Source organism: Zalophus californianus, chromosome 15, assembly GCF_009762305.2.
Source record: "Zalophus californianus isolate mZalCal1 chromosome 15, mZalCal1.pri.v2, whole genome shotgun sequence".
Lineage (NCBI taxonomy): Eukaryota > Metazoa > Chordata > Mammalia > Carnivora > Otariidae > Zalophus > Zalophus californianus.
In genome coordinates, this window is record NC_045609.1 from 54094303 (window position 1) to 54355786 (window position 261484).

The 261484-nt window shown below is 44.5% G+C and overlaps 4 protein-coding genes across 12 annotated transcripts; 2 read left to right on the top strand and 2 right to left on the bottom strand.

The window, feature by feature from the left end:
• Positions 1 to 12884: 12884 nt before the first annotated feature.
• Positions 12885 to 166648, bottom strand: MYOF (myoferlin). Of its 6 annotated transcripts, XM_027587394.1 has the most exons (55): positions 166444 to 166648; positions 144232 to 144287; positions 141475 to 141566; positions 123185 to 123293; positions 120488 to 120575; positions 108365 to 108531; positions 107602 to 107730; positions 104963 to 105025; positions 104827 to 104877; positions 103615 to 103645; positions 103034 to 103149; positions 102265 to 102388; positions 100870 to 100973; positions 98855 to 98923; positions 98716 to 98759; positions 96268 to 96350; positions 94015 to 94053; positions 90424 to 90548; positions 89156 to 89272; positions 79200 to 79377; positions 77660 to 77784; positions 75374 to 75480; positions 72832 to 73024; positions 71474 to 71629; positions 68349 to 68480; positions 66042 to 66205; positions 63421 to 63535; positions 61456 to 61561; positions 60142 to 60287; positions 57986 to 58159; positions 56996 to 57104; positions 55976 to 56053; positions 53624 to 53805; positions 53371 to 53529; positions 53148 to 53246; positions 52017 to 52178; positions 49974 to 50139; positions 46720 to 46796; positions 44330 to 44386; positions 42878 to 42889; positions 41443 to 41541; positions 39836 to 39961; positions 38054 to 38209; positions 37524 to 37615; positions 33610 to 33780; positions 32850 to 32998; positions 30566 to 30705; positions 28315 to 28403; positions 28129 to 28224; positions 24542 to 24683; positions 21942 to 22041; positions 20626 to 20816; positions 18664 to 18773; positions 18143 to 18290; positions 12887 to 16781 (listed from the first exon to the last, which is right to left on the bottom strand). In XM_027587394.1, the coding sequence occupies exons 1-55, from the start codon at positions 166529 to 166531 to the stop codon at positions 16743 to 16745; spliced, it is 6240 nt and encodes a 2079-aa protein (XP_027443195.1). In that variant the 5' UTR covers positions 166532 to 166648; the 3' UTR covers positions 12887 to 16742. The 6 variants fall into 6 exon arrangements, 5 of the variants coding, with proteins under 5 accessions (XP_027443231.1, XP_027443205.1, XP_027443195.1 ...); XM_027587430.1 differs by lacking the exon at positions 38054 to 38209 and having other exon boundaries at positions 12885 to 16781; XM_027587404.1 differs by lacking the exon at positions 94015 to 94053 and having other exon boundaries at positions 12886 to 16781.
• Positions 166649 to 176151: 9503 nt separating this feature from the next.
• CEP55 (centrosomal protein 55) lies at positions 176152 to 196032 on the top strand. Of its 2 annotated transcripts, none has more exons than XM_027596399.1 (9): positions 176152 to 176239; positions 179152 to 179342; positions 181354 to 181629; positions 182736 to 182804; positions 189475 to 189625; positions 190930 to 191243; positions 192561 to 192632; positions 193537 to 193662; positions 194930 to 196032. In XM_027596399.1, the coding sequence occupies exons 2-9, from the start codon at positions 179160 to 179162 to the stop codon at positions 195128 to 195130; spliced, it is 1392 nt and encodes a 463-aa protein (XP_027452200.1). In that variant the 5' UTR covers positions 176152 to 176239; positions 179152 to 179159; the 3' UTR covers positions 195131 to 196032. The 2 variants fall into 2 exon arrangements, with proteins under 2 accessions (XP_027452200.1, XP_027452199.1); XM_027596398.1 differs by having other exon boundaries at positions 176186 to 176476.
• Positions 196033 to 225962: 29930 nt separating this feature from the next.
• On the top strand, positions 225963 to 244453 carry FFAR4 (free fatty acid receptor 4). Of its 3 annotated transcripts, none has more exons than XM_027597185.2 (3): positions 225980 to 226511; positions 235243 to 235371; positions 243776 to 244453. In XM_027597185.2, exons 1-3 carry the CDS (start codon positions 226101 to 226103, stop codon positions 244163 to 244165), a joined length of 930 nt encoding a protein of 309 aa, XP_027452986.2. In that variant the 5' UTR covers positions 225980 to 226100; the 3' UTR covers positions 244166 to 244453. The 3 variants fall into 3 exon arrangements, with proteins under 3 accessions (XP_027452984.2, XP_027452986.2, XP_027452983.2); XM_027597182.2 differs by having other exon boundaries at positions 225983 to 226667; XM_027597183.2 differs by lacking the exon at positions 235243 to 235371 and having other exon boundaries at positions 225963 to 226667.
• Positions 244454 to 247180: 2727 nt separating this feature from the next.
• Positions 247181 to 253356, bottom strand: RBP4 (retinol binding protein 4). The gene is made up of 6 exons (XM_027596590.2): positions 253208 to 253356; positions 252974 to 253101; positions 252721 to 252857; positions 252484 to 252590; positions 249134 to 249346; positions 247181 to 247474 (listed from the first exon to the last, which is right to left on the bottom strand). Exons 2-6 carry the CDS (start codon positions 253082 to 253084, stop codon positions 247437 to 247439), a joined length of 606 nt encoding a protein of 201 aa, XP_027452391.1. The 5' UTR covers positions 253085 to 253101; positions 253208 to 253356; the 3' UTR covers positions 247181 to 247436.
• Between the last annotated feature and the right edge of the window lie 8128 nt (positions 253357 to 261484).

The following is a 261484-nucleotide window of genomic DNA, read 5'->3' on the forward strand; positions in this document are numbered from 1 at the left end:
TCATGAGGATCCAGGTTGACAGCAGATTCTACTTTTCCAGGAATAAACGTTGAGAAAAGATCATTGGATTTAGAGGCTGCAGTTGGCCATGTCTGGAGGGCGGCGCTTCAGGGGGGTGAAATGGGTGCTCAGACGTCGCAAGAACAGGGAATGAAGAGCGAGTCTTCAAAAATAGCCAAAGGGAGAAACATCACCCTTGGTCCAGTTGGGGGTGTTTCCCAAGCCAGGGGTGGGGAGAGATGCTCAAAGAGAGGGAGAGTTTGAAGATGCCAGAGGAAAGGAAATATTTGAGAAAGACAGGTCCTTCCTGGAGGAGGTGGCCCAGAGAGGGACGTGCAGCTTAGAGAGGAGGTAGTCTTGCTGTGGTGGGGGTACAGGGGGAGGAGAAACTGAAGGAGAGACTGTGTTAAGCTGTTGTGGTATTTGAAGTTAGGGAATTCATTCAGAGATGCTTTGGGGGGGTGGTGGGAGGTAGGGCTGAGAGGACTCAGGTGCAGGGGAAGTGGCTGACATGGGTTCTGTCTATGGAGGAATCAAGTTAGGCCGGGAACCCATGGGGCTGGGTGAGGGTGGTGATGGGGCAGTGGGGTATGGCTGGAGACAGGAGCTTGGAGCTCAAGATCCTGGAGGCAGAGTATTTCCACAGGTATACATGGCGTCCGGGCTGGGGCTGGGGGTGCCTAGAGTGGGGGCACAGGATCTGAGAAAGCCAAAGGTCAGGGGCCCTCTTCATGAGTACTGAATGAATGATGGCAGGGCAAGAGCACATCGCCTGCTACCGATGTCTCCCAGAAACAAGGTCAAGGAGGCTTGAAGAGGATGAAGGCAAGGAGAGAGCTGTGTGAGGGAGATATCAGGGCAGTGGTGGTAGCCTAACAACCCAGAGGACAAAGTAAACCTTCACCTCTTCTTTTTAGAGGTGGTGAGAAAGATTAGGGCTTTTGGCAGTGGGCCAACCTGGCTTCTAAATCCTGGTACTCAACTTACTAGTTGTATGACCTTGGAAAAGTCACCTGCTATATCTCTGAGTTTTAAAACTCATCTACACAATGGGGGTGCCACACTCATTCATGGGGTGTGTGTGAGGATTAAACAAGTTAATGATTGTAAGTATCTGGAGCAGCACTTGGGGCGTAGATGGTGCTCAGTAAATGGCAGCCGTCAGAAATGTTTGAATTGGAAGAGACCTCGGGTTGTCTGTTCAACAAATGAGGGAAAGGAGGCCCGGAAAAGTTAGGGAAGATGATGGAGTTCCCGTGAGGTCACACAGTGCAGGACTCTAGTGAAAGCTTCATGAGGGAGTGGGTGCAGGATGGGAAAGATTCTGGAATCTTCAAGGTCCCCAGACGGGCGCTAACTCTGGGTACAGACGGGGTTGGGGGCAGGTCATACCTCTTTCCAGGGTGACTGCTGCCAGGGACATAAAGCTTGCCTTCTAGGAGCCACTGAAGATGCTTTGTCTGTTTGCACTTGGTCTAAACCCCAGGTATTGGCCTCCCCTTCGGTCTGTTAGCCTCTGGTCTCCAACCTTGTACTCACTGTGGTAGCGCTTTCTCTGCATGGAGAGAACTTTAATTTGCAGTTGACAGTGCTTACTTTTGTATGCCTGGTGTCTGATACAAGTGAGTGCTCTGTAAATACTGAATCAATGAATGAATAACTTCTTTGTTTTTGGTGGCAACACATTTCTCTGTTCACCTCTACACTTGGTTGGCTCTGCGCAGGCCAAGTATCCAGGTTCAGGAGTTTGACAAAAGAGGGTTTAAATCCCACCTTTATCACTTAATACTGGTGACTTTCTCAAACTGCTTCAGTTCTCAGAGCCTCAAATTCCTCATCTATAAGTGAGGATGATAATATTTATTTCACCTTCTCTGACGATACAGGGATGTGTGGCTGGAATGTTCTTAACATCAAGGCTGCATGGCATTCTCCATCAAGTTGGCTGTGTTTTATTGTCATCAGCACCGGGTATGGCAGCACATACAAATCTACCTTTTCTTCATTTTTTTTTTTTTTAAACTGAGAGTCACACTGATCCCACATTCTAGAAACTATTATGAAGAACTGAAGACACGTCTGTCCCTGCTTCCCACCTCCAGGCCCCGCTTAACGCCCACTCGGTTTGGCGCTATAGTGAAAGAGCCAAGCAAACCATCCCCTGATTATGCCCCGGAGGCTCCTTCAGCCTCAGGTTGGGTTTGCCCTGGTGGGCCGGCCAGGTAAAGGCCTGCTGCAGACAGCCCTGGTGTTTTGGGGTGCTCACCGCCAGCAGGAGAAACCCTCTGCATGGAAATTACTTTAATTTGCAGTTGACAAAAGGCAAATTGCTGGCATTTTTTTGCCTGGAGCCTGGAATGTAACCTTGTACAACTGCCCCAGACATTCCAGGTGACAACTTCCATTAGCCCGGCCCAGATTTCTAGTTGAAAGGTGGGGGGGGGGGGGGGGGGCACATAAGTAATTTTACAGGGGGCAGAACCCCCAGTCATGATTTCATCCTACCAACTTCTGTTAACTTTGAATTCCTTCTCACCCTTGTCAGCATACAAAGCAGAGTCCATATGGACTCCCTAGCATGTGTGTGTTTTTCTTTGCTTGACCTCCAACAGTGTGTTACCACACTCCACCGGCTTGTCGTTTTCAGTTTGATGGGAGACATCTTCTTATGATCTGCCCCAGTCTGATTTGTGTGTGACTGGCCAGGAGGTCATGAGAGCGGAGCCTTCGCAGCTATATTCCTTTGCACGATGCCTGGGATGTTGTAGGGTCTCCACATACTTGTTGAAGGAATGACGGGTAAATGAATGGAAGGGTAGTTTCCAGTTTTTCCCAAGGCCAGAGCGTCACTGTCTGTCTAGCCAGACTTCTATAGCATTCCAGAAGGAAGGGCATCCTTTAGCTGCGGTGCTGGTCACCTTCCACTTAAAATATGTCCCAGAGATGCCTGTCTGGGGCGGGGTTCGGTGGAATGCAGTCTGAATGGAATGCCTTTGGGCCCAGTGAGAACGTGAGGCCGCTGCTGCCATCTTGGGGACAGTATTTGAAATACAGAAGTGACCCAAGTGGCCTTTGCACCCTTCCATTTCTCCCAAAGAAATCTTGGCTGATTCCAGATGCATGCTTAATCTATTTATAGTCCTCTGTTGAAATCATCATCATCATTATAATAATAAAAACTCACATTTATTGAATTCTAGGCACTGTGCTAAGTGCTTTATTATCAAAAAATAATTTTTTGATAATACGCTGCTATTACCGTCTGTACGGCAAAGAAAGGAAATTGAGGCACAGAGTGGCTGCACGACTTGTACTTGGCTAGAAAGGGGGACGGGGGAACCAGGACCTGACCCCGGCCCATCTGGCTCTGGACACCCAGTCATACCATGTTTTAGTGGTTCGTTTATGTGTTTGCTTCCCCAACAAGACAGGAAAGTTGGTCAGAGCTATTGAGTATGGGGATTTTATGTATCTCTGTGCACCAACTATGCACCAGGACTATGCTAGACGAGGAATGTAAAATAAAGATCCTTTCAACTAGGGGAAAGCATTCCTCATGCGTGTGTGCCACAGGGTTGCAAAGCCGCGGGAAAGTCATGGACAATGTTCCTGGGGTATAATTTGTAAAAAAGATTGACAGAGGTGGTGAGTGTGTGTGTGGGGGGGGTGGATTAGCAATTTAACTAGCTATTTACAACTTTATTTTTATATGAACTGGCCTCCCTAGCACTGCTCAGGTAAACCATAATCATTATTAAATCCATCCATCCGTATGTTTCTTTGCTCCTTACCCTGGAGCACTTGACGCAGAGCCCATGTGAGAAGCAGTTCACTGGCAGCTGGGGTTGGAGAGGGGAGAATGGTAGCCTCTCTCTTTGAGGTTCTCCGGGATGGAAGGGACCCGCAGAGAGTATCCCATACGCCACAGAGTCTATATTTTGAGTTAGACTACCCCAAATAAGTCCTCCATGTTTGATGAAAATGTATAGGCAGTTTGCATTGGTGTTATACTAGACAAAGCACCAAAATCTGATTAAAATAAAAAGACTGAAATGGAATGCCCAAATTAGAATAAAGGTGTAAATTAAAGCAAGATTTTCACAGAGCTTCACACTTGCAGGTAAACCCCAGGCTTTAAGTCCATTTCCCTGTGTATTAAGGTACTTGGGATAAAAGTTCACTGTGTGCCCATGTATCGTCATTCCTTCCTCCAGAGGCAGTGTCACACGGGGTGACTGAGCTCAGCACAGGGTCCTTCCTACTTTATTCAAGGACTCAGTAAGGAGCATTCATCATGGGCCAGGCTCAAGGCCGGGTGCTTCGGGAACACAGACATAGGAAGACAGGGGCTCTGTTCCTGTTGGCTGGCAGATTTCTCAGCTCTAACTACCAGCCTCTGTGAAGTAACACCTGCAGGGGCTAAAGATCTACAGGGAGAGACAGGAGAGGTAGAGAGGAAAGGAGAAGGTAGGAAAGAACTAGAAAGGGAGAAGAGGAGCAAAGAGAAGAGAGAGACTCTAGACAAGGTGATGGAGATGGCCCCCAGAGACCTTGGAGGACCCCCTGAAATGTCCGTCCTAGGGGCTTGGACTCAGCTTAAACAAGCAAGTGCCTTCTTGGGGCCCTTCTCAAAGGCCTGGTGGCAGCCATCTTCCCACAAGGACTGCAAAGCTATCCTGCCAGCTTCCTTGTATCCCCGGCACTGGTGTCTTTGTTCTGAGGTCAGGACTGTTGGGAAGGAAGTATTATCACCATTAGTAGTAGTTTTATGCCATCATGGGCTCTGAATGTGCCAGCCTTCCCAGGCAGCAGGGGCTGGGTATGTAGCCAGGTCTGGAGTGATAAAGTAGGCGCTGATGGCGGCATCCTTGAGTGAGAGAATGTTTGAAACAGGTAAGACTGGTGGCGGGGACGCTGACAGCACAGGACCATGGCATTGGCCTGGACCCACTCCTGTGCTGAGAAGACATGGCTTCCAACTAGCGCAAGGGACTCCTGGATGCCTCTTTCTGCAGGTGGGGCTCACAGGGACGGTGCGTCTCCGGTCTGAGAGGCCAGGCCTCCCCAGAGAGCATCGCCGTCCAGCTGGTGATCAGACATCTAGTGGGTAGTTAAATTACTTGGGAAAGAATTTAAATGCTATACTCCTTTCTCAGTAGTTACGTGTGATGGCCGTAACAACATAGTCCTTCAAAGGAATGTGCTTTCGTATCATGCTCTGGCTTTTATTAAAAGCTGTTACAAAAGGTATTTCTGTACTTCATAATTAACAACAGCCACACCAGCTAACATTTATTGTGGACTTAGCAAATGTGAGGAACTGGGTGAGGATCCTGCGGAGACATTTTTATCACTTTTTGGTTTAAGAAATCACTTTGCTTTTTCTGAGGATCTGGTATATTTTTACCAACCAGCTACAAACAGCCACATGATATTTTTCCCTTCACCTTAGCTTCCTGGACATTCCAAGTCACTTTTTACACCTAAATAAGAGCAACTACACCTCTTAGAATTGATGTATTTGTCTTTCTTCTCTTACCCTTGTTTTAACCTCATGGAAACCTCATCTTCTTCTAAGGATTTACTTAAAGAACTAATGAGAAACTCATTCATCCATCCATCCATCCATCCATTCATTCATTCAATGATAGCTAGCTGCTCTGTGCCATGTGCTAGTTGGGTGAACAGGACAAACACTATCTTGCCTTTATAATGTTAACAGCTTACTAGACCTAGAGGCCCCAGAACGCAGGCAAAGAACTTGGTGCATGGATGTTTAAAGCAGCATTACTTAAAATAGCAAAGAATTGGGAACAGCACACATCCAATGATAGGAGATTAGTTCAATTTAGTAGATGCGTGTGATGGAATTTTAAATGGCTGTTATAAATTAGTTTTTTTTCCACGATGTGGAAAAATGTTTAAGAAATATAATTTTAAAAGGGGGAAGAAAAACAAACTGTAAAATGAGAGACTTGTATGAAGGCAAGGGCAGGGAAGTTCTGGGGGCGGGATCCTAATTTATATCTTAAAAAAAAGCCTAGAAGGAAGTGTTACAAAATATTAACAGTAGTTCTCTCATAATCATGACCTATAGATAAAGTCTCATTTTCATATTTTTTTGCATTTTCCAATGCTCCTATAATGAATATGAATTAATTTTAGAATCTTAAAGGCAATGATGAGAAAAAAGAGGAAATTCCTCGGGGGTGGGTTCGGACCTTCTGGGCTGTAGGTATAAGGCGAGAAGCGTCCCTCGGATTTCCTGTCTGTAGCGCCGATGTGAGCTCCTGTCCAAGGTCTTCACCACGCTTACTGTGAGCCAGTGGGAGCCAGAGCAGAGGCTCACCGAGGCACACGTGGAATTGGTGTGACTGGGAAGGCCAGCTGGTTTTACTCTGGAAGCCCTCCTCTCTTTCCCCATGGGATTGATAAGTGTCCTGGGATGAAAATTACAGTACAAATGTGGCCCTGTGGAGAGAAAGACAGTCATTAAATAGTTTAATCCTTAAGTTTTGATCCCCCAGGTTGATTTTGTTACTATTTCATCTGACCGTAGCCATTTAGGCGGGGAGGAAGAAGTAGCATGCCCCGGTGGAGTGACTCTGGTCTCAATCCCGACTCCACCACCAGATTGCCTGATGATCTTGAGCCCATCACTTCACCTCTCTGAACTGTACTCTTACGGAGAGGAGCAACCTAGAGCCGCCCCAGTCGAGTCGTGGCGAAGATTAAATAAGAGCTCGTACAGGAGTCTCTGCTGCAGCCTCTGTGTGTCTGCCCCGTCCCCACCAGGCTCCACTGCTCTCTGCTCCCGTCCTTGCCCCTCAAGCTTCTCTATGCCGGGGCCAGACTAGGCAAACTCTTGTTTCTCAGGTTACAGCTGGTCTGGCTGGTCCGGGGGAGGCCTTTCTGGGGGACGAAGGGCAGGAGGAATAAAGAGACCGGGCACTTTCTCTCTCTCTCTCTCTCTCTCTACGTTTGGCACTGTGGCTGGTAGTGCCTGCATCCCCCCTGAGGTCCCTGTTCCTCCAGGACAGTGCCCCACCTCATCTGTCCCCTTCTTCCTAGGGGAGGACCCTCTACTGAATGACATCCCTGATGTGGACTCTGTTTCCTGACTAGACTCTGACATTTCCGTCCCCCCCCCCTTATTTTTAAGATTTAAAAAAAAATTTTTAAGTACTCTCTACACCCAGTGTGGGGCTTGAACCCACAACCCGGAGATCAAGAGTCACACGCTCCACCTCCTGAGCCAGCCAGGCGCCCCAGACTCTGACACTCTTCTGACCTTCTCTCTATCTGAGGTTTTGAATGACCGTGAAAAACAGCTTTTCCAAGACTTACTGTGTGTTTGTTCCCAGCTCAACTTTGCCATGAGTTTGAGTGCCTCAAAAAGCTGGTCGTCATGTTTAACCTCAGCAGACTGCACAGTGACCTGATCATTTTGGGAGAAGAAGCAACTTTTGAATTTTTTGAAAAATTACATATTAGCTCCAAAAGAGTATCTTTATAGGACATAGGAAATATAAGTAATGATTCCATGAACGCGCATCCCTGTACCCACCACCCGGTAAAAAGAAGTATTTACCATTATCTCTGGACCTGTCAAGGAACCCCTCCTTGGTTCCATCTCCCTCCCTGCCTAGTTCCATCTCCTCCCCTCCCCAAAGATCTCCATCTCCTGAGGCTGACAACCCTTTGCTTGTCTTTGTAGGTTTACCATGTCTTTGCTCGCTAAACAATATGTTTGGTGTTCCATGTTTTTTAATTGTATATAAAAGAAAGAATGTTGTAGGGATTCTTCTCCGACTTGTTCTTCCACCCAACATTTTTACTAAGCATGTCCCGTGTGGCTGTGATTCACTCCCAGTTCACTCAGGGCTTTATAATACGTTGTTGCGGAACGACACCGCCCCGTGTTACGCGGTTGCTGTCAGTGGACACGGGGTCTCTCCAGGGTCTGCTATTGCAGACCTTGTGTCTGTCTGCGGGTGCCTGGGTGTCAGTGCTTCTCCAGGGTATAAGCTGAGGCGTGGAGTCGCTGGGTCAGTGCCACATTGTTTTCCACAGTGGTTTCACCCACTTTATACTCCCACCAGCTGTGTAAAAAATATCTGTTGTTCAATCCCTCGTGAGTCTTTGAAGTCAGACTTTTAAATTTTCTGCCCATCTGAGGAGTGGGAAAGGATACCTCATTGTGGCTTTACCTTTGTATTTTCCTCCTTAGTAATCAGAGTGAGCTTCTTTCCATATTGGCTGTTCATATGTCCTTTTCTGACAGAAGTCTGTTTGAAAGCTGCTAATTGTACTTCCCTGGAACCTGGGGTTGTGGCTGACTTGGGGCAGGTGGGGAGGGTGAGAAGGGTCCAGGAGCGAGGGAGGTGCTGGAGCAGGGCAGGGGCATGGCTGTGATGGGGGAGACAGGGACAGAGAGATACCCAGCCTGGAGGCTTCCCAGATGATTCTTTTTTTTTTTTTTCACTGAAATATCAACATCTTATAATTTGTTAAGAAAAGCTCAAAACATTATTTTTTAATATAAATTTTTCTTATATTTTAAGTATGGATACCTAATCAAAAAAGGGAGTTTGGGCCAAACAAATCTGATCTGTGAGCGCTGGATTTGCTATCCGAAGACCCGTGTGTGACCTGCACTTTGGTTATGAGACAGGATTCACCCTGTGGTTAGTCAGCGAGTATTACTGGCCTCTTGGATCCACGGGGAGCAGGAGAAGAGTAGGTCCCCTGAGTTCATGGAAGGGTCTGTCCGAACAGACCTTTCATTCTCTGCCTGTTCTTTTTATGGTGGTAAAATACACATAACATAAACTTAGCTTCCTAGGTGTGCGGTTCAGTGGCACCAGGTGCGTTCCCGTTGTTGTGGCACGATCACAGTTCTCATAGAAGCTTCTCATCTGGTAAAGCTGAAACTGTCCGCATTAAACAAGAACCCCCCACAATTCCCCCTCCTCAGCTCCCTGGCAACCACCAGTCTCCTCCTGTCTCTAGGAGTTTGATACTCTGGGTATGCCGTGTTAGGTGGGATCGTGCAGTATCTGTTGTCTGGCTTCTTTCACCTGGCACAGTGCCCTCCTGATGCATCTCAAGCATTATGCGTTCATCATCCAAGCTGCAGCAAGGGCCACAATTTCTTCCCTTTTGAAGGCTGAAGAATATTTCATTGTATCCCCATGACCCATCTGCTTTATCCACTCATCTTTCAATGGACACTTGGGCTGCTTTTACCTTTTGGCTGTTTGCATGCTGCCGCCACAAGCTTCGCTGTACAAATAGGTTTGAGTCTCTGCTTTCAGTTCTTTGGGGGTATATTACCCAGAAGTGGAATTGCTGGATCATATGGTAGTTCTGTTGAATTTGGGTGGTGGTGGGGGGGGGCTGGCTTATTCTCTTAGCACTTTTGCCTGCTTTCTCTACTTAAGAACATGCACTTAGAACTTGGGGGGAAATCAGCATCATTTGGGATAGCAGTGCTTCGAATCCTTTCTCCGACTACATTTTTTCAAAAGCAGAACATGGAGGAAACCGTTGGGCCCATATCTGTTTGGCTGTTCTTGTCCTGTAGCAATGAGGACGATGATTAAGATACTGACTCAAATACATTGCGTGCTTGCTTTGCCTCCAGTACTGTTCTCCACACTTCTGCATATTTTAAATAATGTTATGTTCATAATCATTCCACGAGGATTATAGTCCTGGTTTTACAGGTGAGGAAACCAAGCCCCAGAGAAGCATAAACAATGCTGGGACAGACAGGTTCATTGAATTCAGCATCCCTGTCACAAAGGAGGGAAAAGAGGCTGAAGACGTGATACCCAAAGTCACAGCGTTATGCTGTGACCGACCCGGCTGAGCTCACAGGCTTCCAGATGTCTGGAACCCCTTGGCCCCACACTCTCACTGCCTCAAAGACAGGATTCCATTCATTCATTTTGTTTATCCTGTTGATCCAAGCGAAACCCCTTCTGAGAGGCTGCCGTGCCGCATCGGGATGCAGCTGGATATTCCTGGTCCTCTTCCTAATAATTACCGGGGCAGGACTTAGCTGAAATATGACGGGGGAGAGGATTATGGGTTTGGCTCTAGGATTTTGTGAAAACACATGGAAGTAGCACATTAATATTAGTCAAGGGCTGAATGGGCCTTTTTAAGAAGTTGAGATAAACTTTTTGGCAAAATCAGGTTGCCCTGAGAAGCATTCAGTTGACTGTGGAGTGGCTCAAAAAATTATAATTTGTCTTTCCTGTTAAGTTTATTTAGATAGTAAAAATCTGGAGTCTGTATCCCCCATGAAGTTGCACCCCTGAAGTTATGAGTTTGACCATACATATGGCGGGCCTGGGTTTTTCATTAAATTCCCTTACCCGTTAGGTCTTGCAGTTAGTCCATGTTACATGTTTCTCTTGTGTTTTTCTTGAACTTCATGAACTCTGGCATTTCATTTCGGGGATGTATATCCAAGGGAAAAGCAGCCTTCCTTTGATCTTCCTTGGGACACCATTATGTTTAACCTAAGAAAGATTAGGGAGTTGCCATTCAATGCTGAACAAACACAAAACTCGGCTGCAAAGATGGTGGGTGCTTAATCTATTTACAACATCGACTCCATTATGAACTAATTCCACATCAAGCGGACTCTGAAAAGCATTCTTTGGAATGGAGTTCCCATCTGCTTTGGGAGGCTACGTGCATATGGTCCAGAGTACTGAACGTATTGGCCTCACAAAGAAATCTATTTAGCATGAAATACTTAAATTGTAGAGGGTTTTTAAACTTTGAAATCATTGTCAGTGTTGGTTCCCCACATGGCTGTCAAGTTGTACTTTCTCTGAACTGAACAGCAGTTTCTGGAAAGCACCCTTGCCTTCTCCTGGTATTTATAATAACATCTGCTCAACAGTGGTGAAACAAGTCAGCTCCAGTCTTTGGACAAACAATCCTCTGAGCCGGGGTGAACTCAGAGGAGCAAAGAGCTGCCACTTGGCCAGCAGCTGGAAAACCAGACTGCTCAGCTCCCCTCCGCTCCCTTTCCAAAATGGGCTTCAGAACTCGGCCCACCTTTTAAACAGCTCTTTAAAGCAATGTGCAGGTCTAATTGTGACATATATATATGTATTTTTCTAGCCCTAAAATGAGAAAGGAAGAACAAAACAAAATCAAGTGTTAGCCTGTCAGGATTTTCAGTTCCCTGTCATGCCCAGGACACTGATGGAGATTTATTTTCCTAATGAAGGCTCCAATGGTAATGGTGGCACTTGCTAGAATCAGTTAGGACTAAGTGGTGTTTAATTCACAGCGAAGCGACAATCTGACTGGACTGTGATTAGTTCCAGCTTTTAGCTATCATTTATAGGTCACCAGGCGGCTAACAACCTCAAATGAGGGACCATTATCTTTTGACAAGATGAAGCATTTTTCTGGGGGGATGGGAGGGAGGGGGAGGGGTGCTTTGCAGAAAGCCAGCTTAATACTGTCTCTGGGAATTATTTCATTCCTAATAGAGCTCCACAGCCACTTACTCAAAGGAACCACACTTGTGCATTCCAGTCAGGTCTGCTGAAGGCTAAGGAGGAAAGGACTTTCCTTATAGCGGTTTGTTGATCTACTCAGCAACTAGAGGCAAGCCTCAGCTCACCACGCTCTGCTTTATTGAACTTCATGGGTATTGCGTTTTTTACAAATTGAAGGTTTGTGGCAACCCCGTGTCGAGCAAGCCGATTGGCACCATTTTTCCAACTGCATTTGCTCACTTTGTGTAATCACATTTTGGTATTTTAAAACTTTTTCATTTTTATTCTATTTCTTATGGTAATGTGTGATCAGTGCTCTTTGATGTTACTATTATAACTGTTTTGGGTGCCATGAATTGTGCCCATATAAGACAGCAAACTTAATAAATGCATGTGTTCTGACTGCTCCACCCCATCTCTCTCCCTCTCCTCAGGCCTCCCTATTCCCTGAGACACAACAATATTGATATCAGGCCAGTTAATAACCCTATAGTGGCCCCCAAGTGGAAGGAAGAGTTGCACCTCTCTCATTTTATTTAAAAAAATTTTTTTAATTAACATATAATGTATTATTTATTTCAGGGGTACAGATCTGTGATTCATCAGTCTTACACAATTCGCAGCACTCACCATAGTACCTGCCCCCCCCCCAACGTCCATCACCCAGCCACCCCATCCTTCCCACTCCCTTCCACTCCAGCAACCCTCAGTTTGTTTCCTAAGATTAAGAGTCTTTTATGGTTTGTCTCCCTGGTTTCGTCTTGTTTCATTTTTCTCTCCCTTCCCCTATGATCCTCTGTCTTGTTTCTCAAATTCCTTGTATCAGTGAGATCATATGATACTTGTCTTTCTCTGATTGACTTATTTCACTTAGCATAATACCCTCTAGTTCCATCCACATTGTTGCAAATGGCAAGATTTCATTTTTTTTGTTGGCTGCCCAATATTCCATTGTATATATATATATATACCACATCTTCTTTATCCATTCATCCGCTGATGGACATCTGGGCTCTTTCCACAGTTTGGCTAGTGTGGACATTGCTGCTATAAACATTGGGGTGCAGGTGCCCCTTTGGATCCCTACATTTGTATCTTTGGGGTAAATACCCAGTAGTGCAATGGCTGGATCGTATGGTAGCTCTATTTCCAACTGTTTGAGGAACCTCCATACTGTTTTCCAGAGTGGCTGCACCAGCTTTCCCACCAACAGTGTAGGAGGGTTCCCCTTTCTCCACATCCCCGCCAACATCTGTCGTTTCCTGACTTGTTAATTTTAGCCATTCTGACGGGTGTGAGGTGGTATCTCATTGAAGTTTTGATTTGGATTTCCCTGATGCCGAGTGCACATCTCTCATTTTAAATCAATAGCTAGAAATGATTAAGCATAGTGCTGAAGACATGTCAAAAGCCGAAAGAGGCTGAAGGCTAGACCTCTTGAGCCAGTTAGCCACGTTGTAAATGCAAAGGAAAAGTTCTTGAAGGAAATTCAAAGTGCTACTCCAGTGAACACATGATAAAGAAAGTAGAACAACCTCATTGCTGGTATGGAGAAAGTTCGAGGGGTCTAGATAGAAGCTCCAACCAGCCACAACATTTCCTTAAGCTAAAGCCTGATCTGGAGCAAGGCCCTAACTTTCTTTAATTCTGTGAAGGCCAGGAAAGGTGAAGAAGCTGCAGAGTTTGAAGCTAGCAGAGGTTGGGTCGTGAGGTTCAAGGAAAGAAGCCATCTCCATAACATAACAGTGAAGCAGCAAGTGTTAATGTAGAAGCTGCAGCAAGTTATCCAGAAGATCTTGCTAAGATAATGAAGGTGGCCGCACACAACAACAGATTTTTCCATGTAGAGAAAACAGTCTTATATCAGAAGAAGATGCCATCTAGGACTTTCATAGCGAGAGTAAAGTCAATGCCTGGCTCCAAAGCTTCCAAAGACAAGCTGACTCTCTTGTTAGGGGCTAATGCAGCTGGTGACTTGAAGTTGAAGCCAATGCCCATTTATTCTACCAAAAATCCTAGAGCTCTTAAGAATCATGCTAAGTATGTATTCACCAAGCCCACAGTGTCTCTGAGGTATGCCTGTATTCCTTGAGTATCTATTCACCAAGCCCGCAGTATCTCTGGGGTATGCCTGTATTCCTTGAGAGTGTACTGGTGGGTTCCCTGGAAGGAAGGCTAACACTCCACCTGCATGTACTGGTGTGGCAGTTCTAGGTTTATAATAGCCATTCTCCACTGTGATGGGGTAAAGCCTGTGTTCTGATTGGCTGGTGTCAGGGCCCTACTGATTGTTAAATATTCAGAATAACAGCCTTGCCTGGAGCAATGTTTTTTTGTGGAGCCTATTTTTTTTTCCTCCAAGATAATTTAGTTTTAAGTGAAATTGTCTCCCTTACATCATTAGACTATCCCCTAAATTAGCTGAAAGCTGTCAACCTTCCATTAATTATAAGCAAGATGATGTGATGCGGTTTGGGTGTAGGTCCAGTGTGACTCAGAGGGTTAGGAGTCTAGCTTGTCCATAGCTGAGCGCCATGGTGACACCTGTCAACCCCAGAACAGGGAGGGCCCAGGGGTCGCCACACTGGAGCAGTCTGAAAGCATTGAAAGAATGCAGGTGTCCCTGCCACCAGCTGCACATACCGGCTTTGACACTGCTGCCTGACATGGTGGTAACAGACCTGTTTTCCTTCCTCCTGACTTCGAGACACCCCACCCCCACTCTCTTCTTTCTCGGTCTTGAGCAGGTGGAAGGCAGTCTTCTAGCTTGTTTTTCTCCTATTTAGTGAGTCTTGGAAGGAAAAGAGTCTGCTTTTATCTGCTTTTGGAATTAGAACATCAGATGTACCAGTCTGATGTAATACTGGAAGCTTCCATGTGTTGAATACTGGCCAGGCCTCAGATACTGTAAAGGTGCTTTACATACATGATTCCATTCAGCCCTCACCTTAATCCAGTGAGGGAGGCATTATCGTTCCCAGGATGCAGACGAGTCTGAGGCATGACCAGGGGTACAAATCCAGGCCTGCTGCTCTGGGGCAGCCTGGGGTGATCTCACAGGTGTTACCTCTGTCCTAAAAGGGCTTACAGTCAGTTCTGAAAACAAGCCACACCTATATCGCTACAAGGTGAAACAAAGTATAGCAATATTTCTCAAACTGGATCTCTTAGTTTTATTGTTATGAACCTCCAATGTTGATTTATTTTTATAAATTATTTCAATATGCACAGATACAAATCTTGCATAAGTTCCTTACACTGCTAGTATTTTGGTGCATTTCTTTATGGACAGCCATGTATTTTGGGGCTTATTTCATATAGATTTGTATATGATTTTTTGGGGTTGTGTCTCACATATTAGCATTTTCTGATGTCAGTAACAAAATGTTAAATTGATATATTTTCATCCTTTGCACTAATATAGGGATTTTACCATATATTCAACCATTCCCCTCTGCTTGGGCATTTAAGCTGTTTCTGATTTGTACCATTATTGTACATTTGTACCATTATTGTACATTTGTACCATTATTGTACAAATGTACATGTACCATATTGTACATGTACATTTTTGTACGTGAACCGTGGGCTGCCTTTCTGATCATTTCCTTGGAATTAATACTCAGGAGTGAAATTACTGGGTCAAAGGGCACAAACATTTGTTAGGGCTTTTAACATATCTCTCCAGGAAGGTTGTATTAATATGTTTGCATCTGATATTGAAGGATCACTTTGGGGCCTAAGAGGTGCCAGGAGAAAGTGGCATCTGAACCAGAACTTCAAGGGTGGGCAGAGCTGCTACCAGTGGAGGTGGGTGGGGCATTTCGGGTGGGTGATAACATGCCCAGACTCAGGGAGGAGAGTACAAGGTGCCTGGGGAAATGGCGAGCATTCTGATTTAGTTAGTGCTGTGGCTCCCCACCATTTTATGTACCGAGCACACTTAGAATGTTAAAATTCAGGGGAGAACATAAAATGTTCAAAATAGGCAACAACTCAGCAATAACGCCAAGACAGTCACCATTGTGGTATAATGTTATCTAAATGTCCCAAAGCATCACCATTATTGTACCATTTCTTACTCCCCCTGGTTCTGTGTTTAGAATAGAACTGTTTGTTGATCTCACCATGGTCTCATGTAGTATCAGGACGATGTTCTAGAAGGCACGCTGTTTGGTGTTGGCCTGGAGCCATACTGGTTGCTACTGTCATTCCCTACTTGACCATCAGCTCCATGCCCCTCATGACAGTCTTCCCACTGGTGGAATAGTGCAGTGGTTAAGAGAAGTTAAGAAGGAAGAACCCAGACTGCCTGGGTTCAAATTCCAGCCCTACCATTTATTCGTTGTGTGGCCTTTTGCAAGTTACTTCACCTTTGTGCCTCCATTTCTTTAACTGTAAAATGGGGTTGATGTTCCCTACCTTTATAGGATTATCTTGAGGATTAAATGAGTTAATACACATAAAGCATTTGCAACAATGCTGTACAAAGAATAAGTACTTTTAATAAGCATTAGCTTTTATTATTTATTATATTAGCCTCAGTTGGGCCCACTGGCTAAGATTTGGCAGCACACGTATGAAAGGTTTATGGCTGAGTGGTAATGCTGTGGCATTCCATCCACGGAGACCCAGAGGACTAGGAACTGCCTCCTTCCCAACTCAGCGCACAGCTACAATGAACAGCTATGTGTCAAAGGTGAAATGTTTTTATTTGGGTTCATCACAGAGATTGAATAGAGTCTCATGACACTCATCCGTATAAAATATCGTAAAAATGGTTGCAGGCATAAGTAAGAATGACTCTCACTATTCTATTTTATAATGCACAGTCCTTTCTGATTACAAATAAGTATATGAAGTTAAGATGCAGAAATTGTCTAATTTGATTTCAGCAATTTCTAAAAACTGAATTATAAAATTAAAGACCCATAAAAAAGATGCTTTTTAAATGGAACCAGCCACCTTGAAAAATATCCTGGAAAACATGGTTAAAGCTTAATACTTCAAAAAGTAACAAAATAAAAATGTTGCTTGTTGGCCTGACTTTTCAGGACCTAGACCTCTGGGAGCTCCTGGCCTCGGTGAAGTAACCGAACAAGCCACTTGGATCAGTGTCAGATGCAAACAAAATCACTCTTGATTTCGGTCTATAAACGGAGACAGGATTCCCTCATTGCTGGATGACTTGAAAAGAAGCTCTTGCTTTCACTATGCATTTGGCCTCACAATCTTCATTGACAAATAATTCTAAAAAGAAAACAGAATATTAAAAAAAGTAAGTATGTTAGGGTTTCTCAGCCTTGGCACTACTGCCATTTAGAACCACGTGATGCTTTGACATCGGGGACTGGCCCATGCACTGCGGTGTGTGCAGCCTTCCTGGCCCTCTACCTGCCCTATGTCAGCGGCAGCCCCCAGGGGTGCCAACCAGAATGTCTCCAGACATTGTCAACCATCCTCCCGAGAGCAAAACTGCCATCAGTTGAGAACCACTGGTTTAAATCAATAGAATCTAAATCAGTAAGAAGAAATTACTGTTTTCTAAATGGTCAAGACAGATCGGACTACTGGCAAGTAGAAACCAGTGTGCGTGTGCATTAACAAACGAAGTATGATACTAGGGACAAATAGAGACCTTACATCTCTGCTGTTGTGGTTTTGACTATGTTACCCTCCACAAAAACATCTGTATTACCAGTACGAGTCAAAGGAAGAGTCTTTAAATGCCTGGACTGTCCCTTCTCCACTTGGCAAAATGGGCTTCACTTCCTTGGTGAAACCATCCTCATAGGATCATAGGATCCTATGCTCATCTGTTCCTATCTCTATAAAAGCTTGCCTTTTGTAATAATTTACTTATTCATATGTCTGCTTGTCCCCAGGCCATGAACTGTTCCTGGGTAAGGAATCAAGCCTTGGTCATCTCAACATCCCAATTCCTAGCCTGTAGTAGATGCTCAATAAATCCCTTGAATGAAAGAATGAAGGTACAACTTCTAGGCACACAGGCCAACCTCCCATCTGGACTCCCATTTATGACTAAGGTGACTGAGGAAAATTTAAGGGAGAGGTTATGTGATGCAGGCCTTAAAGAACAAGTAAAGTTTTAATAGACACAACATGGGCAAGGGAAAAGCATTGGCAAAGGCATCCTGGCAGGTAAGGGCAATACCTGCGGGGGAGCTGGGGGCACTAGCTAGTTTGGGTGAAGTTCAGGGTTAATGTGGACCTATACTGAGCCCAGATTTGGGGATCTGTGGATGCTAGCATAAGGAGTTAGCTTGCAGGATGGTTTGGGACAAGAAAGTGTGAAGGTAGGAAGATCAGTCAGATACGCTGGCTCCTATCCTGACCCACATTGCTAAGGGTCTGAGGGGTTTCTCCCAGAATTCCTGAAACCCCAATTTTTTTCAAACCAGGAAGTTCTGCCTGTAATTTGTGACACCCCAAGAATGTCGTTCTCATCACAATACACATCACTTTAAATTTCCCACAGGCTGAAGGGTTGCAACACCACAACTGCTAAATAGGTCGAGGCAAGAACCAAGTTGGGTGACTGACCATAAATCCCACACAAAAAGCCAAGACACGAGGCCAAGGACTCATACCGGCAAGGAGTACAGGAGCACGGCCGTGAAGAGCAGCAGGGCCAGCAGGATTAGCAGACCGATGATGGCCCACTTAAATCGGCGCCACACGATGAACTTCATGGTCTTACACGGGTTGGTGAACCACAGGAAGGAGGTTTCTGGCCGGCTGCAAAAATTGCAAAGAAATGGTTTTACCTACCCAACTTGGGTAGGACACATACTTCACCTCAGAACCTAATACAGTTTAAAGTACAGTTAATAACATTGTTAAAGTCAAGGAAAGATATTATTCCCCTTAGTTGGCTGAGAAAGAGTCTTTAACATTTTATGGCCCCCTACGGTACTGAGGACACTCTGGACTTTGGGAAAGGAGAAAGGTTAAAATGAAGCTGGATCACCAAGCTCTCCATCCTCCACCCCTATTAAGTGCAAAATTAAGACAACACTGAATCCATTCCACTAAGCGTATTGGAAGGGGGGCTTTCAGACTGCAGGTGTTTGGGGATCAGACATCGTGGAGAACAAAGAGGGCCTCTCACTTCGGTGGGTCCAGCTTGGGGTTCATGTTGGGTTCATCTCGTCCCTTCCCGGCTGGCCTCTCGTCCGCCTCGTTCTCATTGAGGATTTCCAATGTCATCTCCACTTTCCCCTTCAGTAAAGCAGAACAGGTTAAACACATGACATCACGTTTCACAAATATTTTCATTTCAACCCAAGGAGTAGTCCCTGAGCAATGATTTTTATTCTTGTAAAACAATCCTTAGATTGCCTTAAATTTTCCTCAAGAGATTTCATCGCATTTCCTCTTCCATGTGTTTCTGAACTGACCCATTGTGGGAAACTGAGACGACAAACAGCTTTCCCTCCCCCTGCTCCCTGCTTTTCATTCTCTGTGCCCCATCCTCTGACTTTCTCATATCCATCTCCTTGCCTTCTCACACACTGTCCTTTGTAACTTTATTTGGACCAGATTAACCTAAATACTGCTAATAACAATATGGAACACTTACTGAGCATTAACTATGGGCTCCAAGGGAGCCTCCATGCTTCCTGTTTAACCGTGCTCGCCCCACTGTACGAGGCAGGGAGGGCACTCCATGGGTATTCAGTATACACTAGCTGAATGTACGAATGAACGAACAAATGAATGCTACGTCTGTGTTCATACAGGTTCCTAAGTGATGCTCTGGACACCGTTTAAGGCTTCTACGTGGATAATCCTGTGTGATGCTCACAGCAACCCTATAAAGCAGGTACTGTGATGACCCTCCTGTGCACTTGAGGATGCTGAGGCCAAAAGAGGTCTAGAAAGTTGTCCACTTTTATGGCCAGGCTTGTCATGGGCTTTCTAGGACCCTGGAATGCCCACTAGGTCACTAACAGTCTGAGGACCCCAGCCCTGACAACTGGCTCCGTGGTGGAGCCAGATGACTCCTATACTGACGAGTCAGACGAAATGAGGGGTCTGACTATGGCAAGTTGCTACATCTCTCCCAGTCTATTTTGGGGGTTGTTTTTTGTTTTACCTAGTTCAGTAGTAGTATTTTTTAAATAAAATTTAAAAAAAATTTAAGTGAAGCATAATTAACATATAATGTTATATCCCAGCTTGTTTCCTGAATCTACAAAATGGAGATAATGTCTACTCTCTGGAATTGTCAGTAGAACTAAGTGAAATTATTTGTAAACTACTCTTTAGTGGTAGACAACAGATAAGTGGTTTCCTGGGCCAGGAGTGGAGGGAATAGTAGACTGCAAAGGGCACAAGGAAACTTCTGGAGCAGTGGGAATGTTCTGGATCTTGATTCTGGTGGTGGTCTCAGGAGTGTCTATATCAGTCAAAGCTCATGCAATTGTGCACCATAAATAGGTGCGGTTTATTTTGTGTAAATTATACCTCAAAATTGTTTTAAAAAAACACGAGGCACTTAGCATGTTGCCTATCTCCTAGTCAATGATCTAGGATGTTAGCTGTTATTAATAGCAATACTACATGATGAATGAGGTAGACTTCTGTGACATTGCATGGCAACCTGGACTTCTGCTTCTCTGTCACAGTCTATTTGGGAGTTCTCCAGACTTGCTTATAAGTTTCGGCCTTTGTGTCCAGTGGCTGTCAGGGCTCCCTGCTTCCTCCACCTTTTTAAATTTATTTTTTTTAAACAAGAAGAGTTTGAATTTGAAGTTCCTTTTTCTGTATTGAACTATACTGAAAGCTCAGGATAACTTAGTCTTCCCGGTGGAGGAGGGTCCTCAGGCAAGAGTGTTAGCCACTCAGAGTCCCAGCTTTTCTACCATTCCAGTCCCTCCACCTTCCACACAACCCCAAACAGATGCTCACGGCATCTGCCACCTTCTCTTGTGATCCCAGTACAAACCATTCCTGTAACTTAAGGTCTCACCACTTTAACACTTCCTTATCTTATCTGGCATCAATTGAGAGAGGGCAGAGCCTAAATGACAAAAGGAATGAATGACCCCGAACTGGGAAATAGTCATACAGCCATCACGCGGGAGCCATCTTTATCCGCATAGCACGGCCACCAGCCTTTCATGGACTTCTGCTCAAACAGTGAGGCAGTTTTTGCTTTAAGGGGGTTCATGGCTTTGAGGTCTGGAATCATGTCCAAATTGCATTTCTCTGATGATTTTGCTGGAATGATGGTGCGATGCAAGTCAAGTTCCAGGAAACCTGGCCAAGGAAACAATTAGACCCAAATAAGCTTCAATGGATCAGCTGTTCACAAGTGAACAGAATGTTCTTGTCAGAGGAGAGGCAGACAGTGATTTTGAGCAGGTGATGGGTAAGTTAGAGAACGGGATCCTGGTAGACATTTAAAATTCCTTCCAGATAGGATGGAAAGTGGTAGAAGAAATGTCTCTCCACTGCTCTGTGTCTCACAGAGGGTGACACGGTTTATTTCTCAAAGATACAAACATAAACAGAGCTCTTCTACAAGCTCAAAAGAATTAAACATCTATAGATGTTTGTGCACTATACGCAGATGTCCACTAAACGCAGATTTGGAATGTGCTTATAGCGGTCTCAAGCTACCCTGAACAGAGGCACTGTGAGCGCGCAGACTACGTGTGCTTGTTGTTTAGGAGTCATATCTTGCTGAAAGGTGAACATTGAAGCTTTTTACCTTCAACTGATGAGGGGGGTGGTAAATTGATGAGGGGGTTTGGGGAAGAGCCAAAGAACCCCAGGGAAGGCAAAGGTCGGTATATAAGGAGTGGGAGGGAAAAACAGAGCAGCCCAATGAGGCAGACCCAGGGCCTGGGAGAGGGGAATTCAGAAGAGTATTATGTTATTGTGGTGGTGATGGGGCATGTGTACCAAGAAAGGGAAGGGCCCAAGGTGGGGGGTGTTTAACAGGTGCCTTTAACCACAGAGGAGGATGGACCCGGGGAAAGAACAAGGGCTGGTGACATTAAGGGATTGAGAGCAGCTCAGAGGAGGAGGGAGCCAATTCCAGTGTGCTGAGGAGGCAAAGTGGGTAGTCTGGATGTGGAGGCAGGGCTGAGGCATTCCCTTGTGAAAACGAGAGTGTTCATGGCAAGAGAAAAGCTGGTGCAAGAGCCTCCTTGGGGGCCCTTGAAGGTGGGTGGGGCCTGCAGAAAAGGGTGATGTTCACTGTGCGAAATTTTCAGAGGGCTTGAGACAGCAAGCAGGCAGGCCACACTGCCCAGAGGACATCCAGGCAGTGGATTATTCACAGTACTGGAGATTTAAATCATGGATTCCAGGTTTTAACTGATTTCACTAATTCAAAGTAAAATTTCTTAGAGAAAAGTATCCAAATGTAAGCCCTACCCAAATAGTCATCCAGAGAAAACTTGTCATTATCCCATATCTGAATGATGAGTCTGGGTGGGACCCGAAATTCAGTTTGGTCAATACTCCAGAAATGCTCCTAAAAGACAAGAGAAACAGAAAAACCAAATGACATGGACTACTGGACGCTGAAACCTTCCCCTCGGGTCCGTTGAAACCCCAGCATCAGGGCACGGGGTCTTTGTTCTCCTCGGCGACCCACCTCTAATACCCTCTCCCCCTTGCCCCCAGTCCCCCACCCCATGGTACGGAGGGTAGCCAGGCTCCCTGGGAAATCTCGGGGCCACCAGCTAGGTGACAAAAAGGTTGTCCCAGGCAATTCCCAAACAGAAGGTTTCCCGCCTGCCATGTTCCTATCGGTGTGACTCCCTGCTTCCACTCCTGGGGTTTGGGGAGTGATTATATCTGCCCCCTCCCCCACCCCAGACCACTATGGCCAGCTCAGATTAACCTCCCAAAGCCAGGCTGTTCTAGGCCGGCCCACACCAACACCTGCTGGGGTGTCACATTTGCTCAGTGACCTTCTACCCCCGCAACATGGATGTCTGAGCACACTTTTCTCACATGGGGGTGAGGAGACTGGGGTTCAGCTTTCATGTTTTATCAGCACAGATTTAAAATGTCCTGACATTTTTGGCTTTTAAAAATATTGCTGTGTTTTACATGCTTTGGTCAACCCAGATTCCTCACTCTAAAGTTAGGTGGAGGGAGGACTGGGTAAGGGTCCTCCAAGTTCTCACCTCTGGTCTCTGCCTCTGCCCGAACAATATTAGCCAAACATAATAACACCTCCACAGCCTAATTACACCTACATGCCTCAGGCCCCAGAATGGGATTCCCCCAGTGTTTCATGAATTCAAAGAAATATGGTTGGGTTGTTTCTTGTTTTTCTTTCCCTTTTTCTTTTTCTTGTTTTCTTGGAGGCGGGGAGAGGGAGAGAGAGAATCCTAAGCAGTTTCCGTGCCCAGGCAACCGACTTGGGGCTCGATCTCACAACCCTGAGATCATGACCTGAGCCAAAATCAAGAGTCAAGACTCTTAACTGACTGAGCCACCCAGGCGCCCCTGTTTCTTGTTTTTCAGATGACATTCCAGAAATGTTGCCCTTAGCAGGGCTCAGGGGCCCTGGCTCTGAGGGGCTAGGAAGTGCATTCTGCTGTTGGCTGGCCTCACTGACTGTCCTGTGTAGGGTCACGCTCCAGGTGGCACGCAGGGCACTGAAAGGTCCAACACTAGATGTGGGTAGGTAGGAAAGGCTTACCTGATTCTAAATCCCTCACCTTCTCACTGGTCTGCCTCACCATCTGGAAGTGTGCATGATTTGACATCAGGTTGAGCCTGTGTCTCTAGAAAGTGCCCTTTGAAGGCATTTATCTCACTTGGCACAGAAAATTGCTCCTTACATCAGCAGCACTGAGTAGGGCCAGCAGAGGGTAGGGTCTGGCTAGGTGGGACATGAGGCAGGTGCATTTTGATCAGGTGTTGCGAGAGGAGGTGAACAGGCAGAGCTGGAAAAAGTTTATAGAATGTGGGGAGTAGGAATGGGACAGGGGATCTATAAAAGACACTCTCATTATTGCCTGCCCAGATTTCAGGCCCCCTTTTTGGGGAAAAAGCATCCAGATTTTCCTTGGGGACTCTCCTCCAGTCCATGCAGTTTGGGAAGAACTGACTCTGTTCCTAACTCCAGAACTGGGCCAGTCTGAGCACTGCATCCCAGGCCACATTGGTTGGTTCAGGGATGGCAACGTGACCCCAAACACGCAGAGACACCGAGGCCCAATTCCAGGACTCTGGTTGGCACCATCCAGGGTTAGTTCTCTTTCTGCTGAGATTGCTGGGAGGCCAGGAGGTGGGCTGGGGCTGTGGGCAGCCATTTTGCCTCACCAGGGAATGAGGTCCCTGGGAGAGGATAGAGAGAGGGGTGGAGAAAGTGAGAGCAATCTCTGAAGACATCAGTTCAACCTGGGATCCAGCGTTCCTAAGCCAGCCAAACCTGGACTTTTTAGTAATGTGAACTAACAAATCACTTTTTTGGTATAAGCCAATTTGAGTTGAGTTCTGTAATTAACTAGAGTCTTACTAATTAAGACCATGAGGGCCTTGAACCTTGATGGAAGTGCTTCTGAAGGAGGTAAAGCAGATGCTGAGGTTTAATAAAGAAGGTAAAAGGGAAATTTAACCTACTTTAGTATCTTGCCTCTGTTTGGTTAATGAGTCAAACAGTTCTGCTTATCATGGGAAGAAATCAGTCTCCCTGTGACATAAAAACATACTTGGGTGGTTGCATATATGAACACAAGATCCTCAGGTTTACCCTTTACTGGGTCCTATACCCCGCTGCCCACATGTTAGGGAAGGACAATTGTGTTTCTGGTCCTTCCGAATTGCACAAAGAGCTGTCTTAGCTTTGTGGCCCTAGGCAAGTATCTGCACATCTGTGGGTCTCAGATTCCCCACCTGCATCAAGAGGGAGCCAGACTCATGACCTCGGAGGCGCTGAGCAGCTCCTACATTCCCTTTATCTGTTGAAGCAGACCCAGCACACCCACTTCCCATGGGCATAGATCAGAACTCACTTTTTTAGCAACGATACAGAGTTGTTCAGCTGGGAGGTAGTCAAATGGAAAAACAAATCTCCAGTTAAAATTCCCTTCACCATCCAAGGACCTGTAATGGACATCTGTTTTCTGTTTGTTTTCTTCATTGCCAGGAATCCAGCTGAAAAGCAGAAGCAAACAGACTTTAGCTTCATGTGATTGACAAGTAATCTAGCCGCAAAATTGTGCAGTGATTAGGGGAGTGAAGGGCAGGAGAATTAATGCACTTTTCTTGGGCAGGTTCCAGTTATCTACAGAGCTGGGGGTGATTTATGAAGGGGAGGTGCTCTGTTGCATCCAACACTGGTTATAGCCAAATAAAATATAATTCCTCTAAAACCAAAGCAGGAAACCCTTTAGACTTCAGTTAGCAGGGATAAGGTGACATTTTCTGGAAAATATCAACAACTTATCTTCTATTTTGGGAACGCTGAAGCTTGCTGGCTATGATGCTAGTCTTCCTAACTATAACTCATCAGTGTCTGTCATCACTGCTGATAGGCTTAATGAATATGAGTTAGTTCAAAATTTTAGCATTTCCTCTTCCATATTTTACTTAAGCAAACAAAACAGGCATGACTCAAGTCATCTTAGGGCTTCCTTTTTTTTTTATTATTAAATTCACTATGATCGCATTAATGAGACTAGCAAGGGAGATGTAAGCTGTTATTTCCATGTGCATATCAACGAAAGTTCATGTCCATAAACAATTTAAGATCTTAACTTTTGACATTTGGAAAGTTTCCTGTGGCTTGTGCCTGGCAGGTAGTAGGCCTATTGAAGGAATGAATGAACGTTGGGGGAAGAAGCTGATGTCACATCTGCCTGCTATTGGGAAGGGGCCTGTTTAGGGATTAGGAGAACTCTGGATTTTAGACTGATAGAGCGGCAGAGGGCATGGTTCTCCACACTGATGGCCCAGGAGAATCCCATTGCAATCGACCGTGGAGTTTTAAAAAAAAAAAAAGACATACCTGGACCCCCCAGATAGGAGGCAGGCCTGGCTATGAACTCACTCTGCCACTTACCATTCTGGGCTTCCTCTCCCATCTGTAAATGAGGTTAACAATACGTGCTCCCTTCCCATGGTCAACATGAGGACAGAATGGAAGATGGTGGCTTAGAAGGACCAGAATGGAAAGGGCGAAATCCTTAATTGTGTTACTGATAGTCTGCCGTACTCAGCATGCCTTGTTTTATTCTTCCCATTTTACAGATGAGGAAACTGAGGTCCAGACAGAATAACTAACTTCCCCAAGGTCAAGGTCACACAGCCAGTAACGGACAGAATTAAGTATTAATGAAGAAGTTGTCTGACTCCCAAGTCCAGGCCTGTTCTCCTGCCTCAAGGGACCATGGAGACTACTGGAAAGTCACATGCTAATGTTAGATCCCGTTATTAGTAGTGGTATTAATATCAATCAACTACAATAGTTGTCCTTTTTGCTAATTAACTGACTAGCTAGATTAGTTGAAAGGTTCATCTTTATTCACTTTTAAGCTTTTAAATTAACTCGCAGAAGAGAGTTCACACTCTGTGGCTAGGACCTTGGTGACTTCACCTCCTGACAAGATCCCCAAAGTGCCATCACCCTCCTTCCTCAGACCACTCACTCTTTGAAGCTCTTCACGTTTTTTTCTTGCATCTTTTCATACTGAATTCTAAATATGAATCTTTTCATTTTTATTTTAAAACAAGTTAGACGACTCTGTATTTGTGTACACATACGTATAACTTCGTATGCATCCGGCACGGGAAGTGTCCTAGCTGTACTTTGTCCTGTGGCAGACAGGAAACACTATGTGTGTTAGGGTTAGTAGTACACTGTGTCAGCATGCGGTGGTGCTGGGCATACTATTTATGCATAACTCAGCTTTTCACGTATAGTATTTAGATTTTAATTCCAAATAGGACATGGTACTTTAGGTTGTGCTTTTATTCTTTGATTAGAGTTTTCTCTCAGTCCAGTATTCCTTGCGCTTGTTTCTCTGATCTGAAAAAAAAATGCTTATGACAGTCAAATAAATTTGCATATATATATGTATATATATATATATAATTAGCTAGGATTAGTTTTCCTTGGGGAATGGTAATAAGATCCTGAAATGAGAAAGAATAATGAAGAACTTGATGAAACATTCCCTGTTTACAGTGAACCCAAATGATAGTAATTATGTCTTCAACAAAGTTTTGATTGAAGGCCACTTGGGATCATAAGGGAAACTTTGTTATCACTTTATGAATATATTAAATTTCAACAAGTCTTGTCTTTTACATATCAAAGAACCAAACTTGGTCTATGTGGACTAGTAATCCTACTAGCTAACACTAGTTCATTCTCTGTTAGCATGACTGGCCACAGGGTGCCCGGATAATACATTATTCTGGGTGTGTCTGTGAGGGTGCTTCTGGATGAGATTAGAACCTGAACTGGTAGAGTCAGTGAAGTGGATTGCCCTCCCCAGTGTGGGTGGGCCTTAATGCAATCTGTTGAAGGCCTGAATAGAACAAAAAGCAGAGGAAGGAGGAGTCAGCTTTCACTACACCACCGGCTTTCCTGAGCCTCTAGCTTCCACATGCAGGACCACGGGACTTCTCTGCCTCCAGAATTATGTGCGCCAATTCCTTATAACAGACTCCTCTCTCTCCCTCTCCCCCTTTCCCCCCTCCCTCTACACACACACACACACACACACACACACACACACACACTAGTTCTGTCTCTCTGGACAGCTCTAATAACGCATAGTGTTTACTATCTGCCAGGCACTGTCCTAAGTGCTTTGAGTAACTCAATATTCTGAATATCCCAGAGCAGCAGGTACTATCTTTATCTGCATTTTGCAGATGGGAGACCGCGAGCTCACTAATTTGCCCAGCTGGGAGAGAAAATACCAGGATTTCAACCCAGGTAGTTTGGCTCCAGAGTCTGGCACTTTAATCACTATGCCATTCTGTACTCAACCTCTCTCATCGGGCTATAACATGAAACTAACACCAACATGGATTATTTGGAATTGAATGATACAAGTAACAGGATGATTAACGGTATGACACTTCGTATGTTGGATGCAGGCGTTCCATAATGTTGGTGGAATCAAAGATTTTTTTGGAAATATGCTAATGTTTTGTCTTTTCCATGGACATTAGCTGCTGGTAGTAAAATATACAGAAACTGAAATTTAAAAAGCCTTCCTTGTTGTGTTTCTAGGGCTAGTTACTCAAGGTATCAAAAAGGATTAAAATGAACTGCATGACTAAAAGAAATAGCAAGGCTGCTAATAAGCTGAACCCATTTTAAAAGAGAAATGTAGACATATTTATCGGTGCTAATAGTCATTCGCTACCTCTGCTTATAAACAAGATCCATACAGATTTCTCTTCTCTTTCTGTTCTCTCTCCCTGTGTCTCGCTGGAGCTTCCTGAGCGGACTGCACGAATGGGAACGAAACAGCTTCACCTGACCAAGGATCCTAGAGAGGACACCTTGAATGATGGTAACTCACAAAGGAGAGAGTCCGTTCATTCCTTGTGTGTCAAAGGCCAACGAGCATGCTAACCTTACCCTTTGACATAGATGTCACTCATTTCCTCTCCTGTGATGCTCTTCTCATCCAAGAGAACGTCCTTGGTGTTCCAGATGATCACACGCAGGTGGTATCTGAAAGGAGCACATTTTGAAGGTGGGCTTTTTCCTCTGCTCCTGCGCCAAGACCCCAGTCCGACACAATGGAGTCTCAAGACTACTTACTTTTTGGCTTTCCTGGGGGTGATGTTGAAAGGAGGGCCTGGTGGCCCCAAACTCTTAGGGAAAACATCTACCCACATCTGAAGTTTCCCCTAAATCGTTCAAAAATGAAAAAAGAAATTAAGTTGTATTATAAGTGGCAGAGACTGTAACTTTCTTTCATATTTTCTAGGTGTAACTGTTTCTTCAGGCCTGCCCATCTACTAGTCCATATGGAAAGTAAAAAAGTAGAGCAGAGGAGCAAACCGAGATAAATCATCTGTCTTCACTGTCATATAGGCCACCCACTTCCCACTCTCACCAGGAGTCTCCAATGGCTACATATGCCCACATTTGTCATAGTCTGAGCGTCCCCTGGCTAATAAAAGAAGGGCTTCCCATCGCTAACCCAACCCCCGACACACACACACACACACGCACACACACGCACACACACACGCTCATGTACCCTCTTACAAATGACTTGAAAGTTGGATCCTTCACTTAGAACTCTGTTCATCACATTGCCTACTTGTTCTCAGTCCTGATTTTGTGACACCCAAGAGTTTCTCCACTTACCTCCAGATAAAAAAATCAAAATAATGTAAAATGGTATTTAATTGATAAAAGAAAGACTTACAACATGGCACTTTCAAAGGAGAGACCCCAAGCAACAGCAAGAACAGTACTGTTCCCCAAAGTTAAGGACTCCCTGACATCAGCTGGCTGGTGTCCACCACCTGGGAGGAGGCTTGCAGGAAGAGGCAAGGTGAAAGCCCAAATAACACTTGTGGTGCCATCTTGGGGAGGTCCTGTCAGGTCTCCCACTGCCACAGACCGGGGCCGTCTATCTGACTAGAATGTTCTTCCAGACAAGCTAGGAATGCCATTAACAAACCACATCAGCCATATGAACCAACTTAAATTCCCCAAACTGTTTTTGGATGTTTTTTAGACTATACCTTCAGACTGGTCTTTAAGAAGGTTACCAAGGAAACTAGATTGGCTTCTTCTGCACGGTGATCAAAATGAGTTAACTGGGACTCTTGAAAAGGGGTAAGTTTTCCTCTGGTCCTGACTCTCCTCTAAGTAATCTCTAGGGCTCAAGGTAGGGTATCAAGCATGATGCAGAACATGAGGCATGACCCAGCCACAGTCGGTCCAGTCCAGGAGGTAGAAGTGATGGGCGGCATGGGGCACATCGAGGGGGGTGTGGATTCGTAGAACTCTTCCTCATTTTGTAATTTCTTGAGACTTTATTCAATTGAGGGGTGGGAAGGGAGAGAGGAGGGCTCTTTGGGGGGAAGGAGTAAATAAGAAAGGGACGAAACGAAAACATGAAACAGAATAAAAGCAAGAAATGAGTGACAAAATAAACTAGTAAGCCCACGCTACTTGCGGCCACTTTTTAGAGATACTTTTTAGAGATAAGCTTGTCCACTGCTGTGTGGTCATTGTCAACAATATTTGCATCCATTAGATTACTATTTCTTTAAGTGTGATTTCCTAGCCACCTCCATTAGAACCCCTCCAGGCACTTGTTAAAACTCAGATTCCGCCTCCCTACCCCCATCTCAGACCTACTGAATCTGAATCTCTGCAGGCACGGCCCAAGAGTCTTCCCTGTAACAAGCTTCCACGCGGATTATTCTGTCATTTGCCATGTCTCTCCTTGCTTTTCAGGAAACTGCTCCCCAGCTCCTGGGGACTGACCCTCCTGCATCACTACCCACGTGGTCCCCGTGATGAGCCACCTGGTGCACAATGGCTCAGCTTCCTCCCTGGCTCTTTGGTCTCAAGACATACCACCTCACCCAAGGCGGGCCGAGCACAGTGCTTCCCCAGACCCCGCCCACCAGCGGTGGACAGTTGGGCCAAGCTGGGGCAACCAGCCCTTTCCCTGTTTGGAAGTAGATGGAGCTACATTATAACATAAAAACCTTAGAAATGCTCTACAATATCCTGGCACATAGAAAGGTGATCACAGGAAAAGCGCAGACTAACAGAGATTGAGAGAGAAACAGACAAGAAACGGGGAGAGATCCTGGCCCAAGGTTGTTCTGAGCCATAGTCACCCCTCCTGTCTGGATTTAGTGAGTTACCGGGAAATGCTTAACAATAAATTCCCCTTTGGGATAAAGCTAATCTGAGTTGCTTTTCTATTTCTTGTGTATCTAAAAGTGTCCAAAAGAGAGAAAAGAGGCAAATCTGGGTCAGCTCCTGCCACTGTGTTTGGGATGTGGATGATGGGTCTTCACAGGGAGAGCTCTTTTACCTGAGAAATGTTGGGCTGGAAGGTGCTGTGCAAAGTCCTGGTTTCCACGTGCTCAGGGACCAGTCCCTGCGTCCTGAGGATGTGAAGGGCAAGACGCTCATCAGGGGCCCCGAGGTGCTGGTGCAGGATTTTGTTGGCTTCTGGAATGGAAAATGGCATTGAAACAGGTGATGGGCATCTGCAAACTGTTCAGCCAGATTGCCCGGAGGGTCATGTAGCCCTTCATCCCAGAAGGGCAAACTGGGCAGGCAGGGCCAGTGTGCAAACTTGGATCTGTGAAGGAGTCATGGATAGAAATATCTCTTGACCATGGGCCCTGCCCCAACCAGTCTCACACCTGACTTGGGGGCTGCCAGTAGCAAAGGGGCCAGAACACACCAGAATGTGTATGTGAGAGCAGCCTGTATTCACTTTTCTAGCAGAGGCTCACAGCCAGATTCTGTTTCCCAGCTTCCCTTGCAGTTAGGTGTGGCCACACAACCTAGTCTGGCTCGAATGTAACACAGGTAGAAGTGACGTGTGTGTCACTTCTAGACCTGGCACATAAAACCCTCTCATGAAAGATATTCTAGGTGCTGTTCCCTTTTGGATGCAGAAGAAACAGCAACTTCAGGTGCCTGAGTTGAAGAAGAGCAGAGCCGCATGATGGAAGGGCCTGGATCCATGATGCATTGCTGCCTGTTGGAATACCGACTGTGAATTTCAGAGAAATAAACTAGTGTTTTAAGCCAGTGACATGTGGAAGTTTAATTGTTGCAGCAGCTAGCATTACTGTGGCATTTTAAAACCAACCCTCAAATTCTCTGGCACTTCTCCCACTGAGAGGTGGAGTCTCTGTTGTCTTCCTTTGAATGTGGAGACATAGCTGACCCCTCAAGTGTGGAGAAAGAATGCTGTGTGACTTCTCCGACAAGGCAGGCAAGGCCACGTAGCTTCTGCTTGGTCCTTTTGGGATGCTTGCTCGAAGGGAAGCCATCTGCCATGTAGGGAGCATGAGTATCTAGAGACTGCCCTTCTGGAAGGGCCTGAGGAGGTGTTCTGATCGTTAGCCCCAGCCAAGAGCCAGCATCAACTGCTGGCTGTGTGTGCAGGCCATCCAGGACACCTCCCCCCCGGCCTCCATCCTGGACACCTCCCCCCACCTCCATCCTGGACACCCAGCTCCGTCAAGCCTTTGGATAACCATGGCCCTTCCAACATCGGACAGCAGTCAACCACACAGGCTACTCAGGTGAGAACTACCCAGTGAGCCCTTCCTGAATTCCTGACTTGCAAAACCGTAAGCAAAACAAAATGGGTGTTTTTCAGCCACTAAGTTGTGGGGTGATTTGTTAGGTAACAATAGCCTTGTTACTGAGACAGTTTGGGGGGAGTTGTTTATTTGGGGGTACTCTTAAATAAGGCCACGTTGCTTGCCAGTTAATTCCCAATCCCTTTTGCAAGTTCTTATGTTGAGAGCAACATCAGCAATTCCTAAGCATCTCATCATCCCTGGTATTGACTCAGTCCTCTTCAAATGGAAGGACAAAACATAGTTTCTTGCAATGTTGAGAATAAACAGCTGAGGATCGGGAAAGCACCTTTACTCCCATGGGGCTGTATTCAGCCCTCCCTGGAGATCCTGTGCACCCTCCAAGGCAAGTCCCACTGCCACCCGCTCTGGGAAGCCTCCCTCCCTACAAAACACTGAATAACACTGTAGCTCTTATGCTCTATTAAGCTTCCTTCAGGCTTTGTCGTGGTGCAGCTAGCTGGCTATGTGTCAGGACAGATTGTGTTATAAATTACTGCTGGAGAAAGCGCAAGATCCCAAGCTCAGACATGGGCCAGATGTGAACTCAGAAGATTCTTCAAATCAACCCCCCGCATCCCTGGGCCTTCTCAGAGAAGGGCTGGAAGAACGATGGACTAAGCCTGGGAGAGAAATTCTTGCACTACCACCTGAGCACTTTTGAGCTAAATTATGAGCTAATTATGCATTACATAGAAAGTAGGTAGTTACTAGAACTCTGTGTTCAAAGCGCAAATGGCTATGACCTAAAAAGGTCAAGTGAAACATCAGACAGACAAGAAAATGTGTACACTTTGACACTTGACAAGACCGCAGAACTCTGCTATAATGGCGCTTTTGTTAGATAGCCATGTGTGCGGGGTCTCCTGTGGTATAATTAGGGCACTGCTCTGCCCATTCCCCCCCACCCCCCCCGCCCCCAAAGCAGACCTAGCAGTAGAGATGGGTTGCTATACTTTGTAACCAGCTTGCGGTCTCTGGTTACGCACTTACCGAACTCATCCAAACTATAGTCTCGCCCTCCATATCTGATTCTGCTTCCATCTTCGGAAAGGATGGGTGGTGGGAAGCCTTTGTATCTGGCTACATTTTGAAGCAACTGTGTTGGTCTCAGCTGGTCTCGCCAGGTGTTTACTCCAGAACTGTGAAGAACATTCCACACCCAGAGTTACCGTGGGCACACAGGTCCTTCTTGGATTCCCACGCATATACTCATATACTTACAGACGTGCCCATGTAATGAGGGAGCAGGGACTGTGCTCTGCCCTCTGACTCTTGTCTAGAAATCTATTTCAGACCGAAAATCCACAATTACTTTGGCCTCAGCCAATGGATCCTTTCCCTCCTCCCTGCAATTTCCTCCTCCATAAAAATGAGGGGTTTGCCTACATGCTGTAATCACAAAAGCTTATAAACTAGAAATTACAAGCTGTATCTCATTAGATATTGTAATATATGGTGATTAACATAACAATAAAAAAATTAAAAAAAAAAAAAAAAAGATATTGTAGGAAGATGCCGAACAGCACTTAGGGAAAGATGGACATCACAAAATTAATCGGGGGGTGGGGGGTGGGGGCAATGCTATGGCCCTATTCTCCCAAAGACAGTCCTGTTATTAAAAACAGTATGTATCTGACTCAAAGGAGCAGGGGCTCAGGGAAGACAGGCACTGAAGCAGAGAACCAAGGCTTCCCCACGTACTGATGTCAGATGGAGTGAATTATCTACACCTGTGGCCCAAGCAACTTACACACAGTACTGCTCAGGTATGCCGCAGTGGGACCCAAACCGGGAAAGGAATCGGTTTTCCAAATCAATAATTGTTTCTCCCACCTTTTCATCACGGGTAAAAGTGTCATAATCATATACAGAAATTTTCAGATCTTTTTCTTGAGGTAAGTAGCAGCTCAGTTCGTACATTCTAAATAAACAAATGCAAGGTTAGAATATCCATGATTCTATGCGGGCCTCTCAAAAAAACCCACAAACAAAACAAAAACCAAAAAACCCAGGGCTTTGTGCAGAGAATCCCCAGGTGGTGGTGACGGTGGCTGGAGGAGAACGTGGTGACTGGGACAGCAAGGTGGGGGGCCAGTGTGTGGGGGCACTTGACAAGCAGTCCATGTTAGTAATAAGAACAATACAAGGTTATATGCTTGCTCATGGGAAGAGCACGGCTTAAATACCTATGTTTGAATCCCAACCGTGCTGCTTACTAGCTGTGGGGCCCTTGGCCATTTAGCCCTTCTCCCTGTGTTCAGCTTTCTCACCTGTAAAATAGTGACAGGAATACCTACCATCCCGTGTTGTTCTAAGGGTCAGGTGGAGCAGTGTTTAGAAAACATTTGGCATGACTGCATCGCTGAAAACCCAGTAGCTATAATATTGTTATTCATTATAATCTTATTAACATTATTATCACATGCCTATTAACTGGGGCACCCAGGCGTCTCTGCCCAGCTGGGAGATTAGTAAGACACACCACCCTGATTTACAGCCCCCTATCTGTGCCCCTGCTATGTTCCCTCTGCCTCGACAGAGACCACTACCCCATGGAACATCCTTGACTCCCCCACAAGAGCACAGGGCAGGGGATGGTGAGTGGTATGCACCAACAAAGTGTGATGTGCAAGGGGCCAAGAAGGCTCAGTGCCTCCACCCAGGCCCTCTGGTCTGCCATATGCTTTTCTTTGGAATCCATATTAAAATGCAAACACATCTGAGATAAAGATAAAAGAGTACTTCCCATGGCAGGTGAGCAGCGTGGCATAGGTTCTGAAAGGCTGATAAACAAGAATGGCACAAGCTCCGGAGGGGTGAGGTTTGGTTCTATATTTGCACCATCCACACAGGTATGGGTCCCGTAGTAGGTGCTCAATAAATTTGAAGGAAAACTGTCAGAGGCCTCTCCCATCCCTCCCCCCTTCTCCTTGCACTCCGGTGTGTGGACTGGTTCCTGCCCCCAAAGCCAGGAATGTTAATCCATTTGAGCAGAAGGATGTGTGCCACTGGGACCCTGGAGGAAAGCTTCCAGGATGTCTCCTGGATTCATCTCAGTGGCTTCTCTAGATGGCTGTAGCCAGGCAGGGGCCTGCAGGAGGCAGGCAGCCACATGAGAAAAGGCGCATGAATCATGACCACACATGAAGCCCTGAATCCACACGTGCCCCATAATAATCGCATTTTTAGAACTGGATTCCAAGGGAGACATAATATGTGTCCCTTGAGAAAAAGAATTCTTTGGTCAAATATGGTTGAAAACCACTTCTTTTGGAGTGACTCTGGTCAAACTAAAGGCTCAGAGAAGTCCTACAGTTACTATCTTTTTTAACCCAGGTGTCTCAGTTTGATGAAAGAATACTTTTTTTCTTGGAACACCAATTAATATTCTATAGAAGACATACATTCTCGGTGCCTGGGTGGCTCATTGGTTAAGCAACTGCCTTCGGCTCAGGTCATGATCCTGGGGACCTAGGATCGAGTCCTGCATTGGGCTCCCTGCTCAGCGGGGAGCCTGCTTCTTCCTCTGACCCTCCCCCCTCTCATGCTCTCTCACTCTCAAATAAAATCTTAAAAAAAAAACCATTCTGTTGAACTCTGATCTGGATGTTGCTATGATGGGATAAGAATATGCCAAACGATGGCTGAGCACATAGGAAAGGTGGCTCCTTTCTGAATTCCCCAGAATCCCTGAGGGTCTCTGCTGAGAAGGAAGTCACCCCCTTAAGATTGAGGCCAGAGACAAAAAGCTGTCCAAGGGACTGCGGAGCCAGTATCTCCTTGGGGAGGGGGATTCTGCCCACACACCAGGCACAGATTGGCAGAGCAGAGCCTGACAGCATCACTTCCTCCCAGGGTGGCTCAGAGCAAAGACTTTTCCTGCCACTTAATTAAGCCTGTGCTTGGCTCCTCTGAGACGTGCGGTTCAGATGGGGCTGCCTTTCGGCCGTAAACGCTGGCTTTCCCCTGCTTCCCCGTCTCCCTCACATGGAGCCCTCCTTCCTGCCCTGCGTGCCTTTTCCTGTCTAGACCTCAGGGCTGGATCAGCGGAAGAAAAGGAAAATGATCATACTGCCGTGCCAGAGGATTACTTCCATTCCCTGGCCCCGGCATGCAGCTTTGGGGTGTGCAGCAGAGAGGGGTGTGTGTGTGTGTGTGTGCGTGCGTGCGCATGCCCAGGAGCTGAGTGAGCGTGAGGTCCTGTGTGTGCGTATGTCACAGGGCGTGAGGACGTGTGAGGGAGAATAGCGCGTGCGACCCTGAGAGGCTCTGAGTGACAAAGACTTCGGGGGGGGGGGTTGTGTGTGCGCGTGCGCGCAGGGGAGAATGCATAAGGACACAAACCAACAAACATGAGTAGAAAAGAAGAGGATGGGCAAGACGGTCAAGCCAGAAATGAAAATATAGGCCACACATCAAACAAGAACAAAGTATTTTCCCGTTTGGCAAAGGTTCTGGGAAAACAACACCGTTTTCACCAGTGTTTTGTACAAAGAACATTTATGCTACACATTTATACTTTGCCATGAATATGAAGCCTTCCCAGGGGTGTTGGAAAAAGCTGGGGCTTGGTCAGGAATTTCCACGTCAATCTTGGCTCTAGCATGTACTAGCTCTGGCGACAGAGCTCTGGCACTGCATTTCCCTCACCAGCAAATGGGGGGCTGCTGACCTCGGCCCTGTCCTGCCGAGAGGCTGCATGTGGACATGAAAATGAGATGGTGGCCGCCACAGAGCCTTAATGTGGGTACCACACAGCTGCTGCAGTCAGATGGCCCGGGTTCCAATCCTGACTCTGCCTTTTACCAGCCGAGCCCATGCAGCACTGGTTCACTCTGTGCCTCAGTTTCTTCTGTTGTCACACAGGGATGACACAAGAGCACCTCAGAGTGGTGACATTTCTGAGATGTTTCATATAAATGGCTCAGCAGAGGGTGTGCAGCCAGTGAAAGCTCAGCAAATATTAGCTATTATTAAATGTGGATAGCACTTGATAGCTGAAAAATATGGGTCCCCTTTAGAGGTGCTGTGGATTTGCCTTCTCCTGGAGAAGGATCTCCTCCCCTGGATGATATCAGTGTGACAGCCCAGAAACAAGTCTAAAGTGGCAACTATGAAGAAACCACAGCTTTTTCAAGAGTCTTCAGGAAAAGGAGACAGAGGGGCATTGTCACCCCACCACCTTCTGCCCCCTCCTCAGTTTTGCTAACAGCGTCATTAATCCATTTGCTGGATCAAAATGGTAGAATCAGAATGTCCCAGAGGACAGGGCCCCAACTGGATTCAGGGAGGGAGAACCAACATGTTGCTACAGGTAAGTCACACTGCCTGTCCTCCTTGTCTAGAACTCACAAACTTATTGGACTTCCGGGCCTTGTGCCACCCCGGCCCCGGCCCCCTTGCCCCCTCGACCTCCCGGGCTCAGAGCAAATCTGTCTCAGAGAAGCCCATCTCATGACTTGGCTTTATTTTCTCCACGGCACTTGGCACTTGCAGGTGTGCGCTCACGTATCATGTATTTACTACCTGCTCTGCTGCCTAAAATGTCTATCCAGTTTGTAGTCACGGTTTTGGGCCCTAGAACAGAGCTTGGCACATGTCACATCCTCCCCACAGAAGCCATGAGAACTGAATGACCAATAAACATTTAGAAATGTTCATTACCTGCCGAAAACCGGGTTGAGGGTGTTGGGGATGTAGTGGTCTCGATCTTCGATTACCTTTTTGCCCAGTGTTATTTTTATATAAGGGTCACACTGCGGGGACAAAACAGATGGCAAGCTGTGTCACCATGGGGTGCAAGTTCAAGGCAGTTTCTGGGGCAGACTCAGGGGAGCCTCCACACCCACTCCCACCCTGATGAAAAGCTGGTGGCTGGGGCACCTGCAGCACCCAGCCAGCCGCCTGCAGAGAAGCCATGTGGGGTGAAGAGGCGGTGGCAGGGAGGAGGGACCCAGCAAATCTCCTCGAGGTCACATCTGTAAAATGAAAAGCATGAACCAGAAGATCCAAAGCCCCTTCAAACTCTCAGATAAATCCCCGTTGGGACAATCCTCCTGAATACATTGTTTGGATAGAGTATCTTTCCCCCTAGTGAGATAACTGACGCCCCAAAAGAAAGCACATGACAATTATTGTGGCTGATGACTGTAATTATCTTGCTACAGGAGAAGGCCCCACACCCAAACTCTTACCAGGCCATTGTTGTCCTGGGGCTGGAGCTCTAAGCCTCGAACAATGTAAATCCTAACCGTGCATTCCTGTGGGACGCTGTCAGGTAATTCCTGAAACTGCCTGGGAGGGGCCGGCACGCTGGGGTCATCCGACAGGGGGTAGATTCTAAAGGAGCCCTAAGGGAGAGACACACAAATGTCCTCACAAGGGCCGCGGTGGCCTGGGCAGAGGGTTCCTGCCCTCCCAACCGTATACACTCGGAGGGTAGCCGCTGGGGCCGGCGGCGGGGGTGGGGGGCGGTTTGGGTGGCCAGGGCTGCCTTTTGTGAAAGAAACGATGTCGATTACACTTTGCGTAATTCCAGTGGGGAACGTGAAGTGATGGTAAGGAAAGTACTGAACAGATCACAGGCGAGAAGAAGGGGCAGGGCGAAGCAGGGAGACCAGGCACACATCTAGGCAGGAGTTGGATCAGTATGGTAGCAAAGGAAGGGGTGAGGAGTGAAAGTCTGAACGTATTTTGAAGATCGGAATAAAAGTGATTATTTTTTAAACCCACTAATGTACAAAGGATGATTTCCCTTTTCTGGCGTCACCCCTTCATGAGACTGGGAGCTTCCTGAGGGTGGGAATTATGTCTTGTTCATCACTCTATCTCGAAGACCTAACACAGGGCTGGACATGTTGCCAGGGTGCAAGAAATGTTTCCTGAATGAGTAGAGCCAGCAGGCCAGCTTGTCAGGCCATAAACCTTATCTTGAAACCAGCTTTAGTCAGCCCAAGAGAAAGTGGTCCCGTTGGATTCAGACCCCGTGGGTCTTAGCTCCAGCTACTGTCACTGAGCAAAGCAGCATGTAGTAAGCACTTCCTTCCTCTGTGCCAGGTACGGGGGACCCAAACATGAACTCAGGAAACCCAGTCTGGCACAGGGATGTGAAACAGGTCTGCCTCTCGGGCCTTCCTGGATCGCTTGCTGGGATGCCGCAGGGATGGGGACGTGGAGAGCGCGGCTGGGGCAGACCGGCTGCTGTGGGGAAGGGTCAGCGGCAGGAGCACAGCTGCCCGGGACTTGGCCCTGCCGACCCCTGCCCGCTGGAAGGTGCTTTAATGGTGGCTGGTGCCCCAGAGCCACGGGAGCCCGGGGCGGGAGCGAGTGACACCGCCGGAAGCGCCCAGGGCACGCTTCACAAAGAATGGGACCCTGGAGCCGGCCTTGAAAAGGATGAGTAGGTGTTGGTCAAGGAGGGAAGGCAGAAGAGCCTGTCCCAAGGCTCCGTCGTGAGAGGACGCGGTGTGTCTGGGGCCGGGGAGAGGTCCTGAGCAGCAGGGCGGGGCGTCCAGGGCGCCGAGCGGCTTGGGAAAGGCCAGCTCTGCCTTGAGGAAGGAGTTAAGACTTGAGCCGTGGAAACCCAGCATCTTTCGGTAGACAAGAGCCACCATCACACTGGGCAGCATGAGGAATGGACGGGAGTGGGACACAAAGGTGGCGAGGGCCATCAGTCGGGAAGCTTCGGCAGGGCACCCGCGGAAGGCCTGGGAGAAGGCGGTGGGATGGAGCTCGGAGAGGCTGAATCTGCAGGGCCCGGGCTTGGATGGCTTGGGCAGGGCGAAAGAAAGGTACAGAGAATAACTTGGAGGATTCTACCCCTGACCCCAGTGGCCCTTCTCCTTGTCATCGGCTTCTAGCGTCCTTCATGTGGCAGAAGACGCGTCCCTGCCGCAGGGCTGGTCATCCTTTATCCTAGGTCTATAAAGAAATTAAAGGTGGATTTGAAACAGCACAAAACCCCACCTTTTACTCACCTTAAACTCTCCTACCACAGAAGGGTCTTCATTTTCATCTGATTTGCCTCGATACAGCTTGAAAGTATCCGAGAAGTCTGTCAGACCCTCAAATTCTGTTACATCCTCTAGTTCACAGTCGTATATCTGAAAGCCATCCAAAGATTCTTAATTTCCCACTAGAACACAGGGGGAGCCTAAAATCAAAAAGCCCGGCAGTACCAAGTGGGCCTGGGCATGTGGATGGGGCCGCTGGAACCCTCCCATCACCGGCAGGAGGGTGGAAGTCTAGAAGCACTTGGGGAAAACATCTGGCTGTTTCTTCTTGAGTTAAATACCCAGCTACTCTATGATGCAGAGACTGCATTCCTAAGTATTTATCCAGGAAAAATGGAAACACGTGCCCACGGTACGAGAAGGTCTGCAGCAGCTTCCTCGTCAGGAGAAGGGACACCCACGCGGCAGTACAACCACGCCGTGAACCACCGCTCGGCAGTAAGAAGGGACAAGTGACAGATACACAGGACAGCAGAATGGATCTCAAAATGGCAGTGTTGGGCTAGAGAAGCCAAACACACACACAAAATCCATACCGTATGAGCCCATTTCTATGGAGTATGAAAACAGGCCAAAGCAGCCCGTGGCGATGAAACCAGATCAGCTGCCTCCGGGCAGGATGGGAGGCAGTGGATAATGGGCTGGAAAGGGGTGCACAGGAGTTCTCCGTGGTGATGGCAATGTGGCTCTGCCTTGTTTTGGGAGGTGGTTCACATAGATGTATACCATCATCACAACCCATGGAATGGAGTCGTTTATTGTATGTAAATTATACCTCCGTAAAAAGCCAGAAGAAGAGGAGGAACAAGAATGAGAAGGGAGGCAGGCAGGAGGGAGGGTGGATCTGGGACTGATCTATTCCACCAGTTTGGTCCTTTTTCTAAATAAGTCGCTCTTTGCATGCTAGTGTTTCTTAAGCTGCACTGAGATGTTATGATGATAACATGGAAATATGTGGGGTTTTCCTACTTTGATGGGGAACATCATTTTAATGGCCAGATATTTCTCATTTTAAAGATTTTTTTTCTCCCATGCAATGTTCTGAAAACATGAGCATTTGCTTCTACTTAAGCACATTAATTACACACTAAAAACCGGAATGAAGAATTGGAAACTCAAAACATTAACCCAGGAGATCACAGGTAGCCAGATCTGTCTAGCTCAACAGTTCGCCTTCTTCCTGGACACATGCGCCCACGGTTCTGATGGGATGTTACACCCATGTAACAGAATCAACTTTTCAGCTAGTGCAACAGATGCCTGTTTGGAGGACAGAATAAGGCATGTTGGCGTTGTATGCTGTTCTGCAAGAGCATGACTTTTAGGATTCCCTGGGACGAACTGGATAATTGTGGGCCTAATCAGTGTGATGTCAATTCCCAACCCTCTATCAGATGCCCCCAAGCCCCCAAGTGGCAGTCACATAACGTAAGTCAACAGCTGTCCTCAGGCTCCTGGAATCTTGGCAAAAGCAAAGCCCATTGCAAGAGGACTGGCCCTTCCCCATTGGACCTTCTGGTCAGTTTTAATGGATGCTGATCCCTCACCCAAAGCAGTATAGGCCCAGGTACCTTGAGTTTGGAATAGCCTTTCTGAACATATTGTCCACATTTTTCATGTTCCCCTGTGGAAGCATAAAATTTACTCCACCAGTCAACGATTTCTTCCTCCTAATAAAAGACATATCAAAATGGAATAACCTTTAGTGTTGACATGGGTTTCTAATCAATGCAGGAAAACCCACATGTCGTGGGTAAGAGAAATAGGTACTTCTGAACCTGAACGAGGAGACAGGATAGGATGTTGACATGCACAACGGATTCAGCATTCACCATTCTTTCACCCAGAAGCCGCAGGGGAAAGGACCATCGCTGGCGGCCAATGAAATGTGTCTGGCTCAAATGCCCACCGCTCTCCTAGATGATTGCTTAAATTCTATAGACACAACCTAATCATTAGTCTGGTTTTACTTTTTTATCCTGTTCACTTGATATTTATATATACAGATTAAACTCCCATATATGTTTTCTACTATTTCATTTCTTTAACTGTTTTAGCCAGCAATCCGTTATAAAACAAAGCTAAGCTGAACGGTGGAAAGCCTGGTTCTAATTCAAGTCCCATCCTTTACTATAAGCCATAACCTCCTGTTACAAGCCATACCAGCTTGGGCAACTTGACCCATCTCTCTGAGCCTCAATTTCTTGATCCACTGAGTGGGATAACAACACTACCTATCTCCATCTACTCCAGAGAGTTATTTCAGATAAGATCATTAGGAGAAAGAGCTTTAAAAATGATAAAATGTGGGGTGCCTGGGTGGCTCAGTTGGTTAAACATCCAACTCTTGGTTTCGGCTCAGGTCATGGTCTTGGGGTCCTGGGATGGAGCCCTGCATCCAGCTCCCCAATCTGCGGGGAGTCTGCTTGTCTCCCTCTCTTTCTGCCCCTCCCCCTGCTCATGCTCTCTGTCTCTCTCTCTCTCAAATAAATAAATCTTAAAAAACATATTAAAAATGATAAAATGTGAAACAAAAGTAGGGAGGCATTCTGGGTCCTTTAGATCAGTAGCTCCCAGCCCACCCTTGGGTGAGTCCTGGGCATCCAATATGCTTTCATAAGTTCCCCAGGCGATTCCAATGTGCAGCCAGTGGCAGAACCTCTGGTTTAGACACATGGTTCTTAGTTGCACAGAGGAGACCGCGTATCAGAGTCACTTGTCAAACATTTTTGAACTGCAGAAGCCTGTAGTTTATAAAAGGCTGCTATAAATTCCACTCCGATTTTTGACAAGAATAGAGCCTCATCAGACCCACTCATTGCACACTCAAGAAAAGCTACTTCTCATCTATGTACCATATATATATGTACACAAACACACACACAATTATTTCCCCTTTATAGTCAGTAACCCGACCTTGGATTTAAACAAGTCTCTTTACATATCCGCTATAGGCAGAAAATCTAAAATGAATCTGAAATCTAGCAAAGCATGTATAATAGTTACCTTTTCTGTCAGCTGTTTATCACATTTTGCACAGGAAGAGGGCAAACCATATGGAGACCCCATGAGCATCAGGTTTGAAGAGAAAGAGGGAGAAATTAGTTTTCATGCACACTTTATATTATCAACATTTTTGATCGATTATTTAGAATATTCAGGATGATCTCATAATTAAACACACCTTACTGGTTTCTTCTCTGAAAATGTGCAAATGAGTTACAAACAGTATTAAAATGAAAAGGTTGGAGGTAGCCACACACATCCCATGTTTTCGAGAGAGAATCTCGCTGTCGGCACAATGGTCACAAGACGGGAGTGGGGGGCAAGGGGGGCGGGGGGCCTGGTAGTACAGATGCTCATTGGCCTGCCCCAAAGTTTTCATTTCATTTAGCTCCTAAAGTATTCCTCAACTTGGCCTAATTCTTATCCCTTCAAAAACTCCTGTCATGGGATATTTGTGTCTAGCATGGCTACAATTTCATCACATAGGGTACCTTTCCTTGCTTTCTCCCCATGCCTCTGTTATAGCACCAAATACAGATGCGTCCATCAAAATTGCTCTAAGAAGTCAAATTTCTCATGGTCAAATGCTTCCATTTGAGCTTCTGCATGGAGAATCCACCCCTGATCTCAGGGCACACCCAAGAGAAGAGAGAATGGTGAGCTAGGGTGTGGAGCCTGAGTTTTCGCTTGGTGCTGCTGGTGGCACATCACCCAAGTTCACTCTCAGGGGCAGTCTGAGGGACTGCTATCTAGACCCACTTTCTGAAATCCTAACTCCAAGTTCCTGTCTCGTGTGAGGAGAGTGCTCATTACAGGCACTCCCTACAGCTGTTGTATGAGGTGGCCATGGGCTTCCTCTGTAAGTGTCCTCACTGTTTTCTGACTGACATTTATCCAGCACACAGAACTGCCAAGAGGGGCAGAGAGACACGCAGTTGTAACAGTTCCTTATAGTAGATTCATCCCGAAGCAAGATTAGGGGTTAAATCATAGCCAAACTGAGATTTTGGAGAGAGGCATTCTATGCCTAAAGGGCACTCATGTTCCACGAATGGTTCCTGAATTTTTAAAAAAGATTTTAAAAGTCTGTTTATTCACATCTATTTTCAGCTATTTAAAAATATTTCAAAGAAAAGAATAGGTCATGAGTTTAAAAGCACAACTCAAAACAAATGATGCCTGATTTTAAACGTTAGGATTAACATGGGAGAATTTATTCACGCCCGTCCGCTCATTAGTTCGCTCAGAAAAGTTAACGGGAGTAACTTGCTTTATGGTTTCTCCATGGTAAGAGTCTCCTTTTTACTTAGAACCATCACATTTGTTTAAAGATCGCCTTTCACTCCAAAATCTAGTATTAGAAGGAATCTGAAAGGAGAATTCCAGTCTTTAGCCCGAGGTCCCCACAGGCCCAAGCAGCTTCATGCACTTCCTTCTCATACATATACATACATGCACTGTCCTTGGAGAAGCCATTTTGCTGAGTGCTGTTGACATACTGCTTAAGCACTGGAATTGGAAGGTAACTGTTGAAATGGCCACATAGGAACGTCCATGCTGCCCAGCAAACACTTATCAGCTTGCCCCAAGTACTTATTTCTCACCTCTCTTGTGGTAGTGCTGAGCCCAATTTAAGAACTCCCACAGTTCTCACAGGGTAACGGTGTGCGTTTCCGTGAGCATGAGACTGTCACCCAAAGCCCTAGCCTCCAGCTCGCATCAACAGCACAGTGAGTTTTGACCCACTCTCTCCATTTACCCAGATTGGGTTGGTGGTAGCAGACGTAAACATACATCACATGTACATGTAATGCATGCCCAGCAGCAAGCTTGTTATCGGCTCTTCCAAAGCTCACCTGGGTTCATCTGACTCTGCATCCATGTGTACTGTCTTCCCTGACAAACAGGTGGAATCAGTTTTTTAGGGGCGATTCCAACCAGCCTTTCTTACCAACACGGAGCACCTCAGTGAGGTGTTAGCAGAGCAAGCCGATTAAAGTCATTTACAGTATTGTCGCTCCCCCCCCCTTATCTGCAGGGTACACGTTCCAAGACCTTTAGCAGGTGCCTGAAACCACAGGTAGTACTGAACCCTAGATATACTATGTTTTGTCCTGGACACACATTCCTATGGTCAACTTTAATTTACAAATTAACAGCACAGTAAGAGATCCATAATAACTAATAATCAAACAACACGTATGACAATATACCATAGTGAGTTACGTGGATGTGGGGTCTCTCTCAAAATGTCTTCTTGTGTTGAACTCACCCTTCTTGTCATGATGTGAGATGATAAAATGCCTACGCGGTGAGGTGACGTGAGGTGGATGACGTGGGCCCTGTGACGTAGCATCAGGCTACTACTGACCTTCTGTCCGTTCGTCAGAAGGAGGGTCATCGGCTTCTGGACTGCCGGACCTGCCACTGACCGTGGCTCACTGAAGCCACGGAAAGCGAAACCACAGATAAAGGGGGACACCTGCCTGAACGATGGTGGTTCCTAATACTACCCACCTAATACTACCTAATACTACCTAATACTCCCACCCCCAATCCTGGCAGACCGCAACTCAGTTTCCAGGATGTAAAAGAAACTTGCACAATGCGTTGCTACAGTAACCCAGCCATCTGTTAACTATTATTAAGAAATGAGTGAGAATATCGGCATAGATTGGCCTTATTCTTCTTGATCCCCCCACGTAGGACTACTAAGTACACAGCAGGCATGAATAAGAATTGTTTGACAATGGGACGTAGGAAAACTGGAGACAGATTATAGAACAGGATCTAAAACCGCTTTTTTCCAGAGTGGTTGTGAAAATGTATATAAAAGGTCTTATGTATACAATCCTTAATTTCTCCCTAGGCAACTACTGTTTTGTTGGGAATATGTGAGGTCGTTTACAAAGTGAATGTGGTCGTTTTACAAATTTGGTATTGTCATTTGTGACTGTGGATGATTCCTAGGGAATAGAATCAGATACACTGCTCCACGGTGCTGGCGGTGGAGATCACATTTAATATGGTCCAGTTGTTAGTGAGCTTAATGAAGTGGGAAGGAAGTGAATTTTTTAAAAGGCACTGTTTATGGACATAACATATTAAAGTGCAATCATGTGCATTTTTTGGCCAGTTTGCACATTAAAACATGCTGTGAAAGTCCATCCTAAATGCCAACACAAACAGGGAGATATTTGATGTTTTCTTTTTTCTGGACTGAGACCTTTTTACATTTTTTTTCCCTTTCCTTCTTGTAGAATTGGCTGGAATGGTTCTAAAATAGGGTCCTGAGTGAGCATTTCCACCAATTTCTTCACTTCGAAACCACAGTGAGTATAAAAATCTAAGATACCCCATACCCGGACAAATCGGGTCAGTAAAAATTGGTGACACTTCTCCTTCACATAGGGAAAAAAACTCTGTGCTACAGGCATCCCTCTTCTGAATGTTCTATGCTATAAACTGTCTCCTGAACTTTCTAGCACATGGTATCATTCAGACTGTCCACACCAATAGTTCTGAGACCTGCCTGCACGTTAGAATCACATGGAGAGATTTTTAAATATACTGATGTCTACTAGGCCCTCTTCCTCTTGGAGGGTAGGTCCTGGCCCTATCTTAAGTACCCTGGGTGACCCAGGGTAGAGGACACTAGTCTGCACAACGTCATCTTAACTACTGATGAGTTTAGGATTCGGATTCCTTATTCTACCTCAATAAACTGGATTGGTTATTATTATTTCAATTGCATTGAATGGTTGTCTGACTGAATTTGCCCAATGCCTAGGCCACCCGGAAAACAAAACTGACATTATCCAATGATCAGTTCTGAAACCTACCTTCGAAGCCAGTAATGGTTTGGTGTCTTCTATTTCGATAATGACATCCCGGCAGGGCGGGGTCGACAGAAGGGAAGCTGCAAGACAAACAATTTCTCACCTAAGATGCTTAAAGAAATACAGGAGTGAACATTCTAGTCCAAGTCCAAGTTCAGCAGTCACAGTGGAAGGCAGAGGTTCCTCAGGGGTGGGACTTCCTGAGTAGAGAGGACCACACCCGAATGGAGAAGGTGACCCAGTAACTCATCATTTTTCCCAAAATGTAATGTAGATTTAGACATCTTTAAGGAACGATATGGCCCATTTTTCTCTTGTCTTGGACAATTAGCCCAGTGCCTGTACTTAGGAAGGGCTCAAAAGAGAGTGGTGTCGATTGTGTCAATACATGTCTTTAGAGGATGTGGGGGGAGGGGAACCTACATCTAAAGGAGCCTCAGTTTCTTGGAATCTGTTCCCAAGACACAGAAAAGCAAAGCAGGGTGAATAGTTGCACATTTCAGGTCTGAAGTTGCAGTGGCTCATTCAGCCCCGGTTCCCATAGTGTGGGCACAGGGAAGAGGCATCACCCGGTTTTAGGCCATTCCCAGAAGAAGCCTGACCCCTGAACAACAAGGGTTTGAACACTGTGTGGGTCCACTTATATGTGGATTTTTTTCAATACAGTATAGTACTGTAAATGTATTTTCTCTTCCTTGTGATCTTCTTAATGTTTTCTTCTCTCCAGTTTACTTTATGTAAGAATGGAGTATATAATACATACAACATACAAAATATGTGTTGATGGACTGTTTATGTTTTTGGTATTTAAGGCTTCCCGTCAACAGGAAGCTAGTGATAGTTAAGCTTTAGGGGACTCAAAGCTGTACATGGATTTCTGACTGCGTGAGGGTCAGCGCCCCTAATCCCCGCCTTGTTCAGGATCAACTGTATTTGTGGGTCCAGGTTTTGGGATTAGAGCAAGGGCTCAAGGGTAGCCCCTGGGCTCACCAAGTTTGTTTCCACCGAAGCCTCAACCCAGGGTAGGGGTGTGGGTGAGGGGTATGTCTACCCTTTCTGGAAGACGGTACTGGGCAGTCAGACATTCAACAGGAGGCCAGCATCCAGACAGAAGGAACTGCCAAGCCAAAAGAACTTTTTGTTTAACCCACTCATGTAGGACATAAAACGGGAGGGAAGACACAATTTTTAGGTAGGTACCATGGGCCAGGCAGAGAGCTAAGCCTTTCACATACTTTATCTCATTTAATCCCTCAATAATCCTGCAGAATATGCACCATTATCCCTATTATAAAGACTAAAAAACAAATTGAGGCTAGGAGAATGCAAGTTACTTGCTTCAGGTTAAACACTTAGGAAGTGGAAGTAGGTGACTTAGCTAGGGCTGTGTACCCCAAAGCTTGCGTTTTAACACACCGGAGCCCAGAGCAGAGTAAATGCTCAGTGAATGCTGGAAATGATCAGGGGGATACTGGGGAGGCTGGGGAGACTGACATTTACCGAACACCTATGATACCCCAGTTGCTATGCTAGGTGTTTTTACACCCATGTAGAACCCCCATATCTATCAGCAGTCTCTGCATTTCCAAGACAGTCTCCCCCCAAACTCCTAACACACACATAACACAGAGCATGACAGCCAGTCAGGCAGGCAAGCGGGAACACAACTGTATTTGAGTTCTTTCTTACCAGCTCTCTGCTTTACCAGCCTCATGGCAACAAAGCCTCAAGAACAGGAGGAATAAGTTATTCTATATGCTTCCAACATTAAGCCAGCCAAATACATTCCTCAACTCATACCCTATTACTGGTTTTAAGAAAGGACCAGATCGATCTAAAATAATAGATTCTGGTCTTAGGAACATTATACTCTCCCCACCGCATACTCCTTAGGGATTTTCTTCTTCGAAGACTTCTCTGAAACCTTGACCACACTTCACGTTAATTACATACGGTCACTAACCTCTGCCTGAGGCCCAACCTACCCAGCCCCCTGACCAACAGACACCAACAGGTCCACACTCGGAGGCCAGAGAAAGGTTGCCGAATTTGTGATTTCACACATTTGGATCAAAGAACTTTGTCTCATGAAAGCACTAGGAAAAACGTTAGGACAATTGTTTCTCTCCATTTAGTAGCCCCCAATACAACAATGCTGTGGTTACAATAATCCTTGTTGTTATAAAAAATGTCGCTATTTTAGGTATTATCAATTCAACACAAAACGCTCTGCATGGGAAATTTCGGGGTAAACTCATGTAGGTTTTTTTCTTGCCCATGTGTGATTGTGGACTTTATTTTTTCCTCTTCTCTGAATCGAGAATACAGGATGCTCAGACCCACATAACAGATGAGTTTCAGATGCTCTGTAAAATCAATACCAAACCTTCTAGAAGATTAAATAGAACTGGTTAGCAGAGCAGCTGCTTAAACAGAAGACATCCGTTTCAGTCTTGAGGCACCAACAATCAGCTGAATGAGCGTGTGCCAGTTCTCCACGGGGCCTAATCTCATGAAGCGGGAGGGGCCCTGGGACCTTGTTCCCTGTTGTGTCCCAGTCCCCAGCCCCTAACACGGGCCCTGCACATAGTAAGCTAAAAACGAGTCATTATCGAATGGGCAGTAACAAAATGCTATCTATTAGCTATTATTTCTTTGGAGCCCTAAGTTAAGTTTTATGCCCTGCTCTATCATCTACTTATTAATCATGTGACCTAAGGCAAGTCATTTAAACTCAGCAGGTGTCAGTTTTTCCTCCACGGATAACAATGAAATAATATTTTCCCAATTACATTACCATAACAGGACATGTTCATGAGGACAACAGATGGAAAGCAATACAAAATAAAAATCCTCCCCCTGCTTCTGTGCTCATGAGGGGACCCCTGGATTTCTGCATCAAAACATTTATCACACTGGAAAGCAACCCGTCATTGCCTTGTTTGTCTTCTCTGCTTGACTACATGACAATTTGAGGAAGCACTTAACATTTCCTGCAGAGACACCGAGTGTTCAGCTAGGGACAGTTTCCTTCAGAAGGTTACTACCTGAGCACTGGATCCCCCCAAAACAAGGTGGGAATTCAAACCTACCTCTGCCGCTTACTAGCTATATCACCTTGGGAAAGTTACGTAACCCACTATAAATCAAACTGTTTCCTCATCTGCATGCTTATTTTTATCTTGAGCAGGTTGCTAAAGATTAAATCAGATCACACATGAGAAGCCCCAAATGGTGTTTATAGACACGCATCTTACCTTTTAGCTGCGGCACAAGGTCCTCCTTCCCCGCATAAGGGTCACAGCGAAAGCGGTCCAGACGATCGATGGTGCACTGCCCAACGACAGGCTTCCGCCCGAACTGCCTGTGGTCGATGACCTTGATCACCAGCGGGGGCATGTACAGTTCCTCCTTGGGCAAGAACTGGGGGTCACAGAAGCAGGCATCACTCCTCCGTAGGAGACCAAAGGGACCACCCCAGACTCTGTTTGCCCATTTGGTGTAGCCCCGGGGACTCACAGTAAGTAGTTCAGGAATGCTTGCGAGGCAAGCAGTGTCGTGCTTAAGGGCATGAGCCTCGAGCCTGCCTGGGGTCAAACCCTGGCTCTGCCCCCGGGAGCTGCATGACCTCAGCTCTTCAAGGCCCCAGCTACGTCTTCCGTAATAGGACGGTTGTTTAACTGCTGTGTGTGACCTGCTTAGCCTAGTGTCTTAGGACCTGGCTATGCTCTGTAACAGGATGCAGAGTCAGCCTGTGGTTAGAATGAATTAGAATTTACAAGCAACCGAGATAAAACTGAATCTCCAAGGGAACTGTGTGGCTTGGGAATCTCTTAGCCTTGGAAGTTCAGCGTCCAAACAGAATGCTCCTTTCCCCCTGATTCCTCCTGTTCCTCCACGTGGAACTTGGTGGCCTTGGTGACATTGTCTGATTCGGGAATCATGGGCTAGTCCCAGGGTGCGCCTGGTATGGGGTTCAGAGAACGTTTCATCTCTGGCCTCGCACAGGAGGAGAAGTTGGGGCTGGCGGAGTGGCTCTCCTCACTCCCGCTGGGACTAGATTCAGACTAGAACTTGGGGCTGGGGGAGGGGCTGGGCAGGGGCCACGGATGGGTGGAGTGGCCCAGGGCAAACGCTTCGGGATTCTGGCTTGGAGCGTCCAGGTGGCACCCCATCTGCAGCATTGTAGGGGGAAGAGCACGGGCTTTGGAGTGAGGGGAACGGAAGTCCAAATTCTGGCCACCTGCTTGCCAGCTGATCCTGGTATAAACGACTCAACCTCTGGGTTTCCTCCGAAGTGGGCGTATGAGGAGTGAAGCCTCCTGCCCTGCCGGGCGAGAGCAAACACGACACGCAGGAGGCGGGAATGGCTCAGAGCTGTCCCGGCATCACCTCCCACATAACCACTGCAGCCCCGAGCGTGTGGCCTGACGCTCACTGTGGGACTTGAAGGTGTACCCCTCTCTAGGCTTCAGTTTCTACATCTGTAAGAGCAGACTTTAAACCACACGACCCTAGCGTTTGAGAAGGGAGTGTTAGCGACACCAAATGACTAGGGAGGGAGAAGGAAAGCGAAGATGCTGGGCCCTCTGCTTTATCACGCCAAGGAAATGCCTTGATTTTCTCTCTTTTATGCAGTACAGTGAAAAAGGAAGACTTTTCTTTTTAAAAACACTAAGGATGAAACTGCTTCAAAAAGCGGAAGGACGGGGTGACCTCTTCTTGCTGCAAAGTCCTATGAGGTCTACGACAGAGGACCGTGAGCCGGATGTGACGCTGTCCCTTCCTAACAACCAGGGGGTGACTTCCATGGCACCAAGTGGGTGCCCTCCACTGGAGGTGGGGCCTGTCCCGGACCCTGCCACCCCAAATGGGCCCTGCAGCTGCTCCTTCCCCAGCCAGCCAGTCCCTATCTGGAGGCTTCTGGTCCACGTACACCTGCAGGGGCAGGACTGAGGGTCAGTGTTCCACCCTCCAGGGCAGAGACCAAAAGCCTGTACCCGAGAGCTGAATAGATGGAAAGTTCATTCGAGAAAAAAGTAAGTATTTTCCACAAATATTTCTGTATCACTGGGGATGTGTGAAGCTTCAAGAAACCATTACTACAGTGTGAGAATCTAGGGGAGAAACGTCACTGGCAAGCTGAATTCAAGGCAGGGTTTTTCTAGTTGCTGTCAGAGTTTGGAAATATGTAAATGTGTGTGGGGTGCGGGGGATGCAATCTCTATATATTCATATTTCAAATACAATTCAGTTTACTCAACACACATGTGCTATTACAGTCTTGATTGATACTGTACCACTTTCATGAAGAGAACAGAACTCGGGAAGTTGGGCGTCTTCTTAAGGTTTTTGATCACCACTGATTCTACCCTTTCCCCTCCACACTCCACGACGAGGCTGGGGGAGGTGACAGAGGCCATCTGGTAGTTTTTCATGTTTCTTAAGCCCCAAGCTAGAATCTAAAGAAAACAATATAAGGAGAGAGGAGGAAAACTCAGTATATTACAAATAATATTCAACAGGAAAAATTCTTCCTTAATAACTGGTAAATTCTTTAAGATTGACTTGTGCAGATTTGCCTAAAATCTCTGAGACTATTATCCTAGAAAGCCTGTAGATCATGCAGAGAAAGCAGTTTTGCCCCTCTTTTTCTGCCTGAGCTGCTAAAAAGCAGAGCAGTGAAGGGTGCAGGAATCAAATCCTGGCTGTGAACCCTGGCAAGTTTGGAACCTCTCTATGTCTCGTCCGCAAACACAACTGTCTTGTCTGCAAACAAATCACAGGGTCATTCTGAGGATCAAGTGTAAACTCCTTAACAGTGTCTGACATGTAAGCATTCAAAAATGAAAGCTGTTGTTTAAAGCCACCTGCTTTGGTCTTTGGGAACTCTGAGCAAGACAGCCTGAGAAGGGAAATCTCAAGGTAACAGCTGCTTGACTGGACAAGGGGGAGACCTTGAGAGTGGACCAGACGCTGTCCATGAAGCTACCTGTGAGCTCCCGCAGCCTGTGTCTGCTCTGATGGTCTGCCATGTCACCATTTCCCATTGCTCCCATCCCTCTCTCCACGTCAGCCCCCCTTTTAGGTCCCCCGCTCTCTGCATGCACACACGCGCGCACACACACACACGCACACACGCATGCTGCTCTCAGTCTGCCTTCCCTCTCCCAGCTCTCCAGTTGACATGGGAAACTCAGAAATCTCCTGGCTTCTCGTAAGTGAGAACTCTAGATTCCCTCAGTAACGCTGGAGTTGACCTGTTCTTATTTCGACGAGCTTTCTGTTTGCATGTGTGTTTCAAATTTTTGGACAAATTCTATAGGAAGTTGGAGACAGCAAGAGAATTTGTAGCAAGATTCCATTTCCTACGAGAGTCCGGTGTGTAGCTACGTCATTTGACTTGATCAATAAAACGGGGAGCTGCATACCTCAATAGCAGTGAGCTGAACCACAGGCCTGATCCCCTGGGGGACCATGTACAGATTTGGCGCCCTTTGTGAGGGAAGGATGGGAAGGTTGGAGCCATTCTGTAAAACAAACATGGAAACATCACTGCCTCTCCTTAGTTCAAGAAAATGGTGTCGTGGATTATTAGCAAGTGTTTTAAGCAGCTACTAGGAAAGAATATATGCGTGAGAAATCAGTAAGTACCTTGTGCCTCAGAATCAGCTCTGCAGTTACAAGGACATCCCCACAGGTTTTGTCTCCATTCATTACGGGGTGCCAGAGAAGTTTGGGGGTGACATCTGTTTCTGAGTTTAGTTTTACCAGAGGAGAGCACGTGCTTCGTCCTAAAAATTCATCTTTGCCCTAGAGAAACAAGCAGTCCTTAAATTCCCCAACAAATATCCCTGTACAACTCCGTCATTCCCCCAAGCCGTCTTAGAAATTCTAAATTACCTACCACTTGGTCATTGTCAAAAAGTTCGATGATAACTTTGGGCGGGTTCTGTAGAACTGTCTGGGGCTCCCCATAGATTTCAATTTCATCAAATATAATGGTCTGGTCCCATGTGGGATTCAGAGTTGAGTGGATGATCTCAGTGGTTTTGCTTCGATGGAGGAAGGAGACATGAGCATATGGATCTAAAACAGAAAAAGAGAGTAACCGTGAGGCCATGGCTAATGTATAGCTCCCCAGGCGCCCTCATTTCAATCGCATGCTCTTCTTCGAGTTGCACTGACCACAGACCCTCACCACTCCCTGGGAGAGAGACCGCCAAAGCCTTCTTGAGAAAGAACAAAGCTGGAGGCATCACACTTGCTGGTTTCAAACTATATTACAAAACTATAGTAATCAAAACGGTATGGTATTAGCATAAAAACAGACACATGGACCGACAGAACAGAGACCCCAGAAATAAACACATGCATAGGCAGTCAATTAATTTTCAACACAGGTGTCCAGAATGCACAATGAAGAAAGGATAGTCTCCTTGATAAATGTGCTGGGAAAACTGGACAGCCATATGCAGAAGAATGAAGCTGGAGCCCTGTTTTACATCATGCACAGAAATCAACTCAAAATAGACTAAATACTTGAACATAAGACCCAAGACCGTAAGCCTCCTACAAGAATAGATTAAGGGGTAAGCTCCTTGACATTAGTCTTGGCAATGATTTTTTAGGATTTGACACCAAAACCACAGGCAACAGAAGCAAAAATAAACAAGTGGAACTACAACAAACTAAACTTCTGCACAGCAAAGGAAATAATCAACAAAATGGAAACCCATGGAATGGGAGAAAATATTTGCAAACTACATTATCTGATAAGCAGTTAATATCCAAAATATGCAAGAGACTCATACAAAAATAGCAAAAAGCCCAAATAACCCAATTAAAAAATGGGCAAAGGACCTGAAGAGATGTTTCTCTGAAGAACACATACGAATGGCCAAAAGGTACATGAAAAGGTGTCCAACATCACTAATCCTCTGGGGAATGCAAATCAAAACCAGAATGAGATATCACCTCACACCCGCTAGGATGTCTAGTGTCAAAAAGACAGGAGACAACCAGCGCTGGCGAGGATGGGAAGAAAAGGGAACGCCTGTGCGCCGTTGTGGGAACGTAGACAGGTGGAGCCACTGTGGAAAACAGTATGGAAGTTCCCCAAGAAATTAAAAATAGCACTATCGTATGATCCAGCAATCCCACTTCTGGGTACTTACTCAAAGCAAATGAAATAATCATCTCAAAGAGCTATCTGTGCTCCCATGTTCCCTGCAGCATTATTTACAATAACCATGGCTCCGATCAGTTATCTTATATCTCAAACGGCAAGGAATCTGCTTGAGTTTTATGCAACTTTAGTCAAGAATTAGGATTAAGATTCTAACTTTGACCTTCAATGATTGAGTGCCCCCTGGTGGTGAATATTCAAAAACGTCTTCAAACCCCGTTTGGAGATGCGTATTGTGGGGATGACCTTGAATCTGCTCTAATCTGTAAGAAAAGGAAACCATTCACAAATGGTTACATGAGCGCTTGGAACACACCTCATGAGTGATGTGAGCAGTTCAGAGTGTCAGGCAACTGCTTTAAGAGTTGTTTCCATCAAAGCTCTGCTGGCCTTCACGTCCTGAAGTGCAAATCTCCCCAAGTCACCCAGATGGCCCCTGAACGGTTCATGATCCCACCAGCAACGGCACAGATCCTCAGCAGCGGACCCCTGGCCTTTTCCCCAGCCCTGCCCACAGCCTTCCCTTTAGAACCAGTCCAAAGGCCATGAAACGAGCTGGGTCTCATGGCTTTATGTTGCAGGGAATTTGGGGAACAGGCCACAGAGAGGTCAAAATGAACTCCACACTGCCTCAAGCCTGGTGTTGTAGGCAGATGGGCGAACTTGTGATCTTTCTGTCAACTTGAGAGAGCTACAAAAATATAAGGATCTTAACTTACCGATCAGCCCAAGAGCCCAGAGCGTATGTATGTGTATGTATATAGAGAGCTATGTGTATAAGCAAAGAGCAGAAATTGCTTTTCTTCTAGGTGCTTTTTATTAATCAATTAATGATTATTAGTGTTAAAAGACCATGTATCTTCTGTGTATCTCTAGCACCCAGCAATAGTACTCAACATACTCAGTGATTATTTAATGACTGTGCAGTTTATTTCATACAAATCAAACTCATTTCAATATGGAAAGCCTCTTTGTTGTGAGACATTACTAAAAACATCCACTTGATGAAAAGTAGAATCAAGCTAGCTAGCTGTGTAATAACACGTAAGATGGAGATTTTTGTCCCTTTACCTGAAAAACTATCCTTGTCTAGAGCCATGAGGTTCCTGGCTTGATAGATATAGCAGCGCAGATGGTAAATGTAGACTCCTAAAAAGAACAGGATGGAGGTTACTCATAAGGAACATAACACTGTAAACTGCAAATTTTCTGGAATATTTGGAGATAATTCATGTTTCAGATAAATGGGTCATTCAAATCTACTTCTCCACAATAAAGAGCACACATAGTGGTGATGACAGGTCCTCCCAAAGTAGTTCTGTTTCCTATAAAATAAAACTAACTTTAAAAATACTACAGTAAGCTCAGTGCAAGTGTATCACTCAGGAGAACATCACTCCTGTTGTAAAACCTGGATTTAGGCCACTGCTTGTCATCTCAGACCTTGACAATGAGACTTGGTTTCCAAGAGTTATAGAAATAGGGCTTCCTATACTATTTCAGCCCCAGGTCTAGGAAAGTTCCTCCTTTGATAGTTCAGAATCTTTATACTCCTTACCCCTATATTAATGTATATATGCTCCCCCCCCCAACACATTATTCTGGGAGTCAGACTACTTGAAATCTTGTCTATAGTGCTCTAAGATGAGGACAACAATAACACCACCTTCTAGGGTGGCTGTGAAGATTAAATGAGTTAATATATGCACAGTGCTTGGCACATGCTAAGCCCTAGATAAGCATTTGCTATTACTAGTACAGAGTAAGTCTGCCTCATTCCAAAATTCCTAAAGATTATCACTGGAACCAACCTTTACTTAACTTTTTGAACCTCTTTTTTTTTTTTAATTAAAACAATCTTGGGGAGCTTAATATATAGAATGAGTACATATTGGACAGACTATGTCAAAGTCAATGATCCGACGACCCTCCACCCCAAATATGATTTTTTAAAAGTGTATCTGAAAAAATCCTCTTCATCGAAATAAAAGTCACATTTGCATAAAGACATTTTAATCCTATTCGGTGATTCAGAGAGTTTTCTTGAGATAAGTCATAGCGGTGGAATGTACAAATCCATTTAAAACTTACTGTCAAAGTTACAGGAAATGATGGGGGTGTTGGCCCCAAACACGGTGGTGGCAGTGTACTTCTGTTTGTCCATGCTCTTCTCGTCTCCATCCTCAGTCGTGTCTGCACCCTAAAGAGGCAGAAAAGTCCATTACCAATGCCTCAAAACAAAGAGGCAAGAATTACAAAGAAATGGAATGGTGGCTTTTAAAAGGGACTCTTCTCATCCAATCACTCCATTTTTAAAGATGAATAAAGCCCAGCACAGCAAGTGTCTTGCCCAAGTTCACTTAGCTGGAAAGCGACAGGGCAAGAAGTTGAAGCCAGTCTTTTGCCTCAAGTCCAGGCTTACCAAACCCTGATGCTGAAAATTTAAAAGAGGAAAAGCATAAAGGATAAATAAGGGGATTAAAAGGGTGGGAGGAGGCTGAGAATAAGCAACATAGCAGGGTCAATGTGCCAAAATATAAAAATAGGCTGCGTTTGGACATGGTTCCTGACCACCATGTTGTTTTAGACAGACCACTGCCATTCTCTTATGCATTCCTTCCACCTTGGCACTTCTCCCTTCCCTGCCTTCTTTACTGTGTTTCCATATGAATTATTCTCTAATTCCGTGAGCCATCCTTCTGTTTTTCTCCCCCTCACATCTGTGTATTTAACTTTCTTGGTCTGTTGAACGGTTATAGTTTCCAAGGTACGATCCAAAGAACCTGTGCCTGGGATGTTAACAGGTGTCAACTGCAGCAAGGGTTTTAGAACAGATATATTTGGAAAATGCTGGGTGAAACATTAAACAGGTGTCTGTGGTAGAACTTCTTAGAACCTTTCCTATATGCATGGTGTATTCATGCAACAAGAGTTATTGAGCACCTAGGTTGTGTAGCCTTCTCCCAAATTATCTGCAGTCCTGTAGTGCTGGAGGGGTCCCTGTGGAGTGAGTGGTGTCTCCAACACTCATCTACTTTCCCTATGCCAATCTTATTTGAGTTTTGAGTACTTGTTACTTACGAGGGCGCCTTCAAGCTTAAAGATGGCACCTGCACCATGTGTTTCCGAAGGAGCCATTTTTCTTCTCCAGCGTCTGCGGCGAAAGGTATCTGAACTGCGCTGTTTCCAGTGAAATTTCCAGCCAATTAAAGAAGCATATTCCCAGCCGTCCCGGTCTTCATATTCTTCCATGGCCTAGACCAGAAGTAAAACTTTTAATGCTAATGATCATCATCATCATCATAACAACAATACCCCTTAACTGATAAAGGAGATTATTTGGTCAATCAACAAATAGGTATTGAAAGTCTACTCTGTTCCAAGCACTGTGTTACCAGCCAGTGATACAACAAAGAACAAAGGAGACAGGCTGTCTGCCCTTGCAGAGCTGATGAACTGTGGAAACATGGACAGATAACCAGGCAACTGACACAGAATGAGACGTTGCCAAGGTGGTGCCTATACCATCAGGAGAGGTACCTTATTCAGACTTGGGGAGGGTTAAGGAAAATGGATTTTTTTTTTTTTAAAGAAAATGGACTCTTTCTCAAATTGCTTTCTATTTCCTCACTTCATTAGCACATAAGACATCATTACTATGATAAATAGTTTGGAAAACATTGTTATCTCTACCTTATATGGGAAAAAATGACACCACCTTCCCCAGGATTTAAATGTCTCATCTAAGCTAGTAGCTGGCATAACTAATAAGTAAGTGATAGATCAGAGTATATTACTTCTGCAGTAACTAATAACTCATGAGGATAGGACTTTTTATCCTAAAAACTGTTTATATATAAATGTCTTCAGTTTTCAATGTTTTATGCAATTTAACAAATATGAGTGTCTACTGTGTGACAGGGATTGTGTTAAGAGCTGAGGAAGCAATGAAGAACAAGGTAAGACCAGGTCCTGGCCTTCATGTAGCTGACATTTACTGATGGAAATTGTATGTAAATATCTTAAATAAAAGTATGACTAGATTTAATAAATGCAAAATAATACCAAATAATATCTATGATCTCAGAAATAAGAGCTCTATGTGGGTTATTATCATTGTAGGATTTTTTTTCAACTTTGAACAAACATAATTCCAGGTCAAGCACAATCTTGTAATTGACCCTCTAGTAGTGTTAACAGTGGGATTGAAATATTTCAGGTAGCCAGGAGTGAGGAGGTTAGGGAATATGATCAAAGTCTCAATGATACTTTTTGGTAGAACTGGGTCAAGTTTCCAGTCTTCTGACTAGAGTGGCTCAGTATCACCTTGGTGCTCTCATGTGGAAGGAGAGAGTCAAGTGCCTCTAGGAGCTTCTCACTCCATCAGCATAGGGGTAGTTGAATAAGAAATATTCATTCATCAGCTCATTCATTCTCCTCCACTATTTATCAAGAACAAGTTTCTGAACTGGCAAGAAGGATACCAAGATGACTACGGTTCCATCTTTGTGCCCAAGAAGCTTACTTGTAATAAAAAGTAACTTCATTGCACCTGCTATGAGTCAGGCACTTTCTGGAATAGCCTCGTCTAGGTTCAGACACTGGCTCAATCACTTTCTAGACATGTGGCCCAGAGTCCATTTAACCTCTGTGAGCATTAACTATAAAATAAGGATAAAATGCAGATCTTGTGGATTATAGATAACGCACATTTAGTACCTAGCATATAGAAGACACACAACATATTCCACTTATTATTATGAGTATTATTATTGCACTTATTCTTCCATGTGTGCCTTATAATACCCTAATTAAAAGCATGGTATTGTACCCATTTTGCAGATGAGAAAGGAAATGAGGCCAAGATTTGAGTCCTTGTGTATCTCATTCCAAGTACTGAACTATTGCCACTCCTTCGTTATGATACCAAAATAATTTCTATTACTACTCTGTGGTGGTTCTTATCATTTAGCCTACTTCAGATCACCTGGAAGACCTGGTGAGAGATTGCTGGGCCCCGCCCCTGGAATTCTTAAAACAGTGGGTTTGGGGTGAGGCATTTCTAACACATTCCCAGGTAACGTGTTGTTGCTGGTTGGGGTGGGGAGCGCATTTTGAGAACCGTTGACCAGGGAGGGCCTTACGCCTTTGACTGGTGAATGGTTTCTGTAGAAATAGCCAAGGAACAGGAATTCTGTGTGGCCCCCGGCCTAGCTCCCTCCCAAGCTAACTCTTACCCTTGCAGTGCTTGAAGTGCTTTGTGTTAAATCCTTCTTGCGTTTTCGGACCAGCCTTCGCCGTCTATGAGTATGATACATTTTCTCTGCTGCAACCCAGGATTTGGGTTTATTATCAGGAGGAATGGTAATTCCATACTCCCAGCCTGGAACAGAGTTTGCAAACGGTTATCCCAAAGAGATGCATTTGCCAGATTGCCAGATAAACTTGCAGAAAATATCCAATCACTGTCTCTGCTCCCCCAGCATTCTCTCCTGTGCCAGTGATTTCCACTGCTCCTTTCACTTGGCTGCAATTCAGCCAAAACGAACACAGGTCTGTTCCCCTGGGTCCCTCTTCAATCAGCTTCCTTTGCGGCCACGGGGTTCTCCTCCCCTTTCATCCCTCCTCACTCATGGTAATTAAGTGCATCTAAGAATAAAGCACAGTGCAAGAGGCAGCCGGGGACAGGGTTGAAGGGTTTAAATCCCAGCATCACCACACACTGGCTATTTACTAAAAAAGTTTCTTGCAGGTTAGTAAACTTGTCTATGGCCCTATTTCCCCAGCATAAAGGTGAAGTATACTTTTAAAAAAAGAATTCAGGATAATGCCTGCAAATCACTAGGACTGTGCTTAGCACAGAGTTTGTGCTCAGTCAATGCTAACTATTACTATAAGGCTTGGTGTGTGCATCAAGATCAGCACAGAATTTATAATCTATTTGAACCCTTCTTTATCCATGCTTGTTCTTTCTTTTATAAGGAAAAGAAATCAGAGTTTCTCTTTTGATATTTCCAAATGTTAGATAGTTCATTTAACTTCAGATTACTGTTCATAGAAAAGGATAAACACCATTAACAGAAGCTATGTCAATAATCTACATTATTGCGTATCAACTATACCTCAAAAAAACCCCAAAACAATCTGCATTACTGCTGAATAGGATGACTTTTAAGGCATTTTACAGTCCTTCTTCCTGAGCCCCAGGGTCCTGAGTGTGATGTTCCCAGGGAGTCTATGGGGTATGATTAGAATAGAGAACATCCAAATTGCAGTTCCCTCCTAAATTCTTCATCGTGGATCCCCAGCACCTCAACGTGCAGACACCTGGCCCACTGTGCTCTTGTATTTTTCACTCTTGCCGCCCCACCCCCACCTGTCCAAGAACTTCCTTGTCCTTCAGATTTTGCATCTGAATAGTCACAGGTAATATCCAAGACCTGACAGTCACAGACCAACAGAAGTGGACTCCTCCCCCCAAGGAAACTTTACTCTGGTTAACCAGGGCCTTGCTGCAGAGACCCTACCAGGTAATAGATCTAAAATGTTACCTTTCTCATCCACTGCACGATTTATATCATATACCCATGCGTCATCTTCCCATTCCCAACCTGGAGGGCATGTCAGCTCACTGGGTGATGCTGCTTTATCACCGTTCTTTAGAAAGTAAAAACAAAACAAAATAAAAAATGAAGAAAAGTAAGCCATTGTATCAGATAAGATGCAAAGGTGAGAGGCTGCCACACACTTAACAATGGTATTTACATGCTAATTTACGAATCTCTAATCTCTATGCACAATTGCTACACAAGATTAGTTTTTCAGAATACCTTCTGTTTCCACTATTAGGGGGTCTGTTGGGTCAAACCATGGGAAATTGTTGTTGTAGATCAAAAATGGTCAAAAATCAGCAATTTCATATGGTCCAACAACATTATGAAATGGCACGACTCTCTTTATCAGGAATTATACTGGAAAGAAACCACCAGAGATGGATAAAGCATGAAAAACATGTGTTTTCAAGTACAAGGTAATGTCACTGGAAGTTCTAGATGCTGATCATGTAAGATTGAGCAAGGTTTAGGTTAAATATCGACTTAAATATTGACTACATTAAAACTGACAGTTATGAAAAAACGTTCATAAGAAGAGAAATAAAGGTGGTCCATAAACATACGGAAAAATGCTCAGCCTCACTTTATTTTTTTAATTTATTTTAAAAAATTATTTAATTTTTAGGCAGTGGGGAAGGGGCAGAGGGAGAGGTATAGTCAGAATCTTAAGCAGGCTCCGTGCCCAGCACCGAGCCCAACACGGGGCTCAATCTCATGACCCTGAGATAATGACCTGAGCTAAAATCAAGAGTCGGACGCTTAACTGACTGAGCCACCCAGGCGCCCCACAGCTTTACTTTAAATTAAAGGTGGGAAAATGGAAAGCACATCTGGGCACTGACAAAGCTGGTATGGTGGGGGTAGTGAGTATTTAGGAAAACAGCCCTCTAATATGCTGTTGCTGGAAATAAAAACGTATGAAGGCAGTTTGGCAATACTGATCAAAACTGCCCATGCACTGAAATCTGACCAAACCTGTCCGGGGATCTCTCCTGGACATAAACTTTCACAAGTGAATAAAAATGTATATATAAGGATGTTTACTGCTGCATTGCTTGAGAAAACCAAAGACTGGAAAAAAAATTAAAATGTCCACAAGGAGAGGATATTTAAATACATTATAGAGGGTGCACATAATAAGACACTCTGCAGGCATTTTTTAAGAAAGCTCATAGTTCGGGGCGCCTGGGTGGCTCAGTCGTTAAGCATCTGCCTTCAGCTCAGGTCATGATCCCGGGGTCCTGGGATCAAGCCCCGCATCAGGCTCCCTGCTCAACGGGAAGCCTGCTTCTTCCTCTCCCACTCCCCCTGCTTGTGTTCCCTCTCTCGCTGTGTCTCTCTCTGTCAAATAAATAAATAAAATCTTTTTTTTTTAAAAGAAAGCTCATAGATCTATATGTATTGATATCAAAGGATGCCCAAGATATATTGTTACATGAAAAATACAAGTTGTTGATACTATTTAGGTGTGTGCGTGGGGGGAAAGAAGTTTTGTAGTTGAGTATGAACAGAAACGAGATTTCGGTGGTTATCACTGGGGGGTGGAATGTAAATCTGCGAGAAGAATTACTTTTCATTTCCTTCTATGCTGTTTGAACATTTTAAAGACATACGCATTCCATTTGTTGTGATTTTAAAAAACTAAAAATAAATATTTATAATTAAAAAATTGCACAACTCAAACTTTACCATGTACCAACATCTAGTTAAACAGACCCAATGTCTTTCCTAGAGAAAATAATTAGAGATGCACTCGTGTAGCTTCAACCTAAGGTAAGGCTATTCAGGACACGAGTTAGAGCGGAAGAGAAGGGGAGGCCGCGCCTTGCGGTTGGTGGATTCGCAGATCACGGTTCCAAAGAGTCAGGGTTTGAGGCTCTCCGTGGGGAGGAGCCCGCTCACCGCATCAGTGTAGGTGTCCTCGGCTGGCTTCCACTCGCCCCCGGGGTAGCGACTCTCGTTCTGGTACACTTCATCCGTGAACTCCGTGTGACCCGCGTCAGCCTCAGTCAGCAAGCTGTGGGCCAGGCTCGTGTTACCAAAGGAGCAATGGTAGCCAACAACCCCAGCTCTGCCCCGTGGTCGGGAAACATCTACACCGGTTCCCTCCTGACGCTAGCCCTTGGGTTCGCCACCAAACCCTTCCTGCTAATAACTTCTGACATTCTGACATTCTTTTGAAATAGGGGCCTGCGGGAACAATAAGACCTAAACCACAGAGGACTCCTCAAGTTAGCAGGGCTGCTCCTTCTCAGTAATCAGGGTGGGGACTGGGAAAACAGTCTTGTGGGCAGCTCCTTATACAGACCTCACGCTCCGTATTTTTGTTTCAGTTCAGGATCGTTCAGCTATTTTGCAGCAAAACGCCTGGCTAAGAGTTCAAAAGAATAGGATGTTGTCCACCCTCATTCCCCCTATTTTAAAAAATGGAGTGGAGAAGGTCTCATGAGGCCAAGTGTGGAAATTTTTACTCATGGCTTTCATGGTCTACGTAACACAAACTGAAGGGAGGAGTTTAAATTTTCTGGATAGTTCCTAGGTCGACGGCCAAACCAGGTCATTTAAGACTCCAGACTCCATTTAGGTACTTAAGAAACCCACTACTGACTCTCTGCCATGCCAATTTTCCTCTTGGATTTGGAACTATTTTGACAACCCATAAAGGAAAGTACAGAGGCTCCAACTTTGACTTAAGTCTTCTGCCAGGTACCCACTCAAGTGAGGTTTCTTTTTCTTTTACCGTCCCGACATCTTTTCCCTGCCAAATCCTCCCTAAGAATCAAGCCCTGGAAAGAAATCAGAATAGAAGTGGCCCCAACTATATGTATAAATTAAGCCCATCCCATCATTTTCTGGGCCCCCGAGACGGAGAACAGAAGACCTGGCTGCCATCTCTGGGGTCCCATCGAGCCCTGACATGCTTTGACCCTCCACTTTTCCAAACACAATGCCTCCACCTTTCCCTGTCTTCACTAAGCTTCCTTCCTTCTCCCCAGTTCAAATCCCATTTCCCTTCTCCTCACCAGCAACCCCAACTCTATCCAAAGCAAGCTGTCATGGGTTAAAAGCAATCATGTGCAATCATCGGGTCTTAACAGACCAGACCAGACCCAGCGTGCTCATTTCCCTCCTTCCCTAATGCCTGTGATCACAGGAAACAAATGTGGAGAGAGAGGAAAAACTCTAGTTTGAGGCCTTGAAATCCAACTTCACAAGCTTGTTTCCTCCAAACTCAAGTATCCTGTCATGAGGTGGAGTAGAGGGAGCTCGGATTCTGATGCCGTCGGCAACATTCAGAGACCCAAACTCCAGGGCACACAAGCTTGCCTCCCCTCTACTGTTCCTTTCTTTTTCATAACAAGCTTCTGAGACACAATTCACATATCATTCAAGTCACCCATTTAAAGTGTACCCTCAGCTGTTTCTTACAGACATTCCATAATAGTTGAGTGCTAGTTTTGGTATCCAGGCTGGACTGGTACCACCTACAACCCATGTGTCTTTGGACAAGTTACTTAATCTCTGTAGGTCTCAGTTTCCTCACCTGTAAAGTGGAGATAATGCTCTTATTTGTTGGGAGGTAATTCTCTATGAGTTCTTGTGTTTCTGCAGTGTCAAGGATATTTATAGGAGGAATGATCTTAGAAGACAGAGAAAGCGTTTCTCTTTCTCTCTTGAGCAAAGGACCAGCATGCTTGCTACCCATTATAAAAGATTCAGGTCCCCTGGGGCGCCTGGGTGGCTCAGTTGGTTAAGCGACTGCCTTCGGCTCAGGTCATGATCCCGGAATCCTGGGATGAGTCCCACATCGGGCTCCTGGCTCAGCGGGGAGCCTGCTTCTCCCTCTGACCCTCTCCCCTCTCATGCTGTTTCTCTCTCTCTCTCTCTCTCTCAAATAAATAAAATATATAAAAACAAAACAACAAAAAAATAAATATTAAAAAAAAAAAAGATTCAGGTCCCCTAAGCTCAGGTTCCTCTCCTGTTACACAACCACTTCATGTTTAAGTGTCATCTGACCATCTTCTTGTCACCCTGTGGGAATTGGGGCTCTGAGGACCAGAGCAAATGTTAATACTGGTACTGCTATAGGTGGTGGCAGTGAAATCCTTGGTCTCTGACCCAGGAGTCCTATGTCTCCTGCCAGCATCCATGAAGTATGGCAGGTGACCTTGTTAACTTGCAAGTAAGGTAAAAATGTCAGACCCTTCCTAATTTTTGACACCACCTACCCTGTAGGGCTAGAGGCCAGATTCAATAAAGTGATTAGCACACTGGTGCTTAGCTCACGGCTTGACACATTCACGCATAGTAAGTTCTTAATAAATATTAGTACCAGGTGCTTTTTATATTTCCTTGTTTTATTATGGGCCACCAATGACATATTTTAAGTTTCTATGGACTTATGCTCAGTGGGTGTTACATAAATATTACCAAGAATGATGATGGGCAAGACTCATTTAGCAATTTCTAGGGAAAGGCTTTATTGTCATCCTTTTTTCTCAGAAAATGGAAAAACTTACCTTCTTTCAGGATCAACTATCCAGTCTCCTTCCCATTGCCAGCCTTTTGGAGGCAAAAAGAATTCCCTCTTGAGTTTTATTTTTCCTGTGACATCAGAAAATTTATGACGACCCACTAATCCAGAAGTGCCCCATTTTCCAAACATAAGAGCTTGGTTTTCATACTGTTAAAAACAAATTAGAGAAACACCATCAGAGAGAAGGAAATTAAAGGCCACCCATAAATTTTTAAGCCCATTTAAGCTAAACCATGAGGGAAAGTGAAAAAACTTTATACCCAGAAGGCATGGACCTAACTTGGGCAGCTACTGATGGTGCAACTTTGGGTAAATCACTCACCTTTCTAGACTCAGTATTCCCATCTGTTCTGGGGATAATACCACCAGTTCCCACAGAATTTTTCAAATGTGCAGTTGAAAGTGCTTTGTAAATAGCAGTATATCACACTAGTTGCTTCCATTATTATATTGAATGGCTCCAAATGGTTCTCTGAACCTAACTTTTTAAATACCCATGAAGTCCTCAATTTATGAATGTGCAGGTTTCTAAGAGTTTATTTGTAAACAGTCTACGGCCTAGAACTTGGGGAGCATTTCCCCGCAGAATCAACATTATAATTGATGGTACATTTCCCAGGCAGTCTACAAAGAACCTGTCTGACATATGAAGGTCCTTTAAGGCCCTGACCTTTCTGGTGCCTAAAAAGTTCTGTGCCTTCATTCCCTCTGGAAGGTAGTGGAGATGAAGACCAAGACCTTTCTTGAAGCAGGTTTAGTGGCAAAGACAGACTCTTGTTTACGGGGCATTTCTGTCTAAGTTAGAAGTTATAAATCTACAATGGTCTGCTCTTCACTCTGTCAACCTTCAAAAGGGTTGAGATTTGCCAGTGGTGAGTGTCCCTGTTTGGGTACAAGCTGAAACTTCCATGTTTCTGCTGATAAGTCCACTGAAAAGATGATTTGCAAGTGACAGGGGAATTTGAGGTTGAAGAAGGAAGAAGTTTGAGTAGAGGTTTGATGGGGAAATTGGGTTTAAGCAGACACAATAGTACCTGTCTCAGATATGGGTTCTGAGCCTTGAAAAGAGATAAGCTCCAGGAAGCAGCTAAAGAAGCTATTGTCACATGGGGCTGTGAGACTTCGGGGCATGTGCATGGCTCCTTTTGGTTTCTAAGTGACAAGGACACAGAGCAGAAGAGCAGGGTGTTCCCACTACTTCTGCTTGGAAGCCATCATGGCTACAGTAAAATCTAGGCAAGGAGTTCAGCAAGACTGTGAAGTACCTCCGGGACCTCCAGAAATGTGGTAGGGGATGGGGGTGCTGGGAGATTCTGCAGAGAACTGAGGTCTAGTATTGGCACAGGAAGGCAAGAACCAGTGAAATGTCCATTTTGTTATCAATGTGCCCCTACTGGTACCCATAGGTTGTGAGAATCTAAAGAAACTAGAGTCACGCAACTAAGATGGCATGGATTGTCTCTTTAAGATGAGTTGGAACTAGAGTCTGAGCTATGCAGGGAAGGATCTAGAAATGGGAAAGGATGAAAGGGAACCCTGGACAGGTTGATCTCTAGCCTCAGAGCTAGAGGGCAGGCCGATGCCAAGAAACCCACCAGGAATGCTGGAGCGAGCATCTCCTCCATGTGCCCTGATGCCCCCACTCTACCTTGCCCAGCTGACCGCACATAAGTAGCCATCATCCAGGGCCTTCCCCTTGGCTTCCAGCCCACCCTCTATTTATCTTCAATGGCATTTCCAAGTCTGCACCATAAAGGCTTCGTGTGGCTCCCATGTATTTCATGGTTTCTCAAAGTGGTCCACTGAGGCCCCATGTCCACCCATGCAGGAATCATTGCTGCTGCTAATCCCTCACTCAGTGACACAATCAGAATCTCTGGGGCAGCCCCAGCAGGCAGCATCTTCAACATATAAAAATATGCAGTTTTATAATCACTTAGGGAGGCCTTCCCTCCATGAATGTGTCTTCTGCGGTCCAAAGACCCCCACCTCCAAGCACGCCTCTCCAGGTCTGCACCTCCCCAGGGCCCTCATTACTGGCTTATTTATGTGTCAATCACTCTGGTGGGTCCCAGTGGGGACAACAAAACCTCCTGTCAATCTTTCCCCGTCCCCCCAGCTGAAGGTCCCTCGGATGAGATTTTAGGTAGTGCCAACGGCTGGGCGCTGATGGCTGGGTGCCAATGGATGAATATTTTCTCTAAGGATGACAACTAACAGGATGACAACTAACAGGTGGGGGAGGGCCACCACCACCAAGAGGAAAAGACAGTGATGTTACTGAATGTACCATTTCAGCAAAGACGGTGAATGTTCCTTCTGCGAAGCTATTGAACTTCTTCTCAACGGCACTCAAGCCCAGCCAGATGTTCACTCGCAGCTCTGCGGGCACCTTCGGTCCGTGGCTTTTCTCCTGCGGATACTGTGAGATGCACAAGAACATGCTCTGATGTTGGCAGCGGCACGGGCTATGACATCACGTTCAAGCCCAATGCAGACTGAACATCTAATCATCGTTCTCCCCCGTCTAATTTTATGTTTGCATAAAGTATTTCCAATGACCCTACAGCAGAGATTATAATAACAGCAAAAGCGGTGGTTCTCAAAATGTGAGCCACAGACCCCCTTGTGTCCTTGAGACTTTTCCAGGAGGTTCATGGAGTTAAACTATTTTCCTAACAATACCAAGATGTTCCTTGTTTTTTTCGCTGTATTGATAGGTTCAGTGATGGTGTAAAACCATGTGGATGAGACTCTGGGCACGCAGCACGAATCAGTGCAGTAACACCAAACCGAACCTGTGGTCACAGTCTACTTTCTCACTCTCAGAGAAGAAAACAAATACTAGTTTTACTTATGAATTCCCTCAATAAGACAGTAAAAATTACTAATCTTATCAAATCATGATCCTTGAGGACATCTTTTTTTTTTCCTAAGTAGGCTCCACTCACGACTCTGAGATCAAGAGTCGCCTGCTCTATGGACTGAGCCAGCCAGGCACTCCCATGAGTACATCTTTTTAATATTTTGTGTAATGAAATGGAAAGTACACACAAATCACTTCTGCTGCATATTAATGTATTTCTTGAGAAAAAGCTCTTGTGCAATTGCTTGAAATGTGAACTGAATTAACCTTTTTTTTTAATGGAAATCTTTTTTACTTGAAACATTTGACAGAAAAATATGGTTATTCAGACTTGAGTATGGGGCAGATGTTTCCTTGAACATAAACAAAGTAAGCCTGTCACTTCAAGGACAATAACTGACTGTATTCTGTTGCCAATGATAAAATTCAGGCTTTCAAGTAAAAATGAGAATTTTGGAAAACTTGTATCTGTCATGGTAAGCTTGATAGCATCATGATACATAAAGACTTTTCTGATGAGTAATATTAATCAAAGTGATTTTCTTTCAACATTGTAAGATGAAATGTGTCAATATTAGGAAGATTTGCTTAACTCAATGAACCGATATTTTCTAAATGATCAATGCTAAATGTTACAAAATCATGCATGGATAAAAGAACCATTCAAAGTACAAAATAAACCAATGGATTTCAGGGCAGCAGAGAATGAAAAGTTCACTGATATGGTTTCAAATTCCATACTGCAAATCGCCTTTTAGAAGCTACTACTTGAGTCTGGTGTTATACCAAAAATGTGTATCCACAATTATCTGTTTCCCTTTTCCAATTACATATCTATGTGAGGCCCAATTCTCTTCATATACTTCTCCTTTTTTCTAGAATTTTAAAAAAAGATTTTATTTATTTATTTGACAGAGACAGAGAGAAAGACAGCGAGAGAGGGAACACAAGCAGGAGTGGGAGAGGGAGAAGCAGGCTCCTGGCTGAGCAGTGTAGGGCTCGATCCCAGGACCCTGGGCTCATGACCCGAACTGAAGGCAGATGCTTAACTGACTGAGCCACCCAGGTGCCCCTCTCTTCATATACTTTAACCAAACAACTTATTCTATCAGATTAAATGTAGAAGCAGATATGAGGATCCAGTTAATTTCTGTGAAATTAAAGAGGTTTGCAAAAATGTAAAACACTCTTCTAATTTTGTAAAGAGAATACAGTTATATTTTATTAAAAATACGTAATTTATGTTAACATGTAATGGGTTTGATTATTGTTATTTTAAAATAAATAAATATTTTTTAAATTTCTCACTTAAATTTCTATTAGAGTAAATATTGATAGCTGTAACCCACAAAACAAAAGCTCCCTGGGGTCTTCAATAATTTTTTTGAGTGTAAAGGGGTCCCAAGACCAGCAAAAAACCCCCATGAATTAAATGTCTCCCTAAACTGGATAATGAGTGTTAACACAATCAATAAATACATTACAACATTGTCTTGAAAGCATTTTGCTGTTTTTCCCCTGAGTTCTAAAACCTAACAGAGAATACCATGTTGTCTCCTCTCCCACCCACTGCGAAATTTTATTTATTAATCAGTTTGCTTCCACCGACTGCTGACAAACACAACTGTAATTGTGGTTCTATCTGAAGTAAAATTTGTTCCACCAAGAGATACTTGAAGGAAGATAATCACTCTGGTTCTATTTTCACTTTCCTGATTAAAGAACAATGAGTACATTTATTAAAAGTTAGCAGATATCTGCTTGTTTTAAAAGAACACTCCCCCCTGACTGCTTTTTCTCTTCTTGATTTTTATTTCTTTCCCCCCAAATCCAAAGAACTAGGCTGGAGTTGCCCAGGGACAGGGATGTCAAATGCAGCTGGGACTATTTTGATTTCTTGGTTTTCAGCCCCCGGCCCTCCCTTGGTTCTCCATAAGCACATGGAGAGCAGTTTGTAATGGAGGGTCCGGGGATGGGCTTGCGGGAGTCTATGAAGCTCCCGAATCCTGTATTAAACATTGGATGCACGTGAGATGTGCATTCTTCTGGAAGAGAGGGCCGGTAGTTTCCATCAGGTTCTTAAAGGAGCCCATGACTCTAAAAATGTTCAGAACCAACTGCCCTAAAGCAGCAAATTCTCAGAAGTTTTCAATCCGAGGACCTATTTGGTCAGGGCATAGATTGCATGGACTATTATTACTTTCTCCTTTTTTTTCTACTTCCTGAACACTCTCTAGAAGGGAAGGGAAGGAGGCATTGCTTAGCATGAGACATTAGAAGAGGAAAATTCATGCCAGAAAGCACAGCATTCACAATGTCACATTAATATTAGTGTCACAGAGATCTCTGCAGAAGTGTCCTCGCCTGAATGCTAGCAGACTCCAGATCGCTCTCTGGGAATTACCACCCTAGGGGAAGTTGCCAGAAAATGGGTCGGAATCGATCACGATCGTCCTAGTCATTCAATGATCAGCAAAGAAAGCAGCCCCTTCTCGGGAAGGCAGGTTTTGCATTTAAGCAGTTCACATTACACAGAGATGAAGCCGTACCTTCAGCAAGATGGTTTGGGTTTTCCCACAGTATTTCCCAGATGCATTCTCACCACTGGTGGAGTATAAAACCTGATGTGCAGGAATGCGTGCATAGGCCAGTCTTTTCTCTCCCCGGATCATCCAGATGATAATGTCAGGCATACTGTTCTGCGGCTGGTCATGTGGGTGGATGGAAAAGGAAGCAAAGCTGGAGTTAGTCTACACAGAAGGCTGGCTGCAGGCTGGCTCCTCAGGGCTCCCCTTAGCAAAGAAACTCTGTGGTTAGGGATCTGTCTGAATCCCCGAGTTGCCCATGTCCTGGGACCACACGGAGCCTACGTGGCTGGGCGGCAGACCACGGCTAGCCAGAAGGGATAGGGTGCAGCAGAGGTGGGGCTTCACCTGCCCAAAGCCTGACCTACATGGCTCTGAGAGGTATTCTAGGAAATCCTCCCTCTTCTCTCAACCATCATCTGAAGAAAGCCCTCAACAGCAGTCAGGGGTTACGGATTCCTTAAGTGTCATAGGACACAAACAAAGCATCTCCAGCTCACAATCCAGTGTTTGCCAAATCTGAGATATTCATTTAGTTTTTTTAAAACCTCTTTTTTTTTTTCTGACTATAAGGGTGATATAAGTTCACCATAGGAAACTTTGAAAGTACCAAAGCATAGAAAGCAGAAAATAAAAATTACTTCTAATCGCATGTTTTTGCAAATGTATTTCTATCCACAACTATATTACGATCCCCCTCCACCCAAATCTCTGAGGCTCAGTAGGAGGGGGCTCCTACTGTCTTGGTTTTCCAGTTCCCAGAGGTTAATGGCAGCCAACATTCATCTAGCACCACTGTGTGCCCCGCACTGTGCTAAGCTCTTTATATTCATCATCTTCTTGAATCTTCACAATACAGTGCTGTGAAGCGAGTACTACCATGATCTCCATTTTATATATGGGGAAACTGGAGCTTAGAGAGGTTGCCCAAGTTTACATATGGTAGGTCCAGGATTCACAAGTCTTCCCAATCCCAAGCAAAGATGGCACTTCCATCCTCTGTGCTACACAGATTTGCTACTTTATCCCTCTACTTGAGGTATTCTCAGATTGTATCATGATAATGATAATGACTTATCTACTTTGAAGACCTTTCCAGGACCACCAACTCAAAATTCTTCTCCTGTCCTCCCTTCAGTGATGCTCAGCCCATTACCCACTAGCATCCCAGCCCAGTAACTCCTTGGTTGCACCATCTGTCAGATCTGCTCAATATCCAAGATAATACACTAGATTCTCCAACCACCTTCTCTAGCCGTGGTGCCATTCCACAGAATCCGCCTTCCATATCAAGTGACCTCCGAGTAGTTTACAAGTCCTACCTCTTCAGTCAGTTGCAATAATTTCTCAAGCCAGTCCTCAATTTCTGCCAGTGTAGACTTCACCTCTGTGGCCTCAGACCTCATCCTCACAGCTGCCTCGTGGATCTGGGAGAGAGATCGGGACCGCAGCTTTTGGATCTGAGTGTCAAGAACTGTGACATTAGCTTTTCCTTCCGTAAGAGGCAACGTGTACCTAAAGAAAGAAAAGAAACAGATAATCTGCAGAATAGCTTTCTGGGCTTCAGAGCTGTCGAATTCATTTATTTGACTTCCATCTTGCAAGCCATACCGGTTTCCTGACTGCATCAGCAGGAGCAGGTTTAAGCTGAAGTTGAGCGTATGTGGTGCTGGCAGAGCAGACCTGCCAGACTCTCCTAACTCTCACGAGGAATGCGGGGGATTAAAATTCCCAAGCAATTTCTTGGGTTTGACTCCAGGCCCGTGGAGTTGCTGGAGAGAAGATGGAAACAGCTGCAGCGTTTGTGGGGAACAGGCCCGCCTTTCTTTTGCTTCTTACAACCAGTGTACAGACGCCCCAAGACGAAGGAGGGGAAGGCAGATTACAGAGCATTTAGCAGAAGGGTTCTTGAGGACCATCCACCCCTAGGCAGTCCGTGGAGGGGGGCGGAGGGGCTCAGGAGGTCTGCAAACCCCTGGAACTTATTTGAAAAGTCTATGTCTGTGTTGGCAGGCAGTGTGATAGATGATAAAGACCCCATGCTTTGCAGCTGACCATCCGGGTACAAATCCTGGCTCCACCATTTACTAGTTCTGTCGTCCTGAGCTTCTTAATCTCTTGTTTTCCTATCTTCAAATGTGGGAAAACAGCATCTATCTTTTAGGGTTGCTGTGAGAAATAAATGAATTCATACATGGAGAGCATTTAGAACAACGCCGACTGCAGAGTAAAGTCTGAATGACTTTGCCATCCTCATCAAGCTTGGTCTTCCTCACTATCATAGTCTCATTAGATATTCAAAGGGGCCCATTAGTTCCCAAAAGGTTAAGAACCACTTGTGGAGGCAAAGCTCTCATTAAAATTAGGAGTCTAGAACCGCTGAGCTGGGGCCAGCATTCACCACCTTGTGCAGAGTCTTCCTCTCACTATGGTAGCTGGTGGGGCCACTGGGTAAGCCTGTCACCAATTCCAGGAAGTTCTACTCACGTTGTTTCTACCTAGAAATTCCATTGATTCGAATGTCCCCTAGCTTCTTAAATGAAGGAAATCCTAGCATGACTTCTTTTAAACACAAATTTCCTGTTATAACAAGTTAAAAAGATTCCATCTGATTCTTCAAAAACAGTTCACATCCATTTGGTTCAAAAACTGTGTAAATAGATAGTTCTGTGTTTTGCTCAGCAAACCCTAAAATTCACAGAATTTTCTACACGAAGCTATTACCAAATGTTTGTTTGGTTGCATTAGTAATTATGGTAATGCACTGGAAAGGTTAAGTTCCTGGAATGATTCCTTGAGGCAAAAATGCACATGGAAGCGGCTAGCTCCTAAGTGAGACCTTCAATAAAGAGATGTTGCCTGTGTGAAGCACGCAACAGGAAAAGGTTTATGGATAAACCCAACTCTGGGCATCAGATGCATCATTTCACCTCCTTGGGCCTCTGTTTCCTCACCCCTAAAATAAGGAGACTGGGAGAGATGACCTCTTAAGACCCAGATTTAAATCTTCTGAATTCAAACTAGAGCCCAGCCATGCTCTAATCTCAGCTGCGTGTCAATGACCTAGCTAAACCACTAGAAGGCACAAGAAGACAGGGAGACTGAGGGCATTGGCCCGGGGCAGGGCGGGGCGGGGGGGGGGGCGGGAGTGCAACCATCCCTGTTTTTTGCTGCTTACAAGTTTTCAATATGCTTTTCTTTTTAACTTCCCTGTCCACTGCACTATTAGTCAATATTGAAAATGAGTTTGGTATGAATCACTTCCCCCTTTGATACCCGAATGCCCAGAGATCGGAGCTGTTCCCCACGTCACAGTTACAAAAGTTTCTCTGGCTCCAGTCAAATCTACTGGCTTTGTGAAGGGAGTCTTAGCCAGAGTTCAACAGGCATTCATTAAAAAGGCAAGTAAAAAGGCTGTTTCTAAAAATGTGTTTGTGAATTAGGAATGTTATTGTGAATGGGGAGGTCAATGCTCCACCCCGAGGCCCCATTCTCTGGGGGAGCCAGGAGTCCCCTTTCTCCTGGCAGTGGGCACACAAGGATTGACGGGAGGGAGTCAGGCCTAGGCCTGCTCCCTCCTTCCTTCTCCCCACCCCTTGCCTGAGGCTGCCCTGGGATGTGCTTCCGGAGGGGCCTTGGCCTCCGGAGGCTGCTTTAGAATTGTCACGGTATCCGAAAGTGGAGCTTTTCCTGGTGGTGATTCAGAGACTCCTCCCAGTGACTCGGGCCTTTTGAGAATCTTGACTAACTCAAATTCATTTTTTAGGCAAACAATGGAAACAATTCTAGAGGCTCTTTTCATCTCACAGGTTTAGGGAGGAGAGCATGACTGGGAATTCTGAGATAGGAACAAGATCACTGTACCTTGTATCTTCTATAACTTCATCGATCAGCTTCAACCATATTTCGGCCAGCTGGCTTGCAGGAACTTTACCTTGCACCCCTGATTTCAGAGCCTCTAGGTTCAATTGCTGGAGAGTTTGGAACGAGGAAATAATTGGTCATTGTGCATCATGCCCTTAAACTCAGTAAAGATTTAACGTTTATCTTTAAGAAAAAAAATGCACAAAAGACTTAACAGAAAAACCAGAGCATTTAATTTTTTACATTTAAAAATGCTCACCATAGCTTAGCACTATTTACTTGTCTTCAAAATGCAATCAATGCTGACATGTACAAGTAATTGGGCGATCTCTCCTATACCTTTGACCTTTGAAACCATGTAAATATTTTATGTATTCAAAAAGGAAATAAAATAAAACCAACAAAGATGGGGGAAGGAATGTCAACATGGGATATAAAAGAAACAAATGACCTGTATTACAGATGAATAACATAACTACACCAAACTAACCCAAATAACTTTTGAACACAATATTTTGATGATAGACTCTCAGTTTAAAAAAAAGAAAGAACCATGAACATATCAAACTCTAAATTGGTTTGTTTTTTGCAGTGGTTTATCTATGGATTTTAGGATTTAACAAACGAGCAAATGAGGTTTCTCACTGTTGGAGAAAGGAGGTAGAACTATAGAAATCGGGAAGACTAGAATAAACCTGTGATATTAGAATGGAATTGGAATTATCCTTATAAATTCATTGCTTTTCATATATTGAGAGATCTAGAAATAAACTGACATGTGAATAATGTGTGTGTGCATGCTCGTGTGTAAGCCTGTCCACTGAGAAGGCCTGGAAGCAATGACGTCTAAATAGTAGTGAGTATTCTAATACCCAGATGTTGGTTCTTACATGCTCTTTTACTAAAAGGAAATAGAATTCCTTCGGAAAACAGCGATTTGGGCTAGGGCAGGTAAGTACAAGATGAGCCCGGAACATACTGCCTGTTGTGTCACTTTGAGCATCTGCTGACAGACAGATGGAGAGAGGGCCCTCCGTGATGATCAAAAGTCCTGATCCTGGGAAACCACCATCCCGTCCAGATTAGCACTGGAATATGGACAGCGTGGTCAATGTTGATGAATAAGGCTGAAGAACACCCAAAACATAATCAGAATAGAGGGGTGACCAATTCTTTACTAATTCCCTCAAAACAGAGGACTGGAAGTTAATACCACAACTAGACTGCATATCAGTTGCAGCTTTATTATGTGAACAATCAGGCTTAAGTTGACTTAAACCTACAATTCTCCTTCAATACTGTCTTTATAACACAAAACAATATTTTTAGATTTTGCTATGGACTCTTAGATGAGGTATATTCGAGGACCCCCACACATATTGGTCCTGCCCTGACAGAGGTTAGATCTTAGAAAAAATTAATACTAAGGTAATTTGGAAATCAAAACACTAATAACAGATGGATTTTATCAGTACCTGATAGAAGTAATTTAGAATCTTTGACTTAGAATATCCCAACCATGTGCCCCTTCTCATCAATGTCAACTAGATGGAAAATTACAGATAGCCCATCTAGGCAGTTTCTACCAGAGAGTACCCCCAATCTCCAAACAAGGTCTTCTAGTTTACAAAAAGTATAAAATGTCAGGCTCTGGTTCCTCTGAGCCCACCTAGTCCCACAGAGGAGATTTTTACTCCTTTAACAGTAAAGTTCCAAGGGCTGCATGTTTCTATTGGAATGAACCCTTCTCCACACCACACCTCACTGTGGCAGAAACTGTGGGTTGAGCTCCTACTTCAGTATCCACCCCCACCTTCCTCAGTAAGAGGGCTTTTATCGGGCCATCTGTCAACCCAAGCATAAGACTGCATTTCCCTATTCCCTTATAGTAGGATGTGGCTGTGTGACTGGATTCTGGCCAATGGAGAATGAGTAGAAGTCAAGTGTGTGACTTCTGGGTCTTTCCCTTCAAGGGAAAGGCCCGGGTCATCTACTTCCCCATTCCTCTTTCCTCAGGCTGGAGGGCAGGTGTAGTGGTGAGCCGCCTCCACCAGGCAGACAGTGACAACCCCTTAGTGGTGGCAGAGAAACAAGGGGGAAGGAGTCTGGGTCCCTGGTACTCCCGAACCTCCATACCAGGCTTGGAACACATACCTCAACTGTTACAAAATAGCTTTTATCTTGCTTATCACTATATTCTGAGGTCTTGTGTTAGAGGGGTCTAGCCTAAAACTAACACAGAATTTACCGTTTGGTGGAAAGGAAATGTAGAAAAGATAAACTTACCAGCCGTTCTGCCATGGCTAGGAGAATGTTCACCGCATCCAGGCGATGACTAATGTCCTCCCAGTATGAAGTCAGGGTAACAACTGGCTTTGTGTGGGCCCAAGGCAAGTAATAATAGTAGTTCCCTGGTGTAGAACATTGAGAGTCAATGAACACTGGACACTTAAACAACATGTTTACTAAGAGATGTGCAAACGGGGCTAACTCATTGATCTGTATGTGAAATGGTTTGGGATGATGTTTTTTAAGTTTTATTTGAAGGAACTGAGGGATAGTTGTTTTGAAAATCTCTCTAAAATACCCTAGTAAACTGAACACAACAATTTTAGGATCTGGTAGTGGTTCAGGATCAGGTGTCTGAACATCACCGATGATCATGTAACATGGGAGCAGAAAATCCATGGCACAGGAGGTTAGATTGTATGTGTCTGCACCTGCTATTCTAAATAAATATTTTTGCTGAAATTGGGGCAAAAAAAAAAAGAGAGAGAATTTTCTGTTTTCTAAAGTCTTAGCTGGATACATGGGGTTTGGTATTACTTAGAACCTTACGATGGTTAAGAATCATCAGCCAACATTTTCTAGCACATTTTATATTTTTAACTCTGCTTGTACAGAATTTAGTTAAAAACTATGGCAATACCATTGGAATTTCTTTCTCCTTTCTGTAGACTTTTAAACCATTTGTTGGGGCATCTGGGTGGCTCAGTCATTAAGCATCTGCCTTCCGCTCAGGTCATGATCCCAGGGTCCTGGGATCAAGCCCTGCATTGGGCTCCCTGCTCAGTGGGAAGCCTGCTTCCCCCTCTCCCACTCCCCCTGCTTGTGTTCCCTCTCTCACTGTGTCTCTCTCTGTCAAATAAATAAATAAAATCTTTAAAAAAAAAAAAACAAACCATTTGTTGATAACCTTCACTAGAGAATTCTCATACTCTGCTTTCTATTATGACTTATTTTGTACATTAGAATGTAAACTCCTTAAAAGCAGGGACTGTTTCTCGTCCACCTTTGTTCAAATACAGCTATTCACTCCTCACAGCAACTTCGGAGAAGAGGCTGAAACTGAAGTTTACAATTAAGTGATGTGGCTAAGGTCACAGTGCTAGTGATTCACAGAATGAAGACCAGAAGCCGGATTTTCCAGGGCCTGAGCCAGAGTCCCGTTCACTTCAACTATTCAATCTAAGAGTAGTTTGGGGCTTAGTTGGATGGAGTTGGGCAGAGCTGGAGCTGATCTGGGGGAGCTCTGAGTTCAGCAAGTCGCCATCTTGTGATTTTACAAAGCAGAGCCAGCGTGAAAGTTGGACATAGGAGAGGGAACTAGGGTTCAGACCCTGGCAAAGAGCCTGTGACTTCCTGGGTTTGACCCATCTTGAAGGTGCTTAAACTCCAGACACCTCCCTTTCCCATTCAACCTTTTCTTCCCACAAAGCATATGCTGAACATAATGGCTGCCAAAGGGAGAATATGCCGGGTGCTTCTTGTCCTGTGGTGCACCCACTGTAAACACATAAGGAGAGATGGTTAGACTGAATCCTACCATCAAATACGGCACGGCTGTATTGAGTGGTTGATGCCAAAGGCTTACAAGTTGTGTCAAACTTGTTGCCATAGTTCCCAATGCTGACTTCAAACTGAATGGCCTCGCCAACATCTTGCAACATGGTGGCTGAATGGAACACTGCAGACAGGCTATACTTCCGTCTTCGTTGGTATTTCTATAAAGTATGAGTAGACATGAGGCTCAGTGAAACTTGTTTTGCTCTTATTTTTATGTGGGTTTCTAGCAGGTGTATCTTAAACCTAATAATTAGTGTTGAATTAAATGTCAGTAGAAAATGTTCTTAAATCTAGCAGTTTCTCTTGTACTCATTCAAGTGGGCAAAGATAGAAGTACCAGGATGTTCACGGCAGTGCTGACTGAAATAGAGAAAAAATGAAAATACAAATGTTTATCAATAAGTCACCGGTTAAACAAATTATGTTACATTCATATAACAGAATAAAGTTAATAAAAAGACAGGTAGATCCACATGTGCAAACATGGAAAAAAGACACTTTTAGGTGAACCCATTGAATATATATTTTAATATTGGCATATGCATGAAGGAAGTCTGGAAGAATAGAAATAAAATTGTTAACAGTTACATTGGGGAAGGTAGAGCGATTATGGCTAACCTCACTTTCTACCTTTTTAATTGTTTGAATTATTATTAATTTTCTAATCAAAAACAAAGATTTTTTTAATAAAGATTTTTAATGTAAGATTTTAAAAATAAGTGAATTTAGGTGAACTTATTTTTCTGTTTTCTGAAATAGAAATCAACCTTTTTTTTCCTTTCTTTCTTTTTAAAAGAACTACTGGCTTACTGAGTGTATGTGTATGTGAGGGAGCCGAACAGAGGGCCAACAATGACCACACTGAGGATCTTTCAGCCTAGCAGGCATGACCATGAGCCCTTCAGGCCTTCCTTCATCTGGGCACATAAAGTCACTTGACTCTACTTCCTTCCCCAAATCCTTGCTCAGATGGCATCTCTCCTTCTTTGTGGATCATATCCCCACTGATCTTTGGGTACCTTGCCTTCTTTAGTCAAACAGAGCCATGCAATGGTTTAAATTGCTGTATTGCATTATGTCCTAGGCATTCTGCCACTTAATACTGTCCACATCTAGAGCCTTTCCGGGTCCCTGTTGGCACCCAGTCTCTGTAGACACTTGCCCAGCTTGGGGGTGAGACTATATAGTAGTTACTATAGTGTAGGCACATTGGCTACCTGCTTCACTAGAGAACTCATGGAGAGCCATGAGTGATAATAAATTGTATGACAAATTCTCACCATAGCAAGTTTAGTATGGAAATCCTTAGAGAAGGAACTCCCAGATCTGTAGTCCTTCCATTTGAGATCTGGAAACCACATTGCTATCAAACTTTGGCATATGATGACTTTTTTTTGTTGTTGGATTTGCCTTTATGCATTCCTACCTTGCTACCAATTTGTATGCCATAATCTAAGTATCAAAGTAATGACACTTTTCACCTCTGGGAAGCTAACAAAAATTACTTGATCCCTGTAGGATATTTATTAACTGATTTTCCTTTCTTTTGTTATTCATTCATACCATGGCCTTTATTCTATTAAATGAATCACAATCATGGGTAGGTCTTCTGCCTTGTATAAGAACGTGTTCTTGCATTTACAGAAGTACTTAGACAATAGTTTCAAAAACTTCTTTTCTTAAATTGTGGTAAAACACACATAACATAAAATTCACCATCTAAACCATGTTTAGAAGTGTCCAGTTTGGTGATTAACATAATAAAAAAATAAAAATAAAAGAAATATCAAAAAAAAAAAAGTGTCCAGTTTGGTGGCATGAGGGACATTCATTCACACTGTGTAACCATCACCACCATCCATCCACAGAAGTCGTTGTATCTTACAAAATGGAAACCTTGTACCCATTAAACCCCAACTCCCCATTCCCACCTACTTTCTGTTTCTATGAGTTTGACTCCTCTGGGTATCTCATGTAAGTGGAATCAAACAATATTTGTCCTTTTGTGACTGCCTTATTTTACTTAGTGTAATGTCTCCAAGGTTTAGTCATGCTGCAGCATGTGTCAGAGTTTCCTTCATCTTTAAGACCGAATAATTCTGCATCGTACTGCTGAAAGATAAACTGAGGTATATTAAAATTTTTAAGATTTTATTTGAGCAAACATATATTTGACTGGGCGGTGACAAAGCAGAAGTGGCTAAGAGTGCTCCACCTGCAGGACCCAGGGGAAAGACTTTTAGAGAGCAAATGTGGAAGGAAGACAAGTAAATTATTTGATTGGCTATAGCTTAAGTGGGTGCATTATTTGGGAAAGCCTAGCTGGTTAATTGCTATTTGTTGTCCTTTGGTTTTGATTTCTTTTTCTTTTTCTTTTTTTTTAAGATTTTATTTATTTATTTGAGAGAGAGAGAGGACAAGCTGGGGGGGGGGTAGGGTTAGAGGGAGAGGGAGAAGCAAGCTCCCTGCTCAGCGAGGAGTCCCCGATGCGGGACTTGATCCTGGGATTCCAGGATCATGACCTGAGCCGAAGGCAGACGCTTAACCGACTGAGTCACCCAGGCGCCCCTGGTTTTGATTTCTTAACCTTGAGGCATTTATAGGCTTACGTTCTGGTTTGCTTATAGAGGCTGCCAAGACATCAGAGCCACCATCTGTCCATGGCCCTTGTATAGTCAATTTAGCAGCGTGTACTTCTTACATTGGTTTATCCATTCATCTATCGATGGACTACTATCCATGGATTGCTTCTACCTTTTGTTTACTGTGAAGAATGCTGCTATGAACATGGGTGTACAAATTCCCATTTGAGTCCCTGCTTTCAATTCTTTCAATTCTTTCAGGTATATTCACAGCAGTGGATTTCTGGATCACATGGTAATTTTATTTTTAACTTCTTGAGGACTTTTTTAAGAACATCTGACAGTGACTGTAGTTTGTGGTCTTGAAGAACCCCAGGATGTTCCACTATTACAACATCTCCATTTTGGTTAAAGGAATTTTTGACATGGTATAATGGAAACCTTCAATAGGATTTCATCAGAAATCCCTCTGCATCTCAATCTTTTTTGAAAGTCTTTCCAAAACATTGGTTTGAAATCTTAGCTGCATATTGAATCACCTGAGGGGCTTTAAAATATACTTATAGCTGGGCCCCACATCCCAGAGGCTCTGCCTAGCACTGTGAATTCAAAAACGTCCCTTCATTAGTCCGCTGTCACTTTGGTAGAAAGGGTGTCGGAGACTTTTGTCACTTGTCAGGAGTCCCCTTAAGTACACACTAAGTAGTAAGCCTAATTCTCCAGAACTATCCATGGTTCAGGAATGCTATGAGAAGTCTGGGTTTGGTGAAATTAGAAAGTAGGAAGTTACTTGTATTAGTCAGAACCTAAAGATACAGCATAGCTGCTTTTTCATAAACCATCTGGGATGATATAAGAGAAGGGAAAGAGCAAAAATATGAAACATAATTTGGGGCTTAAGTCAGGGCCCAGAAACGATCATGAGCATTGAAGCTGGAGCCATCTGCTAATGCAGGGGCTGCAGAGAAGAGAGAAGGTGCCTGGGGAGGCTCTGGAAGGGGTGGGGATGCCACTTTTGGCTGGGCTGGCTCTGCCTTGCACACCTCTATGTGGCCATAATTCCATTAGATCTCCCTGGATTTTCCTGAGCATAGCTTAGAGTCACCTTCAGAAGCCCTGATAGGACCCTCACCCTGGAGAGTTTGAGCTATAAGACAGTAATTTGGGTTCTGACCATCACCATACCTCCCAACAGATCGGACACACTGTGAGCAAGCCGCTCAAGATGGAGCAGCTCCTTGGACCACTTTGCAGGTCCAAACTCCACAAGGGGCAGGTGATCTACTATCTGCTCACGTGCCCCAAAGCCAGGCTCTCAACTAGTGCAGCTCAGAATTCCGGTCTTCCCCCAGCCCTTTCCCACTGCCCCTCCCCCCACCCTGCCTTCTGGGCTCAAAGAGGTAGAGAGAAGAAGGAACAATCAACATAGTTTAGAGAAGTCTGGAGCCTCAGCTTTGGTTCCCTGAGTAGCCTTGGGGCAAAACTGCTCATAACAGGGAAAGTTCAAGAATGTAAATTATAATCTATTGAACACTGATGGATGTTTCTTTGACTCTGTAGGGCCTTGGGGCTCTCTTTCTAATCATCAAAGACCAGTGCATGTTGTAGATGGAGGTGGTATAGGGTAGAGTTTCAGGAGTAAATTTGGGGAAGGGGGTCATTTTTGTCAAGCAGAATACTGAGAAGGGGTAACAACAGCTCTAAAAAGTAGCTGTGGGACCACCAGGCATGGGACATTAAGGGCTAGTGGCAAGGAGACTGTGCCAAAGAAAACTGCCGAACCTGCCACCTTTTTGTTCTGTTTTACTAAGGATGGCTGACCAGTGGTGGAGCTGGCTGAAGAATCTGGATGCGCTATTTCAAGCAAATATATATTAAGCACTTCTGTAGGCCAGACTAATGGGAGAACTCAAGGAGGTTCTAATTGAATAGAAGACAGAAAGCATGTTTATAAAATGCTCCCAAAGTATGTCGGGTCCCACGCAAAAAGACTGGGAAGGAGCAGGAAGGATGTGGTCTAGAAACAGATCCCAGATGGTGGAGACAAATCAGTGGGGTCCTTCAGTGGCCGGGCTGAGGTTCCAGAAGCCAGCAGGTGTCTGGATAGGCAACACTTGATCTTCTAACTGCCTGATTCCTTAGGGAAGTGGCAGGTTGAGCCCCACTGCATCTCTTGGAAGGGTCCCTTGACTGGAGCAAGAGGCCAGGTTTGGTTCTAAGGAGGTGGGGCAGCTCAGGGCTCTTTGGCAACTGAGCTGGAAAAATTCACTCTCCCTCCTGTGTTCCTCCTTTACTCTCAGAGGACTACCACACTCTCAACACTTTTGACACAGACGTGTGGGGCATTTTCCCACACCAAGCAATTCTGCGACACCAGTTGGGTGTCCTACAACTTAATACTGACACTGTCTACCTGGAGACACATTAAGGGCTCAGTCCCACAAGACTGCCCCTCCCCCACTTTAGATGCCAATCGAAAGTCCTGGTTCTGAGCTGTCAGCTATAAATTGGAGGTTCCCATGACTTCCTCCTCAGGTTCGATTAACTTGCTAGAGCAGCTCACAAAACTCAGGATAACAGTTTACTTACTGTTTACCAGTTTATTAAAAGAGGCTACGCTAAAGGTTACAGATGGATACCCAGATGGAAGAGCTGTGTTGGGCATGGTATGTGGAAGGGCCAAGAGGTCTCGCGCACAACACTCTCCCAAAACCTGTATGTGTTCACCAACCCAGAAGCTCTCTGAATCCCGTATTTTTGGGATTTCTATGGTGGCTTCATCACATAAGTATGACTGATCATTAACTCAATTTCTAGCCCCTCTCTTGAGAACAGGAGGTGTGGCAGAAAGTTCCAAGCTTCTAATCATGGCTTGGTCTTTTTCAGGAACAGCCTCCATCTAAGAGCCCATGAGTCACCTCATTAGAAGAAAGGACTCTCCTAATACCCAGGAAATCCCAAGAGATTTAGGAGCTCAGTGTCAGGAACCAGGGTCAAAGAGCAAATACTAGTACTATTATCTTACAGCAAGGAAGTTGCCCTCTTCAGCGCTACTGGAAGTTTCATTACTTGCCTATGCTCGGGAACGCAGGATTTTTGGAAATGGGAAAAGGGTCAGGATCAACCTTCTAGGCTGACAGCTCTCATTAATCCTCCTGGTGCTTATGCAAATCTGCTCACCTCACCCTCTTATGAGTCTCCTGGTTGCCTGAACTGTGGCTAAGTCCAGAATCTCAGCCCCTCTCCTGCTTTTTAATGTTACTGGGATTTTGGTGTAGAGATTTCATTTTTGCTTTTATTAAATTTATGACATAAGCCATTTTTCTGTCTGGGTTTAATATTTGGATCAAAGAAAACTAACTCTGTTTTCTATTTCAGTTTTTAAAGAGGCATTCTTTTATATGAGTGACATATACTGTGGATACTGTATATCGTTGATTGTTTTTAGGGTGTTTTTTTTTTTGCTTTTATTTTTACTAAATTTATGACCTATGCTTTGTTTGTACGCGTTTAATTATTTGGAGTAAAAAAATTAATTTGGTTTTGCATTCTAGTTGCCATACTTTGTTGAGCCTCTTCCATCCCTTCTCCCACCCCGCCTCTATTATGAGTGCTTAAAATAAAAAGAAGGATCATGGACTTAAATTGTGTTCTGGTGACAGAACACAGCAAAAGAGGCACAGTAATTGCCAAGAACCCATGACAGCATTTCTGCCTAAGCCCAAGTTCCAGCTGGCCTCCTCAAGAGCTGATCTGTAAAGATTCAAGTCCAGAACCACCCATGCCATACCAGCTGTCTCCATGGAGGCCTTTGGGTGGTTTCTAGCCATTCTCTTGCATGATCCTCGCAGTAAATGGTAAGTAAATGTAAGCTGCTCCATTTTCCCACCCACCCTCTCTTTTTCTTTTTTCCCTTTTCTAAATTTGTTCTTAAGATCTGTTACAATTCCTGGACTTCCGAGTTGATGGTGCTGTGGGGTGGAGAGAAAGACTCCGACCAGGACCTTCCTGACCAGGGAAACCTGTTGCTTTTGGCTCTGTGTCTCTTTAACAAGTGAAAACACCAAACCAAAATGAGTTTACATGGCGTGATTCTGCAGCATACATTTCTTCTAGAGATAATTCCTGGTTTATGTCCTATTCTGGCAGGAGTAAGGTTTGAAAAGTCAGGATAAGCCCAGCACTCAAGGTCTTCAATGGTCCCCTTTGTTACTGTGCTATGGCAGATTTATCATTTGCAAGGATGATGTTCCTAAGATCACAGCAAGCTCTAAAATTCAAGGATAACCCAGTACTCTATTATTACCTCCATGGAATGTAACAAACTAACTGAAAACACTGGGGGACTCCTTCAGACCTAAGTAAGAGTTGTGCACCACTGTCGGGAAGAGAGAAGCACCGAGCCTCACTCTCACGGACACGCATGCTGGGGGGCTGGCGAGGTGCACTCACCAGCACTTGCCTTCCTGCACAGCTGATTGAAATTCTCACCTCAGCAAAATCACTCCTGACCACACATCAGAAACTTCGGGATTAGTATTAGAAGTCACAAATGGTATTATTTATGTGTCTGTACATCAGTAGGGATAGGTAGGGGGATAACGAGTCGAGTGATGGAGAGAGACTTGATAACTTCTTGAAGACTTATCTCCCAAGAGTTATTGTAATAACCTGGCCTGTATGGCCACTTGCTTAAGAGGATGATTCAGGAAGAAAAAAAAAAAATGAAACAAAAGAAACAACAACAACAAAAAACTGCCCTAAATTTTTTATTGGGTACATTAATAAAAACTGGGAAAACTGTGACTTAAAAATTCGAGGTAATTTCTGATTCTACAAGTAGAGAGATGAATTCACAGTCAAGGCAGAACACTGCTTCGCTTTAGGAAAATTGCTTGGATAGATAGACCTTTACTATAATATAAAACAAATACCTACCAGGGTTCTTTCACAATTTAAATAACCTGAATTCAACTGTCCTATTTGGTAACATGAAGTGTGAAGCATATGTTTTAGCCAGGACTATGTTCTAATGTGTGCTCATGTAGGGGGAGAAGCATTCCTTTCCTTGTGTGAAGTTAGACTGATGCCCCATGGCTTGCTGGTGGCAGGCTTCCCGAGCCTGAGGGTTGGAAACAGAGGTAACCTATGAAAGAATGTGCAGCACAATCTTTCTCTTTAGAAAAGACAAAGGCACTGAATTAAAACCTGTGTGGCTCATGAATAACTGGACTATTGATGTTCCAAACATACCAGGACTGAAAAATCCCGAGTATACTGCTTTGGACTCTAACGTCCTAATATTGTCTTCTTGGGAGTCAACGAACAAGGCCACAGTGCTGTGGGGTAGGGGGAGGGAGAGTTTCCTCTAAAAGGAGAGGATATTCTCCAGGTCAATCATCCTAAAAGGCACAAATTTCATAACAGGCAGACATGAGACTCCTAGAAGGAAGAAGAAAGCCTTGTTTGGTTGGGAACCCTTGGCAGTTGGACATGGACTCTGAGGTGGCCATGTGTACAGGGTGGTGCTGGGGGTAGGGAAAGATGGGGAGCTGAGTGCTGCCACAAGGAAGCAGGCTGGAGAGAGACAGGGAGACCAACTGTGAGAGACCCAGAAAGCTGGTGTGAGCCCAATGGCTTTGAGATGAGCCACCTTTAGCAGCTGCTTCAAGTTATTCATTTCACTGTGCATCCCTACTCTTGTCCCAGACTGGAGGTAAAAGCTTTTCTGAAGTTGCTGTTTGGTCTCTGATGTAATGTGGGGGAAATAAGAGAAGGTTCTATCCCATGCTTGGAATGGACAGTAAGAGGAGGGAAGCAGCCTGAAGATGCTTGTTGGGTGGTGGTGGGGGGGTGGGATCCAGCAAGGAGTGGCTCTGGGCAAAGGGGCATCAGTGAGCCGGCTGCTCTGGCAAAAAATTCAGATTTCTGGAACATGTAAGCATCAACACAGGATTCTCAGAAATAGATGGGGGAAGATGTGGTATACATATACACAATGGAATATTATTTAACCACGAGAAAGGAAATCTTGTCACTTGTGACAACATGGATGGACCCCGAGGGCATTATGCTAAGTGAGATAAATCAGACAGAGAAAGCACGTATATGTGGAATCTAAAAAACCCAAACTCATAAAAACAGAGAGTAGAAGAGTGGTTACCAGGGGTTGGGGGAGTTGGGAAGATGTTGGTCAAAGTGTACAAACTAGCAGTTAGGAGAGAAATAAGTTCTGGGTATCTATTGTACAGCATGGTGATTATAGTCCATGATATTGTATCACATACTTCAAAGTTGCTGAGAGACTAGATCTGAAATGTTCCCACCATGAAAAAGAAATTATAATTATGTGACGTGATGGAAGTGTTAGCAAACACTACAGTGATAATCATATTTCAGTACATAAATATACCACAGCAACACACTGCACACCTTAAGCTTATACAGTGCTATGTGTTAATTTTTTTGAAGTTAAAAAATAAAAATAAACTAGAATAATATATATTTTAAAAGCCCATAATAATGGTATAGGATGTGTTGGAAATGATTTAGTGAGCAATAGAGACAGGGCTAATTTAATATCGGGCTGTCCATCACGTATGTTAACAAATCTGTATTATAGATATCAATTAATAGACAAGAAAAAATGGGGCATTTAACAGTTTCATGATAATAATATTCTTCTTTTGGTATTTGTTGCCTTGAGTTAATAACATTGACATTTGAATTTACTAGGAAAAAACTACATCTGTAGCTCTCTACCATATGGATCATGCATGTTATACATAAGTTGTCTCCATAGAGGGGAAAGAGCTGATTAAAAAAGAAGAAGAAATGGTTGGGGAGGTGAATTTGGAAGACTTCCTGTCTTCAAGGAGGAACGGGGCTCAGAGCTGTTGTAATGTGGGCATTAATATAAACATGCCTCACATGCTGGGAAGCCTGAGATATGCCTCCTTCTGAAAGTGGAAATGATTAGCGGTAGCACCTATGTCATTTGGGATGGCTCTTGTGGCCACCTCCCCATGACCACATAATAATCCCAATTGGCAAACGGGCCAACGGGGTTTGGAGGTATCATTACTCTTGCCAGTTTTCAGCAGGGTATTAACATCACAAAAGATGAAGCAAATGTCCTCACTCACATAGGACTATTTTAGATAGATCAAGAGTGCGTTAAATAGATCAAGAGGTCCTTGCTATGACTCAGGTCTCTCTCCAACTCTGTCACAGCTGACCCTTCAGTTCCTGTATGTCCCCACTTGCTGAGGCAGGCCAGTATGAGCCAGCCCGCCACCAATCCTCTAACATACCCTTTTCCATACCAAGCATCATCCACACCCCCAACAGTTACCTCCACAACCAGCAGGTCATCATTTGAAATGGGCTCAAGCTTTTTGTCTGGTGGTGTCTTTTCAAGGAAAGTGCTTAATTCAATCAAGATTCTGCCTCTGTAGGCAACTCCTTCCCCCTGAAAGGCAACAACACAGGATTATTCCTCTAGGTGTGAACACCAGCAAAAAGAACTCTCTCTAGTCAGGCTCATCCAGCTACAGCTTTGTGTTTCCTTTCCATGGCCCTAACCTCCAAAATCAGTCAGTCAGTAACACTCTCAGTTGGATTCAGGTCTCTGGTATCTGCAAGAAAAGTCAGTGACTTGAGGAAGGATCCCAAAGAGAGCCAGGGGAGCCCGGGCTGAAAGGGATCTTAGCCATGACTGAGGTCAGAGGCTTTCAAGCCATGCTCTGAATCCTGAAGAGGTTTCCGGAGGCTGAGGGTGGGAGTGGAAGGTACTCAAAATCTCCCTCACTCTACTTTAGTAGAGCAGCTCTGCGTTTATCTGCGTCAACTTGGCTCCTCCTGCCTCTTTTCAGGAAGGGAAGGCTGCCATGTTGGCAACCAGGGCAAGTCTCTGAGTAGCCAGGAAATAAAAGAGGAAGATGTTCTGGGTGCGGCTGAGCATGAGGATGAAGAGCAGATACTCCTCCCTCCATACCTAGCAGTGCTGGCAAGAGAATTTTCTGGAAAGGAAGGGAAGGCTCCCCCCTCCATAGCCAGTTTTTAGCCCTGCCCCCTCAGGGCTTTGTCTCTACCACAGTCCCTTTCTTGGGCCTTGAGAGCTGACTCTAAGACATTACTTCTAATGTGCTGGAAAGAGCATTTCCCACCTCTGGGCCTCCATATCCTCATCTATAAAATGAAGAGGTTGGATCGGATTGGGGATAGTGAACAGTTTCTTCGGGCATGTCACCTCCAATCATTTGGTACATTCCCAGAACACAGTATTGAACAGAATTCTGAGGCAACACATTTGCTTATTAGGAAAGAGACAGCACTGATCACAGACACCTGCCCTAAGTGCAGGACCAGGGGGAATGACCATGCTGTGCATTCGTAATTGCCAAATTAGATGGTCTCCAGGATCCTCTCCTAACCTTGCATTCAAAGACTTGAGGAGCATGGGACTTTTGTCCTCCAACCCTTGATCAGTTGCGTGTGGGGTCTATTTGTGTGTGAGTGTGTGTGTGAGTCCCCTAGATATGAGAATTAATTATAAGCATTATAAGAAAGAATCACATTAATCAGTGTTCATTAATAACAAACGTTAATTGAGAAACTCACCTTTCCAGTATTTAGCTCATCATAGGGGTCTGGGAATCCTGTGTACTCTCTGGGGCTTCCATAAAGATTCAAGTAACAAGGTCCAAATGTTGGAACAAAGCCCATCTCTGTTTCTCCTGTATTTGCTGAGGGAATAACACCATTATTAGATTTGAGGTTTTTAACACTCAATCTATTGAAATAAATATTAGTTATTAGTTAGCTTAGTGAGAGTATTTTCCTCTAATTTGTGAGTTAGTTGTATTAGCACAAATTATAAGCACTTGTGAGACTTGCTGTATTTCCCTTTTCTCATTGCTATAAAACATTAAATAAAAAACATTTTGGGGGTAGTTCAGGTAAACTTATTATTACAGAAAGATAATGCTATTCAAATGAAAGAATAATAAGACAAGTTGATCTTCACATTTTTTGCAAGTTTATAAGTGGAATTGTATTAAATGTGTCATTGGTAATTGGGGTAAAAGATTAAACTTGGGAAGTCACTTAAATGATGTACATCGGATTAACTGTATTTGTTCCCAAAAGATGCCACTTAATCTAAAGCAGCTAGTATAAATACGGTACATGCTATTAAAAACACAAGACATTTCGGGCGCCTGGGTGGCTCAGTTGGTTAAGCGACTGCCTTCAGCTCAGGTCATAATCCTGGAGTCCCGGGATCGAGTCCCGCATCGGGCTCCCTCCTCGGCAGGGAGTCTGCTTCTCCCTCTGACCCTCTTCCCTCTCGTGCTCTCTATCTCTCATTCTCTCTCTCTCAAATAAATAAATAAAATCTTTAAAAAAAAATACAAGACATTTAAAATTTTCATACATAGCAATGAACTGTCTGCCTATGGTTATGACCATATGATATTTATATGCAACATAAAGTTCCCATTCGTAACATTCCCTCTGATGAGCATCCAATATGCTCCATATTTCTGCTACCTTGTCTTACTTAGCAAGACTGCTCCCCAGTGCAATGAGGGGAACTGAGGGCAATGTAAAGAAATAGTGGAGTCAAAGGGAGATTGTGGGTGAAGACGGGGAAATGTAAGGGCTGCCTCCAACCATCTGAATGCTCCCATATTAGAAGAAGGATAAACTTGTTTCCAAAAGCAAAGCTAAAGACCACTGATGGGTGCTACAAGGAGGCATTCTTTATTTCACTCAATATAAGGAAGATCTTTCCATGAATTAGGTGTCAAACAATGGGACAGATCGCACTGGGGACAGAGGAAATGTTGAGGCCAAGACTTTCAGGATTATCATCAAGACAATTCCCCTATGGATGAGAAATTAACTACATCACCTCTATGGCCCTTTCCAACTCTATGCTTAAATGTAAGGGAGAAAGATAAATGTGGAAAGATTGGTGAGCAGAATGCCCATTAATGAACAGTTGACCAAACTGTATATAAGCACATTTCTTTTTTTTGCAATTATTTTTTTATTTGAGGCTCTTCTACATGTGTAAATGGGCTTGGGCACTTTTGAGATGAGGTAGGAACCATACACCCTGGGAGAAATTAACTGAATTGCAATCTCAGTGAAGAAAGCAAGAGAAAAGAAAAATTTAAATTAAGATGTAGAAAAGTAATAATTGACAGCCTAGGAGTGAGATTTGGTAACACCCTGGGGGACCATATTTCATGCCTGTCTGGAAATTTCTTGTGAAACCCAAATAGGGACCAAGAATTTTTCCAACAGAGATTTCTCTGGATTGTGCTACCAAGTTACCAAATGAGCAGGATGAAATAAATGACTATTATATCTGGACATATGAATTGGCTTGGTTTTATCTACTCCGCCATATGGAACATGACAAAATTAACTAATTTATTATTAATAAGCAGAGTTTAAATTTCTTTCCTTGTGCTAGAATATCTGTTGTGAGGAACTAAAGCAGAGGACTAAAGCAGAGATCCATAGTGAAAAAAGGAAGTCACTTCCAGAAGTTGAATCACAGTATGTTCAAGAAAGAATGGACATTAAAACTCTTGCACCATAGTCATGCCACATTATGGATGGGCAAATTGAAACCCATAGAAGTGACATGACTTATCAAAGGTCTCTTAAGATGACAGATTTAGGCCCAGATCTTGAGTTTCATAGTTCAGACAAGGGTACCTTCCAGTACACCACCCAGCCCTCTGCTCAAGACCCACCTCACCCCCAGCTAGTTCTCATGGGTGACTAATGTTGTTTGAGTATTTGGTTTTCATTAAAAATTTCCAGGGATGAAGGCACATATTGTTAATAATGACTACTGCATGTTATCATGATATCAATAGCTTAATTCTTTTTGTCCAAGCAAATCTCTTTTCAGGTATTTTAAACCCTTTGACTTGTTGGTTATGAAGTAACATGGAGAGCCTTCCTTCTATGTGTTTACACCTCAGCATTGTCTCCCGGGAAAGCTGATAGTCTCACAAGCTAAGTCTCTTCTTGCCCCCAAACTTTCCTAACCCACTTTGTGCACGATTGTCACATCAAACTTCCAACGAACAAAAATTCCTTAGCCTGGCCATCAACCTTTTCCTCTGACCTGCTTTTCAAACAATATTTTCTGCACTTCGTTCACCCCTCCAAGGCTCCTTTGCATTTTGGATTTCTATAAGGTATCACTTTATATTTTAATTTTTGAACTTTAAATAGCTGCTTATTTCTGATATTATAAATTCCTTTGGTTGGTGGGGAAGGATTCAAATATATTTTATTTTGATTCCCTAAACACTGAGGACTGGTTCTACCTTGGGGAGCTACCACATAAATATTCTTTGATTGGTGAAACAAATGCATGAAGGAATGAAGTGTTACCAAATCTGCCAAGTTGGTTATAAATGTAAGGTCTACTGAATATTCATATAAAGTTTGATAAGACAGTAAGATGGATTTTTAAAAATGAATATGAATGGGGCATCGTGCCAGTAACACAAAGGCAGACAATAGCGCTTTATATTTGCAAAGCTTTCTCACTTGCCGTATCTCTTTTCCCTCTCACCACGACCCTGGGTAATTAGCATGGCAGGGATTACCGTGTTTACTTGAAAGATGACAAACTTGTGTAAACCTCAGAGTCCTCATGTACTGAGGAACCATAATAATAAGAGAGTTGTGATAGTCAAATGCGAGACCACTGAGCAAACTTGCAAAGAATGGCCAGTGCTGTACAAGCCAAAAGACATGTCATGACCCCCCCTATTTGGAAGATGAAGACCCTCAAGGTACAATCGTTCAGTGTCTTCCAACCGAGAGATCCATGTTCAAAGTGAGGAGCAGTTACTGCATACATTTTGAACAATTGATTTAGTGCCCCATATCTCTACCTACTGAACATAAACAACAACAGCAGACAACGTTATCTCTTACAATTATTTACAGTGACACCAAATGGGCTGGTATGCATCTAGGTGAAAATGTGAGATGGTAGCAGAGCCTGATTAGCACGGTTGTGTTAAGCTCAGCCATATGCAGGACAACCACACAGCACAAGTACAAAAATTAATACTCTAGCAAAACTATTTAAGTTCTAAAGACAGTCAATAGATACATTCTTAATAAGACAATAGGAAAATCTAGAAGATAGCAAAATTACAAAGCATAAACCTGGTAACGATGAAGCCCCAGATCCCGAAGATGAGAAATCTATATAGTAAAAATACGACTGGTTAAACAAGAGAAACACGGCCATTATAACAGAGACATTGAAAAAGTTAATCAAATCCAGTGTAGGTAAGTGGTTTAGCAACACCAGAAAACCCCCAAATTCAGACCCGAGTGACATGACGCTTTTGTAATTTATACAAAACTCACTGGTTAAATGCAAAATGGCTCAAATCTTTGGGGCAACTGGCAGAACCTCCACACATTAAATAACTCAAATCTCTCCAGCCCTAAGGCAGCAAGGCATCTGAGAAGAGCGATCTTCTCGCCACCACAAGACGCCTGGTGAAGTTACCAATATTTCATGTTTTTCATAAAAGATGCACTTGTCTTGTCTCTGACTTAACTGGGATCAAGGCCAGAAATCCCAGTTAATTTGGTCTGAGGATTTTTTTGGGGGGGTGGGCAGGCCGGGGGGGGGGGGGGCGGTTGTTGCCTGCTGCCTTTTGTTATTTTGAGACCCTTACCAGACTGTCTGCAGGGCCTGCAAGGAGAGAGAAGGCCTGAGACAAGGCTGAAACCTGCATGTAACAATTTCTGGTTTTAGTGCTTCTGGATGTTACTGCTGTATCACTAAGAAAAAATGCTTATACCGATATGTGTTGAATAAATTACCTCCAGGTAATTATCAAATGACTTCTTGCCAATGACAAACAGATTTAACTCCTTTTGACCCTCCCCCACCACATAGTTTTGGTACGATTTTTTTAAGTACTCTATTGGCTACCATTATGATTTAAACTAGTCTTTCTGTTTGGATTCCTTACTTGATAAGAAGAGGCTACCAGCAAGCCTACCCTTCCCCCTCTCCCTTTCCTTCCTCTATTTCTAGTCTCTATCTTCTGTAATTTTACGCTGCAATGGGCAATAACATTTATATTCTGTTCAGAGCTTTGGCTATAGGGTATAAGAAAAAAAATCAAAAAACAATTAGTAGTGCTAACAGTATAGCAGCCATATAAATATTGTCTCTGCAGAGGAAAGGGTTGTGATTACATTTTTTTGTTACAGCTCCAATCGTATGGTCTCCTTTGCCACTCGGCAGAGGATGTGCAGATGGGATCTTTCTTAGTTTCTAACATTTGCTTAAAATAATGGCCGCATGTGACTTTGTATCTGAACTATATCTTTTTTGTTCAGCATTTTTTCTTGGAATTTCTAATTGCCTTTTTTTCTTTTTTCTTCTTGAGAGAGGGGATGTCTATTTTCTTCATGATATCTCTAATATCTTCCAGGTTCTCATACTGTATCTTACTTGGAATAACATATTCTTTTAACCTGTAAAGCTCCTTCTTAAACAAAATGAGGATAAGAGGAACCTTGAGTTTCTCAAGACAATTGTCTGGAATTCTCTCACGTAATTTACTCAATATGTTTAATATTTTGGCAATTACAAAAATTTTTGTTATTTTTGTTTTGGCAACAAAAAAAAAATCTGGGGCGCCTGGGTGGCTCAGTCGGTTAAGTGTCTGCTTTCAGCTTAGGTCATGATCTCAGGGTCCTGGGATCCAGCCCCACGTTGGGCTCCCTGCTCAGTGGAGAGTCTGCTTCTCCCTTTCCCTCTGGCCCCAGCTCATGCTCTCTCGCACTCTCTATCTCAAATAAATAAATAAAATCTTTAAAACAAAAACAAAATCAGCTGCTGGTATTATTGATATCTTAACATTACATTTTTTTTCTCTTACTATTTTTCTCCTTCATTTCCTATTACAATGTCTGGTATATGCACAAAACACTAATGCCGGATATAGGCAACTAGTTCTCAGTATGGAGAACAATGAAAAGTGTATTCATTATCGATGCTTGTGTAGATTATGCTACCTGATATCCTTGTTCCTGCTAAAGAATTCAGTGGAGAAGGAAATACTATTTTATAGTTCGGTGGACTGGTGTCAATGCCACTCTGAAAAATAGGGTGCTAGCACTCTGTATTGACACTCAAAATTTTATAAAATAGCTACTGGGGAGAGTTTTTGGATGGGAGCAAGAAAACAAAGTCTTCAAACTGTTAGTTGCCTCAATTATCAACTACTAATTAACTGTTCTGGTCATCACCAAAACATCACCAAAACAGTTCACTAGGCTCACCACATTTGGCTTTTAAGGAACCATGTCCATTGCCTGGTGGCTACTCCGGTTCATTCTGCTTCAGAAATTCTGCCCCCCGTCTTGTTTCAGCACTGCTGAGTGACCTACCTTCCACTTCCCCACCAGAGGCAGCGATTTTAGAGAGGTGTAGATATGTTGTTCCAATGACATCATTTTTAGTAAGTCGGTCCCTGTGTGAAAGAACAGGTTAAGGCCTCTACCTCGGAATAAGTATCTTCACTTCAACAACAATAAGGTGGAGTCGGAAAAGTCCCTAGACCTCAGAAAACATCCTGTCCAGTGGGCCTCAAGCTTTACCGTACGTTAAGAATCACCTGGAAACCCCAGCTCTCCTCTCCTTTGATTTTTATTTGATTTAGTAAAGGCAGGAGTGGAGAACAAGAATCTGCATTTACACAAGTATCTATCATTACGGCTTCTGATACAGATGGCCCTCCAACCACCCATTGAGAAACACTAATCAGACAAGTCATTTCAGTTATGGAAACTAAGGCTTGTACACAGAGGTCAAGGGATTTGCCAATAGCCACTCAATACCATTGCCATAAAGTGAATGAATCAGTTACAGGCACATTATATAATAAATGTAATATAATCACATTATGTAGGATAAGTGCACATATCTTATTTTTATCATCTTCACACTAATTACTCTGATGGTTCAATGACTACAATGGGCTATATCTAAGGGCCCTTCAGAGGGAGAAAAATCCCTTTCCAATTCAAGCACCTACCGCGTGACACATGCAGGGCAGCCGAGAGCAGCTGCTTACCTAGAACCTAAATCTTATCTGTGTGGTAGAGACCAGCATTCCCACTACAAGAATACAAAACTGTATTAATCTTTCCATGGATACCACAGAGTGTGCAAGCCTAACCCATGAAGTGGTCTCTGGCTGGGCAAATAGTAGGTGTAAAAAATAAGGTTTCTATTAATAACATCTCTCTGCTTAATTCATCCTCTTCTTTATTCCATATAGTGGTATACTCACTCTGAAATCTAAGACCCCGTGGGAGAGAGGAAAGGTTCAGTATCTGGGGGAAAGATTATACTACAGTGTAATATTATTATACTGTATTATAGTAATATCCCATGTTATATATGATATTATACATTGTGTAGTATAATAATATTAGATTGTAGAAAGTGACTAATGAAACAGTATGTATGAGAAAAAAATTATTGTTTAAGGATATTAAACCACATGCATGGGTCTTAAGTCTTCTCTGTTCATCCAAAAGGATCCAGACTACATTTAAAGAATTCTTAGCTTCACGTAACCTAAGATTTGGATCCAAGGATTCCTTAAACAGGGCCTCTCTGTGCATCCTCGTCTACACCACTGGTTTGGAGAGGGCAGACTAGGTCAGAAAGTAACCACATTTGTAGTGACCACAGGCAACTCTGCGATGGCTCAATCCGCTATCAACTCACTGCAAAGCTAAGCCAGAGAAGTCACCTCAACTATATAGGCCCACATCCACATTCCTGAGCTTTCCTGAGACCATGGAGCACCTTCTGGATGTTGCCAGAAGGTCTCAAGTGCTTAAATCAAGCTGACACTCACTGGAAGGGGTTTTTTGTCCTCATGACCCCTCCATGGCCCTCAGTAAAGGGTGATGTGGTCATTGAACAAACTGAGACTTACTACCCTCCTCCCAAAGTGCCCTGCTGCCATAGTACCAAGAAGGTGCTAACACAAAACCCAGATCAGTTCTGCCAAAGGAAAAACCCTGGAGACCGGCAGACCAGATGGGGGCCCGACTCAGTCTCTAACTGTCTGAGTGAGTGTGAGCAAGTCACCTCACCTCTCTGAGCCTAGTATCTTCATCTGTGAACGAATAATAGTCTCTAGCCCATAGCATTACTCGAAAGACTAAATGGGACATTGCAGTTGACCTAGTAGTGCTCAAAAAATGGTAGCTAACACCAGAATAAACGCTGAGGAGGAGGAGGCGAGCAGTGTTTGCCATGTTCATTCTCAAGGAGTTAAGGACTGCCAACTGAATGCCTCATCCAACTAGAACATTACACAAGAATGGCCTTATTATGGCCATCCTCACTGGGAGGATGGACTAGTTAACATTCCATCAGAATCTTTCAATGAATCTTCTTTGCATTCAATCAGATAGGTAGCTTTGCCTATTTTCCTTTCTAACCATAACAGAGTAGCTGTCGGAACGTTTAGGTGATTCTTCCCAAGAAATGGTTTATTCCATTTCTGAAGTCTGTTTTGGACAGCCTAAATGCAATTTAAATTCTTGATTTCTTATCTTGGGGCATTTTCAGATCATTTTCCCTTCTTTCGTTTATGAGCAATTGAACCAAGATACACAATGGGTTTCTGCAACAATACCTTTATTAATTTTTTTTTTTTTAAAGATAACACCCGATTCCAGGAGGATTTTATCACCTCCCTCTGGAAGAAAAAGAAAGAGACTGAAAAGTAAGAGCCCACCTAGAGTAATGTTCCTCAACATCCAAACATCAATTCTTTAATTTTGAATTAGACACAAGTTTATTTTTTAACTCACCAGTCATATATTGTTAGTTTTATTTTTTCACACACTGAAGGAAACTGTTAAAAAGAAACAAAGTAGTTATTTCTCAACTTACTCAGTAACTATTAAAGTATGTAGTCTTACTTTTTCCAAAAGAAAAAAAAAGTCAAACCTTGATCTGAAGATTAACAACTTGATTCCACTCAGGGTTTGCATTTTTTTCAATTATATTTGTGCAAACCTGTAAAATTATCGAAACAAAACAGTAAGTATTCACGATTCTAATTTCCATAAATTCACAACATAGGCATCCTAGATTAGGACTCCAGCAGTTTACTTACCCGTTATATACTTAGTAGCCTGGTTAAAGTTTATTTCTCTTCCAACTATTTGGTAAATATAACATGGGTTTAATATTAATCTTTGCTCCTTCTATGCACTAAAAGTTAGTTTTCCAATCGCCAGGTTTCTAACTTTGGATTAGCGAAATGATGCAAGAGTTAATGTTTATTGAGCACTTATTACAGACTAAGAAGTACCTCTTCATTAGCATGTACACACAGATCTTTTGATCCTGGCCACCAGCCCCGCTCCCTGCTCCCCAAACCATCTCCTGTCAAAACCAGTCAGCCACATCTCTCTCGCCCTCACATGCCTCACCCAGTCTGCTAGTAAATCCTGACACCCCAGCTTTATGCAAATGCTGATCCCCACCCGACCCCCACTGACACCTGCTGTTGGCTTCTGACGCATGAGCCCTCCCCCGCCTCCTTACTTTCACGGCACCCTCTGTGTAGCAGTCTCAGTGAGCTCTCCAAGCACGCTCAGAATAAAGTCTAGACCCTACTCTGGCTGATAAAACCCAGCCTGCCCATCTCCCCCCACCCCAAATCTCTCTGATTTCATCTCTTCACTTCGCCTGGCTCAGTGCCCTACAGCCACATGGAGATTCTTTCACTGCAAATGTGTCTTCCTCTTGGGGCCTTTATATCTGCTCTTCTCTCTGCCTGGAAGCCCCTGCCCCCCACCCAGACCTCACATCATCCAGACCTCTGCTCCAATGTCACTTCCTCAAAGGTATCCCATCTAATAACTTAGCGAAAACCCACTCCTCCATTGGTCCGTTTGTACCAATCACTTCTTGTCCCCCGCTCTGTTTTCTGCATAGGACTGGACACTATCTGAAATCATGGAATTACTTGTCTGCTTGTTAACTGCTGTCGCTTCTACTACAAAGGAAGCCCCAGGAAAGCCATGACTGTCTTGCTGACTTCTCTATCCCCAGCATATGGGGCAGTATTGGTATTTAGTAGGCTCACAATAATTACTTCTCTAATGAATTAACCCTTATCAACAATCCTATGAGAGTATTATTATCCTGATTTATAGTTCAGGAAATTGACACTGAGAGATTAAGGAATTTGCCTTAACTGCCTCTGGAGTGGGCTAAAGTCTGAATTTAAATCTCACTCCAGAACTGAGATTCTCCACCCCTCCCCCCACCACCGACTCTCCTAGGAAATGACACTTGGTCCTTAGGTGTGTGGTTTGCCAAATCTCGCGTTCATAACTAAATGGTTCAACTATACAGAAGATGCTAGTTCTTCCTGCCTCCAGCTGTCCACGGTGCATTGTTATTCTACTACAGAATCCCACTCTCCCATCTTTGACCATCTTAGTAGGTAAAACTGGTATTTACAGATGTGTCTGTACCAAGTATCCCTGGCTCTTCCCAGCGGACTGGGATGGGGCCCCCTGCCTGCTATCCAGTTTCGGCAGTTCACTGGGGCCTCGGAAGTGAGAAGCATGAAGGGAGTGGGCAGCTGGGCGTTGGGGCCTATATTCTACATTTATTTACCAGGGATCATTGTTGCCAGTGAGGGAGCTTGCCTTAGATTAAGACAATGCTTGGATCTGAGAAATAATCCAAGTAATTCAGTGATAGTTTTCACGTTCTATTCTTTCAAAAGATCAAATTTTCTAATTTGAATCCTGCATATTTTCCACTCCAAAATAAACCCGTGGAGAAGTCTGCATGTTCCGACTCAGATAATCTACGTTCGTGCAGACTTCCCAAATCATCAGGGGGCTACTTTAACAAAGAGTAAACAGGAATTCACTCCAAGGAAAGCATAGTGGTTTAAATATTTATTTCTAGAGGCGTCTGCATTTAGATCACATACAAACCTTTTTTCCAGCAAAGGAAACTTCTACAAAAGGATCCACTAGGTTTTTTTTATCTGCATTGCCTCCAAATATTTCCTTTACCGTCTGTGAGAAGGCATCATCCACTGGAAAGCAACACGTCACACAGCAGAAATGAAATTTGATTTTCTTAAAAGGATAGAAATCACTCAGCAAAATTAAAGTTTTTCTCCTATACACGAAGACAGTTGCAACAAGAATTGTTCTCAAAAGTGTACTGCAGAAATCTTGTCTTAGAAGCAAAAGAAAGGTGTTCTCCCCACAAAGTCCATAAAAACCCAAACCAAAACAAACAAACAAGAGCATCTTGGAAAATAAAGCAATAAATTATTAAATGAAAATCAGTCATTTGTTGAGGGGAAAAGTAGAATAAAGACAGTCCATCCAGATAGGGTAAGAGGCAATTCAAAAACTCAGCCTGGTTTCAGGAAGCTGTAGGTCAAAATGATACAAGCCTAGTCTGATTTTTTTCAGAGAAATTCATGGAACTTTGGCATAATCACAAATAACATAATCATAAATAACACATTTAAGCAACTATAAACAGCATCTCTCTCTGTTTTAACAAATTCAGAAGTGAATGGGGTCAATTAAACCGGTCCGCGTAGGAGGTATAATGTGAGGTTTAATATATTTACCTCAATTTCTGAGGAGAGACGAGCGAAGCGTTATAGGGTGTTAAACAAGAGAGGGAGCGGGTACCCAGGGAAAGTAGCAAATCCTGAAGAGATCCATGGCCTCTAGGCAGAGTTGCTGCATCCTGGGGACTGGGAGAGGGGTCCCATGCAGGAAGCAGACAGGCTGGGCAGGGCAGAAGGACGCTGGGTCCCTGGCAAGGACCCAGGAGCGTCTGGACTAGTCTCTATGAGTTAAATCACCGTAATTGATTCTCTTAAGTGCATCCAATCTCTTGTTATATGTACCTCATAACACAATGTTGACAGATTACTAGTTATTGGCACTTAACGACCCTTTGCTCGGCCATTTTTAATAATTTAATAACAAACACATTTATCTGTTTCCAAAATTTCCTCGTCTCCCTTGGGATGAAAAGAGTTGGAAGTTCTGCCTGCTGCCCTCTCTTCAGTGTCCCTCCAGAAAAAGGAGAAGATGTACAAGAGGGTAGGAGAGAAGAGACAGAGCAGGATGGGCCAAAGGCTTAATAAGGAACATGGATCAGTGACCACCAGCTGGCTGTCCCACCAATCTGCTCAGGTAGCTTTCATTGGGCCAGAACGAATGAAAAGTAGCCCCTGGAGGCCTTCAGAAAGAAAAACATAAAACAGGTAGCACCAATCACTATTCAGAGTATGATGTTACCACTTGTGATCATGGAGAGAACTGGTCATCCGGGGGCAGGATGAAATCCATACGTACTCTGGGGGATGTCCTCCGCTCGGTAGATTTTAAGCAAGAAGGTCACCCACCGGAGGGCGATGCCAGCAGGGAGTAACAGATTACTCTCCACGTCATCGCTGTCATCACGGTCTCGCTTCTCAGTCTGTTGGGGAGACACGATGACAAATGAGACAGAGAGAAGCAGCGCGTGTAAGAAGCCAAACTGTCACTTATCAAATGAAGCCAACTGGAATTGTTTCCATTGGGATTTCCTGTGCTTCGGGCTTAAGAGTTCGGCTACGGATCTGACCTCGAAATTGGTCTGCAAAATCAAAGCTCCTAAGTTTCTTCAGTCGATACACCACAAGAAAATAACGCGACCTTTTGTAATTCTATGAGCACTAAATAGGAGAGGAAGAGAGAGACAGTTCCTGAAGTTTTTCCAATTTCTCTTGGGCACTTCCTGTCTCCCAATTTGTTGTCCAGCCTCCTAGAAGGACAACTGTCCCTCTCGGTAGCAATGCCTGAGTCTGCAAGTGACATGATGCAGAGGAGTCTTGAAAACACCCATATCTTTACTGAATGAAAAACGCACTCATGGACACCAGGAAGGAGAACAAGGGAGCTAGAAGAATAGCTCCGTCGTGAAGAAACGAACAGCTTCCAAAAAAATAGGAGGAGTTGGAAGGTTGGGGTTATTGATTGGAAGCTGTGTTGCTTTTCACAATGACTGATGTGCCCTTGCTTAACTCTTGGTCCCCTTTTTTAGTGAAAAAATGTAAAAGGTAAGAGAACAGAGGTGGCTCACAGGAGGCTCATCTCCGGTTCCCAGGATGAACATGCTGACTTTCATGTAACCTTTAGCACCCGAGCTGGCATCTTCAGGGGCATTGAGGAGAAGCCATTTTCTCATGACAGCGTGACCTAAAATAAGGATGAAAAGGACAGAGACACCCTAAAGATAAGCTGACAGGTCTGTGATTTCATCTGCTGCAAGAAAAACAGTCATTTCCTCTGAAGTATCATAATGACACCAAGTTTGCCAGATGAGTCTCTATATTAATGTCCCCTACTTTGCACTGACCAGCCCCCAGCCCCAATTGCACCCTGGTGTCACTCAATGAGCTCTATTAGTTTTATAATTTGATTTTGATAAGATCAGAATATCATCACAAAACAGAGAAGTTACCTACTTGGGAATGTTAGGATAAGTACCGTTAGATTAAAAAAAGATATCCACATTAAGCTACTATTATTCATTCCTGCTAAGTATCCTTTCCCCTCCTCAGTGAAGAAAAAAATTTTTTTATTCCTTTTTTGATTCCCTCAGATTTTCTTGATTCCCAGAATCTTCAAGTTCATGGGGGAGAAAGAACATTACTTACTTACCAGGTTCGTCATAAATGAATCCAACATCAATCTGGGAAAAGATAATTTAAAATAGCTCAAATAGATTTTAAAATCAGTTTCGTCACTTCAAATAAACCATCATTATTATATTTAAATATGAGGCTCTTGACGAGACTTCAATTTCTTTGAGAACAACATTTCCATCTTACCCCCTTCGTATCCCCAATGCCCTGCCTGATGTGTGGCATACAAAAGACCCTCCCCTCAATCAATCATTTCGAATGAATGAACTAGCTAGTCTTAGAGCTAGAAAGGACCATGGAAATAGGATGACCAATGTGTCCTGGTTTGCTTGGAACTTTTCCCCGAGCACAGAAAGTCTCACGTTCTGTGAAATCCCTCAGTCCCAGGCAAACCCGGACTTTGGTCACCCTATGGGTATTCGCCTGGCCCAATTTCCTATCCAATATTCCTCTTCCTTCTCCTCCAGCTAATGCTAATGTTAATATAACCATCGACTGGGCACTTTAATGTGCCAAGCACTGTACTAGACGTTTTATATATTCTATCCCACTTAGTCTTCACAATGACTCCATTTTGCAAAGGAAACTAGGGATCAGTGGGTATGTGGCTAGTTGGTGGCAGACAGGGTATGAACACACGTATGCCTGATCCAGATCGTTCTCTGGGACTTCTAATGACTGGGAGCCCCTTCCTTTGAGAGGCAGCCCATTCCACGTAGAATTGCTGGGAAGCACCCACCAAGTATTTGTCTTTGATTCCAATGTGACTTACCTGGAAAAGCACTCTGATTCTCTTTCCTGTTTTGGCTTGCTTTTCCTTGTTCAGATTTACAATAATTGGCCTTGTAGATGGGGCACTGGGGCCACTGGTAAGTGGAGCTGGGGGATGGGCTTCTTGCCATTGTGGCACCACATTGGCTTCCATCCACAGCTGCAACTCTGGGAGCGCCCTGAGGTGGCAGCTTCCCGGCATTTGCTTAAGGCACAGTAAGTGTTGCACTTTAGAAGGTGACTAGACCTAGGCCAGGGAACACTTGACTGGTTTGTGGCCCTTGGGACATACATATCCTCTTGGCATGCCAGCCCTCAGCAAAGACCATGGCGTGAATCCCTCATGCGTAACTTTAAGATGTCATCAAGGTGGACAGCCTGATACCTAGCCAGGAACGTGACTCCTCACTACGAAAGTGACCATCTAAGTTGAACGAAACAGATGGTTGGCACCCACCTTAAATTCCCCCATCAGACAATCTGCCCGCAAAGAATGGGAATTATAAACCTGGAAGAAAGAAGAACCATGAGAAGCTTCCTGGCTTTATCTGGCAGTTAGAGAGCACGACCTTTCTTCTCTGTAGCCCCCTTACCCGAATGCTGATGATCTCATCCATCAGTTCAGAAGGGGTCATGTGGATGTTGTAGAAAAATAACTGTCAAAACGGAAGAGAAAAATGTTTGAATGTTAACAGAGGTGGACTCAGGTTTAGTGTGATCCAATGCTACAATGTGGGAACCCTCCTAAAGAATGACAAAACATAACCCCCAAAGTAGGTTTGACCATGAGAACGCATTGCAGGGCCCTCAAAAAGGCCACGAAGCTTAAGCTGCATGAGCTTCTTGGCAAACTCACCTTTGCATGTTGGAAAAAGGAAAAAGAGGTATGTAACAACTATAGCGTTTATGTAATGAAAGAGACCAGAAACACGCTAGCTAACTGACGTAAAGATCCTTCCTGCTGCAAGTCTCTCTCAAATGGGCACCTGGGACTTGCATGACCTGGGAAGTTGAGTCGAGTTCCCTACAATTTTCCTGAAAAAAGTTCTTTTTAACCTTTTTAAAAAACATCTAGGATCCACTCAAGGATCATACTACATTTGGTTGTTGAGTCTCTTTAGTTTCTTTCTTTCTTTTTTTTTTTTTTAATTTTAGAGGGAGAGGGAGAGAGAGAGCGAGAGCAGTGGGGAGAGCAGAGGGAAGAGGAGAGCAAGAGGGAAAGAATCCCAAGCAGACTCTGCGCTGAGCATGGAGCCAGACCACACACATGGGGCTCGATCTCACGGACCCTGAGATCATGACCTGAGCTGAAACCGAGTCAGACGCTTACCTGACTGTGCCACCCAGGCACCCAGCTTTAGTTTCCTTTTATATAGAACTGTGCTCCTGCCTATTTTTGTTATTTATTTTTTTTCTATCAAGATCTGTTGCCTTGTAGAATATCCCATAATCTGGATTTGCGTGAATATTTCCTCACCATTAGATTCAAATTGGCCATCTGACAAGAAATGACACAGATGATATTGATCCTTCTATTATATTACATCAGGACACACACATCAGTTTGTCCCATTACTGATAACAAGTTCAATCACTTGGTTAAGAAGATGTAGGTAAACTAGGAATTTTTTTTTTAGTAAATAATTTTATTGATTCCTGAACTGATCTGCTTAGAGTCTCAGGTATTTGATTCTTCCCTTTTGCCCAGAGATCTAATCTCAAAAAAAATTCATTATGATGGGAAAATTCTAAGGTGGAGATTCTTGCTGTGCTCCTCAGAACGTAGCTGAGTAAATATTCATCCTGCGTGATAAATGCATCACACCTTAGGTGTCAAATCGCCCAGCAGCTTGTCCTCCCTGCAGTCAAGTCTTCTCCTCCCCAGTGAACCCTTCTCAGGCTTTCCCGAAGTCCACTTCAAGTGGCCCCCTCCCCCAGCGCACACCCACATCTCATGTCTGCATTGACACGACTTAGTGGTGTCCTGTTGTCTGCAGCTCATCCAAGGAGGAGAAGTGACAAGTGAGAAGAAGATGGGCCTTCTGTAAAGGGAGGACCAGCTTGAACAAAGGGGGAGAAACTGGGACACCAGAGAGAAGAAACCAGTTCCTTTTATGTGCAGTGGCAGGAAAAAAAACAAAAGCTGGAGCCGGGGCTGGGAACTCAAGAGGAACGATGACAGGAAACCATGGTAGGGAAGGCCTGGGCTCAGAGAACAGGACGTGGGACTCAAGCCTGAGGAATCTCAGAAATGTGTCTCCTCCGCAGAGCAAGGCTGGGCTCGGAAACCTCCCCAAACCTCATTTCTCCTCACAGCCCTGATTGTGGAGTTTTGTGGTACCTGACGTGACTACCAAGGTGTTCAGCGCTTTTGAGGAGTGTTAGAGAAGAGGTCAGCAGAAGGATTGTATTCTCAGTGTGGGAGGGAAAAGAAAACCCTTTTGGCTCCTAATTGCTTCCTTTTATGTATGTTATTTTTACAGCCAGGTAGGTTTTGACACCTTTAAAAAGTCAGCCATTGCTGTCCTTGTGAAAATTGTAACATCCGCCTCAGAGCTGTGACTAGAACTTGGTATTTTTTTTTTCTTTCATGAGGGTCCAGCATCAACGGGTCTTAATTGTGAAAATGTGCTGGCAGTGCTTTTTTTTAAAAGTAGCAAAGCGATCACAGGAATTACTTAGGGATCCCTCAGAGACATCCTGCTGATTAGAAAGAGCAAAGGCAGATGCGGGTGACTTCACGTGCTCCGCCCTTAGGGGAGCAAGGATCCGTCAGGGCAGGTACCGGCAGCTCTGAGAACCAGGGCAGGTACCGGCAGCTCTGAGAACCAGGCCGTGTGATTTCAAGACCCAGTGCTTCTCAGACTCTTGAACGCTGGAACTCTGCATTGTCCCTACCAGATGTTGGCCCACGAGTTCCCCTCCCACGTGGGACATGGGACAGGAGGGTAGAAGGCAGGAAGGTGGGTATAAATAGAACAGACTTGGGGCACCTGGGTGGCTCAGTCGTTAAGCGTCTGCCTTCGGCTCAGGTCATGATCCCAGGGTCCTGGGATCGAGTCCCACATCGGGCTCCCTCCTCAGCAGGAAGCCTGCTCTCCCTCTCCCACTCCCCCTGCTTGTGTTCCTGCTCTCGCTATCTCTCTCTGTCAAATAAATAAATAAAATCTTTAAAAAAAATAAATAAAAAGAACAGACTCACTGAGCAGAAACCTGTATCACGCCCATTTACCTCATCATAAAATGGGTTGTTCCCTCTCTTGATCCTTGTTCGGTGTGTCTGGCCACAGACATGGACCTTGACCACAGGCCTGATGTTGTTGCCACTTAACTGGCGGCCCTCAATCACTCGGACACGGATCTGCAAGCACAGAAGGGGGCTCATTACTGATCCTTTCCCAGCGCCGGGCCAGAGAATCCTCAGGTGCCAGGTCAGCCCGTCTGCCTGTAAGGATCGCTGAAACCGGGCCAGGGCAGGTGTGCATGAACTGGGGGTAGACCCCTGCTCATTCCCAAGGTGGAGATGGGGTTGGGTTGGAGAAACCGAGAGCAGGAGGGGGGTTGAAACAGTCCAGAGCTGGCCCGGGAAAGGGCAGAGCAGGGCTAGGGGAGAATTGGGGAGGCGCTGCTCTGAGCCCAGCCTGCCACCTGGTCTGCCTGAGCCTTGGGATGTACTAACTCACTCCACCGCTGCTTGCCAAGGAAGCACCCAGAACTATGGAGATGCACTACTGTGCTTCTATTCTTTCCTACCACCAAAGGGAAGGAGGGGTATAATTCTATCTCTGAAGAGCCTCATCCAGCTTGACTCCATCTACTCTTGCATGCAGAACAGAAGGCAACAGCTCTTCTTCTTGGGTTTACGCCCTGATGTCCCGTTTTGCTCGTTGGGATGCTGCACATAGCAAGAGGTCCTTCCCAGCAGCACTGCAATTGCCAAGAGGTGAACAACATGGTGGCAAAACCAAAATGTGGGGCCCGCGGGCTGTTCCTACCTGGAAGTCCTGAGGCTTGTTGGACAGCATCCGCCGGCTCTTCTTTCCTTTTGTGAGCCTCCGGGCAAGGTGGGCCTCTGACACCATCCCACTTGCCCCCCTGGGCCCAGGGCCCCTGGCTGTACCATCCAACCTGTCTTCATCACCTCCATCTTCCTCCTCATCTCCTAAAACACCAACAAGGAATCCTGTCAGAGATGGCCCTCATCCTGTGAATGTCTGAACTCAGGTTTCCTGGACACAGTTTTCAGTGTTCCTGAGGTGGCCCGGGAAGGAGCTGCTCCTTCTTGGTGACACTTACTTGGGATGTGCTGTGACTCAGATACAGTTTGTTTAGGAAAATGTGTTCATGGTGCATCAGGGCGCTCATTCAGGCTGTATTCAAAGTGACCAAGAGGGCACCAGAGACGAAGGGGAGAGCGAGAGGAGAGGGCTCAGTCGGACCCCACCCCAAATCACCCAGTTCTGATCTGAGGACCCAGCCTCAGGTTGAGGGGCCTTTCTGCAGTCAGGACGGAGGGGAGAGAGAATCTCGGGGGCGGGGGAACCTGGAGCTTGGCAGAGGAGACTTCGACTCCGCCATTCCCAGCGCTGGTCTTTTCTACAGAGATTGACTCCTGAGGTTTCCGTACTGCCTCCTTTCTGCTTGAGCCTCCTGGTTCCCGAATGCCCCTCCACCCTCACAGAAGATGAGAAATGAATCTCCAGTTTCCTTGCCAAGTACACCAAGGTGGTCTCATGCTCTCCCTCTGCCCACCTCATCTGTCACTTCCACACACATCTGTCTCCTCGTTTATCCCCTTAGCTTCCCTTCATACTCGGCGCGGGGCGGGGCGGGAGGAGGGGTTTTTTGAGGGAAAGCTCCTCCCAATACCTGAGAGCCTACCTCCTTCTGATTTTTTGGAAACACGCCAAGTGTCCCCCCTGCCCTCTTGAGTACCTCCAGTGGATCCTTCCCCACAGGGCCTTCCCTCTGCCTTAAGGAGAGGTCTTTCTCTCCTTAAAAAAAAAAAAAAAAAAAAAAAAACACTAAATTCTGCTTACCATGTCTCCCCCTTCTTTTATTCACAAACTCTTTTAAACTCACTGACCAACTTTCTTGTCTTAATAGACAAAAAGTGTGAACTCCTGGTAATCTGTGCAGTATAATTTAAGAGATCCTAGAAGACTAACTACCTTGTCCAAAAAATAGTAGCATTCACACTCTCTACCTTTGGATTCTGAAACTCCTCCTTTACGATGCAAAATCATGTAAGAGATTGAATTTCCATGCGGATACATTTGTCAGTCACTCACACCATAGTGTTAGTTCAGTCTGCTGTGTAGCACAGCTCTTAAAGCTTGGGTTCTGGACTCATGTGGCCTAGGTTCAAATCCCAATTTCGAGCTGTGTGAGTCTGAATAAGTTTCTTAATTTCTGTTTCAGTTTTCTCATTTGTAAGAAGGGAGAAATAATAGTATTTACCGCAGGGTTATTGTAAAGATAAAATTAATCTATATGCAAGCCTTCAATATGGTACCTAGCACAGAGGAACATGCAATAAATTAATCTTTTTTTTTTTTTAACTTTTGTTGAGGGATCAGTTTTGGTGGGAGCACAGAACACTAGAACACTTCCCAGAGAGCAGGCATGATGTAGGGGTGGGGGCACAGCAGTCAGTGGGCAGCACAGGGGAGGGGGGCACAGAGTCGAGGAAGGGACAACCACAAGGAAAGAAAAGCCCCCCCAACTCCCACCATGTACTGCTTTGGAGTTCCGCCCAGGGTGAACCCTCCCTTCACCACCCCTCATTCACGCTCAGCCTCTCCAGCCACTTCTGTCTGTAAAGGTCAACCATGCTCTGGTAAAGCTCAGGGCCCTTTTCTGAGTCTTCCCACCCCACCGAACATGGCCTTGGGCACCAGGACCCATACACACTTTGAGTCCTGCAGCTCTCTTCCTGGTACTCTGACTAAACCTTCTTGGTTCTTTGTGGGCTCCTTCCATGGCCTACTCCCCAAGTGTGACTTCCCACACTGTTCCTCAACCTCTGCTCCGCTGACCTGACACCCTCTGCGTCTACACTTTGGAGTCACAGACCCACAGAGTGTTAGGCTAGAGGGGACTCCGAGATGCCCCGGTCAGCTGTGCCCCTCACCACAGCGTCCAGAGAAGACCACTGAGGGCTGGAAAGCTGTGGTGACCTGTGAGGTTATTGGGAGCTGAGCTAAAATGAGGACCAGGTCTTCACCCTACCTCACTGGCTCCAGACAGGGTCTAACACCAGGCTGTGGGGGAAGGAGGGGCTGTCTGCCTGGTTCCTCAGCACCTCTGTCAGGACACCTGGAAACCCCAGAGAGGCTGAAGGCAGGTAGGGCTACCTCTGTCCTCTGCATGATAATCTGGGTCTTGTCTACCCCATCTTTGAAGAGGCTTCAAAAGCAAGGCTTACCTGCCACCCATCTTGGGGCGCCAGGGTCTTAGAATGTCTCTCCTCCCATTCTTCACTGGGTGAGCTCCTCAACTCCCTCAAGGCCCAGGTGAAATACGCTGGCTCTGGACAGCACCACACATGATCCTACCCAGGGGCGTGGTGTGTACAGAACGAACGAGGCGACACAGCCCTGCCTTCTTGGGTTCTTCAGCCGGGTGAAGCACCTGGATGCTGGCAGGTGCTCTCTGACCTCCAGCCTCAGGGAAACACAGAAGGTCAGGGCCCCCTGCTACAAACCTGTTCTGAACTGGGCAGTGGCTGGGCGGGATGCCTCTAGGGCTCCTCCCACACACAACTAAGACAAACTCCCTTTGCTCATCCTGGGCCAAAGCAAGGCTTCCCTCCCTGCTGCGGACTGTTCCATGTGGGGTTGGTGGTTATGGAGGGCAGCAAGCAGAAGGAGGGGTACATTGTACCCCTTTACGGTGCCGTGCCAGACTCTGTACGAGTCCTCATGAAGCTCTTAATGGATGCTTCCGAAAGACTGCAGGCAACAAAGAGCCAGTTTCTTCTAGGAAATACCTTCTGCCATTCCAGACTTGAGGCTGAGGGATGGGTCAGAGGAAGCCAGCCTGAGTCATGGCGACTGCCAGCATCTTTGTACAGTGGCAGCAGGCTATTTGAGCAGGAAATCGCCCCTTTATGCAACAGGAAGCTGCACAGCATTCAACAATGCCACCCTAAGTGTTCCACAAAGAATGAGGGGGCCCTTCAGGCCCTGCCAAGCACAGCCTTCTCTGCAAGCTGTCTCATTACCAGGGGTGGGTGGTTGTGTGTGCGGGCCCTGTTGCTGAGACCCAGGCACGAATCTGAACCACAGCCAAGGGGGGGATCTACAAGGATGACTCTTCCTGACCACAGGAAGTATGAAATTATGAAATCCAGTATGATTTCATCTTAGTTAATTACATCTGCAAAGATCCCCTTTCCACATAAGGTCACCTTCCGAGGTTCTGTGTGGGAATTTGGAGGGGACACTATTCAACTCCGTACAGAGGCCATCTTTTGTATCTTTCCAGTGTGTTCCATCTATTACTCCAGTCCACAGTCTGCAGCCACACAGCCCCCCCGACCTATCGACCATACCACCTTCCCGGCCCCCCGCCCCCACCACTGTCTTCACATCCTTTCCTCCTGACCTGTGCTAGAGTTTGTGCTTTAATATTGCCATGCTCCCCTTCGCCCTTCAACTCCTTCCTTTCTCTGGCTTATTGTACTCACCTGGTTCATTCAACCTCCACTCCCTCCACCCCTTCATCCAGGGGCCGAACTTGGCTGAACACTCATCTTCCTGACTCGTCTCACTTTAATTTCATGATCACACACCTTAAGTGGGCTCACAGGACTCCCTGGCCATCCTACCATATTTCCAAGGCATCTATTCAAAGTTTTCCCAGGTCCTGGTCTGAGAAGGCCACTCATTAGCCAACAAAGTCAAATCACTTCACCTTTCTGAGCTTCCACCTGTTTTGCCCCTCGAACGCTTCCGACACCCTCTCCATCCTTTCACCGCCAGCTTATGAACTTGCTTCTTATTTCATTGAGAAAACAGGCAATCAGAAGAGAATATCCTCACCCTCCCAACTCCAAGTCAATCTTCCTACCTGCATCTGTTGTCTGCCTTCCCTCCTGCTACAATCACTAAGCGGTCTGTGCCCCCAACCTGGGGTCAGTCCTTCTGTATGTGCACAGATCTCATCTCCTCTTGCTACTCACGGATCCTACTTCTGTAATTTCTGCCTCTGTATCCACTCATGTTTTCCCTTCTCTGCTGATCATTCCCAGATGTGCTGAAATAGAGGCCACAATAAAAAGCAAAAAACCAACAAAACAAAACGAAAACAACTTTCCTTGACTCCATAGCGCCCCCTATAGTTACTGCTCTATTCTTCTCCTCTTAACTGTCACTTGGGCCATGACAAGCTCTTCACAATTCCTTTGTATGAATGCTATCCTGCCTCTCCAACAATTACCATGACACTTGGTCAGACCCTACCAAGCTTCTGCCTGCAGCCAACACAGACCTGTAGCCTTTCTGAATGTCAGTAACCCTCTATGTGACCCACACTTGGTTATAAGTGATGCTTCAATTAACACTTAGCAATGGCACTCCATCACAACTCCGGCAACTTAACACAAGTCTTCATGTTTCCTGAGACGTAGTGTTGGCATCTATTCCTACAAACTGCCCCTGTATGTCTTACTGGTGACAGTGATGGCTGTTTGTTCCACCCAGTGCTGAAGAGCTGGCAGCCCCTAGGGGACCTTAGGTTACAGTCAAGTTTGCCTCTGGCACGCCCGACTGTGCCGTTCCCCAGTGGGATGAACCTCCCTCCTTCAGGCTCCCGTGTTATCCTACTGTAGCATAAGAGAATGAGCTATCAGTCACTCAGATGTCACCAGATCTGCAGGCCAGCCCTTCCCCGCCCTCACTCTCATCCCGTGAGAGCTTCCCCATGAAGGCAACTCCTAGAAGTGGCTGAAGAAGAGAGACACTTGCCTAGTCACCACTCGGCTTCCTCCTGGCCCGTAATACACACCCCCTCCCCAGCCAGCAGCCCCAACACTATTCTATGCCTCTTGTCTTCCCACCTAGGCTCTAATTGGGCCAGCATTCCATCTAATCATCTTCCATTCCTTGATGGAGAGTTCTTTCTGGAATATTTTATGCCTTTTTTTTTTTTTTCTGGTCACAGCAACTCTGTTTTTCTAGAGTCCTAGAATGCCAACCTCTGACTGTGATATTAATTTTGCTTCTCATGACAAAGTTTTGCTAAGTGGTTAAGGCAGAATTTAATTACCTTGGGCCAAAAGTCACTGTTAAATCAGAACAAAGGGCTGGTATCATACCATCAGTGCAAGTTAAAAAGTGCAAAGCCGAATGGGAGAGAGGAAGTTTCTAAGCATGAAAACATTTTGGAGATAACATGCTGATTTAGCTGTAATGTTGAATAATAACTTTTCTGGGCTTCTAACATGTGGGAAGTTATGTAAATACATGTCTGCATTCAACCATAAGCAATTCATTACCCTCCACCCTGATTCTTGGGTAAATAGCATATGTGCACTAAGAATTTTCTGGAATGGTTCTATACATAGACCAAGCAAAGTTATCATGGAAGAGCCTCTAACCAAACAGTGATGCAAACACAGGCTTGCAGGGAAATCTTGGCAGCATCTGCCTTGGATCAATTGAGCTGTGATCCAGTCTAGCAGTCTAGTTGACCAAAGAGCTCCGACTGAGTCTGGGCAAGATAATGTTAACCAGGTAAAATGCTCAACCCCAGGGCTTCTTAAAGTGAGCTCCAAATTCGGCTCTCATCAGGATCTCCTGGAAGTTCCTATTAACCATAGAGATTGTAGGGGGTCCCCTTCAGTCCAGCTAAGACATACTCTCCGGACGTAGGTAATGGAAATCTGCACGTTTAAAGATCTCCCTTGATGATTTTTACTGTGTCTAAAATTTAAGAGCCACTTGTTTATTATGATCACTTTGGTTTTCTGAAATACCTTGAAAAAAAAAATAGGCCTAATAGAATCAATTTGCTGGACAATGTCAAATAGAGGCCCAATCCTGGAAAGAGTGCCTCCAACAATTTTCTAGCACGCTGATAATTTTCCAGTTCAGTTCTGACCAAGTTAGTCCCTTCTTCAACACGTTCCATGGATCCCCATGGTCTGTCCAAGAACAAATGTCTCAGTCTGGCATGCCCAGCCCTTGGGAATATGCTTCCCTCTTACTCCACCTCTGAATGAATCAGTCACTTTCATCTATTCACTAGTGTTCCCCAAAATGCCCGTCTTGAAAAGAAACATTTAAACTATATCCATTGCCTATGCATCATTCACTTAATTCACTCAGCCAACCAAGCATTTATTGAACAATTATGACTTAGTGCTAGGCACTAAGAATACACAGTTGAAATAGCTGAAAAAGTACTTTCTCTAAAAAAATTGTGTCCCATGCAATAATTTGCTTAGTCCTCTGTTGAGGAATTTATTATATCAGCTCTGACCTATACTTATTCATGTTTATATGCTTATATCTTACCTTTCTACTGAAATGCAAGCTCCTTGGTGGCAGACAATGCCTTTCTCACCTCTATATGCCCCAGGTGTCAATAAATGTTTTCTAAACTGAATTGAATTTATTTTATTCAAATTCAATTAGCCAACTTATTTACATCATTATAAACTGGACTGAATTTAATTTTAAGCACGGTGACTTTAGTGTTCATGGAATGAAATAAATTTGAAGTGGCAATGTCTAACTGTGAATGAGTTTTTGCATTTCTGTTGTTGAACAATGCACCAATTTAACAGATGGTTCTTCAAAAATAGATGTGAGATTTTAAAAATAGTTCATTCCGGCTACAGGAATGCAGGTTCCAGTCAAGCTAACTGACATCTGGTGAATCAAACTGGCAAGGGAACAGGTTTTCAGGAAGTCAAGCCTGTCATCTGGGTCATCCCATCCTTCTATCATGGGAACAGTCTTGGAGGTGGGTCAATGAAAGAGGTATTTTTGACACCACACATGTGCCGTGAAACCACCAATGCCCAGGGTCTCACAAGCCCCTCAGTATCCAATTCCTGGGATCTATGTTCAAATTTTTTTCAATTTCCAGGGGTGAATTTTCTCTAAAATCTTCACTTTTGTGTTCTATCATTAGTATTTCAAATTTCTTCTATGCAGGACTCACGGTGTGGATGGTAATCTTTATTTTTTTATTTTTATTTTTTAAAGATTTTATTTATTTATTCATGAGAGACAGAGAGAGAGAGAGAGAGGCAGAGGGAGAAGCAGGCTCCCCACCAAGCAGGGAGCCCGAGATCCCAGGACCCTGGGATCATGACCTGAGCCGAAGGCAGACACTTAACCATCTGAGCCACCCAGGCACCCTGGATGGTAATCTTTAAAATCAGTATTGGTAATCATGAACAGTGGTTATCTCTGGAGGATGGGACTGCAGAAGATTTGCACTTCCTGTGTTTTACATTTCTGTAATGTATACAGAAATATAAGCAGGTATTGCTTTTCTACTCAAAAAGAAGATCAACAAGTTCAAATTTTTAAAAAACTTTGTAAGGATCTGTATAAATTAGAGGAAGCAGACTCATTATTTTGACATAGAATGGTAAAGTTTTTTAAAGAGTCAATTGAAAGGAAGGGAGAAAAAGAAATTCTGGGCCAGATGTTCTGTTTAGGTTATTAAAGTAAGTGATGACAGGAGGTGATTGTCTTGCTGTTATTTCTCTGCCTCATATTTGTTGGTCTTATCTTCCCCCAAGACTGTAAGTTATTGTTTTTTTTTCGGGGGGGTGGTTTCCTTAGTGTCTTCCCTAGCATGAAGTTGTAGTGAGTATCCAAAGATACCTTTGCTTAGTTGAACTAAATTGTTTTATTAAGACAAAAAAGGTTTTCCCTTGAGACATCCAAATAACCCAGGATATTGAAAGATTTTTTTTTTTAAGTGCTGAAGAAGCTGGATTACAAAGCCTACATTCAGAATGTCACCCTTGACCCAGCTTTGGTGAATAGTCATCTCATAGAGCAAAGACAGCACTTCCAGATTAAAGAACCCTGTTCATTTTTTAAAGTATGAAATTTCATTTCGTCATCTCACACTTAAAACGATACTGCCCCGCAGACACAGCTCATTTCCCGGCCGGCACCTGTTAAAACTCTGTTTCAAATCCAAATAAAAGGAGCCCCGGTCCTGGTTTATTTCCCATCTCCATCCAGCAGTTATCAGGGATTCTAGAGAACTTTTGGGAGAGACCTTGGCCAGCTGCCATCACGGAGCCTGCTGGGAGAGAGATTCCTAAGAAAATGGGTGAAACCCCAGCCCACAAACCTGCTGGAGCATTAGTGCTGCCAGAGCAATCCAGGAGCCTAGATGGCAAGGATTTTCTCCCCACTGGGTTTAAAAGTTCAGAGCTGGTGCTCTTCTCATTTCTAAGGACACTTTTTCCCCCTTTTTCCCTTTGCTCCAGAGAAATCGCATAATTTCTGAGCTTGGCCTGACCTTGGTCCATCTCGGGAGATGGGACCTTCCCCTACACTCTCAAAGAGCTTGATAAAATGCTTATTCTCAAAGTCTCTCTGGGTCACCAGGACACTTTTTTCTTTTTCTTTTTCTTTTTTAAAAGTCATCCCAGCGTGACTTTGAGCCAAGCCAGATCATTCTTTTCCAATAGATCTGATATTTAGAGGAAACAATTTGAATGTTCATACAGAGTGCGCCACCCAACTGAGCTCATGACTACACGCCTGGAATTGTTTTTGTAATAGCAGTAATAAAATGACAATAACAACAGCCACCATTAAGGTAGCACTTACTGTATAGCAGGCACTGAGTAAGTGCTTTATATGCCTCATCTCATTTAATCCTTGCAACAACTTTCTGATCTAAGTGCATTATCCCCACCTTACCGTAAAGAAAGTTGAGATTCAGAGAGGCTAAGCGACTTACCCAAGGTTACATGGCAAATTAACAACAGACACTGAATCCAACCTAGGCCAGTCTGGCCCCAAAGCCCTTGTTCTTATAATGTTACGCTTTCAGGATAAAAAAAAAAAAAAGTTATTTCTCTAAACCTGGACTGAACGTACCTGGAGGGCAGGGGCTGTACCCTAAAGCATTTATCACCCAGCACTGCAGCATGTAGCGATAGGTCGAGAAACCCAGCAACCACTTTCTTTGTTTCATAAATACTAGAAATGGGGTGGCACCAGTTTACTGTAAACTCTGTTTACTCCTTTTACTTGAATGATCCAAAGTATTATTTTTTCCCTAGAGTCCTAGCTGAAGCGGTAACACAAAAGGGCTCATTTAACATTTTGGCTCTTGAAATGAACACAATGAAACTGCCTTTTATCTACCAGTATACCAGGATTAATAGGTCCTCCCAGCAGCCACGCCCATCTATAAACCTCAGAATGTGAGGAAATAGGGTCTTTGAGGATGTAATCAAGCTAAAATGAGATCACACTGGATTAAGGGGGCTAATTCAACTACTGGGGTCCTTACAAGGGGTAAGAAAATTGGACATAGCCAGGGACCACCCCCTGTGAAGACAGAGGCAGAGAGTTGGAGTGGTGAATCTACAAGCCTAGGAATACAAGGGATTATCAGCAACCACCAGAAGCTAGGACAGAGGCCTAGAACTAAATTTCCCTCGGGTCCCCAGAAGGAACCCACCCAGTCCACATCTTTTGATTTCTAGCCTCCAGAACTGTGAGGGAATCAATTTCTATTATCGAAGGCTGCCAGTTGATGGGGCTTAATTACAGCAGCTCTAGAGAATGAATAAATAGGATCTGGCTCGGAAAGATGTCAACGTGAGAAAAGGTCCCAGATCCTCCCAATTTAGAGGCAACTCCAGATATCCTGCCAGTTGGGGCTGCCTTTTGCAGGCCAGACAGTACCTACTGTCCTTCTCAGCCTGGTGACAGCAGGCTTCAGGTAAATCCTAGTGACAGGGGTGAGACAAAGTTATCCGATGATTTGAACCAAATTCTGATTTGAGAATGTGACAGTAGAATGGGAAGATGGAAAAGGAAGGGTATATTTTGTCTGAGGCTGTGATATGAATACTGTATCATGTCTAATAATTATAATAAAACTAAGTTTGGGAAAAATTTATAATAATTACTAATATGATAAAATAGAATATTTCAAAAATACAAGAAAGAAAACAATACATCTATCAAAAGCTAAAGAAAACTCAATAAATAGACTCAATAAACAAGAATTTCCTGAAATAAGAAGAAATATATCACCACAGAGTAATCACTAAATCTTTGAAGGGGGTTAATTACCCTATTAAAAGGTGACAAATTTTGATATATTGTTTGGATTGTTATATACTATTTTTTTAAAAGATTTTATTTATTTATTTGACAGACAGAGACACAGCGAGAGAGGGAACACAAGCAGGGGGAGCGGGAGAGGGAGAAGCAGGCTTCCCGCCGAGCAGGGAGCCCGATGCGGGGCTCGATCCCAGGACCCTGGGATCATGACCTGAGCCGAAGGCAAGCGCTTAACGACTGAGCCACCCAGGCGCCCCAGTTATATGCTATTTTCAAGAGGATGTCATTTGCTGATTGTAGGCAACCTATAAAATGCCCCCAAATAATCCCTGCCTCCAAGTATTCTTGTCTTTATATAATTTTCTCTCCTTGAGTATAGTTTGCATTTAGTGAGTCTAATAAGTAGAATATGACAGGAGAAAAAGAAAAAAAAGAAGGGGTGAGAAAGCAATGGGTAGGACCAGTCAGTTCAGCCCCTGATGGTGTGCTGTTCTGGACTGGACTGTTTCCCCTGGGTTTTATCTGTCATTACTGCCATGGCAGCAAAAGGACCATGGCTATTCTTGGGCCATTCAGGGCTCCAGGGCTGAGAGTACCTGAGCAGCATGCGGTGTGCCCCGGGCGCTGCTGGGTGGTGGTGGGGGGGGGCGTGGGCGGGGGGCGTGTAGAGGCACTGCCGGTGTGCTGGGGCTGTGTCAGTTCCCAGTGTCCCCAAGGGAGAAGGGGCCAGATGACCCACATTAAACCCTTACAAGTACTTGGTCAAGAAGTGAGCCAGAACCTCAATGATGGGCCACCCACGGGGTGTGGGTGAGTGGGGACAGTGGTTGGGATCAGGCAGGAGGGGAGGTAGCATGGCAGGTGCCAAGTAAACCACTTGGGCTCCTGGGAGCTGAGTTCCAAACCAAGAAAAATGAAAAGACGAGCCCCGAGGAGCCAAGCCTGGCAGGAACAAGTGCCAAGGTGCCCTCCCAGGAAGAACTTCCAGGCAGCAGGTAAGTGTGCAGGACATGGGAGCCCTTCTTTCCCGGGGCACGTGCCAGGGCTAGGGAAACGGGTATTTGGCGAGGCATCTCAGGGAAGAGGAAGGGACGGAGATAGTTTCAGCATCACATCACCTTGGAAAACTGCTAAAAGGAGGTCAAACTTGGCTGTGTGAAAGGCCTAACTGTCTCATAGACTTCCCTCCACCTGAGGCCCAAAGCCCTCCCCAGAGCCGGCAGCCCCAACCCCATCCAAAGCAGCATCCGATGCCCTGAATGGCCGATAATCCCAGTCAGAGAACAGGGAGCAGGAGGTGAGTCAGGCTGAGGGAAACAACTAATTAAAGGAGCAAGTGGCTGTTCAGGGGCTGGGACAGCGTCAAGGCCGAGGGAGAGAAAGAGGCTCCAAACCCTGGGCGCTAGCAATGAGACTGGCGACTGGGAATGCAGCCTGCGGATCACACACTGAGGAAGCGAAGAGACACATGAAGAGAGTAGAGGCCACTCCTGTAGCTTAACCACCAGGGACATTCCAACAATGGGTAGAAGCTACAAACCCGAAGCAAAGCCTTGCTTGGGATCTTCTGCTGGAGCCTGTGCGTTGGACAGGCCCACGGTGAGGCTGGTCCGTAAGGGGTCGTCTGACCCTTCTCCTCTCCCCTGAAAGGCATCTCACAAACAACTGTCATGTCCCAATTTGGAGCGGCTCCACCTGCCTCACGGGGCCCTGTCCAGGTGGGCAGGGCACTACAAACAGTATCATGACAAAGAAGGCTTTCTTGGAGACTCCTTGTGTGTCTTGAATAGATTACCCCCGGCACAGGCCTGGCCTTCCAAAGGGTCAGCTTACCTTCCATGACTGACACGCTGGTCCCACTGGGGTCATTTGGATGTGGAGCAGAAGGTGGATCATAGCCAATCACCAAGTCAATGGTGGCCTAGATAGAAATAATCCATTGCAGACAGAATCAGTGCAGGGTAATAGACTCAATGCAAACTAAATCAGCGGGAGCTAAAAGTTCTGGAAGGGGCGAGCAGGGGGATGGGAAAGTGAGAAGAGGAGGGGAGACAGATCACACACGTTCCATTGTTTCTATCCTCCCTCTTGTGAGCATGGTCGGCGGGAAAGCCCGGGAAAGGAGTTACCTGTCGTAGGTTGCCAAGTGTACCATTGCTAAACGGGCAACCTCACTAACTGGAGCAAAGTTGTGATAAGCAAGCATGAACTTGTAATTAGCCTCCATCCTAGATTGAGATGGCCTCCAGTCACAGAGGCTCATTTTACATGGTTGAGTTAGTTGTTTGCACCGTGACTTCTTTATTCATCGCTGAAGTTTATTTTCATTTTTCTCTTCTCTCTCTAAAAATAACTTGAGCGACTAACAAAAATTATATAACAATGTGATTCATAAAACGGGATAAAAAAGGGAATCAAGTCTGATAAAAGAGAAAATAAATATGCAAATCATGAAGTTTAAGATAATTGCATCTTGCATAAAATGTGACTCCAAGATGGCTAGGAACCAAGGCAAGAAGGAGAACAGAAAATGTTACGTAACTTTTTTTTCAGAAAGGAAGAAACATACTAGTTCCTTACAGGAAATAAAGTCGTTCCCATTTTTAAAATCTGAGATAAAATGGGACATTACTTTAGGGCAGAGTTTCCTATACTTATGTATTTCATGAACCTACAAAATTTCAAAAAGTTTTCCTAGAGGGCGTCAACATAGGGACGCTAACCCAAGCCCACTACTACTATCTACTGTTATAATTTCACAAAAGGAATGAATTTTAACAGCAAAAATGAGGAAGGACTAACTACTGAATAAACGGAATCCTTTGCAAGTAAGGATGGCGCACACGCGCACACACCCACACACCTGCACGTACACACCCAAGTTACCAGTTAAAATACAGACATAATATTTAGCACACAGTCATACTGAAAAATTATTGTTTATCTGACATTCAAATTTCAATGGGCATCCCATACTTCCACCTGCCGGTTCTACTACACGTGGTAAACTCTAGTACGTGCACACATTCGAGAGCATGCGCACACATGGCATATTGCCTTTTTTTCATCTGTCTGTTCATCAGTGAATACTCCCTCATGGATCAGCACATTCTGTGGCCAGCTTAGGAACTACAGATCTGGGAGACACAAAGGAGGCTCCCAACAACAGTTTCGTGGCAAATAAAGAATCGTAAGAGCAGCATCCCATGGCTACCTATGCCAAAGACCCAGGCCACAACCTGAAGGCTGAATGCAAGGAGCACTAAGGAGCTCAACTGCTAAACTTAAGTGAAGAATCAAACTTTCAAAACTTAGAGGAGGACATGGATGGCTCAACTTCTGAATCAGTGATTTCCTGATAACATCAGGATTCCCAGAAGTGCTCCAGTTCTATGTGTGCTTGCTTCTGTGCTTAAAAACAAAAACAAAAACAAAAACAAAACCAGCCAGACACATCACTGACTTGGACCATCTTTCCTAAGTATCATTTCTCTCAGCCAGGTTTTGGAAAAATAGATAATAGACGACATTCTGAGTTTGTTTTAGAATTTTTGGAGCCTAGACCAACAAAATAGACATTCTCAATAGGCTTTGAGAAGCCTAACCTGTATTCTTGCCTACAGGGATGGCCTATTTTAGTACAAAATTTTCTTCCTTTGTCCAGGCTCCCAAGCAAAATAAATTGATTGGAAAATAAAGGTGTTAGAGGTTAATGGGGCAAGCATGGTAGCTTTACGAGCGCTGTTAGCAATCAAATGAAATCTGAGAGCTATGAGCTTTGAGTCCATTTATTTAAGTGCACTCAAGAAAGAGAATTCTGGGTTCGCATCAGACAGTATCAGTATGTACTTATTTAGAGACGCTGTGGTCAGAAAACAGTCAGCTGCCAATCAGTGATAAACATCATGATATTCACAAGGTAGTATTAATGAAATACCTTCTACAGAATGTTTCTGAGCGTGTCTGAGACACGGAGCTATGCTCACCACACAAATGTAAACACCCAAGGGGATATGCACAGAACTAAACCAAGAGAGGGTCCCACTCACTCTAGAGCATTTTCTTCTGTCAGAGAAAATCAAGTTTATCTAATCTATTAGCTCTGTGATTGCAAGTATAGGATAAGGCCATACCATTTGCAAGTGGACCTGTTATCTCAAAACCAGTAGGGGTGTCTGGGTGTGGATGTGTGTGTGTGTGTATGTATGTGTGTGTGTGTGTGTGTGTGTGTGTGTGTGTGTGGTGAACTGATTATAATTTCACACTCTTTTTTTTAAAAAAGATTTTTATTTATTTATTTGAGAGAGAGAATGAGAGAGAGAGAGAAAGGTCAGAGGGAGAAGCAGACTCCCCGCTGAGCAGGGAGCCCAATGCAGGACTCGATCCCAGGACTCCAGGATCATGACCTGAGCTGAAGGCAGTCACTTAACCAACTGAGCCACCCAGGCGCCCAATTTCACACTCTTCTTAATTAACTTTTTGCTTACTTATCTCACTTCAAAGCCATTCAACAAAAGAGAAAGTGCTCACCCCAGTATCTTGCCCCTTTTCGTTTAGCAGGGGGATGAGTTTGTACGGCAGTGATCTGCTCTGGTCACCAATCAGGTCCTTCAGGGCTACGGTGGCCGTGCCAATTAACCTGCAGGTGAAACAAGAAAGTGCACAGTAACCTAAGTGAGAGGCACGCTTCCACTGACTCAGCGGACCTACCCATTCCCTTTCTACTCGTCTCTTATCATTAAAATCACTCATCATGAAATGAATTTTGGTAATTTTGGCAACAAACATCACTTTTCCAGAACAAGTAGTCATTTCAAGAGTCTATGGTACCTATGAAATTTCAAGTCATGACTGAGATGACCCATGGATGGGTGACAAAGACTGAACAGCACCCCTCAGAATCCAAGAAGAGAGAAAAGTAGGAAATTCAAGCATTCCTCTGTAATATAAATGTAAAAAGACCCATCAAAATTGCCCACTGTAAAAATGCCCCACGTCCCCCACCCCCACCGCCTCAGGGAGACCTTCTGCAATTATAAATAGGTTGCTAGTTTACTGATGAGGCCAACTTACTAACCTGTATACTTGGGAGCCGAATTCAAAAGTTGGATGTGTGTCCTTCTCCCTGTTCCTAGGCCCGCAGGGATTATGTTCAGCCTCTACCACTTACCCAGCTACCCCTCAGTGCACATAACCTAATGGTACAAAGGCACACATGTGTCCCTGCTCACCACAGTCAGGCCCCTAAAGGCACAGACTGTTGCTTTTTCTATTCACTACTCTCACCCCACTGCTTGGAACAGAGTTCATTTGTTCATAGATATTTACCGAATGAAGGAAAGAATAAATAAGTCTATATACATTAAGAATGAACACCGAAAACATTTTTGTAGTTAGGGCACATGGTCAAAAAAATTTACTGAACACACAACCCCTGAGAGTTAGTGAATACAAAAATGTGACCTGCAGAATATAGTCTACATTGGGGGTTATAATGGACAACACGGTATGAGATTGGGTGAATTGAAGAAGTTCCCTTTGTGAAATGCAATCAAAAAGCAATGAAAGCCCAGAGGTATGCTCTCAGTATGGATACCGAAAACAGAAAAGAGAAACAGGAAGAATTTAAAAATATTTAAGAATTGAAAATTATTTACTTTTATCTTGCCTACATTTGCAGTGACTGATACTAATAAATGGCAGATATGATAGCATGAATATCATTAGCATAAAAATAGAAAACTAAGTATCAAATCCTCAGAGTGATAGAAGAGATTCCTTATATCAAAAAACCCAGGGTGAAGAAACCATAGTTGTGCATAAAACATTACTCTGGGCTTTTGGGCAAAAGTAATAATCAGAAGAGTTTATCTTGCAGGGGAACTATTCCTTTTATTTTCACATGTAGTAGTTTCTTTAAAAATCAGGAATGAAAACTGATGTTAATGTGTGAACGCTTATTTTGAACTGACGTTTATCTGTATTCTCCTGCCCCCCCCTCAAACCTCAGAAATGGAACTAGATTGTAGATCTGGAGTCAGTCACTCAACCATATACATCCACGGACTTGACAATATGAAGAAGTGACTTCACTTTCTGTGAATAGGCATATTATATTGCACAAGACCAGAAAATTGCTATGGCACCCTGTTTCACCCAATCTACCCAATGGCATGAAATGCTACACACAGTTTCTTGGAAGAAGGCACGTTCTTAGACAGAACACCACTTAAGATGCTCAACAACCGTGAAGGATTCTCAATCTCTTCTCATATCTCAGGTAGAGCCAGTTACTGGCAATGGAAAGGACAAATTCTGCCTCCAGAGGGTGAAGAGTGAACACTTTTAGGTCAATACAGGAATTAGGTCTCTCAGTCAATGCTGAGAATTGATGGAGTCTTTATAGAGTAATTTCTCACATGAGTATGTGCACTAAGTTTGCTAGATTTTTTTAAACTGAGTATGTTTTCTCCTCACTTGGATTTTAACTCCCCTGACATATTGAGGACAAGAGTCTACTACACATGACTTCATCGCCACCAGATGAAACAAGTACACCTCCCACACAAAGCGAGAGTCCCTGGCAAAATCTCTTCCATGTCTCCCTCAGCCCCACATGATATGAGCCTGATGAGCATTTCTTCCCAAGTTTTAAAAATAGCATAGTAAGCCATGAGGTTGGCTAATTGAGTTTTTAGGATGAAATGGGAAAACTACAATTTCAAAAGTCATCTGACTGGTGTTAAATGTCTAAATGGTACTCGCCTTGAAAGACATGGAAACACACTGGATTTTATTCCTCACAGTTCCATAATTCATAACCTAACTGTACGATTAAAATAACATTGTACACTGGACATGTACAGATTTGCTTTTGCTGAAGCCAAGATGACCTGAAACTCTTATCAGCAATAAATACTTCTTAGGAGAAAACAAAGTATAGCACACTGGGACGATACTGAAAGAGGGCTGGCCTGGGGTTGGACCAGCATTTATCAACCTTGGCACTACTGACATTTTGAACTGGACAATTGTTTGGGGGGCTGCGCTGGGCTTTGTCCAATGTTCAGCAGCATCCTTGGCCTCAATGCACTGGCATCTCTACACCTTCCCAGTTGTGTCCTGGTGGGCAAAATCGCCCCAGGTTGAGAAGCACTGGGTTAGACAATTTCTGTTCTTGCCCTAACTTGGTGTTCCAACTTCCTTCAAGCCTCAGCTATGTCACCCAACTCTCTGAGCCTACTTTGCTATCTGCAAATGAGTGGCTTGAAGTAAATAATTTCTTAGACCCTCTCAGCTATCAAAGTCTTTAGCTAGGCTCATACATGCGATATTTTCTACACAGACCTATTTAGGAAACCATCTCATGTTAAAATAGATCTTAAAACACGTCCATGTTGGACAATCCAGAATACTACGCAGGGTTTCTGCCTTCAAGCGTATTGGCCTATAATCCCGTGGGTCAAGCTTAAATTCACATGGTGTCAGGGAAAAGGTTAGGCCAATAACAGAAATATGGACTACAGTGTAAGACAGTAGGGAGCGGTGCCTTGTGCTAAATGGAGAGAACAGGATCACCTGGGACATGAAGCCCACTCACTGGCCCTTCCTGGCCCGGAATGGTTTTACAGCCTCCATTCTGACGCAACCACTGTCTGCAGCTACCCCCCCGCCCCCTGGAGGCCATGAGACGTTGGCAACAGACAGCAGACCAGGAATGGAGTAAAAGAAAAGCAACCTACTTTAACCCAAACCTCAATTCCTTCTTTCAGAGACCCTTAGTCCCATTTCTTAAGATTTACTTTTTTCATCATAAAATTCTGATGCTTTGATGTTTGTACATGGGGGAGATGGTTTAAAAGTAAATTTCACTTTCTTTTTTCTGAAGTAAAAATACCTGTGTTTAGATGAAAGCCTGGAAAGACTTTAACCCACCCCCCCAAAATATTTTTAACAGCTAGGTTGAGTTGAAGAAAAATGCATGCAGCTACAACGTCTAAGAGCTTTCACTGTAAATTGGAGGAAACATCCCCTATGGGCAAGTCTGAGCTCTGCAGGACTCCGAGGGTCCCGCCAGCCTGGTGTAGGCTGTTCTCATGACCCGGCCTCCTACGCAGGGGACAGGAACAGTGCAGCCGGACCACAAGCCAGTTTCCTTTAAAGGAGGTGACACTAAACCAAGAAGCCCTTTTTCTTTCACATTACTAACGCTATAAATATGCTAACACGTTGTTACAGAGGGACAGTACCCCGTGCATGCTCCGCCCTGAATCTGCATGGAAAAATAAGAGTCTCCCCATGGACTCCACCCAACACTGAAACAGATGGACCACGTCTCAGAAGGAAACCTTACAGTGAAAGAATCTCAAGGCCCTTTAGCTCTCCAGCTTTACTTGTAGAACTAATAAGCTGCAGATGTATTCTGAAGTGAAGAAAAACCCAGTCCTGCTCTTATCCCTTACAGTTCTTGTCTAGATAGTGTTGAGTAGGGTCTCCATGCAACATGGAACTAATTCTGAGCAGTGGAACTGTGAACCAGTCAACTTAGTCATGCAAGGGTTGGTTAAGAAGTTCTTTAACTTGTTAAAACAAAGTCTAGTATGTTTAAAAAAGAGAAAAGGGAAACATTCTCCCCGTTAGCATAGACATAAACATTAACAACCACATGCCACTGTGGTGAGTAAGGGCTTTGCTGGCTGAGTTCTTAATCATGAGAGCTTATATATATCAAGTTGTTCTGTACAGCAGGGACACAGCCCACATGGATTACTGGAGGAGGGTTTACTGGAAATTCCTTCATGAAGGGAAGGAAAAATACGTTGCACTCTGGAAATTAAATCACATGTTGTACTGTTTTCGCCTTTACAGACTGCAGCGTGTTTCAACTTTCCATGCTCTGCGAGGGCGTAACAATCCTCAGCTAGGCTGAGGACAAATACTTCTCCGAGCTGCTCCCAGGTCCCCTGTAGAAACCCTGAAAGGGCCAGTCCTACCCACCCTTTGAAACGAGCTGAGTTTTGTCGTTTCAACCAGACCAGGCTGGTGTGGCCTTGGGGTTCCCTGGCTGGGCCCCATCACCCATCCCCACACTTCCCCTGGGTCAGTATCGTTCAAGCTCTTCCCCTGCCCCACCCCCACCCGCACCCCCAGCTGAGCCCAAAGGTGGGAGAGCCGGGCTTATACCTTGCTCATGACCAGATGGGTGGGAGAAGCTGGGGCAACCATGACAGCAAATCCTATCACAGGAAGACGTTTGTAAGCCAACGCCCCCCTCAAAGAGCATCTCTGGATCTCCCATCCACTTCACCGGCGGGGAACCCTCCTGAGTCTCCCAGGCGGCCCACCCTGACCTTTTGGATTAGCTCATCCACCGTTTCTGAGATCATGGTTCCCCAGACCTCCCCGTGGCAGAATCACTAGGGCAGTCACAGATTCCCAGGACTCCGAGTCAGACTTTGTCTTTAGTTCATTCTAATACCCAGGAAGTTTGAGAAACAATGGTCTAAAACAGTGATTCTCAGTGGCAGCAGGGGGAAAAGCAGAGGGATGGGTGGAGGAAAGGGGGGGCAGGGTAGGACAGGCAGCCGGCAAAGTTAGGTCCAGAGAGAGGGAAATGTGTCGTTTTTAAAAGTACATTCAATATGATAACAAAGGTTTACATTTGAAAAATGGGCATAGAAATCCAATTATTTAATAGGACAAAGTAGTAAACAAAACTCGAATAAAATCTACTCAGTAAGCCTACTTATCTGTACCTTTCCTATGGCTTCGCCTCCTCACTCCACACCAGGATTGTCAGAGAGCCAAGCTTGGGAGCCACCATTTGATGAACAGGACAAAGTCCCCAAGGCTCTCTCTACCAGAGGGTAGGACTGTGCTCTGTACTTTTCACAAACTCCCGTTCCTGGGTTTTGGAATCACTGACCTAGTCTGGAGGCTGTAGCAGGTTTTGCAGGATTCAGAGCCGGCAACAACTTCCTTTTTTCCAGTCCCTCCCAACCCTGCTGCCTGCAACAAATGGCGTCACTTCAACCAGAGAAGGAGCAGAGTAGAAGCCAAGGCTTTTGCACCCAAAGCTCTCCCGATCAGGGAGGCACCTGGGCTGGAGTCAGGCACTTTGTGGCCGCGAGGAGCAGGTTAGCTAGCCTAATGCCTGGCATGCAGGTGAGGCTCGGTAATTACTTCTGGGATAAATGACTTTAACCCGTTGTCCACACAGCCTGCAAAGCTGCTCCAGTGGGCTGTCCATACCTCTTCACCAAGCACAGTGGAAGAAGGAAAGGTGGTGACTTCACCTACACAGATCCCACTACCTCGTTTACATGTGGCGGGGTCAGAAGTGAGTGTCTCATCGCTAGGAGAAATCCAAGTATTAAAAGACTGAAGACAAGGTCTTTTGTATACCAGGAAATGCAAATTTCTCATAAGCCATACCATACCTCTCCACGAAATTAATTTCATTCCAAACCACAGTCTCTGTTTTCTCTAATAAAAAAGAAAAACAAAAAACCCCCAAAAGCCACAAACCTTTGCTCAGGGAGTTAGTATATTTCACAACCCAAGCTTGTCTTTTTTCTTTTTCTAATTCTGTAGCCCCTGGTACCACTCTGGGTGTATGTGTGTGGGTAGCTCTAGACTCCCACCTGCATGATCCCAACTCTGGAAGACAACAGGGACCTGCCTGACTTCCCCCTCCCTGAACTGCGGCCTGGGAACACTCTCTAGGCATTGAGTTGGGCGCTCACAGGGCTCATTTCATTTACCTCGCCTTTCTCCGCAGTCATTGTCCTGTGCTGCTGGTGTTCAATATCTGAAACCATGGTTACATATGTTTTCTGTAGTTTTTTGGTGTATCAGGTGAGTGAGTAGATCTGGTCCCTGTTATTCTATCTTAGTGGAAGCAGAACGTCCAAACTATGGTCACATTAAGGCCTGGAGGGGTTAAGTCACTTGCCTGAGGTCACCACTAGTCACCAGTAGAGCTGAATCTCTACGCAGTCTTTGTCTGCCTCCTGAATCTCAGCTTTCAAGCACTATGATCTGCTGCCTTCCTCTGAGCTCAGGGATAAGCTCTACATCTCTCTACAAAAAGGCAGGAACTTTGGGACAGTTGTTTGTTTCCCTTGTGATCCAACCCCTTTGTGTTCTGACTCCTTTGCAGCTTAAACCCAAGTTGGAACCAGAGGCTGTCCAGAGAGCTGAGTTGGACAGATTCCACATCAATGGCCTATTATGAGGTGGGCTAACTGTCCAATGCAAGATACTTTAGATTTCATTCATGTATTAGTATCATAAATTTACTTGTTAATTCTTTCAATAAACACTTACTGAGAGCTTATTATATGCTAGGCACTGTGCTAAGCACTGGTGTTACAGCAGCGAACAAGATAGATGTGGAGCTCACCGTCTAGTAGGGGAGGGCCAAGTGAATAATCAAATAGATAAGAACATGTCAGATGGTGGTGAACTGAGCTAGATAAAGCAGGAATGTGGACCAGCCATACCTCTGAGTACTTATCTAAAACCCAACACAAATGTCCACATGCCCAGCTGGACTCCCTCCACCATTCCCATGCCCATATGAGCTCGCTAACAAGAAGGGCTCTCAGGAAACAAGGCAGGGTGATGAGCAACAGTAGGGGCTGCTCTAGGGTGGGTGGTCCCTGATGCTGAGGCCAAATGACAACATTTCACATCTACTGCAGTTAGAAGGAAAGAGTATTCCATGCAGAAGGAACAGTGAATACAAAAGCCCTAACTAGTAACTCTTTTCTTCCTTAGCATGAATGCATGCACAAGCATGCACACTGCGTGTGTGTGCACGCGGGCACGCGCGCACACACACACACACACACACACGCTAAACTGTAATCTTGTAAACACCTCTCATTCCTACATTGCCAGGCTCCTAAAGCTGATTCTTCTTTAGGAACTCAGGTGGAGTGACAGCAGAGCCAGGATGCCAAGGGATCAGGGTCCCAGCCTCAAATCTCATCTCCACTTCTTAAAGTCATTGTGAAGATCACATGAGATGAGATATACTTTCCAAATTTATCTTGTCCATTGTAGAACATGAGCATAAGTGACTTACTCTTCAAGAGTATAAAAATGCCTGCTTAAAACTGTTAAGTAGGGAGGAATTACCAGTATTCTGATGACTGCTCTTAATTTTTTTTGCAAAATTAGAAAGAAAAATTACTTCCATTCTAGCCGACAGTTAATCAGTAATTCCACCTACACTTGGGTTCCTACAGGTGGTTTGAGGTTTTCAGTATAATGTAAAAGTCAACAACACAGGCCTGGACATAAATGCTGACTCTGACACATACCTACTGTGTGACCTTGAGCAGAATACTAAGCCTCTCTGAGGAAAAATAGGACCTGCTTCAGAGAGTGTCTGCAATTAAGTGGATAATGCCTTCAAAGGGCTTGGCCTAGCCCTTGGCACTCCCTAAGTCCTCACTAGGTGATAGCTGATTTGCCTGTCTGCAGAGACAACTCTTACCCTTCAGTGGCTGGGAAAAGCCTTCTACTCTGACATTTCAGCTAAAAATATTTCATTTTCATCACATGACCAAGAGGCACTTCTGGCTCTTCTCTCACCCTCATTCAGCCTGGAGGGCTGGTTGGAGGACTATGAAGTGGGGAGGGACAGAGTCTGCGCTGAACGGCCCAGCCAGCTCCCAGCACCCGGAAAGGATGTTAATGATGTACCAGTGCATTGCATGCACGGGCCGGCCCTGGCAGTCCACTCTGGGTGTGGGCAGGGGTGTGCAGGCAAACCTGTTTGTTCCCAGGCCCAGAGCAGCAGATGCAGAGTGAGAGCCGTGTTTGCACAACCGGTTTCCATGGCAACAGGAACATCAATAGGCAAGACATTCCTTATGCTGCCCCCCCACCCTGTACTTACTACCAGGGGAAAGGAAGTTCCCACACTGAACGGTGAGCAGATCCCTGAAGGCCAAATCTTTAGTAAAAAAGCCAAGAAAATAAAATCTGGGGCCAAAATACACCAATAGTTTGGACAAACATACAGCGTATTCCCAGATTCCTGCAATGTACTTACAGGCAAATCTGACCAAGGTGTACGCATTGTTTACTTGGTGGCAACAAGGTCAAAGTTCACAGTTCCTGAGGAGAAGCATTCGGCTTAGCACCGTAAGCCCACAGACAACACTGGCTTATCATCCGCACTATTCATTCCAAAGGCAACTCAGGGTCGGCTTTCACCAACGATGCAGCAACAACTAATCTTCCAATTAAAAAGACTTCCCCTGGGGACCCTGTCATAAGAGCCTAAAATTCCCATTTTGTTCACGTCTTCAGATGAGTCACCAGTGGCCTCGGTCCCGAGATCACTGTTCTTGGGAAGTCAACACAGTATCAACTATTAGTGTCCATCCCACCGTCACCTGGAGCAGCTCCTCAGAAAGCTCCTTTCCACCAGCAAGCCCTTGAAGGACTGAGAACGTGACAGATAAGTGCTGTTGGGAAAAGACCCGGCGCAGATACGGCTCAGAAGGCAGGCCGGAGTGAGTACGCTGGTGGGGGCCCTGGGACATAAATACGGACACGGGGTGCCTGGGGGAGTTCAGGAGGAGGGGGACCCCCCCAGAAGAAGGGAGGGAAAGGCTGAAAGAGTATTGAACACCAGCTTCATATTTTGCCTAGAATTTACCTTTTTCTGGCCTAAAAATTCCCGTCATAACAATGCCACAGTAACGACTGGCTCCTTTGGTCATTACGCTCAGCAGACAGCGTAACACCAAGTACAACGTATCTCAGCAAGATGCATGGAGCCCCGAACATTAGAAGGACCCTCTTCTATCAGGACCCACCATATTTTCTTTGTTCGAATGTAGGAAGACATTGTCAGGATCAGAGAGACTGCACATCAACTCTGTCTCCAGAAAGGCACACTGAACCCCCAGAATGAGTGCCACGCTGAGCCATCGGGTAGGGACTTGTCTTCTTCCCAGGACTGCTGTCATCCAAGGGCCCCACTGTGTTTTCAACAGGTGTAAAATGAATATATAATGGTCTCCCAGTATTGTTTTCCCTACTTCCTAACTGGTTGCTGCATCCAGTCTCTACACACAAAGCCTGAATGATCCTATTAAAATACAGGTTAGGGGAGCCTGGGTGGCTCAGTTGGTTAAGCGACTGCCTTCGGCTCAGGTCATGATCCAGGAGTCCCTGGATCGAGTCCCGCATCAGGTTCCCTGCTCAGCAGGGAGTCTGCTTCTCCCTCTGACCCTCCCCCCTCTCGTGTGCTCTCTCTCTCTCTCTCTCATTCTCTCTGTCTCAAATAAATAAATAAATAAATAAAAATCTTTAAAAAAACTTAAAAAAATAAAATAAAATAAAATATAGGTTAGATCATCCTCAAGCCCCCTTAATGGATTCCCACTCTGCTAGGAATGAAATCCAAAGCCTGAGCCATGGCTCATAAAGCCATACATGCTGGGGCTTTCCTGATCTCATCTCCTAGCCCATACCAGCTTCTCCTGCTCTTTGTGCTCCAGCCTCACTTGCCTGCTTGGTGTTTCTCCGACACCCCACATCCACTCCCGCCTTCTCTCTGCCTGCAATATTCTTTCCCCTAGAAAGCTGCATGGCCCATTCCTTCACTTTATTTAGGTCTCTGCTTAATTGTTAACTCATCATCACCTCATATAACACTGGATCATCCCCCCATTATCAGTCACTCTCTATCCTTTTACTCTGCTTTATTTTTCTTCATGGCCTATACCGTATAACAATTTCCTCCTTATCTTAGATCACGCCACAGCACCTGACCCATTATATAGTTCTTCATGTACTTGCTTGTTTTCTGACCCTACTCAAGCATATTTGCTTCAAGAAAGCAAGGATTTTGTGTGAAACATAGACAAGAGCTCCATGGCCAGGCTTTGCCACCACACTGAAATAGAAGAGGCATAAAATGATAAAGGCTTGAACCAGGCTGGTGGCTATGGCCAAGAGTAAGAAACACATGGCACAAACAATGGAAAGGAAGAAAACATAAGATTTGGCAACAGAATGGATAGGTTGTAAAAGGAAGATCCAGAGAGACCTAAGGTTCTGAGCCCAGTGGTCTGGAACTGTGCTATCCAATATGGTGGCCCTTGCGACATGTGGCAAGGAGCACTGGAAATATGGCTAGTCTGGATTGACATGTGCTGTAAGTGGTAAAGACACATTGGATTTCAAAAGACTTTGTAAGAAAAAAAATGCATGTAAAATGTCTCAATGATTTTTAAAATATTGATTACATATTGAAATGATAATAAGCTGTATATACTGAGTTAAATATATTATTAAATATAATTAATATATTATTAAAACTAATATATTATATAATATATAATAATAATATTAATATATTGTTAAAACTAATTCCACCTGTCTTTTGTTTTCTAATGTGGCTACTAGAAAATTTTAAATTACATATGCAGTCTGCACTATATTTCTATTGGAGAAAGTGGTCCAGAATATAAATAGTGATACCATTTGTAGAAAGAAGGGAGCAAAGAAGAAAAGGGGCTATTCATTTTTAAATTTAAAATCAATTAATTAACATATAATGTATTATTGGTTTCAGAGGTAGAGGTCAGTGATTCATCAGTCTTATATAACACCCAGTGCTCATTACATCATGTGCCCACCTTAATGTCCAACACCCAGTTGCCCCATCCCCCCACCTCCCACCCCTCCAGCAACCCTCAGTTTGTTTCCTATGATTAAGAGTCTCATGGTTTATCTCCCTCTCTGATTTTGTCTTCTTTTATTTTTCCTCTATTCCCCTATGATCCTCTTTTGCTTCTTAAATTCCACATATGAGTGAGATCATATAATAATTGTCTTTCTCTGATTGACTTATTTCGCTTAGTATAATACCCTCTAGTTCCATCCATGTCATTGCAAACGGCAAGATCTCATTTTTTGATGGCTGAGTAGTATTCCATTGTGTGTATGTATACACACACACACACACCACATCTTCTTTATCCATTCATCTGCTGATGGACATCTGGGCTCCTTCCATAGGTTGACTATTGTGGCTATTGCTACTATAAACATTAGGTGTAGGTGTCCCTTCAGATCACACATTTGTATCTTTGGGGTAAATACCCAGTAGTGCAATTGCTAGGTCATAGGGTAACTCTATTTTCAACTTTCTGAGGAACCTCCTTACTGTTTTCCAGAGCGGCTGCACCAGCTTGTACTCCCACCAACAGTGTAAGAGGTTTCCCCTTTCTTCGCATCCTCGCCAACATCTGTCGTTTCCTGACTTATTAATTTTTGTCATTCTGGCTGGTGTGAGGTGGTATCTCATTGTGGTTTTGATTTGGATTTCCCTGATGCCTAGTGATGTTGAGCATTTTTTCATGTGTCTGTTGTCTTCTTTGGAGAAATGTCTGTTCATGTCTTCTGCCCATTTCTTGATTGGATTATTTGTTCTTTGGGTGTTGAGTTTGATAAGTTCTTTATAGATTTTGGATACCAGTCCTTTATCTGGTAAGACATTTGCAAATATCTTTTCCCATTCTGTCAGTTGTCTTTTGGTTTTGTCAACTGTTTCCTTTGCTGTGCAAAAGTTTTTTATCTTGACGAAGTCCCAATAGTTCATTTTTGCCTTTGCTCCCCTTGCCTTTGGAGACATGTCTAGCAAGAAGTTGCTGCAGCTGAGGTCGAAGAGGTTGCTACCTGTGTTCTCCTCTAGGATTTTGATGGATTCTTACCTCACACTGAGGTCTTTCATCCATTTTGAGTCTATTTTTCTGTATGGTGTAAGGAAATGGTCCAGTTTCATGCTTCTGCATGTGGCTGTCCAATTTTCCCAACAACATTTGCAGAAGAGACTGTCTTTTTTTCCATTGGATATTCTTTCCTGCTTTGTTGAAGATTAGTTGACCATAGCGTTGAGAGTTCATTTCTGGGTTCTCTATTCTATTCCACTGATCTGTGTCTGTTTTTGCGCCAGTACCACACTGTCTTGATGATTACAGCTTTGTAATAGAGCTTGAAGTCCAGAATTATGATGCCACCAGCTTTGGTTTTCTTTTTTAACATTCTTTTGGCTATTCGGGGTCTTTTCTGGTTCTATACAAATTTTAGGATTATTTGTTCCCGCTCTGTGAAAAAAGTTGGTGGTATTTTGATAGGGATTGCATTGAATATGTAGATTGCTCTAGGTAGCACAGACATTTTCACAATATTTATTCCTCCAATCCATGAGCATGGAATGTTTCTCCATTTCTTTGTGTCTTCCTCGATTTCTTTCATGAGTGTTCTATAGTTCTCTGAGTACAGATCCTTTGGCTCTTTGGTTAAGTTTATTCCTAGGTATCTTATGGTTTTGGGTGCAATTGTAAATGGGATCGACTCCTTAATTTCTCTTTTTTCTGTCTCATTGTTAGTGTATAGAAATGTAACTGATTTCTGTGCATTGATTTTATATCCTGCCACTTTACTGACTTCCTGTATGAGTTCTAGTAATTTTGGGGTGGAGTCTTTTGGATTTTCCACATAGAGTATCATGTCATCTGCAAAGAGTGAGAGGTTGACTTCTTTGCCAATTTGGATGACTTTTATTTCTTTTTGTTGTCTGATTGCTGAGGTTACAACTTCTAGTACTATGTTGAACAACAATGGTGATAGTAGACATCCCTGCCATGTTCCTGATCTTAGGGCAAAGGCTCTTAGTTTTTCCCCATTGAGAATGATATTTGCTGTGGGCTTTTCGTAGATGGCTCTTATGATATTGAGGTCTGTTCCCTCTATCCCTACGCTGTGAAGAGTTTTAATCAAGAAAGGATGCTGTACTTTGTCAGATGGTTTTTCTGCATCTATTGAGAGGATCATATGGTTCTTGTCCTTTCTTTTATTAACATAGTGTATCACACTGATTTGAAGATGTTGAACCACCCTTGTAGTTCAGGAATAAATCCCACTTGGTCGTGGTGAATAATCCTTTTAAAGTACTGTTGGATCCTATTGGCTAGTATCTTGGTGAGAATTTTTTGCATCTGTGTTCATCAGGGATATTGTCTGTAATTCTCCTTTTTGGTGGGGTCTTTGTCTGGTTTTGGGATCAAGTTAATGCTGGCCTCATGGAAAGAGTTTGGAAGTTTTCCTTCCGTTTCTATTTTTTGAAACAGCTTCAGAAGAATAGGTATTAATTCTTCTTTAAACATTTGATAGAATTTCCCTAGGAAGCCATCTGGCCCTGGACTCTGGTTTGTTGGGAGATTTTTGATTACTGCTGCAATATCCTTGCTGGTTATGGGTCTGTTCAGGTCTTCCATTTCTTCCTGTTTCAGTTTTGGTAGTTTATATGTCTCTAGGAATGCATCCATTTCTTCCAGATTATCTAATTTGTTGGCATACAGTTGCTCATAATATGTTCTTATAATTATTTGTATTTCTTCGATGTTGGTTGTGATCTCTGCTCTTTCATTCATGATTTTGTTGATTTGGGTCATTTCTCTTTTCTTTTGGATAAATCTGGCAAGGGGTTTATCAATCTTGTTAATTCTTTCAAAGAACCAGCTCCTAGTTTTGTTGATCTGTTCTACTGTTCTTTTGGTTTCTATTTCATTGACTTCTGTTCTAATCTTTATTAATTCTCTTCTCCTGCTGAGTTTAGGCTTTTATTTGCTGTTCTTTCTCCAGCTCCTTTAGGTGTAAGGTTAGGTTGTGTATTTGAGACCTTCCTTGCTTCTTGAAAAAGGCTTGTATTGCTATATACTTCCCTCTTAGGACTACCTTTGCTGCATCCCAAAGGTTTTGAACAGTTCTGTTTCATTTTCACTCGTTTCCATGAATTTTTAAAATTCTTCTTTAATTTCCTGGTTGACCAGTTCATTCTTTGTAGGATGCTCTTTAGCCTCCATGTATGTGAGTTCTTTCCAAATATCCTCTTGTGATTGAGTTTCATTTCAAAACATTGTGGTCTGATAATATGCAGGGAATGATCCTAATCTTTTGGTACCGGTTGAGACCTGATTTGTGACCCAGTATGTGATCCATTCTGGACAGTGTTCCATGTGTACTTGAGAAGAATGTGTATTCTGCTGCTTTAGGATGAAATGCTCTGAATATGTCTGTGAAGTCCATCTGGTCCAGTGTGTCATTCAAAGCCCTTGTTTCCCTGTTGATTTTCTGCTTAGATGATCTGTCCATTGCAGTGAGTGGGATGTTAAAGTTTCCTACTATTACTGTATTATTATCAATGTATTTCTTTAATTTGGTTATTAATTGGTGTATGTAATTGGCTGCTCCCATGTTAGGGGCATAAATATTTACAATTGTTAGAACTTCTTGTTGGATAGACGCTATAATTATGATATAGTGTGTCCTTCCTCATCTCTTATTGCAATCTTTGGTTTAAAATCTAATTTGTCTGATGTACGGATTGCCACCCCAGCTTTCTTCTGATGTCCAATGGCATGACAAATGGTTTTCCACCCCCTCACTTTAAATCTGGAGGTGTCTTTGGGTCTAAAATGAGTCTCTTGCAGACAGCATATCGATGGGTCTTGCTTTTTTATCCAATCTGATACCCTGTGTCTTTTGATTGGGGAATTTAGCCCATTTACACTCAGAGTAACTACTGAAATATATGAATTTAGTGCCACTGTATTACCTGTAAAATCACTGTTTCTGTATATTGTCTCTGTTCCTTTCTGGTCTATGTTACATTTGGGCTCTCTCTTCACTTAAAGGATCCCTTTCAATATTTCTTGCAGGGCTGGTTTTGTGATCAAAAGTTCTTTAGTTCCTGTTGCCCTAGAAGCTTTTTATCTCTTCTTCTATTTTGAAAGACATCCTAGCTAGATAAAGTCTTCTTGGCTGCATATTTTTCTCATTTAGCACCCTGAATATATCATGCCAGTCCTTTCTGGCCTGCCAGGTCTCTGTGGATAGGTCTGCTGCCAGTCTAATGTTTCTACACTTGTAGGTTATGGACCCCTTGCCCAAGTTACTTTCAGGATTTTCTCTTTGTTGCTGAGATTTGCAAGTTTCACTATTATATGTCAGGGTGTTGACCTATTTTTATTGATTTTGAGGAGGGTTCTCTGTACCTCCTGGACTTGAATGCCTGTTTCCTTCCCCAGATTAGGGAAGTTCTCTGCTATAATTTGCTCAAATATACCTTCTCCTCCCCCCTTTCCTCTTCTTCCAGGATCCCAATTATTCTAATATTGTTTCACTTTATGCTATCACCTATCTCTCAAATTCTCCCCTCATGATCCAGTAGTTGTTTATCTCTTTTTCTCAGTTTCTTTATTCTCCATCATTTTGTCTTCTATATCACTAATTCTCTCTTCTGCCTCACTTATCCTAGCAGTTAGAGCCTCCACTTTTTACTGCATCTCATTAATAGCCTTTTTTATTTTGACTTGATTAGCTTTATGTTCTTTTATTTCTCCAGAAAGGGATATTCTCTAGTGTCCTCTATGCTTTTTTCAAGCCTAGCTAGTATCTTTATAATCATTATTCTGAACTCTAGTTCTGACATCTTACTTATATCAATAATGATTAGGTCCCTGGCAGTCAGTACTGCCTCTTATTCTCTTTTTTGAGGTGAGTTTTTCTGTCCTGTCATTCTTGCAGAAAGTGGTCACTTTTCTATTTGTAGAGTTGCCGCTATTCTTTTAGGTCTCCGGCTGAGTTCACAGGTGTTCAGAATGATTTGATAGCTATCTAGTTGAATTCCTGGGACCAGAGGAAACTAAGGTCTCCTACTCCTCCACCATCTTGGACTATCCTCGAAAAGGGACTATTATTAGTAACATATTAAAGGCTACAGTGAGGTTTGACCACACACTTCCCCAAAATTTTGTGATTTGGAAGATAAAGCTGCCCTCTGGGAATTGGGTGGGGATGGATAATAATATCATTGGTTCAAAGCTGAGATACCCCACATAACCTTTCAAGCTACAATGATTCTCAGTCCAATATAGTGGGATCAGAACCTACCAGAGTATATTTATATAGCTTAAGAAAAAAAAAGCATCAGTCACAAGGGGAATTGGTCAGCAATGGAACACGGGAAAAAGGATCTCATCAAAGGTGAACACGCATAGTACCTAGCAAAGCATTGTCTAGGGGGTAAATGTCTGTTCAGGCTCTCTTAGCATGAAGCCACTAAGTAGAAGACCCCAGTCACTAGGGTGACCATCTAATTTACTATCCAAACCAAGCCACTGTTGACAGCAAAAGAAGTATTAGTAATTGTGTTGGGACAATAAACCAGGACTGTCCCAAGCAAATCAGGGCATATGGTCACTGTACCTCAACTAATTCTTTCTAATTTATTCCTCTCATTGCAGCCTTCTGATTTACCAAATGTGCCTAAGGCTAAGACATACATTTTTTTAAATGTATTGACATTACTAAAAATTTGGATGCTTCTTACATGGATATGAGCATTTAATACAAGACTTCTTTGTAACCCCCAAACCTGTTATTAATTTAATAATACATCTTATCGTTAATGACATCTTATAATCAAGGATATAGAGTAATTTGGCTTTCCATGCTGTATGACACGAAGGAGAATTCATTGATTAGGATGCCCTCCCACCAGGCATTTATTTCCCCTGGAAATTAACAAGTAAGTAACCTGGTTTTAAGCATTAGTTTCTGGTAAGCTTGGTTAGTTTGAATTGGTAACCTAAGACTGGTTTCTGAGGCTCTAAAGCCAAATTCCAAATCAAGGACTGGAGTGAATTTACTGAGGTCATTCTGTCCCATAGAGACCTGTTTCAGATGTTCCCCAGCTTTACTCAGGGGACAATCCTCAGCACTACCATGTGCACCATAATGACCCTTCTCCATTTGAAATTGGTAGAGGTGACAGGGATGTGGCTTAGGTCTGTTGAGTTTAAAAGGCCCATAAGATGTTAAAACGGAAGTGGGGCTGCAGGTAGAACTTGAATGAGATGAGTATGGTCACACATAATCAGAAGAAGAAATGATTTTGCTTCTATCTAATATAGCTACAGTTCAGATAAACCACCAGAGGTAGGAAGTGACTATATGCAGTTAACAAAGCTGTTTCAGGACTGTTAGATAGGACTCACAGGAAGTGCCAAATTGGATATACTAATGGTGAATTAGTGTTTGGAGACTCTTAGGAATACAGTAGCCCCTCCCCCCTTTCTCCATAGGGATATGTGCCAAAACCCCTAGTGGATGCCTAAAACCACAAATAGTTCCAAACCCTACATATACTATGTTTTTTCCCATACATACATACATACATATCTATGATAAAGTTTATTTTATAAATTAGACATAGTAAGAGATTAACAACAATAACTAGTAATAAAATAGAACAATTATAACAATATACTGTAATAAGTTATGTGAATATGGTTTCTCTTCCTCTCAAAATACCTTATTATAACTCATCCTTCTTGTGATGATGTGAGATGACAAAATGCCTACGTGATGAGATGAAGTGAGGTGAAAAAATGACATAAGCATTGTGACGTGGTGTTAGGCTACTACTGACCTTCTGATAATATTTCAGAAGGAAAATCATCTGCTTCTGGACCTCAGTTGACCACGGGTAACTGAAACTGCAGGTAAGAGGGGACTACTGTACAGAAGTTTGGGAAAAGGCACTGTGAGAAATTAATCACATCTGATATTGGCTCAGAAGGTTGTGGGGTGGGGGGAGATGGAATTGATGCACAATTATATTGGAAATATTACAAAAATGTTATTAACAATATGTTCCTTCAACAAAATAAACAATAATAAGATAATATGTAAAATGAGAAAAATAGTTGAAATCAACTTACTTATTTTGTCCAATTGTCTCAAAATCTTTCACAACAATTGTAAGGGAAGATGAAAAGTCCAGTGGTATACCCCTCAAGTCAAACTCCAAAATCTGTCCACAGAAAGGTTATAAAAAAAAAAAGTTGTTAACAGGATCGGGGAGTATAATAAGATGTACCAATACTAACATTGGGTCATTATCTTCACTGCTGACAATCTTTTGATTTACTCTATTCTATAGTTAGATAGAAGTGACCAAATTCCAAACCTGAAGGCTACTGTGGGCTGTGGGAAGGCAAACCAGACTTAGCCTCAGAGCACCTGGGGGTGATTTCTGGCTTCCCATTTTCTAGGCTCTGTGACTATGGACAAGTCACCAAATCCATGTCATAATCAGAGAATTTTCTTAGTGCCCGCCACAATGGGTTAGAAGAATAAAATAAAATGAATGCTTTCTTCACTGGTTGTTTTTAAATTCTTGCTTTTCCCATCATATTATTTTTATCAAAGAGATGAATAATCTAAAAAAAAATTTCTAAAATGCATCAGCTCTTAAAATATTTGAAGTCCATCATGATCAGTTTGTAGTCAGATGAGACTTTCATCTTCATGCAATAAACTGCTGTCTAATGGCAAACATAAAAAAAAATCAACATAACACCAGTGATGCCTTTGATCGATTATGTAATATATGAATCAAATAAAGCAGCATCTACTGATGATTTGATTCTCCTTGTAATGGGTTTGGAGTAGATGGAGAATGTGTCAAACCTCATTTTAGAATGCTAACCCCAGTGGATCTGGAGTTGGCATTTCATTTGGGTTAGATTTCAGTTACAAAACTACAATTGGGAAGTTTACTTGATAAATACATTTGCAATAAAAAAAATACACATTGGAAACAAAATGGGGTGAGATGGGTGATGCCCTGCAGCAGACATGTCTGCTCACGTGACCATATATCTCTCTGCCATTGGCCACATGGATTGACCAAATATAAAGAGGCATGTTAGGACTACTCAAAACCTGAAGCATTAAATGTATACATATGTATTTTTTCAATTTGTTTTATTCTTGGAGCTCTGTACAAAGTGCTAGGATCCATAGTATCCACGGGGCCCAATCAGACTGGCCTCTTGCTTTCATGGAGCTGGCAGTCCATTGGGCTGTGTTCTGGGTTCCAGTGAAATTGCAAAGAAGTAAAATTGCCTCTCAACTTTCTGCTTCCCAGAAAGGCATTAGAAAGGTATTTTTTTAAATTTTTTATTTACTTTTATTTTTTTTAAGATTTTATTTATTTATTTATTTGAGAGAGAGAATGAGAGAGAGAGAGAGCATGAGAGGGGGGAGGGTCAGAGGGAGAAGCAGACTCCCCGCTGAGCAGGGAGCCTGATGTGGGACTCGATCCCAGGACTCCAGGATCATGAACTGAGCCGAAGGCAGTCGCTTAACCAACTGAGCCACCCAGGCGCCAAAGGTATTATTTTTTTAAAGATTTTATTTTTATTTATTTGACAGAGAGAGAGAACAAGTAGGCAGAGAGGCAGGCAGAGGGAGAGGGAGAAGCAGGCTCCCCGCTGAGCATGGAGCCCGACACGGGGCTCGATCCCAGGACCCTGGGATCATGACCTGAGCCAAAGGCAGCAGCTTAACGGACTGAGCCACCCAGGCGCCCCTAGAAAGGTATTTTGTCTTTACCTCATTCAGTGAAAAGATAAAGTCTTTATCTTACAGAGACATTGAAACTAGTCGTGGGGGTGGGGAGAAATTTGCAGTTGGTGGAGGGGAAGTCTTCATAGCCTGGTGACTCAGTGAAAATAACAAAGACATTTATCACTGTGCTTATCCAGGAAGGCTTATCACTGGCTTTTGGAAAAAACAATGGGGCGAATGATCATCTTTTAAAAAATTAGTCAGCATAGGAAAATCTACTCAGGGAAAAGAATTAAAATTTTCACATTATCTATAAATATATTCAACATTGAACTGTTTATAAAATGTATATAAAGTCAACAGTGGGGGAAGTAAATGCATTATATCCCTTCTACAGGATATTGCATAGTATTAAAAATACTTCTGAATGGAATGATAAAGTATACGCTCAGGACCTAATAGTAAGAAAAAAGAGGATAGGAAGCCGTATGTGCTATATGATGCTACTTTGCTAATTTCAAGACATCATATTTTATTAAATATATCTATTCAATAAAGATATATTGATATATCCCAGATGTTAACAGTAGTTGGTTCTGGATAGTCGGTGGGTGCAAAGGTCAATTTTTTTTATGTTGATCTGAAGCTTTCAAAGTGTCTACATTAAGGATGTATTACTTTATCAAAACAGAAAAAGCAATAAATGTCATTACTCAGCCAGAGTAATGGCTCTTGATTAGTCACATGCAGATAGGTTTTTAAATATGGAGCTTTCTCTCTGGGACTCCAGAGATGATCTAATCCCACCCCTTGCCCTACATATGCACCCCCGACATGCAATATAACTGGACCAACGTCACTCAGCAAGCTCAAGGCTGCTCCAGGTTAGAACCCAGCCCTCACACTCCCTGCCCAAGCTTCGCTAACTGCATTACTATAAGGAGACGTCATCGTGGTACGTCTCCTTGAATGGTTCTGCTGTCTCCATGGCCACAAAGGGAGATGGCAGGATGGGGGTACAATGCAGAGATTCTTCTTCCAAAGGGAAAAGCTAACCCTTGACCGAAGATAGGACAATCAGATGTAACTTACATTGAAACAATGTTTAAAAAAAATGAAGTTACCTCATTCCAGAATGGGTTGAGTTCATTGTCAACTTTCTTTGTTTTCTTTTTCTCATCTGCAAATAAAAATAAGAGATATCAATTAATTAAAAACATTCCTAGAACATGTACCATTCATTCGTTCTTTCCAAGAGTGTTCTCCTGAGGGCCAACTGTGTGCCCACATTTTCCCACTCATTTGCCTAGAGTCGGGGCTACCTGGGTCAAAGTTTTCCAAACTGAACGGCATTTTTTTTTTTCGACCTAAAATGTTCCTCCCATGCCCAGATCTACAAGATGTTAGGGATGAGGGACTCAAAATCATGGAAATGTGTGATCCCCTGTCTCTCCCTCACTAGCTCCCACAGACCAAGGATAGTTACTCAGGGCTTCTGTGTCTCCAGCTTGTTGCAGAAAGAAGCCAACAAAGCTAACCTTTGACAAGCAGGGTTGCCATTTTAGAGATGCAGCTACTGAAATTCAAAGGAGCTAAGAAATCCTTAGCTAATCTTCTGAGCTAATACTTGGCACTGGGTCCTATATAACCTGCAATTTCCACTTTGAAGCCCAGGCCATCTCTGCATGTGGTAACACCCCACAGCTTTAAGACCGAGCTGGACTCCCTACCACAGGCCCTGGCACAAGGTAATTAGTAGACGAACACTTTCTAGGACCTGCAGAGAATGCAGGGTCTCCCTTACTCAAGGCTCACCTTTCCTGAAGATACAGGTTTTCTTTCTCTGTATCTGAGACTGGATGAATAAATGTTATTTATGTTATTTATTTTATTTATCATGAATAAATGTTATGTCCCCTTCCTGGATGAATAAATGTTAATCCAGCTAGTACTTAAAGTTTCCTTAGAGAAGTCCAAAGAGCAGGGGCATCTGTTGGGTCTCTAAGTTCCCAAATACTTACCAAAATAAAAGCTAGTGTTTGAGTACAAAATGCTTTGTAAGCATGAGCTCATCTGTTTTCAGGAAAAAAACCAAAACAAAAAACCAAAACAAAACAGTTTTCCTTCTGTGTGTCTCCTTTACCATCACAAAGAACATTCACAACACTTGTGACACCAGAAGTATGGTGGGGACTCTCCCACCAAGCAATTTTCTGTGACTCCAGTTGGGTGTTTTACAATTTAACTCAATGCTGACACTATCTACCTGAAGACAGCATCAGATCCCGCAGGTTAAGGGTTCAGATGACAATAGCAAGTCCTGGAGCTTCTGACCTAGCAGGCTATAAATCTGAGGTTCCCATAACTCCCTCATCGGGCTCAATTAAGGTGCTAAAGCAGGTCACAGAACTCAGGAAAACAGTTATTTATATTTACCAGTTTATTAAAGGAGGTGATGGAGGGTACAGATGAACAGCCAGATAAAGAGATATGTAAGGTAAGGTCTGGGAGGGTCCAGGGCACAGGAACTTCTGTCCCCACAGAGTTAGAATGCCTCAACCTCCTGGTACATGGATGTGTTCACCCATCTGGAAGCTATCAGAACCCCATTCTTTTAGGATTTTTATGGAGGCTTCCTCACACAGGCAAGATCAATTATTAACTCTACTTCCAGCCCCTTTCTCCAGTCTAGAGGAGTGGTAAGCGGGACTGAAATTCCAAGCTTCTCATCATGGCTTGGTCTTCCTGGTGACCAGTCTCCATCCAGGAGCCATACAGGAGCCCACCCAGAGTCACCTCATAGAACAAAAGATGCTTCTACTCCTATCACTTAGGAATTTATAAGGGTTTTAGCTCAGTGCCAGGAAATGGTGGGGGGGAGGGGGTGGAGACCAACGTATATATTTTCTATGATCTTACAACATCTAATCTCTTTAAAAACCCTAGGAGATATGTATAATTTTCATCCCCCCTTTTGGAGCTCAGGAAACTGAGAAGTGACATTTAGTAAGTGGCCGGGATAGCTTTTAAACCCACCAGGCAGCGTCTCTTTGGTGGCCACACTTGGAACCGTCCCCAGTTTCCCCTCTACTGCAGTGCAATGTAGAAGGCAGTGGGTTTTGTTCAGCTAAATGTCGTATAGCTAAGGCTCCCAGCACACGCCAGTCGTGGGACTAACACCTCATTCTTCCAAGACCTCAGCATAGTAAAGCCATGAATCACCACCCTCGCTCTGCTAAGCATTAACTTTTCCACTTGAGTGGCTCCCAGAGCCCAGCTGGCTTCCCTTTCTAGACTTCAGCATGACTCTGCTCATGCCTGGACCTGTGCTGATTAGTTCTAACTGTGGTCTTTCTAGGTGGCCTACAGGGCCCCTCCACGGATCTGATTCCGATACCACCGAGAAGCTGAACTGTCCCCTCCCACGTTGCCATTTGGCCCCACTCACCCCTCCTGCCATCTGATGGAAACCTCTCAATCTTCCTCTCTGGTTACAGTATAAGCAAGTACTCTTGAGAGAAAGAGGAGCCAAGAGAAGTTTAAACTGACAGAGCTGGACAAATGGCTTCTTTCCACAATGGTAGCAGCTCCCTCTAAACAACCATCTATAGGTGCCCGGATGTGCATTCTACTGCAGCATCTCTAAATCCTTACAGCAACCTTGGAACATTAACAATCTCATCCCCATTTTACAGACAAAGAATTGAGAGAAGCTGGTTAACTTGCCTAAGGTCACACAGCTAACACACACACACACACACACAAAAAAAGAGAGAGAGAGAGAACCAGAATCTGAATCTTTGTCTCCTTGGCTCCAGACCCCGAGTGTGTGTTCACCACCATACCACAGTGCCTCAGTGGAAGCTGTCAGAAGCACTGGATAAAGAAAACGCATAAACATAAGATGTGTGATGGGCCTGGCATCCTGAGAAATGGCCACAGGAATGTCCAAGGTCAGGTTTGAGAGTATCCTGAGACTCTCTAAGGCTATTTGCTCCAACACACAATGTGACATCTGTGAGTTTTTCTGGGAAGACGGTTTATTGATCTCATCAGATTCTCAAATGAGTTTGTGGCCCTCACAAAAGTTAGGAATTCTTGCCTTGTACAAGCATGAAATGGTACCATTCCTATCCCTCCAGCTCACCACCACCCTTGCTGCCACAACCAGGGCTGGGTAGTTGGAAAACTGAGTCAGGAAAGAGTGAATCTGGACCCTGGGACCACAGCAGACCTTTGAGAGGAAAGATGGGAAATTGCAAGGGGTCACAGCAAGTGAGTAAAGCAAGGAGAAAGCAGCAAGTATTTTACAGGAATTGGGCACAGGGGCTTGAAGCAGGACTTGGGTCACTGAAGGATGGTACCGAAGCAAAATTTTGGTCTCCAAGTCCCCCGCATTACAGACAGGGAGCTAAGATCATAGAGCCAGGCAGAAACACTCTAACTCAGAACGAGTCTGATTCTATAGCCCACGTGTTCAACCGCTGGGCCTCCTAGCTCCCTAGTAAGTAAAGATTACATTGCTAACATTAGCTACTCCCCTTCTGGAGAAACCCAGCTCAACCCCTTCTAAAAAGGAGGCTCTCATTTTTATCAAAATGTGTGTACATTATATGCTATTGAAAGTCTATTCTCGGGGCGCCTGGGTGGCTCAGTCGTTAAACGTCTGCCTTCGGCTCAGGTCATGATCCCAGGGTCCTGGGATCGAGCCCCGCATCAGGCTCCCTGCTCCGCGGGAAGCCTGCTTCTCCCTCTCCCACTCCCCCTGCTTGTGTTCCCTCTCTCGCTGTGTCTCTCTCTGTCAAATAAATAAATAAAATCTTTAAAAAAAAAAAAAAAGAAAGTCTATTCTCACATAAATATGTCAGCCAAAAAACAAAAGTAAATACATTTCTTTCTTATCAGCAGCCAGTCACATATTTACTTATTCAATTATTCCAAAAATTCCACCACTTTTTTTTTTAAAGGTCTAAATTGCAGGTGCTAAACATCAGATGAAATCACGGGAAGCTCTTCCCTTTCTGCACATCACCTACCTCCCCCTGCTCTCATCTCTAATTTTATTAAGATGACTGTTTCCTCCTATGGACAGGAATTAAATCCTTTCAACCCAGAACAGAACAACTGACTCAAATGCAAAGTACACTCTGGACCATGACTCAAGGCATTCTTTGGGACATTTCCTGTTTTTTTGATAAGTCAAGCCTGCCTGCTTCTCTCTCTGTTCACTGAAGGTCACCACCGCAGTAATTAACCCGCATGCCAACCTCTGAATGAAGTTTCCAGAGAAGAAAACAAACATTCCTTGCCAAGGCACCGCGCCCTCTTGCACAGAGCCATTTCCTTTGCTGTTCACCTACCACACAGTGTGCTGGACCCTTAGGGACAAGGCTCCAGAGATCACCAGACCTCCTAGGACTGAACTGGCCACCTTCGTGCTGAGAGGGCCCATGTGGTGGCTCATTTTATGTGTCACTTGGCAAGGCTATGTGCCACCTGTTTGGTCAAACTTGAGTTTAGATGTTGCTATTGAAGGTATTTTATAGATGTGATTAACATTTGTGATCAGTCGTCTTTAAATAAAAGAGATTATGCTCTGCCATGTGGATTTGTCTCATCTGAACCATCAAAAACTGAGGTTTCCTAGGGAAGATGGAATTCTGCCTCAAGACCGTGACATAGAAATCCTGCCCGAGTTTCCAGCCTGCTGGCCTGCCCCACAAATTTCAGACCTGCCAGCCCTTATAATCACATGAGCCAATTTCTTAAAATAAGTCTCTCAATCTGTCTGTCTCAACACACACATACACCCCCTACGGGTTCCATTTTTCTGGAGAACCCTAATACAATAAGCAACACCAGGTGCTCATGAAAGTAATAGCATCTACAATGGTAACACTTTTTCGACACTTCCAAAGACACCCCACCTCACTGATCCTCAAACTGCTGCAGGAAAATCACAGGGTTGGCCCAGCTCTTCCGACTGGACTTTCAAATCAGTGAACTCTCCGATTCTTTGAGCTGTTATTTCAGACAAAGTCTCAACCACTGAGCTCAGAGTCCCTCTTGTGTACCCTGGAGAATTTAGACTAGATGATCTCTAAGTCTTCCTCCAGGTCTAGTGGAATATGTGCCTTATGAAGAACCCCCAAGTCCTCACTGGCCTAGATTGCTGATATGGCCCCAGGAGAAGTGGGGGTCCCATTTACAAAGCTCCCCCAAGTAATTTAGCTCTTTGGTAGGCAAAGTAGATCAACAAGATCTCTAGGTCCAGCCATGCATCTAAACCTGACCTCCCATTTAAGATTTATTTATTTATTTATTTGACAGAGAGAGACACGCAGCAAGAGAGGGAACACAAGCAGGGGGAGTAAGAGAGGGAGAAGCAGGCTTCCCCGCAGAGCAGGGAGCCCAATGCGGGGCTCGATCCCAGGACCCTGGGATCATCACCTGAGCCGAAGGCAGATGCTTAAGGACTGAGCCACCCAGGTACCCCTTGACCTCCCATTTAGAAATACTTCTTCATCTTCTGGGGGTCCTGGGTTATGGCCCCTTTGTCTTCAGAAATAGTCACAGACATATACAAAGTCACATACTATTTGGCCTGGAATATCACAGAACCCCTGAAGCCATCCATGCAGGGCTAACAGTTATTAAATGCTCTGAACTAGTCACCGCTCCCAGTGCTTTCCATGGAGTGTCTCATTAATCTTCGCAACTACCCTAAAAGGTAAATTCTATTATGATCACCCCCAATTACACAAGGAGAAACCAAGACACAGTGAAGCAAAGCAATTTATCAGAGGTCACACAGCTAGTAAGTGGAGAAGCCGGGATTCAGACTCTGGCAGGCAGAGACACAGAACAGTTGCCTGAGTCAGAGGATTAAGACCAACCAGACAGGGCGCCTGGGTGGCTCAGTTGGTTAAGCGACTGCCTTCGGCTCAGGTCGTGATACTGGAGTTCCAGGATCAAGTCCCGCATCGGGCTCCCTGCTCAGCAGGGAGTCTGCTTCTCCCTCTGACCCTCCCTCCTCTCATGTGTTCTCTCTCTCTCAAATAAATAAATAGAATCTTAAAAAAAAAAAAAAAAAAAAAGACCAACCAGACAGTGACTCCTTGAAGGCTGGGACTGTATTTTACTAATATCGTTATTCCCCTCAGAGTAATTTCCCCATGATTTGAGTGAATTGAACTTCATAAGCTCATGGAAATTTTATTACTGGTAATAAAAAATAAATTTTATTTATTGCTTTAATGATTCAGTGAGAAAATGAATACAGAGTGCTCGGCACAGGGCCCAGCACACAGGAAGCACTGAGCAAACAGCAGCTATTATTTTTTTACTATGGCACCTGCGCAGGACCCCTTGTGCACCCCAGGGGCTTTCCCAGGCTGTAGAGCCTCCCCGGAGGGCAGGGCCCAGTCCCCAGAGCAAGAGCCCAGTGACGCTAGGCTCTGCCCTGCTGGAGCCGTTCTCTGCCCTGGCTGTGTGGCCCGCGGGGGGCTGCTGGCTTCTGGGCAGGGCTGCTCCTTCCCGGCAGTCAGCCTGGCAGCCACCAGCATCCTGGAGAATCTCCACAGGATCCAGAGGGCTGCGAAGGCCAGAGCAGGGCCAGCAGAAGACTCCTCCACCCTCAGGACTTAGAGGGACCTGGCAGGAGCACAGAGACAGGTGCCCCATCCAGTTCTACCAGGCTAAAGGTGGATCTCTGACTCCTCGCTTTCCAACCCTCGCTGGCCAACTGCTCCAGGATATGTTGTCGAACGGGTTCTGGGGAAGGTGTTTTGGCCAAACGGCAACTATGATACAAAGCAAGGCTGTTCTGTACATTTCTGAAATAGTCACTGATATCTCTGATAAACAGAAATGCCCAAAGAAAAAGGCACACAAGGGTTACTGCTCTGCCTCCAGACCCTGGGCCCCCCTGGCCTCTGGAGATGCCCTTATGGGCACACAAGCTCTTGAATCAAAACCGAATCCTCCCAGGGAACAGTGGTGAAGCCCAGTCAATCTGAACACCTACAGAATCTACTTCCTTTTTTTTTTTAATTTTTTTTTTAAAGATTTTATTTATTTATTTGAGAGACAGGGAATGAGAGATAGAGAGCATGACAGGGAAGAGGGTCAGAGGGAGAGGCAGACTCCCTGCTGAGCAGGGAGCCCGATGTGGGACTCGATCCCGGGACTCCAGGATCATGACCTGAGCTGAAGGCAGTCGCTGAACCAACTGAGCCACCCAGGCGCCCCAGAATCTACTTCCTAACAGCTGACCCCGGGGGTGGTTGTGTTCCAGCTCGGCCAACTGTCAGGGCTGCCAGTGGAGGGATACCAGTTAGGACAGGCACCTGGACTGGCTGCCTCCGTGGAGAACCGAATTATGTGACTCTTGCACTTCTTCATTTATTCTGCATGTGAGCATCCAGTCCATGCCAGGCACCTTATTTTTTTCCTTCTTTTTTTTTTTTCTTTTTTTAAGATTTATCCATCTTTGGTGGGGGAGCAGAGAGAGAGAATCTCAAGCAGCCCCCCCCCCCCCCCCCGTTGAGCGCAGAGCCCAATGGGGCTCCATCTCATGACCCATAAGATCATGACCTGAGCGGAAACCAAGAGTCAGTGCTTAACCGACTGAGTCACCCAGGTGCCCCAAGAGCCAGGCACTTTAAACACATTCATATCTAATCCTTACAATGGAGGTATTAGTATTGCCTTTCTACGGATGAGAAAACTGGGTTTCAGTGATGTTAAGTGACTTGCCTGAGATCAGAGAGCCAGTAAATGGCAGAGCTGAGCCGTGGCGCCAGGTCGGCCTCATTTCCAAACCTGTGCTCTTAAACCTCCACCGAGGGCTGAGGATGCCAGGTGACCTGCTCTGTCTTCCCCACTTACTAGCTGTGTGACTTTGAGCCAGTTATCCAACTCGGTATCTACATTTCTTCATTAATAAATATTGGTACCTAATGCCTAGGAATAAGAACTACCATTCAAGGGCTCATAGTATGCCAGGCACTCTTCTAAGGGCTTGGTATATGTTATCTTTCCTATTATTATCCTGATTTTGAGGTGCAATAAAACTAAGTAGCTTGTTCAAGCTCACCTGCTAGTAGGAAACAAAGCCAGAATTTGACTGGTCTGGCTCCTAGCCTTTTAACCTCTCCTTCCTCCACCTGGTATGTTTCTGGGACAATTCACTAGAGAAGGAATGAAGGCTGGTATTTGGCAAATTCACTTCCAACCCAGCTTGAGGAGATGGGAAGTTCCTAGAGTTCCAGAAGTGCCTCTCATGGCCTGAGTGCCCTGTAAAAGAGAATGAAGAAACACCCTGCCCTGCTGTATTGAGAATCAGACGAGAAAACGTGAGAGTGTCTAGGACACAGGGGACACCCCTTTGTGTTGGGTCAGAATCAGAATCATAAACTACCTCCATCAGACAACATGAAGAGGATCCATTCCTCTGCCCTCCCTGATTCCAAGAGATAATAGTATCAACAGAAAACAAACTAGTCACAGAAAAGAATTTTGAAAATCAGCACAAAGCACTGAGTCAAAATCTCGATAATTCAATTCCATCCCTTCTAGGCAACAAACTTCTAGCTGAATTATGCTGAGCCTCAGATCCCAGTATCCCATAATAAATGTCTTTAAATGGGATTTTTGCCATCACCAGCAATTTAATCCACTGTCCCCAATTCTCCTGCCTATACTGGGGATGGCTTTGACCTTGGGGCTCTTTAGCGAGCTCGGCTGCTCAGTTGCCTCAGATATGAGGCAGAACTGGGAACCGGGAGTGTCCAGGATGGGGATGGAAGTAGACTTAAAGAGCAGAGATGCCAAGCACAGAGAAAGCCAGACACGCACATAGCAGGGGGAAAGTGCATGGATCTTCGTCTCAGAACTGGGGTTCTAGTCTCTCCTCGCCTCGTCCTGGCTGCCCAGCTTTGGCTGCTCCTGACCTCTCTGAAGCTCTATTTCCTCATCTGATAAATGAGTATAAACAATCCGTGCCCTGGACCCCAGCCAGACTTGTGAAAGATGTGATCAAGCCCAGGAAAGTGCTTTTCATACTGTTAGTGCCCTGGAGGAAGGCCCCTTCCTCAAGCCGTGTCACACAGGGGAAGGCATCCTAATGTGTCCAGTGCACTGGGACAAACCAGAGGGCATCTGGAGCCCCAGATGAGGCCTCTGAGGCCAAAGGTGTCAGGCCCACAGGTACCAATGCCCCAGGCCTTGGCACTGCTCTGGCTAGATGTCCCCAGGGCTGAATTTGCCCAAGGAAATACAATGGGAAGGACATAGAGCCTGGATTTCAGCCATGGGGGTCTGAGCCCTGAGCCTGTCTGTGGGCATTACCCTAGGTGGGCCGAAAGTACACATGGCCGAGAACCAGGCCCCCAAACGGTGGTGTTACAGTCTCAGCGGTGGGTGGGTGTGTCCCAGCTCTGCCTGGACCCTGTGGCGGGACCTTGATCAAGGTAATCCGCCCTCCCCAAACCCATAAAAAGAGGGACTTCATTTTTTGGTGAGAATTAAGTGAATAAATATACACGAAGCACCTGGTGCACTCACTAGCTCTCATCATCAACATAATCTGCAAATAATGAAATACAAAAAAAAAAAAAAAAAGTTCAAACTTTCCGGGAGTTTAAACTCGCTGAACTCTGAATTCACTGACCTCTCACTGGGTTTACAGCTGGACCGTGAGCTGCGTGCGGGCAGGGGCAAGTCTGGCTAGTTCCTGACCTGATCTGCAGTGCTGAGTGCAGAGCCTGACAGAGTCCACTCTGGATCAATATTTGTTGAATGAATTTATGTTTGAGAGAAGCAGTAGGGAGGCACGACCGTGAATGAGAGAAGGGTGGGAGACAGGACTGTCCAGGCAGTGATTCCAACCATGAGGAGAGGGAAGCAAAAAGAAAACTGTTTATTTTTTAATCATGAAACACAGATAAGGAAAAGGATTTTTTTTTTTTTTTTAATTTGTAAGTTGTGCTATTGGGATCGCAGGTGAGGTAATGGAGACTCCCCCTGCCACTCAAATATTAGATTTTTAATAGTTTTCATGCAATACATTAGAGTTTTAGTCTCCACTAATAAAATGGCTCTGACTCGATTATCAGAGGAATGATTCACCGCTAAGCTAGGATAGCTCTGGGCTTCTGAGTCACAGCAAGTCATAAAGACTTTCATTACCCTGTGGAAACTCACCCCTGGAAGGCTGCATTTTGTTTTTCTTCTTCTTTTTAAGTTCTTGTGTTCTTGGTATCTGTTCTTCCTCTCTCAGCTTGGGTCCAAATGATCCCCACACACTGAGCAACTCAATCCACTCAGAGTGGAAAGAGAGCATCCGTAATTTGACTTGTTTTAGGCAGACGTTGTGTGTTACCTCTTTACCCATGTTGACCTCAGGGAACGCACATGGGAGACTCTGGAATCAGACAGTCCTGAGCTGAATCCTCACTGGTCCCTGCCTCTGTTTCTCCATGCGTAAAATGAAGATGATAGTAAGACCTACTCCCTCAACATGCCCATGAGGATTAAATAAGACAATATTTAAGACAATGTTAGGGTTTCATAAATGGTGGTGGTGGTGTAGCAAGCGGTTGGTACTCAGGCTGCCCCCGCCCCGCCCCTGCCCCAAGCCAGAATCTCCCGAAGACCTGAGTAGCAACGAACGCTTACAGCATTTTCTATGTATGTGCTTTCCTTTTCCTCATGCTGATCCTCCCAACTACACTCTGAGGTGGGGACTGTTACCATGCCCATTTCGTAGATGGGACAACTGAGGTACGGAGACGCTGGGCAGCAGTGAGTGAGAGGAAGACCCGCACTCCTCCCCGCGGTGGCTGCCCTCCCGCTATCTGTGCCGTATAATGCCCGCACGCGGCTGTGTACATCTAAATCAATGAAAACTAGAAAATACTAAAAATTCAGTTCCTCAAGTGACACTGGCCACATTTCAGTGATCAGCAGCCACACATGGCTCATGGCTACGAACAGGGCAGATCGCGAACATCTCCCCCATCCTAGAACATTTCAGGAGACAGCTCTGATCCAAATAGTTGAGCACACAAATAAAGTGACTGCCGAATGAAGTAAATAAAAACAAGTAAATTTCTGCTTTAGTGTCACCACATGGACTAGTTGTTTTGACAAAATATGCACCGAACCTAGACCTGTTTTCTAGATTCGTAGCTTCACCTTGGGAGAGGAGAGCATAAAAGTCTGGCATCAGCTGTTCTCGTTTGATTTGCAAACTTCTGACTTCCTTAGTCCCTAACCTAGACCACTAATTTTTCACTTTGCCACATGCAAAGAGAGAAAAACTTCAAGAGGTCAGGTCAGAGCAAACATCTATTTTTTAAGTTTATTTATTTATTTTTCATAATCTCTACACCCAACATGGGGCTCCAACTCACAACCTCAAGATCAGGAGTCGCATGCTTTTCCAACTAAGCCAGCCAGGTGCCCCCAGTAAACACCTATTTTTAGTCCAAGCACCTTAAATACATCATCTCATTTGACTTCTACAACCTTCAGACGTAAGTCTTATACCCACTTTACAGCTGGGAAGACTGAGATTCAGAGAAGTTTCTTGCCATTAATAAGACCAAAGCCCTACTATCATGGTCAGAGGTAAGCTGGGGCTCCCCTGCCTTCCAGCTTCCTTTGTGGTGCAGCTTAGTGGATCCCAAACAGTTGTGGAAACTCTGAAGTCTTAAGTATTCAAGATCAGTTTTGTAGTTTGTGGGCAGAGGGTCCTGGTCTCATCTGGTCCCTCTGGCCTGTGAGAACCTGACTGTCACCGGTGAGACCCCTTGACCCCTGAATTGACTGACTTCCAGGAAACTCCCAGAAGTTTCTGCCTGTCAATTTCATTTTTTTTTAACATTTTTTTATTTTGTTATGTTAATCACCATACATTACATCATTAGTTTTTGATGTAGGTTCCATGATTCATTGTTTGCCTATCACACCCAGTGCTCCATTCAGTATGTGCCCTCTTTAATACCCATCACCAGGCTAACCCATCCCCCCACCCCCGCCCCTCAAGAACCCTCAGTTTGTTTCTCAGAGTCCATCGTCTCTCCTGGTTTGTCTCCCCCTCTGATGTCCCCCCCTTCATTTTTCCCTTTCTACTATCTTTTTTTTTTTTAACATATAATGTATTATTTGTTTCAGGGGCACAGGTCTGTGATTCAACAGTCTTGCACAATTCACAGCGCTCACCATAGCACATACCCTCCCCAATGTCTATCACCCAGCCACCCCAACCCTCCCACCCCCCACCACCCCAGCAACCCTCAGTTTGTTTCCTGAGATTAAGAATTCCTCATATCAGTGAGGTCATATGATACATGTCTTTTTCTGATTGACTTATTTCGCTCAGCAAAGCTAATGAACGAATTGCTGAAACAGGAAAAGAAACATTTGAGGATCTGTATGCAGATGAACCAGAAAGTGCCCAACAGTTACCTCAGCTTCACTATAATGTTAAAATCCCCCTCTGAATATTCATCCCAAGCCCTAATAAAAGGAGCCTTCCATGCCTTTGGAAGTGTTTCCATGATCTCCTTATTTGTATGAACACCAGTGACGTTGAGAGGCAACTCCACATGGTGTAGTCTTTGTCTATAACTCACAACGGAGGGGACCCACTTTGGTCTGGTAACATGACCAGAGTGAATCAGATGAGGAGCTAGAGCCTTTCATTCAGTAACTACTTATTATTCATCTACTACCTGCCAAGCACTAAGCTAGGTGCTGGGGAAAGAGACAGTGTCAGACCTCATGAAGCTTACTGTCTGATGGAGGAGGCAGACAGAAATCAAGTAAGCCAGCAAATATATAACTGTGTGTTCTCACAGGAACCACGGAGTATACAATGTTAGGAGAGACAAATATGGAGGGACCTGTTAGGACCTCTGGTTCCAGCCCTGCCCTGGGGAACCCAGACCAACCAGAAGGCCTGGCATTGCAGGGGACCAAGGCTATTTCCCATCTGCCTTCAGCTCTGCTATAGCTCTTCACGTGACCTTGGTCACACAGACATCACAGGGCCAGGGCTTCACTGGCTAACAGGTCATCAGCCTCGCTCAGGCTGCTGCTGCACCCCCTCCACCCCATCACAGAAGGGCTCGCCTTGCTGCTGGCCATTGAGGCTGCAGACTACACTGCTGAGAGCCTCACTCTGAGTTCTGAGGTAAGTGGAGTTGGAAATCCAAGTCAACAGAGAGTTGCTAAGAATCTACTATGTTCACATCCATTACGATGACCATTAATGGAAACAAAACAAAACAAAACCAGAAAATAAGTGTTTGTCGAGGATGTAGAGAAATTGGAACCCTGTACATTGCTGGTGGGAATGTTAGTAAAATCATGCCGTCACTATGGAAAACAGTGTAGTAGTGGCTCAAAACATTAAACACAGAATTACCACATGACCCAGGAATTCCAATTTGGGCTTCATGCCCAAAAGAATGGAGAGCAGGAACTCAAAAACAGTATTTGTACACCCGTGTTCAGAGCTTCATTACTCACAGTAGCCAAAAGGTGAAGCAACCCAAGTGCCCATTGATGGATGAATGGATAAACAAAATGTGGCGTATACATATGGCCTTACCAAAAGAAAAAATTCTGACACCTGCTACAACACGGATGAACCCTGAGGACATTAGGCCAAGTGAAATAAGCCAGCCACAAATGGACGAATATCGAATGATTTCACTCAAATGAGGTACCTGGATAGTCAAATTCACAGAGACAGAAAATAGAATGATAGTTGCGAGGGGCAGGGGTGGGAATGGGGAGATGAGGAATTACTGTTTAATGAGTACAGAGTTTCAGTTTGGGAAGACAAAAAAGTTCTGGGGAATGAAGATGGTGATGATAGCACACAGACATGAATGTACTTAATGCTACTAAACTGTATACTTAAAAATGGTTACAATGGTAATGTTTATGCTATATACATTTAACCACAATTAAAACAACAGCAACAACAAAGAACCTATCATGTGCCTGCTCAAGAAGTTACAATGAGCTCTCACGCAATCAGACATTGGCTCTGCCTTCCACCTGCTTGTACAGCACAGCTACCAAGCATCCCATTTCTTCATCTAAGCCTGGGCCACCCCTCAGATGGCCCCCAGGGTTTTGTATGCCCTGCCCCAGCCCCAGCAGTGGGGGGGGGGGGAGGAGTAGGGACATAAAAAGGGGAGGAAGCTAGTGTTTGCCAACTACAGATAGTCCCTGCCTTGGGATGGTACAACTTAATTTTTTAACTTTATGATGGTGCAAAAGCAATTTGCATTCAGTGGAAACGTACTTTGAAATTTGAATTTGGATGTTTTCCTGGACTAGCGCTCTGCAGTATGATACTCTCATGGTGCCGGGCCGGGGCAGGGAGGGGCAGGGAGCCCCGGCTGCCAATCACCCACACAAGGGCAAACAACTGATACACTTAACAACCATTCTGCACCCAGACAGCCATTCTGTTTTTCACTTTCACTACAGTATTCAATAAATTACATGAGATATTCGATACTTTATTATAAAACAGGCTTTGTGGTGGATGATTTTGTCCAGATGATGTAGGCCAATGTGTTTTAAGTATGTTCAAGTTAGGCTGGGCTAAGCTATGATGTTCTGTAGGTGAGGTGTATTGAATGTGTTTTCAACTTACCATGGGTTTATTGGAATGTAACCCCATCATAAGTCAAGGAAGATCTGTATTAAGTGCCAGACACTATGATAGTGTTTTAGATATTTATTCATTGTCGATCCTTATGATCTCCCTGTGAGGTACGTATCGTTCTCCTCATTTTATAGATGAAGAAATAAAGGCTCAGAAATACAGTTGATCAAAAATATTTAGCTCCCAATGATATACCCAAGAGTGAAACTTAGTCTGCCCAGTCCAAAGCTTATCACTTTATGTGTATTGTGTTGATTACAGAAAGAAGAGGGTTCTTTTAGGGGATGGAGTGGAGTTGGTCAGATAGTAACTTAAAGATGGCAAAGCAGCAAGTGCACCAGCTGGAGGGAGGTGGGCCAGGTAGTTCATGGTCTAGGCCCTCAAAGCTCAGCTTGTGTAGTAGGGGCATCTGGGATACCTGTCTTGTGTGTCTGTATCCCTTGGCACAGCTGATTAGACCAGGGGTGAACACCTGCCCAAAACTGAGCCAACTGGTATCTTTCCCTCAAAGAAGAGACACTGAGGCTGTAGCAGATAGAGAATGCAGACCAAGTCACCTCCACAGTAACCCAAAGCCCCATGCACACTGCCAACAGCAGAGCAGCAGGACTAAGAGATTCCACGAAGGCAGCCAGTGCACAGAGAGAAAAACGGACGTCATGCGCAGGGAGGAAGAAGGGCATGACGTCCCATAGTCCTTGGGGGAGTGAGAGTGAACGCCACCCTGCTGGACACAGTTCTGGCTCCTGTGAAGCCCATGATTTAGATTCTGGGAGATTTCTCTCTAGCTTTGGGGAAAAAACAAAAAGACAAAACCACACTTTATTTGAGCAAGCTTGCGGGTATGTGTTCCCTGCAATTAAGCAGTTGCCGGCCATGACACCTTATCTTTCAGGCAGGCCAACCGGGTAGGGAGAGAGGGACCTTATGTGAATGAGGCCACCGCTCAGCTTGGTTAGAAATGCTCCCCGTTGGCCTTTGGGAAAACAGCAAAATTTTTCTTCCCTGTCACTTTCTATTTCTATGCCCTTCTTCTCTCCCTCCGTGGACACCCTCCCTCCTGTCTCAGGTAGCTCCTGTTATGCTGTCCCCCCACACAGCCACCCTGCCCAGCCCTGTACTCACCTGCAGGGTGAACACCCTGGCTGGGAGGAAGGCAGTGTGAGTCCCATTTCACAGAAGAGTGTGAGGAAGGATGGCCCAATGAGCCTGCCCAATGTGGTTTTCTTACTCATTTAATTCAGTCAGATTGCTTTCTCAGTACTTTTATGTTAGCTCCTTCCTTCTCATTCTAGCCCTGGGATAAACTCCCTCTGCCCTGCAAAGCATTTGCCTCAACCAGTAAACCTTCTCTTTAGTCACCCTCACTAGTACAAATAATCTGTCCTTCACAATGCTGCCGAATGTCTCTGGATGTTTATGAGTAAAGTGCAATCCTTAACCACACTGGATTACCCTCTGTCAACGTCATCACACAAGCCCATGGCTCTCTGGCCTTTCTGTGCTGTTTCAAAGCCTGGCATGTCTTCCTTCCCATCATTTCTGTCAAATTTCCTCATCCTTTAAGACCGAATCAAGTGATACTTCCCCACAGAGATTATTCTACTTCCATCTGCTCTTACGTTGTAATTCCATACGTCTGTTCTGGTTTGTTTCTCATTCTTGTGTTCTGACTAGTAGATTTCCTAGGCCTAGGAGACCAAGCCACACTATGTATATTTTTCTAGATTTATTCCTCACGTACCGTCTGGTGCTTGTAGATCTCCATAAAAGCAAATGTTATCAAATGGGGAAAGAAGTTTAGGGGTTCCCATGTGCAATTTCACATGTATATTCATTTACTTCTCAAACAACCCTGAAAGGTAGATGTTATTAAGAACACCAAAGCCGAAAATTTTAATTCATTTGCCCATGAACACATAGGAAGTAAAGGATGGGAAATGGGATTTTTATTCAGGCCTCCCTGGCTCCAAAGCCCAGGGCCTTTGCACCCTAATGCCCAATAGCTTTGCAACCGAACACCTAATGCTAAGTTAGCTGATAAAGCTTAAGGTACCAGTTGTCCAAGCAGCTGTTTCTGAGTGTTCGGAGCCACTCACAGCACACCCCTACTCAACAGGACAGTTGTTCTATAGAAATTACACCAAGGATAGGCGACCATTGCCATGTCATGGCACATGCATTATGCATTATAGGCCACTGAACAGTTCATGTATTAATTTTCACCATAAAATCTTAACAGCTTCACATTTTCCTTGCAGCATCAAGAATGCAAAAAGTACTACAACACTGATTTGCCCCTGGGTAACAGGTGCTAGGAATTGATTATGCTCAGTGTTCAGGAATGTGTAGGGTTGCCTGGCAGGCTCAGTTGGAAGAGCATGTGACTCTTGATCTCAGGGTCATGAATTCGAGCCCCATGTTGGGTGTAGAGCTTACTTAAATAAATAAACTTTAAAAAAAAAAAGGAATGTGTGAAGTGACCCTTTGCCAGGCTTCATCCACAAAGCACCTTCGGGAATATTAAGTTTAATTCTTCCTGAAAGAAGGGAGATTGGCAGACTTCTGATGATCCCCTTCAGGACCAAGAATCAATGACTTTCTTGCACTAAGCTGTCTCAAATCTCCGGCCAGCTCTGCTTCCATGGTCAACATCTAAAATGTATGCTCAACATCGACGATATGGTAGGGGTTGCAGAGGATATAAAAATCTCATTCCTTTTTGGCAGGGCCAAATCCCATGGGGATGGAGAAACTCACCAGTAAACCCAAACCAGCAAATACCAGGAACTTTGGGTATGCCTTGAGGGCATGCATGTAAGTAAGAGATGTTGTAGGAGAGGGGAAGAAAAACAAACCACATTAATTCATTTTTAAAAGGCATTTGTGGTTTTGTAAATGACTGACAGCCTGTAAAATGTGCCTTTGGGAAGTATACCTCCGAGAGCTCCCATGCTTCATTCAATAGAGTGGGGCCACTTTCCTTAGGTGGTGATTCTCCAAGCTCTGTACTCCCAGAAGTGAGGGAAATGACTCAGTAGATTAAACACTTCTGCTTTCTTGAGTGTTTAGTAAATGCAGGACAGTGGTTCTATGCGAGTATCAGCATGGCATGATTGTTAGTTGAGCCTGTGGGAATCTTCTTGACTAGTTCTATGGTGTATCTGGATAAACCAAGTCACCATGTGGGCTGCTCCCCAGATGCCTTCACAGATGACAGTGAATGAGACCCATTGGATCTTTCCCCCATCATGCTTCATCCTTTTTAAATGGAATTTCATAGCTTTTCTGCTTACTTAAAAGGTTATTTAAAAAAATTTTAACTGTAAATTTTCAAATAGCAAACTGCTTTTTTGCTTAAAATAGTCAGAAAATTCTCTATTGCATAAATCCCAGCCTTGGGATATCTCTACAGATCTACTCCCTTTCAGATAAGCCATTAAAACTCCTTTTTTTTTTTAAGATTTTATTTATTTATTTAATTGACAGAGAGAGAGAGAGAGAGAGACAGCGAGAGAGGGAACACAAGCAGGGGAAGTGGGAGAGGGAGAAGCAGGCTTCCAGCCAAGCAGGCAACCCGATGCGGGGCTCGATCCCAGGACCCTGGGATCATGACCTGAGCCAAAGGCAGACGCTTAACTGACTGAGCCACCCAGGCACCCATTTTTCAAAAGAAGAAAAAGAAAGGGTTCTCAGAGAGGTCAAGCGGCTTCCTTAAGACTACAAAGTTGATAAGCTCTTTAAAAGGAGGTCCTAGAAATATCTAGGATTTCACTCCAAAAACATGTCCAAATAAAATAACACGTATCTGGAAAAATAGGTAATAATGTGACAATTATTTGGTGACCATCTGAATAATAGCCCTTTCGCAAGTCAATGATCTACACAAGACCAGAACAGAATATTCTGGCTAATGAAATGGACAGTATCATAAGGATGGAATGAGAAAAATACTATCGTTGGGACAACTGTGCACCCTAGGAGCTGGATGTTTCATATGAATGCAATGTTGTCACATTGTAAAAGCATAGCAATATTAAGGACTGCAAGAAAATTTCCTCTCCATCAATCTAATGCTAAGAGATTTGATACCAAAGCAAGAGTTGAGCCAAAGGGAAAATGGAAATCCATGGCAATAACCAGCAAAACCATCTTTAAGAGAAAGAAGAAAAAAGCCAAGCCAAAGGGAAAATGGAAATCCATGGCAATAACTACCAAAACCATCTTTAAGAGAAAAAAGAAAAAAGCCAAAAAACACCACAACACAAAAAGGTAACAACAAAAAAGAGAATCTGTCCTTCAGAAGTGCACACACTCACACAGATATGCACTGTAAGAGCCAGTCCACTGCAGCAGGGACACGGCTAACAAGGAGCTGTTGTAACCACTTCCACGTCAATAGCAAAAAGTCAAGAAGACTCCAAATCAAACCTTTCTGACTAGTTATTCCTAGGTAGTAAGAGAGGCTTGAAAGAAAGAATACGGGGAATGTGGTGAGGATTTTTACTTTTGAGTTGTATAATCCCTTCTGGATTGTTTGTTTTGTTCTTACATTGCATTATTTTTTTACTTAAAAATGTCTTAAATATTACTTTTAAACAAATTTTAAGCCTGTTGTGTTGGAGGCATCATGATGTCTTGGAGTTGAGAGAAGCTGCAGGCATCTCAGCCAGATTCAGCTTCACAGCCTGGCTCTCTGCATGGAACTCAAGAGAGAATGGCCACCTCTGGCTTGCAAGTGCTCTGGCCTTAGGAGCTAGCTTCCAGAAGCTGGTGCGCCCCAATGATGTGAAAAATCAAATAAGATTCATGGTTTTCATAATCTACTCCTGCACTGCGAAACATCCATGACGTTGTCTCAATAGGGACTCCAGTAACTCCCAAATCCTCCTAGTTCCTACCAGGTCCTATGAAGTTCGGTAGTCAAACTCAGGAGAGCCTGGAACCCAAAAGACTGAGGTGAACTCTAAACCAGTTGGTTGGTAGTGCAGCACATTCTCTACTACAGTATAACTACAGTCTCACGGGGGCCTTGGGGTCTATACAGTCATCACCCCTAACACCCATCACTGGGACATTCTTCCTACCATCTTGGAGTTGGAGGAGAATTGGTTTTTGCCCTGACCTTGCCATTTTATGTACTCAAAATTTAACATTTTACACATTTCAGTAAATATGGGGGCTTTTTTTGATCTTCTCTTAGGGCCTTTTACCTCTTACTTTCCACACTTCACCCCTCCACACCATACCATGAAGCGCATCCAGCTCTACTCCCTGCTCCCTTGGATAGACATATCATTGTAATAAGCATCCTCAGTTCTGTCAGCACTTAATGTTACTTAATTATACACAGTGTCAAAACTGGGAGGCACACCTGGAAAGGGTTCACCGGCACTAGTGTTTAAAACTATGAAAGAGATTGACAGCAAAAAATAGGCCATTTCTGTTCCGGTATCTGCTCTGGCTCTGCCTTCCACATCTTGGTGAGAGCAATACATGGAACTACAAAATGATAAAATTTTGCAGCCAGAAGGAACCCCATGGAGATCAGTTCCCATCATTCCACGGCTCAGAAATTGGAGGCCTGGGTGGTAAATCTGGGTCATTTAGGAAATATCAGCCAGAGTCTGGGCCTTCCTACTCTGAGCTCAGAGTTGTTTCTGCTGTCAGGTTGCTTGTCAGACGAATGACTGCCTGACTTTACCACCCAGTTTGCACAACCAAAGGAGACTGGAAGAGAGACTCAAGTTTAAATGATCTAATAAATATAATTATTTGGAGAGATTACATTTGCCCAATTTAACTGAAGTTTTCCACTTTCCACCGAGTGCTTATATTGATAGCCTCAGGCATATTTTTAGTCATTTGAAAGTTTTGACCAATGCTGAATATACATTGAAGACAAAATATAAGTCAGATTTCAATCCAGTGTTAAGTTCTAATTCCTCTATAATCTGTATGACTTGCCTCAAATAATGACATCACCAGGTTGAACCCAATCTATTTTTACATGACTTTACATGTCAATGGTGAAGGTACAAATTTTTCATGTTATGTCCCTATTATGCAATTACTTCAAGGAAAAACAAAAGACTTAAAGGCAACTAATATGTGCAAGTGAACATTGTCATAACATGACTACATGATATTCACCAACTGGATTCTCAAATCACGTTGTCTTTTAAGAATTGGACTTTTGCCCTCTAATCTTTTTTCTTTTTTCTTTTTTTAATTAAACAACCATCTGACAGCTTTGGGTTTCATTTCTTTCATTTTCTTGCTCATCCTTATAAAGTTTTGATAAGAGAAATAGATAAAATAGACAAAAGAAAGGAGAAAGGCATAGATATACCAGAAACTGGAAGGGAGAAGTAGTTGGTTCCTGGAGGAAGAGAGAAACGTTCAAGGTGTGGTCAGGAACCTCTTGCCCATCAAGGCTCCTACTTTCTTTCTTTTTTTTTTTTTTTAAAGATTTTATTTATTTATTTGACAGAGAGAGACACAGCGAGAGAGGGAACACAAGCAGGGGGAGTGGGAGAGGGAGAAGCAGGCTTCCCGCCGAGCAGGGAGCCCGGTGTGGGGCTCGATGTGGGGCTTGATGTGGGGCTCGATGCCAGGACCCTGGGATCATGACCTGAGCCAAAGGCAGATGCTTAACGCCTGAGCCACCCAGGCGCCCCAAGGCTCCTACTTTCTCTGTCTTCCCCTCTGGCTCTCATCCCTCCCGCCAGAAGTGAGCTGGCAATCTACCAGTGACCTTGGACAAACAGAAAATGATAAAGCTCCTGAACTCAGATTTAGACACATCTCCCAGGCCCAAACTGGGATCACCTACAATGCCTGGGAGTAAGCCGTCACACTAGCCACTCCCGTCCTCCCCTGCAATCCAGTGTCATAAAAGAATACACTTTTGGAATTACAGTAGGCCTTGTAAAGATGATCTAATCTAAACCCTCCTCACTGTTTTTACACAAAAGAGAACTGACATCCAGAGAAATGAGGTCACTTGCCCAAAGTTATTCAGCAAGACCGAAGTAGATGCCCAAACCACAGACTTGCTTTGTTCGGAGCTCTTTCCTCTATGAGCAATTTAAAAGCTATGGAACACACACTCTCCAAGTTTGGAGAGATGAAGAACAATTACAAAACGGCACAAAACAACATGAAAACAAACTAATCCGAGATAATAACCTCACCCCAGCTCCCAGAAATCCGGTGAGGAAGGAGCAGTGAGTGGGCTGTTTTATGGAGTAATGGTACCTGGAACAACGCAACTACACTTTTCCCTCTGTCACCCATTTCTTGAAAACAGAGACAATAAAAATGCATACAAGACTGCCGAAACTTACTTTGAACCAACAGAGGCCTTTTTGAGACTTAAAACTTGAGGATCAACAAATTTTTCCCTACACGGGCTTACAGAAATCACATTATTAGAGTTAAAACTTCCGGTCACTCAATGAGTCTCAAAACCCTGGGGAGTAATGAAATGCCTTCCACGGAAATGGGTCCTCTCCCCTCACCTGCACAGGTAACACACTAGCAAAAGCCAGAGAGGCTTCGCTTTAGTGTCAAAGGGTGTGACCCACGAGGCTTCACATTCCACAACAGGACCTGAGAAAAAGAAGAAAACTTTCCTTACCCTTAAAAACCACAGAAACAATAGGATCCGGTTTCCCAAATTTCGTTTTAGGGATATTGCTGGCAGATTCCACTATCACCCGAAGCATGGCTCTTCCTGGGCAGAAAGCAAGTTCCAGCAAACGGAGTTGAGCGGAGTCTGAGCTGGGGCACCGGGCGCGCCGCACCGCAGGGGAAGGGCGTGGTGGTGGCGGGGAGTCGGGGGTGGCGGGGGTGGGGTGGGGAAGAAGGCAGATTTCTTCAGTCCCGAGCGCAGGCGGAAAGGCAAATGGGTGGATCTCTGACGGATCGTGTACTGAAGGCTGCGTGTAAATTGACACCCCAGCTCCCGGGGCCCCCGCCGTGCCGCCGGCATCCGCTTATGAATTGGGAAGTGTGGAAGTGAAAAGGACCATACCTCAACTAAAAATGATTATGTGCAACAAATGAAACCGAAGTGGGTTGGCGCTAATAAATGCGGCCAGGTCAGGAGACCACCAGGACACTGCTGCCTTTTAGCCAAAAATCGTGAAGCCGAATTGATTGGTTTTCCGCCACTCCTTTTCATTCTTTTCTGAGCTTCATGGAGTTTTAAAACTTTACTTAGGGTTTTTTTTTTTTTAAAGATTTTATTTATTTAATTGACAGAGAGAGAGAGACAGAGAAGGAGGGAACACAAGCAGGGGGAGTGGGAGAGGGAGAAGCAGGGAGCCCGATGCGGGGCTCGATCCCAGGACCCTGGAATCATGACCTGAGCCGAAGGCAGTTGCTTAACCAACTGAGCCACCCAGGCGCCCCATGGGTTGTTTTTTTTTTTTTAATTTTATTTTTGCTCTTTTTTCTCTCATGCTGTTGGACACACCCACTCAAGCAACCACTTATGTTTAAAAAAAAAAAAAGAAAATCAGTTAAAGGGTGCCCCCTGTTGGATGGCAGAGGAATAACTGAGTTTATTGCAAGTAAACCCAATCCAGAGGGTTTGCAAAATTGGGTGGATTGAGGGCTGATCTTTTGTCTTTCAAAAGGATTCAGCATAGGATTTCTTCAAAAATCCTTAAGAGATGACAGCTGGGCACTTAGGTTTTCCTGGTCCATCAAAAGCTGCTAACAATCTTCAATGGAAATGGAGAAATGGCTCTCCACTTTTTCAGAGCTAACCCCCAGCAGTGTCTTCCCTTCCTAAGGCTTTATTCAAGGGAAGCGGACCATCGCAATAGATATAGGGACCACTGCAATGAATTTTGTAGTAGAGGAGAGAGATTGGGCTCAACTCGGAGTAGAGCATGGGCAAGTGTGAATTTATAGTCAGTGAGGGGGCCAGTGGATGTGAAATTACTAGGAAGAGACATCAAGGGGAAAGGTGGTTTTGGTTAAACAGACCTGACAGGATTTTTGCTGAAGGTAGATCAGGATGACCAGACCTCAGTTGGGTCATTGGGGAGGATGAGAAACCCCATCAGGTATCAAGAGTGATCAGATACGGAGGGTGGGGGTTTTTGGTTAAACAGACTTTTACTAGGAAGTGCACAGATGGACCCAGGGGGAATGTTCAGAGGAGACTGACGACAGAATCTCTGTGACCCTGAGGGTGTGTTAGGTGGTGTAGCCTGATGAGTAAGATCCCTAGAGGATGCCTGGGGTTAGTAGCCAGCCAGACCTGAGGAATGGTCCCTGCTTCACCATTTCTGAGCTTTGTCACCTTACAAGTTTCTAACCACCGCCCCCCTTCTGTAGTTATCTAATCTATGAGGTAAAGTTGTCAAGAGATGAAGGTCTTAGTGTGGGGCCTGAGCACAGAACATGCACTGAGGCACACACGTACCACCCCCCTTCTGTAGTTATCTAATCTATGAGGTAAAGTTGTCAAGAGATGCAGGTCTTAGTGTGGGGCCTGCGCACAGAGCATGCACTGAGGCACACACGTACACAGCCAGACGCTCATGCTGGTATGTGATTTCGTAGCATTTCCTGTAATGCAAGTTGGCTTTAAATCAGGATCTCACTGTGTTCAGAAGAAAAGGCTAAAAACTTAGGGCGAAGGAGCACAAGGTTTCTTTCTACTTTTGAACACACACCCGAAAAGACCATTTGTAAGCAAACACTTCAAGTGCATTGAAAAGGCATGGAATTCTGTCTCAGCGAGCGTCTCAACTGCTTATATAAACAACCAATGAACAATGCTATATACATTATTGACTAAAGAGACTATATTAGACTAAATAGTCTATATTTTGGTGGAATATAAGCAAAATTATGTTTATTTTGTTTAGCTGATTTTTATTTCTCCTTTTTTTCTTTTTCCTTCTCCCCATTTCTCCTTTTCATTGCGAAACATATTACAGAAAAATTCATAGAACATAAATGTGACCATTTAACAAACTAACAACTAGGTCAGGATAGAGAACATTGCCAGCACTCCAGAAGCCCCTTGTTTATCCCGTATGTCACATCCACCTTCTTCCCCTGCCCCCAGAGGTAACCACTCTCTTGATTTTTATGGTAATAATTTCTGTTCTTTATAATGTTTACCCCCTTGATTATGACCTTTATATGATAATATGAATTATTTTATATATTACAAATTTTGTATACAAATATATTCAAACCTATATATATAATACACACAAACATATATTCATACAGAATGAATTCTTTGCTATATTATGACCTTTGTAGAAATGGAATCATATAGTATGAATTGTTTTGTGTTTTGGCTTCTTTTCTACAACATTACATTTTGAGATCCATCCGTGTAACTACTTTGTTTACTCTTTGCTATCTAGCATTTCATTGTGTGAGTGTACCGCATTTTATTAATCCACTCTACTTTTGATGGACATTGGATTATCCAGAGTTAGGGGCTATTACTAAAGGGCTACTGTGAACATGCTTGTGCATATTTCCTGCTACAACTGTGCATGAACACATTAAGGATCTAACCTATGAGTGCAATTATTGTATCAAAGGGAGTATGCATTTCTACAGAATTAGTGGGTAATTCAAAAATTATTTTCCCCAGTGGTTGTACTATTTAAAGTTTCATCAGCAGTGTGTGAGAACTCCTGCCCATATAGGTGGTAGTATTAGATTTTCCCATGTTTGCCCATCCAGTGAGGTTATAAATAGTATGTTAATGGAGTTTTGATTTGTGTTTTTCAGGTTACTAATGAGGTTGAATACCTTTTCATATTTACTTGTCCTAATTTGTGAAGTGCTTGTTCAAATCTTTTGCCAACTTTCCTTTTTGAGTTCTCTGTGTTTTTCTTATAAATTTGCAGGAATTGTTTATGTACTTAATGCTAGTCCTTTGTGGGTTGTAGTTTTAATAAATTGAATTTATCAATATTTCCTTTATGATTAATATATTTTTCCTATCAAGAAATCCTTTCCTACCCTGGGATCATGAAGATACTCTTTAATATTACCTGCTGGAAGCATTTTGTTTCATCTTGCACATTTATTATTTTTTTAAGATTTATTTACTTATTTTGAGATAGAGATGGGGGGAGGGGAAGAGCAGAGGGAGAGAGAGAGACTCCTTAAGCAGACTCCGCCATGAGCGCAGAGCCCAATTTCATGACCCTGAGATCACGACCTGAGCCGAAACCAAGAGTCAGACACTTAACTGATGCACCACCCAGGCGCCCCTCATCGTGCACATTTAGATTTATATTCCACTTGTAATTGATTATGTGTCATGTTCAAGGTCAGAGGTCACATTTCATTTTTTTCAAATATGGATATTCAATTGCTCCAGTACCATTTATTGAAAAGTTTGTCCTTTCTGCAGACATAGGTCATATATGAGATGTGTAGGTGTGTGTGGGTCTGTTTCTATGTTTCTGGGGGGTTAGGGGGTTTTGTGCTGGGGCTTCAGTGGAGAATAAGCCCAAGTTCTGACCTGACAGAGCTCTACATCTAGTGGGGACCAAAAGCCAGGTCTCACGTGTCTATCATTTACTGCTTTTGGAAGAGAAAAAGAGGGATAGAAGAGAGGAGAGTCTTAGCGAAAAATCTAGATGTGAGGAGCAAAGTAATAGGATTGGAAAGAGGGGTTAGTGGAAGAGAAATGAAGATAAATTCATAATATCTTATTCCAATTTCAGTTTTGCAGAATCTTAGGTATTACCTAACAGCAATTTTCAAACTGGCATGCACAGAGGGTCCATTGTTAAGATCTCTTTCCTAAAATACTTCTTTAAGAAGTATTTCAGTTGATAACTAAAAGGATTTTTAGAACAAAAATACTATTTTTTGGTAGTTTAATTATAGGGTTTTGCATAGCAGATGTTACTTTTAAATAATATATAGTATATTTAAATTTTGTTTCTTTAAAAAAACACCTGTTAGTGACTAAGTCTACATGGGGGGCAGGAGGGGACAAGATATTTTATAACACTTGCCACAATTATATTGTCATTACAAGGCAATTGAGGAGCTAAACACAAAATAGGAATGAATCCGAACTTCTCCAACTCACTATGAACATATTCTAAAATAAACCTAGAAAAAAAAAAAAAAGACCAGGGAAAAGTGGAATCATTTTAAGCCTTGCGCTCACTTTTATGTAGAACAACAATTTCTCACCAAAATGTTTGATAGACGAATGCTCCCAATTATCCTTCTGTAAGAGTCTTCATTAATTTATGACATGTGCCTGTATTCAGCTAACGGCTAGTGGAAGTCTATTTGATGCCAAGCACAATGCTAACTACAAAGATGAATAGGACACATGTCCTCTCTGCAAGAAGCTCACAGTTAATTATAGCCCACTCAGGTGCATGCAGTGATAGAGGGAGACAGAGAAGACAGGTGTCTAACAGGGCAGGCGAGGGCAAGCAGGGTAGGCTCCTGGAAGAGGTGGACTGAGTGCAGAATTCCTTAACTTACAGTGAGGTTACATCCCAATAAACCCATCCTAAATTGAAAATATTGTAAGCTGATATTTATATTTAATGCATTAAATATCATAAATGCATTTAATATACCTAACCTACCAGACATCACAGCTTAGCCTAGCCCACCTTAAACATGCTCAGAACACTCACATGAGCCTATAGTTGGGCAAAATCATTTAACACAAAATCTTGGCTCTCTCATTAAATGTATTGGGTATAGTACTGGAAGTGAAAAATAGAATGGTTATATGGGAGCAGAATGGTTATAAGTTGTATAGGTTGCTGACCCTGGTGATGGTGTGACTGACTGGGAGCTGTGGCTTGGTATGGCTGCCCAGCATCATGAAAGAGGATAGTACCAGACAGCACCAGCCTGGGAAAAGATCACAATTTAAAATATGGTTTTTACTGAATGTCTATTGCTTTTGCACCACCATAAAATAAAAAAGTTATTAAGTTGGGGATGTGTGTATTAATGGTTGAACTGACATATGTTTGATCTGAAATAGAATTAAACAAATACATGTGGTGAGCATTAGAAACTTCAAGCCATTCAATGTTGGCAGAACATCATGTGTGAGGTGAAATGGTGGAGCAGTGAGCCTAAGCAGGCAGGCAGGCACTGCTCAGAGAGACTGGTTTGCTCTGTTAATAACAACTAACATCTAATGATTGCTCACTACGTGCCAGACGCTACCCTCAGCATTTTATTTTATCTCATTCAATCCTTCCACTGCCCTATCCTATGGGGTAAGTACTATTTTATCATCCACATTTTACAGATGAGGAAACTGAGGCCTAGTTTGGTTAAGCAGTGCCTAGGTTCTCACAGTGAGTGGAGCCAGGGTGTGAACACAGGCAGTCTGCCCCTAGACTCCATGCTCTTACCTCCTTACACCATGACTCAGTGGCAGTGGGGACTTTACTAGAGATGCATTCTTCAGCAGGGAAACAAAATGATTGAATTACATACCAATACTCTGGATACAAATGAAACATTTTAATAACCCCACAGACTGAAAATTAATTTAAAAGTAGCTAAAACACGCCGAGCAGTCAGTGCCCAAGGAGCTGCTCTCTTCAAACAGAATGCACCATGAACTGAGAACCAACTCTCCTAAATGAAATTAGTCAGCAGGGACAATCTGCCCAACCTGGCCCGGAAATGGCTTTCCAACGTGTTACTTACTGATAGGGCTGCTTTGATCTCAGCTAAATGCTAAGGGTGTCTCCCTATTTACTGATTTAGAATGCAGCCCTTCCTGGCTGACCATGCATGAATTCTTCTCACCCAGGAAAGAACAGTGGGTTGACCCTGAGAAGGTGCTGGGCTCTAAAATGATGCTTTTTGTGCCTGTTAATAAATATTGATTACAAAAAGGAGGAGAGTAAAGAATTTGTCTATTTCTCCACAGTGGTGTAGGGCAGAGGATGTCCAGATCAGTTTGTTCATTTGTTCATTGGGCAAATACTTATTAACTTCCTAATTTGTTCAAGCACTGTGATGTTAAGTGCTGAGGACATAGTGGTGAGCAAAATCAGACAAATTCCTCAAGGAGTTGCAGTCTAGTGAAGGAAAAGGACACTCATCAAAGAATCACTAACAGGGGCACCTGGGTGGCTCAGTCGGTTAAGCAGCTGCCTTCAGCTCAGGTCATGATCCCAGAGTCTTGGGATCAAGCCCCACATCTGGCCCTCTGCTCAGTGGGGAGCCTGCTTCTCCCTCCCTCTGCCTGCTTGTCCTCTCTCTCTCTCTCTCTGTCAAATAAATAAATAAAATCTTAAAATAAATAAATAAATAAAAATCCCTTAAAGAAAAAGAATCACTAAGAACGTGCAATTATAACTATAGTGAATGCTTTGAAGAAGTAGGCTGTAAAGAGAGGAAATCCCCTTCTCTAGGAGGCAGGAAAGCCTTCCCTGAGGCAGTGAGGATTGAGCAGAGATCTGAAGGGAAAAGAGATAATAGTGGGGGCTTAAAGATTGGGGGATGTGCTGTGAAAAGGCCCTGAGGCAGGAAGAAGGCTGCCAGGTCAAGGAATCAAAGGTGTTTAGTGTGGCTGGTTTGAGACCAGGTTGGGGAGGTTATTCTAGCTCTGCTAAGCCCGAGAGAACAAATTGGGGATTTGCTGTTTTATGCCAAGAACAGAGGTGGGTCAATAAAATGTTGTCAGTGTTTGTGTTGGGGAATGTGCGACTTGATTAGACCTGCATTATTCCAAAAAAAAATCCCTACTGAAGGGAAATTGGATTGGAAGGAGGCAAGAGTTTACTTGGTCCTTCTCTTCCTGCATTTAAAGAACATTTATTGTGTGCATACTGACGCTGTCCAATAGGAATGTAACATAAGCCACATTTATCATTTTGAATTTTCTAAAAGTCATAGTAAAGAAAGTAAAAAAAAAGTCATAGTGAGATTAATTTTAATATATTTTATTTTGCCCAATATATCTATAATATTACCATCTCAGCATGTAATAATATAAAAAAAGTACTAGTGAAGTATTTTGAGTTCTTTTTTTCATACTTAGTCTTTGAAATCTGCTGTGTATTTCACACAGCTCAATTCAGAAACAATTTTCATTAGAAATACATCTGTATTTAGATTTCATAAAATTTACACTTGAAAAAATAGGTTTGAGTAGCCAAGTTGTTCCAAACATATTTAAAGGTTTTCCAATAACTGAATCAATGACCAGTTTTAAATTAAAATTAAACTAAAACTAAACATTCAGTTCCTCGATCAGAGTCGCCACATTTCAAGCCCTCAACAGCCATATGTGGCTAGTGCTACACATTGGACAGAGCAGAAGGAGCTTTTCCATCACTGCAGAAAGTTGTATTGGAAAACAGAGATGTATCTGCTGGTGAGGCCCTGGGCATTCATCAGCATTCTTTTGGAAGACCTAATCTTTCAAAGTTGTTGATCATACTCATCTAGAACAGCCCCACTATTTCCTTTTATGAAGGCAGCCTTTTGGTACTGTTTTGGTTTCTCAAGAAGATTTTCCTACTGGGAGGAAAATGAGCTAACCTGCTGAAATAAAGATCCAGTCGGCTTGGCTATTACATTTCTGTTTGAATCCTTGCCTTAGGATCCCTCAGAGTAAGCTGTCAACATCAAAGTACTAGCACTTTTGTGAGGCCTTATGCAAACTACAACCCCTCACACTTCACGCCTGGCAGCACATATCTGCGAAGAGCAAACATTGATTTTTCAGGTCTAATAATGACAATTACAAAATTCAACAAGCCACAGGACCAATGAGCCTCCTGCCAGCTCTTCTTCCTCAGGGGTCCCCAGTCACAGGGGGAGTTCCCACCAGAAGAGAGGGACCTGGGAGCAGATGTGTAATCGAGGTGTCGGGTCCAGCAGGCCCAGGCACCAGGCCCTCAGCTGCCAGTCTGGTCTGCAGGGCACCAATCCTCTTCACAGAGTGCCCCCCAGCTCCCTCCCTTCTTTACTCTCCATGTGGCTCAAAACTGAGCAGGGTGATTTCTTTCTCTGTCACTCTAAGAATTTGCAAATTTCTATGGAAACTAATTTTGCCCTTGCTCTCAACTGTGGGCAATGCGTAACATTCACACCCTCCCTTGTCTTTTGCCATGACTTCCTCCCACCCCAATCCCATCTGATACTTTAACATAACAGATGTTAAAGAGCCCAATTCTATTCACTTTTCCATCAGAAATGTGAGCTCCTTGGAAGGAGGGACCAAACGTTATCTTCTTGTGTTTAAAAAAAAATTCTTTAAAATTCTCTACACAGCTTCTCATCCATTTTATTTAGTTAGTGGGTGTTTGTTGTTTCTTATGTAATAATGGCTAATGTCAGTTGAGCATTTACTAAATGGCAAGCATTTTACACAGATTCTTCCATTTAATTCTTATATCCATTCTATAGGGTAGATATTATTCGCATTGTTTTACAGATTAGGAAGCCCAGGCTCAGGGAGGTTAAATAACTTATTTAAGATCACACATCCAGTAAGAGGCAGTCAGGAGCTAAAAGCAGTCCCAATCTAGAGTTAACGGCTATGTGACACTGCTTTCCTCGGATGTTTTGCTACTGTATCCTTTTATTAAGTCTCTGGTAGAGTTTACACTTGGTCTAAGAGAGAAAGTTTAGGCTCTGTCAAACACTCTTTGTGCCTCTTCGTTTTAGCAATAAAGCCCCTAAAGTGGCTAAGCATGACCCAGACTTGACCTATAGACATCAAGCCAGAGGGCAGCAATCTGGAGCAAACGCCTGCCTGGTCTCCTCTAGGGCTCATAATCTACGAGTTCAGTCTTGGCGTGCCTATCAGTTCTCCCACCTGCTACACTCCCCAGTACTCCACCCCTGACTTTTGGCAAGAGAAAGGTTCAGCCCAGTGGGAAGACAGGCTGTCCTCCCTTAGGGAATGCAGTTCTCCCATTCTAAAACGCGCAAATCTGGTACCTACAAGGGCAAATTATACTCAAGGATACAGAACGAGTTAGTCCCAGTTCAGGTACTGGGTTTAGCTCACTGAACACAGTAATGTGCTTCATCCCCAAAGGAGAAAAACACAAATCAGCTTCTTACAAGGAAACACCGAGCCTGAGATCTGAGTCTTTAGAAAAGACCAGGGAAAGCCCCAGAATAGGACTGCGGACCCAGGAACAGGAGTTCCGTCCCGGGTCGCGCCTCTGCCCCCGCCCCCTCAGACCCACCTCCTTCTCACCTCGCGTCCAGGTTCTAGGCCCCGCCCCCTTAGAGGCCGCAGCCAATCGGGGAGCCGCGAGCCCGCCGCGCGTATCGCGCCCCCCTTCCTGCCGGCCGCGCCCCCGCCGGCAGTGACGTGCCCCGCCCCGCAGCCGCGGGATTCAAACTCCCGGAAGCGGCGCCCGTGCGGCCGGGTGTGACTGGGTCGACGCGAACGCCGGGCTTCGCCTCAGGTGCCGGCTGGCGGTGGGGAGGCAACAGCCGAGGGTGGCAAGGGCGGCCAGGGCCCGTAGCCCCGAGGCCAGATCGACGGCGAGGGAGGCGGGATCGGCGGGCCGACAGCGTCGGCTTGGGCTCAATCTCTGCCCGCCCTGATATATGTCCCTTTTCCCTGGCGCTTACTTCGTGCCTGGCACCGGGTTGGGGGCCTCACGATTGTCGGCGTGTCGATCCTTCCTTTCAGCTTTGCGGTGGGTATTATCATCCTCCTCTTTCCCTTTTTTTGGCGCGGAGAGGCCAGGTGACTTGGCCAGGGTCTTTCGTGACAACATCATTTTGACCAAGCACGTTCATGTCTATTCTACCAACATCTTCATTTTAGAGGTGGGGGGAAAAAGTGCCTCATTTTGCAGATTTTCTTTGCCTCCCTGTTTGCCCACACAGCTCCTATGTGAGGGTTTTTGTAAGATTTTTTTAAAAAGATTTATTTTGAGAGAGAGAGAGAGAGAGAGCGCCCACGCACCAGAGGGCGAAGGAGAGAGACTCTTAAGCAGCCATGCCAGCATGGAGCGGACTTGGGGCTCCATCTCAGGACCCTGAGATCACCACCTGAGCTGAAACCACCCACTGTGCCACCCAGGTGCCCGTTTTTGTAAGATTTGCCTCCACTTGGGAACGATGTGGCCTGTAATCCATGCCTTGTGCGGGTTGTTGGATCGCAGTTTGGTCACCCCCTGTCCAGCATGTCTAAGATCACTTCAGCCAATCAGTAAATATATATTGAGCAGCTGCTGTTAGGTGCTGTGAGGGACAAAAATAATTCAAGGTTCGGCCCCTGAAACAACTGTTGAACAAATTTAAAAAGCTGATGTAGGGTGGCAGTAAACAGTTGTGTCCTATGGCATATTAGCTTATACAGAGGGAAGGCTTCCTGAAGAAGATGCAGTGGGTCAAAGTTTGAACAGTGTGAACCCTGTGAGTATCAGCCTGACGGGAATAGAAAAAACAGGGAAAGAAGGTTGGTGGGACTAAGTGGTGGGGAGCTGGACGATCCCAGCAGGGTCTAGTCCAGAAGCTAGAAACAAGAGAGTCACTCATTGCAAGAGTTCTCTCCAGAGGCCAGGAAGCAAATGTCCCTCGGTTCCTTCCAGTTCTACGGACCTATATAGTTCCACCATTCTGAGTTTCAGTGATTTGGTTGAAAAGCCGTTTTCCTGTCTTATCAACCCATTATACCAAGTCAACAATGTGTTAGTAACAGAACCATACAGAGAAGAACTTCCTGTGGCAGCAGGTTCTCAAGATACCATAACCTTGCATTAGCCTTAATTGATTGACTAGTTATCTTAGTCTGTCACCTTGAATAGGCAAAAATCCAGGACTAACCTTTTGCTAGATGGTCTGTTCAACTCAGTTTACACAGCTCTAGTGTTTTCAGGCTCTCTGATTTCATACAGGATGATCCTAAAAGTTACTTTTACAGAGAGGCCTAGGTTTCCTCAATTTTTACTGGAATCACTTCTCACTACTTTCCATTTTCTGTATAGTGTTAACTGTACAACTTGAGAACCTTTACAGCTTAAGAATTTGTGGCTTTATTTCTTGCCTCCTTTACTAGACTGAAAGTTCCATTATGTAAGGGAACATTTCTCTTTTTCTTTCGTTTCTCTCTCTCTCTCTCTCTCTCTCTCTTTTTTTTTGGCCCGTTTATACCCAGCATCTGTTATGCTGCCTGGTAAATTAGATTTTCCAATATTTTTTGAATGCATGAATGGTCCCATATTCCTCTAAAATTCTCAGTCACCACCATTATTTTATCTTGGGATCCATAAGGTGGAAAAATGCTTTTTAATCTCCCTAATTAAAGCTACTTTTATTATATACGCAGTATGTTTCTCTACAGATTTTGCTCCTGGAGTTAATATACACTTCTTCTAAACTGTTAACTAATACTGTTAGCAGTTTCTACGCAGCTTCTTACTTAATTTGGCCTCTTATACTTAATTCTTGAGTATTGTGCCTCTTTTTCCTGATCTTGGATTCTCCTCACTTTTGCTTACTGTACTCTCAGCTATTTACATAGATTTGAACTAGATCTGTCTTCTAATACAGGACTTATCATTATGTCAGGTAATGACATTTCAGTGCCTATGTTCTCAGAATTATATATCATTTACCACTAGCTTTTTATTCCTGGGTAAAATAGGTCTTTGTGATCTATTTCATTCAGCCTCCATTTAATGATTTAATCATTGATCCCTTTTTTTAAATGTTCTCATTGAAGTATGATACACATACAGAATCCTGCACAAAACATAAGCATCCAAGTTGACATATTTTTAAAAATTTTTATTTTAATACCAGGATGGTTAACATATGGTGTTATATTAGTTTCGGGTGTATAATAGAGTGATTGAACAATTCTGTACATTACTCAGTGTGCGTCAAGATAAGTTGACATATTTTTAAAAGGTGAATTCTCCCCATGTATCTACCACCCAGATTAAAAAATAAATATTGATACCAGCAAGCCAGAAGCCTTTCCCAGTCCCTCTCCCATATCCCACTGGTTTGGCTATATCACTTCTTTTTTTTTTTCTCTTTAAATTTTTTATTGTTATGTTAATCACCATACATTACATCATTCGTTTTTGTTGTAGTGTTCCATGATTCATTGTTTGTGCATAACACCCAGTGCTCCACGCAGAACGTGCCCTCTTTAATACCCATCACCAGGCTAACCCATCCCCCCACCCCCCTCCCCTCTAGAACCCTCAGTTTGTTTTTCAGAGTCTGGCTATATCACTTCTATTGAGAGAGAAATGTTCTTCTATTTAGCAAATAGGTTATTAGACCTTTTCAAGTCTGAGACTTGACCTTTTAAACTTAGACTAATGAAGTATAATTGTATTTTTATTTTTTACAGTTTCAGAGATGGCTTCCAGAAGTCCCAAAGGTTTAATTAAAGGTAAATGGGGATCAAAGCCTAGTAACTCCAAATCAGAAACTGCATTAGAAAAATTTAGGGGTGAAATTGCAGCCTTAAAAACATCAGTGGATGAAATCACAAGTGGAAAAGGAAAGTTGACTGATAAAGACAGACACAGGCTTTTGGAGGTGAGTGGCCTTAAAAACCTTTTTAAATTGTAATAAGCTGTACTGTAGGAGATGAGAAAGTATTTTCCCAATAGTGATATAATTTAGTTTTTCTGCTCATTCACTAAATGTAAAAAATCAAAATTAATTTCAAAGTGTTCAGTGGAGTTCAGATTTTAATGTGAGTGCTTAAAAATGCATTTTATTGTATATATTGGCTGCTTTCCAAGTAATCTTTGTTTTCAGATTTTTGAGGTAAAATCATTACATATATTGGCATTTTGCATTCTGTTAAACTATATTTCAGATTCTCTGATTTAAAATTTGTTATGGCATAGTCAGTAAAGCAGTTAGGAACTTATTAGATTTAAAAATTTAATCATTAGGGGCGCCTGGGTGGCTCAGTTGGTTAAGCGTCTGCCTTCAGCTCAGGTCATGATCCCAGGGTCCTGGGATCGAGCCCTGCATTGGGCTCGCTGCTCAGCAGGGAGTCTGCTTCTCCCTTGCTGCTCCCCCTGCTTGTGCTCTCTCTTTCTTTCTCTCTGTCAAATAAATAAATTAAATCTTTAAAAAAAAATTAATCGTTAATTTATTTTGTAAAAGTTCTTTTATTGCTCATAGTTGGAAAATAAATGACCTGTATTGAATAGTATCATTGGATTCCTTTAAATTTTATTTTATAAGCACACTATAAAACTGAAAGATTTATTTTTTTAACAACACATATTGAGGTAAATACTTACTCAAGCATTGAGAAATGATCTATTACCAATTCTTAGACATAAAGATTATTTTGCAATCTGGTGATGGAATCTAATAGCTTCCCTGAGAGACCTCTTTCCAGTTCTTTCCACTTTTGACAAGCACTGATTGTCAAAACTTTGTCTGTTTAGAATCAATTAAAATTAAACTTCCTCTAACTTCTACCCATTTGTTCTAATTGTATCTATTACAGCTGCATAGAATAAGTCTATTTTTTATTCATATGACAACTTTTCAGATATTTGAGGAAATCTTGCTTTCTCTTACTTTTCTGTAGACCAACTCCATACTCTTCAGCGTTTCTAGCTTCTTATCATCCTGGTTACTTTCCCAAACACTTTGTGAGGGGTTCATATTCCTTCTGAATTATGCACCCAGTATTGTGCACAGTGGCAAACACAGGTTGAAATGGCACTATTATTTACAGTAATCTGGATGCTGTACTCTCCAAAAGCCTAAAATTATATGGGCCTTTTTATTTTTAACTGTATCATCCTACCACCTTATAGGCCTGAGGCAACTAAAATCCCCTCATCGTTTTCACAGGGTCATCTAACTCAATCTCCCCATTTTATGTTTGAACAACTGCTTCTCCTTTCCACCCCCAAGCAAGTTTGTAGTTTTATGTTGTTTTTACCAGGTTAGCATGTAAAGTCATTCTGTTAACTTTTTATTGGCTCTCCAGAGGTGCTTTCTCCTTTATGTCAGCAGCAGCTTAACAAGCATGCCTTTCTTTATGTTTTAAATCCTTGAAAATGTGAACACTCCTTTGAAGATCATCTTTTACATTTGATGCCAAATCATTTATTAACAAAACAAGCTAATGAAGGCATTTTTATCCAGCTGTAACGTTCTGTAATTTTTTTCTATTGCTTCAAGTGCATTAATGAGCATGTATCTCTTGTATGACTACTTTTAGCCTTTAAGATGATTAAAACTGGTATGATGGAAGGATGATTATCAGATACTCATGTGAGAGCCAGCTTTTCTTTACCTTTCTCTTACCACTCTTGACACAGTTGGTTTCTCCTTTTCTGAGTCTGTGTCCCATTCATTGCATATACCCCTTACCGTATTGCATTAATGTATTGGTTTACCTCTCAATGAGGTCTCTGAGCATAGGACCTTAGCTTCATTTTCCTTTTGGCCCTGGTGTTTAGTATAATACTGATTTGATATATAATAAACCTTTCATAAATACTTGTTGTATGTTGTTTATTTTCATGTTTGACCTGGCTTTGTTCTAAGATTTTTCTTAGTTTATATCTAGAAAATTCGAGTCCTGGAAGCTGAGAGGGAAAAGAATGCTTATCACCTCACAGAGAAAGACAAAGAAATACAGCGACTCAGAGAGCAGCTGAAAGCCAAGTACAGCAATACCGCATTGCTGGAGCAGCTGGAGGAGAAAACAAAGGAAGGCGAAAGGAGGGAACAGCTGTTGAAATCCTTGTCTGAAGAGACAGATGTATTGAAAAAACAGTTGTCTGCTACAACTGCAAAACTTGCTGAACTTGAAAGCAAAGCCAGTACACTTCGCTTATCACAGGTACTCATCACTTCTTTAAACCCAGATTTTTTTCCTCTTGCTGTAACAAACAACCTCCGAATCTCATGGTCTTACACAACAAATGTTCATTTTTCCCTCATGTCACAGTCTAGTGCACGTGGGAGTGAAGGAGGCTTTGCTCTGCAGAGTCACTCGGATCCAGGTTCCTCCCTTTTAGTGGCTCCCTTGTCCTTGCACCAGATCCTCTGTGTACAGCTCTAAGCGAGAGGGAGTGTGTGGAGCATGGGGGGGATTCCGGCGGCCAGGCCTGGCACTGGCATATTTCACTTCTACCCATACTCCATTGGACAGAATTCAGTCTCATGGTCTCGCTAACCTTAGCAGGGAAGGCTGGGAAATGCCATCCACAGTGTGCCCAGGGCAAATGGAAGGGGAAGTTTGATGAACTGCCTCTGTCCTAGTTTTTTTACCAAGAGGACTAAATCAAGAGGGAGAAAGGGCTACGAGGTGAGCATCTAGAGTACCTTTGGAGAAAAATATTTTGTGATTTGTTGCCAGTGCTCACACAAGTCTGTTTCCTTAAAGCTGTTAGAAGACCGAAATATAGCTTGTTATGGGTTCTGTTGATTAGTCTGGATACCTAGCCATCCAGCCATTCAACCTCTCTTTCTTTCCTCTATGTGAAAATCAAAAAAAAAAAAAAAAAAAAAGAGAGAGAGAGAGAAATTATGTTTTGAGTTCTATATAATCTATATGAACTAATATTAATACTAATACAAATATAATTCTAGAAAACAACTTTTATCTTTTGTTTGACAATTTAATATTTTCCAGATTTCATTTAAATGGCCTGACTGTTTTGTTTTGTCTCATTTTGGTGAAAACCACTGGGCAATTCTTATGCACAGAGGTATTCTAATGATCCAGAGAACCTCAAATTAGGTATGAAATCTCAGGGCTTCCCATCTGCTGAGGGAGTTTCCAGGATATCTTCATTCTCCTCTGGTACCCATCACCTGGCATGATGGTTCATCAGCATCGACGAGATTTCTTTGTGAAGTATACTCCGTTATTATAGAAGTAGTTATAATGAGGAAACTTCTCTTGTTCAATTTACGGTATTAACTAATATTGCCTTATTTCAGACAGTGGCTACAAGCTGCTTCAACTCATCAATGAATAATATTCATGAAATGGAAATACAGCTGAAAGATGTAAGTTCATTTTCTTTTTATTTATGTTTTTTAAGATTTTATTTATTTGAGAGAGAGTGAGAGCACGAGGAGGAACAGAGGGAGAGGGACAAGCAGACTCCACGCTCAGTGTGGAGCTCAATGTGGGACTTGATTTCATGACCCTGCGATCATGACCTGAGCCACCCAGGTGACCCTCATTTTCCTTTTATTATGTTATGGGAAGAGAGGATTAATTCATTCATTCTTAAATTTCATGGAAATTGACAGAGTTGATGCTGTGACCTGAAAACAGTCTGTTGAGGAGTTGGAGAACTGAATGATTTGAGATCATCTCCCTAGGTTACTACCTATAAGTCTCTTTCTAAACATTCAAGAGGGCCAGTTCATCTAGTCCTGGTCTCATGAGGTGAGAAAGCCCTAGAAATCATCCAAATAGCTCAGTAACGTTCCTTCTTCGCCTAAATCTAATTTGTCCAATTATTGTATTATTATGGTGTCATTTATAATTTCTTCTCTTTTTGTTTATCCATGCAAGAGTACTCATTCATTTGAAATTCTTTCTCTGGAACCAGGATATGCTTTCATAGTTTGAAAAGGAAACACATTCTTTGTATACTCAATACTTCTTTTCTGTAGAATCTGATATGAGGCTACTCTAGATATTTGGTAAGGCTATATTATTTCAAACTTATGTCTTAAATAGATTGATGTGTTTCATTGAGAATTGAATAAATTGAGGACATAGGACTATTATTCACAGTGTATTTTTTCAAGTTTTAATATCAGATACCCAAAGTATAAAATTCTTGAGTTAATTATTAGGCCAGTAGATAGGTATTTTGATTCCAGAAATATTACTGGCAAGTCTACCCTGCTCTAAGTTGCTCTTAAGATTCCCGTTTTATGGGGCACCTGGGTGGCTCAGTTATTAAGCGTCTGCCTTCGGCTCGGGTCATAATCCCAGGGTCTGGGATCGAGCCCCACATCTGGCTCCCTGCTCAGCGGGGAGCCTGTTTCTCCCTCCCACTCCCCGGGCTTGTGTTCCCTCTCTTGCTGTGTCTCTCTCTCTGTCAAATAAATAAAATCTTAAAAAAAAAAAAAAAGATTCCCGTTTTATTTCATCTAGCCAGTGTACCTAGAGGTCCATTTGATCTTCAAAAGAATTTAAATCCGTTGAGTGTCTGTATCGTGACGTACTGTAGTAGCCTTTTCACCTATAGGTAACTAAGATAAAGAAGAAACATAATTTTTAAAGATCTTTCAAAATAAGTTCTTTGTGTTGTATGTTACACTGACCTTTATCATTCTGTATCAGTACCTACCAGATGCACATAGCTATGAATAATTTGTCTACATACCTGCTTTCCCCCTTATTTACTCCAGCCGTGCGGGCTTTCTAGCTATTCCTTCAATACACTGCCTTTTCTTTCTGTTCCCTCTGCTGGCACCCTGTTCCCCCCAGATATCTTCATGACCTGCTTCCTCACTTCATCATATATTCAGTTGTCACTCTCTTGGGTGGGAGGGCTGAGGGTAGTGGGGCTGGGGCCAGAGGGTTACCTCGCCACCTTTCCTAAAATTATAGCTCCCAGACAATTCCTATTACCTTTTCCTGCTTTTGTAACTTTTCCCCTCATCACATATTACTGTGAAACTTACAATATATTTTGCTCATTTACTTTGTTTGTTATATGAGTCTTACATTGGTATATATTTAATGAGGGAAGGATTTCTGTGGTTTTTTTTCACTGCTATATGCCCAGTGTCTAGAATATCTGAATTTTATTAGTACCTGAAAATATATGCTATTGTCTTAAACTTATATATAATTTTTAGGCTTCTCAGCATCAACTGCTTCAAATATCAGCTAAAGTTATTTTTAGATAATGACAATTCTTTGTATGAAGGTAACTTGGAAATGTTATCCATGTATACCCAATCTTTTTGTTCTGTTTTATCTTCCAGGCTTACTTAAGGATCACATTGTGCTCCTCTGCTCTGTTTACTTTAGAAAGGCTTTTGGATAAGTGGAGTAAAATTTAACCCAACTCACCTTCAAATGGTCTAGACTGAGCAAGGCCTCCCTGACTCTCACGTGCATATGAGCCTAGGGGATCGTCATCAAATGCAGATTCTGAGTTCATTGGTTGGGATAGGACCTGAGATTCTGCATTTCCAATAAGCTCCCGGCTGCTGCTGCATTCACTTACATATTTGAGGAGCAGGGGATGGTTTAGCTCCGGTTGTCTGTGAGCCCGGGAGGAGACTAGGGAACAGGGAAAGCAACCCGTCACTCCTCTGAGCACAGGCACTGCCGCATTATCCTGCTTTGAGAGCTTAGCAGTTCCAGTCCCTCACCCTTCCTCCAAGCTCCCACAAAGCTTCCTGGAGCACTTTGCCCACTTATTTTAAGAGTCAGTATTTGCTCTGCTAAAATAATCCCTAAAAACCCATGTTTACCTTTCTTAAGGCCTAGCTGTATCATTCCTTAGCTACCATTTAGGTCTGGCTGACATTTTGAAATAATTACATGGAGTTTGTACTGTAAACACTGTTCAGTGTCATTAACTTGCAAACCAGATAGGCTCAGAGGCAGATGAAATAGGCATTTCCTGCTCTTAATTTTAAAAATCTAATTTTTAAAACAGAATTTAGGGAAGATAAATAATTATTAATTTTTTATTTGGAAAAAATTTAAATTTACAGAAAAGTTATAAGAATGAAAATGGTACATGGAGCACCCATATACTCTTTACTAAAATTCAAACATTGTTAACATTTTGCTCCATTTCACACCTCTCTTTCAGTCCCTACCCTGCCCCTCACACACACATAATATTTTTTTTCTGAACAATTTGAGAGTGAGTTGCGTATATTACGGCGCTTTAAAACTATATACTTCAGTATATATTCCTCAGAATGAGAGGTTCTCTTATATGACTACAGTACAGATAGCAACTTTATTTTTTTTAAGATTTTATTTAATTATTTGAGAGAGAGGGAGAGAGAGAGTGCATGATTGGGGGTAGGAGCAGAGGGAGAAGCACAGGGGAGGGAGCTTGACATGGGGCTTGATCCTGAGATCATGACCTGAGCCGAAGGCAGACGCTTAACCGACTGAGCCACCCGGGTGCCCCCAGATAGCAACTCTAATAAATTTAACATGGATGCTATACTTCTATGTAATCTGCCATCCATATTCCAGTTTCGTCAATTGACCTACATTTTTTATTCCTCCAGTATAGGCTAACATTTTAACCTATGTTACGGTTTTTGCCCAAGAAACATAAAATGGATCCCTGTGAAGCCAGGAGGAAGAGTTTTAGTGGCATTCCACAGGACTTCACCTTTGCCCACTTCTGTTCCATATTTTTATCGATAACTTGAGTGGAAATGTTAAATGCATGTTAACAGATGTGTAAAGGACACAAAGCTGCAAGAGATAATACAATGATGACTCTAAAGATGCAAAACTAATAATCAGCATTATTGATGGCCATCAAATCCATTTATTATTGATACTATTTAGAGAAGAAAGCAAATGCAGAAGTCAGTGAGAAGAGGCCTGGAGGAAAGAAATGTTGACTACTTTACTGAAGTAACATCGCCATCACCTGGCCTTTCAGAATATTGCCCCTCAAATCTTCACCCATCCCATAGTTCGGTTTTTCATACTTAAGTAATGTATGGACAGGTTCATTATTTATTTATTTTTAAAAGATTTTATATATTCATTTGCGAGAGAGACAGAGGGAGAACAAGCAGGGGGAGAGGCAGAGGGAGAGGGAGAAGCAGACTCCCTGCTGAGCAAGGAGCCCGACGTGGGACTCGATCTTAGGACCCTGGGATCATGACCTGAGCCGAAGGCAGACGCTTAACCATCTGAGCCACCCAGCTGCCCTGGACAGGTTCATTTAAAAGAAGAAAATTTCATTACCATCCAATGTTGACTTGAATTACTTATATTGAATTGTTTCTTAAAGATGGACAAATTTAAAATTCGATATAAAATTAGGTATCTTTAGCATCTAACACATACGACTTATGAATATTTAGATATGTGCATGCTCTTTGAGTCCTACAACACTACCTCTTTTGGCAACTTAATTTGAGTATATAATACAGAGCAGATGTACATTATCTCCACTTTACAAATGAATGCTTAAGCTCTGCGAGGAGGACTCATAACTGCCTGACAGGTGCAGAGAGAAAAGTGTGTGGCCAAGTGACTGAAGGGCCCTGGACTGAGTCTTTGATTCCAGAGGCTGCCTCTGTCTCTCTAATCCATTTCTTAGTTCTACAGAAAACAGACACGGAAAATTCTTTAAGCCCCATGCCTAGATGCTCATGAGTTTGTACGATGCTCATGGAAAGAACCTACCAAAGGTTAGAGGAACTCTCTAGACTTAAGAGCTTTTGTATAGACAGATCTTTTCAGATTTGAAGCTCAGCCATTTAGATCTTTAATGGATAGAAATTCTTACCCTGAAAGAAGATGCCTTGATATAGAACCAAAAATGTCTAGTATGTTCCTTACCACTTTTCCCATCTCACCCCTACGATGAGATGCCAGCCTGTGGGGAGGGGAGCCTCTCCTTTTTCAGTATATTTACAACAAATGCAGGGTGATTCAAAAAGAATTGAACACTTTTGAAAATATATTCCAGTATGTATGTTTTACTTCAGTCCGCTTTGACCAGGCAACTTTTTGTCAAGAACTTTATGTTTGTACCATCTTTTTTTTGGCCACCCCTGAAGGATATGAAATTATACGTCCTGGCTGCCCCTTCAACCGTTGATGATAATAGATTCCAACAGGTCTGGGATGAATTATGACACAAGGGGTACATATTATGCACTTGTGAGAATCATAGAAATAGCTATGATAGTTCTGTTACAAAGGGGTTTGAAATTCATTTTCATATATTCCTTAGTTCATGAGAGATAGCTTTTTGAGAGTGTTTGATTCTTTTTGAATCATTCTAAATGGATTGTTCTACTGTGTATAAGGAACTTCTAGATTCTTTCATGCCGTTTCCTCCCTTCCCAATACTCTCAAACTTCAGTTTGGGCTAAAGACCTGCGTGGGTGCTTGCTGATTCTGGCAACCATGCTTTCTCCACTCTGTCGTCACCATCATTCATGTTTATCAAGCAGCTACTTGCTATGGAAACATCAAACACATGAATGGAACCATACAAAATCTAAACAAGCCTGGACCCAGCTCTCCAGGGGCTCGTGATCTAGTTCATATAAGAACTCTCATCAGGACACAATCAAGGTCATGAGTGTAAGATGCCAAATAGATTGAATGGACATTAAAATCCCTGTTGGCTTACAAAAGAGAGGGAGTTTGGTGAGGGCACTTAGGGTGAGGAGGCTTGAAAGACAAGCTTGGATGCATTGGAACTTGATGAAAAGGTGGGATTTAAGTCGCAGATGATATAGGGAGGAGTTCTAGGGCATACTGGGCACAGAGGGTGTATATAGTTCTGTGGACAGCAAGGTGGCAGTGGAGGCCAGAAATGGCCAGGCTGTCACCTGAAGAGATGGAAAGGGACAGACTATGGACCATTTGAATGTTAGCCTAAGGGAACATAGCTTCAGTTTTAGCAAGTGCTGTCATGAAGCTTTCAAAAATTCTGTTGCTAATATAATTAACGATGTAGCACTTTGGGGGAACAAGGGAGAGGTTGAACTGAACTTATTAAGAGTAGTTATTTTCCCCCCAAAATAGAGTGGTCATTGTATTAATTAACTGGAAGCTTTTGGTGATAGCCTGTGTCTCCCCTTACTCTCGTAATGGGGAAATCTCCTTCCAAACAGGATTTACTGAGATCCAGCAGTGAGTCATTGCTCAACTAGGCATTCCTGTGGGGGCAGACAGGTCATAGCATGGGTGCCAGGGCCAAGGGCTCAAATGAGTCCTGTGAGTTCAGTCGAGCTCCCCTACAAATGTGCTTGGCTATCGTGAAGGGGTGTTCATGTCACTATGTGGGCCTCCTTCTAGGATGCTTAGTCCATAACCTTTTACACGTGTGACATCAGGTTTAGATGTACATGGCCTCTCTACCCAAATGGTCATTGAAACTTACTTCCCCAGCCTATCAAGAACAAAGAACGAGAAGGGGACAGTCCCATCTCCTTAGACTGAACTTCCAGGTTAGGAAGGAGAGAAGAGTTATAATCTCATTGCCAAGGTGATGCTATATAAGAATTTCTAGGCTTTTCTCCCCAGCACCACCAGACGGTTGTCTTTTTTGCTAGCTTTCAACCTGAATCTGTGCCCCACTTTCAGTAACAAAACTAAGGTAGGGGGCGGGGGGGGGGGGAAGGTAGTATGTGATTGCTGGAGATACTGTCTGCGTGGGGAGCTCCTGAGCAGAGTTGTGTGTAGGGTGGAAATCTCTGTTTGGAGCAGTGCACGTCCACCTCTGCCACAGAGGCGTTCTAGTTTACAGAGAATGACATGGACAGATGCAAACCATGATGTTAGGTGCTCTGAAGGAGCCTGAAGTCAGAATGGATCTCTGGGTTGTGAGCCATGCAGTGGTGGTTTAGAGTTCTACTATATGACCCACGAGAATTTCTTTGTACTGGGAAAGGCTACATCACTGGAGTTCCCTTATCCATTTTAAGATTTTAGTTTTTTATTTTATTAATGATTTGCTTTCATTTTCGTTTTAAGGCTCTGGAGAAAAATCAGCAGTGGCTTGTGTATGATCAGCAACGGGAGGCCTATGTAAAAGGACTTTTAGCCAAGATCTTCGAGTTGGAACAGAAATCAGAAACAGCTGCTCATTCACTCCCACAGCAGACAAAAAAGGCTGAATCAGAAGGTACTGGTATAAAAATGTTCTTTTGGGGTAGGCCTGCCTGACATTTTCCAAAAGGAGAAATTTATCAAATTTAGATTTTTATAAATGTGTTAGAAAGTGAATTAAGCAAGTCTTATAACTGAAGTAAGAAAGACCATGTTAGCAAGTCTGTCTTCTCATTGTTTTCTGAAAAAAGCGGACAGAGGCACAGGGTAACGGATCTCTGGCAGTTCTGAAGGCACATCAAATTTTCTCCTTCGTGCATGTCCTTCCCCACCTTCAAAGATCTTCTCTAACTTCTTTGCTCTTAGAGTTGGCCTTGTCAGTGATTATCTTTTTACCCTGTTTCCTTTCATGCATTCATATCACTCCCAGGAGAAAGAATACATCTTATAGATGATTCTTCAGTCTTTTGAATCTCCCACAGAATTGAAATGAAGGCTCCTAGGGAAGATGCAATCTTTTGCTAAATGCTTTGCAGCTTCCCTGGCATTGAGTTTCACAAGAACCCTAAGAGGTAGGGCAAGAGGAGTCATTATTCTCCTTTTACAGATGGGGAAATAGGTTCAGCAGTTCTAGGTGATGAGCTAAGAAAAGAAGAGAAATCCCCATGCAAAGCACTTTTTAAAAGACTGACAGCCCTAACGGGACTCAAGCTTTTAATTTTGAATTATATAAAGAGAAGGCTAAAGAAAGGCAGGCAAGGCTCATAATCTTGGAGCTTCACGTTTGAATATTTAAAATGAAGCTAATGCTAAAAAAGAAAACATAAAAAGAATTGGGGACAATGTTACTTTACTGTAATGCCTTTATAAGAATATTACGCATTAAAGTAAGATTTTAGTGGTGAGCTAAGTCAAATTTCTTTCTTTGGCAATAGTGTTCTCCCCGTGTGTGTATGTGTTTTATCAAAGTAATATAAGCTCTTGTTAAAGTAATTTAGTAGTAGTATAGAAGGGCCTGTCCCTCCTTTCCCAATCTCTCTTTCCCCCTCCCATCAGGGCAGCTGCTTTTAACATTTTTTTTTAAATTTTGGTAATTATATATATAAATAATGAGCATATGTCTCCATTTGTTGATTTATCTTCTTTAGACATCGGTTACTTTCCCTTCCCGTTGAATAGCTATATTACTGTTTCCAGTTCTTCTCTTTATTAGGTTAACTTCAAATAATGTACCTGAACTCCTTTTTCTTGTTCCATCAAATATCAACTCTATCTCTTGACTCTTCATTTTGTAAGATCTTATTTATAGAAATGTGTTTAGTTTTAACTGCTTGGGAATATTATTATATAAAGTGTTGTGCCCTGATGTGTTTGTCATAGGTTATCTTCAAGAAGAAAATCAAAAATATTACAACCATCTTTTGGCAAATGCAAAAAAAGATCTTGAGGTTGAACGAGAGACCATAACTCAGTTGAGTTTTGAACTTAGTGAATTTCGAAGAAAATATGAAGAAACCCAAAAAGAAGTTCAAGATTTAAATCAACTGTTGTGTTCCCAAAGAAAGGCAGATGTACAACATCTGGAAGACAATAGGCATAAAACGGAGAAAATACAAAGGCTCCAGGAAGAGAATGATATTGCTAGGGAAAAACTTGAAGAAGAGAAGAAGAGATCTGAAGAGCTCTTATCTCAGGTGAGCCTAACCAGTAAAGACTTTCCATGATTCCAAATTCGAAAGTCTCATGGTACTCAGCAGCGTCAGGGGCTATTTTAACTACTAGGGAACCAGCAAGGAACAAAACCAGTTCCTGCCCTGCCATGGGATTCTTCTTTAGAATAGAAACAGACCATAAGCAAGTACCTAAATACCCAAGTAAATTCAAGAAAATAAAGCAGGGCAACACGACATGGAGAAATTGGGGGCCAGGGACAGTACTTGGACAAAGGCCTTTTGGCAAGAAGGAACCAATGAGGTGAGCGACTGGGAATTAACTCCTGTGGAGAAGCTCATGTACACGAAGGCTGTCCGTGAGAAGGAGGCAGGTGTGTGGGAGAAGCCAGAAGGTATGACGCAAAGAGGGGAATCAGTGCTGGCTCCCAGGCTGGCACCTTGATCACGATGATGGTGTGCTCATGTGAATTCACGCAGGACCTTCCATGTTCTCATTATACTCACCACCTTCTGCAGACTGTCTGTGTCAGTGACGATGGAGTCACTAAGTTAGGATCATTAGAATTGTATACTACCTCAGCAGAAACCATTAATTTAAATCTTCCTGGGCAGCAGGGAATATTGGAAAAAACATTATTTGGGGTCCATACCTGGTGTGTAGTTCAGGATGTGTAGCCTTAGGATAATCAGCTACCTTCTCTGACTTGCAGGTCACTGATGTGTCAAATTAGTAACCACAATCTCTTTTTGCTTCCTGGGGCTTTTGTGAAGGTCAACTGGGAGAATGTGAAAGTGCTCTGTAAAGTCAAGGGCTGGGTAGATGTCAGTTATTGCTACTATTAAAATAGAAGTAATTTTTAAACATCATCCAAAAGTTGAGAGAGGGATTAAAAAACAGTCTGTAACATTTGCCTTCTTAGTCTTTACCACCCTGGCTTCTGCCTATAAGCGTGAGCAGTGATATTTACAAAAGATGAAGCAGAAATGGTCGGGAGTTTTATTCCACCTCTGCGGGCAAGGAGGGCAAGGCATTGCCAGCTTTGTTATCCTACTCAGAAATATTAGTGGATGTCAGAACTTCCAGGAAAGTGGGTGTGTGCATTGTAGAGTTGGGTGCTGTTCATCGAAGTGCAGTCTGTGCCCCAGGGAACTCTCAGCCAGGGTGGGACTGCTCAGCTGCTTGAATAGATGGCCATTAAACAAGCTGCTGCAGTGACTCAGCCCAACGAGCAGGTGTGGTCCCAGATAGAGATGTGAGATTTGTGAGCCTCTCCTGCGTCCCAGCTCACGCAATAAAAGATCGGATATGACAGTGTGGGCTCTGTTTACATCTGACAGGTCCAGTTTCTTTACACGTCTCTGCTAAAGCATCAAGAGGAACAAACAAGGGTAGCTCTGCTGGAACAACAGGTACTTATTGGGGTTGCTCCTATATTCAACTGAACCTGTTAGGAAATGGAATGTTTCCTCCTGTTTACACTATTCTGTGAAGAACCATTTGAAAATCATGAATTTTTTCTTTTTTTTTTTTTTTAGAGTGGAACCAATTGAGCCAGGGGGTCAGGGGTAGGGGCAAAGGGAGAGGGAGAGAAAGAATCTTAAGCAGGCTCCATGCCCATCCTCCATGCGGGGCTGAATCTCATAAACCTGAGATCATCACCTGAGCCAAAGTCAAGAGTTGGACGTCTAACCAACTGAGCCAGCCAGGTGCCCCTGAAAGATGTTTTTTAACAAACTTTAACAAAAACAAAAAATTAAGTGACTATCTGTCTGATAGTCATATATTCCGGTCTTTGAGCTAAGCCAGATTCTCTGAGCTGGGATGGCAATTGTTTTGATAGGGTGTTGTTGCCCTTAGCAAATTTTATTCTTCCCGCATGGCTTCTGTAGTCCCTACTCTAGCCTAGCAGGATCTCCCCCAGAAGGCTACCTTATAACTTCAAGTAGAACTCAGAGAGATACCATTTATTCTCAGAATAGAGACCAGAGGTTTTCAGTGTATTCCAAACCAGGGAACAGCCATCTCTTTCCCTTCTTCCCCTTCCCCACAAAGAGGGGGATGGGGAGGAGAAATTCCAGCCAGCAACTTGTTAAGTTCCTCCTCACTCACCTATACTTCAAGCATTGGCTTTGCTCCTTGGACAAACCAAAACCTCAACTGTAGCTTCTTCATTTATCATCTCATTGATGAATTCTGGCTGCGAAGGCACAAATGCTTGCCTCTTGTGCTAATAAAAACGTTCAAGCATCTAGTCAAGAGAACTGGACAGGACATATTAACCCATAATTGTCTTGTCCTGGGCATTTGTTCCAGATGCACGCATGTACATTAGACTTTGAAAATGAAAAACTTGACCGTCAAAATATGCAGCACCAACTGCACGTAATTCTTAAGGAGCTCCGAAAAGCAAGAAATCAAATAACACAGTTGGAATCCTTGGTGAGTCTGGAATGGTTAAACTAAAACTCATTTTCTTCTTTCTCTTGATGCCATTTTCCCATTGATTTATCAAACCAGTTCCCAAACTAGGAGGATACAGCTTAAGAATGGCTGTTTCTTAAATCAGTAGGCAGAACCCCTGCTTCATCTGAAGCAGCTGCCTTTTGAGCATCAGTTCAGAGCACTGGAAAGAGGGACATTACGTGCCTCTGCATCATGCCAGCCTTAGTGGTACCTGGGATCGTCTCTCCCCGCCCCAGCCTGGGGATTCTAGAGGAACGACACAGGGCCTGCCCTGGGGGGGGCCGGGAGGAGGGAGCGCAGTTGTAAATCCTGAACTGAAGCTATGTTTTTCTATTTAAAAAGAAAGAAAGAAATGCCATTTTTAGTGCTAATGGATTGTTCCTGTTAAGACACTGTTTTAGGCATATTGAGCTAAACACATTTTGTGGGTTACCTTGAACACATAATCTTTTAAAACATAAACCTTTTAAATACGATTTTTTCTATGAGGAAGTGATTTTTGACTTACTATTTTCATCTTACTAATAAGCCTTTGGGCCAAACCTGTTGGGATCCGTGTGTGTGTGTGGGTGGGTGTCCCATTAGTACATATCTTATACATGACCCTAGTACTGCAGAATATTTGCAGATGGTGAAATGTTAAAAATAAAATTCCTGTTTTGAAAGAGAAAAAAAAACTTGTTAAAAAAGTCATTTGTAGCTTCTTTATGAATAAAAGACAAAATATATTTTGACTCTGTTCTTTAGCACGTCATTGATTTTGACCATTTATAATATTTTGAAATTGAAATTTTCATTTCTGTTACTCTTTTTCAAAGTATAGAAAGCTGGAGGGTATATAAGAGAATCCGTAATTTTCCTGTACTTTTCTTTGTGTCCCTGCTGTCATCTTTAGAGTATGCCCTAAAATACTTATTTTTAAGCTTTATCGACTATTCTAAGTTCCTCAGGAAAAAAAAAACATGAAAAAGGAAAGTCATAAAGATATTTTACAATATTTTCATCATTTCTGTGTGTAACCTGTTTGATCTGCCAAAATTTTTTGCTACTCTTAATTCTATGTTATTTTTTTTATTGCTGAACTTGCCCCTTTTTTACAAAACTAGCAAATTTTGTCAGCCTTGTACATGGGTCTACCTTTACATTTGGCTCTAAGTATTTTAATGAAATCTATCCATGTAGACACTCAATCCTAGTACTTCTTGGGTAATTTATAACCACCTCCTATACATTTATTTTTCAGAAGCAGCTTCGTGAGCTTGCCTTCACAGAGCCACTAGTCACTTTCCAAGGAGAGTCTGAAAACAGAGTAAAAGTTGCTTCACCAAAAAGTCCCACTGCTGCACTAAATGAAAGCCTGGTGGAGTGTCCCAAGTGCAATATACAGTATCCAGCCACCGAACACCGGGATCTCCTCGTCCACGTTGAATACTGTTCCAAATAGCAATATAATTATTCTTTGTTTTTGTGTCAAAAGGTTCAGTACTGTATTTTATGTTAGCTTGTGGACATTTTGAATTACTTATTTCACCTCTTCTATAAGAAACTGCCTCTCTCCCTTTGAGACTCTGGCATAGGAGTGAATCATTGTATTTTTGGGGCTGCTTTGCATTTTCCTTGGCAGCAGCGATACCTCCCTGAGATGGTTCATCTTCAGGCTTCACTTATCGAATGTGTGCGCTGAGACAGCTGACATTTTGCACTGTTAAAAATACTTGATGAGGAAAAGATAGTTCAGGTGATTGCTCGTGGGTTAAATCTGTTGTACCAGCAAGTACATATTTTATGTTTTGTAGATTTTTAAAAATCAAAGTTAACTAACCAAGGATCTTACCGTGTTGGCTTTCGTTATCCAAGCTTTGTAAACCTACAATTCCGATTTTCATGGCCATTGTTATAAGGTGGTAATACTTTCTATATTTTTCCCTTTCTTTTATAAGGCGGTTTTTAGAAAAGTTGGAGATTTTCTTGATCTTCTTTGCTGCTTACTGTTGAAACCGAGCTGTGTTCTAAGCACGAAGCAGATTCTGCTTAAGGAATACTCAGTGGCCACACAATGTTCTCTTTCATACTAATCGGCTATAACTTTAACTTGAATTTCATTAGCACATGTTGGTCAGTTAAAGATGTTAAAATGAATTTTAGCAAAACCATCTAGCCCTCTCATTTGATTGGCAGGTATTTTATTTATTTATTTTTGGCACTCTTAAAGTTGGGCAGTGTAATAAGCAGATATTTGCTTATCTGAATATATATTTTTATACATGTGTGTGTAAACCCCCAATTTTTTTATTTCTTCAGGTTTTCTAAAATGCTGAACACTGGGCTACTGTTAGTAATATAAAGGAGAAAGGAATAAAATTATTTAATAAGTTTTAATATGTGTAGTGTATATCTGCATAGATAGGTATTCTCAGATTTCTATCCTGAGAGGTGTGCCCATGTAAGGACTCACTTACAGTGTAAAATGATAAGGTAAAGAGCCATTGAAAGCAAAAAGTACATGAGGCTCAGAAAGGTTAAGCAGAATCCCCACAATCATTTAAAAAAGAAACATACACATTCTTGGGTTTCAAACTCCTAAGTCAGCTCCAAAGCCAGTCTTCTCTCTACCCTGCCAGAAAACCCTTGTGAATTCTCCAAACTCATATACTTAGGGGATATTATAACCGGAGTAATGGAATGTTCCTTAAGTCAGAGAGGACAACAGCAGAACACACCAATTGATTCCTTCCATCCCTCTGGTCTGAGAAGTTCTGCCTCGTCAAGCCGCTCCTCCACCTGGATCCTTCCATGCATCCTTGCTATGCTAGTTCTCCGACATCTCTAATCTCATTCTCCAAATACCTGTTAAATGCCAACTACGTGCAAGTCCCTGGGCTAGGTATGAGTGACGCAGTGATAATAAAATGCAGCCCCATCTTCGTCCCCTAGTAGAGAAGGCCAATATCTAACAGATAAGTATAACACATTTTAGGAGGTGCTATAATCAAGGTATATGGAGGGTACAGAAAGTGCCTTATTCTAATGAAGACTGAAGATCTTACTCTCGAAAGATGCAAACCTTATACTAAGATAAAAGTAGGAAATAGAGTAAAACAAGACTAAGAAGTAAAACGGAGCCACTCCTAAGGGTAGCCCCCCAAGGCAGGCCATGTAGGACTGTTTCTGAGAGGTGAGCCTGGTGCTGAGCACAGGGAAACAGTCCTGCACGCCGTTCACGTGGTTCACACATACAGCTCACCTCCAAGGGAAACCACTACAGCCATCCTGGGGCTGAGGCTGTGAAGCGATTTCTCTCGTGTGCCTTCACGGAGAAGAAACCATAGAATGGAGCGGCCCAGAGCCTCAGCATAGCCTTAGCGTCAGCACAGCAGTCGGTTCCACTCTGCTGGTGTCTCACCGGCTTTCTTCCGCGGGGGGGAGTAATGTCCCGTCCAGAGGCGAGTCCATAATCCGCGAGGGCAGGCAACCTCATACTCTCGCAATACGTCGCTTGCTGCTGCCCTTGCTTATCCCAGAGCAAATTTTAGAGTCAGGGGAGCCAACTCAAAAGCTCCCTCGGACCGGAGCTGGGTGGCGTGAGGCCGCCGGCCAGCTGGACACCATTGGAGGCTGGGAAACGGTGCCTTTACCTAAAGGAGGTGCAGCGGCTCGGCACCAGCCGGGGTCCTTGCCTGAGAGTCGTGTGCGGCCGATCTGTCAGATTTTCCAAGAGAAATCTCGAATATTTAAATGTGAAATCCTCCAATTTTTAATGTTGGAAAATTAAAAACAACACTGCGTGGGCCACGTTTCCCAGCTGTAACCTTTGTTAGAGCATCCGAATGGGGCAACAGCCGCGGAGGCCTGCTCAGCCTGAGGCAGGCAGGGAGGTAAGGCAGACTCTCGGTCCTGCCCGCTTTCTTGGGCCTGAGGTCCCCCCGAGCCCAGCTCAATCACAGGCACTGTCCGAGGGACACGGTGAATGTGGCCCTCCCTGACCGGGCCCTTCCACCAGCCATCTGACTTTCTTTTTGTGGCTACACTTCCCAAACAGAACCGGCTGGCTGCCAGCATGTCATTGCTACCCTCTGCTTCCCAAACCTGACAACGGAGGGAATCTGCAGGCTGGAAGGGAACTATGAAATCCTCTACTTGAGCAGTTTCTGGTCCGGGAAATCACCTCCACTCTTGGAGCGTGTTGAAAATGTTGATTTCTTGTTCCCTAAATCTCCTAAATCAGAATGTCTGGGGGTGGGGAGCATGGAATGTGCATTATCAACAAGATCTGCAGGGCAATCTGGTGTTTCACTCAAGGCTGAGAACTGCTCATCTAGTCGAACCTTGACCTTCCCATGAAACAGAGTCCCAGAGAGGGGGGGTGACTTAGTTGGTTGGCAAGAAAGCGAGGGAGGCCCAGGCTTTCAAAGGCAGTGGTCGTGAGAGCCCCTACCACTTTGGCTCGTGTGCCATGATTCCAGAGAAATTACCCTTGTCAAGACCCTCAGTGCTCAATCTTCCTAAGGCAAATCCAGTGCTTTGTTGGCCTGGGTGTCTTTCTTTCTCCTTACCCTCTGTGTTGTGCTCTCTGCCTTGAATCTAATGATACACTGGCTTTGGACAGTTAAGTGAGAAATACTAACAAGACATGCAAGTGGACCACAGCGGTGGCATCCAAACAAAGGTGAAAGGCCAGGAATTTGCATAAAATCAGAAGAGATGAAGAAAGGATCAAAGAAGACAGCACTGGAGAGCATCCTGCGGTCCAGAAGTAGGCAGGAGCGCTCAGAGAGAATCTAATTAACATTGCATCTCCCAAACCAAGCAACCAGTGGAAGAACAGCATGGCCCCTAGAGAATGAGTTAGCATCTGATCATAACCTTCACCTTCTTGCCTACCAGACTCAGTATATTGATTTAACCCCAGGATTAGCACACCTTCACTACAGTGGTTTAACAGGTATTTACAGGTAAGTCTCCTGAAGAAATCTTCCTCATTTCAGAGGATGTACCAGGCACTGACCTCCTAATCTGATTCAGCAGTTAGCCCGTCTGCAACAGGTGAGGTGCTGTGCAAGACACTAGAGGTAGAGAGAAGAGTCTGGTGGGGCCCACGGTGAGCAGAGCCAAGGTGATCGATGCAGATCAATGACAGCACAGTGAGGTCAGTCACCCCACCACTGAGCGAGGAGAGGCTTTCTGAAGTAGGTAATGACTGAGCTGGTTTTAAGAAAACAAATAAGATTCAAGTTTTAATGGTGTTTGTTCCTGGACCGATGTTGAAAGTGAATCATTAAGCAGAACTTAAAGAGAACGGCCTGTGTTATATGGGTCACTTTCTGATGACGAAGGGTGAGGGTGTGGAGGGAGGGCAGTAGCGTGGATCCAGATTCTGACCCAGTGAAAGGCGTTCCTCTGTATCCTCCTAACTTGCTGTGGAGAGCCACATAGCTGCAAAGATGCAGACAGCAGGCTGTCTTGAACGCTAAAATACCAAAGGAGATATAGTGAAGAGAGGTTTACTTGATTTATTTTGAAGATTTTATTTATTTATTTATCAGAGAGAACGAGAGAGCACAAGCAGGAGGAGCGGCAAGCAGAGGAGAAGCAGGCTCCCCGCTGAGCAAAGAGCCTGATGTGGGACTCGATCCCAGGATCCCAGGATCCCAGGATCCCAGGATCACGACCCAAGCTGAAGGCAGATGCTTAACCGACTGAGCCACCCAGGCGCCCCTAAATGGAGGTTTTAATGAAGGAGAAGAAAAAGGCTTAGAAAAATGTCAGCTTTGCTGCTTGATTCACAGCTACGGCAGACAGCACCCATGTTACCTTGCATAGACTATGAAGGTGTGCATTTGCACTTGATTTTTATAAGGTGGAAGTAGGCAGAGGGGGAGCTGATACTGGAGAATGAAGAAAAGCTTCCAGAGTATATTATTTTCAATATAAATTTAACAATCGCTCATATTTGCACATATGAGTTAGTAAAAATTCCCTTCTCTTGAAAGAATGAATTTTATGGAAATGATTCTGTTTACTGGAGATCAAAAATGAAGCATCTCAAAATTTAAATTTTATTTTGTTTTACTTCCTTGGCAATGTCAAGGAAGTGTGTTACTCTGGAAAGAGCCCTGAAATGGGAACCACCAGACCTGGATGAAAATCTGGCTCTGACTTGGAGCAAGTCCTTAACCCTCCTCAGCCTGAGCTTCCTGCACACTGCGTTAGGAATGTCAGTGCCTGCCCCAGCTCTCTTCCTAGGATGTCATCGAAACCAAAGGCCAATTTATTTTGGAATCCTGTGTATTACGCATATTTAGTGTCCCAAGAAATATGTTAAAAACTTCATATACGTCCTGTCATTTTGCCTTCACAGTAACACTATGTATGTGGGAGTTTCTATAATCGCTTCATTATGTAGATGGGGAAGCTATGGTTTAGGGAGCTTAAGTCACTTGTCCAAGGTCACACAGCAATGAGAGTGGCAGGGCCAGTACTTGAACCCTATAGTAGGGTTCTTACCCCCCTACATAATGCTGCCACTCCTCTATCATCTTAAAGCTAGAAAACGTACATGAAAGCACATCACAGATGGAGAAATACTGTCCAGGATTATTTTTCTTTTTCAGCAAAGATTCTAGTGTGGACAGGGATGAAGAAAGTGACATTCCCTACCCACAGCCTCCCCCGCCCCCGCCCGAGCCTCCATTCCTTTTACTCCTCCGTGATAACCAACTCCTCATCTTCATTTGCCACTCACATCAGTGCAGATGCTTTTGGATGCAAATACAGGTTTCCCCCACTCTCCAAGAGTAGAGCGGTCCTATGAAACCTTTCTTAAGCCAAAATGGTGTAAAGTGAAGAAGCAATTACCATTAATTTATATGGAAAACATTTTTGAGCATTCTCAGACCCAAAAAATAATCTTTCTTAAGACTTTTCTGATACCGGGCGCCTGGGTGGCTCAGTTGGTTAAGCGACTGCCTTCGGCTCAGGTCATGATCCTGGAGTCCCAGGATCGAGTCCCACATCGGGCTGCCTGCTCAGCAGGGAGTCTGCTTCTCCTTCTCACCCTCCTCCCTCTCATGCTCTCTGTCTCTCATTCTCTCTCTCAAATAAATAAATAAAATCTTAAAAAAAAAAAAAGACTTTTCTGATACCTTAGGGCACATCTTGCTAATGGTGCACAAAATAAATTGAGACAAAACACAGTTATTCCCAGACACAAAAGTTTGACATGCTGATGCTGAGATGCTGAGTGTAGTTTCAGAGAAAGGAGCTTGGCAGTGACACTCTCACTGCCCAGGGGGCACATCGCCTCTTTAATGGCTTTCTTTCAGTCACCAAAAACAGGTACTGATGCTGGTCTTTCATGAAAGCAAAGTGGCTGTAACATGAACTTTCAAAAAGCAGGGGATATTTCTAACAAAAGGCTGACACCATTGGGACATTTGTTGTTTGTTTAAAAAGAAGTATGGAATCAGACAATCCCAGTTTCACAATATTAAGGCTCTGGCCTGTCACCTCGATAATTCCTTTGGTCTCATCCTCATGCTCACAAAATGGCTGCTGCAATTCCAAACACCACAGTCTAATGAGTCACTTTTTCAAAAAACCAAGAAGCAGGTAGCTAGCCTGGGTAATGAATGAGTACTCCTATATGCCTATCCCCTTTTTTCAATAAAAGGAGATGTATTAGAAAGGAAAATATTCATCCAGAAACTGCACAGGACACCTTCCTACCTCCCATTAACTAGCATGGGATTATGTAGTGTATTAGAATGGGTTGGGCTCAGCTTTGGTATTTGTTAAATAGGCCCTGAAGAAATCTCAGTGGCTTAACACAATACAGGTTTATTTCTTGTTCTCCTCACAATTTCTGTGAGCTGGTGGCCCTCCTTTATCCTGGGGCCATGAGACCACTAAGGTCACTGTAGCAGGGAACGAGGGAGAAAGGTGAGGGCACTGGCTCTTGATTGCATAAAACTCTGACAGACTGTTCACATCCCTGTTGGTTGCACTCAGTCTGGTGGCCCACCTCTTGCAAGGTGGCTGGGAAAGACAATTAGCCCCACAAAGGAAACCATGTGAAGAACACACAGCACTGCTTTGTGTTCAGCTTTGCTGCTGAAGGCCACCCCAGATGTCAGAGAAGGAGGGGCTTGGGAACAGCTGCTGGGTGGGAATCTGCCACCAGGTCTCATGCCCATCTGGTCCCTCCCCAGGCCGGGAGGTCTAGCTAAAGACCAACAGGGAATGTTCTTTGGGCTTCCATGATTCTTATGACCTCTCTCTTCCATTGCTTTTTCTCTCAGTATTATGATAACCTTTTACTTGGCCTGTTACTCTCTCCCTCCATCCACTCCACCCCCAACCAACTGTAAGCTTCTTAAGGTCAGAGGTTGGGTTGTCTTCCCTTCCCATCGCTCATGCCCAGACTAGGGTCTGGCACATAGTAGGTACTGAATAGATGTTTTTAGAACAAGTGCATCAGGGTCTTTAGAAACAATGATATCAACCATTTGATGGTTTAAGAAATACCTGGCTTATACCTAAATACCTAAGCTTTAGAATTTCCAGGAAAATCACTGAGGAACGAGAAGTATGATTCAGCCTTAAACAAACATGGGTGTGAAAGAGACTTCTTTCACAGCAGACTTCAAGAATGTAGCCATAAATCAAGTAAATATTTGATCAATGACTTCAACAAATGTAAAACATTTCGTTAAGGAAACTGACTTTTGGAAACCCACTTAGAATACCTTCAGTCTAGCCTTGGCACTTCAACCCTAACTACATCTCCGAGGTGGGAAGTGTTGAAAATCCCTTGAATGCCCAGAGAAGATGTCACAGGGATGGTGGTCGAGGTGGGGACTAAAAAAAATAAGGCAGTTTGATATAAACAATTTAAGAAACTTAATTAAGGAAGCCAGATAAGTGAGGTACTTCATCAGCAGGCATTATCACCACCATTTTGGTGAAATGTATGAGGACTATGTGCCAGATATTGGGCTAAGGACTTTATGTGCATTATCTGATCTGATTATCTCAACAGTGCCATGAGGCAGGTACTGTAACCATGCCCATTTTACTGATTGGTATAGTAAGGCTGAGAGAATTTAATAATTTGCCGGAGCTGATGTAGCTGCAGAGAGACTGGTGGCAAAAATTGAGAACCAGCTTCTCTGGTTCCAAAGACAACACCTTTTAACCGTTAAGCTTTAGACTTGCTCCAGATTCAAAGTACTGGAAGAAAATTTGGCAGGTGTTTTGCTCATCCGTTATTGTGTGACAACACAGCCCCAAACCTAGTGTCCTGAAACAAAAATGTATTGCTACCTCTTCTGGTTTTGTGGACTGACAGGGCCAGCTGGGTTGTTCTCTCTTGGAGTCTCTTATAATTTCAGGTAATCTTGTGGCCAGCTTCAGAAATCACACCATGTCACTTCTAGTGCATCTGCAACTTAGAAATGGGACATAGGACCAGCCTAGACTCAAGGGGAAAGGCCTACCCACCAGGGAATGAGGGCCAAGAAGCATCCTTCACTGGGGCCATCTGGTAGACCAACTGCCACAGTGGACAAATGCACAAATGTGAAGCATCCTGGGCAGCTGTGCAGGAGCTGAATTCTTAGAAAGGACTTTCACATCTACTTCTTGTATGATCTTTCATAGCCTATGAGGCAAGCAGGCCAGGGGCAGGACTAGATCTCTATCTCATAGACATGGATACTGTCGCTTAGTGAAATTAAGTAACTTACCAGAAGTCACACAGTTTCTAAATGTGGATGTGAACTTTGGTCTTCTGAGGCGCCACCAACAGAAAGTAATCAAGGTGAAGTAATCATGGATCTAAATTCAAAACGAAAAAGGTTTATCAAAGTTGTAAGATTTTTTAAAAAGATTTTATTTATTTATTTGAAAGAGAGAGAGAGAGAGAGAGAGAGAGAGAGCACAAGCAGGGGGAGGGGCAGAGGGAAAAGCAGACTCCCTGCTGAGCAGGAAACCCCAACTCGGGGCTGGATCCCAGGACCCCGTGATCATGACCTGAGCCAAAGGCATATGCTTAACAGACTGAGCCACCCCAGTGCCCCTCAAAGTTCTAAGAGTTTTAAAACATGACAACACCTACTATAATAGCTGATGCAGGAATGGATGCGTATCTCCTATTCATGGGAGTATAATTTGGTGCAATGTTTCTGGATATGCAATAGATACTGAAAGCCTTAGAATGTTGCAAAATCTTTGACCCAGAAATTCCCCATCTAGAAAATTTTCTTAGGAAATCGTCATGAATATGGACAAATAGTTATTAGGATGTGTCCTATAGTATTTTTGTTAATAGGGAACAATTAGAAATAATCCAAATGTCTAATAAGAGGGGTTTTGTTAAACAGTGAAGACGTTCTGCCATTAAACTGATGTTGTAGGAAAATATTTAATGCCACATAAAATGTGTGCAACATTATTTATGAGAAAAAGCAGATTTTAAAAGAGTATTATGCCACTTTTATTTTAATAAAACATATGTGTCCATACACACAGAAAAAAAAGATATAATACCAAAATATTCATAGTAGTTTAACAAGAGTAGGATTATAAATCATTTTTCCTCTATTTTATTTTATTTTTTTCTTCTCTATATTTTAAAACGGCTTATAGTATATGTTATTTTTGTAATGAGTTTGAAAAAAGGAAAATAAAAAAGGGAGTTAGGAAAATATAGAGGGTTTTAAGCTCATTTTCAACAAACCAATTGGAATATATACACAGGAATAATATGATCCTTCATACTTAGCTCTTCAAAGTGCTTTTCAATTCAAGGTCTAACTTGATATCTACACTAACTCAGCGAGGGAGGTTGGAGATGTATTATTACTTTTATTTGCAAATGGGAAAAGTGAGGCTCTAAATGGCAAAGTTTTAAGGTAACCCAGCTAGTTGGTGATAAAAGCACGAGTAGAGTCCAGCTCTCCCGGGCCCGTTCATGAACTTCATGATGTCATAGCAGATGCCCGCTCACACTCTCCCCTGCTGCGGACCCCTGCTGTTCACCTGCCCAGCATCCTTTCCCCCATCTTTGGTCTCAGCTGTCTGACTCTTTGTGGAGACTGCCCTCCCTCAGTCTCAGTCCAGATCCCAGGGATGGGCATGCGACCCCAAGCCAGCCCATCCTTGGAGATTCCACCAAAAGTTCTAGAAAAGAATTTGCTGAGTCGGTAGGAAGTAGGAAGGGCTGCTGGGGACTCTGTGCTCCTGCTTGGGGACTGACTGGCTGCCAGAAACACAACCAATCAGAAAAACAGAGTCAGGAGGCACAGATGCCCAAACACATCTATTGGGTCCCTGGATCCTGGTGTGCTTAAAGCTAGATCTACCTACTGGACTTTTGCTTACCTGAGCCAGGACATTTCTTTTTTTTTTTGGATGCAAAATATCTTTCTTTTTTTTTTTTATTATGTTATGTTAATCACCATACATTACATCATTAGTTTTTGATGTGGTGTTCCATGATTCATTGTTTGTGAATAACACCCATTGCTCCATGCAGTACGTGCCCTCTTTAATACCCATCACCACGCTAACCCATCCCCCCACCACCCTCCCCTCTAGAACCCTCAGTTTGTTTCTCAGAGCCCATAGTCTCTCATGGTTCATTTCCCCATCCAATTTCCCCCCCTTCAGTCTTCCCTTCTTGCTATCTTCTTCTTGTTCTTTTTTTTTTAACATATAATGTATTGTTTCAGAGGTACAGGTCTGTGATTCAACGGTCTTACACAATTCACAGCACTCACCATAGCACATACCCTCTCCAATGTCTATCACCCAGCCACCCCATCCCTCCCACCCCCCCACCACTCCAGCAACCCTCAGTTTGTTTCCTGAGATTAAGAATTCTTCATATCAGTGAGGTCATATGATACATGTCTTTTTCTGATTGACTTATTTCGCTCTGCATAATACCCTCCAGTTCCATCCACATCGTTGCAAATGGCAAGATTTCATTCCTTTTGATGGCTGCAAAATATTCCATTGTATATATATACACCACATCTTTATCCATTCATCTGTTGATGGACAGCTTGGCTCTTTCCATAATTTGGCTATTGTGGACATTGTTATTGTTAAAATGCTATAAACATTGGGGTACACATACCCCTTCGGATCCCTACATTTGTATCTTTGGGGTAAATACCCAGTAGTGCAATTGCTGGGTCATATGGTAGCTCTATTTTCAACTGTCTGAGGAACCTCCATACTGTTTTCCAGAGTGGTTGCACCAGCTTGCATTCCCACCAACAGTGTAGGAGGGTTCTCCTTTCTCCGTATCCCCGCCAACATCTGTCGTTTCCTGACTTGTTAATTTTAGCCATTCTGACTGGTGTGAGGTGGTATCTCATTGAGGTTTTGATTTGGATTTCCCTGATGCCAAGAGATGTTGAGCACTTTTTCATGTGTCTGTTGGCCATTTGGATGTCTTCTTTGGAAAAATGTCTCTTCATGTCGTCTGCCCATTTCTTGATTGGATCATTTGTTCTTTGGGGGTTGAGTTTAATAAGTTCTTCATAGATTTTGGATACTAGCCCTTTATCTGGTATGTCATTTGCAAGTATCTTTTCCCATTCTGTCAGTTGTCTTTTGGTTTTGTGGACTGTTTCTTTTGCTGTGCAAAACATTTTATCTTGATGAGGTCCCAATAGTTCATTTTTGCCCTTGCTTCCCCTGTCTTTGGTGATGTTTCTAGGAAGAAGTTGCTGCGGCTGAGGTCAAAGAGGTTGCTGCCTGTATTCTCCTTTAGGATTTTGATAGACTCCTGTCTCACATTTAGGTCTTTCAACCATTTGGAGTCTATTTTTGTGTGTGGTGTAAGGAAATGGTCCAGTTTCATTCTTCTGCATGTGGCTGTCTTTTTCCCAACACCATTTGTTGAAAAGACTGTCTTTTTTCCATTGGACATTCTTTCCTGCTTTGTCGAAGATTAGTTGACCACAGAGTTGAGGGTCCATTTCTGGGCTCTCGATTCTGTTCCATTGATCTATGTGTCTGTTTTTGTGCCAGTACCATACTGTCTTGATGAGGACAGCTTTGTAATAGAGGTTGATGTCTGGAATTGTGATGCCACCAGCTTTGCTTTTCTTTTTCAACATTTCCTCTGGCTATTCGGGGTCTTTTCTGGTTCTATACAAATTTTAGGATTATTTGTTCCATTTCTGTGAAAAAAGTTGATGGTATTTTGATAGGGATTGCATTGAATGCATAGATTGCTCTAGGTAGCATTGACATCTTCACAATATTTGTTCTTCCAATCCATGAGCATGGAACGTTTTTCCATTTCTTTGTGTCTTCCTCAATTTCTTTCATGAGTATTTTGTAGTTTTCTGAGTACAGATACTTTGCCTCTTTGGTTAGATTTATTCCTAGGTATCTTAATAGTTTTGGGTGCAATTGCAAATGGGATCGACTCCCTAATTTCTCTTTCTTCTGTCTTGTTGTTGGTGTATAGGAACGCCACTGATTTCTGTGCATTGATTTTATATCCTACCGCTTTACTGAATTCCTGTATGAGTTCTAGCAGTTTTGGGGTGGAGTCTTTTGGGTTTTCCACATAAAATATCATATCATCTGCAAAGAGTAAGAGTTTCACTTCTTCTTTGCCAATTTGGATGCCTTTTATTTATTTTTGTTGTCTGATTGCTGTGGCTAGGACTTCTAATACTATGTTGAATAGCAGTGGTGATAGAGGACATCCCTGCCACGTTCCTGACCTTAGGGGGAAAGCTCTCAGTTTTTCCCAATTGAGAATGATATTCGCTGTAGGTTTTTCATAGATGGCTTTTAGGATATTGAAGTATGTACCCTCTATGCCTATACTCTGAAGAGTTTTGATCAAGAAAGGATGCTGTACTTTGTCAAATGCTTTCTCTGCATCTATTAAGAGGATCATATGGTTCTTGTTCTTTCTTTTATTAATGTATTGTATCGCATTGATTGATTTGTGGATGTTGAACCAACCTTGCAGCCCAGGGAGAAATCCCACTTGGTCGTGGTGAATAATCCTTTTAATGTACTGTTGGATCCTATTGGCTAGTATTTTGGTGAGAATTTTGCATCCATGTTCATCAAAGATATTGGTCTGTAATCCTCCTTTTTGATGGGGTCTTTGTCTGGTTTGGGGATCTACGTAATGGTGGCCTCATAAAACAAGTTTGGAAGTTTTCCTTCCATTTCTATTTTTTGGAACAGTTTCCGAAGAATAGGTATTAATTTCTTCTTTAAATGTTTGGTAGAATTCCCCTGGGAAGCCATCTGGCCCTGGGCTTTTGTTTGTTGGGAGATTTTTGATGACTGCTTCAATTTCCTTAGTGGTTATAGGTCTGTTCAGGTTTTCTATTTCTTCCTGGTTCGGTTTTGGTAGTGATACATCTCTAGGAATGCCTCCATTTCTTCCAGATTATCTAATTTGCTGGCATAGAGTTGCTCATAATATGTTCTTATAATTATTTGTATTTCTTTGGTGTTGATTGTGATCTCTCCTCTTTCATTTATGATTTTGTTGATTGGGTCATTTCTCTTTTCTTTTTGATAAGTCTGGCCAGGGGTTTATCAATCTTGTTAATTCTTTCAAAGCACCAGCTCCTATTTTCGTGGATCTGTTCTACTGTTCTTTTGGTTTCTATTTCATTGATTTCTGCTCTGATCTTTATTATTTCTCTTCTCCTGCTGGGTTTAGGCTTTATTTGCTGTTCTTTCTCCAGCTCCTTTAGGTGTAGGGTTAGGTTGTGTATTTGAGACCTTTCTTGTTTCTTGAGAAAGGCTTGCATTGCTATATACTTCCCTCTTAGGGCTGCCTTTTTTGCATCCCAAAGATTTTGAACAGTTATGTTTTTATTTTCATTTGTTTCCATGAATTTTTTTTAATTCTTCTTTAATTTCCTGGTTGACCCATTCATTCTTTAGTAGGATGCTCTTTAGCCTCCATGTATTTGAGTTCTTTCCGACTTTCCTCTTGTGATTGAGTTCTAGTTTCAAAGCAGTGTGGTCTGAAAATATGCAGGGAATGATCCCAATCTTTTGGTACCGGTTGAGATCTGATTTGTGACCTAGGATGTGATCTATTCTGGAGAATGTTCCATGGGCACTAGAAAAGAATGTGTATTCCATTGCTTTGGGATGGAATGTTCTGAATATGTCTGTGAAGTCCATTTGGTCCAGTGTGTCATTTAAAGTCTTTATTTCCTTGTTGATCCTTTGCTTAGATGATCTGTCCATTTCAGTGAGGGGGGTGTTAAAGTCCCCCACTATTATGGTATTGTTGTTGATGTGATTCTTTGCTTTTGTTATTAATTGGCTTACATAATTGGCTGCTCCCATGTTAGGGGCATAAATATTTACAATTGTTAGATCTTCTTGTTGGATAGACCCTTTAAGTAGGATAGAGTGTCCTTCTTCATCTCTTATTACAGTCTTTGCTTTAAAATCTAATTTGTCTGATATAAGGATTGCCACCCCAGCCTCCTTTTGATGTCCATTAGCAAGGTAAATGGTTTTCCACCCCCTCACTTTCAATCTGGGGGTGTCTTTGGGTCTAAAATGAGTCTCTTGCAGACAGCATATGGATGGGTCTTGTTTTTTAATCCAATCTGATAGCCTGTGTCTTTTGATTGGTGCATTTAGCCCATTTACATTCAGGGTAACTATTGAAAGGTATGAATTTAGTGCCATTGGATTGCCTGTCAGGTGACTGTTACTGTATATTGTCTGTGTTCCTTTCTGGTCTATGTTGCTTTTAGGCTCTCTCTTTGCTTACAGGACCCCTTTCAATATTTCTTGTAGGGCTGGTTTCATGTTTGCAAATTCCTTTAGTCTTTGTTTGTCCTGGAAGCTTTTGATCTCTCCTTCTATTTTCAATGACAGCCTAGCTGGAGATAGTATTCTTGGCTGCATATTTTTCTCATTTAGTGCTCTGAATATATCATGCAGTCCTTTCTGGCCTGCCAGGTCTCTGTGGATAGGTCTGTTGCCAATCTAATGTTTCTACCATTGTAGGTTACAGATCTCTTCTCCCAAGCTGCTTTCAGGATTTTCTCTTTGTCTGTGAGACTCGTAAGTTTTACTATTAGATGTCAGGGTGTTGACCTACTTTTATTGATTTTGAGGGGGGTTCTCTATGCCTCCTGGATTTTGATGCCTGTTTCCTTCCCCAAATTAGGGAAGTTCTCTGCTATAATTTGCTCCAATATACCTTCTGCCCCCCTCTCTCTTTCTTATTCTTCTGGGATCCCAATTATTCTAATATTGTTTTGTCTTATGGTATCGTTATCTCTTGAATTCTGCCCTCGTGATCCAGTAGTTTTTTTGTCTCTCTTTTTCTCAGCTTCTTTATTTTCCATCATTTGGTCTTCTATATCACTAATTCTCTCATCTGCCTTATTTATCCTAGCAGTTAGAGCCTCCATTTTTTATTGCACCTCATTAATAGCTTTTTTGATTTCAACTTGGTTAGATTTTATTTCTTTTATTTCTCCAGAAAGGGTTTTTCTAATATCTTCCATGCTTTTTTCAAGGCCAGCTAGTATCTTTAAAATCATCATTCTGAACTCTAGTTCCGACATCTTACTAATGTCCGTATTGATTAGGTCCCTGGTAGTCGGTACTGCCTCTTGTTCTTTTTTTTGAGGTGATTTTTTCTGTCTTGTCATTTTGTCCAGAGGAGAATAGATGAATTAGAGAACAAAATGCTAACAGGGTAACAACATCCCCAGAAAATATACACTAAACAAATCAGAAGAGACCTGAAACCGGGGGAAAGAAAGGGAAAGAAAGAAAAAAGGAAAAAAAAAAAGAAAAAGATAAAAACAAACAAACAAAAACAAAAACAGAATATGATCAAATATGATCAAGCTGGTGCATAGATCAATGCCACACACTAGATTTTGGGCGTATTTTGGTCTGTTAGAAGAAAGTGCCTCCCAAAATTTTAAAGAAAGAAAAACTTATATATATACAAAAATAAGGGTTAATATGATGAAGGGATGGAATATGACTGTAAAGATGAAAATTATAAAAAATTTTATAAAAGGAATTGATGATAAGAAGTTGGTTGAAAAAAGAAAGAAGAGGAATTTAAAAAAAAAGGGAGAGAATGTGATCAGGCAGGAGACTAGAACAAAGCCATACACTAGAGCTTTAGGGTATATTTTGGTCTGTTAGAAAAAACTGTATCCCAAAATTTTAAAGAGAGAATAACATATATATATATATATATATATATATATACCAAAAATAAGGTTCACTACTGTGAAGGGATAGAATATGACTCTAAAAATGAAAAATAAAAAAGAATTTTTTTAAAAAAGGGATTGATGTTGGTTGAAAAAGGGAAAAAGAAAAATTCACAAAAAAAAGAAAAAGAAAGTTAAAAAAATTAACTTTGAAAGACTAAAGAATCATGGGGAAAAAGCCATGAATTCTATGTGCAGTATTCCCCTAGCGCTGGAGTTCTCCCGTTCTCCTTGATCGGTAAACTTGGTCTTGGCTGGCTGTTCGTGCTGATCTTCTGGGGGAGGGGCCTGTTGCCGTGGTTCCCAAATGTCTTTGCCGGAGGTGGAATTGCCCCGCCCTTGCCGATCTGGGCTAAGTAATCTGCTCGGGTTTGCTCTCGGGATCTTTTGTTCCCTGAGAGCTTTCCGTACAGCTTTGGGGGATGAGAGTGAAAATGGTGGCCTCCAATCTCCGGAGGGGCCAAGAACGCGGGGCCTTGCTCCTCAGTGCAGCCCCAGAGAAAAGCAGTCACTCCCGTCTCCCCAGTCTCTGGCCGCACTCCGTGCTCACCCGGCCTGTGACCGAGTGTTTCTATCTCTGGCTCCCGACCCCATGTGGAGTCTCCAAACCCAGCAGATCCCTGCGGTGCGCTCCTGCACCGCTCCTCCCGGGGAGGAAGCGGAGTCTCCCCGGCTCTGCCGCTTGTTGGGTCCCTGCTGGAGGAGCAGTGGCCCGACTGTCCCGCGGATCACAGTTTATGGCCACCCCGAGCTGAGAGCCCGCGCCTCGGCTCCGTCTCTGCAGCCAGCTTCCCCGCTCCGATACCTGAGAGCTCTGCCGCACTCAGGCACCCCCAGTCTTTCTGTGACCCCAAGGGTCCTGAGACCACACTGTCCCGCTTAGCCACTGGAGTGATGTCCCTCCACGGAGCCGACTTTTAACAGTTCCGATTTTGTGCTCCGCGGCTCTATCACTTGCCAGAAGCGGCCGACGGAGGCCCCCTCCCCCGCCGTCTATCCTCCCGAATATCGCCTCGGATTCACTTCTCTGCACGTCCTACCTTCCAGTAAGCGGTCACTTCTCTGTTCAGAGAGTTGTTGCTACTCTCCTCTTCGATCTCCTGTTGAGTTCGTAGGTGTTCAGAATGGTTTGATCCCTATCCAGCTGAGTTCCTGAGACCAGACGAAATCCAGGTCTCCTACTCCTCCGCCATCTTGCTCCTCTTGATCCAGGACATTTTTTCCCTCTTTCTTTCCCTCCTCCTCTTCCCTCTTCTTCCCTCCTCCCACCTCCTCCTTACCCTTCTTCTTCTTTTTATTCAAGCTGAATTCCTCAATTCAAGTTTTAGTTGTAACCAAAAGACTCCTGACAAGTATGCTCTCCCATCTCCGTTTCCTCACCTGTAAAAGGAAGACACGTATGGTACCGATCACCTGCTACACAGGATTGTTGTGAGATTTACATCAGTAGGTGTCCATAAACTCTCACGCTCACATAGTGAGCGTCAGTAAATGCTACCTATTGTCTTTAAGGAGTTGGAAAAAAACTGAATCCAGAAAAATCTCATCCCCCATCCCAAAAAGAGAGAAAGAGAGCAGGACTGCCCCATGCATAAATCTATAGAGAAAACAAGTTGAGAAAAGAGAAAGCGCTGCATCAGCAACTTCCTCCAGGGAGATGCTCTTTCCTCACTTCTGGTCAGGCAGAGGCTGGGCCAGTGGCAGGGCCTGTCCCAATCTCCTTGGGTGGGAACCAGCGACCCCACCTTCCTCACACGCTCCCCCCCACACTCCCTCCTTCCCACAGGTCCCCTCATCAATGCCAGGTGATGCTGGGCCCCGTTCTGTTGGCAACTGCTAGAAATAGCAAGGGTTGCCAGAGAGGGGGAGAAAGGGGAGGTGAAGTGGTTGGCAAGACAGAAGTGGCTGATTTTGCAATGCAGTTTGGAGAGAGAGAAAGTAAACTGGGAGAAAGTTAGCCAGGCCTCCTAGCCTCATTCCTGCATTGGTAGTAGGAAGAAAGGGCACTGTGCCTGCACTCAGAAAATCCTCAGTTCAGGCTGCCTTTTTTCCCAGGCAGTTGGGACTCTTATGAAGCCAAGCCAGAGGGCTCTGGGGCTGAGCAAAGTGTTAGCACGAGAGGAACGACATTCCCACACGAACCCAGGTTGCTGGATTAATCAGCAAAGGTATTATGCAGCTCCCGGGGTCTCTGAGGGGAGGGCCAGAGAACAGGTCTCAGAGACTTCCAGTCCAGAACAACGTCCTCATGGTGGGGGCTACCCCAGGGCACAGGCACCATGCATGGCTCACACTGTTGGTAATGGCCACAGTGTGGACGCTAGGAACCCCACAACTGTGCCCTAAACCCTTATCCCAAAATGGAGCCCATGCAGCTCAAGTTGCTTATGTCCTCTTCGGGAGGCCAAGTCTGTCATGGGTGTCTGAATGGCTAAGCCTTGGGTTTATGCCTTGTTGCAAGGGGGTTAGGAAAGCCAGCATTAGCCTTTGACCTTGGGGAGGTGAGACTCATAATGTGGGAAATTTCCCAATCACAGGATGGGGTTTGAAAGGACAACTGTTAGGGATGTGTACATGATCCCGCAGCATTTCTACAGGTGTGTGGGTGTGCCTATGATGTGTCTCCACCTCCCCTTTCCAGCGTGCTTTCATCCTTAAAAATGCATTCAAGCCCCCACCGGCAACAGGGGCCCAGACTGCTCATTTGGGTTCACTAAGCACCTCCGAGTTTCAAATGCAGCTCCAAGTACCGTCTGGTCACCCCTTCTTCTTGTTCTGCTCCTTCAAGTCATTGGACCCAGGCCTCTTTCTACCCCTACCCTCTGATAGGGAGAGCTGAAACATTTCTCAGAGACATACCTGGCCCTTGGGGAAGACGGCTCCCCTAATGCAACAGAGCAGTTGACTCTGACTTGTCACATCCTCCCCCCTTAGGACTCACCTCTGGTTTTCCCTCTGCAGAAATAAAGTCCTTTGAAAGTGGCCTCAGAAATGAATTTGGCCACCAAATCTAAAATGCAAGGACAGAAGTAATGTTTTTTAAGTGCTGGGTTTTGGTTTGTCCCAAATGAAACCCCATTTTGGAGGACAGAGTTGAAAAGCTGCTCTAATAGGTTTCTCCTTTAGAAAAGCCTAGAAAGCAGATTAAGGGCAATGCACCAGAGTGGTCCCTGCCTCCCACTTCCATGTGCCAGTGCCTGTCAGGAGCCCCACAGGCCTGACAAGGGGAGGCAAAACTATAGGTGGAGAATGATTCCCGGGTCTGCTCTTCACCATCTGGTGATGTTCCTATGCTGCCTGTGTTTGCACCTGCCCTGTCCACACCCCCCGCCCCCGGGGCACTTCTGCCTGTCACTCCGTGCTTCTGAGTTGAACCAACCAGCAACCCTGTGAATTCGGCTTGAGCCCCCAGGAGAGGCAGCTACTAAACCCAGCCATCTCCCACAACATTCTAAGAACAGTGTGAGTTACTTAGTGGTTTTGTATTTATCCGTGTTTGTGAGTTTCCTTTTAGGACAAAGCCAATATATCATTTGTTGTGGGCTCCCCAGAAACTGGTAGAGGTTTTTGAGTGGGAAGAAGGAAAAATGGATGGGTGGATGGATGGATGGATGGACGGAATGATGGACGGATGCGCCGACAGACGGAGGGTCCGACCGACACCTGAGCTTTGAGGAACAATGGTTGCTGGAGCCAAGCGCCACGAGGGGGCAGTGTGGAGCAGCTTTTCAAGGTCTCCCCGGACTTCCACCAGACCCTGGCTGGCGAGGTTTCTAGAGCTTATTTGGTTCAACATTTTCATTTGCGAGAGAAGGAGTTGAGGCCTGAGAGCGCGAAGGCGGCGCCCAGGGACACACAGCCCCTGAGCTGGCCTCGTGAGTGGGTCCAGCCTCTTTCCGTCCCATAAGCCCGGGCTCCCCGCTCCCTGGGCTCGGAGGGCCGCGATGTTGCCAGGCCTCCGGCAGACAGCTCCAGCGCCCCTGCAGCCCTTGCCCGAACTGCCCGTCGGCCGGCTGCTGGTGGGGACCCGGTGCCGCTCGGGGGAGACGCACCACTGAGTGCACCATTCACGGAGGGACTACCGTGGCCTTCGGCCCCTCAGCGCGACCCCCACCTAACTCCCTCTTTCCTTGACATGTCTCTTCCGTCCTTTTGGACCCACATCACCTGGGCTTATATTTCTCAAGAAAGGAAGGTCCCCGTGCTCAGAACATGTCCTACACCATGCTTCTCCCCAAAAGTACTTATTTTGTGTACCATGTCCTCTAGCCCTGCCGTTTAATTTCCTCTATCTCTGGGGGGGTGGGGGGTGTCGGGAGGAATGCAAGTGTGGTGATAAAGCTCTCTCCGTCCCCTCCTGGCCATCCACACATTGTCACAGCAGGCTATGAGGTCTGAGCCTTAGATGGCAGAGGGAGATATCCAGAGTGCCCACGAAACCTCAGCATTTCCTTTCCATTCATTTGTTCATTCATCTATTTAATTGTTCAATTATTAAAAATATTTTTAAGCATCCACTATGTGTCGGGTGCTGAAAAGAAATTCAATCTTACATTTACTACGCCCTTGGGCACTTATGTGCCAGGCACTGTCCTAAAGGCCTGACATTCACTATCTTTTTTTTTTTTAAGATTTTATTTATTTATTCATGAAAGGCAGAGAGAGAAAGAGAGAGGCAGAGGGAGAAGCAGGCTCCCAAGGAGCAGGGAGTCCGACGCGGGACTTGATCCCGGGACCCTGGGATCATGACCTGAGCCGAAGGCAGATGCTTAACCATCTGAGCCACCCAGGTGCCCTGACATTCACTATCTTTACACAAGCCTGTGAGGGAGATGATTATTATTCCCATTTGACAGATGAGGAAACAGAGCTCTAGAGAAATGATGTGACTTGCCCAAGTGCGCTATAGAACCAGGAGTCAAGCCTTGGAGGCTGCCACCCAAAGGGTCAGGCATTTCTGTTGAAGTTCACTGTTGGGCTTGTGGTTACTCATTCATGCCCAGGACCCTCCCAGAGTCTGCACATCCGCAGGCAGCTGTGGAGTGGTTAAGCACGTAGCCCCAAGGGATGAGCAAGAGCTGCAGAGATCGTACCCCTCTCCCCCCAGGGCTAGGTCTCTGTTCACTTAAGTATATTGTAGCTTTCTGGCTCCTAGAGTGGAATTCCAGAATGTTCCATCAAGTTCAATTCTGCAACTGTATATTATTACTCTGTGTGGGACCCAGGATCACCTCAGAGCTGTGGTTCAGAGAAAGGCCCCTCCAAGGTCACTGGATGGGAGTCAGAAACCCGGGTCTGCTTGACAGGGGCCTAACAAACCATGTGAACTGGACCCTAGCTCCTGTTGCCACCCTGGGCCCTTCTCCTGCTTCCTCTGTAAACTGGGAGATGTACTACCCCATGCAAACTATACCATGTGCCCCAGAGAGCTGTCCTCAAGATGAGATAAGAGCATGTGTGTGAAAGGAGGTCTTTTCTTGTATAATCCGCGGGTCCTCATGTCGCCTTGAGATGGACTGCGGCTCTTTGGGTCCCCCGGAAGCCTAGAGGAGTCGTTCCTGGCCTTGGGGACTGCAGATCAGGATGTTGTTTTGTTATAAATCTCCATGAGTCCCCTAGGGTTGTTTCTTTTTAAAAATGACTGCCACAAACACTCTGTTCTAAAAGAAAAAGAAGTTGAACAAAAAAGTAGGCAGGAAATAACCTCCAATGAAAAGTGGATATATTTAGCCTCACAAAAGAAACTACATGGTCTCTATTTTTCTCATTTCACTTTAGATCAGTGGAAACCGAAGCAAGGACTGGCCCCTGAGGGCCGTTGCCGGAGAGTGTGCGTGGTTTATAGGGGTGTCCTTCGACCTCGCAGCCGAGCCTTCCCTGGGCAGCGAGGGTGCACTAACTACGTCACGGGGCAGTCGTGTGCGTTGGGGAACTGGACAGAATAGAAAAATAATGTTCCAGGAAATGTTTTTAATGCATAGTACAAAATAGCATGTGCAGCAGGACCACCAATTTGTAAAGTACCTGAATGCCTGCCCACAGCCTCAAATGCACAGAAAACAAACAAACAAACAAAAACAAACAAACAAAAACACCAGAAGGCTGTACAGCAAAATCCCATGGGGTTGTCTCTGCATGGAAGAATGATGGCTGGGTTTATTTTCTCTTGAGTGATTTCTTGCATTTTCCAAATCTTACTGTTTTGTAATCAGAAACATAGAACGAATAAAGTAGCCAAAGGGAGAAAAGTGGTGCAAGACGAATTATGCCACACGTTGTGTGAGACGCTGGCCTCCTCAGGACCTGGAAAGTTTCAGTGAAGGCACATCCCAGACTGTAGGAGGCTCTTCTGGGCTTGTGCTGGCACCACTCACCTCCTGTCTTTGCTTCTCTTGGGTTGGGCCTGGAGTCTGGCTTGTGGTAGGCAGCCCTTCTGTGTGAGCTGACCGCTTTCCTTACCCGGCTGGCCAGCGTGGCTCTTGGCCAAGGGGGGCTACAGAGAAAAGCCACCACCTAAGTGGAAATGGAGCTTTCCTAAACTGCTTTCCTTTCTGAGTTCAAACATTTGTGTTTGAAGCCTTTGATGGCATCTCTCCTCAGAAGGCTGGAACAAGGTAACCACCAACATTCCTTTTAGGAGTGTAAGCTCCCGTCGTACAGGCGATCTGGCTGCCATTAAAATAAAGACAGGGTTTGGGGAGGTTGGGTCTCTTCCCCTTGATTAGGCTTCTTGCTGACGAGTGACAGGAGTTACTTCTGGAAAGGCTTCTGGTAACTCCCAGTTTGGACAGGAAGATGAGAGCCCACTGATAAAATAGGCAGGACTCGGGCGCCTGGGTGGCTCAGTCGTTAAGCATCTGCCTTCAGCTCAGGTCATGATCCCAGGGTCCTGGGATGGAGCCCCGCATCGGGCTCCCTGCTCCGCGGGAAGCCTGCTTCTCCCTTTCCCACTCCCCCCGCTTGTGTTCCTGCTCTCGCTGTCTCTCTCTCTCTGTCAAATAAATAAATAAAATCTTAAAAAAAAAAAAAAAAAAAAGGCAGGACCCAAGCCATCGGGACCACTGCTGAGGCCCCTGAGCCCTGTCTCTTAGACAGGTCTCAGTCTTCTTACGATTCTGAGTCCGAACAGGGTCACTGAGGGGGCTCAGAGCACGGGCCCTGGAGCCAGACTGCCCGCTCTCAGGTCACGCTTACCAGGACCTAAAGCAAATTCCGTGACTTTTCTATGCTTCTGTTTCCACATCTGTAAAATAGAGATAATAAAAGAACCACCTGGCATTCGTTATCTTTTGCTGTGAAACAAATTACCCTCAAACCTAGTGGCTTATAAGAACAATAAACATTTATTGCCTCAGTTTCTGTGGGTCAGGTATTCAAGAGTGGCCAAGCTGGGTGACTCTGTCACGAATTCACATGAGGTTCAGTCGCATGGAGGTTGGGGCTATGGTATCCGAAGGTTCAGCTGGGGCCGGAAGATCTGTTTCCAAGGGGGTTTGCTCATGTGGCTGGTAAGTTGGTGCTAGCTGTTGGCAGGAGGCTTTACTTTTTCCCGGAACAGACTGCTTGAGGATTCTCACAACATGATGGGTGCCTCCCCCCAGAGCAAGGGATACTGGAGAGAGAGCCGGACAGAAGGTATGTCCTCCGTGTGACCTCACCCATGAAGTCACATCCTATCAGTTCTGCTCTAGTCACTCATTAGAAGAAAGTAAGTCCAGCCAGTATGTGAGGGGAAGAAAAGTAGGCCCCACCTTTTGAAGGGAAGTGTATGAAAATAATTGTAGCCATATTTTATAACCACCACAGAACCCCATAGGATTGTTATAAAGGTGAAATGAGTTAATACTAGTAAATGCTTAAAATAGTACCAGGAATATGGTAACGACCACATAGGTGTTTGATTGCTACCTACTACTATGAGGAGTAGTAGCATTGTTAGCGTTCTCCCCCACCCACCCTGCCAGTCTGCCTCTTCCTCATGGTCCTCCTTCAAAGTTACCTCAGAGGCGGAGGCAATCCTTCTTGCCTTATTGCCTCCCAAGTCCCCCTCAGGGAAGCGGGGTCTGCTTTAGGACTGGTCCTACCCTCTTCATCTGCCTCAGGAAGCAGTCACCCTGGGACTCCAACAACAGGGGTCCAGCCTAGCTGGTCAGCACAGCTGCTACAAGACCAATCCTCGCTTTCAGCTCCTCAGTTCCTCGGAGGAGACACCGCAACAGGGGTCTCGAGGGACTTCCCCAGGCAAATGATTGGCTCAGCGAGACACACACAGGGGGCCTTGTCCAGTTGGTGACAGAGAAGGGGGTGGCCTTCGAGGGCTTAGACAGAAACTATCAACAAGTGGGCAGGAAGGGCCAGCGAGAACGACCCTTGCTGCCACAAAGCCCACAGACGATGAGGCAGAGCCACAGGGAATTAACGTGCAGGTCGTTCCCTGCAAAGGATGCCCACTGGAGGGGCGCGTGTGAAGGCGCGGCTTGCCAAGCCCAGGCCCTGCCTGCCAGGCCCAGAGCTGCGGCTGCATCGACCCTGGGGAAGGGGTGCCTTTTCCTAACTGTATGGTAAGAGCAGGCCCTTTGTCTACCTTACGTGAAGCACTGTGTGTGCTAGCTGTGGTCAGGCCCCCAGATCTTGTGGAAAGACCCCTGCCCTGGGCTCTAGTATGTGCAGACTCCACCACTGGGGGCCAAGGGCTTGTCCCTCTTCGGTTCAGTGTTTTCACTTTCCAGTCTCTACTTGGACTTCCTTCTTTTGTCGATAGGTACAGTACGGACTGTGGCGAGGTGCACAAAAGCACCCACCCTTTCCCAGGTGTGGCCTGTCTCTGCCGCCTCCCTCTGTGCACAGTGCCTTGTCTCTCTGGGAACTCTTGGGCCTCCTGGACAAAGGAGAAGGAAGAGCCTTTCTCAGAGCACGAGGTGGCCTTCCCTCCCACAGCCCCCCACCCCTGCCCCAGCCTGGCTGAGGCTATTACTCAGCTGTGAATGTTCAGAGCAATTGGGTTTGGGGGGTGGTGGGGACCCTCCTTGGCAGGATGGGGACAACAGAGACAGGAGGAAGACTTACAACCTTTACACAGGAACAAGTGCCCTTTGCGTTCTGCTCCGGAGTAGATCCTAATTTTGCAGGAGGTACCCTGAGCTCTACAAGGACTTACGTCGCACCCTGGATAGATATAGACAGGTAAACAGGCAGGTGACAGACGGTGGGTAGACTACTCACAGGGAGGTTTGCAGAGGAAGCCATGGGCCAGTAAGCATTTTTAGACAAACTTTATAAAATTTTTCCAAAGGAAAATTTAAAAAACCACATGCAGAAAAAGTCCTCTCCTCCTGTCTGGTTAAAAATATAAAATAAACAGGCACAGAAGTCATCCCTCAATGTGGTCTTCCCTTTAGCTCAAAAACTAGACTGTTCATATTTATGCTTGGTGGATCCTTGTCTCCCTTTCTATCATTTTATCTAGAGTGGAAGAAGCAAAGAAGCATGATAATAATAGTTTTTTTTTAGCCTAATACTCATTTTATTTTTTTATTAAAATAACATTGACTTATAATATGATATTTGTTTCAGGTGTCCAACATAATGATTTGATATTTGCATACTTGGCCAAATGATCACCACTGTAAGTCTAGTTAGCTTCCATCACCACACAGTTATAATCTTTTTCTTTTTTCTGGTGAGAACTTTCAAGCTCTGCTCTCTTGGCAACTTTCAAATATGCAATACAATGTTGATGACTCTAGTCATCAGTGTTGCACATGATATCCCTATGACTTACTTATTTTATAACTGGAAGTTTGCACCTCTTGATTGCCTTCACTCATTTTACCCACTCCCCAAACCCCCTCCCCTCTGGCAACCACCAATCTGTTCTCTGTGAGTTTTGTTTTGTTTTGCTCATTTGTTTTGTTTTTTTAGCTTCCACATATAAGTGATCTTATATGGTATTTGTCTTTCTCTGTCTGACTAATTTCACTTAGCATAATACCCTCAAGGTCCATCCATGTTGTTGCAAATGGTAAGATTTCATTCTTTATGGCTGGGAGGTACTCCATTGTGTGTGTGCGTGTGCGTGTGTGTGTGTGCGTGTGTGTGTGTGTGCGCATGTGTGTCACATCTTCCTCATCAATTCATCCATTAATGGACACTTAGGTTGTTTTCATATCTTGGCTATTGTAAATGATGCTGCAATGAACATAAGGGTGGATATATCTTTTAAAATTAGCATTTTAATTTTCTTCAGATAAATACCCAGAAGTGGAATTGCCAGATTACATGGTAGCTAGACTCACTAAGAAAATAAGAGGGCTCAAATAAATAAAATCAGAAATGAAAGAGAAGTTACAACTGATATCAAAAAAATACAAAGGATCATAGGAAACTGCTATAAACAATTATATGTCAATGTATTGGACAACCTAGAAGAAATGGGTACATTCCTAGAAATATACAATTGTCTAAGACTGAATCATGAAGGAGTAGAAAATCTGAATGGACCAATTACTAGTAAGGAGATTGAATCAGTAATCAAAAACCACCTAACAAACAAAAGTCCAGTAGCAGAAAGCTTCACCAGTGAATTCTACCAAATATTCAAAGATTTAATACCCACCCTTCTCAAACTCTTCCAAAAAATTGAAAAGGGGGGAAAGTTTCCAAACTCATTTTACAAGGCCAGCGCTATCCTGACACCAAAACCAAAGAAGGACACCACAAAAAAAGAAAATTGCAGGACATTATTCCTGATGAATATAGATGCAAAAATTCTCAATAAAATATTAGCAAACCAAACTCAACAATAAATTAAAAGGATCATTCACCATAATCAAGTGGGATTTATTCTAGGGATGCAAGGATGGGTCAACATCTATAAATCAATCAATATGATACACCACATTAACAAAGCAAAGTATAAAAATACATGATCATCTCAATAGATGCAGAAAAAGCACTTGACAAAATTCAACGTTCATTTATGATAACAAACTGTCAACAAAGCAAGTATAGAGGGAATGTACCTCAACATAATAAAGGTCATGTATGACAAGCCCACAGCTAACATCATCCTCAATGATGAAGAGCTGAAAGCTTTTCCTGTAACATCAAGAACAAGACAGGGATGCTCTCACTTGCCACTTTTATTCAACATAGTATTGGAAGCCCTAGCCAGAAAAAAAGAAATAAAAGGCATCCAAGTTGAAAAGGAAGAAGTAAAACCGTCACTACTTGCAGATGACATTATTTTATACATAGAAAACCCTAAAGCCTTCACCAAAAATAACTGATAGAACTAATAAACAAATTCAATAAAGTTGCAGGATACAAAATCAATACAAAATAATCCCTTGTGTTTTTATGTACTAACAATGAACTATCAGAAAGAGAAATTAAGAAAACAATCCCCTTAACAATTACAACAAAAAGAATAAAATACCTAGAAATAAATTTAACCAAAGAGGTGAAAAGCCTATATACACTGAAAACTGTAAGACCTTCATGAAGTAAAATGAAGAAGACAGAAATAAATGGAAAGATATTCCATGCTCATGGTTTGGAAAAATTAATATTGTTAAAATGTCCATAGTACTCAAAGCAATCTACAGATTCAATATAATCTCTATCAAAATTCCCATGGCACATTTCAGAGAAATAGAACAAACAATCTTAAAATTTGTATGGAACCACAAAAGATCCAAGTAGCGAAAGCAATCTTGAGAAAAAAGAACAAAACTGGAGTCATCACGATTTCAAACTATATTGCAAAGTTATAGCAATAATAGTAATTAACAACTATGAGCAATAAATACCACTCTTGTAATGAGGACTCAGCCTGCAGTTGCCGGCTGTCTTGATTCTGAGGAACTTGTGAGGTCAGTCCACCCTGATGACTTCACATCCTGTCCCGTGGACCACAGACATTTTATAACTGTGCACACCTGGGGTCAGAGCAGCAAGCTGCGTCTCACCTGTGGTTTGGTTAAAGGGATTACAGAGTCTTCCGTGAAACGCCTACCGGGGAAAATAATACCATTTCTGGCTTTTGCCACTAGGTGGGACTTTACAACAGATAGCAACGGTAGGAGGTCTAGCCTGGTGAAGCAAGCGCCTCCGCTGCAGGGATCTTCAACCTCAACACTATTGGCATTTTGGGGCCAGACAATTCTTTGTCGTGGGGACTGTCCTGTGCATTGTACAGTGTCCAGCAGCAGTCCTGGCCTCTCCCCGACCCACTGAATGCCAGTGGTAACCCCCAAGTTGTGTCGACCAAAAACGTCTCCCGATGTCTCGGCAGCTGCAGGGGTGTGTGTGTGTGTGTGTGTGTGTGTGTGTGTGTGTGTGTGTGTGTGTGTGTGTGTGTGTGTGTGTGTGTGTGTGTGTGTGTGTGTGTGTGTGTGTGTGTGTGTGTGTGTGTGTGTGTGTGTGTGTGTGTGTGTGTGTCAGACCACTTAAATTTAACCTGTGGTGACTTGATGAGCACCCCATGAATTTAACAATTCATGTGAGCGCGCCACAGAATTTATCCTCCAAACCAGGGCAATTTGAGAGGGAAAAAGGGTTCTAATAATAATTTCATAACCGGAGACTGTCTCAGCAAACAGGGGTGTGTGGTCGGTCCTTTAGTCCATAAACAGTGTTGAGCGCTGGATGACTAGGGTGCTAAGTGCTTTATGTGTAGGAACTTCATTTAATCCCCTCAAGACCCTAAGAGATCAGTACTATTATTATACCCTTTTTATATACGGGAAGGCTGAGACTCTAGTGATTTATATAGTCAGTATTCTTTTTTTTTTTTAGATTTTATTTATTTATTTGGGAAAGAGAGAATGAGCAGGGGGAGGGGGAAGGGCAGAAGGAGAGGGAGAAACCAACACCCCGCGGAGCTGGGAACCAGACCCCAGGACCCCTAAGATCCGGACTTGAGCCGCAGGCAAACACTAAACCGGCTGAGTCACCCCAGTGCCTCAGGATTCTGATCTCGGCAGGCGAGTTTCCAAGCCTGTGTTCTTAGCCATGTGCCCATGTGTGCTTGGGTGCCCAGGGAAACACAGGACTACTCAACATCCACTGGACTCCCCATGAACTACTAGCTCTAGGTCATTCACAGTTTCAACCTGAAGCCCACTTAAAAAATTCAGTTTTCAGGGGTTACTGTGATAAAAAGCAGACACACGAAAACCACTGTGGAGCAGGAAATGAGAGTAGCAGTGTCCAGTCTGATTCCCAGTTTTGCAGAGCTCAACAGGTGCACCCTCCCATTAGGAAGTCACTATGTCTATTTAAGAATGAAACAAAACATTATTTTTTCATTCACCTTTATTGTTTTCCCAGATGGCTACCGAGCTCTTAGGACATAAAGTCTTAGTAAGTCATTTGGACACAGCTGCTTAATAAATGAAACTGTCAGGTATTTCTTTTGGCCTGGGGGTGCCACGAAAGCAGTGTAAAACTAGAAAATTTGGGAAACTTTGCACTCACTGTTTTGCCATTGGAAGAACCTGGAGGGTAATGATGGGGAAGATCTTCTCGCCCTGCCACCCCACGCTGGTCACCCACTCTGGGGAAACCTATCATGTCCCCATGGCACATGAGCCTGTGCTAATGGAATCCACCCCCCTTCCTCCACCAGCCCTGTCTCTCTCCCTCCCACACACACAGCTCCCTTTTCCCTCACACAAAGAACAAATATACCCTGGCCCCAGACAGTTGCCAAATCCCATATGAGTTCCCTTTCTTTCAATCTCTTGCCCCTTTTCAACAGTGTCAGGAAGCACTCTGGTTCTGTTTTACAACTTGGATTTCCTCAAGTTTCCAGTTGAACATCTTCCACAGACATGCAATCTGCTCCTCAGGTCAGAGGTCACGCTGTCAACACATGACACAGTGATAAGCAGACTGCATCCCTTCCCCAGACAGCACCTCAGGCTGGTGTGCCAAATCCTGAATAAATACACAGACAGAATGCGGCCCCGGGAGAGGCCTGGGAGTATGGCAAAGGGGAGAGGGGCGGTGGGGGAGGGCCCGGCTGGGGAAGTAGTCACTGGGTCTAGGGTCACAAGCGCATTTTTCATTCTCCAACTGCCTAATTGACTGTAACAGAAAACTAGACACTGTGGGGGTGGTGGAAAGACATGGGTCAGGGGACACAGCTCTCATGACTAACCAGGGGCCACCTTGAACAAGTCACTTCTCGCTATGCCTCAGTTTCCTAATCTATAAAGGGGACTGGATTGCCCAGTGCTTCTCAAATTGGGGTGTTTGAGACACATTCACAGCCTGTGTGTCCGCCTGAAAATTGTGGAGTGTCTGTCTTTCTGGGGTGCCAAGCTTATTGAAGATTTTGGGGACCCCACTCTTTACATGAAAGCATTTTTGTATCCTTGCTTGTTGCTCAAAATGCAAAATGTATATACATTTTTATTATAGAAACTAATAACTGATGACATTTCAGGAGCAATTACTATGCGCCAAGTATTCATCTCTTTTTATGATCCTCACAATTACCCAATGAGATATTTTAGTCCCATTTTATCGACCAAAAAAACCCCGGGGAATGGAGAAATAAAATAATCTAGCCAAGGTCACATGTTACTAAGCAATGATAAAACAAAAGATTCCCTCTCCCCCCCACCCCCAAAAGGTCTGGGCCCATTGCAGAGTGCTTTGGAATCTACCCCCAGACCCGTAGGGCTTCTTTGATAAGCCTGAACAACACAGATCTCCAAAATGATCTCCAAAGCCCAGCTCTGACACTCCTAAATCAATTTTACTTAAATCGATGGATTAGGGGTTTCACATACAAGATGCCCCTGGAGGATGACAGGAGCTGGGGAGGCCCTGCAGGGGTTCCAGGGGGTTCTTTAGGTGGGGTTTCCCGGCCTCTCAGGCGCTCCCCCAGAGTTTGAGGGCGTGAGGCCCGGGAACCGGCCGCCGCCTAGCCCGGGTATATGCAGCGGTGTCGCCTGGCACTTCCTCGTTCCCGCGCGCCCCAGGCTCAGCGCGCAACGCCCAGCGCCGGCGCTCCCGCGGCGGGAGGGGGCCAGAGGGGAGATGTCGCAACCGCCTCCCTCCCTCTTTCCCCGCCTTGGCGCTCAGTCGCCTCCCAGATGAGCGCGCTTGCAGACGGCTGCGGGACGCCGGGCGCCGGGCATGTCCCCTGAGTGCGCGCAGGCGGCGGGCACAGGGTCCCCGCGCAGCCTGGAGCGGGCCAACCGCACCCGCTTCCCATTCTTCTCCGACGTCAAGGGCGACCACCGGCTGGTGCTGACCGCTGTGGAGACGGTCGTGCTGGCGCTCATCTTTGCGGTGTCGCTGTTCGGCAACGTGTGCGCCTTGGTGCTGGTGGCGCGCCGTCGGCGCCGCGGCAACACCGCCTGCCTGGTGCTCAACCTGTTCTGCGCGGACCTGCTCTTCACCAGCGCGATCCCGCCGGTGATGGCCGTGCGATGGACCGAGGCCTGGCTGCTGGGCCCGGTCGCCTGCCACCTGCTCTTCTACGTGATGAGCTTGAGCGGCAGCGTCACCATCCTCACCCTGGCGGCCGTCAGCCTGGAGCGCATGGTGTGCATCGTTCGCCTGCAGCGGGGCATGCGGGGCCTGGGGCGGCGGGCGAGGGCCGCGCTGCTGGCGCTCATCTGGGGCTACTCGGCGCTGGCCGCGCTACCCCTGTGCGTCTTCTTCCGCGTCGTCCCCCAGCTGCCCTCCGGCCAGGACCAGGTGAGCGCCGGGCTGTGCTCGCCAGGCAGGTGTCTGGGGCGGGCTGGCAGGAGGGGATCCCACGGAAACGATGACCTGGGATAATAAGTAACAAAAACAACAGAACAGTAATAGACGATTTGTTGCATTTAATCGTTGTGTCACTGTACCGGGTGCTCTGAAGTTTTAGCTCTAAATTTCACTGCAGCGACGTACGTCCCGTAAACGCCCTCCAAAAACTTGAAAGTGGAGTCCCCCAAACGCTTGCAAAGTGCACTCTTTATATTGAGGTTAGTGAAAGAGCGGGGAGTTTAGGAGCCAGCCAGATGGAACTTCGAGGATCCGGAATGGCTAATCGCATTCGTGTATACTGAAATCTGCTTTCTCGCAGGGTGCTACCGGACTCTTACTAGCACATCCACTTTACATATGAGGAAGCTGAGGCACACAGAGGAATGACTTGCCCAGGGCATCTCATCCTTAGCGCGAGGAGGAGCTGAGATCGTGCTCAGCAGATTCAGCGCGGGCTGGGTAAGGGTCCTGCTTTGAGAACCAGAGGGTAGAATCAGGGAGAAAGGGCATCGGAGACCCAAGGACCCCAAACCCAATGCTGCCACTAGGGGTGTTGTGATCCTTTCCCGGGGCCTCAGTTTTTCCAAGTGCAAGACGGAAAGATTAGACTAGACCACAGGATCTCGCCCCGTGAGCCTGGCATGATGGGTGGCTTCGGAGTATCCTGGGCGCCTGAATGTTCGGCAGATTCCGGACGCTGGCAGATGAGCTTTATTCTGAGCAGTATGCTCAGAGCTGTCATTAGGATCTTTGTGGAGGTCCATGACCTAAAAAAAGCGGGGGGGGTGTTCTGCGGACAGTTCATGACATTGGCTCGGGTCCACTCCAGTTCGGCAGTCCAGAATCACGGTCCAGAATCGCGGTCCACATCTGTTCCTGTTGCTGCCCTGCTGCGCTGTTGCAGAGTTTGTGCACCGAGACTCAGTCCGGGACGCGGCACCTGCAGGCGGGCCGGGTGGAGGAGAGTGGCCAGTGGTTCTGGTTGTCAGCCCAGTGTACTAGGTTTTCTGCGCCTCATGGGGAGGGACAGAGAAAGGACATAAGTCTGTGCACCCTTTATAGAGGAAGGCAGGAGTCCTGCCTGGGCTCAGCCTCTCCGAGGGTCTGCCCTAAGCTGGTTTTCCCCGGCCCCCTCCCTTTCTCTACAACTCACTGGTTTTCTGGCCTGAGCAAAACCATCACAAACCACAGTCCCAAAGAGAGGCCTACCCAGTGACCAGAAGGGAGTGAGAAGGTAGGAAGGTACAGGAATGAGATGTGACCTGGGGGAAGGCTTCCTGCTACAGAGATGGACACAGTCTGAGCAGAGGACGCCCTCCTGGGTATGTTCTCTGGAGCATACACACAGATGTGGGTTTCTCTGGGGGTCTCCCTAGACCAGTCTCTCACGCAGGCCTTTTAATGGCTTGTGGGGAGAAGTCTGCATCCTGTGTAAGCAGTATCTCTCTCTCTCTCTTTTTTTTTCTTTTTAACACAAATCAGACCTGAAAGTCTCTTTCCTAATAGTTTATTTTTTGCATGGAACATTGTGGGGTTTTTGTTTGATTGTTTTGTTTTGTTTTAAGGCCTTGAATGACTAATAGGCAGGAACCGTGTCAGGCCTGTGGCACTTGATCAAAGAGCATGGAAGCCTGTGGCCATGCCCCCTCAAGTGGGGGCCAGGATGGCTGGGCTCAGCTGAGCTAGTGGGGTTCCATTAGCATAGCAGACCAAGGACCCTAACCTAGTGGGCAGGCCTGTCCTCCTCAACCCGGATGTACTGGAGAATCAAAGTGGGTCACGCAGATGCTTCTAAAATAAGTGAAAGACCAGGCCTCACCCCAGACCCATTGGATCAGCTGGAGGCTAGGTTTTGCCATCGGCCTTTTGATTTTTTTTAAGTTATTCTCTCACGGAATAACAGTGTTTCTGTATTTTTCACAGACCTTGAGGGACTTTTCCCTGTTTTTTTTTTTTTTTTCTTACAGAAAACAATGACAGTCAGGAAATTAAAGATCAAATAGAATATATCTTCAGGGTATCTTATGTTCCCAGACTTGTACCTTGTGCCCCTCCCTTTTACAACTGTTTTAGATACACTTAGACTTAATTGGCAAATAATGCTAAAAAAAAGTGAGGCTCTTGTCTCTTCCCAGACTAAAACTGCTTGCTTACATGGACACAGGTGGTTGTTTGAGCAAGAAGGCCTTCTCTCAGATGAGGGAGCTTCCCTGTTTTGTCACTCTGTACTTTACCTCTGGTAGGGTGCCTGTGTGGTCAGAGCCTTCGAAAGCACTTCCAGGATGACCAGAGCTGAACTGTGAGGGGCTTCCATGGGGACTTGTGTTGTGGTGGATTTCCCTCAGTTTCCCTTGGGGCAGGCATGCAGACCTCTCCTTTATAAATGCAGAAACACCTCCTTGGTCATAGAGCCTTTGGAGAGGGATTGGGCAGAGCACCTCAGAAGCACCTCAGACGGTTGAGGGCTAGGTGAGTTGGCCGCAGGAGCCCTCCTCCCTGAAATTAGGAGGGGGCAAGGGAGCTTGTAATGAAGAAACCAGATGGTCCTTTCGAACTCCCCATCCACTTTGTCTTTTCCCCCACCACGTGCACCTGCCAACAAGCCAAGGAACAGAAAAACTCCCCTGTTCCTCAAGCGCTGTGACCTGAGCATATAGGAAACAACTCCTCTTACAGGTGAGCAAACTGAGGCTCAGGGGTGGAAGAAATAAGTTGAAAGAATGAGAAACGGGGAAAAAAAAGAGTGTGGCCATTTAAAAAGAGAGAGACAGAGAAGGATCTAGGCTAGACGGAACAGAGTCTCACATTTAAAATTAGCAAAAGCTTGTTTTCTTAATCCTCTATTCCCAACTTCCTGTCTGTAGATTCTGCCCGCCCCTTCCTACGTGGACACTAAATACGGAGGTTTTGGATGGGGGACACTTTCCTACCCAAACCACCGGCTGAGGGAACTCACTAACCCCAAGCACACACTGGCCACCTCCTCTTGAGGAGGGCTAGCCAGGGCGACAGCGCCTCTCAGAGCTTTCTGCCAATCCGAGTGCCCCCCAGCTCCCCAGAACAGCAACATGAGTACCTTTGTCCATTTGTGCAGTGGGTGCCCTGCAGTCCAGGGTGACCAGCCTCCCTCAAACTTCTCTGCGGGGAGGATGAAATGAGAGACATGCTAAGAATGATAGATAATTTGTTATTCGGAGTGTGGGCTCTGAAGTCCAGTGTTCCGAGTCTGAATCCCATCTCTGTCATTTAGGGGCTGTGTGACAGAGGCGAGGGGTCCCCACCTCTTTACCTTCCTTTCCTCATTTGTAGAACTGGCGTGATGACAGTAGAGCCTTATAAGATTGCCATGCGGACTAGTGTTCAGTGAGCGAGCCAACACCTGGCACATACACAGTTAAGCCCTCAAGAATTGCCAGCTATTATTAGTTTCCTTATCTTTGGTTATAAATATTTCAAACATTCTTTAAATAGTGTAATTCTTTTGATTGCTGTAAAATAATAGACTGCCATTTTAAGAGGGTGGGTACCTTCTAGCAACAGAGACATCTCAGCCCGGTCCACTCAGCCTGTTCCAACAGGATTCCTGCCTGTGTGTGCTGTGGCTCTGGCAGGCACTGACCCCCATCGGCAGGTTGGGGGGACTGTCCACCCCGGCCAGAATGTGCTGCCTATTCATAGCACAAACATTTACTGAGCACCCCCCCGCCCCCGCTGCCCTCACCAGGAGGCACATGACCACGACAGCATCCTGATCAAGGAGGTGCACGTATCGACAATGCAGATGGTCTCAGACCCTGGCCCAGTTTGGTTCTCGAAGAAACCCTACAAATAGGTGTTCGTATGTTCATTTCCCGAAGGGGGAAATGCCTAAAGTCACAGAGCAGACAAGGGATGGAACCAGAATTTAGCCCAGGTCTGTGCTTCTCCCGTGCCTTTTCCTGCGAGTTCACACTTCCTTAGGAGCCCTCTGTCTTACTGCTCTGCCTGCCCCAGTCTCATGGCGGGCCAGAAGGCCATCGTGTCTCTGCTGAGTGTGAATTGGCTGAGGAGATAAACACAGTTGGCTGGCCTCTGTTACTATTAGAGGATACCTTTAAGATATAAGTGCATCTCTTGCCTTGATATGTTCTTTCTCTTCTGTTGGGAAGCTGGTAGACAAGCGGATATTCACTAGAATTCCCACTTCCTTAAAGTGCTCTCGAAGACTTCCATTTTGTTTGAAGAGCTGGAAGAGGGAGAATGGTTTACAAAGGGGCCCCCAGGGCTACTCGGAGAAAGACCACTAGAGGAATTGACAAGAAATAGCTGGAAGCAGATGGCATCTGCAAATAAGTCAGCCAGGGTGGAGAAGGGTCCGCACTGAGCAGTGCCTACAGATAGATGCTCCCATCCACAGGGGAGTCTTCTCAGGAGAGAATGAGTGGTATCTCAGCTCCAGGTGAAGATGAAAGGCAGTTAGCCAGACACGGATGTGGAGGGCTGGAGGGACATTACAAGCAGAGGAAATAGCCCACGTGTTGGCAAGACATGGTGCTGGAGGGAGCGGCGGGGGTCGGCTGGAGAAGGGTCCGGTATGCCCCTGGAGGTGAGAGGTGGCCTGGCCTGGGAGGGGTGAGTCAGCGAGACTGAGATACAGGGATGGGGGTGGGGGGTTGGATAGTTATTAGGGCAGAGCTTAAAGGTTCCCTCTGAGTGGGGAGGGAGGAGGGAGACAGCAGAAAGCCCATAGTCAGGTTGCTGGCAACGTAGGGAACGGGGACTCCATGCCCTGAGTCAGGGATGGCAGGAGGTGGGGCCTTCTGGGGTGGGACATCGGAGCCTGACATGCCTGTGAGGCAGCCTTGAGAGATGTCCTCAGGGCACAGGGGCCAGTCTAGGGTTCAGGAGAAGACGGGGCTGGGAAAAAGCAGTGGCGCCTTGGAAAAGAAACCATGGAAATGGATGAGATTGCCCAGGAGAGGTAGAGGTTGGGATGGGGATACAAGTCACACTTAACCACACTTAACACCCTTGTATGTGGCCTCCTGCCTTCATCCCTTCTGGTCCCAACACTGAGCTCCAGCTTCCCCATTCTCCTGACTGAAGCCCCATCCCTCCGGGCACAGCGGACCCAGCCCCCCCCCCCCCATGATGCCACTGTCCTCTGGGACTGCGCTCGCCTGTCCCCGGTAGCTCTGGGCACTGCGGCTCGCTGCCCTGTATTGAAGCTTCTTAGCGCTTCTCTCTCTCCCTGAGCACATAGAGCCCCCTTGAGGGCAGGGGCCTCGCCTTGCCCATCCTCACTGTGGCCTACGGTGATGCAGCCACCAGGGCTCGAGTCAGCGAGTGGTTGAACAAAGCAATTAAAGGACAGTCGGGGACTTGGCCAGCTCTGCTTCTGTAGCTCAGTAACAAAGCAGGGCTAGCCCTTTGGGTTTTCAAGTTTCCTTTTTAAAATCAGGAAACATTTCAAATGTGCAGAAAAAGTAGAGGGAATATTATAAGATTCACGTCTCCCACCTTCCAGAGCCGACTCACTGCCACGCTCCCTCCTAAGTCACAGCCCGGAAGAGAATACCTAGAATCAAAATAATGTAAGTCAGACAGATTTTCCCACAAAAACACAATTCTAATACCAGGCCAGCTCTTTGTGCACCTGGTGCCTGTTGTTAGATTTTTAAATGAGAATAAACACTGCCCTTCACCAAGGAAACCATATAAAGCTTTCTAAAGAGCATATAAATCCGTCATGCAGTCCACACAGGCCAGTTGCACCGTCACTCCGGCCATGCATGGGGGTGCTGTGCAAAGTTCTTCTCTTACTTCCTTATCACACTCTGTGCTTAGAGCAAGCGCCAGAAATCAGAAGGTAAAGGAGGGTCTTCATCAGAGTCATGAAATTGGGGGAACTTCCTGGATGAGTTCCTTGTTTTTGTTGAAAAAAATAGCTGGTTAATTTTGCTAAACTAGCATGGTAATCTATGTTTCATGTTTGATGCTCATTTCTTTTACTTTTTTTAAAGATTTTATTTATTTATTTGAGAGAGAGAGAGAGAGAGAGAAACAGCATGAGAGGGGAGAAGGTCAGAGGGAGAAGCAGGCTCCCCGCTGAGTCGGGAGCCCGATGCGGGACTCGATCCCAGGACTCCGGGATCATAACCTGAGCCGGAGGCAGTCGCTTAACCACCTGAGCCACCCAGGTGCCCTGATGCTCATTTCTTTTAAAAAAATGGACTTTTATCGCCATATTTTTTGCTCTTATAAAATAAAATATGTACATTCTAGAAAATTCAGATAAGCCAAAAGAACAAAAATAACTTGAGTCCCACCTAGAAACAGACACTTAATTTTCTGGAATGTACCCTCCAGTCTTTTGTCTACGCATATGTGTGTCGGGGTGGGTGGAGGTGTGCGCACAGGTGATTATCTGTCCATTCACACCTACGCATTTTCTTCAGCAACACGGGACTAATACAGGCAGAGTGTTTGGGGATCTATTTCTTTGTTCCTATCGAAAGGAGAACACCTGGCTCTGTTGTTACACATTCTACAAAATCGTGTTAAGCCTGGAGAGATTTTGGCAGACATTCTGGAGAAGGCTTTTGGAAAGAGGTGGGGGCCTTTGGGGATTTTAAGAAACAGTTCTGGGGCCTGTTTTTCTGCCCTTCCTGTACATTTTTCTATCTCAAGTATAGCAATCAGAGACCAAGGCACATTCAGGGCTGGAATCATCTTTTCTGATTGTTGCTCCAGCATATTTGCTGGTCCGTGTTGCCCACCGGTGTAGTAGACTGAGGGCATGGTGGGCAGAGATCATCTCAAAATAATCACCACACTGCCAATACTCGGAAGATCCTTGAGGGACACACATTTCTTTCCAGTCACCACAATGTAGAAAGATCGAATGTACTTTGTCCTCTTGGGTGTGGACAGTGGGGCTGGGGATCGAGGGCCAAGTTTTTGGAATGACTAGTACATTTGTGAGTCATCTAAACAAGACAGGAAAAGGAAGCAACATTCTCACCCCTCTTTCAAGGTACAAATACCATTAAAGCACTCTTCCCTGCTCGACTTGCCTTAAGAGTTTTCTTGGTAGGTCCCTGTATTTCTTTTATACCCACTTAGCTCTCTGGAGAAGGTATTATATGATTAAAAAGAACTACACTTTTAGTGTCTTAGACTCTTGTTTAAGAAGATGTTTCCAAGCCTTAGTTTTCTCCTCTGTGGAATCGGAAAAATAATAACATGCATTTCAATATGGTTGTTGTGAATACTGAAGGAGATAATGTATGTAAAGTGCTTCCTGGCTTAGAATAAATGCTCAGTGAGTATTTTCTGTTAATACGGAATAGGAAAAGAAGTGCCTATTTGTTTGCATTTTGAGTTTGAGCACCCAGTTATGATATATGTGATAAAAGTTCTTTGCCCTTGCTTAGTGTAGCATTCAACACATATTGGCCGAATGAATGAATGATGCTATAAATCCTACTACTACAATTCGTTAAGATGCCTTGTCCATCAAACGTCAAGCATGTGCTCTTTTTACACAGAATGTGCTCTTGAAAGTCTGCTCTGTGTTCAGAAGTGTTTAGGGCAACTTGGTTTCTAAATAGTTTGCTCCTACAGTCAAGCAGGCACAGGAAATTTGTGTTTGGTAGGAGAGACAGACAGACAGATCTCTTTTCATTGACCTATTTATTCTTTGGAGGAAATTGTTGTGGTAGCTCCTAGTAACTATGTAATAAGATCCCCACATGCTTTGAGGTTGGTAATTAGTGTCAAACGCTCGAATTCAGCACAACATACTGGCAACAGCAAGGTCACAAACCAGGCCTTTCCACCCCATGCCAGTGGTTTTCCATCTTATGCGGGGCTGTCGCGTGACCCTCTGCAAGGAGAGACACGTGAGGAGAGAGCTTCCAAGTCTGGGCCCCAGGATTGTCTTGGGGTAAGCTGCGGCTTTCTTTGATGCAGCTTGACGCATTTTAGACATTTGCACATCCCCTAAATGAACCCTTAGTGCCTTAACATTGTTTCTGGTGCCTTCAGTGGTCCCAGGGTGACTGCATTGCAACCTCACGACTGTTTTTATATGCCTGTGTGCAGCATGTCACTTTCAATCTATGTAACCAATCCATGTGCAGCATGTCCCTTCCAATCTAGGGTTGTCATCTATGAAATGAGGGACTTGGCAGAGAAGGCTCCAGGGCTCTTGGCAGCTCAATCCAGGGAAGTGGGAAGAACACGGGGCCTGGAGTCATGCCCGGGAACTAACTCGAGCTGTTACCAGCGTGTGACCCTGAGACCCAGTTGCATCTCCTGGAGAATGGGCATAATAGTTGTGGTTATTCTGCGGGTCAGAGAGAAATGATTTGTAGGTGTGTTTGCCTGAGCAGGGGAAGAGATGCTGAGCTTCCTTGTCATCCTAGTTGCATCATGTGTAACACCCCAGTGTAACAGTTTAGGGCACCCTCCTACTGGGACTGAGCTAAAGTCAAATAAGAAGCCACCACGCAAATGACGTTCTCTTCCTTCTTGTAACTAGGAAATTCTGATTTGCACTCTGGTTTGGCCCAGCACTGCCGGAGAAATCTCCTGGGATGTGTCATTTGCTACTTTGAACTTCTTGGTGCCAGGATTGCTCATTGTGATCAGCTACTCCAAAATTTTACAGGTATGTGTGCTTCGAGTGCCACAGCTGAAGTCCACTTGGGCTCTGGATGTTTCAGATGGAATCAGCCTCCAGGTCAGAAGTTATCTTAGGGTTCACGCCAGTCCAGTCCTGGCTCCCTGCCCAGGTCCACCCTTCTGCAACACTGAGGGGCAAGAGTTTGGTATTTGAAAAAAAAAAAAGTTATATCTTTATGACTGTTATCATTATTTTTATTATTTTGCTGATCACTAAAGCAATGCAAAGCTCATTATAAAAAATTAAAGACATGTAGAAATGTATAACACAGAAATCAAACATCTACTCCCACTGTTAACAGTTCAAAGTACATTTTTGAGGTTAATTTTCTTACAAATTTACCTATATACATACTTTTATGCCATATGCGTATATATATGTTATATATACATATATATATGATAAACCATATAAAATGGTCAAATATCAACTGTATATCATGTTTCAACCCATTGTTGGTTTGTTTGTTTCAGATTTGATATAACACTATTTGTAATTTCCTTTTTTGGCTTAACACTAGATTGCAGTATCTTTCCATATTTGTTTTTATATCTCTGCCTCATTTTTTTAATGGCTTCATGGTCTTCCATCCTATGGATGTGACATAATTTATTTTATGGACTTTTGGGTTGAGTCCATTGTTACCCCATTACAAATAGCAATATAGTGATGGAGAATGGACATGTCTAAAAACTTTTCATTGAAGTGTAATATACATCCAGAAAAGCATACCCAGCTCACAAAGTGACCATACTCCTAGAAGCAGCTCCCAGAAACAAAACGAGAAACAGAACGTTACCAGAGCCCCTTTCTGTGACCATCCCATTGCTACCCCACACTCCCAGAGAAGGTGCTTTTCAAAAGTGCGCTGAACCAGGAAGTGATCGCTACCTTCGAAGTGAATATGTACAGGGACAATGGGAAGGACCTTGCCAGCCTGGCTCCTGCCTCTTTTTTTTTAAAGATTTTATTGAGACACAGTGAGAGCAGGAACATCAGGTAGGGGAAGCGGGAGAGGGAGAAGCAGGCTCCCCGCCGAGCAGGGAGCCCGATGTGGGACTCGATCCCAGGACCCTGGGATCATGACCTGAGCTGAAGGCAGATGCCCAGCCGACCGAGCCACACAGGCACCCCTGGCTCCTGCCTCTTGACACAGCCCATTCACATGGGCACAGGCAGTTGGTGTGTGTTCATGCTCATCTCAGAAGGTTTAATGCAAGAAGTCCTCTTGGAGGTTTATAGTTGTTGAATCTTGGTTTTTATTGCATATTACAGGTCATCTGGCAAATGAACTTATTGAAGTGGGGCCCTGTACGTCCTGCTTGCTATCTGGCCACTTTTATGGCCCTTTCTTTGTAGCTGAGGATCTGTAAACTTCTTAGAGGCTTGGAACCCAAAACCAGGCCAACCTCCATCTGGTTCTGCTAATCCTGGGTCCTGTGGGAGATGGCCGGCCATGCTCTTCTCTAGACTCTTCCCCACCAGTTGACTTGTGACCCACTTAAGTGACACCCAGCCTGGGGCTTTTTCAAGGGTATGAGGCAGAGTCAGGCCTGAAGTTAAGGTCTGTAACATGCTTGCAATGAGGGCCTGGCATGTGTAAATGCTCTATCAGTATTAGCTGTTATTACCTTAAAAGAAAGGGGGTAAGGGAAAAAGGAAGATAAATTTAGAATGAATTCTTTAAAAATTATTTAACAAATATTTATGTAGTATTTACAATGTGTCAGGAGCAAATTCATTTAATCCTATTAAGAATTACAGATGAGAAAACCAGTGCACAGAGAGGCTAAGTAAATTGCCCAAGATCACAGAGCGCATACGCAACAGGATCAGGATTTACAGGCAGGCAGTCTGGCCCCAGGGTCCCAACACCTTAATTCCTCAGACATTTGCTAAGAAGCTGCTCTATGCGTGTTGGCGGGGAGTGGAGATTGGTCAAGAGCGAGCAGGTCACATTCTTGATCCAGAAGGAGCTTTAACCCTCGGCAAACTGTTGAGTGTTGCACAGATGTAGGAAGTGAATGAGGGGAAGGAGAGAGAAGAGCAAAGGGCCATGAAAGGCAGACACAGAGACAAGAAAGGACTCTTTTAATAACCCAGTTTTTGAGTCCTTGCTGTGTGGCCTTTGGCAAGATACTTACTTTCTCTGAACCTCAGCTCCCTCATCTGCGGAATGGTGATGCCTCGGATGGTGTAGGATTGTTGGGAGACAGGTCAGAGATACTGCCTGCCCATAGCAGGGGATGAGTAAACTACTTCTGTTGTTATGTGTTAGGCAAGGTAGCCCCTCTGACCCTTCTCTCAGAGCATGCTGGGGAAAGCTACCGTTGAGATTTTGAATAAACCGCAGGGCGCAGATTCGGAGCATGGCAAGAATGAAGAACCAGGAACCGACGCTAGAGCAGGGCTCGCTGGCTGGAGCAGGGCTCCTCCCTGGGCAGTCGCACTCCCGAGTTCCCTAGAGGCCGCCAGGGCTTGGGTCTGCCCCTATGTACTTCACCTCAGACTTCTCAGTCACCTTCTGAGGGAGGATTGACTTATCCCACCGTCTTCCATCTTTCTGTCAGGCCAGGGCCCACGCAGAAACATTCCAGGAGCCCCCAAGGGCCCTGATGATTTGGGAGAGGTGTCCTTGTATTCATCTGCCTCTAAACTGCAGGTTGTCACTTTCCAGATCCATGGCCGGCCTTCAGTTCTTCCCATCACAGACCCCAGGATGGCTGCTGGGTGAGACAGAATATGTATTAAGACTCACAGTTATGAAACAGTGCTCTGAGTAGTGACTCAAAGATACCAGTTAGAACCCATTGCTTCTGTCACACATTGAGCAAAACTCAAAGCCCTCACCTTAAGACCCTGTGTGATCTGGCTGCCCTCTCACCTCATCTCTTGCCTTCTCTTGTGGCCACATTGGCTGTGGGGCTGTCCCTCACACATGCCAACACACAGCTGCCTCAGGGCCTTTGCACCTGTGATTTCCTCTTGTGGATCTCTATTCCCCCAATTTCTGTGCAGGCCACTCCCCCATTCCATAAGGTCTCTGCTCAAAAGGCTCTTCCCGGAGACCCTCCTCATCATTCTCCAGTCTCTATTACTCCGATTTATTTCTCTTCAGTGCAGTTACAACCCGTCATATTCCATTTATGTGGATTTATTTGTAAAGCATCTGTTTGCTCACTAGAATGCAAGCTCCACAAGGGCCGAGACTTTGTTTTGTTTCCTGCTGTAGCTCCATGCCTAGCACAGAGCCTGGCTTATTCATTGTAGATACTCAGTAAACCCTGAATGAGTAAGACACAAACCTTGGCTCACATTGAAAGGGCCTACAGTACCTTCTCCTTTTGGGCGGGAGAATCACTGAACAAAATCACTGAACAAAAAGTCCTAAGACCCAGATTCTAGTCCAAACTTTATTACTGTGTGACCTTAGGCAAGTCATTTAACTACCGTGGGCCTCAGTTTTGTCTGGAGCTAGAAAGGCCTCAGTGGATTGCTTAACACAATAAAATGAGAATATGATAAAATTTCAAACAGACTGCTAGACTTTTTTTTTTTAAGATTTTATTTATTTATTTGACAGAGAGAGACACAGAGAGAGAGGCAACACAAGCAGGGGGAGTGGGAGAGGGAGAAGCAGACTCCCCACAGAGCAGGGAGCCCGATACGGGGCTCGATCCCAGGATCCTGGGATCATGACCTGAGCCGAAGGCAGACGCTCAACAACTGAGCCACCCAGGCGCCCTGTGGTTGCTAGACTTTAATTGGAAAGAGATCTAGCATTGTGATATTGAAAATCATGCTAATGCAAATATAAGACTTAAAAAAATTTACTTTCCACCCCACTAGCCAAACTTACTATTGCCCATTTTCTGGGAAGACTGTGATGTTTGTCCTCACTTTGGACCTGTGGGTTTGGCTGGCGGGTAACTTGGAAGCAGGTAAGCTGCCAGGTGGATGGAGCGTCTGCACAGGGCCTCATAACTTGTGTCTCTCTCCCTCTGAAGATACTCATAACTCAGACACTGGAACAGCTTTTCAGCTGAGATTCTTCTGTCAAGAGCATAACTCTGTAAAATGAACATCAGTGTTATTCAGCTATTTTCATAGAGACACAACTAGCAAATCATCTGAAACCTGAAGACACAAAACTCCACTTACCACCCCTTTCCCTCCTCTTTCCTGTTAGTACGGCCTCTGATTCAGTTTCCATGTATGGGCCTGAGAAGTGCCTTTTTAAAGTCACCCTGATCTTTCATTGCTCTAAAGCAGCATCTCCCCTAAAGCACTCTCTAGAACTCCATGGGCTGTTAGATGTTAAAAAAGGGGGTCCCTGATCCCATGAGTTTGGGAAATGCCGATGAATCAGTGTCAAGTGGGTCTCTTCACTGCAGGACTTCTGAGAGACTTCATTACACTAATGTACTTTGAGAGTCTTTGACACAGGAACAGAGGAGGCAGCATTGCTAAATCTGACCACAGACCCCCTTCTTTTCCCCCCACAGAACATCTCTCTGCCCTGGTGCTCCGTGGGTCTCCTTTGGGGAACATTGCTCTAAGGTCCCTGCCCTGGGCACTGCCTCTGCTCACATACACAAGGACCGAGAACAGGCCTCAGCTGGGCCCTTCGCTTCCAGAGCTGCTCCACGAGCTCAGGGCAGTGGCCTTACTCACCGTTCTGCCTTCCCTCCTTCCCCTTTCCTCATGACTCAAGCACACTATACATCTTCAGTGGCTTTTTCCAATCAATACCTTCCCAGGGTAATAATCTCCCAGTCACTCCCAAGTGCCTTCGATGTGCCTGTCCCTGCTGGCTGTTGGGGCTTGGTTTACATTTCTCGTTCCCCATCCTTGATCTCCATGGAAAGCGGAGTGGGCAGGGCTCCCTTCTTTCTTGCTGACTATCTAGCACTTGTAAGAGTACGTGGCACCTGGTAGGGGCTCAGTAAATGTTTGCCGAATGGGAGTGTGAGCGTCTAGCTTCAAGTTGGAAAACCCTCCCCTATCTCAGCACTCACCTGAGAAATGAACTCCGTTTTAGCTAACCATGAAGGTGTTAGGTAGTGAACATGCAGCCCCTTCTCCACGTCTGGCCCCTCCCCAGCTTTGGGGCCTGCTTGCTGGTGATGGAGAGGGAGGTGGGCCCTCTGGAAAGATGGAGTCTATTGTCTGAAGATTCTAATCTGGAGGTTGCTGATTGACCAAGCAGCCCCAGAGGAGAGCCAACCCCTAGGGCACAAGCTATGTCAGTGGGGACCTGCCTCTCCCTGCACCCAGCCTTGGCAGCCATGGCGTGGAGGCACAGACCTGCAGAGGTGTGAGGTGGAGAGAGTTTTCCCTCAGGGCCTTCGGACACTCCCATGGGTGTGAAGGCAATGCGTCCAAAAGGACAGTTTACAAAGTGACTCTTTTCAGAGAACTGGGAGAAAATCCCAGATCTGTTGGCCTAAATTAGTAGTCCTCATATTTTAGTCAGCAAGGATCACCTGGGAGTTTGTGAGAAGTACAGTTTTCTGGGCCCACTCAGACCCACAAAAGTATCTGACAGTGCGCCCAGGCACTTGCCTGGTCACTCTGAGAGGGTGGCCATGGACCGCACACCTGGGTGCACCGTGCTCTCTCCTCGTAGCCCCACAGTGAAGAGCTCAGACGCCTCCCCCTGAGGTATGCTATCCCCCCGACCCTTGACCATGAGCCCTGAGCAAGTTACCTCACCTCTCAGAGCCTCCATCTTTTGTGGCAATGACAGAACCTACCCCATAGGCCTGTTTTAAGGATTAAAGTTAACCCTCAAGTTGGTCGAACATTGAATTTCTCCTAAAACACACGAAGCATTCTGTGCAATGACAGAGACATTTTAAAGCCCAGGTAGAAGTTGACTCATCTCGTCATCTAACACGGGGAGGGGAGCAACAAGGGGCCACACTGGATTATAAGGAGCCCATTTTCTTCGCACTCCCTGGAAGTCATGGGAATCACAGGCAGAGGAAATGGTAGCATCAGTCAGTGCTAAAAACAGACCCAACCACTTACCCACTCGGTCCATGAGTCAGCCCATTTCCCTGTCTGCTCCCAGTCACCGTCAGGCACTTGCTAGAGCCCCGGGCGACAGAAGCCACACGGCTGCCCAGCCCCCAGGGAGACTGCGGTCTGCAGATGGTCGGAGGTAGCCACGACACATCAGCAGCGACCACATGGCACAGGCCACGTGGCAAGGGCCACGTGAGTACCAGAAACAAAGCACGGCAGGATGCCACTTGGGAGAGGAACCAGAAAGCCTTCTTGGTGTGGCTGCCATTAGAGCTTGGGGTCATAGGTCAGGCAGAAGGATTTCCATTGGTGGAAATAGTAGAGGGTAGGAAGGAACTAGTTTAAGATTAAGAGCATGGGCTAGAGTCAGACTGCCCAGGTCTGAAGCCCAGCTTTGTGACTGCTTAGCTGGGCACTGTTGGGCAAGTTCCTCAACCTCTTTGAGCCTCAGTTTTCTCATCTGTAAAATGGGGATCATCAAAGTACATCTGTCACAGAATTGTTGGGAGAATGTAAAGAGATAAGACAAGTGATATGTACAGGGCCTGGCACGTAGTAAGTGCTCAATAACTAGGAATGTACATCCACATCACTCAAAAAATATGTCTAAGACACTGTATGAGGGACTCTAGCCTTCTTGGCAGGGTAATGTGGACAGCATAAATGATGAGGCTGCTGTTGAAATCTCCCTATGTGCCCACCCTTGTGAGGGGACTGTCCCCTTCTGTATGAATGGTGTCTGATCTCTATGTAGCCCAATGGTGGTGCCAACAGAGCCCACCGATCAGGGGATCATTCCCAAATGGCCCACACTCCAGGCATCGTGGGCCCTTCCCAGACCAGCTTCGTTTTCAGGCTGACTCCCGGTTACAGCTGTCCTAGCAAATGAGCAGCTTCCAGTCTCCGCCACTTTCCACTGACCTCACCTCAGGGGCCTGTGGCAAGACTAGGGTCCAGGTCAATTGCTCCTAGGAAGGAAAGGAACCAAATGTGGGGGTTCAGTGCTCCCTTTCTGCCTGACTGGCCACACCCTCATGCCATCTCCCACTGCCCCCTCTGCCACCCAACAACCTGGAGGGGTGGGGAAATGGACTAGTGTGTGTGTCGCCACTTCAACCAGTGCCCCTCCCCCTTAAAAAAGGCGAAATAAATAAAATACCCATCAATAGGGGCCTGGATAAATTCTGGAAAAGCCACACTCTGGAACCTCTGCAACCACTGACACAATAACAAGAATGAGGTGCCTTGTCTCTGGGCTGATATGGAATGAGCATCAATATAAACTGCTAAGCGAAAGAGAAGAAGGGTTAAGAATGAGGTGCCGTGGCATGGTCCCAAGTGTGTGCAAAGCAAAAGTGCAGACATCTGTGTTCCCATGGCCAGGCCTGTGTGTGATAGCAGAGCATTCCCAGAAAGACATACAGGACCCTGGTCACCGGTCTCTTCCAGGGAGTGGAAATGGAGGGTACAAGAGGCCACAGTCCTTATATTTTTAATTTGATCTGCTTCGGTATCATATTGTTTGAGTTTGTACCTTGAACAGATACTGCTTTTATACAGTTAGTTACTTACCTCTTTCAAAAAAAAAGAAAGAAAGAAATACTAAGGCAGATGTGTGTCTTAGTCTGTTTGGGCTGCCATCACAAAGTACCACAGGGCGCCTGGGGGGCTCAGTTGGTTAAGCGACTGCCTTCGGCTCAGGTCATGATCCTCGAGTCCCAGGATCGAGTCCCGCATCGGGCTCCCTGCTCAGCAGGGAGTCTGCTTCTCCGTCTGATCCTCCCCCCTTCAGGTGCGCTCTCTCTCTCTCTCTCTCACTCTCTCTCAAATAAATAAATAAAATCTTTAAAACAAACAAACAAACAAACAAACAAAACAACAACAACAACAAAAAAAAGTACCACAGACTGGGGACACCTGGGGGCTTGGTGCCCATAACCTGATCACGTTCCAAGGGCCCGGCCTCCCAGGGCCATAGCCCTGGGAAGGCCGTAACGTTCCACCGTATGAATGTCGGGGGAGGCATTCGGACTGTAGCAGTGCACTTCTGTTCACATATTTCTCTTCTAGACGATCCAGTTCAGCCTTTTCACTTCTCTGCATCAACTTTATTTACAATATGGATGATTTTCTGCCTTCTTTCCTGGGAGTGGGGGGTCAGCCAGGTGCCCCATTTCCCCAGAGCATCCTGAGTGCAGGCTGCTGAGACAGGTGCTCTCCACACAAAGTTCCAAAGCCAAATTGTCCCAGGGCAGCAGGGATGGCAGATTCCAACGCTGGATGCTTTGCTCCTCCTAAGTCAAAATCCCCCAACATCCTGCAGTAAATTGTGGTCTGGCTCTGTTTGGTGTTCCTGCAGATCACGAAGGCGTCAAGGAAAAGGCTCACAGTGAACCTGGCTTACTCGGAGAACCACCATATCCGCGTGTCCCAGCAGGACTTCCGGCTCTTCCGGACCCTCTTCCTGCTCATGATCTCCTTCTTCATTATGTGGAGCCCCATCATCATCACCATCCTCCTCATCTTGATCCAGAACTTCAAGCAAGATCTGGTCATCTGGCCATCCCTCTTCTTCTGGGTGGTGGCCTTCACGTTTGCCAACTCAGCCCTGAACCCCATTCTCTATAACATGTCACTGTTTAGGAATGAATGGAGGAGAATTTTTCACTGCTTCTTCTACCCGGAAAAGGGAGCCATGTTTACAGATACGTCTGTCAGAAGAAATGATCTGTCTATTATTTCCAACTAATTAAATTTTCTCTCTAGGCAGAATTTATCACCCTCTGGAAGGCCATGATATGTGTTCAAAGGGAGTGAATTTCCAGGACCATCACATCAGTGTAGCCTGCTTTAACAAAATATAACCTATGCAAATACACATTTATAGCACCAGTCAATTAAGGGGTGATCATTCAGTATAACAGTTTTACCCTTTATAAAAGGTTTTGCTATGGGCTCCTTTTAAATATGAACTTTTTTTCAGAATATTTGTAATATGATTGAGTTTAATAAATTTTTATTTATAACTGTTCAGCAATCACATCTCTTACATGTAAAGCCACACCATGTTGGTTTCTGGAATGAGTCTTGGAAATGATCCAGGACCCAGATTTCTCCTTGAAGGGTCACAGCCACTCTAGGTACCCCTCCCTGCCTTCCACCGGACTTGCAAGGCCTCAAGACCATTCACTAATGTCAAGAGCACTTGAGGAATTTCCAAGGAATAATTAAAGGCGACTTTAGTTTTTCACTTATAAGAAATGCCGTGGACCCCTTTAGGAGAAGCCATGTCATGAAATCAGAGAGGAGATAGGATGATTCAAAACACTGAAAGTGAGAGCACAGGAGATTCCCTCCACAAATCCACCTGTCAGGTCCTTCTTAAGGGAGGGACCTATCCTTATGGAGCTTACTTACCTTCTATTCCGGGGAGAGAAGCACTAAACAGAAGTCAGTAGATAATATAAATAGAAGTCAGTAGAGAGTGGAGTAACATCATGAGAAAATAGGACAGTGATGGCAATTTGGATGGGTGGGGAGGGGTCTAGGAAGACCTTTCTGGGGGGTGATATTTGGGCCCAAAGCTAAACCACAAGAAAGAGCCAACCATCTGAATCCAGGGGAGCAGGGCTTTGCAGACCTTGCAGACACTGGTCCTGGTGCAAAGGGGTTGGTATACTTGTGGGACAGAAAAAAATTTGGTGTGGGTGAAGCAAAGTATTGACTGAGCTTCCTCTATGCTACAAACTGTCCCTGACGCCAGGACAGATGGGTGACGTACTGGAGCCCATTGATTAAAACCAGAGAAGGTAGAAGGTTGGACTGTGTGGGGTCTGGGAGGCCACATAAGGAGTTTATTCTGTTCAGTGGGCAACGATTGGAGGTTTGCAATTGGAGACTGATATGACCTAATATCTATCTTTAAATATGACCCTGGCTGATGTGCAGGGAATGGACTCTGAGAAGCAGGAATGAAAACAAGACCAGTTAGGCGGCTGCTGAAGTAGAACAAGAGGGAAGTCAGAGCTGGGTGGCCTCATTGGGGGTGTTGTGAGAAGGGATCTCAGAATCACTCTGGGAAGGCAGAGTAGGCACCATTTACTGATGGACAGGATGTAGAACGTGGGGGAAAGAGAAGATTCAAGGGTGACTCCTGACAGTGGTTGGATGGCTGGGCAGGCCACAAAAATGGGAATGACTAGAAGAATGGCAGGTAGGAGAACCAAGAGTTTTGCTTGGGGCGTACAAATTTGAGCTCCTAATGGAAAGGGATGTGGGACTTGGGCCCAAACATACAAGGCTAGGAGTCATCACGTAGTGTTTACAGGTCTATGGTTTTATGAAATATCCCTGGGACAAAGAGATGGGGAGAAGAAACCAGAGCCAAAGAGAACCTGTCACTTGGAGGCTGGGCAATGACTGGAACGCACAGCAGCTTGGGGCCTAGCATGTTGTAGGTGCTCAATGAATCTTCGTTGCAAAGCAAATCAGTACCACTGGTTGTCATTGTTCACGAGGTTTCTTGAATAGCTTGCTTCTGAAGTAAGATTTATGGAGATCACAAGCTTGAGAACAAGAGGACAGCAGGGATCTTTGGTTCATCTTTAGTTCCTAGATTTGGTAAATTAAAGCTGTTTGTGAAGTGAGGTGTGGCTATGTTATGGGCGTCTGGGATCATCAAACAGGCTGAAGCGCCTGGCTCTGACATGAGCAACAGGCAGAGTTTTCCCATATCCAGCTGCCTGTCTCCTCCCTTGCTGTCTCCTCTTCTTGCTGCTGGGAAAACAAAGCACATCGAAGGGGGGACGCAGGGCACCCATGGCTCCTTGCTCTGCCAGCTCACGGGCAGCGGTCTCTACACGCCTGTGCCCTTCCCCACTTCCCGACACATGTCACAGATGTCAGCCTGGCACTGTCGCCAGGATTGCACAGCTCCAAAGGGCTCTCACCGCATCCTCACCGCACCCCATCAGGCAGGTACTGTTTCCCCATATTTCACAAGAGCGAGGCTCAGAGAAGAGAGATAAGCAGCTCCAAATCACACAGTTAATATGTATCTGACCCGTATTTTGATTTAAAACCAAGACTCTGGTACCAAAGCCTTGATGCCTTTTCCAGATAAAAACGTGATGCTCCCGGGAGCTCCTGGGGAACGAAGGCAGATGACTCTGCATGCGGTGACATACTGAGTTCTCGGATGCCACTGATGGTGTGGACACTGGTGATCCTCCCCAGTCCTGCTACTTCTCTCCCCAGCTAGCCCGTTCCCGCACTCCAGCGGGAGGTGCCATGATCTCCCCACGGATCTGGTTTCCAGGGGCCCATCTCCTAACTCCCCCAGGGAAGCCCCCAGCCACCTCTCCCTCAACATTTTGGCCACACCTGAACTAAGCAGTGAATTAAGTGCTAGAGACCATGAAGGGCTGGGGGTGAGCCCACCATCCCACCTTCCTTACGGACCTTGGGTCAACTGAGGCGTTGAGCTTGCTGGCCTGGCCTAGCCAACACTCACCTCCCCTTTTGGTTTCCAGTGACTTGCCCAGGCTTGTAGTTAAGGCCCTTTCACGGTTAATAGGGAAGCCCCCTTTCCAGGAAGTCAGGAGAAGCCACAGTCATTAATAATGGAGATTAGGCACCAGAAAAGACCAAAAGTCATGAAGAGTGGGGAGAGAGGAGCCCCTACTGGTATATAACAGCGCACCCTACCCAACCATCTACAGGATTTGTCACGCTGACACAGATGCAGCACAAATAAAAACCCAGATCATAGGAAACGGGTGACTATATTTTAATAAATCAAAGTCTGGAGTCCTAAGCCTTAAACAATTGCTTAGAAAATTCCAGAAAAGACAGTCATTTGGGTGCAGATTCACTTATCCCCACATATATTTTTATGTGCACTGAGGTTCCGTGTTTGCAGAGGGGAGGGGAGCAGAGCAGGGCAAACTAAACTCCTAAGATCAGATCGAGTTGAAGGCTGCGTGACTTAATGGGAACTTCTCCTATGAAACTCCATGTTGCTACAAAATGGTTTGTTCTGATCTGCCGTCACAGTAACCTGAAATAGAGAAAACAGTCATCGAGGACAGAAAGATGGACCCATTGTTCAATGTACACAGCGAATATCATGATGGCCTTAGGGCTTGGCTGTGTCCAAACGTGTCTTGTAAGGTCACAGCTAGATGTGGCTGTGATTAAGAGGCATCCTCCAGGCTCTTCCTGAGACCCTTTGAATCTCTCTGGGGGCAAGAGAGGGTCCAAGAGCATAGGATCTGCTTTCTGAAAGTTCTCCTTTGCCTTGTCTTAAATTTGCCTCACTGCATTTTGAAGGATCGGGGGCACATGCTCCTGTTTCGGGAAGTGGGGGCCAAATCAGCCTGGCCTTGGCTGCTGTGTGGGTGGCTTTATGGAATGTTCACCGTGTCCTGTGCCAGGTGTCACCAGGCAGTGCCACAGGGGGCTTTGGGATCACAGAACAACCTTGGTTTACATCCAGCTCAGCTAACCGTGAGAGAGCTTGGGCAACCTGTCTGATCTTTCTCAGCCTGCGTTTTCTCATCGGTAGAATGGGGATAATGACAGTATGTATTTCATAAGGTTCTCTGAGGCCTGAGGGGGGTAATGCAGGTAAACGGCATGGCATGGGGCCTGCCTGTGGTGAGGTCCTTCCCCCGCCCTACATTTAGGCTGCGCCCAGGATGAAGCATCAAGACCTTCTTTTTTAATGTTTTTGGTTTGGGTTCATATCTGTTGGGTGTCATGTGGACCAGCCAGTTAGATGACCAACAGAAAAGTTCAGTTTTGTTTCTACATTTTAACATTACCCTATATGGACGTTGAAATTCTGTTTCCTGTGGGAGTGAGGGAGTGTCGTTTCTAAATAGACTGCACACTTTCCTCCAGAAAGTTATTGGTTTTAAAATCAAGATCCTAACAAAGGTAACATCTGTAAAAAGATTCAGTGGTTGTTCCAGGGAATCTCAAAAAACATAAGTGAGGAAAACCAGCTAGGCAACTCCACCGTTATTTTGTTCCATATGAGAAAAAGAGCATCTGTTGAAATGGTTCTGTTTTGAACTTTGCTATGGTGATGTCTCTCTTTCACTTTTTACACCAACGGGCATGTTTGCTACCTGGCCTTTCACTGGCGCCACTGAATCTCTGAACAATATGAATTCAGTCAAAATGGCTTTTGGGGCAGTATAGCTGGGGACAAAAATCATGTGACTACAGGCCGGACCTAGGGGAGCAGATAAAAAGGCAGAGCCTGTCCTCTGCAGCTTGACTTAATTAAAAGTGCCAGGGTTTTGGAAAAGGGCTTTTCCCCCCACTCCTTATCAAACAGTACCATGAAAGATCTGGTCAAGAAGGATCAAGATGGGGCTCATGGGTGGCTCAGTCATAGTTAAGCGTCTGCCTTTGGCTCGGGTCATGATCTCGGGGTCCTGGGATCGAGCCCCGCATCGGGGTCCCTGCTCCCTGCTCTGTGGGGAGTATGCTTCTCCCTCTACCCTGCCCCCTGCTCGTGATATCTCTCCCTCTCTCTCTCACACACAAATAACTACATAACATCTTTTTTAAAAAATTTAAAAAGAAGGACCAAGATGGGTCCCATGGGGCTTCTCAGACTCCCGTTTTCTCCCACATGCGGATGAAATGCATCTCCCTGGCCCCTCAGGGAGAGTCAGCGGCACCCTGCTGCCGGCCGCCCACTCACCGTTGTGAACGATCAGCCTGTACTGCCTGGCCAGGCACAGCTCCTCCTGCCTCTGCCGCACGATCTTCTGTGCATCCAGGGGAAGGCCGTTGGGGTTGCGGGCAAACACGAAGGAGTAGCTGTCGGCACAGGTGCCGTCGAGGTTCAGGAGGCGGCAGGAGTACTGCACAGCGTAGGTGTCATAGTCCGTGTCGATGATCCAGTGGTCATCATCTGCAAGCCAGAAAGCCACAGAGCCAATGCCTCTCCCTCGGCAGGCTCAGGCATCAGGGAAGCACCAGGCTCACGAAACCAGCGCCTTCCTGAAACTGGTTTCATTTCTTTAGGAAGCAGGAGACTACAGAGGATTCTGATGGCTTTCATAAAATTGGGAGGACAAGAAAGGACCTTGTTCTCCTTCACAGAAAAGAATCCTGGGGTCGGGAGGTGGTGGGGCAGGGGGAGACCTCGTTCGCTTCAATGATTATCTCTTACCCTGACAATAAATGTGCTGGTATCTGTCCAAAGAACAGAGAATGTGAGCCCATTGAAACCATAAAAGAGACCTTTCTACTGCTGTCTTCTCCATCTGTTCTCCAACAATGTGTGTGCCTTTGTGGCTGACGTCTGGCGGCCACCAGCTTCTGTCTCGCTGCCCTGCCGTCCCTCGATCCCCTGGAGGATGCCACTCTGATGATCTGCTTCACGGCTACTCTGTTCCATCCTAATTCTGGCTTAGTCACCTGACTGCCTTCTCTGCGCTGACAAAAGAGAGTAGTTTTTGTGTCGAGGGTACAAGAGGCCCACCCTCTGCTTCACACAGTCTTCTTTCTTAGAGCTTGTACTTTTCAGATCTCCCCAGACAGAGGCAGAGCTGAGCCCCTGAAGAATTCAGATCGCATTTATTCCTGAGGCTGGGAGGTAGGCCAGGAAGACGTGTACGCAAAGGGGGCATAAATGTCAACAAAGGCAGGATGAGAAAAAACATTAATAACAACATGCGCTGGAGAGATTGACCCTGGAGAAACAACAATGCTCAAGTGTATCCAAACACCTTACATTGATAAAAAGTGGCACACCTCCACTTGATTTAATGCTCTCATTGACACGGAACCATGGCTAGGACTTTCTGAGCACTTAATGATGTATCAGTCACCATGTAGACAGGTTCCATATTTTCTCAATTATTCCTCACATCTACCCAAAAGTGCACGCTGTTATTTCTATCTTACCCATGAGGAAACCGAGGCACAGAGAAACTAATTTACTCAAGGTCACAAAGAGCAAGACAGAACCGAAGCCCACATGCCTAATATCTCCACCACACTGTCTCCAGGCAGTAGGTAAGTTGGGGGGAGAGGGGACAAGAAACAAGAAACAAAAAGCCTCTATGCTTCCATGTCATGCCCAGGCCATGAAGCAGGTGATGGTCTCTGCTCTATGTTGGTTCCATGCGGGAGGAATGCAGAGGAACCCGGGTCTCCCAGCATCAGACAGCATGAGGGAGGACTCTCTTGCCCACCCTAAGTCACCTCTCGGTTCTGAGAACCCCCGGAGTGCCAGCCGAGGAGGGGTTCAGCCCGAACTCAGGCCTGCAGGACAGCTGCACGGGAGTGGGTCCCAGAGCCCCACATTCGGCTCCCTCCAAGCTCTCCAGGAGGAAGAATGAGCCACCACGGCACCTCCCAGGCTCTCCCACAGGAGAGTGTCAGAGGCCAGAGCTGGGGGCGCCCAGACACATGACTGCTCAGTTATTCATCAGACGGGCCAGGAACAGAAGCCATGGGACCACCTGCTGGGCCTCACCCTACCCATGGGCTCCCCTCACCGGCTCCTGAGCCTCTGGGCAGTCTTCCTCCTCTGCAAATGAAGTCACTTCTTCCCTGGTGGTGGGGCTCAGTCTGTCCATCGGAGGCACCCCAGCAGCCTAACCCCTCAGACACACATGCACTCTTCTTTGAAATGTTACCCCAATTCATGATCGAGGCAGCTATTAGCTCAGCCAATCTGCAGCTTAATTTCCTTTTTCCAAGATTGTTGCCAGAAGTGAATTCTGACATAAGAACTAAGTAACTTTCGATGTTTGGTTTTAAAGAAAACTGACTACCATTTTTGACTTTAAAAGAAAGGCCTAAGTTGGTTTGGTTGATCTCCAGGGTCTTTTTGGCTAAATAGTTCAAAGACAACAAAGAATTTAAATCCTAACAATCTTTACTAGACTCTCCCTCCTGAGATGAGAGATGAACAGCCTGAGCACCACTCGAAAGAATGAACTTGGTCCTCCAAACTCCAAATTCTTTGGACTGAATTATCTAGAGCAGTTTCTTAAGCTTCATTGTGCAGGAGCATTCCTAAGGACCACAGCAAACCTACAGACTCTGGGGCCCCACCCCAGAGTAATTTGTAATTCATTATCAGAAAAACGTACCTTTCACACTAAATGACTCATTCTAGCAAGTTTTGCTACATTACTTGAAATAATTGTTACTACTCACCTGGGAGTTGGAACCCCTGTCTTTTGACACTGGCTCCCATAAACTTGTAAGACCATGGGCAAATCGCTACCTTCTCTTGGTCTCATTTTATTCATCTGTATATTGAACCCCCTTCGTAGGGTTAACTCTCCATCTCTAAGATCCCATGATATGTCCTACCTTATTCTCTGGGCACCAAAGAGATTCCAGATTTGAAACTTAAGAGAAATGGAAAGAAATTAGAAAGGGCACGTAAATGTCGTGTTCTTATGATCAGCCCAAATTGTAGGGTGCTTTTCTGAGAGTCTTCAACACCCTGTCCCCCATCTGAGTTTTGGTGCTTAGAACAAGGGAAGAGGTTGGTGTCACTCAGAATGCTATGCCTGGCTCAGTATTTCAGCATCTGCAGGTAGGACACCCGGGAGTGAGCCAGCCCTATGCACAATGCTCCCTACATCCTTGGATGAGGGTCTCCCCGCCTCTGCTGGGGGTGTCCGAGTAATCAAGCTGTCCCAGGGATCCAGCCCAATGAAATGGAGGAAATACAAAACCAGGTTGAGTGGTGATGTGGGCTGGGTCTTGGGGAGGTGGGACGTCTGAGCATGGAGAAGACACACCTTGGCACAAGGGCTGGACGTGAAAATGGCAGAAGGATGTCACCTGACAGGCCCAAAGGTCATTTTGAGCTTGGGCCCGGTTTTTGGAGCTGAAGGTGAAGGGTGGGCCAGGAAGGGGCCTCACTAGTCCCGGTCTCACGTCCCTAACCTCAGGCTCTGCTGACCGTTCCTGCCACCTACACACCATTGTTTTCCAGGCTGCCACTGGAGAAGAAACCCAGCAAATTTGTCAGGTATGATCCCCATCCCCTGAGACGGTTCCACTGAACTGACTACTCACTTCCTTTCTGGAGAAAGGACGCTATGCCCCAATACTTCATCTTGAATTTAGCGGGGTCCTCCGTGTCTGTGAAGGTGCCCACCATGTCTGCGCACACTTCCCAGTTACTGCAAAAGCCAAGGAGATCCTGAGTCAGGCCGGCAAAGGGCTTCCTCCCTCCGTCTCACCCTGATGCTCCCCTCCCTCCCCAGTCTGGTTTGGTGCTCAGCCGGGGGTTGGGGGGTGGGGGGCTCTGACTTCAAAAGACGGACTCGGCCCTTGGCCGTGGCGCTCATGTGGCCATTCTCATCCACAGAGAACTCAGCGACGATGTTGTCCTGCAGGAAGAGGCCCTCGGGGTCCTTCTTGGCCATGGCGTACCAGGTCCCGGAGAACTGCGAAAGAGGTGAGCGCAGGGTTTGGTGGCCCGGCATGCACGGCCGGCCGCCGGGAAGGGAGAACGCGGGGAACCCGGCACCGCGGCCACCGGGGCCGCCCGGCAGATACCTACGCGAGCCTTGTCGAAGTTCTCCTTGACTCGGAAGCTGCTCACCCGGCAGTCGCGCTCCGCCCGGGCGCTGCCCAGCACGGCCAGCAGCACAAGCGCCCATACCCACGCCATCGTGCCCGGAGTCCTCCCTGCGGGGACCGCGCGCCGTGAGTGCCTGGCCGCGGCCCCTCGCCCCCGGCCCTGCCCGCCCGCGGCCCCCGGCCCCCGGTCCCCGGCCGCCCTGCCGCCGCTCACCGCCCGGAGCTGCGCTCAAGCCTGGCCGCGGCGTCGGGCGCGCGTGGAGCCAGGGAAGCGAGCGAGCCGCTGGGGCCGCCCGGCCGCTTTATAGCCGGGGCGGGAGGGGGGTCGCGCTTTCGTAACGGCCGGGGTGAAAGACCGAGGGGAGGCGCCGGGCCGGCCGGCCAGCACTTGCATAACGCGCCCTGACTCACCGCCGCCCGGGCGCAGGGAGGGTCCCCTTGGGCGGGAGCCGCACGTCCAGGGCCGCCTCGGCCGAGCCCAGCTCCCCACGGCGCCGAGCCGCGGGAACAAGCCCTGGCCTGGTCACCCGGCACTCGTGCCAGCGGCCGCCAGCTGCGGCCTGGGGTGGTCTGGCGGGGGAGTGGGGGAAGTGGGGGGGGGGGGGGCGGCTGCTCTGGCCGGAGGCGCGAGTCGGCCTGGCGGGTGGACCGCGGCCTCCCAGAGAGAGGGGACCCGCGATGCTGGCCGGTGCCTTAGCGCCCGCGCCCCGGCCCTGCCAGGTCGGCCTCTCTGCCCTCGAGGGCCAGTTGTGCAGCCAAGAGGGGGGCGGCGGGGGGCGCGGTATTTCGGCCAAGTAGTTTTTCATTTTATAAAGGATTTATTTTACTCTCTTTCAGGAGAGTTGTGGTACCTTCTGGGTCAATATTTGTTCTTTAGTTTCAACATCTTTAGAAGCATTAAAACCCTCCCTGTTAAATATTCTCCAGAAATGAACCCTGCTCAGGGCAGGAAATAACTTTAGCAACCTTGGTGGTCGCCTGTTTACTCTGTGGCACTTCGCTCAAACCACTTGGAAGCGCCTCTACCAATTGTTTATGACGCAATGTGTTTGCAAAGCCACAGTGGAGGTTTGTTTTCAAAACAGCTAAGGTGCGTTCACCTGAGGAGCGGACAAGAGTGGGGAGGTGAACAAAATTCTATAGTCAATGGTCAATTGAGTCAAAACGCTGTGACGAGTTATGTTATTTTGCCTACGCGATGGCAGAATTTACTGACCATGTCATTCAGAGTTACAGTTCCTCTAATTGATCAAAGAAGTCACAAGATGCAGCTTTTGACTGAATGACAATCAGTAATTTGGCAAAGAAATAGGCACCTTCCTATAACTCTTTGGACATCTACCTGCCTGGTTCTCCGCTTCCACTTTCCCCCGTTCTCCGTTCCTGCTTCCCAGTTGAGTCTTTAGGGGGTCTCCGGAGTGCCAAGGATGCCGTTTAACTCCTTCCTGCCCCAGAGCTAGGAGAGCCCTGTTTCTGGCCAACCAGCTAACTGGTTCGGCCAGTTTTATCCCAGGATGTGTAATCCCAAATAGCTCCTATAAGAGCTGCTCCTGCAGGGACCACGTGTGCGGGTGCGCAGTGGTAGCGTCCACGCACCCTGGGTGGGAAGTGACCGTAGGGCATCTTTCTCCTGCCCAGCGCTTGCGTCCCCTCCTCAACATTCCAGAGTCCACAAGGTCTTCCAGCTTCTTCTCCAACACGTCCAGTGATGGACGGGAGCTCCTGGCTGAGCCTTAATTGCCTTTGGACAGTTATTGCTGCCAGAAAAGTTCTCCCAACAGCCCCCTCCCTTTCATCTGTTTCTTCTAGAACATATTCTGGTGGTCCTTGCACATGCTACATAAATGTTGACTGAATGGAGGGACTTTCAGTGCATCGTTACGTTGATTGTTTTTGCAGCAACATGTTTTTTTCCTCTATGTGTTAGATGCCTAAGAGGGGCTGCAACTGTTTCTCCTTCTCTCTCTCTCTTTTTAAGATTTTATTTATTTATTTGACACACACACACACACACAGAGAGAGAGAGAGATCACAAGTAGGCAGACAGGCAGGCAGAGGGAGAGGGAGAAGCAGACTCCCCGCTGAGCAGGGAGCCCGATGTGGGGCTCCATCCCAGGACCCTGGGATCATGACCTGAGCTGAAGGCAGACGCTTAACGACTGAGCCACCCAGGTGCCCCTCTCCTTCTCTCTTTAATGATAAATCGTGAACCTTGGTGTCCCAGATACCAGCAAAGAAAAAGTTTATTTTGGCATTCTCTCTCGAATTTCTTCATGATTACAAATAGGTGAATGCAGGCCGACTGATGTTTTTAACTTCAGTGCTTTGAAATTTTTCCTCATAAAATAATTTTTCGAATATACATATATATATAATATAAACAGGAAAAAATGTTCACAGTGATTACCTCCCTGTGATAGAATTAAGGACATTTGATTTGTACTTTTTGTAATTTCCAAATTTTCCTACAGTGAAACTGTTTAATCGGAAAACAAAACAAATACTCTTGTTGCAAACATTTTTCTCTTTCTAGCAATGAGATTATGTTTTAAATGGCATCTTAATGGATGTAATTGTAATTGTATATACACAAAAGTTCATTTTTGCCATACTGCATGAACAGACCGTGATTCATTCATCTTGTTATCTGTCCCTCCTCCAAACTTTTCCATGAGATTTATTGAGACTTGTACTTACCAGGTGCTCAACCAATAGATATTGATTTATTTTCTTATAATAGATTTATAATATATTATAAATATACATATAATATAATAAGATTTATAATCTTACTGAAATTCATCACATTAGGTAAACTTCCAAAAATATTTATTTAAAAAGATTTGGTCAGAGGTCATTGTTTCTAAAATATAATTTCTCGGGGGGTGCCTGGGTGGTTCAGTTGGTTATGCATCTGCCTTCAGCTCAGGTCATAATCCTGGGGTCCTGGGATCAAGCCCCATGTTTGGCTCCCTGTTTCTCTCTCTCTGGCTCTCCCTCTGCTCATGCTCTCTCTCTCTCTCTCTCTTGCTCACTCTCTCTCAAATAAATAAAATATCTTTAAAAATAGATAATTTCTCAGGATTTAGCACTTGTGGCAGAGGTGGCTAGCTAGTCTTCCACCAAAAAGTCTGCATTCCTCTTCCATGGTTTAGAGTTGTTAGGAAGAGATTTTTCTGCCAGAGGGCACCTCCTCACTTCCTGTAGCTCTATAAACCCACATGCCTAAGTCTGGTGGAAGGAATGTGGAAAAAAGTGCTGTGTGTCACTCCCAGACAGGACTTGCAAAAGCTGCCTGTCCCTCTTCTCTCATCTGCCAAGTGGTGGAGCCTCCATCATCCTGGGACCCCACCAGTGACTAACTTTCTGTGAATGAAAAATAAACTTCCATTGGATTAGCTGCTGCGTTTTTGAGGGGGCCACCTGTAACAGAAGCTCGTGCGGCCTTAATGAACTCAGCAACAAGCTAGTCACTGGCTCCTGGGAAATAGGGAAATATGTGTTACCCTAATTAAAAGAAGAGCTAAGGCAAGAACTTTATGTCCTTGCCCTCATAAAAATGAAGCATTTCAAACCAGCTCCATTTTGTGCAAACTGACATTTACATCCACATCCTGACAGAGAGGCCAAAGAAAATGAAAAACAAGGAAATGGGGTAGGATTTATCTTCTGACTACATTTAAAAATGCCAAAATAATTGGTGGGAAAATGAAAAGATTATTCGGCCAGCTTTTTCAGGTACAAAGAGTCAAACTAATTTTTTTCAGTAAGGTTTCTTTCAGTGATCACAAAGCCACCAGTCAGTGTCCTTAATTTAGGGGAAAATCACATGGATCCCACCAAGTGAGTTATTTCTGAGACACTGGGTCACACCCAACAATTAGGTGTGCGCAGAGATTCCTGTGAGCAGATGTGCAAGGTGAAAGAGCCCATTTGCACTTGACTGCTGGGATGTGCCTGAAATCCCTAACTTTAGGGGGTGCCTTTTGGTGATGAGTAATGGTAGGAACAGAGAATCTGGCTAAAGTGGAGCCGAAGAGTGAATTCAGTATAATGATCTGGAGTGCATTCGGTTAATCCAGGACATTGTTAGATTTGGTTGGTGCTTCAACCTCAGGCTCATGTGGTTGGGCTATAAGCATTGCTTCCTGTAGAAATGGTTAACTGCCGTGGGAAATGTTAGCAATGATAGAATTAGGCGTTACATGTGTTTATTAGTAGACTATTGAAAAACGTAAATTTGTTAAGCAGAAAGTTTAAGGAAATGAAACCATTCTTTGGTACATCTGTAGGCTTTTTAAAAAAGATTTATTTCTTTGAGAGAGAGAGAGAGTGAGAGAGAGCATGCAGGGGGAGGGGGAGAGGGAGAGGGAGAGGGAGAGAGAAACCCAAGCAGACTCCATGCTGAGCATAGAGCCCAGAGCCTAGAGCCCGACGCAGGGCTCAATCTCATGACCCTGAGATCATGACCTGAGCTGAAACCGAGAGTGGGACACCCAACTGACTGTGTCCCCCAGGTGCCCCTCTGTAGGCTTTTAAAAAGAGTTCCTGGAATTTTTATTTAGATTTTTTTTTAAATTGGTGTTTAATAACATTTTCTGATATATATATTTTTTTCTCGTATATATATTAAATTTCTTTTCTTTTTAAAGATTTTATTTATTTATTTGAGAGAGAGCACATGAGAGGGGGGAGGGTCAGAGGGAGAAGCAGACTCCCTGCTGAGCAGGGAGCCCAATGTGGGACTCCATCCCAGGACTCCAGGATCATGACCTGAGCCGAAGGCAGTCGCTTAACCAACTGAGCCACCCAGGCGCCCTATATATTAAATTTCTTAAAGGAAATGTCTTTGAATATTCCCCTAGAGAAGCTAGTATGATGTCTTGTGCACCTCATGGGTACCCTTTTTAATCTAATCCTATTTAAACTGGCAGTTTTGGGGTAGGTCACTATCACTTACTAGCTGTGTCACCTTGAGCAAGTTACTTAATTTCTCCATGCTTCAATTTCACCTGTAAAATACAAACAATAAGAGTACCGACCTCATTGGGTTACTGTAAGAATTAAATGAGATAATATATGTAAGGGTCTTAGAAGAGTACCTGGCACAGATTATATATTATAATGTTAGCTATTCTTATGATCATTTTTTTATTATCAATACCTATGGCTTATATTTCTAAAAATATTCTGAGTAAATGGAATGGAGTTTTCACATTGACCTGGTTATTGTTTCAGAGATGTTTTATCTAAGTAAATGATAATCAATGTCTGTAAAATCTTAGAAATGCTGACATAAGAAACAGTGAAGTTCAACAAAGTCAACACATATTGTGTAGTATTAGAAATTCATTCTAAGTGGTCTGTTTGAAAATTTAAAAAAAAATATTGTTCTTTTCTTACACTTGTTTTTTTCAGTGCCCCAGACTGACAAGCCAGTAGGAGACACAAAGATCTTGTGAGCTCACTCTTGTGAGCCAGAGACTCTGCAAGGACCAGCCCCCAGGAGGAAGGGCAGTGAAGACAAGGGGACTCAGTCAAAGACAAGAGAAGGAGAGAGAGATCTGTGTGCGTGCAACAAGGCATACTTCCAATATTTCACGTTAAAAACAATCTGTCTTTATACAATGTCATGCCGTAGGCAAAGTAGTCACCAGTGATCCCTCTGTCTTGCTTGCTTTTTCTAACTCATCAGTTGCCTTCTTCTGTCAATTGTTGCCTAGAATTGGGGTCTCACATTTGTCTCTTCCTTTTTTGTTCCCAAGCAACCTCACCCATAGCCTATGAAAATAACCTTAAAACCTTTGTTTATGAATGCATGAATTTATTACATAAATTATATATATTCATTGTAGATACTTGAGAAAAACCAGATAAGCAAAAAAAATGAAAAAGATTAATGTGTTGAATCCAGTCACTTTGTAATAATCACTGTTACCATGTTGGTACATACACCTTCATGTATGTGTATATGTGTGGAATCGTATTGCAAAACTATCTTACAATTTATTGCATATCATAAATATTTCTTCATATAAATAAATAAACCTTAACAGTAGGATTATTAATAAATGTAGTTTTCTATTCTGTGGATATAATGCTATTTATTTACTCAACCTCCTATTGTTGAAAATCTAGGTTATTTCTGATCTTTCACTTTTATAGTTGTACTTTTGATGAACACCCTGATAACTGCATTAATCACATACAATCTTATATTTCTGCAAGATAAATTCATAAAAGCAGAATTTCAGGGTCAAAGCCTATACACATTTTTAGGGTATTTGATGATGAACCAAATGCAATATAGCCTCTTAATCTTATCCCTATGTCCAGTATTTCTTTTTTCCAACTCATCTTTCTAAGAACTGCCAGATTAAGTTTGTAGGAAAGGACCCTTATAATGTTTTCTTCCTGCCCCCAAAACTTTCCAGGGTCCAGCCTCAGCCTAGCTTCTGAGGCGCCTGTAATCTGAGCCCAACTCGCCTTTTCAGATTCATCTCTCACTCTTCCCCGTTACTCTACACCCCATGTTATTGCTTCTGCTGTTCCTACCACCTGGAACACACTCGATTCCGCCCCCCCCATCTCTACCCATTCTAGATATGATCTCTTTTCTGAACTTTCATACCCCTGGGTATATAACTCACTTCTGGCATCTATCATATTCTGTACCTCGCTCCATGGCTCTTTATGTACTGCTCTCATCTCCCTTCTCCACCACAAGTGCTTGTGAAACTGGAACCAAGACTTACTCATCCCTGGCATCCCCGGAGTACAAGTGTCACAGTCAGGATTGACTCGGCTGTACTGCGGGAACAGACAACCCTCATCTCTGAGAGACTAAAAACAAGAAAGGTTTCTTTCTCCCTCATGCTACAAGTCCATCCCAGGTCCGCAGGGGCTCTGTTCCAGGACATCCTCACTCGGAATCCAGAGACCCCTCCATCTGGAACTGATGTGGCAACGGGGAGAATGGAGAGCCCAGGTTCTTATGCTGGCAATGAACTGTTCTTACCTGGAAGAGACATTTAACACCACAACCCAGAGGCAAAGTACCGGGGGAGGAGGGCAGAAAAGAAGGATCTTCCCCTATAACTAGGAGGAGAATCAGATGAAGGGGAACATGAAGTCTCTACCACAGAAGCTAATATGGCGACTTGTTTATAATGGACAATCAATAGGCATGCGTTCAAAGAATGAGCAAATCACAAATCTAGAAATAGTTATAAAACCAAAAGAATGGTGACAATAGTAGGCTATATTTCATTTTTATATTAATTTTCATTTCTATAAGTAGAGGAATATTACATCTATGGTTATTTTGTTTTTCTTCTTAAGTAGATATCTGCATATGGAACACAGATACGTGTTTTTTTCTCTCTTTGCGCACGAGGGAAGCGTGGAATTGGGGAATTGTGAGCACACAACATACTTTTGGTAGAACTTGGAGCTGTGCCATGGTCACACAAAATAACTGGGTAGAAAGTGTCCCAAACTGTGTTAGAATGTGATGGTCCCCTGGGAGGGGTGACTGGGCTGACTCAACTCCTTCCTCTTAGGAGATAAATCTCTGCATTATTATAATTATAACGAGATGCTAATAGGATGTTATGCAGTTAACAGTACTCTGAAGAGGACCCTCTTGAGACTACACTGAGTGTGACAGAGGAAGACACAAGAAAAGATATGTGCTTGATAGGGCTCTCGAGGTGGTAAGTGAACTCATCTGTAAAGAAGCCACATAGCTTAACAAATGCCAGTTTGAGTTCAGTTCCCCTGGGAAAACCATGTTCTGACCAAGAACCTCTTGTTTACTGGCCTAGAACCTGTAACCTCAGCAGATGTCTTTTTCTTTTCTGATAAGACTATTATCACTCTATCAAGATAAGTTTAGCAAAGTAAATGAAACCCACAGCATTGCTCTCTTTGAAGTGGACTTAAATGTGGGTCTAACACTAACTTTTAGAGTCCCTGTAATGTGTGTGTTCATTCAGGAGAATCTGTCACAAAGTTTGCAGTTTTATTGAAATGCTAGAAGACCTTGACGAAGTTTGAAATCAGCATTTAAATATTCAAGGAAATTGGTTCATGAAATGTGTTGTGTGACCTCATTAGTTGTATAATAGTGTTTAAATATTTGGGAAAGTGTGCTTAATCGATGTAAAAGCTTAATAAATGAAACATTAAACACAACTAAGTAGCGGTAAGTGTTTTTCCACGCCTAACCCCCCCACCCCGAGACGTTAGAGATCCTAGCAACAGACAAGACAGGTTTTATCCACTAGATTTAACAGACTGTATCTTGAAGCAAAAATGCATGGGGCTGGCCATTACTATTCAAAACAAAATCCAAACTAATACGCGTGACAGGAAGACCCAGTTAGCAGGTGCATGGGCTGCCTTTTACAATCATGTCTTTTGACAAGTATTATTGTTTACGTTGTGGCTTGATTAGGCTTGGATCACAGGCAAATGTTTTGCCATGTTC

Bases quoted from the DNA above. Each gene is read 5' to 3' on its own strand.
- MYOF (XM_027587394.1), bottom strand. From the start codon at position 166,531: ATGCTTCGGGTGATAGTGGAATCTGCCAGCAATATCCCTAAAACGAAA. The intron at 37,616-38,053 runs GTAAGAGTTTGG...TTGTCCCCGCAG, and splicing joins CCCAGGACAACAATGGCCTG to TGTGACCCTTATATAAAAAT. The intron at 24,684-28,128 runs GTAAGGTTAGCA...TCTGCTTTTCAG, and splicing joins AGTGACATCTATGTCAAAGG to CTGGATTCCTGGCAATGAAG.
- CEP55 (XM_027596399.1), top strand. From the start codon at position 179,160: ATGGCTTCCAGAAGTCCCAAAGGTTTAATTAAAGGTAAATGGGGATCA. The intron at 179,343-181,353 runs GTGAGTGGCCTT...GTTTATATCTAG, and splicing joins ACAGACACAGGCTTTTGGAG to AAAATTCGAGTCCTGGAAGC. The intron at 193,663-194,929 runs GTGAGTCTGGAA...TTTATTTTTCAG, and splicing joins TAACACAGTTGGAATCCTTG to AAGCAGCTTCGTGAGCTTGC.
- FFAR4 (XM_027597182.2), top strand. From the start codon at position 226,101: ATGTCCCCTGAGTGCGCGCAGGCGGCGGGCACAGGGTCCCCGCGCAGC. The intron at 226,668-235,242 runs GTGAGCGCCGGG...TCTTGTAACTAG, and splicing joins TGCCCTCCGGCCAGGACCAG to GAAATTCTGATTTGCACTCT. The intron at 235,372-243,775 runs GTATGTGTGCTT...GTGTTCCTGCAG, and splicing joins GCTACTCCAAAATTTTACAG to ATCACGAAGGCGTCAAGGAA.
- RBP4 (XM_027596590.2), bottom strand. From the start codon at position 253,084: ATGGCGTGGGTATGGGCGCTTGTGCTGCTGGCCGTGCTGGGCAGCGCC. The intron at 252,858-252,973 runs GTAGGTATCTGC...CCTCTTTCGCAG, and splicing joins AGAACTTCGACAAGGCTCGC to TTCTCCGGGACCTGGTACGC. The intron at 247,475-249,133 runs GTGAGTGGGCGG...TCTCTATTTCAG, and splicing joins CAGGCTGATCGTTCACAACG to GTTACTGTGACGGCAGATCA.